Here is a 288,358-nt window from a genome sequence, read left to right on the forward strand (position 1 = left end):
CCACTGCAAACCAGAAAAGCCCCCTACAAGACCTGCCTGATGTTTTGGAGATGCTTTGACCGAGTCGTCGCAATGTGACCTATATCAAAGTGGTTCAGATTTATTCTGCTTTTAATACAAACATCACCTTCAAGAATTGACTGTTCACTTATAACACAATATACCCACTGACAGACACCACTGTTCACATGTTCTGGTTTAAAAAAGCCCCTCTGTTCAGGGAGCATTGTTCAGTAGTAAATCTGTAGGAAAGCTGGGAGAATGAAGGCCAAACAACATTTGGGATAAAGTTACAGACATGCAAAAGATCTGAAAAGGCTACAAAATAAGGTCTAACGTTTTTTACATCTTAGAAAGGACTAATGGATCATCTGTGAGGAAACAGATGCAGCGGCCATTTCCGCCCATTATACCTTAAAAAAGTCTTGCTGCACTGCTCTTTTGAAGTCTAGCCACATATTTTAAATACTGTGTATGTCGGGGAACTGCGAGGGCCACTGGAAAACCTTCATGTTGTGGCTCTTGAGGTAGTCCATTGTGGGTATCTTGCTGTAGAAGCCACCCTATTATTTATTTATTTATTCATTTTTACAGATGAGATTTTTACGTGTGCCGTTTGCTTCCAGAATTTGCTGGTATGTCATTGAATCCATTTTCCCCTTCTACCAGTCAAATGTTTTCTGTGTCACTGACTGCAACACAAACCCACCAACCACCAACTCGCTTAACAGTTGGACAGGCGTTCTTTTCGTGATTTTCTCTGCCCTTTTCTTCCCCACACATACCTTTACTCACTGCAGTCACTGCTGTTTTAACTTCAGCTGTTCACAGGACTCGTTTCCAACATGCACCTTGTTCAGATGTTAGATATAAGGTTATACCAATAAGGTTATATCCTCATATAGAAGGTCATATTGCACAGCAGAAAATGCACCCACCACTCCAGAGTTGGCTAAATATTCCTGGAGGTCTTTTGCAGCCAAATGAGGGGGGATGAGTTGCATCATGTTTTTAAGAACTGAGGAAACTTTAGCTACCTGAAAAAGCCTCTGCTATGTTCTTTTAGCCTTATACTGCTTTGTAGGCCAGCAATTCAATTTCAAGTCAATTTCTATGCAGCTGCACAGAGGAGCCCATGGCTGCGTTATTGTTGGGATAAGGTTTGAAATTTGCACCAACCGGCCTTTAATTAAGCTCTGAGATCTTGGTAAAAGTTAACTGAGCGGCCAAACTTTTATTATGTACTGGTCTTGCAGGTATGTTTCATCTTCTGGAGATCAGTTCATCTTCCGGAACATTGATATCCAAACATGATTACAAACTGATGTCACTTTGAACTGCAGCTAGAATGAATTATTAATCAATTATTAATCAAACAAGCTGCTTTTAATTATCAATAAGCTTGATTATCAATAAGTCATCAGCAAGTCACCTGTTAAAAGTGCCAAATCCTTGAGGAACTTCAGTTTGAAACTGTGGAGGAGGAACCTGCTTTCTCCACAGTTTCAAACTGGAACAACCTCCAAAACTTCCTTCACACACAACCAGCAGCTACTCACCTGTGTGTTCACCAAGAGGACGTTCACTCAGCCTGTGTGTATGCGTGTGTTGAAGATGACCTCTACTCAAGGCTCGTTTTCAGGCAGGACACACAGTTTCTCACTTCTGCTTTTCTCTTTGCTTATCTCCTCCTTTCTCTGTCACATGAGGGCTTATCAGAATTCTGCACATCCTAAAATAAAACGCAGCTGCTCTCCGATCAGATACTGATGGATATTCTGCAAAAGCAGCTTGAGCAGCCTGAACGTCCATCTGTTGTGTTAGCTTGTGTGAGTCATGCTGTTTGCCCTTCATCAGTGGTCAGTTTCCCAGTATAGTGTCTTGTCTGGACATCTTTTTGTTGAGTGGTGGGCACACACTCATTCTAGCAGTGATGTTGACTGATGTGTGACCAGCGCTGTGCTTGATACAAGTCCCAACTCATTTTTTACTAGTAACAGCTCAAATTCAAGACCTCTGTCATGCATTGTCACTCATTTTCGAGATCAACGACACATTTCCACTAGTAATATCAGATCTACAGTTTAACCAAGCCATTCTGACTCATAGGATATCATAGGATGTCCGGAATCTCACTCTCTCATATCTATCATTGCATTTCTACCAGCAAAAAACACGAGTTACACACATCTACATATATATATTTATATATATTTATATATATATATATATATATATATATATATATATATATGGTCCATATATCCATAAATTAATTCTAGTACAAATGCTAATCTGCAACAGATCTCTGATGTATGTTTGACTATCTGTAATGTGCATTTAGGATATGTGCAGTTTGAGGTCCCAATATTATATTTTTAGATACCTACAATTTGAGGTTTGACAAGTAATACCACTATTAGTGACAGTCAGAGTTAAATTGTAGATATCTGGGACCACTATTTCTACTTGTAAACATGTCATTGTAGATTTATTGCTACTAAAATACGTCAGACTGGCTTTGTTAATCTTTAGATCGGATCTTATTCCTACTAAACTAACAGCTGGGGCCCTATCTTCCACCCTGCACAAGGCTTGTCATGATGCTCATTGCTATCTCACACCCCGCCAACAGTCCATCTTCACAGCTTCCGCCTATGTCATTTAAATAGCTGTGGTGCTTGCGACTATATCTACGACAGTGGGCATGGTGGTCTCAAAATGAGGTGAGTTCAGGTATTCATTCATATTCATTTCTGCCTGAAAACAGCCTAGGCAGACGTCAACAGTCAGATCCTTATTGCTAGCTTGGCAGTGAATTGTCAACACAGGCACGTGCACAGCGCGAGTACACCCCTGCTTGTTACGCACACATGGACACGCACCAGTTGGCAGCTATCTAAACGTTTACATCAATAATAAACAGAAAACTAAATAAAATAACATTATTCTAGAGGCGAGGAGCTCCACCTAGCCATCCCAGACTGTGCGCGATGCACCACTGAAATAGCAATCCGCCAAAGTCAGACTGCACCTGGCTCTTAGAGGGAATGGCAAGTGACACGCTGATTGATATATTGCACGTTCCGCCCAAAACACACCCTTATGATTAGTTAAGAGAGATGCTCAAGGCCTACTTTTCCAGTCATTATGATAGCAAAGACACACTGACACTGCCCTAAATCAAGCCGCGGTCAAGTGCTCGGTTGACGGCTCGCCTGAAGATCGCTAAAACAGGGCCATAGATCTCTTGATCTCTTACAGTTTGTATCACTGGTGTGATTTTAGACTGCGGCCTGTTCCTGTACACCTGTCCAGTGAAATGATAAGGTAGGGTTTCCAATAAAGTGTCCAGTGTGTGGAAATCAAGGACTTAATGTGTCCGAACAACATTTCCGTCTTGTTCCACCAGGCAAGAAAGACACTGCAGATAGTAAATGAACTTTATTTTCTCAAAACAAGAAAACAATTAAAAATTCATAGTGTGGCAATTCTCTCCGTTTCCACAGACCAGTGTGTGACTCGCTCCGGTGTGTGTTGCATTAAAACTCACGATGAGTTCAAGTCGGGCCTCCAGAGTCCACATACTGCACCGTCCAACGGGAACTGTTTTTTTTTCTTTTCTTTCTTTATAACAATATCAAAATAAAATATACTTGCAACCTTACGTTTTTTTTTATTCTCCTAGTCACCCTCCGTTAAATATAAAATTCTTTTTTTAACAGCTCTGTTTCCCCACATTTCTCTGTTTCTGCTGCTGCTGTTGTTTTTTTTTTTCTTTAATTTTTCTTTGTTTTTTTTTTTTACTCTGAAAGGAAACCAGGAGGTGGAATGTTTTTGCTGAAATTTCTGAACCATTGGCCATGAAGCCCTGCACTGCACTGACTGGACTTCAGTAAGAATGAGGGTCCGCATGCACTGTACACGAAAAACCGCACGAACCACGAACCACCGCTCTGTCCAATCAGAATCATGCTGAAGTACGAGGAGGGTGTGGCTCAAGCCAAGTCACAGACTTCTATTCAACATGCCTGATCGGGATGAATGAGTGGAGGAATGAGAACAGGCCGGAGACAAACGAGCTGTAAAACAATCTACAGCTCTGCGTCGCCCCCCAGTGGACACAATCAACATGGCAGCCTCTCTCCACCACCACAGAGAGAGAGAGAGAGAGATATAGAGAGAAACGTACAATCTGCACATAATGACAAACATAAGGCTTACTTACGCCTTCAGACTGAAACGGATTATGTCAGTTTATGTCTGCTCATTGGAGACGGCGTACTCGTCTCTTTCATATTTTTTCCCCCCTTTTTTTTAGTTCTTTTCTTCCTTATAACACAAGACGGCACGGTCCCCCAGGCCACACCGCGTCTGATGTCTGTAAAAATACAGAAGCATGATCTGAAGGATGACAATCATGTCTTTATGTTTGTTGCATTCACTCTCCTCGAAAACCATGCACTAGAGAATTTTATATTAAAAATAATATAAACTGTCAAAAATGGCTGTTTTTGTTTTTTTAGTTTTTTTCTTTTCCAGGTTCAGCCTCGATGAAAATAATCGTTCATTTTTTTCAGTACAGCTAACTTTGCATTCATGCAAAACAAAAAAATTAAAGAAATAAAAAGAAATAAAAAGAAATAAAATTTCTTTCATGAATTTCATACAGTACATCACCAAAAAAGAGCATCATACTGGAGCACAAAAAAGTCCTGTTGCGTTTTCAGGTTTTGATTTTTTTTCCTTTTTCTTTATCAAAATGGGAAACTGGCGATATTCATATTGTCGTCGATGGAAGTGGAATATCCTGTCGTCTGATGTGGCTTGACTGAGTAAGTACAGTACTTGTTCAGGGTTGATGTGATCTTTTCCTCCAGGTGCTTCTCTGCTTCTCTATGTCTGACTGCCAGCAAACCTCAGCCAGCTGCTGGTGGTCCACATGGCTTTTTTTTTTTTTTTTTGTGTGTGTGTGTGTGTGTGTGTGTCTTCTCATTTTCAGAGCTTGGCTTGCAGGCACGGTTTAAACGTACCCCCCCCCCCCCCCCCCCCCAAAACAAAGGAGCTCTGGATAAAGAACACTGACATCCCTTTGAATACAAACAGAACAACTAAACAGCCAAAGTGTGTGGTGCCTTTCCTCTTCTTCGTCTGTAGAACTTGATCTGTGAAAAATCAGTCCTATGTAGCGTTCCCTCTTGACATCCACGTGGTCGTCCACCTCTGAGCTCCGCCAAAGCCCTCTGGCCGACCGTCCCACCGTTTTGCTTTGCTTTGCTTTGTTTTGCGCGTGGACGTTCGGCTCCAGCGTGTCCCCCTGTGACGAATACATGTTTCTTTCCTTTTTTCTCGTCTCTCTTTTCTCATTTCTCTTTTTGGCAGAAGGAACGAGGGCCTGTTTCTCAGCCCTACCGTCCCACGGGGCTCAGAGGACGCAACATGAAGCATGCAGTGGACGCAGGGCGCGGAGTGTCCAGCCCTGATTCCTCCCCTCTGTCTCAGTTTTCCCGCTGCTGACAACTAGTCTGGTGCTGCTACGAGCGAACTTTGGAGCTCTCCACGGCGCCCTCCGGAGGCTTGCTGCTCAGGGGGGCCAGAGTAGGGTCCACCAACGAGGTGGGAGGAAAGAGCTTGTACCAGCCGATCACCATGTTGGTGAGCTCTAAATCGTCTAGAAGGATCTGGGCGGCGCCCATGAAGGATTTGTGGTCCATGCGGCCATAGTCCCCCCAGACGATTATCTGAAAGACAAGGACGGGCGTGAAGGCAGGAAGTTAAACATGGTCTCAGACCTTCATAAGTCATTAGCTTGTAAGGGCTATGGCTTGGTCACAGGCAACAATCAGCAGCCATGGGTTTCCCTAAGCTGCTAGGTGGCTACAAGAAGACAGTGAAGTGCTTTCAAGCAGTAGTTCCCTCAGTTATATATATATAATATATAATATAATTAAGAATACCAGCTGACAGGAATGGTGGAGGTCAAATTGAGTCCTCCACTGAGGCCAAGAAAACGTTCAGAGAGAACTGCTGGTGTTGTTGCTAGATAGGCAGATCAAAAGACCTCCAGATAGATTTAGCAGACTCTGAGTGGTGGTGCACTGTTCTACTGTGCAGCAACACCTGCACAAAAATGACCTTGTGAATTGCAAGGCATGCCACTTAAAGTGAAGCACACACCTGTAAAACCTTTCCCTCAGGGTTCTCCTCAAACTGCAGCTGCTGCTGGTACAGAGGATCCAGCGTTTTCCTCGCCAGTCGTGTCTTCTTCTTGTTGATGCATTTCCCGTTGTCCAGTAAGTAGACTTTAACATAGGGTGCTGCGGCAAAGGACACTGGTATTTAAAGCTCAGACAAAAAATCAAGACATGCTTTATTTATTGTATATTGAAGAACTCGACTCTGGCTTCGGGCAGTTGATTGAAATGCTCTGAATTGTCTAAGTTAAAAAGAATTGCATGTGAAGGATCACCTGGCGTCTGCTTGTTTCCTGGTTTGCCCACCAGTCCTCTGGCCCGGATCACCTCCACATCCAGCCGCTCCTTTCTGTGCACCATGCCGATCTGGATGTCGCCTGTGAAAGAAAATACACACAGCCAAACCGTTAGAGCCCAGGCAACAGGAGTCAGCTGCTAAAAAAAAAAAAGGATTCAGTAACAGCTCTGGTCAGGGACCGGATTCTATTAAGCTGCTATGAAAGAGAAAGTCGTGACGTTTTACCCATTGGAGGTGTGGCCAGCGTCTGTCTGCCGGCAAGCTGGGCCGGGCCTAAACCGTCCAAAAACTCTGTGAACTGGCTGTCTGTGGAGATCTTTACACCAGGGAAGATGAGACTATGGAGAGAACAGAGAGGAAAATACTCTCGGGGGTGGGCAAGCAGTAATGGCTTTGGGCATCATTCAACAGTATCTTCCTAAGAATTGTCCTAACAGAAGGTCTTCGTCAGAAGACAGCTCTGCTCTTATAATATTTGATTTGCTTAAAACTTGACGGGAAAAGTGTCAGTAAAATGCATAGAAACAATTAAACAATGCAAAAAGGAAAACAACCCATATAAGCTATGAAATCATATGACTGCTTCCATATTTGTTCTCCTGGCCGACATTAGCTAAAGTAGCTCGGGCTCGGCAAGCTGCCACTGTTGGGCCCTTGAGCAAGGCCCTTCACCCTCTCTGCGCCCCGGGTGCTGGAGTTGGCTGCCCACCGCTCTGGGTGTGTGTGTGTGTGCGCTTACTGCCCCTAGTTTACTAGTGTGTGTATGTGTGTTCACTACCACAGATGGGTTAAATGCGGAGGACACATTTCGTTGCCCCTTAACCTTAGCTGAGAGCATTCAAAAGAAGAGGTGTCCACAAGCTGATGCTTACTTTCCAGGCTTGGGTTTCTCTCCTTCCTCGGCCACCTCTCTGCTGGGCTGCCTGGTCATCCTGCTCTTCATCTCAATGGCCAAACCCGTCTCTACGCTCCTCTGGATGGCCAGGCGCACCGGCTTCTTCTTCTTTCCTTCCTCTGCAGAGAGAGAGAGAGAGAGAGAGAGAGAGAAACAAATGAGAGAGAGGGAATTAGAAAAGTCTAGACAAATGCAAATGCAGCTTTCAGCACAAACAGTAAGACCAACAAGGACATGTAGGCACCCCTGATGTGCTTCACACTAGTATTTACTAGTATTTAGAAGTCCTTGGCTATACAGTACTGTGGCACAAGTGTTTGCCTCTGTTTTCGCTTATTCGTTGCGCCGAATGGTTTCTGATACTTAAACTGACAAGAAGAAAAAACAGGGAAAGCAAAAAGGAAGTTAATTAAATGATCATTTAATGTAGTTAAAGGATGTAAAGTCTTGCTACACTTGCGTGAAAAAAGTCCACTGAAACATACTGCCACCTTTAGCAGCAACAATTGCAACCTATAGTTAGAGATCGTGGAGGAAATGTTGCCCTTTCTTCTTTTGGGCAATTACTTTTTCACGCAGGACCTATTGATCATAGCTTACTTTCTCCCCTCATTAAATAACTGATCATGTCAAAGCTGCGTTTGGTTGTTTGTGTCATCTATGAAAACAGCTTGTCTTATCTGAAAACAATTAAGTGTGAAAAAAGGCAAGAATAGAAGAAATGGGGGCAAAAACTTGTACACTGATGTCTAGTTCTTTATTGAGTGCATAAATGGGCAGGAAATTGAATCGTGCCACGTTAAACAAAAGCTGTGCAAATGACTACACTGCTGTACATTCTGTTTTACTGTATTTTACTGTAAATGTTATTTCTTGTACACATTAAAACTGTTCATCTTATGATCTCATCACGTATTAGACCACGTTTAATTCCTGTCCTGGGGGTCTTTCCTGCTCAGATTCACCATTTAGTTGGCAGGTTTAGTTTAGTCAGTCTGCCTACCCACCCCTGTATCAGACTGCTGAGCACTTTCCGATTCATGTTTCTCGACTGGTTGCAGTTACTCGGTTCGGCCAGTAGACTGCAGTGTTACTGTGCACAGTGTTCTGTCATTATCCCTGTGTCTGTGAGTGAGAAGCTCTTCCGTCTGAGGCTAAGCTTGGATCCCTCCCTCCATACGCCTCATACCGCTCACGCCAGCATGCGGCAAACACGTCACCCCTTCTACCTAATCAACACGCCGGTCATGTTGGCCTGTCTTTGTCTGGCTGGAGTACTCAGGCCTGAGGGATGCTCAGTATAGCATTTTACATTTACTGTGATACTGCAATAAATCATCTACAGCTTCATAGAATTCCATCGATTTAATTCTAATCACAAAACACCTGCACAGTCTTACAGTCCGCTGGTCTCCCTGGATCACAGAAAGTCTACAGAGTCCTGTCTATAGAGAACAGTGAGTCACACAGTGCCAGAAACCACATAAGCGAGTCCATAAGAGATTACTGAACAGTGTATTACTTAGTAACTACAGGGACTTCTGTACAATCTGGTGGGGCTATTCTCTAGTAATAGAAGTTTGTAATAACACTTTTGGACCACCGGCTTTTAAAGGGGTTAAACCAAAGGGGGTATAATAATAGAGCGAGTTTGCTTTATTGAGTAAGGTCCATTATCACGGTAAAGCTCAATCAGGGTTATTAAGAGGTAAACAGTATGACAGGTGTAAATTCTACTGTAGCTACTAAGACTTCATTATTAGTGACGGGGCTAGTTAAAAATAAAGCCAGACTCCACCCATTTTCTCTCCTTGTTGTGATGGCAGCCCTCATTAGCACTGAGGTCAGGTCATTATTTGGGCAGTGATGGGCAGTGTGTAACACATGGATCCTGCGGTCACGTTTTACAAGAGAAAACACAATCTAAAGCAAATTCAATGCAGAAATCAGAATTTAGATCTACAGCTTTAGATCAACTCTAGAGTTAGGTGTGGGTTCTAGCATTAGTGTTCAGGCTGACCATTAGGTGATAGCTCTAGCAATAGTTTTTTAGTTCCAGATTCTAGGTGCTAGTTCTAGGATTATTATCCAGTCTGGGTTACAGGGTTACAGTGTTACTTTGTGCATTAGTTTCTGTTCTGGAGATTAAGCGTTGGTTCCCATGTTAATTCTGAGGTCTTGAGTTAGTTTCATCATTAGGTGGTATTTCTAGAGTTAGATGTTACATTATGGTGCAGTTTTCAGTTCTACCATTAATTTTAGATTTAGTTTTCAGTTCTAGAGTTAAGTAATAGTAATAGCATTAGATCGCTCTAGAGTTAGGTGTAAGGTGTAAGTTCTATAATTAGTTTTTTAGATATAGCATTAGGTGTTAGTTCTAACATTGAGTGTTACTTCTAACACTGGTTTCAGTTCTAGAGTTACACATTTTAGCATGATGTTAATTCTTGCATTAGATGTTAGTTCTAGGGTTAGTGTTTAAGTTTAGTATGCATTTTAGTTTAAGATGTTGGTTGGTTGGCTAGTGTTACATATTAGTCCTAGAGTTAGATTTTAGTTCTAGAATTGGTTTTTAGTTCTGTCATTAGTTTTAAGTTCTAGAGTTAGATGTTAGTTCTAGTATTAGTTTTTAGTTCTAACATTAGTTTTCAGTTTCAGAGTTAAATGCTAGTTCTAGTTTTAGTTTTCGGTTCTAACATTATTTTTCAGTTCTAATATTATTTTTCAGTTCTAATATTATTTTTCAGTTCTATAGTTAGATGTTAGTTCTAGTATTAGTTTTCCGTTTGGAGTTAGATGTTTTTTCTAGTATTAGTTTTCAGTTTTAGAGTTAGATGTTAGTTCTAGTATTAGTTTTCAATTCTATAGTTAGATGTTAGTTCTAGTATTAGTTTTCAGTTTTAGAGTTAGATGTTAGTTCTAGTATTAGTTTTCAGTTTCAGAGTTAGATGTTAGTTCTAATTTTAGTTTTCGGTTCTAACATTATTTTTCAGTTCTAATATTATTTTCCATTCAGAGTTAGATGTTAGTTCTAGTTTTAGTTTTTCAGTTCTAATATTATTTTCCGTTTGGAGTTAGATGTTAGTTCTAGTTTTAGTTTTTCAGTTCTAATATTATTTTCCGTTTGGAGTTAGATGTTTGTTCTAGTATTAGTTTTCAGTTCCAGAGTTAGATGTTAGTTCTAATTTTAGTTTTCGGTTCTAACATTATTTTTCAGTTCTAATATTATTTTCCTTTCAGAGTTAGATGTTAGTTCTAGTTTTAGTTTTCGGTTCTAACATTATTTTTTAGTTCTAAAATTAGTTTTCAGTTTCAAAGTTAGATGTTAGTTCTACTTTGAGTTTTCGGTTCTAAAATTAGTTTTCAGTTCTAGAGTTAGATGTTAGTTCTAGTCTTAGTTTTCAGTTCTAGAGTTAGATGTTAGTTCTAGTATTAGTTCTAGTATTAGTTTTCAGTTCTAACATTGGGTGTTACTTCTTGCATTACTTTCCGGTTCTAGGATACATTTTCAGTTCTAGAGTCAGGTGTCAGTTTCAGCATTAGCAATTCTACTCTTAGTTTCTAGTTCTCATAATGGTTGCTAGTGCTGTTTTTTGTAAGAGTGCATATACTAGTGTGTACCGGTCAGCATACAGACCATATGTGTGTGTGTTCTTACCTCCGCTGGCCTCATCGAATGAGTTCATGCAGGGGAAGTAGACAGCCAGAGCCTCAAAGGAGGCGGACAGGCTGAGTTTGCTCTGCGAGCGCTGCATGCGCATGCCAGGGGGTGCTGCACTGCCATCCTGACCCTGCCTACCCATCCTGACGACCCTCACACGCACCAGGAACCACAGGAACCGCACACACACACGCAGCTGCGCTAAGAGTGAAGATTCGGTGTTTGTTCAGTACAGCCGCTAATCGCCTCTAATGTTGTCTCCAAAATCCTCCCATCCAGGTGTTCATCTGGTAGCTGATGAGACAGGTATCTCAGAATGGTTGTGCATGCGTGTGTGTGTGTGTGTGTGTAAGAGAGTGCTCTAGTCCTCTACAGTTGCCTCCAAAAACGGCTTAGCCAGGTGTTCTTCTGTAGCTTTAGACCAGTGATGCTGCAGAGAGGATGCAGACAGGGTGAGTGTCTGTGAGAGAGTGAGAGTGTCTGCTGCTGTCTGAGCCTCGCGTTCCTCTGCACTGCCCCTTTCCTCGACTTTCAGAAAGGAGGGGGTGGAGACGGAGTGTGTGTACGAAGCAGCAGCCAATCAAAAGCCGTGGAGGTGAGAGCTGATTCGAATGGCGCTTCAGGATACAAAGCTCTACCCAGAGATATGGTTCTATACATACACACACACACACACACACACACACACACACACACACACACTCACACACACAGGGCTGGGCAGTGTTTTAAAAAAAATATATATATATACTGAAGCATGGCTGATACCTTGACAATATTCCTGCCTATGCCTTCTTTAAAATGGCAGACTGGATGGGGATGTGGTTTAACACAGTAGTGCTGGAGGTCTGTATGAACTGACTGCAGTGATTATAAGACCTCCTCACAAGGGCGGGACAATAATGAGGCCATTTTTCTGGTGCTCAGTTCTAAACACGCTGGTTTCAACACAAACTTTTTAGCTTTTTGGATTCTGAAGTTAAAGTTAGTGTTAAGTTTAGGTTTAGCTTTGGTTTAAGGTTAAGGTTGGGTTTAGGTTTAGGGTTAGAGCAGGTGTAGATGTATGTTAGGGTTGGTATGGTTAGAGGTGGGTTAGTATTAGCTATGAATTAGGGCTTAGAGTTATGGTTAGAGTAGGTTATGGACAAGTTTAGATCTGAGTTAGGGTTAGTACAGTTATATTTAGAGTTAGGCTTATAGACAAGTTTAGATCTGAGTTAGGGTTAGTACGGTTATATTTGGAGTTAGGCTTATGGACAAGTTTAGATCTGAGTTAGGGTTAGTACGGTTATAGTTAGAGTTAGGCTTATGGACAAGTTTAGATCTGAGTTAGGGTTAGTAGGGTTATAGTTAGAGTTAGGCTTATGGACAAGTTTAGATCTGAGTTAGGGTTAGTAGGGTTATGGCTAGAGTTAGGCTTATGGACAAGTTTAGATCTGAATTAGGGTTTGTAGGGTTATGATTAAAGTTAGGCTTATAGACAAGTTTAGATCTGAGTTAGGGTTAGTAGGGTTATGGTTAGAGTTCAGCTTATAGACAAGTTTAGATCTGAGTTAGGGTTTGTAGGGTTATGATTAAAGTTAGGCTTATAGACAAGTTTAGATCTGAGTTAGGGTTAGTATGGTTATATTTAGAGTTAGGCTTATGGACAAGTTTAGATCTGAGTTAGGGTTAGTACGGTTATAGTTAGAGTTAAGCTTATAGACAAGTTTAGATCTGAGTTAGGGTTTGTAGGGTTATGGTTAGAGTTAAGCTTATAGACAAGTTTAGATCTGAGTTAGGGTTTGTAGGGTTATAGTTAGAGTTAAGCTTATAGACAAGTTTAGATCTGAGTTAGGGTTAGTTAGAGTTATGAGCATTACGGTTAGGGTACAGTGTAGGTTAGGGTAAGAAGGGTTAGGTTTAGATTAGGTATGTCTTTGAGTGTGGGTTCAGAGAAAAAAGCAAAATGAAGGATTTGGGATCTTTAACGTGACAAACACAGTCATTTTGTTGGTCTGAATGCAGCAAGTGCATCACACTGCAGCAGACCCTAACACACTCCAGCTCGATACACAGTGTGGAGTTCTTCAGCACATGATCCAGGAGTGACTCACTCTGGCTACTGCCTGCTCCTGACCGCAACGTTACGCACACAAACCCAAACACTGCACTCACAACTGGGACGAAATTCACTTTTACTCTTACGTGAATGATTATGATTTCTATTTCTAGATCCGTTGTTCCTATTTCAAGAACAAGGGTTTATTATTTATTATACGGCCATATAGTTTAAATGACCCCTGTTTAAATGACATCTACATATTGAAACTACATATTAAAGAACATACCTGTTTTAATTACTCATTCAGTTACATACCTGTTTAAAGTACAGATTAAATTACATACCTGTTTAAGTGACATATTACCAGGCACAAGCATGGCCCAAACGTTTGCATACGGCTGTATTGACCCTGTTGGAAGAAGGTTCGTCATGATACTAGTTTTCTGATTGTGTACCACAGAACTCCAAGCATGACTTTAAAATGTAATTCAAACTAATTATTAAATGTAATAAATAGTTTAAATAATTAATAAAAAAAAATAATAATCAAATGATAATACAATAAAATTTATTAATAATTAAGTAATAATTAATTCATATATATGTATATATATTATATATGGTGTGGTGCAACAGATAGCACCACTACCTGCCAGTGAGCTACCACACCATGTGGGAGACAGGTGTTCGATTCCTGGTCTAGGTGACTGTGCTGTGCTACACCAATAAGAGTCCTTGGGCCAGACTCCTAACACTACATTGGCCCACCTCTGTAATACAAGTAACCTAGCTAAATGCCATAAATGTAAATGTAAACAAATGAGTATTCTGACAGCAAAACACCTGTTAGCTCATTTTAATACAATACTGAAAGTTGTGGAGGTATTAAAAGTTAGGCATGTTTGCAAAACTACAGTTCTGAAAAGGTTCAGAACCTTTAATACAAAACCTCGTCTCTCCTAAGCGCCAACTTTCCCAAATCTTTCGTTAATGAAACAGAATTTCATTCCCGGTCATTCTGAATCATTCCTTTCAGTCCATTCATCACGAAACTTTCAGTGTAAAGAGCTACAGTTTTGAGTTTTGATCCGGCATCCGATCAGTGGCATTCAAACCATGTTCCCAGCTGAGCTGTTATTTTAGCAGCTAATACTGATGCATGGACAACGAGTGTGACTGTGACAGCAACAGCGCAGTAAGCAGAGCCAGCACTAACACAGCAGTCATGTCCATTACACACAGTAATATCGCTCTGTACAGCCTGACGACACGAGGTTGACAAACGTTACACCGTTACACACATCCAGACTGTTGGCAGTCTACTTCAATTTTCAAAGGAAACGTCGCCAATCAGCCAAGTCATGTTTAATGTTACAAAGTTTACTAATGTACTGTGTTACAGTGGAGAAACAGGGCTAATGTAGCTTAGAAGTAATGCAACCTTCTATTTTAGCAATCTTTAATAGACTAGCGGATGTAGATTCTGATACTGTGTGAATCACTGTTCTCTAGTAACACGGACTAAAGTACAGACAGGCTTCAATTCAGACTGCTGCAACAGTTTCCATCTACACTCTTAAAAAAAGGATTCTTCAAGATTTCTTTAGTAGAGTCAATGGTTGTACTGGAGGCTATATTCAGACTGGCGGAATGTAAAAACGGACCAATATAGTGACAAAAATGGCTCAGTTGGCTTTTTCAATACAACATCCTGGAGAAACACTATCCACGTGATCGCCAGAAGTGAAAACCGACAAATAATAATACTATTAATAATAATTGTCCAATACTTGTTAGCCTTATAGCTACACTGTAAAACTAAAGAACCTGCCCTGGCTGATGGACTGCATCTGAAGGAATGTGAAAATGGTGCATATTTAATTTGTTGCCAAAACTCCTCCTTACTGGAATGAAAAGCAATGTATTTCCCTCTGGCTAATCACATTCCCTGGTTATCTGAGAACAGAACAGACAGACAGACAAGAAGACTATGTTTGTTCTTGTGCGCCACACAAGAGAGAAACTGGACTCAAGCCCAAGTTCACACCATTGGCAGTGAAACATAAAGACGCCTGGAATTTAGCCTGGCTTGAAGACTTCTTCTACCAAATCTGCTTGTTTTCTTTACTTTGCACCCCAGAAACCATCTTCTTAAGATGAAAGGAAGCCTGTGAAGTGTCTTACTTCGTAGAAAATGATATCGTGTAAAGTGAAAAGATGTAAAAGTTATTATAGTTAATATGTCTTATCACTGTAAGAAAATAAACAGATTGTGCAAATGATTTCTAGACTTTTTTTTTGTTATTTCTTTAGGTCATAAAAAGAAAGAAACTGTAGAGGTAGATAATTTTCTTTCACAATGCTTGAAACAAGTGAAATTATCTGCTGAAACAATAACACAAATCATCATAATCATAATAATAATTTATATAAATAATGCAATTTTTTACACTTCATTTTTTTCTTTTTTATTCCTATATGTTTCTCAATTCCGATTGTTTTTAAAATTGTAATGAGGAAATGGCTACAAATAAGTTAAATTATTTTTTCCATCTTATAATGAGGGTATTAAATATGAAATATTTAATTTAATTTAAGATTATTTTAATTTTATATTGAATATATTTGATATTATTTGAATATATTATATATTTATTTGTATCCCTGCCAGAAAGTCTGTGAACTCACTGCAAACACTGCCCTTATTACCTTAGCCTTGTGGCTCTCAAACAATATATATATATATATATATATATACAAACTTTATATAACTCTTCCATGCTGTGTTTCTGTTGTTTTTGTAGATATAGCCTTAACGGTTCACGCTAAAAAAAAGACGAGCTACGCTGACAAGTACAAACACCACAGCCTATAAAAAAAGAAATGCATCCATTCATTTGGCAAATGCTCCTTTATAGCCCAGATGTTTTCTAGGTTTATTGTTCAGTCTCTTAGCAATCTCAGTGATGTAAATATGGTGCTGAAATGTCACTGTGCCCCTCGTAACCTTACACTGATGTCCTAAATCCTTAAAAGAGCAGACAGGGACGGAGAGTGATGCGCCTGTTTATCTTCATCTCCATACCTGACCACTTAGCCACTTAGCAAAGGAGACAGAACTGCTGGTTAATCCAGAGAGAAGAGCTTTAAAGCAGCGACTAGGAAGAGGTGTTAATAACTCTGCCCGTTTACTCTGAGCTTTACAGACTGCTGCATGATGACTAACAGGTGGGAGAGGAGGCGAGCACGCATGTGAGAGAAAGAGAGAGAGAAAATGAACATGGATTTAATCAAGATAAATAAAACACTTAACAATATTTTAGACCTTTTATTTCATTTGAAATTAATTAAATGTAAGAAATGAATGATATCACATACTGCAATTTAATGACCCACACCTGGACGCTTTATTATGCTACTGCTTCATTTCATATTGTGATTAATTGCTGCTACTTTTTTAATTTCTCTGCTTTCCCACTTTTCCTGTCCTTCCTATTTATGTCCACCATCTTATATTTTAGATTTTATTATTATTATTATTTTATTTATTCAATAATTGCTCTTTGGGTGTAACTGGGACCTTGAGATCTGCATTTCGGTCCACCCCATGTACCACATGCGATGTGAAAGACAGTTAAGTCTCTTTGAATCCTTGAATCCTCTTTAAATTTTGTCTGGCGAGACCCTGCACATACCTCTACACCGTGAATAGTTTTGAAAATAGGTTTAAAAAATAGTCAAAACGCTGTTTTTGATGATCAGACATCAGATATGGATATTCATATCCATCTGGTATGATCCATTTTTGTTGTGGAGCTTTTAGAGGCATTAAACCGCCACTGTGATCAATTCTGACTCTGTTTACATCTCGACCATTAAGTTATGCAGGTTGTGGGATTATTTAGATGCGATTAACACCTAAATATCTAAAAAAAGATCCCACCTTTATTCCAAATAAGGTCAGTCTACATCCAGTGGCCATAATGGTGTGCGGTGCTTGAACCCCTGCGACACTCAACTTGACTTCATGAACGCTTCTCAATGCTTTCCTATCCATTAGAACCTACAGAAGAAGGAAATCTGACTCTTAGTAATAAATGTAAGCTGCTGCAAAGCTCTGCTGGCAGTGGACCCCCCACCTTTCCAAAAGTCCAACCCCATCAAATCTACACCAAAGCTTTGTCAGTTTGCGTGTGAGATGTGATATGAAGACAAAAAAAATGCCCTTTCCAGTTATAGGCTCTTCTCTCTGCTGTATTCAAGCAAGACCAGCAGTCAACTCTTTAATGAAGAGACTTTGGCTTCTGTCATTCTACAGCAGAGCCCTACCTACCAAAAGTCCTCACTGGTGTAGTAGTACACGTACGCAGGCTACATTTGGATATTCCTTTTTTTTTCTTTTCTCGAGGTCTTGACATTAAGCGCTGCAGTATAACAACATACTGACACAGCCTAACACGCTGTGGGATTATTTATGGTCACATGACGTCCATAGCCAGTCCATCCTCCTACGAACTGGGTGGCTGTGTGTGAGAGCCAGCCGGGAGGAGAGTATTTTTAGCTAAGTGTGACTGATGCACAGCCATGGAGAGAGGAACATCTTTAGATGTGTGTGAAGTCAGAATGCACAGCAGGACAGTTTCTCCAAGTCAGTGAAAAACACAGAATATGGAGTGAAGTGTACGCAGAAGAATGACTCATTGCTGCGCCTACTATGCTCATTTACCACTACATGAATACTTCTGCGGCTATTCTGAGTGCATCCTTAACAGTATAGGATCCTGATGATCAACCTAAAAAGGACTGAGAGGGACAAATCTCGGAGTATTATTCGTTTATTTACAGTAACGTGAAAAAGTACGTCCTCAATGTTTAAAAAAAAACTTCCTTATTTAACCACTAAATGATTTCACATCCTCAAAACACAAAATGTAATAAAAGAGAGGGCGTACAGCTATCAGATTTTTTACTAAGGGAAAATATTTATACCCATCCCATCTAAAGAACTGCCTGTGCCAACCTTGAGCAGCGACAACGGCAACCAAACGCTTCCTATTACTTCAACTTCAACCTCAAATAAGTGATCCAGCCGCAATATTTCAATAAATATACTAAACAATTATTTTAATATATAACTTCATCACTTCAAAACCTTCCTTTTGTCCATTCTGAGCCATTCAGAGGTAGACCTGCTCTTAAGCTTCAGGCCACTGACTTGCATAACCCATTTTACTTTGAGTTCAGATCATGAAGAGCACAATTCATGAATAATTCTGGCAAGCTGACCAGGCCCTGAAGCAGCAAAGCATCCAAACTCCACACTGCCACCACCATGTCTGACTGTAGGTATGACGTTCTTATTGGGGAAGGACAGTGTTTGCATGAGACCTCTGGTGTGTTTTGACTCGTCACACCATCATTCCACACATGAAGCTTTAAACTTTTGGCTGGTGAGTGTGAGGTGAGTCACTGCACTTTTCTAGATTAGTAGTGAAGCTGACTTGGGCAAATCTTCCGTGGATAACCATCTTTGCCCAGTTTCAGTGGACTTTATCCGGGACAAGCATGGCCTGCGGTTCCTCAGATGTTCATCTGGGTTCTTTTGTGTCTTCTTGGGTGAGTGGTCGCTGCTCTTCCGGGAATACTTCCAGACCCATTAGATTCACCACAGTTCCAAGCTTCTCTCTTCTGGAGATTGGTTTGCTGGAGTCCCAGAGACTAAAGCTTTATTTGGAAATGTGTCCTATTCACTGTCCCCTACATGTCTGACAATGTTGCCCTCCTCTGTTTGACAAGGTAGTGAACAATTTCCTGTCGACGCTTTGTTATGTGTGTGTTCACTTAATGCTGTGCTACAACAGGTTATATAGATATACAGGTTGCATAGAGGGTTGCCAGATTGCTACAGTGGTTTCCAGCTAAAACATGATTCAAAATCCATCAAAATGCAGGAAAAAACTATCAAAACTACCTAAAAGTAAACCTGATAAACAGGCGATGTTCAGCATTTTTAAAAATACAAAACTAAACAAACATGGCCTAATAATAAATTGTAATCTTAAAAATGTACGTATCTTAAAAATGAATTTGTTTATTAATTTAAGAAGTTTACAGATTTTTGGTGGCACACAAATCTTTCTCTATCTATTTATATATCTATCTGTCTGTCCATCTATCTATCTATCTATCTATCTATCTATCTATCTATCTGTCTGTCTGTCTGTCTATCTCTCTCTCTCTATATATATATATATATATATATATATATATATTAGAGCTGTCAAAATGATTTAAAAAATGTTATAGTTAATTGTGGTTAATTGCATTTTTTAAAATCTGTGTTAAACGTTTTAACTATCTATCTGACTGTCTATCTATCTATCTATCTGACCATCTATCTATCTATCTGACCGTCTATCTATCTATACCAGGTAGGTGTCTCGTCGCTGTTATCATATTCCTTGCACTAAACATCTGTTTAGAGTTTAGGCTTCAGGGTGCTCACTTCACTTTCGATGTTTCACTGCTTTGCCACATCCAAACAATGTTCGGCCTCAATGATGCCTCTCCTCTGTTTACCTCCGAGATAGCTGTCGTTACCTAGAGATGTCCAATAATCACCCGTAAGAGCAATAGTGGCTGTGTTCCAAATCTGAGCTAGTTTGTAAATCCTGTTGATGATAGGTATTTCAGGCAGGATGTACTCTGGTGATAGCTAAACTGAAAGCCTGACAATAACTGCAGCCTTTGTTTTGTCCAGTGAGCCATCTAACAAACGATTGAAATGTACCTTCCCGTTTAGGAGACCTTTCCCCATCACTCACTTACTCCTCTACTTTTAATGAGAGATGCTGCACCCGGTAAAGTCTCAACATGAACTATATATATATATATATATATATATATATATATATATATATATATATATAGTGCATTTTTTTAACGATGATAATGCTTGCTTTTATAAGAAACGCAGCATCACTTGTCATTCCCTTTACCAACAGCAGAACTGTGTACAGGTATACCAGTACATGGAGGACTCGAATCTCCCCAGCAACTTTAGTCACATTAAAGACTTGATACTTAAGCAGCGGCACTTGTGTTTGCTCGTTGCATGTAAATCTTTCAAGTCCTGGTAAAGGACCCTGATGTAACTGTGGTAAAATCCACCCAATCTGACAACACAGTCTGAGCGTTCCTTTAGTGCACATTAGTTGTACTACTATATATTTCAGTGTATTGTGCACTGAAAATTCTGCACTACGGTTTTTGGACACCAGTGCAAAATGCCGGAACCCCAAAGTAGTGCACTAGACAAATAGGGACACAGCTTAAGATTCAACAGGGTTCTCAGTAATGAATGAATTAGCTAAACTTCATTCACTGGTTGACGGGGGCATTTATTTATTTATTCATTTTTATTTATTTAAAAACAGAGATAATTATGTCAGTTATGCAAAACCTCAGAAGGAGGGCACATCATTTTTACAGCTTTGTGTGCAACAGCTTCCCGAAAACATCCCGAAATGCAAAATTGTGAATAGCAGCAAAACAATCATCAATGCTTGCTGATAAAGCCCCCAGCTGAAGCTCGTGGAAGCTGCTGCTTTTCTCACAAATGAAAGAGTTGCAGACTCCCTGCAGCCTTTTACGTCCCCTGATTCAGCTGCAGCACCATCATGACCAAACAGAAAGTAGCGTCCTCCCTGGCTGAGTCAAACAGCAAAGAATGTGGGTCAGTTCATAAGTGTGCGAAGATGGCCTAAATGAAATAATGGATTAGCTTCCTCTCTGCATCCTTAAAGAGTGTCTGGGGACCGAGGGAGGGCTTTTACCAAAGCAAGTGGTAACCCAGAACACCTCGAATAGATGCCCCACTTTTCCAGATGTACACTCATTTCATGAGTCACTGCTCAAATGAAAAGCCTTGCCGTTTTCAGAGAGCCACCTCAGCAGTGGGAAGCGTTCCGATAATCCTGCCATCCTCTCAGAGACGAAGGTGACTTCTGATTGAATCAGAAATAGAAAGGCAGCAACGTAGCTGCTAAAAGCTGCTAAAGCTCAACGTGCTCAGAGGAGAGCACTAACTGCTAATTCTGGCATGTAAGGTAAAGATGTAACAATGCCTTGGATGTGCCCACCCAGAGATAGTGAGGTCAGCTGTGGTGCCTTGGACTTTTAAACATGAATACATGTGCAATCATCAATAACTGACCTCCTGACAGCACTTTGACAGTTGCGCCGGTGCCATTTACTTTTGGAAACTAAAAGAACAGCTGACAAAAGCCATACTTTGGGAATTATTACATAATAATGTATTATTATTAATATTACTCATACTCGGGACGTTCTACACCTGCACTGTGGATTCTGTATTCTGACGGCCTGCATCACCACCTGGTATGGGATCTGCACCTCTCCGAGGAAGTCAAGGAGGATTATTAAGGACTCCACCCACCCAAGCCACTGCCTGTTCTCACAGCTGCCCAGCGGCAGGAGGTACAGCAACATGAAGACCAGAACCAGCCGGTTCGGAGACAGCTTCTATCCTCTAGCAATTAGACTGCACTTACTACTGGTGCTGGAGCTCCTATGCTCAGGCACACTTCTGATGCTGTTAGCTGTGTTTTTCTTCATGTGGAAAAAAAGAGCAAATTTAAAAGCTTGGTAGTTTTAGTAGAAATCCAAAATAGATTGATATTGAACAATAAGGAAAAACACACCACTGCCACACACTGACCTGCTGCCCATTATACATGCTCCACCTCTGCCTTTCTTCAACATCAGACATCAGAGGGGCATCTTGGTTTAATTACACAACTTGCTTTGCGCACAGAGTCTCTAATCAGCCCGTAATGATTTCTCTGTGTGGTGGTGCGGTTTGGCCAGTTTTATTCCTCCAATCACAGCAGGGCTTGACTAGAGACTCTGGAGCTCTGAGCACGCCTACATCACCAGGGCTTCTTAATTCTTCCTCTCCTTCTTGTAGATGTGCTTCCTGAAAATCAGCGGCGAGCCGTCCGACGTGGCCGGGTTTTTATAGGATGCCGCATAGGGAAGCGTATGGAGGACAAGCTGAGAAATTAAACAGGGAGCTGAAGACTGAAACTCTGTTAGCGGACAGGCCAAGCTGTGCACAGGCGGAGTAGCATAGGGTCAAATGTCTACAAATAAAAAAAAAACTTACAGTGTACAGTGTAGACTTTTCTTTTTCCTCCTAAGCAAGAATGCAGAACTGGAATACTGTATGTATGTATTACCTCCACTGATCATTGTAGTTCCTTGACCACTAATCATGTCGCTTATAAAAATGCCACAATTCCATTCCCATAGTGGGCTGCCAAGTGTCTCAAGTGTAGACGTGAATATTATTCAACGTGGTTCCAAAATACATTCATTGGGTTTTCGGCAAATTTAGTTTTCCAGTAAAACATGTAGTTGGGAGTGGGGATGCGCCAATACAATCCAGTGGTTGATGACTGCCTAAAGTCAGGCCTTTCTGTCTGAAGTTTAGCCTTTAACAAGTGAAATGCATGCTCAAATGGGTGGCTGACATGGCCATTCAAGAATATTCCACTTTATTTGCTTTAGTAAACTCCTGGGCTGCTTTGGCTTTATGTTTCGGGTCATTGTCCATGTACCTGTATTATGAAATGCCGACCAATCAGTTTGGCTGCATTAGGCTGGATTGGAGCACACAGTGTGTCTCTGAATACCTCAGAATTCATCCGGCTGCTTCTGCCCTGTACCATAATATCCAGTGCCACTGGCAGCCATGCATGCCCAAGCCATGACACTGCCTCCGCCATGTTTTACAGATGAAATGGTAGGCTTTGGATTATGAGCTGTACCACGCATCTGTCCAAAGAATGTTCTTCCAAAACTAGGCTGGCCTTCTTTAGATGTCCAATCTAGCATTTTTTTTCTTGAGGCTTATGAGTGGCTTGCACCGTGCAGTGAACCCTCTGTATTTACTTTCATGCAGTCTTCTGATAAGCCTACCTTCTGGACAGTGTTGTTCACTTGGTTGGCTGTTGTGAAGGGGTTTCTCTTCACCATAGAAACTATTCTGCGATCATCCACTACTGCTGTCTTCCCTGGACATTGATGAGTTCACCAGTGCTTTATTTCTTTCTCAGGATGTACCATACTATAGATTTTGCCATTTCTAATATTGTAGCAATTTCTTTTTTCACAGCTTAAGGGTGGCTTGTTTCACCTGCATGGAGAGCTCCTTTGACTGCATGTTTTCTTCAAAGAAAAATCTTCCAAATGCAAGCGAAGAAATTGCCCACAACTGCCCATGGAAATAGCCTTTGAGTAAATTGTCTAATTACTTTTGGTCCCTTTAAAAACAGTGTGGCACAGGTTAAGAAGCTGAAACTTCTAAATTATTCACCCAATGTTAATGTGGATACCCTAATGAAAGCTGAAAGTCTGGACTTTATGTCCATGTCGATTATATAACTATACCTTGAATATGTTTCAGTAAACAGACTTAACTGTATTTATATATTTTACACGGTTGTAAATGCATTATAATTGAGTTTTTCATTTGAACACGGCAGATCAAAAACCAAGCATTTACGCCACAGTTTTCTTTCAAATCCGCCATCCTTCAAGAGTTAAGTTGTTACAGGAGTGTATTTCCCCACATGGTTTTGGTGGCCTAGGCAAACACCTAGAAATAAAGTGTCTTAAATGCAGTTCAAGCACCAGAACCAGAAAGTTGCTGTGGCTGTCTTAAAATGTAGTTTACACTGAAATATTAAGATTCAAATGACGGATTTGTCAAGTTACTGTTCAACCAGCTCAAACTGTTAAGACTGCCATGGTCCAAAGATGGACACAAACCCCACTTTTGGATGATTTTCCAGTGGGACTCAAAGAACTCAGTGAAATATTGATACGCACTCAGAACTCGGCCTAGTTGCTGCATCTTAGCCCACACGCTCGAACGTGACTGACCTTGCATGAGCCAGACCCAGTTCTTCTCCAGACCAACAAAAATAAATAAATCTAACAACTTGCCAGGGCCTAAAAAAGCACTGAATCTATCCACTGCAGCGGACCTTCTACATTCAACTCGGCAACATCGATGCATAATTAACTAAAGACTCTTCTCTACGAAAGCTCATTTGGCAGCTAAAAGGACCAGCAAACAAGGCTGCATGCTTCAGTGAGACGAGCGTGTCTCGCATCGCACAGCGTCAGGATAAACTGAATGCCTGACGGAGCAGGTGACCGTGCGGTCAGGTGGACGCTTACAGATCTGTCAGGCAAAGATGAACAACTCTGACGTAGGTCATGAAAGAGACTTGCAGGAAAGGGAAAACAGAGACTGTCTCACTAAACTAAAATACTTCTCTCAGTATCTCAAATGGAGGACCTCCATGATACGCAAACAGTGAGCTTCTCTATGAAGAAATATATATTATATGTAATTCTACAGATGCTCTAATTATTAGCATCTTACACGTAGACGGTTTTCTGCAGCATTAGCTGGGGTTCATTTTATGGTATGGTTTAGGTTCTAGATTTTACAGAATCGTAGGCATTTAAAACTTCCCTGCATACTTCAATGGTTATGATTAGAGATGGACCAGTCAGTATTTCAGGGGCCGATACCACCGGCTGATCGTCTTTGAGCTTGATCGGCCAATCCCTTTGCAGGCATGACTTGGTAAAGCATCATGGCGCAGGGCTTCAGTAATGATCCATGTCTCCATGTCACTCCACTGCTGCGTTCTCTTCACTGGCTTCCTGTAGCTGCTGCCCGCATCAGATTCAAAACCCTGGCGCTGGCCTACAAAGCCAAGAACGGCTCGGCTCGACCCGTGGTGGAACGAACTTCCCCTGGGTGTCTGACTGGCCGAGTCGCTCGCTGTCTTCAAACACAGACTGAAGACCCACCTCTTCAGAGAGTACTTGGACGAATAGAGTACTATGGTCACCTTATTGTCTTGTGTTTAGTAATGACTAAAGCTTAGAGGTATCTTTGAACTATTAGTCTATTCTAACTAGCTGAGGTTTTTCTTGGGTAAATAGCAAAGCACTTTGTAAGTCGCTCTGGATAAGAGCGTCTGCTAAATGCTCTAAATGTAAATGTAAATGTAAATGATCCTGCATCGTCTCTCTAAAACACTGTGAAACTCCGTCGTGATCTCCCCTACAGAACTGAAAAGGACTGCTTATCTAGCGCTGAAAGTCAGATATGGTCAAATCCGTCAGACAGAGTGGAGTACAGCACTAGCCCTAATAGGCTTCTGCAGCCGTGCGCTAGCTCAGTAGTTCCCTCCAGCGGGTGAACGAGGAACTGCAGAGCCCTGTGAACGAGGAGCCTCACGCAGTAATCGTAACCCGCAAATATGATCCGACCGGCTCTCGGGATGATTGTCATAAATGGATCCAGACAGTTTGAAGATTTCAATGGTTATTCAGCTAATGCTGATAAATACACTGCTTGACACTGTTTTACCATAGTAACCATAGCACATTCATGGTGGAGAGGTACATGCAGTGTGTTCGATGGCAAAATGAAAATGCATCACCACCACCACCACCACCACTGTAAAGAGATGCAAGATTTAGTGGCTCTAAATCTAGTGTCAGATTTCTCTAAAATGAACCATTTTACACCAAATCTCAATCTCCACTCTGAATAACTGTTAAAATCTCAACACTTGCAGTATGCAAAAATCAGTGGAACATCCACTTACATTTAATATATGTAATAAAATAAAATAATGTGCAGTCTGGTGCAAATGCACGCTGAGGAGCTGTGTTTAGTCCTCTCCCAGTGAATTAAACTTTCTAATTAGGGGTTTAGATTGATTATGTGCTGAATTAGTTAATTGGTTCATAATGGATCCTACTGAGCGCCTCTTGAGCACAGCTGCTGTTGAGTGCAGACTCAGAATTAGAGAAAATGCTCCCGCCATGAGGCTCTAGCTCACGTGCTACGTTTCTCTTGCTGTCTCTTGCACACACATGCACTCACACATGCACCCGCCACCCTTGCTGACCCTCTAACAGCAGGTAATGGAGCGGTCGTGTTCTGACTGCATTTGGCTCTTTATATGGCAGTGCGGTGAACCTGCAAGACCATGTGACCTGGAAACTTTAAACTTGTGTTGTGGTCAGGACCATGAGTCTAAGACCGGGAGTGGCCAGAGACAGAAAGAAAGGACTGAAATAGTTCATTCCATTTGATATTCAGTAATAAATTATATGATATTTTAGTAATTAATTCTGTAAAATATACTTTAAATAATATATAGTATAAATGATTATTATTAGCTAATTTTATAGTCCTCGTCAAACTAAGGCAATGTAACTGGTTGGTTGGCACAACAGATAAAACACATTAGCTGCCAGTGAGCTATTACACCATGTTGGAGACCAGGGTTCGATTACCACTCTCTCCCAGTCGATTCCCAGTCCCAGTCCTTTGGCAAGACTCCTAACACTGCATTGGCCCACTTCTGTAATATGAGTAACCATCTAAGTCGCTCTGGATAAGAGCGTCAGCTAAATGTAATGAATGGAAGCAATAATAGTGATGATTCTGTGTTCCTTCTTTTTTAATACTTAATCAGACGTCTTCTCCATATAAAGCCAACTAATAAATTCTAACCATTTTTGTTATTACATGCGAAAACATAAAAACTATCCAGGTGAGTCATCATGAGAAAGGTGAAACAGTAGAAACGATCCTTACCGCTTGCCATCGCTCAACAACTCCAATCACTGCTCAATTTTTCAACGATCACATTGCACCAGTCAGCATTTTGCATTACCACCCCACCCTGAGTCCAAATGAGGCCACAACCAAGACAAGACAGAGGCCACTTGCCAATGGTATCGAGACCAGTCTTTTTCGAGACCAGTCGATTACTACAACATTACTTCAGGTTTATCCTGTAGAGCATTGGTTGCCTTCGGACATCAGACAGTTGTGGTATTAGGGCCTAACTGAGCCCATTAGGCCAATAATATTGGCAGATCATTTACATGGATATACTGGTATGAGAAAAACAGCAAGAAATGCCAGGACTTGACAGACTGATTTTATGAGAATTTGTGAGTTTGAGTGTATTTGTGGCTCTAAAGCCATTAAATCAGAAATCGCTGCATATGATCAAATATTTGTGAGTGGTGGTGATGGAGGGAGGGGGAGGTGAAACATTAACCCTAACCCTAACCCTAACCCTAGTTATTAATTAATATTATTTTCTCCAAAAACCTGGGAAAACCCATAATTGGCAAACTCATTTTAAACTGTCTTTAAAATGATATGATTACTCAAGCTTTATGACTAGGAACATGAACTACTGAAATCTGACTACACACCATTATATCTGCTAATATCATTGGTTACATAGCGCCCATCAGATCCAAACCGAATCAAACTGAATCACATCGATGCTGAGCCAAATCATATCAGTTCAGGAGCGAATGGAAATAAAAAGATAGCATGCTAGTTCTTGCTGCCTGTACATTTATTAAATAATTCCCCTAATATCACCACAGCACAACACACACTATTTCACTACATTCATGCCATGTGGTAGATGACCTTCTCCAGAGCGGCTTCCAACTTTAAAATCGTGTTCTTTAAGGTGGAAGGATGTAGCACTGTCCATGGACTCTTTCTAAAAGCAATAGTACATGTCACCAACCACCAAGCATAGTTACTAGCAGCATGAGCCTGAACCTTTTATAATTCTAATATAAACAATCAGCAGCCATGGGCTCCTTTACACAGCTGCTTCACTCTATCCAAATAATAATAGAAAAATAACTGATGCCCACAAAGCTGGAGAAAAAGCTGTTTTCGCAGTTGATCATCAGGATCAACAGGAACAGTGGAGGAGGAAAACGTGGACTGGAAAAGACCTTCAGGAAGATTTAGCAGACTTTGGAATAGTGGTGCACTATTCTACTGTGCAGCAACACCTGCACAAACCTTTTTGTGGAGAGCGGTAGTCCACTGTACCACTGTACCAACGTCAAGAACCCCAACAGCGCTATTCGGGCAAAAAAAACAGCCATTACCTTCAGGGTCCAGCTGAGAGGTGCTTTGGCTCTTCTTCCCGAGTCCCACCATGGCAGCCATCTTGGCCCCGAAGCTGGAGCGCCTCTTCTTGTCGTCCTCGTCGTCGTCATTTCGGCCGAGCGAACACATGTCCCCTCCGACGCTGGAGCTCTTGGTGATGTTGGAGCCAGGCGTGGCCGTCTGAGCCCTGTGTTTCATTTTGGACGTAAACTCACTGTCAGCAATGCACATGGACACAAACATGGGACATAGAAAACAGAGAGAAAGGACAGAGACATAGGGGAGAGGACAGCGGAGAGAGAGAGAAAGAGAGAGAGAGAAAGAGGAAAGGGACAGGCTTCAGCTACTGGCTTTAGGACAGAGGTTAAAGGTAACGGTCATTTAGGTGGAACAAGGAAAGCTACAGGGATACAGCACAGAGGACAGAGTGCCAAAGACAAGCTGCAGGGAGAGGAAATGCTTCATTCATTTGTGGATCTGATGTGTCTGACTGAGCGTCTCTCTATCAGATAATACTTCATAGAGAGACACTACTAGAGTAGTGTAGTGTAGTCTGATTGATACAGTGAGCATACTGTGACTATTGCGAGCAAGAGGGTCACATAAGACAGGTAACACTTCTGATGGAAAGTTTGGCAACCAGGCCTTAGGATGAGACAGCCTCCGGGCCTTTGAGTTATGAGGGGAGTCACGTGGGGTGCTTGATGTGGGGTGAAGGATAAGTGAGGCATGCCTGAATACTCCCTTGTGGGGACATGCAATACCTAAGATGTGTACACTTTAACATCCCAGGTTTTGAGGAAAATGTGCACAGGGGTAGTCTGTGTCCACAAGTCCAGACAGGCAGAATCAGACCCATTCAGGCTGCACTGGTAAACACTCGCGGTCTCAGGCTAACACATTATACAGTAGTGCCTTGTAGCCTTGTAGATGCTCTGACCTGGATTCAACTAACATTCATATGAATGCCTATTAAATCCAACTGAATTGGGTTTAGGGTTAGATTTGAGGTTTAGGTCAAGGTTAAAGTTAGGGTTAGGATTTAGAGTGGGATCAGGAGTAAGGTTAAGGTTCCAGTACATTCAGTAGATTCAAGCAATTCAGTTTCAACTTAGAGTTCAGTTGCTTGTAATATATATTCAGGTGAATGTCAGGTGAGCATCTACGAGCTACTATAATGGACGATGCCCTAAGACACTTCGCTAGTTTTATAAATACCTATCTCTATAAACATCATGTAGTTACCTTCTAGACCAGTTACAAGACCTATGTCCTGAATTTGAATCTTATTTTATAACTTTCTATGAGGCCTACCGCCATGTTTATGTCATCCATCAATTTTATATGACTGCGACTATTTCACAACTTCTCTTTGTCCGTCTGAATTGAACAGGCTCGTTCTCCTACTGTCTCTTTAAGACTGATGGTAAGTGGGCAGGGCTAAACCATGTAAAGCAGATTATGCGGAGATATGCACATTAGTTGGCTCTTGTGACATCAGAGAAACAGTGAATTTATTATGGGTAGCTTTTGCAGCTTATATATGGTTTGTTTATGGACTGTACACATTTTTGTCTTACTTCACAGTACTTTACAGAAGAGAGCGTTTTACAGAGAGGCATTTCTATTGGTCCATTTATCATGAAATTAAAGAACAGCTCCGTTAAATTATGTCAAAAAGTGAAAAATGACAATACTGGATTTTTTTGCAAAATGGAAGCGAAACGTAATTGTAAGGGTGAAGGAAATCACACTCTCCATGATGAACCCTCAAGAAGTGTATACTATGTAAGCATCAGCAGTGACTTAATAGAGCTTCAATTTGGCCGATAAATATTAAAACTATATCAAAAAACCCAAATTGATGTCTTCTTGCAGCCTTTAAATATTATTTCTACCTCCGGTCCACGTTTCCATTCATGTCATTTGGCTGATGCTCTTATCCAGAGCGACTTACAAGGTAACTCGTATTACAGAGGTGGGCCAACGTAGCGTTGGGAGTCTAGCCCAAGGACTCTTATTGGTGTAGCGCAGCACAGTCACCCAGATCGGGAATTGCAAACCCCAGTCTTCCACATAGCGGTAGTGGTGTTATCCGTTGCACCACGTCAACCACCAACAGTCAACAACAGTCACGGGTGTATGTCTAAGACCTTTCCTCTGTACCGCTGTTTAACTCTAGGAAGTAAATCACCTTCCTTTCTTAACCTCTTCAGAAAGCTCACTAAGTTTCAAATGTGCTCAAATCTTCATTAAGTCCTTTATTCTTTGAAACTACTGTTTCATAAGACGTCATTCGGACATTTGCATTAATAAGCTGATGTGGTGACATAAGACATTTTTTTTCACTGCTGATAGGATGCATGCACGTTTCCCCATTAGAACTAGTTCAGGCCAAATCCTATCCTTTATTGGACGATCCTCTGCTGAATGGCAAATTTCAGATTCTTCTCATCACAGATATGTAGAGATTTAAAATGATTTTTGTTAAATAATAGGTTCAAGCAAACAGTTCTGGATGTTCGCTCTCTCTATTTTGTTATATTAAGGTGTCTATTTTTATGTGTTGCATCTGTTTTTGTGTTTAAAAGATCTGATATATGGATGCTTCTTTGTTTTGAGACCTTGGTTCCACTCAGGGGTTCATTCTCTTCATTCAGTCACTGTCATTGGTGCTTATTAACCCCTGTGTTGTCTTAAGGGTCAGAAATGACCCACCAAGGTGAAACATGACTTTTATATGTTTACTTCCATGAAAGCTGTACACCACCCGGGTACACAGACTGCCATCAGGTCATGTTGACAATTAGGACCAAGGGGAACACACAGAATTTTAAGACTACACAAGGGTTAAGGGGGCTGCACTAGAGCTGGGAAATATGACAATATTTTATCATATCGTGATACACAATATGCTTTTAAGAGTGTATTGTGTCCGAAAAAAAATGATGATATTGTGGATATCATCCGTGCTTAGAGAGCAATGATTATCTGCACGTCTCCTTACAAAGAGTGTAATCTGTCTTATTTCATTCAATGGAGTGCAGCATATTTAGGCAAAAAGATAAGATTTTTCCATATTTTTCCAAGATTTTTCCATATCGCCCAGCTCTAGGCTGCACATGCATTTCTGGAAAGCGGCTTCTGCTTGAACAAAACGTGCTGCTGAAAAATACAGCAAAATGTAAACATTCACTGTCCTCCCACCAAAAATGTGTATTTCCACGTCCTGTTCACTTTTGTTTTCTCCAGTTTTTTTTTTTTCTTCTGTCACAGATAAGCGTATGGAGCCGTACAGAAGCATATGCGGTTTGCTGCTGATACATAAAGTGTTCCTTAATAATTTTGCACTTTTTGTTTTTATAGTAAAGGTGGTTATTATGTAGTTATTATGTAGTTAATATGTAGTTAAAGCTAAATTAAGCATCTAATCTAATGGTAATTGATAAACCTGTACATTTACTATGTAGTCTTTTTTATTATATAATTTGACCCATATAACCCCCCCACACACACACTCAGCCACCGCCTCCTGAACTTTTGAACTGCTGCCAATGCGGCCTCACCAGATAGCCGACACACTCAGAGAAAAGTACCGGGTCCCCAGCTCTACCACTCCAGCTAACAGACGCCTGTACCGGCCAACAGCGCTTAAGAGTGACAAAATGAGAGAGTGCCATAAACCCACTCGCCCAGTAAGAGCCTGCCCAGCTGTGCTCTCTCTGACTGCGGCCACTGATGGCAACGCGGCAGAGCTCGGGATTGGAACTTCAGCTGATGTAAACTGTGCACACTGTTAGACAACATCTGAGTGACCGAACGCTCAGAAAATCTAAACCAAGCAAGCCTGGTGCTTTACTTTCCCTCACTTGGTTCAGATTTACAGCTTTTGGACAACACCGGCACTCCTGACATCACTAGAGGCCCCTACTAAGTAATTTATAGCTCATTTATAGCTCAGAACAGAGCATGTTTTGGAATGGATTATCTCAGAAGAATTCACTGGTGACTGAATACTTTACACTTCATTTTAAGCCAATGTACGAATGTACGGATGTTTATATGCAGTTGGTCAAAGCAAAATTAGATACTACTTGGATCTGCTTTCCATTACCAGGCCATGAGGAATACTATAGGTACTATAGGTTGGTCAATAAACCAACACCGCCACCAAATCCTCTAACACACTCAGTTAGAGCTCACTGCTGCATCCCACTGTGATGCTGACGATCGGAAATGCATTAGGTCATATTTATTGTAGGACTCTTCCCGTTTATTGTTTAGCATTCAGGTCCCATTTAAAGTGCAAGTTTTTAAGGGGCTCTAACACCTGTATGTCATTCAAACTAGGTGCAGTGTGAGCCTGTAAAGCTTCATCAAGTGTGTGAGGGGCTACTGAAGAATCTAATACAGACGATTTTTAGGATCTAACACATTTTGTTCCATACGTTACTTTACAGCATTAATATCTTCCCTATAATCCTGAAATATGAAAAGTAGCAAACATAAATGAAAAACCTTCCACAAGCAAGTGTGTCCAAACTTTTGAACATCTATTCCAGCTCAACTTTCGTGAAATGCCAGGCATGCTGTAGGCTGGTATTGGTGTTCTTTCCAGCTCTCTGCCATTTCAGTGACATATTGGATTTCCTCAGAGGGCCCCAGTGGGCCCTGAGCCACTGTGTCTCACACACACACACAGTCTGTACAACAGTGAAAGTGTGTGGCAGCATTCTCTGGGGGTTTCTGTGTCCCTGCACATTATTGGAACACTGTGTTCCTGATTTACACCCATTCTGTAGTTTTGTCTGAAGGACTCGGTTTCATCCCTGAAGACAATACGCTGCAGACACACACACACACTGACTGGATGGGGAGTCATGTCATGGCCTACTTAAGTGACATGGAGAAACGAGCGCCCAAGTGCCACAACTTCAGGAGATTAAACAAACCATACCTTTATATATGCAGAGATGAACCCGGTACAGTTAGCCACGATAACATACTTCTAATAATAACTAGGGATGTCACCATCCATTCTTCTACGTTTGGAAGCACAAAGCAGGGGTTTCTAATAAAGTGGCCACTTAGTAGAAGCAGAAGGTGGGAGTTTCTAATAAAGTGGCCAGTGAGTGGGCATACAAAGCAAGGGTTTCTAATAAAGTGGCCAGTGAGTGGGCATACAAAGCAGGGGTTCCTAATAAAGTGGGCAGTGAGTAGAAGCACAAGTGTAAGGGTTTCTAATAAAGTGGCCAGTGAGAGGAAGCAAAAGGTGGGAGTTTCTAATAAAGTGGCCAGTGAGTGAAAGCACAAGATAGGTTTTTCTAATAAAGTGGCCAGTGAGTGGAAGCACAAGGTATGTGTTTATAATAAAGTGGCCAGTGAGTGGAAGCACAGGGTTGATGTTTCTAATAAAGTGGCCAGTGAGTGGGCATACAAAGCAGGGGTTTCTAATAAAGTGGCCAATGAGAGGAAGCAGAAGGTAGGGGTTTCTATTAAAGTGAAAGCATAATGTTGGTGCTTTGAACAGACACTGGATGATGCTGGTTGATGTTGAAAGATGTTTTCACAATAAGTCCAAGTTCATGGTTTGTGCTTCCATTATGGGCTTTTAGAAGTCCCAACCGCTAAAGGAGATTTCCGCAGATGGCTGAAAGCTATGGCTATGACGAAGGGGATGAATCTGTTTCTATGGCAACTTTGTCATTAGTGCTTGCCTTTGCATGCCTCAGGATAATCTACGAACTCTCACGTCCCACGGACTGTTACACCAATAACCACTAAGAGGACGTTAATACACACTAATTAACTGTGTTCCAGCAACAGCCATTACAAATTTATATGACATATAATAGTGATTGAGACAAAAAAAAAAAAATCTGTGTGTGTCTCGAAAACTTTTCAATAACTGACTACAGGCATAATCTGCACATACACACAAACAGATGAACGTTAGTCTTCACAGCCAAATCCACTCTAAATGTCTTATTAGTGCAGGAGGCCTCTGTTCACTAGTGATTAAGCCATGTCACTCCACTGCTGCGTTCTCTTCACTGGCTTCCTGTAGCTGCTGCCCGCATCAGATTCAAAACCCTGACGCTGGCCTACAAAACCAAGAACGGACCAGCCCCTCTGTACTTGATGGCAGTGGTCAAAAGCCGATCTGCACCAAGAGCTCTTCCAGCTTCAAGTACGGCTCGGCTCGACCCGTCATCCCTCAAAATCCACGGAAGACAAGCGTCCAGGCTTCTTTCTGTCCTGCACCAAAGTGGTGGAACGAGCTTCCCCTGGGTGTCCGAACGGCCGAGTCGCTCGCTGTCTTCAAACGCAGACTGAAGACCCACCTCTTCAGAGAGTACTTGGGAACACTGATTGGTATTTTTACTCTTTGATTGTTTGATTTTTGGAAATTTCGTGAACAACATGATGCTTTGCCTTGTGCCCTGCATCTCCAGAAGCAGGTCGAAACTAAGTTGCGGCGATCTGAACTATACTTGAAAGCTCTGAAACTGAAAAAGGGGTAAAACTCTCTGTTCTCGTTTTACGTTCCCAAAATTAATAACCCTCCCAATCCAACTAAATTTTTTTAATATTCGGATCGGGTATCGGTTCCAGTTACAATCCTGAGTTTCGTTGTAGCAGAGCGCAATCTGGCGTCCGATCTGGTGCCATAGACATGATTCTTAGCTGCCACAGTGAGGAACTTATCAGGAAAACTGCCCTAGACAGAGTTCATTTGTAACGATATATCGCTGAGGAGAACAAAATAGAGCTTTGTTTTGAGCTGATAAGTGTGGTGACCTTACCAGTTAACAGCCAAAACAAAGCTGAAGGCTTCTAATTCCAACTCTCCATTCCACCTTAAATAGCAGCAGTTACACTGTGTACATTTCTACAGCAGAACGTAACTTTACCCACACTGCAGACTAACCTGTCTTTAACCATGTGACTTCATTTGAGACCTGTCTGTATTGACTTGGGACTATGTTTACGTGTACAGTTAATTATGACTATTATTATTCTGATTATTATTCTGATTATTATTATTGTTATTATTAATTCATGATGTAATTGATTGAGGCTGACCTGCTAGGCCATTTTTATTTGTTTGTATTTCTGCAGAAACAGAACTCATTAGACAGACAAGGAACTGCCTGTGCAAACTCGGGAGGCTATCTGAGACAGTGATGCTGTGGGGGGGAGGGGGGGTAGTGGGGAAAGACTACAGTATGAAGAGAGAGAGAGAGAGAGAGAGAGAGAGAGAGGGGGAGAGAAAGACCTGTCCTATCACTCACAACACATATGCAGAACACACAGCAAGGTCACACGCACCTATATAATAAACAAATACACATATACACTATATGTCCAAAAGTTTGTAGACAGGGTTTCTTCTGAAATCATGGGTATAAATTACTTGCTTGCCCTCTTTTGAAGAGCTTGCCCTCTTTTGTTGCAGTAAGGTCTTTAAAGGTCTTTACACATTGCTGTTAGTAAGATTGGATTGCATTCAGCTACACGGGAGCATCAGTGAGGTCAGGTGGATGATTAGTTCTGGTACTCCAGCTCATCACAAAGATATTGGATGGAGCGCCATCACTGCACTCCATGCCAATGCAGCCCATGTTTGCCATTGGGTATGGTGACCTTAGACTCATGTGTGGCTACTCCAGAGCATCCCGATTAATTGGTCAGGGCTTTTCTATGGAGATCACACAACCATGGCACTTAAAATAATAGAATTGAAGGGTTTATCTGAATACTTCTGGACACATACTGTATATGTATATCTTGTCGTTGCCACACACAAAAAACACTTGTATCTCAAAAACAGGTGGAATGTGCAGTGGATTTTTGTTTTTCCGAAATTTTGACAACGTGTAAAGAACAACTGCCAGTGTACAAAAAACTGCTCCAATTGACAGAATGTAAAGTACTGCTGCAAAAGACACAATGTAAAGAACTGTCAACTGACAGAGTGTAATGAACTGCCCCAACTGACACAATGTAAAGAACTATCAACGGACAGAGTGTAAAGAACTGCCCTAACTGACAGAGTGTAAAGAACTGTCCCAACTGACTGGGTGTAAAGAACTGCCCTAACTGACTGAGTGTAAAGAACTGCCCCAACTGACTGAGTGTAAAGAAATGTCCCAATTGACACAATGTAAAGAACTGCCAACTGACAGAGTGTAATGAACTGCCCAAACTGACACAATGTAAAGAACTGACAACTGACAGAGTGTAAAGAACTGCCCCAACTGACTGAGTATAAAGAACTGCCCTAACTGACTGAGTGTAAAGAACTGCCCTAACTGACTGAGTGTAAAGAAATGTCCCAATTGACACAATGTAAAGAACTGCCAACTGACAGAGTGTAATGAACTGCCCAAACTGACACAATGTAAAGAACTGACAACTGACAGAGTGTAAAGAACTGCCCTAACTGACAAAGTGTAAAGAACTGTCCCAACTGACAAAGTGTAAAGAACTGTCCCAACTGACACAATGTAAAGAACTGCCCAAACTGTCAAAGTGTAAAGAACTGTCCCAACAGACATATTCACATTGAAATACAAGGTTATTTTGTATGACACTGACAATTATACACACACACTCGCGCACACACAGAACTATGTACTACAGAACTTTGTGACTATGAGACAAGCAACTATGTTTTCTTTGACCCAATGCCTGGAGCCTATATGTATGCAAAATGAGCCCTGTTCTGATTGGCGGTCCTGTACTGGCTGAAACAGCTTGGTCATTTCAGTGTGAATGGGCAGGGCTAAACAGCTGTATGCTGAATAGGCAAAAAAAAAAAAACTTTTGTGACATATAAAACTGATGAATTGTGAATGTGCCGTTCTTGTAGTTTTTGTTGCACTGGGTCATATATATATATTTTTTGCAACTTTAATAATAATGTTTACACACTGCATAAAGAAAGTGGCAAAATGGGGTTCTGTTAAAAGCTACAGCTCTATATATCTCTGCCATCCTCTACTAATGCTGACCTGTCCGGCTCCTCCTCTGCTTCCTCTTCAGGAGCCTCCACACTGCCCCCCTCTGCCCCTCTGGCCCCTCCCCCATCTGCTCCATCAGTTGTTCCTGTACCCCCTTCTGCTGCAGCAGCAGCACTCTCCTCTCCCTGAGACTGACTCTGCTGGAGAGCCTCAGCACGGCTACACACATGGACAGGTACACAACACACAGACATATGGGCACAAAACAGACACAAACAGCCATGCACAGACACACACACATACACACACACAAAAAGAGATGTACAAACACACAGAAAGATAGATATAAAAAACCCAGAAGACGACAGAGAAATCATGGGCCGAGAGGAAGCATGCAGGACAGAAAGACAGAACAGCCAGTAAGGAGTATGCAGACATGCAAATACAGTCCATATAAGTCATGAAGAAAGGATAAAATTAAACAGAACAGTGCAGGAGGGCATGGCTAATGGATATGCAGAAGACATGAGGCTGCAAGTGCATTAACAATAAATGCTTTGAGTAGCAGCTAAAGCTACAGAGTTAAAGCTTTCAAGGTCTTACAGAATTTCCCCTTCTTTTGCCTGACCTAAAAAATTACACAATTCCCTCCCGCACTAGAGATGGCATGAGACCACTTTTATTCTCCGATACCAATACTGACATTTTTAATTATCGGCTGATACTGATCCAAAGATTTTCCTTTAAAATATATTGTACTGAAACTATTCTCTTAGGATGAGCACCTAAATAAAAGGCCTATTGTGCTCAAACACTCTACTGCCAACAGGAAGAAACCCACACAGATTTATGCTTTTTATCCTATAAAATCCTATCCAGCATTTTCTACTCATATCATCTCCATAACATCCATACTGATAAGTCATCTCTGCCTATTGCTCCAAATGCAGCTGATCAGCTAGGTCAAGTCTGATGTCTTTTACAGGAGTTATGAGGCTAATGTACCTAACAAGCAAGAATCTTATGCACACCTATTTAGCACTGTGCATTCTGCACGCATAAGTCATCACTTGCAAGTGACCTCAAATAGACTACCTTGATTTCTGACCCCACTAATTAGTACTAAAAGACTTGAACTATTCTTCAGTCGATGGTTATAGATAACCGTGAGTCATACAGTGTCAGAAAACACATAAACAAGTCTATTAGAGATTACTGAACAAGAGTGTGATGATTTACACATGCAATTACCACCATGCTAACTGATGAAGTGCAAGCTGTCATTTTTTTGCTAGCCACATTGGCCTCGTAGCTCCAGTATAAAACCCAAACGCCAATTATGACCTGACTGGTTGACTACATTTGCGGTAAAGGAAGGAAACTGTGAAATCTGACATCTCCACGCTTATTCCTTTAATATAGGAAAGCCTAAACCAGCTCAAGCCTGCTGATCTTCCAGCCATGGGCAAACACTCACTGAAGCCTGCACACCTGGTTCAGTTTAAAACAAGCAGAACCAGACCTGATCTCCCCCAGGAACATAGGGAGGAGCCCATCGCAAGCTCAGAGAGGTGTTGCTCACGTCTGGAATCAGGTCCGGCAGTGTCACATGCCATGGACTGCAGAATGTATATTTGTATACGATAAGTGGGGCCAGGTATCTGTGGTTAGACCTCAGAAACTATTGCAGCGCATCCACCAATAAAGGCAGAATGGAGCTTTAGTTCTACAGTTATTGAAACTTGGAAGCTCGCACACTGATCTTTTTTGCACATGCAGTCCACCCACTATGTTGGGAGCACATTATAATTTAGCTACAGAAGACACACTATGAACAGACTGCAGACAAATTTTTCACCTTTGATTAGGTTAAAGAAACATAGGTGTGGCTAAACCCCTCGTTTCCGTGGTCCATGGCTCAGAGTGAATGTGTGAAATCAGGTCTGAAATCACTCACCTGATCCTGCGAGTGGCCCGCGCCCTCTCTGACTGGACAGACATGTAGCTCGCGCTGCTAAGCCGAGACGCGCTCGACATAGCGGACACGTCGCTTACATCACTGTCTGACGACTTCATAGACAGGCTGTCCATCCCTCGCTGTGGGGGGAGCATAAATGAAGATTATCAAAAGAATGCAACACATAGATTTTTACATTTTCATTCTGTATCAGCATGTTCTGAACTGCACTTCTGACCTTTTTTGCTTGTACTGATGTTAAAAAAAAGAAATTACAGACAAAAATTACAGTTCGGAATCTGCTTTTTCCAAATATATCCAATTTAATTGCTAAGTAAGCGACAGAGGCTGTGCTTTACAGCTAGAACAGTGATATCACTGGCAGTAACATCCAATATAATAAAATACACAAATTACAGATCACTTAATTTATGCCCACTGTGATGCTGTCCTGCTCTGGATCCTTGCATTTCTGTTTACCAGCATGAACTTTCACATTAACACTGAATGTCTTCTACACTCACTCCCATTCTCATTATTTATGGCTTGATGTCACATTTGCCACAGCCACTCTTAATTCACTCCTTTTTCGATTACTTGTTATTCTTGTTGTTCTGTCAGTTGCTATACAGTGCTACAGAGTGTCAAACAGGATGGGTTCCCCTTTTGAGTATTGGTTCCTCTTAAGGGTTCTTCCTCTCGTTATAAGGTAGTTTTTCCTTTACCACTGTCGCCTCCAGCTTGTTTTAAGAGTTTCAAGTTTCAGGTTTATTTGTCATTTGCACAACATGTCAGGACATTTATGCATTGAAATGCTTGTGGTGAGGCTCAGGTTGATGCTCTATAGGAGGACAAAACTATATACATACTAAACATAAACAATTTATATAAAAATTATATTAAATAAACACAAAATACAGAATATACAAAGACTGGAGGGATCTGTAGAAATTCTTTGATATGTACATCAGAGAGGCTCGGACTTGGACCCCTGTCAGGCGAGACCTTCTTTGTGACAGCTTCTTTTGTTTAAAAAAAAAAAATAATAATTTGCTAATAAATGAACGTAGTTTAAATGAGACCATCATTGCCGACCAATTGTGGTATTTTTAATTCAAAATATGAACTGAGCCCGTTAGCATCTACCAAATGAAATGAAATTAAATTAAATGCATAGAAGTTAAATATCATTGCTGTCACATAAAACGGTTGGCGTGGTGCAACATATAGCACCACTACTTGCTGGTGAGCTACCACACCACATGAGAGACTGGGGTTCGATTCCCCGTCTGGGTGCTGCGCTATACCAATAATCCTTGGGCAAGACTCCTAACACTACACTGGCCCACCTCTGTAATGCGAGTAACCTTTTAAGTCGCTCTGGATAAGAGCGTCAGCTAAATGCTGTTAATGTAAAATAAAAACTTTGTTTTAATAATTTTTACAGGACAAGAATAAAACCATAACTTTCAAAAGTAATAATAAAAAAAACAAACAGCTACCAAATTCAAATAACAGCAAAAACGGAAGGAGAATTTTGCAGGGCAGCAACGATATGACATATGACACGGTTTAAACATTACTAGAGCCCATCAAGAATTGGTAAAGAACTTTACCAAAAACTTTACAGCAACCGGTGGTTCTTTAACCCTAAAAGTCTACGAAAGTGCCGGCGCATTAAATTCAATGTTTCTTGACATTTCTATTATCTATGGGATAACACAGAATTCAATCAAATTCAAGAGATGTCAAAAAGACAAAAACAGCAAAGATTTGTCACAAGAATGTTGCGAGACAGCAACGATATAAAATATGTCACTATGCTAAGTAGCCCAAGCCAAACCAATTGAAGAACACTGGATTTACAACATTGTAGCTGTAACCGTTACAATGCTTCAGAAAGTCTATATCTTTATTAGAGGCACTGTGTTCTTCTAGTTCTCACTGATAAACAACACAATTTTGATCCTAATGGGGCAGACCCTGAAGAACGACCGCAGACCTAGACACGATGAGAGGGAGGATGAGAAAATAAAGAGATCACGGATGAATTCTTGACATGGTGTGACAAACTGTGACGTACGGCGCACAGGAGTTGCTTAAACCTCCCGAACACGTCCGCACATTCCTCTCTGCACTCGGAGAGAGAGAGCGAGCGGGACGAGTTGCATAACTCCGAACTTCAGAGGCAGCGCTCTGCCTCCTGCGTGCTATCAGCCCTGCATTAATCTTTGTTGTTGTACATATCATGAAGCGTCTTGGGAACACGCAGCATAGAGCTGACAGAAACCTGATGCTTTATATAACCCAGAGGAACAGATTGAGCACTCCAACCTGCACACACACACACACGCCAGCAAACAGACGCCTGAGCCGAAAACACGAACCCACAGGAGCCTTGTGAAGGTCACGCTCAAAATACAGAAGCTGCAGAAACTCTCTGACTGCCATTCACACAGAACTGTAAGCAGTGCAGCTGCTGAATGTTTAAGGTATCGCTGGAAACAGGCTGCGCGTGCGGCACATTTCTTACTCTTGTGCTTGTAATCTTTCAGTCTCTTCCTCATTAGTGTCTGTAGGTAGACGAGGAGAAGGTTTATTATGATCTGAATTTGTTAAATTTGTTTTGGCTCTTGTTTTGTGGAAGAAGAAAAAGCATCCCCTGTATTTTGGCCTTTTTTGGGCATTTTTCAAGTCAAAACAAAAAGTGTAGAGTCAAAAATGTCCAAAAAGTCAAATGTAAGGCCATGTTTATATCAGCTGACTCTTAAAAATTAAGGTGGGTTAACGAGGGTTAAACATTTAAAAGGTTCTCAGACTCCCGAGACTCAGACTCCCGAGGGTTAAACATTTAAAAGGTTCTTTACACTCACGCATCTGAATTACAAACATGGATCTTTATGAAACCAACAGGGGTTCCAAACACAACCATTTGAAGCACCTTTGTTTTTGAGTGATGTGTAAAAGTAGTGGACTCCTTAAGTACAGCTTTGGAAATGGTTTAACTGATGCTGTGTTCGCACTACTTATACTTCACTAGATAAAAACTACTTAGAAAACCCCTAGATAAAAGGCAAATCGCTAGACCCTCAGTTCTGTCTCGGCTGTTATTCGCAAACTGTTCAGATCCGTTGCCTCTAAGACACTCATCAGAGACATCTAGAAGGCAAAATATCTGGAGCTGGCACAAGCTGGGGGGGGGGGGGTGAACTCAGAAGTGAAGAAGAAGCATGGAAGAAGGAAGAAGACAGGGTGGTGGGTGCGTTGAGAGGCGTGAGAGTAGAGGGTTTCTACTTGGAGGAGAAAGGACGACGAGTTGAGACGTGGTCCATCTCCCAAAAAATCATATATGATATAACTCCACGTAATAACTCAAGCTATCAAACAGTGGATCGTGGAGATGAGTGGGTCATTCCTAAGGAAGCTGCATCAATGTCTATTTCTGATTTTAAATAAGAGCTGGGCTTCATATAGTATGTCTCATTGTGGTTCAGTATAGCTGTGATTTCACAAAATATCTGGTGGCTCTCGGGACAAACACTACCTTAGTACTTGGGTCCTGACATGAATTCAAGCATCTAAGAACCCATCTTCCAAGTCTTTTTTATGCTGATTAATGTTACTGTTACTGAGCTCTTTACAGAAAGAACGGCCGCAGCAGTAGTGGTGAATGTAAGAATGGCGTGTGTGAAATATCATTTAAATTCGTCTTTACTGTCATTCTCAGTCACATGAATGTATTTAACATGCGAAGGAGGTGCCAGAATCACTAATCAAGAATCCAATCAAGGAGGTGTTGAATCTGCCGCGTCCTGGCTGAAGGCACTGAAGTCATGATTAAGAGAGAAATCAAAATGAACGATTTATCACTCACTCAAGATGCAGCCCATCAGCTAAGACATGTCTGATATCTGACGCGTGCTTCTTGAGTTTAGAACGGGAGACGTTAGGCTAGTGATGCTTATGAACACTGGACCCGAATTGTCACTAATATCATCTCTGAAAGTCTCAGACCCAAAACATGCATGTATTTGCTTCAAAAATCCATTTAAAAGCTACATAAACAAAGCTAAAAAATCATAAAATGAGATGAGAGTGGTGACGGTGTCTAAGTCCGGCATTTGTAAGCAGCACTAGCTTCGCATCTTCTGTTGATCACGTTCATCTGATTCTTCACTCAAGTATTACTTTAACCCCTGGTAACCCTTAGAAGAAAAAGCTACTGTACAGCTGGCACTGCGTCCCAGTTCTGTTGAGTGTGTCAGTTTCTTTTCCACTGATGACACAGAGCAGGAGCCTGGATCCAGACATGCTTATAAACTCACTGTAAATATGACCACCACGGTTTACCCTACTCTAATAATAGATCAGGCTGGACGTTCTGTGCACTGCACTGTTCTTGTAAATTCTTAATAAGCAACCTGGACTGTGTTAACACGCTGAGTTTGATTGACTTCAATGTAAGTGACGTAAACTGAGCTTATGCTGGAACTATGCTGAGGAATCAGAAGTGCTTGGTCAAGAAATTGTTTGAGATTTGTTCAATATCAAACATTTTGAATGTTGTGCATTTTGAATCAGCAAAACATTTCTGTAAGAAATAAAATCTGAAAAACAAATGAATATGAAATGCAGTCCAGAGAGTACGTACCCTAGACGGATCCTTCAAAGAACCTGCAGAAAGAGAGAGACACAGTTGAGTAAAGGCAGTGGATATGGCTTTCCTAACAGTGCATTAAGGAATCGGGTCACATTTATAAAAAAAATAAATAAATAATAAAAAAATGCATGTCAACAGAAAAGAAAAAAAAATGCTTAGACAGCAAACAAGCCCACTGAGGGTTTACAGAACAAACAATGCAATGGGCTCTTATTATTAACTTATTATATTTATTATTAAGAAATCACATTTTTGTCCAAGTTACACGCCAGGACCTGTAACACTACCGTCAGCTGTGAAGGAGCTTAATACTGTAAAATAACTGTACTAACATCATAAAAAGCAAGTAAATCATGGGACTAGGGCGTAGTACAGGATTCCAGGATTCCCAGCTTCACAGAAGGTCTTAAGAATTTTTTTTGGATGAGCTATTTCTTACTTTTACAATAACTTTTAAGAAGTAAAACATACGTTCTAAAATGTCATCAACCTTCCAATCGCCTCTCACTTGTAGTTGAGAAGGTAAGGATCAGATTATAAAGTTGAATAATATAATAAATAAATAAATAATGTCTACATAAGAAATATGATGGCTTACTGTTCTATGTTGCAAATGGCTACATCAGAAAATTTATGTTTTTAAAAGTTTAAGAAAACAGCAAAAACAAAACAAAATCTTTCTTCAGACAATATCTAAGAACTCAACTTAAGCTTTTTTGAGATATTGCATTTAAAAACACTGGGTCTTATTTACGGTGGCTGGGAAGTGCGTTTGTAAAACCGGTTTGATCGCTTGTAAAAGTGTTTTGGGCTGGTGAAAGTGTTTCCACCATTTGTAAAAGTGTTTCGTCATTTGTTAGTGTTTCGGCCGTTTGTAAAAGTGTTTCAGTCATTTGTAAAAGTGCTTCGGCCGTTTGTTAAAGTGTTTCAGGCTGGTAAAAGTGTTTCGGCCGTTTGTAAAAGTGTTTCGGGCTAATAAAAGTGTTTTGGTCGTTTGTAAAAGTGTTTCAGGCTGGTAAAAGTGTTTTGGCCGTTTGTTTTGCAATGGGATACAATGGGATTCATCATTATAAGAGCAGAGCTGTGAACAATTCTGTGCTTTAAGGACACATCATGACTCTGACGTAGAGAAATTATGAATAATTTCTTCATAATTTCTCTACGCTTATGAGCCCATGCTTATGACCTTCTTAGTGTCTTGGAGAATCTTAAGATTCTCCAAATCTGGCCCCTGTTCTTGGAAGGATGGTGTCATGCACAGTTTGCTGATATCCCTTTTCAAACACTTGGCAAGTAACAGAGGAGTTAAACGAGGTGAGTGTGAGCAGGCAAACCACCGAACTGTGTTGGACACCAGCCCTGCAGGCCTACAATGTGAGAACCCTGGGGTAGTGGGAGCTTGTGAAAGCAGAGAGGAACTTCAACTGGCTGGATACAGAACCGATGTTCTAAAGAGTCTAAGATAACAATTTATTACTAAACATCAGCATCTTTCTAATCAAAGCTTATCGATTCAAGCAATGTCAGACCACTGCATAACTGAATAACATACGTACATGCGGTACCCACTCTCCTCCTGTCCTACATATTCCCTTCATAACAGCTGCACGAGTTTTCTAAGGCACTTTAACTTCTACCTCCATTACCATAGAAACCAACCAGCAAAGGCGTGAGGTGAAAGCAGACAGAGTTGAGCTTTCTGAAGCCAGTTCCACTTTAATCATCCTGTTCCGTTTAACTCAATCAATAAACGAACTGCCTTGGATTCTTCAGATGCTCTGTCAGATGCAAGATCACAGTGCTACACCCAGGAGTGTGATATAACACATAAAGGCCTTTACACTTATTTTTTCAGCCAATAGGTCTGAGGTTTCTTTGCCATTACCTGTGTGGAAGTTTCTGCATACCATGTCCCATTCGTCACATAACACACACACACACACAAATATTCCAAGAGCTTTCATCAAGGACTGCAGACACAAGGAACCTGGACAATACCTGCATCTCCATTCTCTGTCACTGCCTCTACTGCCACAGTAGAGATGGTGGTGAAGATGAGACATGAAATGAGGGCAAAACAAAGACAAAAACACACACTTAAGCAGCAACACAGCTAAAAACAGGGCTCTGAACCGGGTCAAGAAACGAGGACTCAGAAATGGAAACGAATGGTATTTTGCTGGGGATCTTGGTTAATAACAATGGGCCTCATTCACTGGTATGACATTCAGAAGATATTACATTACATATATATCCTATATATCCCATATTACATTACATAGTATTACATCTTCAGAAGATGCTGATGAATGAGGCCTAAAATGAATTTATTCAGTGTGATCCACTCGCAAATTATGCATGGTTTACCTCATGTTTCTGCAACAACATCACATCTGGATTATTTAATTATGCAAATTATTGTGTCATTTCCTAGGTAGCTTAATACAGCTACCTGTATAAAGTTTGGGCACCCCACTCAACATTTCTGTTACTGTGGACAGTTAAGGCAGTAACAGATGGCCTAATTTCCAAAAGACATATAGCTAAAGATGACAAAACCTTCAGCTTGCATCTCTTGAGGGAGACTTTTGTGGATTTTTCATAATTCTGTACCCCAAACAGTGTAAAGTTTGCTTCCAGAATTAGTTCTGTTCATGCTTAGATGAAGGTCCCGTTTAGACCACTCCAGGGTCTGCTAAATCTTCCTCTCTGAGCGTTTTCTTGGTCTTGAGGAACACTCACTTGGTTTCCAACACTCCTGTTAACTGTCATTTAATAATTAGATTACAAAATGGGGAAACGGCTAACCGCTAGCTACCCGCTACCTCTGTAGGCAACAATTATTTTCATGGTGCCGGTGCTAGGCAGATGCTTATAGGAGCCCATGGCTTGAGGAGAAATTTGCATCCCCTGGCCTTTCCTAACCTAGACTGTGAACTAGCCTAACAAGCTAAGTAGGGGCTGAAGCTTTACATTGCAAAAAGCTACCCGAGAGCTGAAATGGTGCCCAAACTTTTGGCCTTTTTTTGTTGAGGTTAAAAGACAAATACAACAATAGTTCAAATATTAGTTCTGCTCGAGTCGACAGAATCTATTATTCCATTTCTGAGCCCTGGTGATGAGAAACGCACCCCAAACCCCCCCCCCCCAAAAAAAAACAACGCATGCATGTTAACTGCACTCCCCACTCCATGACAGCTAAACACACTGTATGTCCAGACTACGCTTCAGAGAGATGCCAGAGGAAAGCACTATAGCGGAAAAGGCTTTGAAAGCACAGCAGCATTGAAACAGAACTGTAGTCACTAACATGGGAGCCTCCAAAACACGGGAGTCTCTACCCCAGACTGCCATCTAGCAGCCCAGGCGAATGACAAACACTCCATTAGTGCTCACTAATGTGGCTCTCTACAGCAGGGAGGAAGCGGTTAGTGTGTGTTTTTTTCCACATGGTCACAACACTGCATGTGTCATTAGTGGGAGATGGGCCACGTCGGGTAACGTCTCTGTGTGCTCCAGTCACTCCTGCTCCTCTGCTCATCTTCCTTCCTTAATTAGGCCCCTTCTGTTGCAGTGTGATTCCTTCCTGCCCTGCCCATGTAGGGAGTGAGGGAGTGAGCAGGTTCTCTTAGTAAGTAAGCACATATGAACAGACCTATTGTCTGTCACCTGTCTGTGGTGTCGATGGGATTCAAACTTACGATCTCCTGTCTCTTGACAAGCAGGCAGTTAGACAGTTGTGCCACTCTAGAGCTGTGAATCCTAGCCCTACGGTCTAACTGCCTGCTCATCGGTTGGCACATGAGTCAACGGTCCTGAGCACGAATATCCAGCCCTGAGAGCTAATAATAACCACACTCTGCACACATCGAGTCTTACTGTGTCAGAGGACGTTCGCGAAGACAGCAACACTTGTGAGACACTGAACTACCACCCATTAATACAGTATCTGGACGACAGCAGTGCTGGGGTCAGAAACCAACCAACGATGAATGGGGTAGCGGGGGGCAGAGCACAGTGCAGTGGGAGCAGCAGCGGCTGCATGTTCCTCTTAGTAACTGCATAGATAAGAGGACAACAACTAATAGTTGGAGTGCAATCTGGATCTGGGCCCAGACGCTGTCCAGCATATATAACCGCTGAAGTATTGAGAACTATTTCATTTTGACGGAGCGTTTATTTTTCCCGGCGTAACTTCTCTAGCCTTTATGGTACGGTACAGGTTTAGTGGCCCAGGAAACTCACAGACCAACTGCATAATGATGACATGCAGGGAAGAGCTGAGAAAATGGTAGGAGGGGAAAGCAGAGCAGTCGGGGGAAGTTAATTCAGATGGCGTGCTCTAGAAAAAAAAAGTGGAGCGAAAACCTGAGCAAGAATGGACTGACTTGTACATGTTTATTCTTCCCCTGGGCAGCTCTACACCAGTATGGCTCATATGTTTTGAGATCCATGCCGGTTATTAAAGCAGTGATGTCAAGCTAAATATCCAGGGTCCTCATATTTGCTGAGAATTGGGACAAATTGGTGCATTTCTTACATATTTTAAACATTCCTTTCATTGTTTTCATCTCTTACAGTTTCGAAATAACAAAAAAAGTAAAAAGTTCGGACATCATGCTATGTCCGTACATAGTTCGACCTCCTTTGGCAAGCATCACAGTTTGTAAATGCTTCCTTGTCTGGCCAGATTTTCATCCTTGCAAAAAGCTTCTAGTTCTGTGAATTTCTTGGGGCGTCTTGCTGCACAGCCTCTTTTGAGCTCTATCCGCCGATTTACGATGAAGTTTCGGTCATGAGACTTGCGAGGGCCATGGCAAAACCTTCAGCTTGCACCTCTTAAGGTAGTCCACTGAAGATTGTGTGGTGTGTTCATGACAATTACCCTACAGTAGAAGCCTTTTTTTTTCGAAAACTCCTAATGCTGAACTTGTTGGTGAGAATCCAGCGAAGGTATCATTATGCGTCCTGGAAATCAGCTAATCTTCTACTCACTCAGCTATTCACGGCAACAAAGGGGTGCCCAAACTTTTGCATGCCACGGTATATTAAATGAATGGGTTAAGCGACCTTAATCCACAGATCTTCTGTGAGCGCTGTGCAAGGTGGCCTGCCAAAGATGCTAAAGGTGTAAAGTGTGCAGCCCGACTTCAGCCTGCACTGCTATGAATGCTTTCGAAAGGTGTTTTTTCACAACACCTTTTGGCAGTGTTAATAATTGACTGCATTAATGAGTTTATGATGCGTTCATTTTTGACAGCCCTAACAACGTAATCACACTGGAGCTCTAGTGAATCTGAGACTACAGCGATACACTGCAGGAGACACACTAAAGCACAGCACTGCACAGCACTAAAGAGACTGAAAGAGACACAGCACAGGCAAACTGGGCTCACTAACAGGCCCTAGGGGCCAAAGCTTGGGTTCCGATTCCATACCAGAGGCTTTCTTCTGCTGGTCTTCCCACGTCACTTCTGATGTTCCAACACAAAAAGAAACAGTGGGACACATGAAACACTCCTCTTAAAAATACAGGCTCTTTGAGCGACGCCACAGTAGAATCCACTTTTGGTTCCATACAGAACCATGTTTGCAATGCAGACATATGAATGTCAATCTCTTGAAAGTGTGGCTCTTCTATAGCGTCTCTCAAAGGACCATTTGAAGCACCTTTCTTTATAAGAGTGTAACGTGTTCTGCAGATGCTGATGCTACCAGTACGGTCATGCCAAAACTTTAACATCACCAGTCATCACTCCAAATCACATTAGCATGTCACACCTTGCCTGCTACCTACTATGAAAGCACCAGCAAAGACAAAGACAGCAAACAACACTTCTGGCCTATCCTAACTCACAGTAGTCTTTTTTTTTTGTAACCGTGGCGCCCTCTTCTGGTCAATGATGGTAAACAGTCTGTGCTCATTGAACTCATCTAAATTTTAGACTGAAACAAATGACCACATTTAAAAACGACCACCCCCACCCTTCCCCAACATTACCACCTGTAACGCACTTCTGAGCATAACTTGATCAATAATCCATCCTATTTACTGAACTAACGGCTATATTTCTAGTGACAGCTGTGTAAAACAACTGTATCGCATAGTATGAAGCAAATTCAAGAACACAAGTCCTTTATTACGCTGTTTCTTAATAAGAGCAGAGAATCACACCACTATGTCACACACACACACACACACAAGCACACGCGGGGTTTGTTCACTTGCCTTTCCTCCCATTGACAGGTGGGGGAGCCACAGGCTTCTCCTCAGTTTCTTATGGTGTTCAAAACAACGCACACACAGACACAGTCAAGTGTTAGGCAAGAAATGGTGTGTTACGGTGACACAGTATGGAAAGCACAGAACTCAGATAAAGGCCATTAACCACACATAGACTCAAATTCACACATAAGGGAAGAAAAAAATGCTAATAAATTTATTCAAATTCCAAATACACTGTTTTTTAAAAGTATTGGGACACCATTTACCGTGACTGTCTACTGTCCAGGGAATTGTAGGGCATTGCTAATTATTTAAATGCATTTACCACTGCAGGATGTTGGACGGATGATCACCACCCCACCTCATCCCCAACTCCCCAACACATCCCAAAAGTATTAGATGGAGCACCATCATCATTCCAGAGAACACGGTTCCACTGCTCCACAGCTCAAAGCTGGGGCAACAGGTTCACGTTTATCTGGTCCAGCAAGAGTCCTATTCCCCTGGCAGTACTTCTCTACGGAGACTAGACAAGCTGCACTTGTGTGCATTTGCACATCTGTGTCAATGATGGGTGCAACTCAAAGTAGATCAATGCATTCATTAGAAGGGGTGTCCACAAACTTTTTTTCTTTTTTTTTTGTAATATCAGTGTAATGTCTCCTGAATCCGCAAGTAACAAGCAAAAACTTTTTTTTTTCTTCATAAAAATGCCTTTTTTTCAAACACAGTTCTTTGAGAGATGCTATAGAGAAACCCCTTTTGGGTTTAATATAGAACCATGTTTGTAATAGAGATGTGGAATTGTGAAAAACCTTTAAAATGGTAAAGAACCCTTACATCAAGAGACCCAAAAAGGGGTTCTTCTTTAACATCTCTTAAAGAATCTTTTGTAACATCTCGATTTTTAAGAATGTAAGTGACTGTCTTGTTACCATACCCATCTTATTCCACCACGCCTACTTACGCCTACTTACGGCCATATCGTATTCATAGTGAATGCAGTCTAAAGTAGGCTACTGCTGTGGACACTGGTCATCAAGTGGCTAGCAATGCTAACCCAACAGTCCAATAGGCTATTTAACATTATTTAGAGCAAACTAACTAGCCCGAAGATTGAAGCTGCTGTGGGGCGCCATATTCTAACGAGAATTCGACCTGCATCTATGGTTGAAGGTGCTCCATTGAAAACATCCACCCGAATGTTCATACATCTGGTCTTACGGCCTTATGGAGGGGAAATCAACACCAAAACATCCTTACCCAGAGGAATGGCTTCATTTTGAAGCTCTGGTGAAGTGGACACGTCAGGTGATTGTCATGCATCATACTACTCACAAGCACTCAGTTAGCATAAGGGCTAATCTAAGTTACCCGACTTGCAAAGACCCGGCATGTCTTCTTCACTGTAGCTTTATTAGCCATTCCTCCTGGTAAAGATGTTCTGGTGATGCCTGGGTAGATTTAGCGCCTTCAACCACAGACGATGGAAGGTGGAGGATATCTGAGCATATCACACTGTTCAGGATGACTTTTTTAAAGACTCCCTTTAACTTCCTTATGACTTAAATGTGTTAATATTATTATTTAATTGGTATTTATTCTTATTTTTCTTCTTTTTTTAAAAATTGAATTCGATAAATACGCACATTTTTTTAAACATCATTTCTCTACTCTACTTCGATGAAGCCACTTCAAAGTGACACACCTGGCACAGGAGGCTGTGGAGCTGGAGGAGGGGCTGGTGCTGGTGCAGTGGCAGATGCTGGTGCTGGTTCGGGGGAAGGGGCAGGTGCAGGTGCGAGTGTGGTTGAAGCAGGGGTGGGTACAGGTGGTGGAGGGGCAGGGGCTGGTGCAGGTGGTGCAGGGGTGTGGTTAGGGACAGGTGCTGATGTAAGGGGTGGGGCATGTGCAGGAGGCTCCGGCCCTGTTGGAGTTGTGATGATGAAGGACAGAGGAAGTTGAGAGCAGACAATGAAAAGACAAAAACACAAAGAAAAAGGGGATGATGAGACAAACAACATAATGACATGCATGAGATGATGTATATTTTGCCAGTGTGTCCCAACACAGATTACTAGTTTTTACATAAAACTTTTTAATATGTATAGACCATTAAATACCGTATTTAATATTTACTGATGCGTTAAATGGTAATCACAGTCTTTCTACGAGACGGCTATGGTAGGTTTTCCATTACCAGTGACAGGTTGTGCGACGGGTGGAGGTGCTTCACACAGTAATGAAAGCAAAAGATGAACAGGAAGGGCAAAGGAAAGAAGGTGATACAGTTATACACAAGAAAGTGACGTGAGTGGAAATGAAAGAGAAGCAATATGTCAACAGGCAAATGACGCTACCCAGCTAGCCAGTGCTATCCTTCTTCATGTTATCGCGCACAGTTCTGTTATCTATTCTAAGCACTATTCTATTTTGTTGTCTAGTTGTCTACTTTATATGATATTAGCATCAAGTGGCATCATAATTGTAGCAGCAGAAACATAATCATCTAAAGACTATAAAACTATACTGCTAAAGCACACTAATAAACCCGCAGATTTATTTCAGATTCTTAATTTGATGCATGTTGAAATCAAATAAATACATTTCATACAATAAACCCTTTAATTAATATATCATCTAACTCTAAGAGCAGAAACATCTAAGAGCAGAAACTGTACTATAGTGAAAGTATGGATACTGTACCACAATCTAACTCAATTAAAAGAGCAGAAACTGTACTATAGTGAAAGTGTGGGTACTGTACCACAATCTAACTCAATTAAAAGATCAGAAACTGTACTATAGTGAAAGTATGGGTACTGTACCTCAATCTAACTCAATTAAAAGAGCAGAAACTGTACTATAGTGAAAATATGGGTACTGTACCTCAATCTAACTCAATTAAAAGAGCAGAAACTGTACTATAGTGAAAGTATGGATACTGTATCAAAATAAATCAATACAAAGAGCAGAAACTGTCTTGCTTAAAGTACATATTAAAAAAATAATAATATGAAGACTCCCTTAGTATGTGTAGTCAAGATTCTGAAATAAACTGACAGTGCTGTTTTTAGTTAATCACAGCATTTGTTTGTTTACCATACTTTCTTATGCAAAAGTTTGGGCAACAAAAACGTGTTGATGATTGAACTGTAAAAAAAATAACAAATCCTCTATAGGAAACGTAAAATGGCACTGATCTGCACATTTTGAACACAATTTGAATTGTTTTACTGAATTTAACATATTGGAAAATAAACAGTAACATTCATTCAACAAAATAAATGTGTATTAAAATGTGCAGAAATGTGTTTTCTATTCAAGATCATCAAGAAAATCAAGAATAGCAATTTGACCAGAGGTGCCCAAATCTTTGCATATTTCCTCAGCGGTATTACCAGCAGCTGTTTGTGTAAATGGGGGCGGGGCAGGGGGTGGAGCAGCAGACAGAGGCACGGATCCTGCTACTGCGTCGATGGTAAACGAGTGGCCGATCAAAAGGAAGGAAAACAAAACAGTTACCCCCTAACATGCTTGGCTAAACAGCCACATCTATCTCACAACAACCATCTCGCAAAAAGTGAACCCAATAGGTCACTGCCCTCAAAACACACCCAGTGAACGCTTGCTTGAGAAAAACACAGCTGTAGGTGACGACAAAAACAGGTCGCCACACTAAGCTTTATGCATTTACTCAGAAATCTGCTCATTAGTAGCTGAATCAGAGGTTTCTAAATACACTCCAAAAAAAGAAAAATGGGCTACAAATGGTGTATTGAATGATGCCATAGAGGAACCACTCAGGTACAAGCACAAAAGTGGTTGTTCTATGGCATCGCCCTAAGAACCCTTTGCAGCACCTTAATTTTTACGAGTGTAGGAGTGGGAAAAATAATAGTACGTTCTTCGATGAATTGCATAGCCTTCCTGGAAACTGCAGCAACTCTCCAAAGACCATAAGGTGCTTAGAGATTCCATCCATATTTTACACTGCAATGGCACAGGAGCAAGCAACACACATCAACGAGGGGGATGATGACTAATATACAACATTAAAAACTATTAGTTATGAAGATATTTATCCATAAACAGACACTTAACAGCTGAAACACCCAATCCAGACACAGGAAGAGTCTACAAACGGGAGAGATACAGGTCTTGCACATTGAAGGCCAAAGCCCGTATAAACACACAGACTAACTGGACACAAGCACACGCACACAGGCTACACACAGGCTACTTGTGATAAGAAAGGCCATGGCCGACACTGCGACGACGCTAAAGCGTGGACTAACAGTTAGCTACACTGTAAAAAAAGTGGTCTGTCCATTCAACCCACTTCATTACTTCATGTGGCCACAAGCAACCGCACTGGGTTTATTCAACAAAGTTCATTTAGGTTAAATAAGCCCGGTTCAATTGCCCCAATGACCACACAATTTATTTTTTTTTAGGCCGAATGGACAAACCGCCCTTTGCAACGTAAGCTAAACAAGAAGCAGAAGCCAGAAAACTGACAAGACTGGCGACAAGCACAGGTCATAATCTAACACACTCAAGCTTATGAGGTTCTCCTAACACAGACGAGGCCTGTATGAGCTGCAGGAGTTCACACTGAGACACAGCTAGCACACGCAGGCCAGCGGTTACACACCTTCATAAGGCTCTGGCACTCCCTCTCCACCATCTGGGAAAAGAGTGGGGTTGAAGAACAAAGCATGCACCACATTAACAGCCCTATATTGTATCAATGCATTATTAAAAAAGAAAAAATCTGTGGACCCGTCGGTTTACATGAGCATCCTGGCTTGAAACCTGCATTTAGAAAAGAATGGGCATGCATCCGCCTCCTCCACTTCAAGGGACAATATTATGCATAGACAGTACCAGTCAAAAGTACTCATAAAGACTTCTGTTTACTTCTGTTCTTTAATTCTGTTCATTTTCTAATTCCAAACTCACTTAATACACATGAAGCAGCTTCGAATGGTTCCTTAAGCGATGTCATAGAACCCAGTTCTTCAAATCTGGACCTTGAATCCAGATTCTTGTCCTAGATCAATATAAGTTAAGGGTAAGAGTTGTAATCGTAATTGGTTGGCCAAGGATTACAAAGTCCAGGGCTGTAAACTGGACCTCTTCCGTATAAGAACCAATATGGTTTTAGTAGAGATGTGTGATAGTAAAGAACCTTTTATACTGCTTTTCTTAATGGACCATTCTCTATTACAAACATGGGAACTATCTCTCTCTTTTTACCTTCTCTCTGAGTAAATGGCCACCCAGAACCAACCTGCTGGAAGATTGCCCGCTTAGGTCCCCTCTACCTGCGTCAGACCAGCTGCCACCTACCAGTCCGACCATCAGGCCATCCACCACCACCCATACCAGATCAGTGGCACACCCTCCTACCACTGCTACCTGTTTAATGACCATGTTAAAACCTAAATGGACTCGTAACTATCTGCCACTATTAACTATCTATGCCATGATTACTATATTAAGATTATGATCATAGCAGTTCAACAGTATAGATGGTTTGGTAACTTTTATCAATAATGTTTAAATAGTTCTGACCAGAGAAGGAAGTGTCGGGTCCCCCCTTGTGAATCTTGGTTCCTCCCAAGGTTTCTTCCTCCAGCTCTGAGGGAGTTTTTCCTTGCCACTGTCGCCGTTGGGGGTCTTTGATCCTTCATGTCTTACATTATTTCTTCTTTTTGTCTCTGTCTTTTACTAATTACTAATTATCTAAAGCTGCTTTGTGACGACAACAGTTGTAAAAAGCACTATACAAATAAATTTGACTTGACTTGACTTTAGGGAACCAATAGCGGTGAAGAGTGTACGGCTTGGGGGGGGTAGGGTGGTCATGTTGGGATCCCCAGTGACATAATGTACCCTATTTTCAATTATGATCATGGTTATAGGCTTGCATTTATCAGTCGGAACCTAATATTTTAATGCTTTAGAACAACAGAGACGTTTTTTCAAAGTAGCCCCCCCGGACCCCCTGTACTTCTATATATAGTATCTCTATTTGTCTAACAATCAAGTAAATCAAAGCAATTTCTGACCAAAAACTTTAACCACTGCCACAACAGGCATACAACAGTGCTGCTTCTGCTGTATCTTATAAATGGAAGGATCCATTTATAAGATCCCCCCCCGTTAGCTCTTACATAAGCGACATGTGTCCAATCATTTGACTGGTACTGTATACAACAATCAGCCATACCATCAAAACCACCTGTCTCATATAGTGATGGTCCCCCTTGTGCCACCAAACCAGCTCACAGCCAGCATTAGGCTAGCTCTTCTGTGAGATCGGACCAGACATGCCAGCAATTACTCTCTATGTGCATCAGTAAGCCTTGGACGCCAATAACCCTGACGACTGGTTCACTGATTGTCCATTCTTGGACCATTCCTCAAGCGTCCAACCCAAGGAACTTTAAAAAAGTGCTGCCTGATATGCATATCCCATCCCTTTGAAAAGTGCCACTGCAATGAGATAATCAATGCTATCCACTTCGTGTTAGTGGTTTTACTGTTACGGCTGATCGGTGTATGTGCTACCACAGACCAAGGGCTACAAATAGCTGCTTATCTGAGTGCACTGAGAAAAACGCTAATGCACAATTTACTTGTAGATTCAAATGAATGCATTATTTCCATTATTTCCAAATAAGATCAAAAAATGGCCTTGTTGATGTATTACACTGCATCCATATGGAAAGCGCAGAGCATCACTTATTTCAGTGTAAGACTCATATCTACTTACTTCTGTCCATAGACCCCTTCGGAGGGACCTGCGGAAGCTGTCGTCCTCTCCGCCCGGAAACAGGGGTACTTGTGGGACTGGTTTGGACTGACCCGGTGCGGGGGTTCGCCCTGAAGGACACATGAGGGGTTAATAATAGCAGAAAAAAACAAAACAAAAACAAACAGCAAATCACAGCAGTGGTGGCACAGCATAGCAGTTGAAACTGAGGGGGGAGATCGACAGGTACAACGAATGTTTATGAAAGCATTAAAGGCATTTAATAATTGAAACAATTAACACCTACTAATGTAATACATAGCAAACATTCTGTACAAAGAGACGTTATAAACTGTATCAAATGCAAATCAATCCAGTCAATATTTGGCACAGTTTCATCACGTATTATTTACCACATAGGTTAGAAAAGAACACAAACACAAACATGGCTTTTGTGCTTTAACTGAATCACGATGAAACACATCAAAAGAATATGATCTCACCACAGATCTAACTCCGCATATTTAACCGTATCAGTGCATGCGATTCCAGTGGTAAATATGTCGTAGTCATGTGCATTTTAGCTGCCGAACCAAAGTTGCGAGCTAAAAAAATGCACATTAACCAAACAATAAACGATCTTCATAGCACCTTCTGAGCTTTAGGTGACTTTTGCTGGTCCGATTCATGAGGAAGACATAAAAAGAATGAGTAAATACGCTCACATGATATTATATCTGTCTATTAATAATGTTTAAACGTTTGATCTTCACTTGAACAATATTGAGAGATGGAGGTAATTTAACTTTAATATAAATGTGTTACAACTGAAAATATCTATATCAGCTGCAGATGATTGGAACATGGCTGAACGAGTCCAAGACTCATTTAAACCAGATGCAAATCTGATCAGTTCAGGAGGTGGTCCGATACCCCTCTGTTATAGCCACGTTATAGCAGTGTAAGACACATTCCCCAAACAAAACTCCTCCCAGTACAACCCAAACACCAGTAATAATTGTAGCGCAACAAGCAAATTTGCATTTTCTGCCCCCCCTCACAGCGATCAGATTTTAGTCTGATCAACCTAAGACACATTTGACTGCTTAAGTAACTTAAGTAAATGCATATGGTTACAATCTTACATACTGGATACAATCCAAATACCAGTCACATGAAGTGACCAGGTGTAAACAGGGTCTCGGTTTGGTTTGCTCTTGGTTATTGAAGTGAGTGGTGTCGTCGTGATGAGATCCAAAGAGGCCAAAGAAGCTTGTAGATGCAGAGGAGTGTGGGAGAGGATTTTTAAAAAGACTAGGGGAGAGCATTTACCACAGCAGCCATCAAGGCCAGGTGATGGATGTTCTTTTACATATGTATTGTATGTATTGACCTGCAGGTCAAAGAGGGCCACAGGGGTGCTTTATGAGGGTCTATAACCTGGTGGGACGCTGACACTGGACAATTACAGAATAAACTTCTCCCTACATCTCTAATCCCCTAACTCTCTAGTCCCCTAGCCACTCAGAGGCTGATAGACGGTTACAAACTAAAGCCATTTCTTCAGCCTTATGTGTTTAGCTATTCCTATTACCTTCACCTCTCAAACACTGTTAGAATGAAAATGTTGCTGTATATTTATATATATATACCTTCAAAAGGTTTTCGTGGGGTGTCCTCATTTTTGCACATGCTGTACATATTCTCTAGCAATTCTATAAGTGAAGAACTATGGGCACGTTTCAAGGCAACACATACTCGTCTCCCCATATGACTATAATTTGCCGTTCCCTCTTATCTCAAAAGGTATTATGAAGTCAGTAACAGGAGCAATATCGAGAGTGCCACAGCTTGGGGGATGGCTGCATAATAAGCTGCAAGGAGAGTGAGAAGCTGTGCATGACGTCCTTCAGCCACCGGAGTGCAACTAAAATTGGGATACTGTCAAACGACAAACAATAATGTTAGTAAAGTCAAATCAAGACAAAAACAAACCAAAACAAGTCCCAACAGAACAGAGGATGCCAGGTTCACACCATTATATTCCCAAAGAATATAAGTAGTGTGTCTGTCTTGAATCGGAAAACACAAAACAAACAAACAAACAAAAAAAAAGTACATAACCAGACGTTAGTAGCAACTACCACCACTACGCTTCTACTCTACAAATGCAGACAAATCAAAAGGCAGCACTGTTGAAAACAGAGGTTAAATAAATCCAAAAAAGTAAGGAGGAAGAGGAGGAGGAGGAGGAGGAGGAGGGGAGGGACGGGCATTCGAAAAAAGTGAGAGTTGAATGGGTTCGGGTTAGTCGCTGTGATTGGTCAGGATCACCTCGTTAAGGCAGGAGAGGGAGGGGCTGATCTCCCGGAGTGTAAAGACGGCATGGACCTCATGTAGCCAGATTCTGGACGCTCGGACGAGCGCGAGCGGGTGTAGACCGGTCTCTCCATCATGGCTCGCTGGTCAGCTGACCTGGACCTGTAATGTCTGACCACCATGCCTCGGCTATACCTGCGGAAGGTTAGTCAAGGGAGGACTGTTCATAACCCTTTAAGGCCACCGGCATATTGAGCCTTCACGTGATGAAAGCCTAGCTCCTGCAAAAGGTTAAGGGTGTAACGATTTCAATGCAAACAACAAAAGACATCATGATGGAAAAAAAACACCAGCCATCAAAACACTGAGTAAAGTCTAGGGCCTAAATGGCCTAAAGCAAATGTTTGGGCGCCCTGCAGTTTGGTCAGTACTTAGTAACACCCTCTTCTGCATGTATTTAGACGTTCAAAAAGGTTTTCTTCATGTTTGTGCAGGGATCGCTGCACAGTAGAACAGTGCATCACCACTCCAGAGTCAAACAGGGGGTTCGATTTGATTAGAAATCCTACAAGAACGTCTCTCTCAGAATCTTTCCTGGTCTTCCAAACTTCAATTTGGCCTCCATACTTCCTGTTAACTGCCATTGTTTTTGTAACCTGACAGTACCTGGGAAACTTGCAATACCCTTCTCCTTCTTTTGGGCATCGATTGGTTTAATATTCAGAGTGCTAGCTGCTCTGGATAAGAGCGTCTGCTACATGCCTTAAATGTAATGTAAATGCTAGGCAGCTGCTTAGAGGAGTTCAGCCACCGGATTTGAGATTTGAGGAGCCTGAGCATTCATAAAGCTTTGCAATTTGCAATTTGCATTTGCTTTTTTTAAACTATATCTGTAAACAAGCCACAGCCCTACCAAGCTACTTAAGAATAGGTCCTTGGTAGGAGTTTTCTGAGAGCTTCACTCTCTTGGGGTGCCCCAACATTTCCATGCCATGCTTTTTTTACACTTATACAAATGTATAAGACATTTATAAATGTACCGGACACAAACTGTTCAAAGTTTATGAAGAAAAGTATGAAAAAAAAGTAAATTACAAAAGTTTCATCTTTAACTTTGTGTGATAACTAAAATTCTGACCAGGGATGCCCAAACATTTGCTTGCTATTATATAAAAAAGTACGTTTCTATAAAAATTCACAATAAATCCAACTGAATTTTGACATTCATAATCAAAAAATGTAATGAATGCGTATCGTTACACCCCTAGTAAAACGTTCATCTGAAAACGGAAAGGACACACAAGCTAAAACTACATGTTGAACAGTCCTCCAGGTATGCCACTCTGCATGGATGTGGCACACTACAGTTTATTTTCAGACTCTTTCAAAATACAAAGAAACAAAAAAAGAACAGAAAGGCAAAAGGAACCAACAAAGCAAAAAAATAAATAAAAAAAGGGAACTGTTAACATTACCACGTATAGACAAAGCACAGCACCTGTAGAATTCACAGTGAGGAGAAGCAGTCGTGTAAAAACATTAAAATAATGAAGAAAAAAAGCACAAAAAGCAATGTTATTTCTGGATCTACTGTAATACTGCACTCTTCTACTTCACTACTCCTCAACAAGACATCTACACTGGTGCATTACCTCAAATCCTCCTCACAGGGTTCATGGTTAACTGGGAACTCTGGTATATGGTCCTCTCTATGGAAGTATAAGAAATGCTACTGTTAATAGACTCACTGTCTCAGACTACACTAACAACTTGGCAATGAGTGGCAGTAATGTCCTCAAGTGGTGCTCAGAAACCTCCAGCAAGCCAAGATTCTTTTGGACCTCAATAAGAAGTGGTATAAACATCTACTTGGAAGTTTAACAACAAAAAAAAAAGCTGCAGCATCTACTTTCAACTAGAGTCGACACAAAGTCTAAAAGCTAGTAGTTATAATAATACCTTTCTGTATCTGTGGAAGGTTCGATTTCTATCCTGGGACACGTCCTACTGAGACAGATGGAAAGACAGCTTCAGTATGCTTGAGTGTAACTGACAGATGAAGTGCAGAGCATGGTCATGGGATGAATGCTGAGTAGGTTTAGAAGAAGATAAGAGACACGGTACAAGCCAAAAGTGTTGACATGCCTAATCTTTTCCTTCACAACAACAGGAAAGAGATTATTACTATGAAATAACGTATAAAGTTCTCGTAATTAACGTAATTAAGCTTTATTATAGTAGCCATCTAACATAACACAGTCTTGACATGCCTTCAAGTTTGAAGAAGATAAACTGTCTGTTGAAGACTTCTTGTGAAAAAGACATTTATTTAAAAAAAATAATAAATTAATTAAAAATTAGTAATAAATGCTGTTAACTTATTCAGTGATTCATAGATTAAATATATATTATATAAAATATATTGATACAGTATATTTGAAAGATATATTTGGAGGTTTTTAAAAATATTTTTTAGGTTTGTGAGGATCATTTTTTATATTTTTAATATTGCATGACAAACTACACAGTGAAGTGAAAACACGTATTTATTATGAAAAATATCCAATATTATGTTTCAATTCTATGAAAAAGGTGCTATATAAATTATTATTATTATTATTATTGGTATTATAGCTGGTACCCCCTCCACACACATCACTGTAGCTGCAATAACTGTAACCAAAAACTTTCTGTAGTTGTTAATTAGTGTCTCACAATACCCCGGAGAAACGTTGGCCCACCGAAAATGGACGTAAAATAAACCTAATAAACTGAATCTGTGTCCATATGTCAATTAAAATTCTGTAGCATGACCTGAAACCAAATTTTACTGAGCTGAGGCAGTTCTGCAAGCAGGAGAGGGCCCAAATCCCTCTACTGTGTGGTGAGACACTGGTTAGCCACGAAAAGCATATGCACCAACACATGCTCACGTCTTTACTTTAGCACTGAAGCTACAAGGCTGATCCGGCTATACATGAAAGTACAGTACAGTACTGGCATTATATTGCAACTATTTAAAACATGCCTCTGCAACTCCTGAACACAGAGATCCCCATGTTTCGCATAATGTCTATAATTTGTTTAATAATGTTAATAACTTTCTTAATAATGTACATTTATTCAGGCGTCCTCAAACTTTTGGCTGGTACTGTACTGACAGAAATGCATGGATGGAATTTAAAAGGACGTAGGGTTCATGAGGGGTTAAGAATAAATATCCAATCCTAGTGATTTAGAGCTAAAATAACTAGCATACGCAGACAGTGCTGTAAGTTTCCTTCTGTTTTTATGTGACAACTGCCTCACTCAGGGCTCTTACCTGTAATCGTCACAGGTGCCGTTCATGACGTGATTGGGCCAGGGAGTGGGAACATGGTTGGGGCCATTGTAATGTCTTTGTTTTTGGGCAAGAAAAGAGCAGAAAGGAGGTTTGAGTGGACGAAAGGTGAGCAGCTCCACAGATTCACAATGGCCAAACTACAGCTTCAGATTTGTGTTGCCTCTGTAAGCACTGTAAAGCCCATTCACCACATCTCACCAGCAGAGAGCAACCGACACACGTATAGCCAACTGTACTGCAAAGCAACTGAGACATTTACCATACATACCACCAGTGCATAAACTTTCTTTTAGTTGTCATGCAAGTTTTGCATTGGAGCTACAAGGCTAATATAGCTAACACTTCTAATGATGCTCACTGTAGGTCTCCCCCTACCTACAAGGTTCCTCAGAGTCAGATGAAGCTCCCTGAGCATCTACTGCTGCTCAAAATGCTTGGAAGAGATCGCTAACAGCCTAAGTTAAGGTACACTTATTGACCACATAGGTGTTCATTACACACTTATAGCTTGTATAATCTCCATATTAAAGCACTGACCAATAGATCTCAATGGTCCAAATGGTCACCATTGGTTGGGGGGGGTTATATAGGGTATATAAGGAGGCATATAAAGCCCTCCCAGCATTGGACTGTTCCTATCAATACCCTCGATTTCTGAAGAAATGCTGGTACACTGTTAAAAGTTTCTTGAGGAACATTTGGAGGTTCGACAGTTTGAAACTGTGGAGAAACCTCCTAAGGTGCTTCGAGAAACCTGCAAGGAACCCTTTTCTTCTAAAAATGCGTTTCTTAAAGGTTCCTCCATAGTTTCCAACTGAAGAACCTGCAAATGTTCCTCAAGGAATGTATCCTTTTAACAGTGAGAGCAGGTGTCTAGAATTCTGCATTTTTGAGGTGAAATTTGACCAACCTACTGCTGTGTATGGAATAAGTGAGGGGCAACTCCTCCTTGTAAGCTGTGAGCTTACTACTGCTGCTCTACTGGTGCTTTACCTCTCAGGAGATTCATACGAGTCACTGTAGCCAGATATTCGTCTATCCCGCCTCATCCTCCTGAACAAAGAACGACAGACAGTGAGACATCCTTCCATACCTAACACTACTCCTGCTACTGCCACTAAAGACTAAAGCCACAGTGTCTGGCACAACTCCGAGCCTCAAAAACCAAAGCATGAGTGGATCCAGTTCCGTTTTTAAAAGGGCCCACATTCCAGAATACATTCGCCTGTTCCTTTCAGAAGGTGTGGATCACTAGGAGAGCCAGGAACCAGTAACCACCTTCCCACATCTTCCACTCTGCCTGTAAATATATGAATGGCTAAGACCACAACTAATCACAGCCATGATTCATTCAAAATGAATGGACTGCATGGATCAGAACAAAGGACACTGGCTTTTTTTGAGGATATGGGCCCTTTAAAGAATAGGAATAGGAATACACAGCATGAGACGTAGGTACTTCAGATACGTAGCGGCAGCTTGTGGTTTGGGACTGGCAGGTAAGTGAGTGAGTTTAGTGGCTCAGTGGTGAAATAGAGAAGACACTTTGAGTTGTGCCGAAGCCATCCAAACAACACAAGCCCGTGTTCTCAGTGATCTAGTAGCAGTGAAGACACGGTTTATTATGCAGCGTCAGGGGGGGCGTAGAGTGAGCGCGACTAAGCAAGCACACACACACAGTGTACTATATGAGGATAGGCTGGACTGAGAATCTGAGCTACTTCCATTATTTTTGATCTCCACTGTAAACTCTTACAGCTATCAGAAACTGCTGATAGGGAAATCACTCAGTAGGATTCAGGATTTTAGTACACTCTTGAAAATAAAGGGACTAAAAAGTGTTTCTTGCACCATGCCATGGAGAACCCACTTTTGGTTCGCTAAAAATGACTGGTTCTATTGGTTCCACCTGGAAACCTAGCAGGGGACAGAGCGGCAAGTGACCAGTTATTTCCTATGAGGGTACAGGATTTGTAGCCACGATTTGTAGCTGCGATTTTGGCGGTGAGCAGAAAGTGACATAGCCACAGAGTGACCGGTCATTTCCTATTAGAGTGCACAATTTCTAGCTGCGATTTGTAGATGAGAATTAAGTGACATGGCCACAGAGTGACCAGTGAGCAGTCATTTCGTATAGGAGTATGCGATTAGTAGCCGCGATTTGCAGCCGCGATTTAGTGACGAGCAGCAAGTGACATGGCCACAGAGTGACCAGTCATTTCCTATTAGAGTGCGCAATTTCTAGCTGCGATTTGTAGATGAGCATCAAGTGACATGGCAGTGGCATGGCCAGTGACCAGTCATTTCATATGCGACTATGCGATTAGTATCTCAACCTATGCAAATGAATTATGAAGGCACTAACCAGTGCTCTATACAATTCACTCCAACAACCTCAGGGGGTGCTATACGACACAGGTTGGAACAAACTGTAACTTGCATGACTGTGCATAGTGTACTTTGGACAATCACAGCAACCCTTTACATTGTGTGAAATTCAATTAAACCTATAAAACGTTCATACTTACAAAAATATGGCTCTGGCAGCGCTTAAGAAGACCCTTGGGGGCGCCTTCATTTTTAAGAGTGTGAAGTTTAAGTGAATCTTACTTTCTAGACCTTTATTACCGATCTTTAACAAACACAATACAATCTTAAGCTAGCATCATGATGACGTTCTGTACACTCATCAGAAACCCCTCCTAAACAGATCTTATTCCTAACCAAACCTTGGATTTGCAAGGTACCACAGACTACTCTAACAGAATCAACTACAAACAGCACTAATACACAGAGCCGCAGCAGTGGGCTACCTGTCCAGACTACCGTACGCCCCTTCCGAATAGGTTCGGGCCATCTTAGCAGAGCGCAGAAGCTTGAGTGCGTCCTCCCGATAGATGGGGTACATGAGGTTTCCGCTGCAGGCGGCACCACAAACACAAGGCAGAACAGAACGTCAGCTTTCTCAATACACAGGAACATACACAGAAGGTAGGAGATGACAAGGGAGCAAAACACTTTATTTGGAAAATCTCCTGCAGCTCCATCTCCAGAGCCAGACCTGAAAGCCCACTGCCGGAGAAGCACTGGCATATTGTCCTTCTCCTCTTTTGTCTGTATGCTGGCAACCAAATAATGTGATATTCGCAGCATAGCGAATACATGCAAGCCACACCACAAGCTAAACCCTACACCACGCTTTTACTGTCTCAGACTGATGGATAAAGTGTCTGAAACAACACCTGTACCGAGTACCAGCAATGGAAATTTCCCTTATCCACATTCAGGGATTATAATACACCACCCAGCAAAAGAGTGAGGACATCTCATTTTAAATGTCATTGTCGATTTGCAATAATTGAGCATTATTTAGCAATTTCCTGGGCAAAAATCACTGGCAAAAATCAAATGCACAAAAACTAAGGAGGAAATTGGAACGTACTGCTCCTATGGAATCAGAAACTGTAAGCAACAGGGCTGGAACTCATTTTTCAAGTCAATCAAATGAATCAAACCTAGTTTTTGGGAAATTTGCTCAAATTTATCCTGATTATATTCATTTATTACAAGCAATTGTGCACCTTACAATCTTAAAAAGAAGGATTCTTCAAGGGTTATTTAGTAAAGGTAATGGTTCTATATAGAATCATGAAAACTATAGAAAGTATAAAAAATTATAGAAAGTAAAATAACCTAAAACCAGCCCTAATATGCTGGAGTGAGCATGCCAACCCAGCAGGGGGCGCCAACAATTCACAAAGCCTGAAGTCAAATTTCTTAGGAAGCAGCGTATCGTCCAGAACAGAACCAAATACGGCCAGCGTAAGCACAGGGTAATATTTGTTGATGGTTGGTACCAAGCATGTGCAACCTAACATTGTTAACACATTTAAAACACGGCAAACTTCTAAGTTCTAAGAAATCTCCATCCCGGAGAGCATTTTTCCCCCCAACAAGCTAACATGCAGTGTTTGCTTAATCGCAGAGAAAAACATACGTTTTCAAAAATACCCAGATATGAACCAGGTGGGAACCAGGTCCTAGAAGCCTAAATGTGGAGCTGGGCAATATGACAATACTTTATCGTATTGTGATAAATCTGGTTATCGTGATAGACAATATGTTTTTTAAGCATATCTAGGATACTGTTCGTGCTTAATAAACACTGATCAGCTGCAGGTTTTATTACAAACAGTGTAATTGGACAGCAGCAGATCCGAATAGTGGTTTATAAGAATCTGTCACTACTGATGTTTTTAGTCTGTGATTAATTACTTATACTTGATACGGTATTTTTACCATATTTAGAGGCACTAGAACCGTTTATTCTTAAAGTGTAGTTAAAAAAAACCCTGATGCATTTTTTAAAAGCTCTCTAAAGTCTCTAAGTGAATGCGGCAGTGATGGAATGCATGGTTTAACTGATTTTATAAAAGTTATTGTTGCAACTTGCAATTTACACATTATTGCAAACCGACAAAGAGAAAATGCTCCAATATTAATTAACACTTAACCAAGCTGTCCACAAACCCTCTGTGGACAGTCTGCAGATAAAAGGTTTTGGCCCTGGAAACTGTGACTCTCTCGTAAGGGTGCGTCAACAACAAGCACTTCCTGTGAGCGAGCTCTCAGATGTCTAAAAGCAGGCGGGACATTGTGAGGGGTGAAAGGTGGGTGGATTGTTGTGGGTGGAGGGAGGCTGTCAATCATGCTGAAGGCCACTCTCAGGTAGAATACCTGGGCTCCTGGAAAGGCGGATCGATGATTGGCTGTCTGTGTCTGGTTCGAGGAGGTAGGGTGAGATAGTGGCTGTGACCCACAGGGGAACAGAGAAACAGAGGCATGGATGAACAGAGCAGCTACTGAACACAGCAGGGGGGGAAGCTGGAGAAAGAAAGACTGAGGGAAAGACCGAGGAAAGAGGGACAAAAAGAAAGGATGGAAAGAACGCAGACCCGTCCCGCGTCCACATCTAGGATACTATTACACTGCAATCACAGCAACTTTTGAAGGTAACCTCAAATTGTGAACAAAATAGACCCATTATCTACTTATGTGACTCCATTTAAATACTCTTACCAATGTAGGTGCTTCAATGGCTTATTTGAGAGATGCAGCTCAGAAAGACCACTATTCGTTCCATAAAGAACCATGCATCTCTTGAAGAACCCTTAGCATTTTTTAAGAGTGTAGTATAGTAATATGGCATTAGGGACCCTAAGGGTTAATCAAATCCTGGCTACGCTTTCTGCAGACCAACTCGCTCGAAAATTCAAGAACCCCTTATCCTGTCTGATGTCCCAGATTAACGAGAAAAAAGAAAATAATGCTGTATCCTCCTGTGAATCTATAAGTGTAAAAATTAAGAAAAGATGTGAAGAGCATTTAGGCCAGACTGCAGCTTGTGTGAACTCCTACCTATCAGGAGAGTATCTGTCTTCGGAGAGTCTGTGGCGGGGGCTGTACTGAGATGGACCTCCTCGAACGCCGTGGTCTAAACTCCGACTGCAAAAAAAAAGGACAAAGACACTGTCTGTAAAAGTCCCAGGTCAGGTGGAGAGGCAGAGTCTGACAGTCTTTACATTTTTCAGTATGTAAGTTCGAACAAAGTGGATGAACATATGATGATGAAGAAAGAGAAGAAAATGAGAGAGAAAAAAATGAGAAGAAGAAAAAGGTGGAGGAGGAGGAGGAGGAGCAGAAGAAGAAGCAAAAGGAAGCGGAAAAATGAAGAAGAAAAGGGAGAAGAAGCAGAAGAAGAGAAAAAGAGGGAAAAGGTGAAGAAGAAGGAGGAATAGGAGAAGAAAAAGAAGAAGAAAAAGAAAAAGGAGGAAAAGAAGAAAGAAAAAGGAGGAGAAGGAGAAGAGGGAGGAGGACAATAAGAAGAAGGAGGAGGAGAATAATATTAAGAAGAAGAAGGAGCAGGAGGTGAAGAAAAAGAGGAAAAAGAAGGAAGAGAAGGAGAATAATAATAATAAGAAGAAGGAGCAGGAGGAGAAGAAGGAGGGAGAAGGAGAAGAAGGAGGAGGAGAACAATAAGAAAAAGTAGGAGGAGGAGACAGAGGAGGAGAAACAAGAAGAAAAGAAGGAGAAAAAGAAGAAGAAGAAGAAGAAGAAGAAGAAAAAGGGAGAGAAGGAGAAGAATGAGGAGGAGAAGAATGAGGAGGAGAAGAAAAGGAAGAAGAAGAAGAAGAAGAAGAAGAAGAAGAAGAAAAAGGGAGAGAAGGAGAAGAAGAATGAGGAGGAGGAGGAGAAGAATGAGGAGGAGAAGAAAAGGAAGAAGAAGAAGAAGAAGAAGAAAAAGGGGGAGAAGAAGATGAAGAATGAGGAGGAGGAGAAGAAGAATGAGGAGGTGAAGAAGAATGGGGAGGAGGAGAAGAAGAATGAGGAGGTGAAGAAGAATGGGGAGGAGGAGAAGAAGAAGGAGTAGAGCAGTGTACGTTCTAACGTTCTCTTCACATGTTCTCTGAATCCGGGCGTTTCTGCAGCTGAATAAAGACTGTAATCATCAGCGTGTTCTTATAGTGACATTTTTACCAATACAGCTAAAACCACACTGAGGTCTCAGCCAGTCTCTCGTAATCACTCTCAGTAAATCTGCCAACCTGCCCCTAAACTCAGCCACAGTCCCCTCATATCTAGTGTTCTAGAGTGGAGGGACCACGCAGTGAAGAGCATTGTGGCTTTACAGTGTCTACTTTTTGCTTGCTAGTTTGTCAGAGCAGTAATGTTGTGTGTGTGTGTGTGTGTGAGTGTGTGTGTGGGCTGATGGTACCTCTGTGGGGGAGGGACGCTGGGCGAGCGAGAGCGAGAGCGGATCATGTCTGATCGAGAGCGATGATTGGACGACATGACCTGCTCAGGAACAGATAGAGTAGAGCTCTGGAAGTCCCTGCCATTGTGCCGGTAATCTGAGGACACACGCACACACACACACACACGTCCACAGCAGCTTAAAAAGAAGTCTCTGAGGCTGATGTGTGGCATGCTGAAATATGAAAATCATGTTAATTATTAAGGTTCCATACAAATGTTATCAGTTAAAGCCTCATTACATACATACTCTAAAGAGACACACACTCACCCATTCTAAAGCCTAAAATGTTTATTTGCGTAACAAAAATAAATTAATAATAATAAAGATAATGATACATTAAATATGTTATAAATTATATTTTTCCTATAAGTTCAATTCAGTAAATTAACAAGAGTTGTGTGCAGTATATATATATATATATATATATATATATATATATATATATATATATATATATATATATGCATATTTACATTTGTTCTCTGTGGGCCATTTGTTCACCCTACTCACTATAGAGTAAGTGTATATGTAAACAGCAATGTGTAACATCAGCGCTGTATAATGAAAAACACGTATCTCCAAAAAGCAGAGTTTACAGGAGAAGGCAAAAAATGCTCTCGACTGTAAAATAAGAGTTTATTCCAAGTCATTTGGAGCATTTCTACTGGTCCATTCATCCATCATATTTCACACAGTGTACAGAAGCAGCTCCAGGGTTCAGACCATTGAGAAAATTATAAATCAACAAAAATATATAGAGATATAAATTATAGAACTGACATTAATAGCTTTTATATTTATATAGGAGGGTATAAATAGTATGTGTATGTTACAAATAGTATGGTATAAATAGTATGCAGTGCATGTTAATGTGTAAATGTTCTGTATTATATGTTTTACACTGTGCATTTTTATATATCTGTGTATTTACTTGGATGGACAATGCGAGATTTTTCACTCATTTCACACCTGTGTTCATGATACGTGACAATAAACCAGTGACAAGAGCATTAGTGAGGTCAGGATGTTGGATGGATGATCACCAGATAGCTGTGTGAAGTATTAGACGGAGCACCAATCATCATTCCAGAGAACACAGCTCAATGCTGCAGATGTGGACCCCTCTAGTCCACATCTGGCTTTAGGCAGCATGGTGCTAAGAGGTTCATGTAGCTTTATCTGCATCAGACAGTGGGGTCATCAGACAGGTGCACATCTGTGTCAGTAATCGGTGCAATTAAAATGGATGGGGTGTCCACAAACATTTGGACTTATAGGGTATGCCTAATTTGACCATGGCTGGCCAACATGTGACATATTTGACATATTTTATATAGTTATATTTACATACATAAATGGCCATAATATAGATACACCCACTAAAGTGGTGTAGCTAACCCATAGTGATAACTCCAGGCTTCTGAAGGTGAATTGTGAAGTGGCAGAAGAAAAGGGCTGTGGTGTAGAGCTGAGCTCAGACAGAGTGAAGTCCCTCTGCTGGGGACGAGCTCACAGTAATCTTCTCTCTGGCAATATCCTTTAATTTGATTTGTGCCTCTGACGCTCTGCTGGGCAAGGAAGTGTGAACACGCTCAGACACACTCGCACAGCCTGTACTTGCCAAAGCAGCAAAGATCAGTTCAGAGGAAGAAGGATGGGGGGGGGAGGTTCCTCCAGATTCTTGTGGTCCTCCTAGAATCCCTAAACGAGCAAATTCAACATCACAGCCTGCTTTTCCGTTCTCGTAGCAGCATACCGGCACTGTACGGCCTCCATAATCTGCCCGATTACACACCTGACTCTTTACAGACGTTCACATTGTTCGTGCTTCACAAACTGCTGCTAACAACAGCAGATGAGCAATTAAATGCCAGCCGAGCTAAACGTATTCTTGGCCACAGACCAATCAAATAGTAGCAGGAATTTAATAAGGCTTATTTTTATTACTTTGATTGTAATACATTGGATATACAGCGGATATATACCCTATATGTCCAAATATTTGTGGACACCCCTTCTAATGAATGCATTCAGCTCTTTTAAGTTGCACTCATTGCTGACACAGATGCGCAAATGCACACACACACACACGCTTGTCCAACCTGTAGAGAGCTAATGCCAATAGAATAGGACTCTGTGGAGCAGATAAGTATGAGCCTACTGGCAGGCGTGGGCTAGAGGGATATACATTCCCCCAGCGTTGAGCTGTGGAGCAGTGGAACCGTGTTCTCTGGATGGTTGGGGATGAGGTGGGGTTGTAATCAATGAAATCCTCACAGCAATGTTCCAAAATCTAGCAGAAATCTAGTCTTCCCTGCACAGTAGAGTACAGTTACTCCAACAAAAGCAGGATCAAATTTGTTTTTAATAGCATTGATTTCCATAGAAACAATTAATGAGCAGGTGTCCCAATACTTTTGTCCATATAGTGTTCAGGTTTCAAAGGGCAAAAAGGCAGTTTTTACCCCTAATGGAGACAACAGAGCAATCGATCCCTCCCTAATTCCTGACCTATGAACAAACATTCATGTACGCTATGTGGACAAAAGTACTGGGACACACTGAATTCGAGTGTTTCATTCAGTCCTATTTCCACAGGTGTATAAAATCAAGCACCCGAAAAGCTCACTAAATTCCAGCATGGTACTGTAATAGGATGCCAGCACTACAACGACAAAGTCACTTGGTGAAAATATTTCCCTCCTAGATGGTATTATTGGAAGCGTTTTGGAAAACCACAGCAACTCAGCCACCAAGGGTCTCCTTATGAATGCCTAAGGGTTTCGAATGGGATGTCAAAAAAGCTCCTGTAGGTGTCATGTGTAGGTGTCCCAATTCTTTTGTCCATATTGTGTGTCATTTATAGCTGCATTAGCTGTTCGCCTGTTTAGCCAACCGAATATACGTTGTCCTAAAAATGCAAACTTAGACGTAAGCCCCACTAAAGCCACATTTGCAGTGAATACAGTGGATTCTGCAGTACCTCTCCTCTCCACTAGCTGTCAGTAATTCCCACTTAATTTATTGTTTATTTATAGAACGAGTACGAATGTGCAGTAATTCAGTAGTAGTTTAGTAGTAATAAAAGCTATATAAAAAACAATATGTGCACACATATTACATATATGTGACCCCCGAGATTACAGAGTGGCATTTATGAGTGCTGTCTGTACCTGTTCCTATGGTGTACTAACTCTATTATGCAGACAGTGTGAATAACTATATATAAAATAATGGATACATATCAAAAATAATGGATAACTGCCATGAAATTCTTATGTAGAATCGAATTTTTTTTACTGTTTTATACGCATGAACACTGTGCTCCCATCCATTACTGTGAAATCCAGCAAATCCTGCATTTACTCCATTCACACATAGCAGTAAAATTGAATAAGAAGATCTGAGAGTTCAATGTTTAGTGGTTTTGAGGTATTTTCATAATTTACTTATTTACTGCACTGCAGTTTAGCTGTGTAACATACTGATTTCAGTGACTTTTATCAATAATTTATAAATAGTTCTGATGAGAGGAGGATAGATGGGTCCCCCCTTGTGAGTCTTGGTTCCTCCCAAGGTTTCTTTCTCTAGCTCTCTAGTTTTTCCTTGCCACTGTCGCCACTGGCTTTAGGTTTTCATGTCTTCTTATGTTGTTGATTTCTTGTTTTTTTTACTTGATTGTGTAAAGCTGCTTTGTGACAACAACAGATTCAGAACAACTAAATATGGCATGTAAAAGCAGCCAAAACAGGAAGGAAGGACCGAGGAGGAAGAAAAATACAGACATGGTCTGGAAGAAATTGCTAAATTTTAGGTTTAACGTCTAGACGCTGAGCAATCCCTGGAAATGTTCTGTCTGCTGAATGAAACGTGGTGTAGAGTTCACTAAAATGTCCTTTACCGCCCCTCTGGCGCAGACAGGAAATGTCCATGACCTATAGAAAATGTATGTATGTTTTAAAAAAATAGAACAAATCTGACCCATCATTTTTTCAGAAGGTTTATCAGTCCCAGAGTTCTAGTTTTTCAGTTGTATTTAATGATAATTTTATAGTGAAACATCGAATAATATCCATATTCAGAATTTTATGACCACCTACCTACCTAGTGGCACCCTTAGCACCTGGATGATACAAGCGAGACATTGTGGGAAGGGCACTCCCTGTACACCTTCACTACAGCACCTCTAAAACATCTTCCTTTGCCCATGCTGATGGCTTTACACTCTGCTACAACTGACTGGTGTGCTCGCTTATTCATATATGTGCAGCAATCCCTGTTACGAGACATTTGTGACGTCCCAGGCCAAATTCATTCCAAACCCAGTGGTGGTAGCATCTTGGAAATTGCTTGGGGCTTGTGGTGGTGCCCCTTGGGCCATTGATACCAGAGGCAAACGACGACTCCGGCGAGTGGTACAGAGCTATCAGCTCAATCAGCAAACCTCTATAATGATCACCTTCCGTCAGCTAGTACAGTCCCTGCTACGACATCTCACCAGTGTCACCTGAGTCAAGGGTGGTTGTGCCCACTATTAGGCAGGTGGTCATAATATGTGTCCAGCGCAAGTAGAAACGGTTGCGAATTTAAAGGACAAAACGAACGAGAACCAGTTCATCTCCAATCCCAGCTGTCAATCAGATCGTCAGTGGAATTGGGTGAAAAGTGCTGCAAGGCTTTTGATGAGGGTCTGGCTGTACCTGATATGACGCCAATGCCGTCTTCACAGTCATAGTCAGAGAATTCACTGTCGCTGATTCGCTGTGATCCTGTGAGAGCGTGAGAGAGAGAGAGAGAGAGAGAGAGAGAGAGAGCGGTGGGAGAGCAGTGGGAGAGCGTGAGAAAACAGTAAGGGAGGGGTGGAAGAACAGATTACGGGGCTTGTACGTGCTAAGCTCTTGTTAAGCGAAGCCCCCTAACGTGACTCGCTGCTCCTCTATCTCCGGCAGCGGTAGCAGCGTGTGTGTAAAACCAGTCTGCATGTAAGAATCTCTGATTCAGCTTCAGCTAATCTGAACCACAGTCACAGCACTGAGGAAATCAACATCAGTGATCAATTTCAGCGTCGGCAAGTGTTTTAGGAACGCTGTACACAGCCCATCAAAAGTATGAGGACACCTAGATTTCCAAAATGGGTTTTCCTTATGATTCAAAGCCAGATTTATGCATAACTACTTTTATTTATGCCACAGAAAATGACATCTTGGCAACCACGTCTGCTGTTTCTTATTATGAGATTGCCGGGCCATGTACCCGGCCAGCAGAAGCCAGTGCGTCGGCCAGTGTTGTGTGGAGAAAGTGCCGTCTGCTCACTCTGGAGAGAGCAAGGGTAACTGGCTGCCGACGGTCACAGTTACGACGCCTTATTCCAGTGGACAATTGGGGTCCCTATTACTTTACAAGATTTCTCAGGCCTCCCCCTAACCGCCAACATCCGCCCCCCAGCCAGCACAGCGTGTTCACTTCCATCACCAGCTCACCTGATTTACCATCATTAAGCTATCAATCCTATCAATAATAGACTCCCATGAGAGCCGTGGAGATGTTTTAATGAACCCAGTGATGCCAATTAACCCACCCGTTTGTAGCTCCCCCTAGCAATAGCACTGCTTCCTCCACTGCACCAGCCAACATCGCTTTAAGAGTGGTGTGAAGAGAGAGACCTACCGCCATCTACCCACCCGGAGAGATTACGGCCAATTGTGCTCTCTCTGGCCCTGGCAGCTGATGGCAAAGCAGCATGGCTAGAGGTTTTGAACCCGTGTAGCCCGTGGTAGCCATAGTGGTAGCCCATTAGACTGCTGAGCCCCCACAGTGCCAGCTGGGGGATTAGTCACTAGAAAGGCCAGTGCAGTTCAGGTACAGGTAACAAAGTTAGATAAGTGATTGTTTTGTGAAGTGATCTTGGAGGGGAGCGGGTCTAGGATGCCAAACCTCACTGTTGAGCTTTCCAGAGGTGTCGTGGGCTTAGAAACACTACCTGAAGACCCACGTGAAGAGCTTGTGATGCAGTGGGTGATTAGAGTATGGGTCAAGGAAATGGTGTAACCCCAATTATTAATTAGTTTAAATAGCAACAGTGCTTGCAAATATATCTATGTGTGCAGGTCAGTTTCTGGCAACGGAAATCACATGACTGATTGACTGATGGCGTTCATTGCTACCTCGCCCTACACAGCGTACACCCCTGCTTGTTACGCACACATGCAACAGTGCACAAACCTACTGTGTTTGTTGGCAGCTACGCAAACCTTTACATCAACAATAAACAGAAAATAGGACGAGGAGCTCCACCTAGCCAGCTTCAGCTAGCCTTCCCAGACTGTGCGCGATGCACCACTGAAATAGCAATCCGCCAAAGTCAGACCGCACCTGGCTCTTAGAGGGAATGGCAAGTGACACGCTGATGGGTTTATTGCACGTTACGCCCAAAACACACCCATGATTAGTTAAGAGACTGACTACATGCATTTTGCTCATTTTAACCCACACAAGACATACTTTTCCCACCATTACGATAGCAAAGACACACTGACACGGCCTAAATCAAGCTCAAGGTTGACGGCTCGCCTAAAGATGGCTAAAATAGGACCCTGACTGTCCAGATAATCAGCTTTTTCATTCTAAATATCAGAGGTATCTAAAACCACTGCACAGTACTTACTACGTATCTTATGACGCCTTTGTGCAACTTTGCTTCTTTCACGAGTAAAAGCTTATTCCACATTAAGCACCCAATAGTTCTAATTTAATTAATGTCCCCAAACTTTTGACAGGCAATGTACTTCATTTATCTTACAACTAAAAGCAGTGCTGACAGTAAATGAGCTTTTTTTTTTCCCCACAGGTTTGGCAGATTCTATAAGCTATGCATGAAGTGTGTAAGCAAGTGAACACCTGTGTATGTCAGTCAACACATCAAAACACACACACACACAAACAACATCAGTCTGTAAGAGGCTGGGGGAAGTGTGAGCTCGTGTGGGCCGTCTACACACACGTCTATTCAGATGCAGTGAGCTAGCTTTATGTACAACTGGCTGAGGGACGAAGCCTGAGAGTGCGGACTGCAATACAATTAGCACACACACACACACACACACACTGCAAGCTGGAGAAAACCAGGGGAACCGCTGGATAGTACAGGACAGTTTGAGGGCGAGAGAGTGAGAGTGGCGGAGAAAGGAGTCACAACAGCCAACTACACGCCAACTGAAGTCAGTAACAGTAAGGTTACCTGGGCTGTAATAACATGGACCTTTGTCTGGAATTGTGTCAGTTTGAGGATGGAATGTTTTTAAGGAAATAAAAGATGAAAACAGGAATTAGCAAAAACACTGATGTTAACTTTTTTAGCCACACGCAGTTTACAGAACCAAACACAGTGTTTCTGAATCTGTGCGTTTTCGATTGTGTGTACAATTAGGGCTGATCCCAACAGCGCTAGTCTTCGACTACACTTTCTCAGGAGCCGCCCTCAACACATTCATATTTACATTTCCAAACTAACCATAATATATTTGTAACTGAACTTGGAGCTATATTTAAAAGGGAACGCTCAAGTATGCAGCATTGTAGTGCGTAGAATGCAAATGAACTGAAATCAGCCGTAGCATATTAAAGCAGCAATACGTGAGACTTGGAATGTATTGATCCTGGGCTTCCTCAGAGGTTGGGAAGCGCAATTCACTTTTACACTACTGCCGTGAACACAAATCACCCCTCATGGACAAACTAAGAGGAACAGAACTGTCACTGAAAGTGAAAGAAGCATTCCCACAATGCTCCCACCCTTCACCCCAACTCGACCCGGGACGCCACATGAAAGGGTTTTGCTGCATGTCTTAATGAGCTAGCACAGCAGTCAGCTGTAGCAGAGTGCACAACGATCGTCATGGGCAAAGGACCTGATTTAACCGATGTCCAAAAGGGCACGATGATAGCGTACCGGGTGGGGAAGGGCGGTGGCATCTCAGAAGCCGCTAACTTTGTGGGATGTTCAGGGGCCGCCGTAGTGAAGGTATACCAAAAAAGGGACATTAAGAACCTCCTATTGGTATAATAGTGGTGCCCCTTGTGCCACTGATGCCAGAAGGGTTCGATATGACTCCGGCCAGAGGTTCAGAGCAATCGACGTGCCCCTGTGGACGAGCTAACCTCTATAATGATTACCTTCCGTCACCTAATACAGTACATGCCACATCGTCTCGCTAGCGTCATCCGAGCCAAGGGTTGGTCCCACTATTAGACAGATTAGGTGGTCATATGTACATGTAAAATATTTTAAATAAATATTTTATGTATTTTATTTTTTAGTTTTTAATCTTATTTTAAAGTGAGAAGTGCTATATACTTCCTATATATTTTATATATTATTATATAGATTCCAACCCTTAAAAACAGAGAAATGCATATCATAACATAAAACGCTCCACTTCAACTCAGTCCTTAGACAGAAAAGGGAAATTGTCTCACTGTATGTGTATGTGTGTGTACTCACTCTGCAGTCTGCGTGTGTTACTCTCTCCCTGTAGTAGTCGTCTCTGCATGTACGGCGACGGGTTGGGTAGAGGTAGGGAGGACAGGTCGTGGGTCTGGAGTTTATACCAGTGAGGCTGATCATCCAACAAGGCTGTCTCCAGCTCTATTAATATCTAAACACACACATACACACACACACACACACGTCATATGCACAATATATTCTGCCACTTAATACTGTTGTCATTTTCAGATTTTATTGCTATGGCTGTGTGTCCAATCACCCGGCAATTATCACATCCAATCAGTCAGACCGCTATTAGATACATCACCCAGCAAAATAACTAGAAGTAAAATATGAAATGAAATCTCGCAGCTGTCAATCAGCGTCAGAGAACGAAAGAGGCAGATCATGTCACTCTGATGTTTGAGAGAACTGCTATTTTAAGGTGTTGCCTCTCGTGGAGGTGGAATTTGGAAATACTGCATGTTGCTCTTCCTAATGTTGCACTAGACAGAAATAAACATCTCACAGAGCCACTTCTGCTCAGGAAAGAGCTCGATTCAGTGTTAGGTTATTTTTTTTCCCAGACAGAATGGCGCCTACGTCAACCAACCATCTCCACTTTAAACTCCTCTGTCCAGAACACACTGTTCCAGAAGGATTATCTAGGGGTTTCTGGGGGAACTCAATGCGTGCATTTATAGTCTTCTAGGTTCGGCATAGGCGCGCTACTGAGTATCCTAACATTTGGTGCAATCTGCTTTTTTCCAAGGTATCTCACCTCTCCGAGAAACTCGCTCTCCTCCTCACGGACCCTGGCCTGGTCCCACAGCGTGATCTCCAGCATGCGCTCCCTGAACTCCCGTCTGTGCACGGGCGAGTACATGAACGTCTGGTTCCACTTGGGCTCCAGGGACTTCTTCACCGTTTTCGTCCTTCTCTTGCTTTTATCACTGAACAGAGAAAAATGTTGGATTCAGATCTACAGTTTATGGCTCAGGTGTCCAGAACTTTTCAGGACATTAATCGGAGGGGATGTATATGTGTGAATGCAAATGGTTCTGGATCAGGTGTAGTGGACATTACCCGGACTGTAGCCTGCCAGCCCCCCTGGTACAAGGTCCGGGCAATGTCTGAGGTCGTTTTGAAAGAATGGCACAGACAGTTCATACACATGTGGACAAAATTGTTGGTACCCCCTGGTTAATGAAAGAAAAACCCACAATGGTCACAGAAATAACTTGAATCTGACAAAAGTAATAATAAATAGAAATTCTATGAAAATGAACAAATGAAAATCCGACATTGATTTTGAACCATGCTTCAACAGTATTCTTTTAAAAAGTAAACTCATGAAACAGGCCTGGACAAAAATTATGGTACCCTTAACTTAATATTTTGTTGCACAACCTTTTGAGGCAATCACTGCAATCAAACGATTCCTGTACGATCAATGAAACTTCTGCACCTCTCAGCAGGTATTTTGGCACCCTCCTCATGAGCAAACTGCTTCAGTTGTCTCAGGTTTGAAGGGTGCCTTTTCCAGATGGCTCCTCCCAAAGATGCTCAATAAGATTTAGGTCAGGGCTCATTGAAGGCCACTTCAGAACAGTCCAATGTTTTCCTCTTAGCCATTATTGGGTGTTTTTAGCTGTGTTTTGGGTCATTATCCTGTTGCAAGACCTATAACTATCCCTGGATAGTCTTGAGATTTCATTGTACCCTGCACAGATTTAAGACACCCTGTGCCAGATGCAGCAAAGCAGCCCCAGAACATAACAGAGGCTCCTCCTTGTTTCACAGTAGGGAAAGTGTTCTTTTCTTGATATGCTTCATTTTTCTGTCTGTGAACATAGAGCTGATGTGCCTTGGCAAAAAGTTTCATTTTTTGTCCAGGCCTGTTTAATGAGTTTATTCATTAAAAAATGAGTTCACTTTTAAAATAATTCTGCTGAAGCATGAAGCATCAAAATCAATGTCGGATTTTCATTTGTTCATTTTCATGGGATTTTTATTTAATATTATAATATAATAATAATTTGTCAGAAGTTATTTCTGTGACCATTGTGGGTTTTTCTTTCATTAACCGAGGGGTACCAGCACGTGTGTATATGATAACGTGTGTATATGATAAAGGTAACATGCATCTTGAGTGGTCAGATCTCAAGTGGTCCTTGTGTCTGACTTTTTACAACTCAGTGACCACTGAAGTTTCTTGAACGTTCAAAGTTTCTGGAGGTTCACTTACGGACTCTAATGACCCCACAGATATTTAAACTTCCTGCTACCCATATAAGACACATTACACCTTGTTAAGACCAGGTGTAAATGATGTCCTATGGGAGTTTGTGCTCTGGCTGGTCTGGTATTTGGGGGAGGGGGGGTGGTCTAGTAGTGGCTCTTGTAACGAATGTCCTGGAACCTTTGGGACATCCTTAAAAAAGAGGCTAAACAAAATGTCATCGAGAATGATGGTTCCAAGTGGTCTGCATAGCCAGGACATCACGTTCAGTAGGACAGAAACCATGGGGGAGCTGCACAAACCTTCTGTCAGGAAGGAAATAGATTTTGACGTAGGGGTTCCTGGGCCGGCCGTCCTCTCGAGCAGGCAGGTCTTTGGCTCCCAGGATGGTAACAATGAGCTGGTGTCCCACTTTGTCGTACCACAGCTTCACCTTCAGAGAGAGCACAGTTGGGTTAGTCTGTCTGGCGGCAGGACTCAGGACTCAGGCTGCTCATGAGCTGGCAAAGAACCACATGCTTGCCAAGGCGTTCTCCAAGCAGGTCTATTACCCACAAAACCCTAACTACGCACACTGAGCTGTTTTCCCAGCTTGCTAGCTCCTTTTTTCTACATTCCTAAAAAAAAAAACCAACAACAGTTTGGCGAATCATCTAATTTACACAGTTGCCCACATGACTTCACTTCAGAACTTTTGGAGGTTCTTCAGTTTGAAACTGTGGAGGAACCTCTTATGAAGGGGGTGCTGTGTAAATGATCATTTTCACCAAGCCACTGTTTTATACTAGGACCTAATGCAGCACAGCACTAATGCAGTAGTGATGCTATTGTGGCTACTGTGTGTAATCTAAGCCCACAATTCACTGATGTAATACTTCACAGGGAGAATGCAGCTATTCAGAGGCTCTATGGGGGCGTCTGCCTCAGCTGCTCTTAACACGGGCGCACTGCGGCTCTGACCACTCATGAGGTGAGAGGGTTTCTACATTTAAAGCCTAGAGATACGCGATGTGTCCAAAAGTATCCAGACACCCTCGTAATCAGTTCAAACACCGCTGACACAGATAGCTTGTATAACCATGAATGCCATGAGGCTCTGAAGCAGACCACCAAGCAGCCAGAAGGGTATAAATTCCTTCGGGATGAGCTGGAGTGGCGTTTTGTGCTCCAGAACTAATCATCAGCACCTGACCTCACTAATGCTCTCAAGGTAGGGGTGGGCAAGATGACGATATTTCACCGAACCGTGATAAACTTCGTTACCTATGCTTTTATGGATAAATCCCTGACCAACACTGACCAACTGCACATTTCATTGCAGAGAGGGTTTAATTGGGTAAACTAGAAAGCAAAAAATAAACAGTACTAAGTACGGAAGAGGATTTGGAAGGCAGCTACTGCTGATATTCCAAGGCATTTTCACAATATTTATTGTGATTAATGTCATGATAACATTTTTACCGTAGCGCCCAGCCCTATCTCCAGGAGGAATGAATGCGTAGGTGTCTACAAGCTTTTGGACACATGGTGTACATTTAAAGCCCAAACAGTCCAAACCAAAGGCATTGAAAGGAAAGATTCAAACTCAGGAAACTGAACCAAGAGGATTCTCTTTATCTGTAGACAGTGACCGAAATAGTTTAGACTGTTTTTGTCACAATCAATATCACACATGCTTCTGAGCTCACCATTAGTGCAACTACGTCCTTAAACCTACCCAAAGAGAGAAAGGAAAGAATGGGCAAAAACCAGTAGGCTGCTGAGAGCGGTTAAGGGTTTGTGAGTGCTGAGTGAATGCCTGTCACGCACTCAGCACCAGGAATCCTGAGACTTCAAAGGAATTTGCCCGTCCTTTGGAAGAAATCACGAGAGCTAAAGGAAACGCTCTAGAGCTCTACGGAGCACATCCTGCTCCAAAAATAGTCCGGGACTAAGGCATGCAGCAAAGCAACGGAATGCATTCGATACAAAGTAGGGCAATCCAGGTTGCTTGAAACGCAAATACAGTCGAAGGGGAGAAGATTCAGTCCAAACAAATTGTACCATTTGCAAGCTGATTGGTTCAATGAATGCAGGCATACTAATTAAAAGTGCCTTGAGGTGTAACTAAACAGACTGCACTTAACGTGCTCATACTACGCAGAGGTGGGTAGAGTAGCCTAAACTCATACTCGCGGTAAAAAATCAGACATTTCATTTTTTTTTTAAATGTTTTGACCTCATTTAAATCTAGCAGTTGTTCTTTACACTGTTAAACCAACACTCTGCAGCTTTTTCCCCATAAAATAACAGCTTCAGAATCACTGTAATGCTCCTGCAATGGCGACTCTGTCACTGCCACTATGGGCTCAGCTCGCCGGCTACTGCACTGTGTACCTTGAGTTACACTCAAGTCATACTGGTGCAAAATCCTGCAGTATTACTCTACCATGTTGGTCCACATGCTTCTGTACCTCCCAGCTTGTAAAATGCATGTGTCCTCAGTGCAGTATAGTAAAAGTGAATTACACTGCCCACCTGTAGAGGGAGCCCCGGAGCAAAAACGACCAATTCTCCAGTTTTGTGAAGTTGTCATTTTGCATTTACAGCATTTAGCTGACATTATTATCCGGAGCGACTTACAGCATTTACTCGTATTACAGAGGAGGGCCAATGTAGCGTTAGGAGTCTTGCCCAAGGACTCTTATTGGTGTAGCGCAGCACAGTCACCCAGACTGGTGCGGTAGCTCAGTGGAAGGTAGTGGTGTTATCTGTTGCGCCACACCAAGCACCAGGATTCCTGTGGCAGCAGGATTCCAATACAGTGCAAGTGCATTTACCTGAGTCACGTTACTTGGCCAGAATGAACCTAAAACCAATTGGTCGATGGTTGATTGGTTGTTTGGAGTAAAAAGCTGCCAGCAGTGCAGTATCCTCTCAAATAATTGTGTAGAACAAACGCAGTAGCACTGAGCAAGGTCTAGAACTGCAGTGGACCGTCTTAGTCCACCCTGCTTCTATCAGCACAGGAGCTGAAGTGTGTTGCATCCTCTTTGTGGAAGCTGCAGAGTGAGAGGTGACCAATCACAAAGCAGTACATAATAAAATTACACCTAAAATATAATTTAGACATACATATAGAATGGGGCAGGGGAACTGGTTTGCAGTTTTCTGAAAAACCCTAAAACTACATGGAGCTCCTTTAATGTAACCTACCCACCTCAGATTTCTGTCATTCATTGTGTTTGCACATTTTGGCAAGTCGACAAGTCCGGCATGGGAATGGGCTCTTAGAGTTGAGGATTAAAAGTGCTGTTTAATTTCTGCTGGTACAATTTGTTTCTTCATCTATGGGCTCTGCAGCTACAGCCGGTTGTTTGTTGGAAAATGCAATCTCACGTTGAAAAATGGGACTGTTAACATACCATAATCTTCTCACTGCAACATGGAACATGAAATTTATCTGTGCTGACAAATGAAAACTGGGCGGGGTTCTTCGTCTTAGGTTAACAAAAAATAAAGAGTTTTGTACCAGTCCAGAGTTTAAGTTTTAATACTGGGTTTCTGTTTAAAATATCGAAATGACCTTATAGTGAAATGACCAATCATGTTTCAGGTTGCATGGAAAAGAAACAAATAGTTCTGTCCCAGAAAAAAAAAAAATAGAAATTGGTATCTGTCAAAAACATTTAAAGAGACTTCCTTAACCAGATCATGAGGAACAACAGCCCAATACCAAAAGCAGTGTCAGCTAAACATCACTGAGTGTCTCTTTAAACAATTTCATTCAGGTCAGTAAAGTCATGCAGGCTCTTTCAGACTCTCAGCAAGATGGGGTTTAATATGTTAAAAAATGGTAAGTATGAAAAAAGCTTGAATGCTTGTGAAATAGCAATATCAACGTATCGCTTTAAGGAAAAGCAAACAAAAAAAAATTAAAGAACAATGATGATCAGAGATTTGAAATGCTGCCATTTTCCTGCTGTGCATTTTCCAAATATCATAGAGAGAAAGAGAAAGGAGAGAGCGAGACAGAGAGCCAGAGAAAGAGAGAGAGAGAGAGAGAGAGAGAGAGAGAGAGAGAGAGAGAGTCAGTCAGACTGGTGCTGTTACCTGGACCCTAGGGACAAAAGGCGTGGGTCTTCTACTAAGGCATGGACTCTGGATAAGCAAAATTAACAAAGAAAAAAAAATGCAATAAAACTAAACCAAAAGCCCACACAAGGCACATAAAAATCTAAACCACACAACGTCTACTGAAAAGGTTATTAATATTAACCCTAATGAGAGACTGTAGCTCCACCTCAGTGTATATCCCAATACCTACATTTAGTGTTATTAATATTCAACCCTAATGAGAGACTGTAGCTCCACCTCAGTTTATATCACAATACCTACATTTAGAGTGTTATTAATATTCAACCCTAATGAGAGACTGTAGCTCCACCTCAGTTTATATCACAATGCCTACATTTAGAGTGTTATTTATATTAACCCTAATGAGAGACTGTAGCTCCACCTCAGTGTATATCACAATACCTACATTTACAGTGTTATTAATATTAACCCTAATGAGAGACTGTAGCTCCACCTCAGTGTATATCACAATGCCTACATTTAGAGTGTTATTAATATTAACCCTAATGAGAGACTGTAGCTCCACCTCAGTGTATATCACAATACCTACATTTAGAGTGTTATTAATATTAACCCTAATGAGAGACTGTAGCTCCACCTCAGTGTATATCACAATACCTACATTTAGAGTGTTATTTATATTAACCCTAATGAGAGACTGTAGCTCCACCTCAGTGTATATCACAATACCTACATTTAGAGTGTTATTAATATTCAACCCTAATGAGAGACTGTAGCTCCACCTCAGTGTATATCACAATACCTACATTTAGAGTGTTATTAACATTAACCCTAATGAGAGACTGTAGCTCCACCTCAGTGTATATCACAATACCTACATTTAGAGTGTTATTAACATTAACCCTAATGAGAGACTGTAGCTCCACCTCAGTGTATATCACAATACCTACATTTAGAGTGTGTGGATTCCAAATTCTTTATTACTTAATGCTTATTTTGGTTGGTGTCGTTTTTTTGTTGAACAATTGTTTTTGTCATATCCAACACACCAGTTTGAAAAACTTACATCAGCACAAACTAGCTCGATAGTATAGCTTACCACAAATGTCCTGATCTGATCCAGCATTTATTTATTTTTTTGTAAACTGGACATTTTTGCTGTGCAATTTTGAGAAATTGACAAATTGATTGTTATTATTATTATTGTTATTAATGTTGTTGCAGTGCTAATTTCTAGCATACATGATTTACTGACTCTATGCACTGATTTATTACACATAATAAGGTCTGTGCTATAAACCACTCTAAACATCTCTAAATCACTGAACATCTCACGAGCAACAAGACTTTTTCAATCCAGCACTTCTGTAATAAAAAAACATCAACCTGTTGAACTGAATTAAACTGAATTGTTAAGAGATGGCATATTTTTTACTGTGTGGCACAGAGAATTAGCATTGACGCCCAAACCACGTTTACACCAATCTGGTTATGAGCATTAATATATAAATATGTTCCATTAAGCTATCCTTTCTTAAGCTGAGCGTGGCACGGAGTGTCTAGTGCACAAACTTTAAGGTGGACTCATTCCTCAGGCTAACAAACCAACTTACATTTAAGAGTAGCTCAGTTCTACCTTACACTGAGCCAGTCATTAAGACAGAATCTAGGTCTCTGTTAAATAAAGGAATACAGTGACAGTGCTTTCCCAAAGGAGCAAAGATGAGTTCAAACATTTGAAATGAACTGTAAAGCTCAAGAGCATGCTGGGAACTCACTGAGAGCTGTCCAGACAGATACTGTGGGGCATCGCGGAGCATGCCCGGGCTCATGGGGGATGTGACTGAGATGGATGGGCCCATCTTCTGAGATTCAAAGGAGCTTGAACCTAGTTAAAAAAAAGAAAGTATGACGTTAATATAAACAGCACACATATGTGGACAAAATATGAGCACTGTGATTACATTGCTAGATGGTTTGTTTGCAGCCAGCCTTGCTATCCGTCCAAAACCTTTAGTTAATGCTAAACTCCTGTTGCCATGTCCATGAAATATAAAAAAATATATTTAAAATATCCCACAGCAAGGAAAATAAGCCACTACACCATCAGTCGGTCAATCAATCAACCATTTTTCATTCATTCGAACATGGTAATTAATGCAACAACAGCTGACAGTATAATTATTATGATTATTGTTCATTTGAGATTTGGTAACAATTCCTGAAACGCTGGATGGACAGTCTTATTACATACAGATACATACAGAATGACACTTACTTGATTCAAGCTGTCCATGTGTGCTCTCTGGTATTCTGGGAATATCGCTGCAATAGACAGGAAAGTGACACAAGCTGTTACATTCCAGCTGAAGAGCCAGCGGAGGACACAGATACAGCACTGAGTAATCCATTCAGCTCAAAGCTTTACAAGCATTAATATGAGAGCGCTTCCAGTCCCAACCCGAGCTCACCCAATTGGCCGCGAGACCACCAGCTCCACTTGGGGCTCGGGCTTGGACTCCAGAATAATATTGTAAACTTCCTTGAACGTGGCTCCCTGCAACACCCTGCCATTCCACTCGAGAACCTGGTCGCCTAGGCAAAGAGAGAGACAGACAGACACGTCAACACATCAGTGGCAAGAGGTTTGGGGGTAAAGTACCCTGTTATTAATTCACAAATGTTATCACAAGTAATTAAAAAAAAAGTGCCACATTCATTCAGAGAAAAATTTTATTATGACTTGATGAAATGTTAATTATGTACAGTCCTGTTCTGCAGAAAAATGTATATCCTTCACATTTTTATGTCTGTTATTATTTGATATACTTGAGACACAAAATCAATCATCGTGAAATTATGTTCTTTTACGAATCTGCAGCAATTCTCAAAGAAAGGATAATTTTTAAATGCATATTTTACAAGGCAGCATAAAATCTGGTGTGTCTGGCATCTGGTCATACTGTGACAATGTTTCTAAAATCTTGTTTACAGGATCACAATATATCTCTCAATATATTGAATCATAACCTGTGTCTCGTTATATATATCTCAATATATTGAATTATAGCCTCTGTATCACAATATATATATATCACAATATATTAAATCATAACCTCTGTATCACAATATATATCTCAAATTATTTAATAGTAACCTCTGTATTACAATATCTTAATATACTAAATCGTAACCTCTGTACCACAATATATATCTCAATATATTGAATCACAACCTTTGTATCATGTTATGTATCTCAATATAATGAATCGTAACCTCTGTATCACAATATATATCTCAGAATACTTAATCGTAACCTCTGTATCACAATATATATCTCAAATTATTTAATAGTAACCTCTGTATCACAATATATATATCTTAATATACTGAATCATAACCTTTGTATCATGTTATATATCTCAATATACTGAATCGTAACCTCTGTATCATAATATATATCTCAGTATATTAAATCATAACATCTGTATCGTGATATATATCTCTGTATATAATTCATAACATCTGTTTCATGATATATATCTCAGTATATTAAATCATAACATCTGTATCATGATACATATCTGCCAGGTTCTTGCCAATACACAGCCCTAGACAGAAATGCAGGATCAATGGGAAAGGGCAACAGCTGCTTTGAAATAATGCCTTTGTGGGCGGAGCATGGATTGTAATAGGATGAATTATATAATTACACTTATTTATGTGTTTTATGTGTCAACTGAAACTACAGTAAAAGGCCAATAACATCTCTAGACATGCATGTTTATGTGATCTGTAAAGCCCTCTGAGATGCCAGACTGGAGACTAGTGTGGAGGCTAGTGATTCCATCTACTGCTTTCTGTTTTTTACTCAAGCTTCTGAGATGGGTGTGTGCTTGCGAACAGTCTGCGAAGAGCGCGTGCGTACCTGGTCGAAGATGGCCGACAGTATCTGCTAAACTTCCTCTCTTCACTTTGGTGATGAAAGCACAAAGTCTACCAGATTCTGTCATCTTCCCACCAACCACCTGCGTCAATAACACAGCAAGGTCAGAAATCACAGACAGTAGAGCTGCTGTCCGCACCGAATATGTGAGCAGGTTCTCTGCTATGGATATTGTATATGAGCTGAGGTTATGTTAGGTGAGCTAGAGGTGAGTTAGTTGAAATTCATTAACTGACTTGAATGTGGAAAATATGCTTTACAGTTTTTATTAACGCTTGATTTAGTGTGGCTTCAATTTAGCAGAGAAGGTGAAACGATGGGCGCCCATATGGAAAAAATACATAGATTTAAAATGTATTTATCAAATATATGTTAGCGATATATTAAAACGGGCTAAAAACATATGTTAAAAAATATTTTAAAATATATTTTTAATTTATTTATAAACATACATATATTTTATTTATTTAATAAAATAAGATATATTTTAAAATATATGTAAAATAATTTTTGATGAACTGTACTGTGTTTATGTACCTTTAAAATGTTTTTTTTTACTTGACAAAATGATTCAAAATTGGGTTTTAAAAAACTGAATTCCAATTTTCTCTATGGAAAATTACTAAATTACTTAAATGGCATTTTTCCGAGATTTTGACTTCAGCTTACAAGAACATTTATCTTCAATTAAGCCCTGTCAAGATATCTACGCTAACAACCTATCTCACAATACATGGACATGACCTCGATAACCTTTGCTGACCTTGATATTGCCCATTGTGTTAACCAGCATGTATTTTAACTAGTCACTCTGTTCTGTTCTCTGTGACCAATGCAACAGTAATGGTGCTGTCATACATACAAAGCAGTGTCCCTCAAGTTTGTGTCCCCTTCTTTTTCAAATTAAAAAAATAATAAATGACCCAACCTGGGACACAAAAACCTTGATCTGGTCTGACCAGAGAGTTTTATGATCCATTACTTCCCTAGCGCCTGATGAAGACGTGTTACTCAAAGCTAATAGCTCTTGTCCCTCAAAGACTGCATAATTCCAGCCAGAAAGTTCGGACGAGTACGTTAATGACCAAATGTTTATATTACTTATAATAGCTTGGCTTTGAGCCGACTGAGTGAGGAGAGGCCAACATGTATGTCGACAGTGGATCCCACAGTGGTTTTATTTCATTCATGCTTTATTTATTTACGATATTTAAACCATTACCGATGTCTGAATATTCCTGATTATTACAAGATCATTTATTTCAAAAAAGTGTGTATAACTGCCGTATTATGCTATTATATTATCAGTGTATCAGTGGCATAAAATTCCCTTCAAAATGAGAATAATATTGTTTATCGCAATTACTTCTGGGACAATTTATCGTGCAAAACAATGAGTTATCATGTCAGGCCTATCTTCAGTTGAGGTCTTCAGAAACTACCAGAAAACAAATGTGTACGTTCTGTGTCTATAATAGCGAGGAATTTAAGTGTAGACAAGCAAGAGTTTACTTGGCAAATCACTGAATAATGAGCCTGAACCTCAAATATTTACTCCTCCACAAAATGTAGGGCTTAACATCATCACTATATAAGAACCTGTAACAGAATCTGGCTGAATGCTACAGTGGTGTGTATGACTGTCCTTAGAGTCATCTGCAGTCCAGTGCGTGTGTATGTATGTATGTGTGTGTGTGCGAGTGTGAGTGTGTTTATCAGCATCACCTTCAGGCCCAGCAGAGCGCCGGTGTCTCTGGGCACTGTGCCATCCTTCATCCGCTTGTTGAGCAAAATCCGCCCAATTAGGCGATCCCCGTCTTTGGACGGTTGCCATGTCACCGGATGCTGTGAGGTCAAAGTGACAATACACCTTTTGTTTTAAAGCAAGTGTCTACATCCCTGAAATAACCACACCCACAAACAGAGGCGCGCGCGCACACACACACACACACACACACACACACACACACACACACACACACACACAGTGGATATATATATGGACTACATAGAGGGAAAAAAAGAGGAGAAGCAGCTAAAGCCCTCCTTCCTGGGGACGGCTTGCTGTGAAAACACATGCTGGGCCAACACTCGTCTAGGAACGGTGGAACGGGTGCGTGATGGTGTTTTTTTTTTCTGTGTCTAATGGAAGGGGAGCGTTGGTCAAATCCTACAGGTGATATTGTCAAACAATGAAGGCAGAGAAGGTGAGCAAATCCGGCCTGTAACGTGTAAAGCAGGGATACACAAGCTGTTTCAGTTCTGGAGGGAGGACAGGGCGGGCGCAAGGTTTGTGGGGGTCCGGATAAGGTGGGTATACGAGTATACAGTCGCTGTCACGCAATAACCTTATGGGAGACTTGTGGGGTTCGATTCCCAGTCTGGGTGCGCTACTCGGGCAAGACTCCTAGCGCTGCATTGGCCCACCTCTGCAATACGAGGAACCTTGTAAGCCCAATATAATGATGCACGGACCAATAGAAATGCTCCGAAATTGTGAAGCTGTTTTGGGAGACAAGGACAAGGCTTTTGCGTGACAGTGGCAATATGTAATGCACGACTTAATGCGTATTCTCTCTTTGGGTGATGGTCAGCCAAATCAAACGTCCTCACGGGCCTTAAAACCCTGAAAACCCTGCACAGGCGAGCCATGTATACTGCGCTTCTGCAGTTCTACGCCGGAGCTACAAGGCTAATGAGGCTAACGAGTAATGCATGACGCCTCAGCGATCAGCGAACCACTCCACACAGTCTGAGGACAGCGCGTGATGCTACGTGACTTGTTAGCTACATTAGCCTTGTAGCTCTAGTGCAATCCCAGCTCTAAGTGTTATCCCAGCCACGGCACAAGAGAGCAACAGTGGGCGGAGAGCCATGCAGAGGGGTGTGTTCGCTACAGTGACCCAGCGGAGCACAACCGACTGGAAGAAAACACGACAGAAGTGCGAGAGCACGCGCGAGAGAGAGAGAAAGAGAGAGAGGGAGAGAGAGAGCGTGACAGCGTGAACAAAAGGGAAAAAGAAAAACAATCGCCCATGTGTGAGGTCAATCACGCTAGCCTATCCTCGCGTCGGAGGCCGAGAATGACCGACCGAGTGAAATAAATAAATAAATAAATAAAAAGGCTGAGGGGAGGAGTGTGGGGAGGTCAGGTGGAAGAGTGAGCCTTAATCTGACCTGCAGCAGGAGGGCCAGGCCACAAGGGCTAAACAACAAGCATGCAGCAAACAACTGAAGGAGTAGCGAGACGTCTTTCAGGAGCTTTTTTTTCTCGTCTCTGTAGTGAGAAATTTGCAGACAGAAAAAAACAGCAAACAGCAAAGCAAGCAGGAGGTTTCCCTCTGGAGCTCCGGAACTCTGGCCAGCCACTCTGTTGTTGATGACGCTCTGAAGTCGAGACGTGTAGCGGATTGTTCGGAGATACAGAGGAACAGCAGTGGGTCAGCAAGTGGGCACAACAGCTGCACTGCAAAAATGGTGTCTTGGCAAGTGAGAGCCTCTTAAATCCAGTTAATATCCGCTGCTGGTTATGAGTTCAGAATCAGCGTTTTCAGACGTATGAAAACTATTCTGTTGCAAGAAAAGTCACAGTCGCAGTCACAGCGACTGTTATTAGAGCTTCATTCTGGATATTAATGTTATTAGAGCTTCATTCTGGATATTAATGTTATTAGAGATTCATTCTGGATATTAATGTCATTAGAGTTTCATTCTGGATATTAATGTTATTAGAACTTCATTCTGGATATTAATGTTATTAGAGCTTCATTCTGGATATTAACGTCATTAGAGCTTCATTCTGGATATTAATATTATTAGAACTTCATTCTGGATATTAATGTTATTAGAGCTTCATTCTGGATATTAATGTCATTACAGCTTCATTCTGGATATTAATGTTATTAGAGCTTCATTCTGGATATTAATATTATTAGAGCTTCATTCTGCATATTAATGTTATTAGAGCTTCATTCTGGATATTAATGTTATTAGAGCTTCATTCTGGATATTAATGTCATTAGAGCTTCATTCTGGATATTAATGTTATTAGAGCTTCATTCTGGTTATTAATATTATTAGAACTTCATTCTGCATATTAATGTTATTAGAGCTTCATTCTGGATTTTAATGTTATTAGAGCTTCGTTCTGGATATTAATGTTATTAGAGCTTCGTTCTGAATATTAATGTTATTAGAAGTTCATTCTGGATATTAATGTTATTAGAGCTTCATTCTGGATATTAATGTTATTAGAGCTTCATTCTGGATGTTAATGTTATTAGAGCTTTATTAGTGGATATTAATGATATTAGAGCTTCATTCTGGATATTTATGTTATTAGAACTTCATTCTGGATATTAATGTTATTAGAGATTCATTCTGGATATCCTACAGTTTCTCAGTCAGTCCAGAATTATCTGTACTACACTGCATTTTTATTTACAGCATCATACTGATGACTGGAATGCTGTGAATTCGTGCAGGACTCTGAATTCATTCTGTTAATCCCTCTGAAAATGCTTTTCACTGCTGAAAACACTGATTCCACTCGTCTGACGAAGTGTACACGGCCAAGGTTGAAGATGTTTTCACTTGCCAGATACGATGTTTTGCAGTACTGGAAGTGAAAGAGGAGCAGGCTGCAGATACAGTGCCGGTACCTTCTCGCTATGGCCATGCTCCTCGTTTAGCGTCGTGCTACTGCATGTGTCAACGCCCGAGTCTTTGACCTGAGGTTCACACCACTCCTCCGCCTCCTCTTCGAAGGAACGCTCTCCGAATCGCACCATTCTGCTCTTTTGCCTCTCAGACAGCGCATACGTGGGATCCAAAAAATATGTCTGCTCGTTTGTTTTTCTTTTTCCCCATTGACTGACGCCTACAGGTTAAGGATACGTTTAAACAAACAAACAAACAAACAAACAAAACAAAAAAAAAACAGCAAGAAAGGGAAAGGTAGAGGAAAAAAAAAAAGAAAACAAAAAACATGCAAAGGTGAATAAAATTAGGGGATCATGGGATGGCAGAAGACACAGAGGGGCGGACGCCTCACCATAGACATAGGGGAGGCCTCACTATGCCAAGACGCATGGTCCCACCAGTGACCATCCATATCTCCTGTGGGCAGAGCACATATAAGCAAAACAGCAGAGGACAAGCGAAATATCCCAGTCTCTCTCTTAGACATACACACATGCTAGGGCTGTAAGACCTTCCAGCTACTTCATTTTGTAGTCTGCTTGCACAGTTGCACACACCTACAGTGAGAAAAGTACAACACTGCTGCATTGTAAAAATACTAGGGGCGCACAACTGGAATTGGGCAAGATCAGAAGATATGACCAATTTTGGCTCTAAACATTTATATTCTTACTGGTGGGCTTACAGGGCCGGAAAATGGAGCATCAGCCTGCCTATAATTTAGATTTTGGCAGATCTGTGTTGCTGTTGCCTCTAAATTTGAATGTAGCTGCTCCTTAGCATCATCAAAGAGCACATAATACTATGCACATTGTAAATTTGTAAATAAGAAAGTACCCCCACAGTCGTGTTGCAACGTGTTTTGTGTTTCATGGGTTGGTTTAACCCACACAGAGTGAGCTTTAGTTTACAAAATGCTAATGAACAGTATAGTAATATTAAAAATATGGTCGTAAAAATGTAATGATTAGTGTATCCCTCAAAAACACACTGCCGAACCTATGATTGCACATGAAAAAATGCAAAGGTCAATACCCCTATAACAATGATCAGACACACACACACATTAGTCATACATTATTACACACATATTTGCAATCCTGCTATGGCTAAGACCTTACGACCCCCCAAACACAGATCTACACATTGTAAGAAACCTCTTATTGGTGTCACTCATGCGGTCCCCTAAACACACCTTCATACACAAATACACACTCACTCTGCACTTTATCGGAAACACCAATAGCACACCTCCTCATTCAGGTTGCTGGTGCAAAGGCACACTTTAGGCCTGTTCAATACCAATCCATCACGGCTGAGCGCCGTGCACAGCCTATTTGAGTATTTGTTGCTGACCATGTGCATCTTTTTATGACCACAATTGACCCTTCCTCTGATGGCTGCTTCCAGCATGATGATGCACCATGTCTCAAAGCCTCGAAAGTCTCTTCAACTGTTTTCATGAACAGTGTTCTTCAGTGGTCAAACTGAAAAATCGGTCTCGAAGGAATGACTCCAGCAATGTGTGGGGAAAAAAGGCTGTTTCGAGAGAAAAGGCCTAACCAGTGTTAATATAACTGTTCCTAATAAAAAAAAGTGCTCATAGAGTGGATATTAGTTAGCAAACATTGCTCAAACATTAAAACCTTCCTGGATTATTTTGACAACTGCAACACACAGTTTCGGTCTTTAAAGCAGCATAATGCGAGATTTGGTATTTCTTGCTGGTGTCACATGCATTTCTGGGCAAGCTGAGAGCTACGGAACCATCACCGAAAGTGAAAGAAGCCTGTGGACTGAGGCGACAGAGTAATACTACAGGATTTTACACAAATATGACCAGCCTATGGACCGCCGGCGGGCCGAAAGTGTTATTCCAAACTTCTACTACCAAAGAATAGCCCCGCCGGTTTGTACAGAAGACCCTTAGTACACCTTAGCGTATTATAGTAGAGTTCATTCCCGAAGTTTCTATGTTATTGTGTGCCAGCAATATTCAATATTTATAAACCATATTTACCATATTTAAATGACACTTGCTGTAAACTAAGGAAATGACTAAGGCATCAGAGCAGGCAATGAAGGCTTAATCTGAGGGCCATGTGCTTCTGCCTGGCTCTGTAAAGGATGCAGTGTATCCATTATGTGGACATGACCGCGTCTGATGAAGTTAGTCTGGTGCAAGTCTAGACTAGAGTGACGTGGGTTGCGGAGCGATTGCTTGGCATAACTGCAGCCCTGAGGGAAAACGGTGAGCTCATCGAACAGGATTGACTTCAAAAAAACATGGACCAACTGCCAGGGCTCTACTGGACCATCTCTGCCTGCTGCTGCTCCTGTTCCTGTCGGGACTCTCTCTAGTCTGTCACTGTGTCCCATGTGCTTTTGCTTTTTGCTTTGGTTCCAGGTGCTTCAGCCCTTTGTCTTTGTCTCAGTGTCCCTTTGTCTTCGTGTTGCTTGTTCCCGTGTTTCCTCACATTAGTACTTACTAAGTACTGGCCAAGTGCATCTAAGGCATTAAGTACCACTGACACATGACTGTACTTTGTCCCATCAATGCTTCCCATCAATTGTTTTTATTTAATTGAAAAAACGACCAATTATCAAGAGACACAAGGGAGGGTTGCAACTGTCAACTTTCCTAGCAGCCCAGTTTGTACCCCTATTACTGGTTCTTCTAGCTACCACTCCCCCCATCACACAATGTGTAACCAGAGCTGTAAGGGTGAATGCTAGCATGTACGCCTTCAAGTCACGCATTTCTGAACTGCCACTAACGCCCACAGGAAGGTGCCTGAAGGGAGAGCAGCCCTACTCAGGCTCGGCCACAGATGGCTACGGCATCACCAACGTTTCCAAGCTGTGATCTCCCAATGATGAGGCCAATGCTTAGACGGCTGCCCCACTCCCCACTTCCCTTGATCATTATTTGACATGGTAGCCTTGTGGATCCATGTACAAGCCAGTAAGCATGCAAGTAGTCGGGGCTTAAGCTACAGATCAGGCCAAAACAATAGGATGTCGAGGGACCTAAAGTCGTTACACACATGGCAAATACATGGAATACAGTTCATGTTGACTGCAAAAGTTTGCAAAACTCAGAGGGTGAATAAAATAATAAGAAAATTATTAATAATAGAGTTTTCAGTGGACAAAATATTGTTTATGACTTTAAAAAATATACATAATATATTACAATTAGTGTATATACAGGCCTTAAAGGAAGCAGGATGAAGCCATATGAGTTTGCTCTAAACACTCCCATGCTCTCAATCAGCTGTTTTAATGAGTTCGTCAATTTGGGGGGGTTACTGTTCAATAACCTGGTGCTACTAATATAGAAAACACCTAAATGAAAGACATTTAAGTCATTTTAATACATGCATTTCAAGAACAGAGTCCATTTTCAACATAAGAACTGAAGCCGATCATACATGTATTGTTACACCCCTTCTACGTTTCATATTTTTAATTGCACTCTGCAGCCTCTATACCGCAACCGTTTCTATATCCAAGCTTCTATAGCAAAACCCTGTGTTAGACACTAAGCTGGGGTCAGTATCTAAACGCGTGATCTACTGAGCCACTGCATCTTCACAGTGGTCTTCAGAGTCTGAGACAGCTCATGACTGCTTGAGCGGCCTACAGTCATTAGATACCATGTGGTTATCAGGGGAGATCCTTTATGTATACGAATGCAGGTCAGATCTATCAGCATTATTTAGGCAACGACATGCCATGCTCTCTTTTGACTGGCTATTGGTCACATGGATTGGCAGGCTGATGGAATTTGGATGCAGCTGTATCGGATAGTCGCTGACACACTTTTTTTATGGGTACGAGTCCAAGCACAGGCAGAGAGGGTCTGTTTAGGACCGAGACACCATATTTCCCTTTGGGTGGCAAATACAGAGCCGCACTTAGGGAAGGAGATCACTGTGATAGGAGGAACTCCACTGCTTTTTCAGAGTGGGGTTTGGTGTGAAATGGTTTCACTGTAGAGAAACCGACTGACTCTTCTTTTGGGACGGGAACCAGAGGTCACCATTACTAGGAACATCTAGAAACACAATTACAGGCATTTTATTTACTATAGTTAATGCCGATGATGGTAATCGATCTGACTTTGGGGACTAATTTTCCCAACAATGCCCTGCATGGACACCTCCGCCAGGCCAAAACCTCCAACCTACGTCAAAACAAGCGTTTCAGTCATCAGGCAGTGCATTCATGACCATTTGGTGCAAAACCCTTCTGTAAAGGAGGAGCTTTTAGAGACATTCACCACCACTGTGAACAATACTGACTCTGTAGGTTTCCCTAGAATAGAGCGTTTCACACCAACCCATAATAAATTACATTCTTCATGAATATTTTGAAAAATCTATGGAATTTCCCTTTATGGCATGGTCAGCAAAGTGTTCAGTGGAGTGTATACTCTACTGCCGTGTAGTCCAGTTAGCCATATCACTGCTATCTACCTGAGATATTCAGTACTGACTTTCAAAGGCTTTGCACTGTATGTGGCTGCTGATGTAATATCTTAAAACTGGCTTCAACAGGAAAGAACCCTGCGCTAGAAATAATCAAGCAGCCTTATAAAGCCTTACAAATATAATAAATGCAGTATATGCACATTTTATAAAGTTACAGCAAATATGATTCAACTTACTGAGCTCTTATTACGTTAGCCATAAAGATAGGTCTTGCAAAGCGCCCTCATTAGTATACATAGTGTCCCTGAATTTCAGTTAGTGAAGGAAAATGCCTCAATGCATAATAAACCGCATTAATCAGAGTATTTGTCTAACTCATAAATGCAATTAAACGCTAAACCAACACTAGAACAGGTAGAGCACGACCACAGACACCAGCATTACGTCACATCGCCTTCACTTCCACTCAACCCAAACAGCCCGGTGCAGCAAGCCTGCATAGACTGTATTCGCTGTACCAATAAACGCAGGAAATGCAGCCTTACGTCTTTTGACATCACTCCTACATCAACCATCACGGTCCCGCGCGAGTGCAATTTCTCATTTCTCCTGGCCCCCCTGAGCAGGCAGCCCCCCGGCAGTCCTTCGGAAATAGGATCCTCCCCGTGTGGTCCAAATATATTGTTGATAATCCGCCTTTGCAGCGCTGCCCCTTTCCAAACCCTGGCAAGTTGGACTTCCACAAAGCTGCTTTACTCAGCCCGGAGGACGCCTCGAAGACCACGCTGCTTACAGCCTCACACTTTCACTGCTGCTCCACCACTTACAGGTCCAGCCTAACCCCATCAGGGGGGACACTTGAATGAAGAGCCTGCCATCTTTCTTAGACCATCACTTTCTCTCTCACTCTCACTTTATCGTTCTCGTTCTCTCTCTCTCTCTCTCTCTTTCCCTCTCTCTCTCCCTCTCTCTCCTCCTACCCCCTCCCCTCTGCTGAAAGGGAGTTCATGCAATAGAATAATGAGCTTACCTTTATTCTTGTAAGCCAGCTCAAACACTCTCTGCCCTACAGGATCCTCACATCACAACACACAACACCGTTTCCCTGAGTTTGCCGGGCTTGATCTCTGCCTCCGAAAGCAAAATTTCTTCGCCAACTACCTAAACACTAGACTTTGAGCCTTCGAGCCTTTTTTTTCTGGATTAAACAGACCTTTTCCTCCTGCTGTCCTGTACAGACAGGCTGTAATGAAGGGAGATACCCATAAAAACAACAACAACCAAAAAAAAAGGCTAAAGAAACAACCAATTTGTATCGGAACATGTCAAAGTCCAAAAGGCATGACAGCAAACTCCTAATCCGGGGTCAGTGCAGTTAAAAGGCAGGCGTTAGTTCCACTCACCACCATTTTCCCTGACTTGCACAAAGTGTAGCGTCTCTATGTCCACCTCCGCCAGCTACTTTGCTGGACTGCATTTCGCTTTTTCAGCAAAGAGGAGGGAGCTGTGCGACTTTAAACCAATCACGCATGGTAATCTGTGATTGACCGGCGCTCTCCCAGTAGTGACACTCGACGGCTGGATAAGCTTTGTCAGAGATCACTCAGAGATGCTACTTTTAGGCTCCTTCCCGACTGCCGGGGCAAGGGGTCATCATTGAGATTAAAGGGAACTAATTGTGAATATCTGTAAGCAGCTCATTGGGGTCCATCACTGCACCAATACAAGGCCGGTGCCCAAGTTCATTTTCTGAATGACTGTAAACAACATGCCGTTTTTTATTCGATTTTTTATTTATTGGTTTTAAAGAATCATATTGTGTTATAATGGGATGCAAACGAGCAGTGACCAATCAGATTGCTGATTTGTGGTGCGGTGGCCGATTGTGCCCACCCACAGTCTCACAATTTGAAGGAGGGCATATATGAGAACGAGCTTAATGCCCACAACTCTGCACACCTGCATTGCTGAGGCTACATGAACTGTAAAGTTGCTTGTTTTAGCGTCATGCTTCCAAGTGGGCTGCAGTTGGTGCCGGCCTTTATTACGCTTAGATTATTATTTTTTATTGTTTTAAAAACTGGAGGTCAGTACACCCCCACCTTCAAACATCTACACAAGCGTAAAATCTACTAAATAAGAGGCACACCAAACCGGCCTGCACAATTAAGGCCCCTGTGGGATTAACTGTGTTCGAAAGAACGGCAGACGAGAAGCTAGGACACTGCATGTGTGAAGTAAGGAGCAGAAGGAGAGAGAGAGAGAGAGAGAGAGAGAGAGAGAAAGAGAGAGAGAGAGAGAGAGCTGGCACAAGAGAGGAGCGGGGTAGGGAGGGAAAAAGAGAGAGAGAGACAGTGAGCGTCGATGTCTCTACGGGTCAGCCCGTGTCCTACATTCTCTTAAACCCTGCTGGAGCGCTGCGTCCTGAGTGTATTAACTGGCGGACGCTGGGAAGCCAGCCCGATGCAGCCGGCACGGAATTCCACCCCTGCTCCCGCGGCCCTCTGCGACGAGCTCAGTCTCTGCAGAGAGAAGCGAGGGCCTTGGAGGAGTTTCCCCCTTGCTAGACGCCGCTTCTGCGCTTCTCTTGCAAAGAAGCTTACCAATTAGAGCTAATTAAGGTCCTGACAACATCAGAGCCTTCAGAGAAAGGACGGAAGGAGGGACGTTAAAGAAGGCCACACTGGTCCTAAAGATTTTAGCTATGTATAATATTTCGTTTCTGGCTAATAGACATGTCACATAAGTAAGTCTAGCAGAGGTTACTGAACCCAACTGTGATTTGTCGGCCTATGGTTGGGTGAAATAGCAGGCCCCCATCTACGTTTTAGGAGGACGGGCACAATATGGGAGGGCTGTATTGTGAACTATTGTGAAAATCTGCAAGCCTTGTGGACATCATGTGCTGTCCAATCTGTTTGTGACATTTTAACCTGTATGATTCTCACCTCCATCCTTTGATTTGTTGTGAAATACGTAATAATTCAGTAAATTTAGCATTTGGCGAGATATTCAGCCCCATGCAGTACCTCATCCAAGTGCATTTCATCTTGAGAGACAATGCCCGATGCCCCCTGAATACCGCATCATCGTTTCCAGACATGAAGACTGCAGTCAAACCAATCTGTGCAACAATCCAAGCTCTTAGATCTTCCACCAATAAACCACTTAACCACCCAACAACTTAACTCAGCTCCAAACCCTCACTGTTTACATGTCCACCATGTTGAGCATGTTTTACCTGCACCAAAAAAAAAGCATCTCAATAAAAGAATCACACTGAAATATGGTGAAGAAAACATATTAAGCACGTGGCCAGATGCTCCGAGCAAGCTAGCCTCACTCAGCACTAAGCATATACACAGGGGATAATAACCAGCTAATCTCAATGGCAAAACTGATTTCAGGTCATTTGAGGTCACCTGCTACAGGAAGGGAGAAGTAAAGTGGGCCCTCTAGCTGCACATCATCGATCAGTTGGTTACTAATTCAGTAGCTGATGAAGAGCTGTTATCTGTTTAAAGCGGAGGAACACATCGCCCAGATGTGATCACGCAGAGAAAGCTAAGCAGTTGTAAATTCACTTACTCAGACTTCAAGGGTTAATATCCTATATTTATCTTATGTATTTTATCTTTTCTTCTCATGATACCTGTATTCCTCATAAAAATTGCCATACCTCATTTTAACCTGCTGAGACCCAGAGACTTTTGCTTGGTGGTTTTTGATTTCTCCTATTTGGGATTAGTAGGACCTAAGAAGTATTCAAAAAAAAGTATCATGGAAGAGAAGCCGAGCTGTAGAGTCCCTGCATGAGAACCTCGGGTCTCAAGAGGTTAACGCTGTCTTTAATCAAACACATTTATTTTTCCTTTTTTAATAAGCTTGTAAGGACACTGTTCTGATCGGCCGCCCTATTTTGCGGCCTCTTTCAAAGCAGACCAGGATGAGACACCTCTTAAATCTTCAGTGGGAAACTACTGTAGGCTGAATAGCAGAATATATACTGTAAACAACAGAAAAGCAATAATTACATGGACAGGACAGGCCGGGTATTATCTGTATTACTTTACATTACTTAAAGGACTTGTTATTACAAAGGACAGTCCCTGTAGTTACTGACCAATAAGCCTTAGTATGTAATAAGCCTTTCTGCATTAAGGCCTTACTACAACATTTTCAACCCTGACCACTTCACCTGTTTGAGCTGATAGTACTTGATACACTATTTTGCCAAAAGTATTCACTCACCCATCCAAATCATTGAATTTCAGTGTTCCAATCAATTACATGGCCACAGGTGTATAAAGCCAAGCCTGTAGACATGCAGACTGCTCCTACAGCCATTTGTAAAAGAATGGGTCGGTGAATTCTAGTGTGGTATGTCACTCAAGTCCATGTCACATCATGCCCAAGAGTATAATACACACCCCCCCTCCAAGCTTTGGGCTGCTGGAGTTGTCCGGAGTGCTGGACTAATCATCCAACATCAGTATTTCACCTCACTAATGCTACTGTGGGACTGAATGCAGTCAAATCATCCTCACAGCAATGTTTCATATCTTAGAGGGAGATCCTCCTCAAACAGTCAGAGATGATTAGCACAGCAAAAGGGCACAAGCCTCTTTACATAACCTCCTTGACACTGGAAGACTGAATCAGCGAATGTCCACAAACTTCTGGCTATTAAATGGAAACAATGATAAGGTGGAGACAGACCAGAACAAGGCCAGACAGACACTGAAGATCTATGACGACAGAATAGAAAGGGCTGAAAGGTGATGACTACCTCAGACGTATAGAGCGTAACACCATCAGTCTGTCCACAGCAGCAACGTACAGGGGTTCGAGAAAATGACAAAAAACACTAAACAATACTTCTGCCTGTGTTTTTTTCGACTGTTTCCGCTATTTTGTCCTACCTTGTACGTTTAAGCCTAATGTGCAGTGAAGCTTCACAGCTTCATTAAGTCATAAGCAAACACACTGACAGGAAGATGATGGCATCCTGCCTGAGTCTAGCTTCTACTCACTGGCTGCAGTGGGCTTTAATTACAGCGCTTTAATTATTGAGCAGCAAAGCGCTGTGTTGTGAACACAAAACACCCCAAGCAACTCACAGCTAGTCCTTGACGGCAGACGGTTACGTATAGGGGACGTGTCTCAGCCGTTTCTGCGAAACTCGGGGTAAAGGATGCGCTGTCAGAACAGACATGCCCCTCATACTTCAGTCAGAAACAACTGCAGTGCAGCCAACAAAAAAGGCAGCACGAAGCTTCTTTAATATAGACCAAATCTGAATGAAAGCAGGTAGGCAGTAAATAAACTGTGTATATCTTATCTGGTAAACGACAACGCAAACCACTGTAATTACTTTTGTCATTTCCTCTACTGTAACCGTAGGTCACTGTAGGCTGTTTTTGAGGCCGTGATGCCAAACGCACCCCAACACATGAGCTTTCATAAGCTACCGACTTGCTTCAATGAAGGTTTCCTTATTCCTGGAGGTACATGACTGAAAAACCTTAAGTCTGACACTTCAGTGCTCTCATACCTAGCTACTGCCATTCCTCCTAAAATCCACACCGCTTGCCCATCCAGCAGCATAAATGTAAATGGCATCCTCTCATGAGTTTACGGTTTTAGCAGTTTTAGCTATTTGAAATAATTCATTATGGTAGGTGAGTAGTGTGTGGAGTCATGTGTACCATTTCTTTTCGGGAGCTCAAAGCGGTAAGCGGAAGGCAGTGTCGGTGAAGCTAGGAGGTGCTAGAATAAGAGCTAACCAAGCCGGGCCAGCAACAATTTCTTTAGCTAGCTAAGTGCACACCACACCGAGAGAACACTGAGGTGCCACTAACGCTATCCGATACGACTGGTGTAAAGCTAGCCTAGGCAAGGCAATGCTATGCTACATGGCTTTTGTGACGTAATCCAGCTAATGAATCCTCGTGAAGAGCTTATTATTCTCTTTTCCTGAGCCCACCAGAAAAGGAAAGTCAGGGTATTTTGATTTTGAAGCTAAAACTGCTTCTGTAAAACAGCTTCTGAGCAATTTTCACCCCGAACAAAAAGTCACGTACATGTGAAAATACTGAAGCAATGCATTCTGAGACATAAGCTGATCACAGCAAAGCACGGCTCCATCATGCTATCATAGGACACAGACCATTAGCTTTTAATTACTATGAGACGTTAAAAGAACAGTTTTGCTGAAAACAGTAAGTCGTTTAACCGAGGCCTGAGACAAATCTCTGCTGCAAATTGCACTGAGGGCGGTGAGTGCTGTAATTCATCAATAAAATCTATCATAATGCTCTCTTAATCAACAGAACCTCTTACGTTTCCATTTTAGAGCCATACCCAGCAGGACCAAGTCATTATACACACCGTCAATGTCATGTTCCAACGGCAAAGTTCAGCTCTGACAAAGCAGCTAAGAGACGCCATTTCTCACCTTTCTCGCTGATGGACTCGCTCTCCAGCTCCACGTCCTCACAGCTGGTGTACTCAGGCGTGGTTGCCAGTTCCTCCTCAGAACTGCTGAAGCTGCCCATGGCCCTGAGTTTCCCTGTGCGGTGGCGGCCACGGTGCGGCCTGGGTGGCGGCGGCCTGACTGACTCCGACTGGTCGGAGCTGAGCGAGTCGTTTCTCAGCATGCCGTCCATCTTCTCCCGTCCGACTTTGCTCCTGTGCAGAGCCGAGCTGGGGTCCAGGTGGTGCGGCTGGGGAACTGGCCTCCTGGCTGGCTCTCCGAGTACAGGACTGCGATGGGGCGTTGGAGGGCTGTGATTGGACATCCGTGGGCCTGGAGAACTCCTATCTACCGAGTATGAGCGCTGTCCCGGGCCTCCGAGGAGCGGAGCACGAGACTGTCTTCCTCCGATGCCGGGCAGAGGCTCGTCCAGCTCTGTGTACGCCAGAGAAACGTCGCTGTGGCGGCGTTCGTGCCTTGCGCGGGACACCTGGGCGTGGATCCGCATCTGCTCTTCATAGGGCTGCGGTTTGACCGGGTACCGTGCAAGGTTGGGGTCGCTACGGTAGCGGGCCTGGTACTCCTCCTCCTCCTCTCGGCGCCGCTGGAGCTCATAGTCATCTAACTGGGAGTCAAGGTGCTGGTCCTGAGAGTGCCAGCGAGGGTCCTCGTACATCCTGGAGCCCCGAGGTGAGCGGCCCGGGTCCCGTCCGTAATCGGACGGAGAGCGAGGCATGCCAGGGTCCGCTGGTACATGCTGCAGTCCTCCGACCCCCTCCCTTTGATTATACACTGCGTTCGGATCCCTGGATGCTGACGGGCTTCGTTTCCTGTCAAGGAGAACCAAAAGAAACATTAGTGAAATGTTACATTTTAGGCAAATTAGGTTGAGATGTATGACTGGGAAGAACCTTTTAAAGGACCTTCACAAACCACAAACATGGTTCTAGATGGAACCAAATGTGGTTGCTTTATGGCAATGGCCAATGCCCAATCTTATCCGCAAAGGGCCGGTCCAAATGTTTGTGGACACCTCTTCTAATGAATGCATTTAGCTACTTCCATTTGCACCCATTGCTGACACAGATCCCCTACAGATCTAGTCTCTGCAGAGGAGAACTGCCAATGGAATAGCTCTTCACACCGGAAGCAATCAAATCCTCACAGCAATGCACCAAAACCTTGACAGTAGCGATAGCTACTCCATTTTTTTAATACCCTTGATTTCAGAAGAAACAATGAATGAGCAGGTGTCCCAATACTTTTGTCCATACAGTGTGTCAGTCCTGTTTGTTTGCCTATGGTTGTAATTATGGATGTAATTGATGCAATTATGTCTAAATATTTATGGCCGTTTTTCATCGTAAAAACAAATTTCTTTTTTAAGGAAAATAAATATAGGATTTATTTTGAAACAAAAACTGTTTAATGGAATGAAGTTAAAGCAACATTATGTAGCATTTTTTCCTTAAAATAACAGCTACTCAGGGCTCGGTACGCTGCTAACTGTCGGGACGTGGGCAAGATTATGCTTACGAGAACTTGGTAATATTACTGTACCGTGTCAGTGCACATGCTTCTTTCACTGTCAGTGGCGACTCTATATCTCTCAGCTTGTCCAGAAAAACATGTGTCTCAAAGCACAAATTACACTGTCCGACTGTAGGGGGAGCCCGGGAGCAAGAAATGCCAATTTTCCATAGTGTTGCTTTAACTATGGCAGGCAAATAACCCCACACAAATGTCATAAGTGGATCTGCAACAAAATAAATTACATGGTATGAAATGGACCGTTTAAAGTGACTGGAACCAGACTCAACAGGGAGGCCTGACCAAAGGAATCCTAAGTCAATAATAAACACACTATATCATGGTAACGAAAGCACATCAGTCCAGAATGTCCCATATGTGCATGTCGGTATCGGCTGATATCCAGCATTACAGTCCTCGGACCAGACTGATTAGCAAAGCAACTGTAGCTTTAGTCCGAATTGGTATTTCTACACAAATTTGGATCTTATTAGCTAAAGGTTATCACTACTGTTCAGTGGAAAACACTGTGGCTGCTGGCTGTGCTGATAGGAAGCACAGCAGAAAACACTTAACACCATGGAGCAGCTAACCGCTTGACACATAACTCCACACCCGCTTGACTTTAGGGCTCCCTTGTCTAAACGGGCTCATGTCCTGTCAGCTCCGAGAGCTTGTCTAGGCTAGAGAAGAGGAAGCAGCTCTGGGTGCTTTCAATCACACTGGACCTTCAAGGCACTGGTTTCCTGGTGGCTGACCCACGGGCCTGAGAGGACAGCGGGACCAGGCTGAGGCCTGATTCGGGATGACCAGAGTGTCACGCTGAGTTAGAGAAAGAGCTTCTGACGCTGCAGCTTTTAGACAGAGAGCCAGATTCTCTCTCTCCCTCTCTCTCTCTCTCTCTCTCTCTCTCTCTCTCCAGAAGCACTACTTGTCTTGCGGGCCTGACTCAATCTCTTCTGAACAGATGTTGCTGGTCTCCTGCCCTATTGGTCCAAAAAAATAAAAAGAGAGACACAGGCAGGGTGGCATAGAGAGAGGCTGAGCAAAGGGAAGAGCGAGAGAGTCAGGGACAGGGAGAGGATGAGAGGAGAGAGCACCATCTACCCACCCGGTGAGAGCGCGGCCAATTGTGCTCTCTCAAATTTCGGATGCTGATGGCAAAGTGGAATAGGATCTCCATATTCTTCTATTTCATATTTTATTAATAGAATTTTTTTTTTACTTTTATTAAATTTTACATTCTTATAAGACCTTTTTTGTTAATTGTTCTCTCAAGCCTGTTTTATTGTTTACTATTGTGGCATACAATAGTCTTAAATGACAATATATCACAATATCGCTTGTTGCAATTATTTCTGGGACAATTTATCGTCCAAAAAAATTATCGAGTTATCGTGACAGACCTACTAAAACTTATGTAACACATAAAACAGCAAAAATCTGATGGATTGAAAACAATCACACCCTAATGAACTACGAGAATTTGTTGATGAGAGCTGATAAATCCGTGTCGGGGCCTGGCACCTGTTCTGAAGAAAGCATCGCAAACTGGCCCCGAAGCGATGGTGCTGATCTCGGCTACAGAGATTAAAATATTCTCCGCTTAATACGGCGCATCGCGACGACGCGATTCATTAAAGTTGCATTTTCCAAAACAATTCAACACGCACAGATCCCTCGTAATCTCTTTCACCTCCTGATCCCAACCACCACTAAATCTCCCAAACTCGGAGCCTGTTAAGGGCCTATCAGAGCCACGCTGAGATGCCTGATCAATTAAAATGCTTGAGATTAGAGGGAAATAGTGCTCTAAATATTGGATCCAATTGTAATCCCTCTCGGTGTATTACAGAGCTTTACAGGGGAGGGGAGCTTTCCTCTAATCATTCACATATATTGCACAGAAATCCGATATTGGACCCCCCGACGTTAAGCCCCCAGCCACCAGTGCTTTATCTGCAATGACCACATTACCACAAGTGAGAGAGGTACAGCGGTGTGGATGTGAAATCAGGCTTTTGTTTGGCTCTAAAAGGGCTCAGTGTCCTCTCACTACAATACCCAGCATGCACTGCACACATATATCATAGAAACACTGTATGGTTTCTCCATAGTGATAAAGAAATACTGCTCTCCTGATCATCAGTGGACACCTGACATCTCCATGCTTCTCTAGAGGCCACCTGCTGTCGGAGGGTATCACTCCCATTTACCCCAAAAACGTCCTGCAAGTGTTGGGTTGGTCTACATGTACACCTGTAGAAACACATGTACTTATAAACAGAGAGCTTTCCTCTCTGCTGTGATGACGCAGATGCTCCCCTGCTGTCGAGGACACATCAGGACACGACACGTCTTCGCAACACATTGGGCCGCGTTCACACCTGTACATTGTGCTGTCCATTTCTGTTTGGATCACCAATGACATTTTCTAATGCTAGGTGTGAATACTGTCCCAAGTGGAAAATGGCAACGGAAAAAGTGTCCTGTGTAGCCTGCAACTTCATTTGTAAGCCAACACGACATCTTGAGGAAGCTGTGGTCTGTTCCTTTTACCGCAGGAAAGAGGCTCTATTGAGAAAAGAAAAAAGGCTTGGGATTAAAAAAAGAAAAAAAGGGGTAAACTAGTGAAATATAATGGCAAGAAGTTTTTCCCAAACTTTTTGACCCTTTTTTGAGTCAAAGCAAGCCCACATGTAGATTACTAGCCCTCATTAACTCAATCATAAACATATATGGGCAGGAATTGTGGCACAATACAGTAAAAATTAAGTTATTATTATATTATATTATATTAACAATAAAGCTTCATTTATTCATTTTTTATTTAAATAGTACTATAAAATCTGAGTACAGTGATTTTTACTGTATTGCGCTATGATACTAATTTGTTGTGAAAAAAATGATTTTATCAATAGAAGTTTGAAAAATCTGCTTTGGAGAATTTCTATTTCTATTCTATAATATTTTTTATATATGAATTTGCTGTGTAATTATTTCCTTTTTAACCCACCCATGTGTAACTAGCAATGCTCCTGAGGAGGAAATGCCAAGTTCCCAGCTAACAGACGTCCGCGCGGGCCAACATCGCTTTTCAGAGTAATGTGGAGAGAGAAACCCCAGCCACCCGCCCACCAATTGTGCTCCCTCAGACTCCTTTCACTGATGGCAAAGCGGCATGCCTTGGGTTTTTAACATGCTTGTCTTGCTATGGCCCCTGCGTAGCCCTTAAGACATGTGCGCAGTCAAAAGCCTCTCGTTTTTCGAACTGCCGCCGATTCAGTATTACCGGGCCACCAACGTGCCTGGAGGGAAGCACCGCATACCCAGTTTCGACGCAGCAGCTCGCAGACGCAAGTTACGGCCAGCACAGCATCGAAGCGATCTAATTGTTCTCCCCCGATGACTAGCAGCATGACTGGGATTCGAACCAGCGATCCTCTGATCGTAGTGACAGCGCCTTAGTCTGCATTGTTGAATGTTTGCATGTCATCAAATGTTGAGAAATATCCTTAGAGGTACACGAACAGACAGTCAGAGAGGTAAATAAACAGATATACGTTACACATATTGTGACCAGTATCAGTTAACCCGCTGGTTTGAGTCCAACAGCACAAACAGCCTCAATATTCAGGCTGACGTTCACAGACTGTGCGACATCAAGAAAGAATCGTATGAGGCGACAAACTGCCAGGAAACATTTCTGGCATTCCCTGCCAATAATTTCTGTGATTCAGTGCTGAAGTCCAGACTTGTTGTTTCTTGTTTACTAAATAATATGATAACCTCTGATAAACACAGAGAGAAACCCACTTCCCTGCAAACCAACAGACAACAGAAAGTGTCCAGTAAAGTAAAATCACAGAAATCAGTCCCACTGGCCATAACGCCCCCCCCGCCCCCCCCATAAACACAGACGTAAACACAGACACTTCACATCGTGTGACTGAAAGCCCTCCCGTCATGTATCAGCACTGACCTGCTGTACCTCACGTGTGCACACACACCTGTCAGTCAGGAACTGCACATCTGGGCTGCGAGTGCGGGAATCCCGACTGGGCGGCTTCATCCAGCCCCCAAATCTCCGTCTGCCGGGTCAGCGTGCGTGCGTCCAGCTGCTGCTTCTGGTCATGTTAGTCTAAGCTAGCATCTGCAGCTTTCCTCTTGTCCTCTTTTCCTCCCCACTCCCCACCCCCTCACACACACACACACACACTCATGCCGAGGCTCCTTGCCAGCCGGGACGCGCACACTCACACAGACTTTCCTGCTGATTCTAGAAACCGAAATCGGCCGAGAGTTGCCGAACCGCCGATGGGAGGCGCAAAGCACTGTGGGTAGCAGAGCGCGGTGCGGTGGTTTAATGCTGTTAACCGCGGGGCTGTATATAGCTGGAGGTCAAGCAAGACTTTAGCCTGCAAGGAGGATTAGGCTACTTAGCTGATTAGTGGCTGCCTGGCAGTTATTGCCTACCAAATGTAGGCCCTGGGAACCAGACTTTTCCACTGTGTGTTTGGAGAAACATGGCAAACACCCCGACCTGCAAAAATATACAATTATTAAAACTAATTTCTTACATAATTAAAGGTATGGGTACTGTACCACAATCTAACTCAATTAAAAGAGCAGAAACTGTACTATAGTGAAAGTATGGGTACTGTACCACAATCTAACTCAATTAAAAGAGCAGAAACTGTACTATAGTGAAAGTATGGGTACTGTACCACAATCTAACTCAATTAAAAGAGCAGAAACTGTACTATAGTGAAAGTATGGGGACTGTACCACAATCTAACTCAATTAAAAGAGCAGAAACTGTACTATAGTGAAAGTATGGATACTGTACCACAATCTAACTCAATTAAAAGAGCAGAAACTGTACTATAGTGAAAGTATGGGGACTGTACCACAATCTAACTCAATTAAAAGAGCAGAAACTGTACTATAGTGAAAGTATGGGTACTGTACCACAATCTAACTCAATTAAAAGAGCAGAAACTGTACTATAGTGAAAGTGTGGGTACTGTATCACAATCTAACTCAATTAAAAGAGCAGAAACTGTACTATAGTGAAAGTATGGGTACTGTATCACAATCTAACTCAATTAAAAGAGCAGAAACTGTACTATAGTGAAAGTATGGGGACTGTACCACAATCTAACTCAATTAAAAGAGCAGAAACTGTACTATAGTGAAAGTATGGGTACTGTATCACAATCTAACTCAATTAAAAGAGCAGAAACTGTACTATAGTGAAAGTATGGGTACTGTACCACAATCTAACTCAATTAAAAGAGCAGAAACTGTACTATAGTGAAAGTGTGGGTACTGTATCACAATCTAACTCAATTAAAAGAGCAGAAACTGTACTATAGTGAAAGTATGGATACTGTACCACAATCTAACTCAATTAAAAGAGCAGAAACTGTACTATAGTAAAAGTATGGGTACTGTACCACAATCTAACTCAATTAAAAGAGCAGAAACTGTACTATAGTGGAAGTATGGATACTGTACCACAATCTAACTCAATTAAAAGAGCAGAAACTGTACTATAGTGAAAGTGTGGATACTGTAATACATCTAATAATACTAATAATTCACCCATCAAACGGCATCAATGTGTGTGTGTGTTTGTGGGGGAGGGGAGGATGGTGTGTGAGAGAGATAGGCAGAGAGAGCAAGAGCGAGTGAAAAAGAGAGAGACTCTACTCTGATCCCTCAAGATGCTGTACAAGAGTGCCCTGGCCAGTGCAGATTAATAGTGTATAAAGGGATCCCGAACAGGTTAGGACAGCGTGCATATGTGTGTGCATTGGAAGACAGCGCCACCTTCTGTCAGTCAGCTAAACTGCATAGCAGAAATTTAACAGCAGTGCATGGCTGCACCATTAGTTTATGCACAAGAGAGCAAACACATGCGCGCATATGTAAAAAATAATAATAATAAAAATATATATACTGTATATATATACATGCAAGGACCCAAACCGTCAATACTCACACACACGAATACTGTACAGTACTGCTCTCAGCACCCTGCTGGACACCTTACACACACTCAAATAGCATCACACACACCATCATCAGTCTCTCCCAGGTTGCCGTTGACCTGCTTACATTTAAACAGCTCGGCATCCTCCTGCTTCAGCTCCTCAAACACACACACACACACACACACACACACACACACTTTAAGTAGGGCAAAACTCCAATGAGAGTCGTATATACAGTTTAAGAAAAGCAAAGATACTGTGCCCATAAACTCCAGATGCAGGCAGTAAAAACCAGAACTATCACAAACATGTGTGAACATGCTGCATGACTACACAAGTTAATATAACCACTTATTTTAATTCATATTAATAATCTCTCTGACTGTGATTTTACAAAAAAAGAAAAGAAAAGTCAGATTATGGTTATAGAGTAAAGTCCCAGTCAATATGTGGGAATGTCCATAAACTATACCTTTTAAAAAGAGCCATGCCATGCTCTCTCTGGGTGGGGAGATGGTCCTCTCTCCCCTTATTACTCTATGTCAATAAGTGATGTTGGCCAGTAGAGGCATCTGTTAGTTGGTGTGATGGAGCTGGGAACCCGACGCTATCCTCAGAGCGCGTCGGCTGCCTGACAATGCTGCAACAGCGGCAGTTTGAAAAGAGGCAGTGGCTGGCTTTGCATGTAGTGGAGGAGATGTGTGTGTGTGTTAGGTCTTTACCCTCCTAGCATCGCTAGTGCTATGGGGAGTTATGAACAGCTGGGTTAACTGGCAGTACCAAATTAGTAGAAAAGAGAAAAAATTACCAAATAATAAACAATAAATAAATACATAAATTCATACATTCACAGCGCAAATCTTCTACTTCATTATCATTAAACCTTTGAATTACAGCATTCTGAAAATGATACCAACAGGGATTTCCCAAAACATCCCTACTCTTCATGTCATATCATGTATTAGAGAGAATTATGATGTCGAGGAGCATGATGATCGAAGTGTAATGTCCAATCCAGTCACTGCTGCTTGTGTGGGACCTATTGCTGGCTGTATTTGAGGCAGTCAGTTTTTTGGCATGACACTGGCAATAGCTGGAGCTGGGTTTTCCAGTGGTATAAACAGGAAATTTATTATTCAGACTTAGAGGATGCAGTTCAAAGGGTCGTCAGTGTAACACTAGTAAAACCTGAGACTTACAGACTTATCACTCAGACCCAAACCCTATAAAAACCCCCTATCCACCATCCATGAAGTTCTAGAGACTCTGCAGGAAGGTGCTGCAGTAGCCTGAATCTATTAGCGTGCTCCCATTACCATGAGTAACAAAGATTCAGTCACTGTTCCAATCTGCAGAGTAGTACTCAACTACGAATGTCCCGGCTCGACCCGGTGAATCAGGATTGGGGCCCATCCAGGCATTTTTAATGGCCTTTAAATTTCCCACCCAGTTTCGATCCTTCGGTTTGGCGTGTGATAGGCACGCCAAACCATTTGATTCTCAGCTGCCACAATGAGGAACATATTATTTTTTGATATATTATTATATATCAATAATTTGAATTGATAAGTTAGCAGCCGAATCAAAGGCTGAAGTTGGCTTCTAATTCCAACCTCCATTCCACCTTAAATAGTGTCGCAGTTACACTGTGTACATTGGAGCAGCCGAACGTAACAGCTGAACCATTTAAGGTGGAACGGAGAGTTCAGGTTGAACGGTCTACTTTCTGCCGTTTTTGTCCACGCCAACAAAACCACCCAGTCTGGTTGTAGTTAAGCAACAACATTCTAAGTCATACACTCATATCCATATGCAAAGATATACGCCGCTTGCAGCATAACCAGCAAGCCGACTGGCTCCTTCTGTTGACAGACGGGACCTACTAGGAGCATTCCTAGTTCAACCAGTGGTCGGTCTCTGCTTGACTGCAGTGTTTTAAAGGAACTGGGAGCTCAAAAAGGTCAGGGAGGTCAGCATTAATGGAGATGCAGTTAGCACCATGCTTCATCTTCAGCAACTTGGCAGATACACCACGTTGGGATGAGAGGAGGCAGATGCATAAAAACGGGTGTGAGGCTTTCTAATGAAATTTCCAGCTTTTTAGGAAACACATGATGATGTTCCTTATGCTCTAAGGGCTCTGAGACATGTCCACATTTTTGCTGCTGCTGCAGCTGCAGCTGCTGCTGCTTCTGCTTTACTGTAAGCTAATGGCTGCCGTGTGTTGGGCGAGCTGTGGGGTTTGGGGCGTTATTTCAGGCTCTGGGCAGGCAGAGCGCCGGGCTGTTGAATAAATGATTTGTTACTCTATTTACAAGCCGAAACCGGACGGCAACTGAGCCGCGGAAAGGGGAAAGGAGGAGGTGGGGGTGTGTGTGTGTGTGTGTGTGTGTGGGGGGGGGGGGGTTAGGAGGAGAGAGATAAAAGAAAAAAGAGTAGAAAAAAATGAAGGAAAAGAAGCTCGGTACTTGCAGCTCCAGAGGTGCAAAAACAGGGACGTTTGGCAGAGAGAGAAAGAAAGAGAGAGAGAGAGAGCGAGGGAGAGCATTTTCTTTGCCTAGCTAGACAAAACCAGACTGTTTCTCCCCCTCCGCTCCTGATCTATATGTGCGTCTTTGGTTTGTGTGAACGGGTTGAGGTTGAGGGCTGCGTCACCCTGCGCAGGGCTGAGCTTGGTTTCTCTGACGTTTTCGGAGCGAAAGATCGCTGTTATTTTTAAACTGAAAACATGTCTCAAGGGCACCCACGACTAGTTCTGCTCCGCACGATATCAAAGGCTAAGAGATGCCACAGTGCTGTCAGCTGAGCGAGGTGGGGAGGGGAGGTGCGAGCAAGAGAGAGAGAGGTGATGGTTCATCAGCAGCTCTGGAGAGGTGGAGGATCTGTGGATCTGAGGCTGAACGGCGAACCATACAGTTTGTGGACCAGGAATGGACCAGGACCCTAATCAATAAAATGCATTATGCATTTCATGCTCTGAATTTAGGTACAAGGAGTCACAGAACTTGTTCTGATTGGCAAGCACCCTGCGATTCCTGCAGTTAATGTGATGTTGCTGAGCTTCCTTGGTAACAAAACTGATCTTCTTAGGTCCTTCCAAAACACTTAGCTTGAGTAAAGGTCTGGACTCTGACTTTGCCGTTGCAAAATGTTGAATTTCTTGGCAGACTCGCTGTTGAATTGCTACATGACCCACTTAAACTATGGTTAAGCTTCATACCTTAACCATGGATTGCTGCCGCAATCCAGAACTCACAGGTCCATTATTAACGACGGCCGCCCTGGTTCCGAAGCAGGCCCGCACCATGATGCTGCCACCCACCCCTACGCTTGGGATGAGGTTCTTAAATTTGAGCATAAGGCCTTCAAACCATCATCAAACCATAGGCTTCTGGCTTACTGGCTTATCCTAGAGGCATCAGCAGTGTTAGCTAGGAGTAGTAGCTTCCTCCTTGCTGTCCTGCCATGCACGCTATTCTTGGTCACTGTTTGCCTAATGGTGACAAAATACCAACGTTGTGAACAGTTAACTGTAAAGCACTGTGAGGCTTGTCCAATGGGAAGCTTGTCTGCTCAGTAAGCAGAGCACAGGTCACGGCACAGGTCAAATTTCCAGCGATTTCCAACGGACAAACTAAACCAAAACATATAGGCGAATATACTACGCTGGGTTGGGCTTCCTAAGAGCGTTGTAGCTCAGATAAAGAAGAAAACCAACGATAGATGATGAGGACCTACCAAGCAGAACCAAAATGGTAGGGGTGTGCGATATCGTCTATCGTCTACGATAATTTCTTAACTGTGAGCAGACATTATCGAGTATGTCACTCACTTTGCGGAAACCACTCAAAAACACGCCGAGTTCACATATTCACTGCACCCGTTAGTCTTATAGGACAGATTACAATTACGGCGTTAGGTTTAGTTGCTAGACCTGGCTCGTCCTCACTAGCTTGGAGGTGGTTTTGCTTTGAAAACACAGAGGTTTCTTAAAAGACTGCCTTCTGCAAACCATGTCGAAAATCGGTTGCAATTGAAGACAGCAGCTGGAACTTATTTCACCATCTGCAAACTAGCCTCTGTGCTGTATATTAAAATGATAAAAAACGTTGGGAGTCCGCTGCCCACTACAGGCTGAAACCAGCCTGTTGGACCGTAATGTGTGACCGTTGGATTCTGTGAGCTCATCTGGTAGTTTCTGAGATTTCTACTTGTGCAGATATCAGATTATGTAACTGCACTGTTTTCTTGAATGCTTCAGTTTTAAGTAAATAAATAACTAGAACAAGCTAGTGCAATGCAAGACTTTTCAAAACACATTTTGACTGATGAAAAGTTTAGTCTAATTATCGTTATCGTCAGAATCCCAGAAAATATTGAGATATCATTTTTTGCTAATATCGTCCACCCCTATAGCAACTGGTTTGGCCTGTCGGAATATTACCCTAACCCTGACCCCTCACTCAATGAGAAACCAACCGTACTTTTATACTATATACAACTTACACAGTCATGTGAAACAATTAGAAAAGCCCCATGGAAATCGTTGTCTTTTTTTAACATATTTAAATAAAAGTCTTTATTTAAACAATATTAATACACTGAGGTAATATTACTATACACAAAAATACAAATGTCTGTTTAAAAATTTGCAAAATGTAAAAAATAGAAAAGCGGCTTTCTTGTGAGGAAAAAGTTACATATGCTATATGCACTGTAAATTTTCCACATTATTTTTATATATTTATAAATATTTTAGTTACAAAACATATTGTCGCTGTCTGATGAAATACAGGCATCTCCAAAATGGTGACTTTACAGGAGAAGGCAAAAATGATCTTAACTTTAAAAGGAAGTCAATGTTAAATACGAGTCTGGAGCATTTCTATTGGTCTGTTCAATAGAATAGTCCAGAATAGTTCTCACAGTGTACAGAGCAGATCCATGGTTCAAATAAGGGCTGGGCGATATGGTAAGAAAATACTATATCACAGTATTTTAAGCCATTTTATCGTGATCCAAATTAGATTCAAATCTGCTGCACTGTATCCAGTGAAATCAGACTAATTACACTGCTTATGATGAAACAGTGCAGTTGATCAGTGTCCTTGAAGATGTCCTCGATATGCTTAGAAAAGCATATTGTGTGTCACGATAAAATTGAACAGGATACATTAAAATTTTGTCATATTGCCCACCTCTAGTTCAAATGACGGACAAAAACTGATTACGTAGTTTTCATTGGACAACAGCGTAATATTATTGTTACAGTTTCTGACAGATTTTGTCAGCCCACCCAAACCATAGCTCTCTCCTCTCTCAATACAAATGCTTTTTATCTTGTTGAAGTTTAATTGCAATGTCAAATCAAAAAAGTCAAATGTTCTGTTTCAATTACGTGATGTAATTCTAGAGATGCTACATTTGTCACAAAAAAGTTTTAAAAAGTGTTTTCCATTTTTTTTTATTTTCACTTATTTTAGGTCAACTTTTATGTCCAGTTTCACCACCTCCTTACTTTCTCCAGTGGTTAGAGCTATTACGAAGCTTCAACCACTAAAAAATCCCTATTTTTTTTAAAGTTCATGAGAATTCTTTAAGGTATTTTTTATAGTTTTAAGATAAGCTTCTCAAAGTCTCTATGTAGAACTACAATAGTAACCGTTCTATTAACCTCTTGAGACCCTGCGTCCTCATATGGGGACATGACATTTCTGCTTCTCTGCACCATGATACTTTATTTTTTGTAAACTTTGACCCTTCAGCCTCATATAAGGACGTTGTTTTTTTACAAAGACCAAGTTTAATGAGAAAATGAGAAATGCACACCAAGCAAAAGTCTGGGTCTTAGGAGCTTAAGGGTTTACAGTTATATACCAGCTCCGCCAGCTCCGGTACGCACTGGATTTTAAAAGGACAGAATGAGCGTCATCACATTTGAATCAGCGCTTATTTATTCCTATATTAGGTAGATTATATAGAAACTGCAGGCCCTTTTTTTAGACACCAGGTCCAAGGTTTCGGTTCTGATCCAAGGTTTAACTCATTTAGCCGCTGTCTTGTTGTCTTTATGGAGCCACGGTTCTGGAGGGCGACCAGAACCCTTCAGGCTTGGCGTGCGCCAAAGCGTCTCCTGATACATCACCACTGTACAGGAGGAATCATCAGCTTTGGCATCGCAGTGCAGTCCGTGGGTTTGTCCATCGATCTGTTTGGACGGCCATTAAAAGGATCTGGCACACAGAGCCGGCGGTTTTAGAGCCAGAGAGAGAGAGAGAAAGAGAATGAACGCAGGAGAAAACACAGCGGCTCCGCGATCGATTCCGGCGAGGCAAAGAGGTAAATGTGGAGGCTAATTCATTAGAGCGTTTGCAGCACGCACTCACCCGCACATACGCAGACTTTGTCCATGGGAGACTTGTTTTACAGTACACATTTACAACAAATCTCCATGCAAAGCCATGTGTGAACCTTAAAGGATGCATCATGATTAAAATCACTATTGTTATTATTAGTATTAATGTTTCCCTATTATATTATTACCTAATTTTCCTCCCCAGTTTATCCAACCTCCTCGCTAGTACTCTCCCCCATCACATGTAATGCTCCCGATGCTGGTATGGTGAGGACTTACACATGCCTCCTCCATCCACCACCTCTTTTTGAACTGCCGCCGAGGGAAGGTCCAAATCATTCCACCAGGCTTCCACACCTGAGGTCCTTTCTTTTTGTTTCTGCCACCCCAGCTAAGGCCGCCTGACTCGGATCCGCCCACCAAGCCGACAGACTCAGCCTCGCACCGCCGACCTCCTCCTCGAACCCCTTTTCCGCACAGCGACTCCTGAGTTTTGCTATCTTCCTGCTCTATCTCTATCTCTCCTGCTCTATCAGATGGCCAGAGGAGTATAGGAGAACCCATGTGGAGAGGAGAGCTGGAGGAAGTCCAGCAAAACAGTTGAATAGCAAAGCTGCTCCTCTACACCCCCCTGCATGCACTGATCATTCCTCCATCACATGTACAGCATATGTCCAGATGATTTTTAGAAACCTGACACTCACCACTACTGAAAGAGCATTTAAGAAACTATTAAATTAAGGTGCAATCCCACATTTTCTCGCTATCTAGTAAATCAGAAAAGCTTAATGAGCAATTTAATTTAAGACTAAGAGGAGTTGCATTGTTTTGATTGTTTTTTGATTGAAACTTTGATAGTTCAAAATTGCTGAAAGAATTAAGCATTTATATACTTCATGTCTGCTGTTGACCAAAAAAAAGGTACATTGATGATAGTGTAAGGTACAATTCCTTTAAATTATCCAATATTTTTTCTAATAATTCCAATGAAATGTACAGTTTACATTTTGGAATATTAATAAAGTTCCCAAGCTAAAGTTTCCATGGAAAGTTACCGGTACTGGAAATTTACCACCCCTTTGCAACCTTAGCAGTTATAGATAAGAGAATGATTATGCGTGTGAATCAATGGTAACATATGAGTAGTCAAAATTAGTATTTGCAGATCTGATCTTATTAAAAATAACTTACATTTCATACATTCATTTCAACATTTGATAGATGAAATGCGAATTTCAGTACCAAACTGAACTACGGAGAAATTTAATTTGGGCTTTTACCAGTAAACCCTGAGTAACAACCTGTATCACTGGTTTCCTTTGAGGCTAAAATGGCTTGCCATAGGCCGCTTTCGTCACTTTTTCACCCTGGTCAAGCATTACATTACTAACACTGCCATTCACTAAAGCTTTGCCAAAATTGAAAAGTATATAATAAGTATATGTGAAAACCAATAGCATCCGTTCTGAAATAAGACCATTCAAGCTCATACTGTATCTCTTGTACAGACACACACACAACAATCACACATTCCCAGAATCCATTTGTCATTCGATAGCATGTGGTTGGAGTAATCGAGCCGCAGTGCTGTTCACTGGGACACGAGTGTATTGATTTGCGGGCTGAGTCTCAAACAATGTTGAAGTACAGAGAACTACCAGCACCTATAAATAGCCACCTCCGCACACACTTAGTGTACACTTCCACTCAAAACAAGCATTACTTTTGCTTGATGTTCCACAGTATATATAGTGCATATAGAGGGTTCGCTTCTATTCATATTCTTCAAAGCTAGGCTTTTTTCCTGACTAGGTTCGGGATGTAGCTCAGAGACCACAATACTCTGCACTACACAGGTGGGTGTTCGCTCTGCTGTTCGGACACCCAGGGGAAGTTCAGCCCACCACAGAAAAAAGCCTGGACGCTTGTCTTCCGTGGATCTTAAAGGACGGTGGGTCTAGCCGAGCCGTACTTAAAGCTCGAAGGGCCCTTGGCACTGACCGGCATTTGACCACTGCCATCAAGTACGGTGGGGCTGCTTACAGGGAGCCAGCGAAGAGAACGCAGCACAATAAAAAATACAACAATAACGAAAAACCTGAATAAAGAGTTTCAAGCTAGGGTTTAAACCTGCCATTAGTTCCTAATATTGTGTCAACATTTCATGATGAATGGACCAATAGAAATGCTCCAAAATAACTTGGAATCCAATGACATTCACTGAAAGTTAAGAAGGTTTTTACCTTCTTCTGCAAAGCTGCCAATCTGAAGATGAGATGAAGAGGTACAGGGAAGGCATTGATGTAAGGAATTGATTGCATTCCGCAACAAGAGCGTTAGTGAGGTCAGGGTCATGTTGGATGCCCAAAAGTACTGAAAGGAGCACCAACCACCACTCCAGAGAACAGAGTGCTCCTCTGCTCCACAGCTCAATGCTGGGAGGGGGGGGGGGGGGTATTCTGCTTCTAGCCCACACCTGGCATTAGGCATGGTGGCAACAGGTTCATGTTTATCTGCTCCAGACAGTCCTATTCTATTGGCATTACTTCTCTGCTGAGTAGCTGTTGGTGAGCATGGTCATCTGGATGTAATGAAAATGCAGCGTTAACCTAAACAGTGCAGCTACTGCATGTCTACAACATACATGAATAAAACAAGGTCTTTACTCTCCTCAAAAATGACTCCCAGCAGTTCGGGTTAACCCGAGCTGAAATCTGGGGGTGGTGTAGCTCTCTCGGCACATCAACTTCCCAGGTCCCTGCACAGAAATGTACAGAGCATGCATACGCTGTAGATTCTATTATACCGCAATATACGATAGTGAAGGTCATTTCCCCCTAAATGATATGTACGGTAAATGTAGGTCAAGGCCCAGCAAAATGAGCCTACACTCCCAATATTAACGAATGGAGGGATGCGATCCGTGACCTGCGGAACAGAGGGAACGTGTAGCACTAATGCTTTAATGGGATAACAATGTAGAAAGCCGAAGAAACGGAGGGTATTAAGTCGGAGCAGTGTGAGATAAAAGTATGCACATTCACTGTCTGAATAAATCATGATATTACATATTACGCTTCACGACTCGAAGGCCTGGAAAAAAAAAACCTGGGATTCGTTTTTTTTTCTTCCTTTTTTTCTGCAGGTTATGTGCCTCAGTTATAAATAGCACAGGCCTTTCCTCTCCTGAACTGGTGCCTTAATGAACCCTGAAATATTCACTCGCTCGTTCCAGGACTGAGTCTGGAAACAAAAGGCACGTCTCTGTTGTACCTGGAACCAGTCTGGCCTGTGGGTTTTTTTGCTGAGCAGGCAGAAGCAGAGTTAATCTAGGGTAGAGGGAGTGTGTCGCTGCACATTTAAAGTGGACGTTTTGTGACAAATCACATTTCATACATCAATTTTCGCTGTAAACTCCCTTTCCCAAAATGTAGCCAATGTAGACATGTTTGGTGACTGGGCTATAGGTTTCATTAGCCTCATTAAGGAAAAAAAACCCAAAACATTTGGAGTTAAAACTGTGACCGCAAGCATAAAAAATGGATTAGAGACTTTAGGGATAGACACCAGCTTATTCCTGTCCACAGTAAGTTACTTTACATCCCAGCTAGTCTTGCCTAACCATGCCTGGTTAAAGGTTTTTATTGGGTCAAAGGATCACAAAACTCACAGTTCAGATTGGATCACAGGTTGTGAGTCACAGATCGAACAATATTTTGCCTCAGCAAAAAAGAAAAAAGGGAGATAAATGTGAGAGTGATTTTAGCTCCCAGTTTGAAAGTGTTTTGTGTTACTGCTTCCCTTCTTTTGACACATGATCTGTTTGTTCATTTGTATTAGTGACTTTTATTTTGATATGATCTGTTCATTTCTATTCCTTACTTTTATATTGACATGGTTTGTTCATTAGTATTAGTGACTTTTATTTTGACACAGTCTGTTTATTTTTTCTGTGCATGGTTTGTTTATTTGTATTAGCGACTTATTTCGACATGGTTTGTTTGTATTAGTGGCTTTTATTTTGACACAGTCTGTTTGTTCATTTGTATTACTGGCTTTTATTTTGACAGTTTTTTTTTTATATTAGCGACTTTTATTTTGACAGTCTGTTCATTTGTTTGTATTAGCGACTTATTTTAACACGGCCTGATTGTACATTTGTAATACAGGCTATTTGACACAGTCTGTTTGTATAAGTGACTTTTATTTTGACTTTTTATTTTGCTGTTTTGGCTTCATATCTAATTATTCTAGTCAACATTATGCTTCAGTGTATTTTATATACTTTCGAATATTCCCATTACTTTATTCCCATTAATTCCAGTTAATTCCCATAGTTACCCGTTTATTCCTGTGGTAAATTTCATTTGTATTGTTATGCCCAAAAATGGTGCATTGATTATAGTGTATGATATAGTTTCTCTCAATTATCCAATATTTCCTATTATTTCCAACAAATTCCCATAAATTTCCAAAGTCTCCAGGGAAAGTTTGCATTTTGGAATATAAGTTCCTGAGCTAAAGTTCCTATGGAAAGATATCGGTAATTTACAGCAAATTTATCAAACATTTTCCACCCCTCTGCAACCCTACGCATCACAGATTATCCGTGATCCGTTATACCACCAGTGTTTACTGTGTCTACAATTACTGTCTGTAAATATAAGCCAAGTTAACTGTGCCCTATTTCCAACCACTGTTGATCCCATTTCTCAACATTCTGCAAACTTCTAGATACTGGGATCAGTGTGTGTCGGTTCTCCTGAGGCTGAAAATCTATGATATGATTTTGTAAATCATCCGAACAGGACTCATTAATATGCATTAGCTCATTAACATGCCGGTTTTGATTGGATGTTACTAAGCCACAGGTAAAAATACCTTACACAGCGCAGAGCATGATGGACAAGCTGAAATACTGTACGACATACATGTAGCCTAGTTGTTAGTGTTTTAGTGTTGCACTGATATCGTATCGCTGCCATATCGTTACCGGCTCTTACACACAGTATCGGTATCGGCAATAGAGAGAAGCGATACCATGCAGCTTACTGACGCCATACATTTCTTTTTTACATAGACCAAATGTTTGAACAACCAGTAAAAGCCAAAAATTTTAATTGGAACTTTCAGAACTTTTTGTTTCCAAAGTTGAGTTTCAGCTCCTTGTTTAAAGGCCAGATATTGAAGTTCAGTACTTTTTCACATAGAAGCATGTACCTGAGAGGGAAATTGCTGAACAAGCACTACTTATTTCTAAGCAGGTATTTTTTTCACTGCTCAAAAATGTGAATTTTACACCAGTTAAACAGCTGTTTGGTCGAGGTTAGCCAGATTTTTTCCATTAGGTTAGCCAGATTAGCTTGTGTTTCTGCATCGTGGCAATTACTTTCCAAGTGTGCAGTTATTCATCCAGTTAATGCTGTGCTTTCAAACGTATTAGATCTCATTTGGGATCAGATATTAAAAAAGTACAACCTATAAAAAGTGGAACACCATAAATATCAGAATTTATAGCCGTCTATCGAGTATTTAAGTCAGAGTTGGTTTTCGGTACTCAGTATTGAGAAATCTGGTATCGGTATCGGAAAGGAAAAAGTGGTACCGGTGCATCCCCAGTAAAGTTAAGTGGGATCTGTTCTCTGAATCCAGAGCAGTCTTACTTGCTAATGGTATAAATGTCTGGTTCTTTGTTTCAAGACATGGTCGATATGGTTCCTCGAGAGCGCAGTTCGCCTTGCTCTCTCCAGGGTGGGTATGTGGCGCTATCCCCCTCAAATCGCTGTAGTATTGCGCTGGCCGTCACTAGGCGCGTTGACATCGCATCGGCGGCAGTTGGAAAAAGAGGTGTGGCTGGCTGCAGATGTGTCGCGGGGGGTGTGTGTTGGTCTCACCCTCATTAGTGTCGGGGTGTTGCGTGTGATGGGGGAGGGAGAGAATACGTACGGGCTGAGTAATTGGTGATCTCAATTGGGGAGAAAATATTGAATTGTCTGATACATCAAGTACCCATGTTCCAATAGATGAGCCTGTCCTGTGGATGTATTAGGATTTCATAGCATCAAACAAGTGAAATATCATTATATCTGTCGTGGCTGTCCTGCAAAAAACTGCAACTTTACAGGAGAGGGCGAAAACCTCCTGAGCATTCAATGGAAGTCAATGTAAAAAGATCTGATTCTAAGTCACTTTGGAGCATTTCTATTGGTCCGTTCCTCATGAGACTTTGGCACAGTGTGAAGAACACGTATCAGATTCAAACTAAGTCAAAAAGTGAAAAACGGCCAAAAATGGAAAAAATCTTTTATACTCATTAAACCGAAAGTTACCATCACAGCTCAGCTCAGCTCAGCTCAGCTCCTCTGCGTTTAAGAAGCCTCCTAACCAAACCTTTGTCATTACCGACCTAACTGGAGCCCAGTCACATTGCTCCGTTTCAATCCGAGGCTCTGATTCCATGGTCTGTGGCCTTCGAACAGGTGCAGCATCAGTCACTAACATGTGGGTTTTATGTGGATGTCACTGAGGGCATGTGTGAACATTTATTGCCCAGTTAAAAAGCATCTGATGCACTAAGGCTCTTATATCACTACTCCAGCCCCGACTTACTGATTACTACGGCCCAAAAAAGGCTCGAGAGCTCCATACCCCATACAGCCGTCGCCTGGTCTTTTCCCTACCCCTGACATTCCAGATAACGCGGCCTTCTTCCCACAAGCACATCAGAAATCCAGTTCTGCATTCTCTCTGCCATGGAGCGCGGCGCGGTTAACTTCCGTACCGCCGCCACAACCCAAAGAACCTACTTGTGAGCTATAGGCAGGGCTGGAGGAATCAGATCGGGCACTGTGGTTTGCACCAGTAACCGTTTGCACCGTGCAGCTCCATCATGTGGAGCACCGATTGATGAGAGCTCCGATTCTTACCGTTCACAGGAGAAGCACCTCATATCCTGCAGTTTCTCTTCTAAAAACCGGCGTAATGGAGGAATAAAAAAATAAATAAATTTAAAAAAAGACACAACGCCTGCTGGAAGCTCTGCTGCCGGCCGGTGCTGAAGCTTCAGAGATATACACACAGACACACACATTCACACACACTCACCCTCTGCTCCGCTCCTGCTCCGCAAGCTCCGTCTCCAAAATGCTCTGAGGCGTGAACGCTCCATTAAAATGAGATAAAACGGAGCTGCAAAACTGTCGCAATGTCTCAAACTGCATCTTCACCTCCCCTATCTCTCTCTCTCTCTCTCTCGCTCTCTCGCTCGCTCTCTCGCTCGCTCGCGCGCACCGGTCTTCTCTTTCCCTCCACCCTCTAACACTCCTTTTCCTTCCTTCAGGAGAGGTAGGGGAACAACACGGCACATCCAGCACAGCGCAGCGCCGGCAGACCTCCTCCTCCGCCTCCTCCACGCTGCATTTAAGCTGCTCTCAGGGATCCATTTCTGAGAAGGCGCTCAGACCGGCTGTGGAGATCAGGTCCCATGTTTTCTTGAGCGGAGCGGCTTCAGTCCGCCGACGCTCGGCGTGGAGACGTTACCGGCTGTGCAGTAAAACAGCGGAGAGTTAGGGAAGGTTTATAAGCGACGGAGCATCAGCTGGAAGATGTGAGTGAGGTGGGGGGGGAGTGTGTGTGTGTGTGGGGGGGGGGGTGGAGTAAGATAGAGTGAGAGAGAGAGAGAGAGAGAGAGAGAGAGAGAGACTGAGCAGCCTTTCGATGAGAAGGAAAAAGGAAAAGCCTCTTCAGTGAGCTAAACGCAGCCGTCCGCCCTGGCTGGCTTGGATCAGTCCTGGCAGGGATGTGAGGATGCTGTGGGGACTGGAGGTGGATACAGGATGGTAATACGGCGACACAGCAGTACAGCGAGCGGTAAGCGGAGGGGCCGGAGGGGGGGTGGGTGTGTTTATCAGCGTGGGCGGAAGTTTGGCTCAAATCAATTCCAGAGGCAGGCGACTGCATCACCTCATTAATCACTGCACTCGCACACAGTGAGCGCTGGAACGCGCCGCTATACCCGACTACCTACTACCATCGTCTTATACGGCCCTTATATTTCGCCACTGTCACTGTCGCTTTTTTTTTTTTTTTTTTTTTGGTATTTCACTTTTAAACATAATAGGAATCTGGCTGTAGCTCTTTACATCGTGTCAGAATTTCAGGTTGAATGGACCGACGGAAATGCCCCGAAAAGGTTTTTTCCTTCTCCTGTAAAGTTGCTGTTTTGGAGATTTTGGAGATTGGGAATTTGGATTGGTATCTATAGCACATACACAACCCTTTGGGCACCCCTGTTGGGCAAAATATGTATGTGTGTGTGTTTGTGCATGTGTGTGTGTGTGTGTGTGTGCAAAAGTATTGGCATCCCTGTTGAATTGACTCATCGAGTTGAATTTCAGTCAATTCAATTTTTTCAATTTAGCTACTAAACAGTGATGGTGCTTTGGACTGTGCAGATGTGTGTCTCTGTAGAGGATGTGACTTATTATGACTTATGATGGAAATGTGAGCCTTGGGTGCCGCTTCGGCATAAGACAACATATGGCAAAATAGCATTTACAGTTTCAGGACGTTAGGAAACTCTGTGTGTAAGTCAGACTGAGATAATCCAACTCCTTTATCGGCCTCTCCTCGTCCTCCCGTCTTTCTGTAAATCAACAACGCTGGAAACGACTCACGCAGCAGATTCCTCCAGCACAGTCCAAATGTACAGAGCCTCCCTCTCTCTCTCTCTCCCTCTCTCTCTCTGTCCATTAAGCAGCATGTGAAAGGAAAGTTGAACCACAGCCTTTTTGTGTGTGTGTGTGTGTGTGTGTGTGTGTGTGTGTGTGCGTATGCTTGTTCCACTTAAAGAATATAAAAGGGGTATGATGTTGCAGACCCAGCCCTCGATACAGTCTCCGGCACTTGTCCTGTGTGGCAAATGCTGCAAATGCAACCAGCACACTCACTCAGTCATATTCCACTATATTCAATGTCCCTATGTGTTCAGCCAGCCTGTAAGTGTGTTTTATGAGTGTGTGTCCTGTGTTTTGGGTTTCTGGCCGGGCTCACTGGATTACAGCTCTCCAGACTAGCGGATATTTCTGAAGGCAGTTTAATATAGCCTAATTTGCCATAATTACAATCACAATGTAGGACATCACCATGATGATGACCATTACCAATATGTTTATCAGCAGCACCATCATTATCTTTACCATTATCCCCACTTCGATCATTGTCATCACCATGCACTTTATTACCACCGTCAGGCCTTACATAATCAGCAGCACCATCATCATCACCATCATGAGTTTCATCTTTACCATCGTCACGGTCCTCACATATTCGGCAGCAGCACCATGAGTAAAAACGTTACTGTGATGATTGCAATCATCATATCATCACCCTGCTAATTATCACCACAATCACCATTACCATCGTAACCCCATCAGTAGCAGCACTACCATCACCACCATCACTATTACCATCACCGCTATCATCACTATCATAATCAGCAGCAGCACTAATATCACCTTTATCACCTTCAGAAATGACAACCACCATAACTATTACCATCACTACCAGCACTATCAGCAACAGCACAAATATAATCGCCTTTATCCCATCAAAATTATCACCATAATCACTATTACCACCATGGCTATCACCAGCACTAACATCATCACTATAACCAGCATAGGAATGACCTCATAACCACTATTACGATTATCACATTACATAATCACCACTATCACATCAAAATGATCACCATTATCACCATCACTATCATCATTATCAGCAGCACTATCATCATCACTACAATCATCACCATAGTCGGTTTCACCAGAATCACCATTACCATCACCAGAACTAACATAATCACTATAATCAGCATAGTAATGACCTCATAAACACTGTTATCATTATCACATTACCATCAGCACTAACATAACCACCTTTATCACATAAAAATGATCACCATAATCACATCCCTATCATCATTATCAGCAGCAGCAGCAGCACTAACATCACTATCATCAGAAGCATTAACACCATTACTATAATTATCACCGCAAACACTGTTATCACATTGATATTACCATGGTCCTTATTACCATCAGAAGCCACATCATTTTCACCATCAAAATGATCACCAGCATCAGCTTTACCATCATTACCATTATCACCTATCATCATCATCAGCAGCAGTAGCTGTAACATCACTATCATCACCATAGCAAGTAGTATCACTACATCACCATCGGCAGCAGCAGCAGCAGCAGCACTAACATCTCTATCATAACCATAGCAATTAGTATCACTACATCACCAGCAACAGCAGCAGCAGTAGTACTAACATCACTATCATCACCATAGCAATTATTATCACTACATCACCATTGGCAGCAGCAGCGGCTGTAACATCACTATCATCACCATAGCAATTAGTATCACTACATCACCAGCAACAGCAGCAGCGGTAGTACTAACATCACTATCATCACCATAGCAATTATTATCACTACATCACCATCGGCAGCAATGGCTGTAACATTACTATCATCACCATAGCAATTATTATCACTACATCACCAGCAGCAGCAGCAGTGGCTGTAACATCACTATCATCACCATAGCAATTATTATCACTACATCACCAGCAGCAGTAGCTGTAACATCACTATCATCACCATAACAATTATTATCACTACATCACCATCAGCAGCAGCAGCAGTAGCTGTAACATCTATATCATCACCATAGCAATTAGTATCACTACATCACCATCAGCAGCAGCGGTAGCTGTGGCTGTAACATCACTATCATCACCATAGCAATTATTATCACATCACCATCGGCAGCAGTGGCTGTAACATCACTATCATCCCCATAGCAATTATTATCACTACATCACCATCAGCAGCAGTAGCTGTAACATCACTATCATCACCATAGCAATTTTTATACCCATGATTACCATCACAATTAATACCATAATCATTATAACCAGCAGCAGCAGCAGCAGATCTAACATCACCACCATCATCAAAGTAGTAATCATCACCACCATCACCATCAGCAAGACAAGCAGCAGTACTAACATCATTGCAACCCTCAAAGGTACATCACCATTATGGGCTGCACAGTATGCCATTTCAGCATCGGCATCGCAATGTGCACATGTGCAATAGACACGTCTCAGGATGTGCAGCGTCAAATTAATAAGGCAAATGAAACCATACACATCATGCTACATGCTACAACATCTGCCCAATATCATTTCTTTCATTTCAGTCCTGGATACATAAAGTGAATGTTTAACATCACTACATGTTGGATCACTGACCGCTGGAGAAATCTGGTGAAAATATATAATAAATATTTTTGTAATATCACAATAAACATCACAGAACAACAAAATAACGGCAGTTTTTCCAATATCCTGCAGCCCTAATCACTATGATAATCATCATCACTACCATCATCACATTTACCGTTACCACCATTACTGTCCACCACCACCGTCCTCGTCGTTATCATCGTCCTCATCGTCACTCTCGCTTCCCTCCCCACCACCCCCACCCGCCCCATATGCTGTGTTAGAGTTGCTCTCATCAGTTCCTCAGCCACTTAAAGACTCCTAATGATTTGCTGGATGGAGGGTGACTGAGTGTGACAGTGCTGCCAGGCCACTTTAAAACTGGCAATGCTGTCTGAAGGGGTAACTGGCACAGAGCCTCGGTCTGCCTGTCTCCTACACACACACACACACACACACACACACACACACACACACACTGCAGTAGCACTGAAAAGGCACTCTTACTAATGTACTGCTGCAGTTTCAGCCTTTCCCATTGTAGCTGCTGGCCATGCTTATAGTTCCACACATATATACACACACACACACACACAAACTGCAACAAACACACACACTGCAAGACATGCTTTACAGATAAACCTTTAAAGTCTATCACAGGGTGGTAACAGAGAGGTGCTTGTGTTCTCCCTATAAATCTGTGATCAGTATATGAGACTGTATGTGTACAGTGCCTGCAGGCTCTGACTTTGTCTCTCTCCTCTCCTGCTGAAGCTTTGCCAGTGCAGAGAGGACGGGGACCAAGAACCCCCTAGACCAAGTAAACAGCCCAGAGACTCCTCCAAACATCCACTGTTTGGAGATTAGTATGGATGCGAAAGGCTAAACCTGCCAGGAAAATCATGGAGATGCACATAAAACCGACCCCCCTAAAAACTACACATGTTTACTGATTTAGAATCATCTATACTTTAATGTCTGATTTTACTAAAACGTTTTTAGAGAGCTGGTAAAGGTCAGAGAAATAACAGTAGACTCGTACTCACCTGTCCACAGTTCTGGACCCCCGTACTTTGGCCTGGGGCCCAAACCTGTGTCCCTCAGCACGGCCGTAGAACCAGGCCCCCGACTTGGTGAGGATTTCTTGTTGTTTTCGGCACAAGTTGCACACCCACATTACCTGCACACAAAGGAAACGGGCACTCAGCGGACAGGAAAGATATTCTGTGCAGAGAGGAGAGGACGTGGGACTCGTAACTAGAAGAGCACTAGACAGTAAACAGCTGAGGGGTCAGGCTCTCAGTCTGCATGAGTGGGGCCTGTGGGCGACTTTCAAATCAGTTTTCATACACAGAAGTTTTAGTCTGATGTTTACTGTAATATCAGAGTACTTGTTCTATCTATCTGTCTGTCTATCTATCTATCTATCTGTCTATCTATCTATCTGTCTGTCTATCTATCTATCTATCTATCTATCTATCTGTCTGTCTGTTGATCTATCTATCTGTCTATCTATCTATCTGTCTATATATCTATCTGTCTGTCTGTCTCTGTCTGTCTATCTATCTGTCTGTCTCTGTCTATCTATCTATGTCTGTCTGTATACCTGTCCATCTATCTATCTATCTATCTATCTATCTATCTATCTATCTGTCTGTCTGTTGATCTATCTATCTGTCTGTCTGTTGATCTATCTATCTGTCTATCTATCTATCTGTCTATATATCTATCTGTCTGTCTGTCTGTCTCTGTCTGTCTATCTATCTGTCTGTCTCTGTCTATCTATCTATGTCTGTCTGTATACCTGTCCATCTATCTATCTATCTATCTATCTATCTATCTATCTATCTATCTGTCTGTCTATCTGTTTGTCTCTGTCTGTCAATCTGTCTATCTGTCTGTCTGTCTATCTGTCTATCTACCTTTCTATCTGTCTCTATCTATCTATCTATCTATCTATCTATCTATCTATCTATCTGTCTGTCTGTCTCTGTCTATCTATCTATCTATCTATCTATATATTTATCTATCTATCTACTTATCTATCTATCTGTCTATGCATCTGTCTATCCATATATCTATCTATTGATTGATCAATAAATCAGTCTATCTATCTTATCTATCTATCCATATTCATGAAGATGGTTTATATACAGAGATACAGACAGATATAGATAGATAGGTATCTACAGACAGATAGGTATAGATAGACAGACAGACAGATAGATAGACAGACAGAGACAGACAGATAGATAGATAGATAGATAGATAGATAGATAGACAGATAGACAGACAGAGACAGACAGACAGACAGACAGATAGATAGACAGATAGATAGACAGAGACAGACAGATAGATAGTTAGACAGATAGATAGATAGATAGATAGATAGACAGACAGACAGATAGATATAGATATATAGATAAACAGACAGACAGACAGATAGATAGATAGATAGATAGATAGATAGATAGATAGATAGACAGACAGATAGATAGTTAGACAGATAGATAGATAGACAGAGAGACAGATAGATATAGATATATAGATAAACAGACAGACAGACAGATAGATAGATAGATAATTAGACAGATAGATAGATAGACAGACAGACAGACAGACAGATAGATATAGATATATAGATAAACAGACAGACAGACAGATAGATAGATAGATAGATAGATAGATAGATAGATAGTTAGACAGATAGATAGATAGACAGACAGACAGACAGATAGATATAGATATATAGATAAACAGACAGACAGACAGATAGACAGACAGATAGATAGACAGACAGACAGACAGATAGACATAAAAAAAGATAAATGTATGTGTGTTGAATAAATACATACATCTAACAACACGTCACTGTTCACGACTAAGGAAAGAACATACACATGCTTAAAATAGAAAATAGCAGAGCATGATTTAAAGGTAAAAGACTGAAATGAACACACACACACACACACATCCAATACACATTGGACATACACTTGCGCACACACTTAACAGCACATAGGAAAGTATATTCAGCATGACTGAATCAATATGAGCCTGTAAAGCTGGCCTTGCGCTGAATGAGGAGAGGAGGAGACCTGCCTACCTTTGCTGAGTCACCAGCTGTGTGCGTGTGTGTATGCTTATGTGTGTGCGTATGAGAGCGAGAGAACGACAGGGAGAAGAGAGAGAGCGAGCAGGCGTGGGTGGGTGTAGGTGGATGATGTTCGTGAACTGCGCTGACAGTTTCTCAGTGAATATCAACACAATAATTTGATGTGCGTAATGCTCTAATATGGATAATACAGGCCATAATACAGGATTTATTAAAGCTCCTCCACATCACACTTCATCTAAACTTTCACACAGAAACACTTCCAGAAGCACAAACACACACACACAAGCACTGAGGAAAATTAATGTGATTAATGTAATCTACTACTTTACAGAAGGACTATTCTGAAAAATTTATTTTGCAATTGATCGTTTGCATTTTAGAGACTTCAGTAAATATATAAAAGACATTTATCTTCTTTCATCAACGTTATATTTCCATAAGAGCTGCTTACTCTGGGCAGGGAAGGATGCACAATTCCACACACTGAATACATTCTACTGACATACAGTTTTATTATAGACCTATTATAGACAACAACTTTACTCATCAACCCAGCCATAAGTTCATTGATTCAATAATCAACTTATGCACCCATTGAACAGTGTATCCATCCACCCTTTAAGAAATCCATTCATCCATTCATTCAACTACCCGTCCAGCTATCCATCTGTCCATCTATTCATCTATTCTACTACCCATCCATGCAACAAACCGTCCATTCTTCCATCCACTGCTCCAATCTACCACGCCATCCACTAATTATATCCATCATTCCATCCATTCATCCATCTGTCCATCCATCCACCAATCATATCCATAATTCCATTCATCCATCCACTAATTATATCCATCATTCCATCCATTCATCCATCTGTCCATCCATCCACCAATCATATCCATCATTCCATCCATCCACTAATTATATCCATCATTCCATCCATTCATCCATCTGTCCATCCATCCACCAATCATATCCATCATTCCATCCATCCACTAATTATATCCATCATTCCATCCATTCATCCATAATTCCATTCATCCCTCCACCTGTCCATCCATTCATCCAACTGTCCATCCATCCACTAACCATATCCGTCATTCAGTCCCTCAATTCATCCATAATTCCATCCATTCATCCATCCATCTGTCCATCCATCCACCAATCATATCTGTCAACTAATTTATCCATCTATCCATCCATCCATCCATCCCTTCCATCCACCAATCATATCCATCATTCCATCCATCCAACTGTCCTTCTATCCATCAATCATATCCGTCATTCAGTCCATCAATTCATCCATCATTCCATCCATAAATCCATCCATTCATCTGTCCATCCATCCATCCAACTACTCGATCAATTTATCCAACATTCCATCCATCCATACAATCATTTCAGTCAACTAGTCCATCAATATATCCATAATTTTACCCATCCTTCATCCATTCATCCACAAATCATATCCATCATTCAGTCCATCCATACACCAATCATATCCGTCAACTAGTCCATCAATTCATCTATCCATCTATCATCCATCCACCTGTCCACCCATCCATCCACCAATCATTTCCATCATTCCATCCATCCACCAATCATTTCCATCATTCCATCCATCCACCAATCATATCCATCATTCCATCCATCCAACTGTCCATCCATCCACCAGTCATATCCATCATTCCGTCCATCAAATAATCCAGAATTCCATTCACCCATCCACCTGTCCATCCATCCATCATCCACCAATCATATCCATCATTCCATCCATCCAATTGTCCATCCATCCACCAATCATATCCATCATTCTGTCCATCACTTCATCCATAATTTCATCCATCCATCCATCCACCAATCATATCCATCATTTCATCCATCCAACTGTCCATCCATCCACCAATCATATCCATCATTCCGTCCATCAAATAATCCATAATTCCATTCACCCACCCACCTGTCCATCCATCCATCCGCTAATCATATCCATCATTTCATCCATCACTTCATCCATAATTTCATCCATCCATCCACCAATCATATGCATCATTCCATCCATCCAACTGTCCATCCATCCACCAATCATATCCATCATTCCATCCATCCACCAATCATATCCATCATTCTGTCCATCACTTCATCCATAATTTCATACATCCATCCATCCATCCACCAATCATATCCATCATTCCATCCATCCAACTGTCCATCCATCCACCAATCATATCCATCATTCCATCCATCCAACTGTCCATCCATTCACCAATCATATCCATCATTCCGTCCGTCAAATAATCCATAATTCCATTCACCCACCCACCTGTCCATCCATCCATCCGCCAACCCATTTATCTATCTATCCATTGCTCATTGCTAACTGTTGTTTTGCATGGCGCTATCTCTTGTAACCTATGCCAGGTTCATTACACTTAAGTACAACATGTCATAAACAACCACTGCACACTGTGACTGTAACAGAAAGTCCTTTCCTACCCATGATGCAGGCGTGAGTCATTTTGACGCTGCTGACAAGACAGGAGAGAGAGAAATGATGGCCTGTTACTGCCTGAGATCCAAAGTTTTCAGCACCACAGACAGCTCCAGCTGGGCAGCAGGGTGTGTGTCATTCAGCGGTTCTGATTATCAATCAGTTGTTATTGGTTCGCAGTTCAGAGTGGATCCAGCTGTGTCCATCCTCCAGACTGTGTTTGTTTGTTTGTTTGTTGTTGTTTTTCTTATCCAAAGTGATTTACAAAATGTCCAAACAGTGGAATCCAAACTTATACAAAATACCCAGAGAGTCTGCAGTGACTTATACACTAACACTATACACACAACCAAGCCATAAATTGACCCTGAATTAACCAAATTTACTTCAGGGAAAAATAATTATTTACAAACTACAAGCTTTAGGAAAAGATTCTCACTGTACCTTTACAGGTACCTTTAGACCTCTATAGGATAGCTACTTAACCAGATCCAACTATTGCAGAGAGCTGAGACCGAATTCACATGATCTGATCTAAATGAGAATTCCAAATGAAGTGTATTCCAATCTGGGTGAAAACAGAGGTTAACTCGGCGGTCTTCGTCACAAAAAAACCACCAACGATTGGAGAAACCGATCCAGGTTGGAGTCTGAACACGGAGCCATGCAGTGTATTGAGCGACCTGAGTAAGTGCAGTGTGCAGAGCTGCTGCTGCTGCTGCTGCTGGTTATGTCTGTCTACATTATTTATTGATCCTGTTGGGTATCAGGCAGCTAAGCATGACTTCAGCTCATCGCCGCTGTTCGTCATCCGCTAAAGCGCTGCGGCTAAACTGTGACTGAGAGCGAGAGCTGATTGGCTGCTGGCTCCGACCCTGACAACTGAGAACTGTATGATGTTCTCTGGGCTGGACACTTTAACCCTTTAAGCTCCCTTGTATGGTCTCGTTTGAAAGGCTGTTACAGAAGGCCTACGGCTCTCGCGGTCAGTGATTATAATGCAAATGTCTGATTAGAGTACATAACATAATTATATTACAAAAATGAGAAAACCTGCTATCATATTTCATATATCACATATCATATAGTTATTTTAGTTTTACAGAGTGCTTGGCAGCTGCTTAGAGGAGCCCATGGCTACTGATTGTTGGGACAAGGTTTTAGAAGCATTTGTAGATTGTATATATGTGTAAATGAGCTAATTAAGGCCTGGAGGACCCTAAGGACCTCTTGGGATGCTCAAAGCTTTGCATTGTGCTCCTTCTTTTATTTCTTTTATTTCTTTTAACTAATCAAAATGAACCCGAACAGTTTTGTTATTTTCCATGTAACAAACAACACCCCATATTCCAACCCTGACCCACAGACATGGGATTTAACACAAACGCATCATATTACGGCTCACCTAAAATTGTCAGCTTCAACACAGCTTATATTTAAACAATCTAAAGGGTCTACACTTTCGATATGCCATTATTTCACGTATGAAGACGTCTATGGGATGCATTGTTAATTCTTGTGAATGATAGTTCCAGACAAAGGATGTCCAATGGGGTATGGAGCCAGTCATGTATGGATAGGTTATGAGGGGGTAACCAACATCTTTGCTGCAGTTAAGCCAGAAGCCATCCAAAAAAATGGAAAAAAATGAGTGTTGAATTATGTTAATATTTTTAATGTCTACATTTTCAGTTTATTGGAGCTTTTAATGTTATACCAGAACATTATTAGAAACAATATTAGAAATGTTTCACTTTTAAGTGCTCCCATTCTACACAAATTATTACACTTAAATACATCTATACTGTACTGGCACCAAACCAAACAGCCCCCCCCCCAAAAAAAATTATCAAAAGATGATACGTCTTCAATATTTAAAACAATATCTGTTTTTTAATTTACATTATTTACACTTCTATGGTTTCAAAATAACAAAAATAGCAAAAGGACTTAAAGCTAATGTTTGGGCATCCTGTATCCTAGCAAAAGGAATCTAGTTCTGTGAGATTCGTGGATCGTCTTGAGCCAACTGCTCCTTTGAGGCCTATCCACAGATTCTCAATGATGCTTTGGTCGGGGGGGACTGTGAGGGCCAAAATTATCAGCTTGCACCTCTTGAGGTTGTCCACTGTGGATTGTTGAGTTGTGTTTAGGGTCTTTATCCTGCTGTCGAAGCCAGCTTTTTTCTGTCCCCCAACTTTTATACTTTTATAGTCAGGGTTTACTGACTTTACTCACCCTGTGGTTGGAGGGACAGGGCACTTCACCTTTTGACTTCTAGGATCTAGGTGGTCATGACAGGATTTATATGCTGACTTCCAACCTCTAGACTGTGGAAAAAATGAACCATACCTTTACCTTGAACCTGTGAGGCTTTCCTGTTATGTTGTATTCATGCCCGATAATGATATTAGCAAAGTAACAGTGTTTTATGGACTGTGTGATGGTTGCTTCTAGATTTTTACTGCTATTCAATTGAAGGTATTCTTCCATCAACCAGTGCAGTGTTCCCTGTGCCCAACGCATGATCAACCCACCACCATGCTTAACAGTTTTCAAGAAAGCCCAACCAAAATCTTTCATGTTTCTAGAATACATCAGGTTGGTTTAGAAGTTGAATTTTGTGGTGAGCATGCAGGAAAAGTTGTCTTCTGATGCGTCTTCCATAAAGGTCATATTGGTGCAGGTGTCTCTGTACAGTAGAACAGTTCTCCACCACCCCAGAGTCTGCTGAATCTTCCTGAAGGTCTTCTGTAGTCCAACAAGGGTTCTATCTCAGAGTTTTCTTGGTCTTCCCAAACCTTAACCTGACCTCCACCTTTCCCTGTTAGCTGCCATTTCCGAATTACATTATGAACTTAATAAATGACCACATTGATCTTCTCATAGTCTTCTCCTGCTTTGTAGGCATCAAGTGTTTCAATGTTGCTGCTTAGAGGAGTCTAACCAGGTTCAAGACCAGGTTTGAGGAGTCCCAAAGTATCGCCTGAGAGAATCACCTGACCTTTCCTAACGGCGACTGTGAACAGCCTGTGAACAAGCTGTGGTCTGAGATATATGTGAGGTCCGAGACCTTAGTAAAAGTTCATTAAGAGCGCAAATCTTTTTCAAGATACTTTTGTGGCGATTAGATGAGTTTCCAAAGCTGGAGACCATCAAGACTGCCCAGATCAGATGGGATAAACAGCACTTAAAAACATCCACAGGTTTTTGCGTCCATCCTTCCACTGTGTGAAAATGACTCAACACTGTGGGCCCGAAAGGATGTGGAGCTGATCAAGGAGCTCTTACAGAGAACAGCAAACAGACAAACCAAACAAAGGCGCCGCTGCTGTTTTCTCCCTCAAACACTCAACCATCTGACATTAGATTTCGTTTTTGAGCCTTCTGTTGCATTTTCTGTTCAGTTTTGCTTGTTTTCTTGATGGCGAATACTTGAAAACTTGTGGCTGCTGTGTCTGTGACGTTAGTACAGTAGTGTCTACACATGTGTGTGGATTAGACTAGGAGTTTTATACACAATTAACTGACAGATCTCTAACAGATCTCTGCTAATTCAGCCAGAAAGTAGATTCCGATTCATGACTTTCTTTAAAAAACAGTAAGATCCACAGGATCGGGAACAAGGGAACATTATGTAAACGTCATGCTAACTGCCAGTACTTTAACTCGCCCCCTAATCACAACAGGCAAATGTAAACTCAATATAGCTCTGTGAGAGTGTCATCTGCACTCGTCTCGTCCAGCCGGTTAAAATATTCACCTGTATAGTGTGTGTGTGTGTGTGTGTGTGTCTGTGGTAAAGGGCAATAGCTCCATGACGTCATCGAGCCTGGACTGAAAAAGAATCTGGTCACCCGGCACTGCAGGGGGCAACCCGATCTGACCCGCAGGGCCGTCCACACGACACTAAACACACCGGCCCAGTGTCACTGACACTCCGACACCAAGCCTCCACACATACACACACACTGACTAGCGCACAGCCACTGGGGAAGAGCCATCCGGTTCATCTCAGGCTGAAATGTACTCTGTCATGCCAAATTTACGCTGGCCAGCCTAAAGGACGCCATTCGCTGATGCTTAGCGGCTGATTTCAATGTGTTCAAAGAGATCTGCTGTATGAATTAGTTAAAGGAGGCAAACTACCAAACTACAGAACCCTGGCATGATTCCACAGTAACCGCTGTGGAACACTCCTTTTCCCATCTCTCTTTATCCCTCAGAAATGAACAAAGCGTTTCTGTTACTGTTCCTTTAAGACTGAGTACAGCACATGAGCTCTGTTCTGATTGGATGCCCTGTATTATATGTCCTTACAATTTCAGCGTGATTGGGCGAAGCTGAACCGCTGTACACTGGGGGAAAAAAATGGTCCTTTGAATGTACAGGGTTAGAAGCAGCATTATGTGAGAATTGGTATTTCTCGCTCCTGTGCTCCCCCTACAGTCAAGAGGTGGAATTCATGCTTTGAGCCAACTTTAAAGGACATGCTTCACACACACACACACATATATATATACACAGTGGGGCAAAAATGCATTTAGTCAGCCACTGATGCTGTGCAATTTTCATCATAGGTACACTTCAACTATGAGAGACAAAATGAGAAAAAAAATATGCAGGAAATCACATTGTCTGATTTTTAAAGAATTTATTTTATTTGTAAATAATGGTGGAAAATAAGTATTTGGTCAATAACAAAAGTTCAACTCAATACTTTGTAACATAACCTTTGTAATGACAGAGGTCAAACATTTCCTGTAAGTCCTCACCAGGTTTGCACCCACTGTAGCTGGCATGTTGGCCCATTCCTCCATGCCGTTCTCCTCTAGTACAGTGATGTTTTGGGGCTGTCGCTGGGCAACACGGACTTTCAACTCCCTCCACAAATTTTCTATGGGGTTGAGGTCTGGAGACTGGCTAGGCCACTCCGGGACCTTGAAATGCTTTTTACAGAGCCACTCCTCCGTTGCCGGAGTGGTGTGTTTGGGATCATTGTCAGGCAGGAAGACCCAGCCACGTTCCATCTTCAATGCTCTCACTGATGGAAGGAGATTTTGGCTTAAAATCTCACAATATGTGGCCCGTTCATTCTTCCCTTAACACAAATCAGTCGCCCTGTCCCCTTTGCAAAAAAAACAGCCCCAAAGCATGATGTTTCCACCCCCATGCTTCACAGTAGGTATGGTGTTCTTGGGATGCAACATTCTTCTTCCTCCAAACACGACGAGTTGAGTTTTTACCAAAACGTTCTATTTTGGTTTCATCTGACCACATGATATTCTCCCAATCCTCTTCTGGATCATCAATATGATCTCTGGCAAACTTCAGACAGGCCTGGACATGTACTGGCTTAAGCAGGGGGACACGCCTGGCACTGCAGGATTTGAGTCCCTCTCGCCGTAGTGTGTTACTGATGGTAGTCATTGTTACTTTGGTCCCAGCTCTCTGCAGGACATTCATCAGGTCCCTCTGTGATTTTTGCTCACCGTTTTTATGATCATTTTGACCTCACGGGATCAGATCTTGGGTGGGGCCCCAGATCAAGGGAGATTATCAATAGTCTTGTAGGTCTTCCGTTTTCTTACAATTGCTCCCACAGTTGATTTATTCACACCAACCTGCTTGCCTACTGTAGATTACCTCTTCTGCCTGGTGCAGGTCTACAATTTTGTTTCTGGTGTCCTTCGACAGCTCTTTGGTCTTGGCCATGGTTAAGTTTGGAGTGTGACTGTTTGAGGTTGTGGGCAGGTGTCTTTTATACAGATAATGAGGTCAAACAGGTGCCATTAATGCAGGTAACGAGTGGAGGACAGAAGAGCTTACAGGCCTGTGAGAGCCAGAATTCTTGCTTGTTTATAAATGCCCAAATACTTATTTTCCACCATAATTTACAAATAAATTCATTAAAAATGTATTTTTAAAATGTGTTTTTTTCTCATAGTTGATGTGAAAATTACAGACCTCTCTCATCTTTCTAAGTAGGAGAATTTGCACAATCAGTGGCTGCCTAATACTTTTTGCCCCCACTGTATATATACATATGCAAACTGTTTACAGTTTTAAACCGTATATTTACACTCTATATTGATTACAACCCAATGTGAAAAAATGAGTTTTCAATGATACAGGCCTTTTAAATGACACACTCTACTTTAATGCTTAGCTGTTTTTTTTACTCACAGTTCACAAATTATGGGTCCCATTATACAATCAATATGGAATATATATATATATGGGATATATATATGGGATATTTATATATATATATATATATATATATATATATATATATATATATATATATATATATATATATCCCATAATGACTGTCTTATACCAATTTTATTTGTAATTATTAAATTATATATGTAGAACATAATATATATATATATATAAATATATAAATTATAAATATATAAATTGCAATTATGAACCCGTCTGATCAGATTACACATTAAATGTAAAGGAAATCTTTCCTTGGCAAATATGCAATTATCACATTCGAGCAGTGGACACCAAGAAAGCCTCTCCACCTCACGCTACTTAAAGCTCATCTTCCTCATTGGAATACACAATTAAAAACAACACACTGCCCAAGTACTTATTTATGCCCTGTGCTGTATAAGAGTGTATGGTAACTGTGGTAACTGTGGTAACTGTAGCGTGCTCGGCCCAGCCCCTCTTGAATTCCTGTTAAACACTATGCATTATGCACACACTGCAATATTCAGGAGCTGTGAATAGCAGATTAGTCGCTGATTAACAATTGACCAACAGTAATGCTATTTTCCACATCGGCAGGGAAGAGGACACGGCTGAGAGAGCAAATTAGCATAAATCTAAAATCTGTGTGATTAGAGAGACGGACTACACGAGCAAGCAAACTACAGTCAGTATCTGACAGGAAGGAAAACCTGATGAATTAGGAATCCACTAATATTCATCTGTACAGTAACAGACATAACCCCAACCCCAACAACCCCAGTAACATGAAGCAGGGTCGAACATCGGGAGGGGACACCGTGCTGAAGCTAGATCACCCGTTCAGCGTTAATCTGCGGCCTCTGTTTTCAGCTTTGCATTAGAAAAGATTGAGTATACTAGAATTATGTATACATAATTATGCATGTTGCAACAGGTTAATAGTTCACAGCAAATTATAACCTAAAAGCTCCTGATGATGAAGGGGAAAGAGAGAGAGAGGTGTGTAGGAGCGTGTTCTGTAGCAACCTGCACAGACGTGTGCTGCCCCCTAGTGGACTCAGTCTGACAAGACATGTACTTTTTCTTAACACAATTAATACTGCATTTCTATCCTTAAAAAACTATTTATAGTAACATGATTTGAGCTTTATCCTGATATTTTCTTTCTGTGGGCAGTTCACATTCACTGGCCACTTTATTAGAAACCCCTACCTTGTTTTTCCACTCACTGGCCACTTTATTAGAAACCCCTACTTTGTGCTTACACTCACTGGCCACTTTATTAGAACACCTACCTTGTGCTTTTACTCACTGGCCACTTTATTAGAAACCCCTACTTTGTGCTTACACTCACTGGCCACTTTATTGGAAACACCTACCTTGTGCTTTTACTCACTGGCCACTTTATTAGAAACCCCAGCCTTGTGCTTCCACTCACTGGCCACTTTATTAGAAAGCCCTACTTTGTGCTTCCACTCACTGGCCACTTTATTAGAAACCCCTACCTTGTGCTTACACTCACTGGCCACTTTATTAGAAACCCCAACCTTGTGCTTACACTCACTGGCCACTTTATTAGAAACCCCTGCCTTGTGCTTCCACTTACTGGCCACTTTATTAGAAACCCCTACCTTGTGATTCCACTCACTGGCCACTTTATTAGAACCCCCTACCTTGTGCTTCCACTTAGTAGTCACACAAGCTCAGTAGCATTTTACAAGTGTATGTAATTAACAAACAGGTTAAGAGGAACACACCTACTTCCAAACACACACACACACACACAGTTAGTGTACCTTGTTGGATCTCAGAGAGACGCGTCCTCCGCACCGCGCGCAGAACTTGGTTTGGCAATAAGAACACACGTGGCCGCAGCCGTCGGCAAACTTGGTTTTGTGGCAGATTCCGCAGGTGGGGGAGTCGCTCTTCTGCTCCTGAGTCTTCTGAGACTCCTCCCCGATCTTCTTCACCTGGTCCTTATACATCTCAAACTGCTGGTGCAACTTCCTGCGCACAGGAACGAGCAACGCATCAAACGCTTGTTTTGTCTCTCTTCATCCTAAGCAACTACTAAGATGATTACATGAAGTGAACAGATTTCCTTTAATATGATACCAGAGCTAGACATACGCTGTATGGACAAAAGTATTGGGACACCTGCTCATTCATTGTTTCTTCTGATATCAAGAGAATTGAAAAGAGCTTATCCTGCTTGGACTGACTGTCTCTACTGTCCAGAGAAGGCTTTCTACTAGATTCTGGAGGAGCATTGCTGTGAGAATTTGATTGCATTCAGCGACAAGAGCGTTAGTGAGGTCAGGATGTTGGAAAGACGATCACCACCCCACCTCCCAACCACCCCCAACTCCCCAATACGTCCCAAAAGTACTGGATGGAGCACCAAACCATCACTCCAGAGGACACAGTTCTTCCAATGCTGGGGGACCCCTTTAGCCCACGCCTGGCATTAGGCATGGTGCCAATAGAGTCCTACCCTATTGGGACTAGACAAGCTGTGTGTGTGCATTTCTACATCTGTGTCATCAGTGGGTGCAACTGAAAGTAGCTGAATGCATCTATTCATTAGGAGGGGTGTCCGCAAACATTGGGACATATGGTGCATAAAGAGTTGAAGAGAACAGGACATAATAATGTATGAGAATGTATGTGTGTTGACCAATATACAATATATCAGCGGGCTGACAACATTTCCATGGGCTGAATGTATGCTAAAATGCACTGCTAGTCTCTGTTACTAAGCAACAGACGGCGGTGCGAAAAGGAGCCAACAACGATCGCTCATATAAGCAAGTATTAGTTACGAGCCCCTGAACGGCGTGAACTTCAGACGTTTTCCCATGTAGTTCATTAACGGTGGGCTTGTGTTGCTAAGCAACATGGCGGTCAAAGATCGGTCCATGAACAGCGCAAGGCTCAAGACTTGTTTATGCGACCGGTGCTGCCGCATGTTGATGATGAAGAAGAAGTAGTGTTCACGTGTGTTTCCCCCTGTATAGTGCAATGCCTTTACTACTTTAGAAGGAACCTACCTGTTCGCTACTTTAGCCTCGTAGCAACATTAGAAACCTGATTGCTGATTGACTGCTTTTGGAACGACGATGGGGAGACTGTGTACATTACATTTTTGGCCCAACCTTCCCTTTAACCATCACACATTTGCGCCTAACACCACTAATTAAGCTCATAATAGGCCAGTGGCGGCCCTGCCGTAAGCCATTAGCATTTCCTAAACTCCAGCCTCGCGCAGAGACCTGCGATCAATATGCATCTCTGAGGAGTGCGCACTCATCACATCTGCATTGATCTGCCAGGCTTTTTGTTCGCTGCTTCTAAGTCACATGCAGTGAAATATGGGACTTCGCAGGACGCGACACGCACTGGGGATCGTTAATATTCGGCCCGGAGCGGCAGAGATCGAAAGCGGCCGCAGCAGGGCCGTCCCGTGGGACGTTAGGGCGCAATCTCGGGGTCATCGTTCAAGCTGAAATCACTGGGTGAGGAACTTCATGTGATGTGAGAAAAGAGGATGGTCAAACATTTAGAATCATACGTCAACAAGCATGCTCCAGAACTCTCCTGAAGGCAATTTTACACCGGTAACCACATATTCAACCACATAAATACACTATTTTATCGAAATCTGGATGTTGTTAAGTGTTTCAGGCTGGTCAACACTTAGCTTGGTGTGTTTACATGTATGTTTGGGTTGTTCGGTTTGGTTCTGAGACATCTGAGCTGAATAATCCTCGGCTTTTCAAATAGCCAGTCTTTCAAAAGGTGGGTGGCGTCTCCAAGACTAAAACCAACGGTGAACTTCAGGGAGGTGAACTCTACCGGACTGACCACAACACACTGCTCCTGGCTGGCACATCTACCAGTGGGCTTCTAAAGTGGGTTTGAGGCAGATACCTTCACTGCTGTACTTACGACTTGGGGTCCTCTTCGGTGGGGGACTTTGCCTGAGGCTGTAGAACATTACTAACCAGCTCACTGAGGCCAATTAAAGGATTCCACCTGTTCAGATAAGCACAGCAAGATCAGAAACAGAGAGCCGGGCCTCGTTATTCCACGTTTCCCTTTTTTTTGTTGCTAAGGTGGCTCACACCATCAGCTTGAGGCCTACAACTGTTTTGGGACTCTACACTAATATAGTAGATATAGAGGGAAGTCATCTGGGTGTCAGACCCCAGGTATTGAGAGAGCCATTGCACTGCAGCCTTTAGTGCTTTAGCCATGTACCAAGCTAGGGTTAACTGGGGTGTGGGAAACGCGTACAGGAAAAGTTTGACGGGGAAAAAAAACGAATCTCTCCCTTATCCCAAATATAGCCAATCAGCCAAGTAGTGCTGCACGATATATGGGGCAAAACTGGCAGATTTGGTTTACTGCAATATTACTGCAATATGCAGCCCTACAGACAAGTAGCCAGGTGGTGTCTGAAGGCCGCTGGAATAACGGAAGTAGTAAGCAAAAATTAGCATCATGCTAACTGCCACAGTTACAGTGAAATTTCACTGAAGTTATTCAGAATGGTTTGGTGTCACAAATGCTTCGTTCTAGTAAAACTAACAGAGGTCGAATTGTTCACAGTGGTGGTGAATGGACTTCAATGCCTCTAAAAGCTTCCTCACTGTTATTAAACCAAATGGTTCTGAATACACTGACTTATTCCTAAAGTTTTGCAAACAAACAAACGGTGGAGGGATACATGCAGGGCATTGTACAACAAAATAGTCCCCAAGAGAACTTTTCATTTTTAGATTTGACACTATTTTACCATCAAGATTCCTTATAAAACTCTGGACAATACATAAAATGGCTAGATTTATGTTGTCATCATAGCAACCCTTGGTTCCTAACACCACCCCTGTAAAGAAATCAGCCTGTAAATGTCTCTGCAGTGACCAAACCCCTACTGTGAATGACTGTGTTTTTTTTAATTGGTGGAATTATCCTTCAACATCTCAACAAGAACTGAGATGATTTGGGAATGCATTTATCATACGCATAAGCCCATATTTGTCAGCCACATTAGCCTTGTAGCTCCAATGTAAAAACTACATAAACAAACCTTGGCTGATCGCCTACATTTTGAGGGGAAGGGGGCGGGACTATGCAAATAAGATTGCCCACTAAACTGTTCCTTTTACTCTGAATGTCGTGGGTTTGACCACAGCGCTGCACCGCACCTCCTCGTGGGTACACGTCCGGAGGGTGACACAGGGAAAAAACCCAGGATGGGGCGGCCACTACTAACAGGAGCACAAACCTCCGACAGAGTAAAACGGCAGCTAGAGCAGAGGAGAGGACAACCACAGCAGGGACAGAAGCCACAGTCTGAGGGCAGGGGAGTAACAATATACTGGAGCTCTAACTACAGAGGCGAATTTGGGATGTTGGAGTAAGAGGTGTGTGTCAGAACTGGGGCCGAAGGGGTTGAGAAGGAAATGGCCGAGCCCTGAGCATTTTGGGAGTTTTTTTTTTTTTTTGTACTTACTGAGCTGGCGGGGGCTTTGGCTCTTCATTCGGAGTTTCCCTAGAAAGATATTTTTATAGAGCTCAGTGTGTGGAAAAGGGCAAAATAATGGACAAAATGAAAAATGCAGCATAAACAGAATGAGCAATCAAATAATATTAATAATAATAATAAATGCAAACCAATAAATACAAGGCAAAAAAAAAGAAAAAACAAATGAAAAATGAAGCCATTGAAATTAATTATTCCTTCATGTGTGTAAATACGGACAGCCTGTGTGTTTGATTTCCACTTAGTAAGACTAAAGACTAAAGGCTGAACACTTAAAGGGGCCATATCCCACATTTGTTCCTGTATTTACATTAAAGCGTGGCTTTAATTCATTGCTTTTGTAACCATTCCTTTAAGACGGATGTAAGGACTCTCGTGTGATGATCTCTCTTCTGATTGGCTGTCCTGTGCTGTGCTTTACTGATAATGTGCTGAACACTCCTGACAACTCCAATATGAATGGACGGGGGTTAACCCGTCGTAGGTCATAAGGGCGGAGCTATGCAAATGAGTTGGTTCATGTGACACCATGTGTTTACATGCTACTACCGTTTCCCGAAAATCGAGCTCAAACAAGTTTAGTGTTTCATGATAGGGGCTCTTTAATGAAGCGGTCTCCATGGTAACAAACCAATCAGCTATTTAGACATACTTAATACTAATAATAATAAGCAACCATGGACAGGTCTACATGCGAGTAAAATAATAATCTCCCATGATTTTAGGGAGTAATTTAGTTGAATATATGTTCTCATTTGCATTATGTTAAGCTTTTATTGAATAATTTGTATTTATTTAATATAGCTTTTAATTTTTAAACGTTTCGATCGGTGTTTCTGGGGCTGTGTTGGCTCCATAGCGCCCTGTGACAGAGGGGCTTCGTGCAGAACTGCTGTAATCCTTAACTCGCAAATATGATCTCGTCGGCTAACTGGAGAAACATCAGCCCATCTCGGCCAATGCCGATACATATCTGTATACATAGGCCCGATATATCAGTTTTTGGCCTCCCCAATTGCTCCACAGTGTAGAAGAGTCTCTGCTGCTGTAGCACACTAGTCTACAAACAGCCCTTGCAATGCTATGCATTTGCATTAAAACAAGCAAGCAAGCCCTGGCTGAGCAGGTGTCCCAATACTAAGTTAATACTATATGGACAAAAGTATTGGGACACCTGCTCATTCCACCTGTTTTTTTCTGAAATCAAGTGCGTTGTTTGGAGTACCTGTCTATACTGTCCAGGGAATGTCCAGGATTTGACTGCATTACGATGGATGCATATATGATCACCACCCCACCTCAGCCCTAACTCCCCAACTCATCCCGAAAGTATTGGATGGAGCATCCAACCATCCATTATTTCAGAGAACTGCTGCACAGCTCTATGCTGGGGGCTTAATAACCTCTAGCCAATGCATGACATTAGACATGATGCCTAAAGGTTCAGGTCCAGAGATGCCAATGCTTCTCTACAGGGACTATTGATCTGCGTCATTAAGGGGTGCGATCTAAAGTAGCTTAATGCATTCATTAGAAGGGGTGTCCACAACGATTTGGACATATACTGTAACTCAGATCCGTCCACACCTGTCCAATGTAAACAGAATGTGCATGCATAAGGTGACCATGTTTACGTGATTACATATAAACAACCAAATGTGCAGCTAAACAAGAGTAAGTTCTCCAGGGCGTCTGTAACAGTAGCACAGATAGACGTTACAGCATGTACTAATCCGCTTACACAACTTCCTCAGGCCATTTAAACAGAGCAGGACACTCGCCTGGGGCTGCTTCCTGGAGGTAATAGAGGGGCATCATGTCTGGGCTTTTGTTCAGAAGAACTACGATTCCTGACCAGCTGTACACACTGAAAAAACGTAGCGCACTGGATGCAGTGGATTTTAATGCATGCATCATTTTCCCACAATAGAATTAAGCAAATTTAACACCTTACTTTATTCAGTGTAATGCCATTTCCATATTAGAACTAGACAAAAAAGGCCACAATTTCCTGCCAAAGCAGGAATAATGGCTATGTTTATACAGTATTAACCCTTTAAACTGGACATACTGTGCTAATGTGTGTTTACAGAGCACCAGTGCCCGTGCGGTTAGACTGAACTGCTGCCTTTCTGTAACGAGATTACTGTCCATCAGCAGCCAATCAGCACAGTGCACTTTAAATAACGCACTCTAAATACAACAGAGACCAAAGACCAGACAAGCTGAGCTATTCTGGGCCACTCAGACTACAGACACTACTGAAAACACTGCTAGCGTTTAGTATCAACTAATGCAAGAACATTCAAATGGAGATCGAGCAGTATGATGGAGAAGCAGCATGGAGGAGAAACACTATTTTCAACACAAACATCTGGCCAATTATTTATAAGTCAGATTAAATTAAATTAAATAAAGTCTTTAAAAATAGTAAAAACACTTAATGGCACCATACTTTCACCTGTGGCTGGGCAATTCATCCAAAATGAGCCAACTGAGCAGCATTACTTCCACCCATTGGCTACTTCAATAGAAACTCCCTTAACTGACACTTCCACTCACTGGCCACTATATTGGAAACTCCCTACTTTGTACTCCCACTTACTGACCACTTAATCAGAAATCCCTACCTTGTGCTTTCACTCACTGGCCACTTTATTAGAAACCCCTACCTTGTGTTTCTACTCAATGGCCACTTTATCAGAAACGCCTACCTTGTGCTTCCACTCAATGGCCACTTTATCAGAAACCCCTACCTTGTGCAGAATTCCACTCAATGGCCACTTTATTAGAACCCCCTACCTTGTGCTTCCCCTCACTGGCCACTTTATTAGAAACCCCTACTTTGTGCTTCCACTCACTGGCCACTTTATTAGAACCCCCTGCCTTGTGCTTCCACTCACTGGCCACTTTATTAGAAACCCCTACTTTGTGCTTCCACTCACTGGCCACTTTATTAGAAACCTCTACTTTGTGCTTCCACTCACTGGCCACTTTATTATAAACCCCTACTTTGTGCTTCCACTCACTGGCCACTTTATTAGAAACCCCTACTTTGTGCTTCCACTCACTGGCCACTTTATTAGAAACCCCTACTTTGTGCTTCCACTCACTGGCCACCTAATTAGAAACCCCTACTTTGTGCTTCCACTCACTGGCCACTTTATTAGAAACCCCTACTTTGTGCTTCCACTCACTGGCCACTTTATTAGAAACCCCTGCCTTGTGCTTCCACTCACTGGCCACTTTATTAGAAACCCCTACTTTGTGCTTCCACTCACTGGCCACTTTATTAGAACCCCCTGCCTTGTGCTTCCACTCACTGGCTACTTTATTAGAACCCCCTGCCTTGTGCTTCCACTCACTGGCCACCTAATTAGAAACCCCTACTTTGTGCTTTCACTCACTGGCCACTTTATTAGAAACCCCTCCCTTGTGCTTCCACTCACTGGCCACTTTATTGGAAACCCCTACTTTGTGCTTCCACTCACTGGCCACTTTATTAAAACCCCCTACTTTGTGCTTCCACTCACTGGCCACTTTATTAAAACCCCCTACTTTGTGCTTCCACTCACTGGCCACTTTATTAGAAACCTTAGTCCAAGTCCATGAAAGCTAGCACTGGTTTAAACCTACTGGGAGAAACATGGATTCGATTGCTCTGAATGTCAAACGTCGGGCTGTAGGTTACAGATTAGCAAACAGAACACAAAGACAACTTCACTGCCGCTTCAGAAAGTCATGCTGACGTTGTGCATACTTCCTGGTTTTGGCTTTAATCTAGCTGACCCTAACTGCTCCCTGACTGTCCGCCACTCAGAGTGAGAGTAAGCCGAAACATCCCGCAGAGAAGAGAAAGACTGACACTTATCTAACTGAATCGCTACCCCCTTCTGCCGGACAAACCTTAGATAGGTGGGTTACTGACTTGGATTATTGACAGAAGTTACTGAACTGATACTTAATATTCATAGTGGATATGAAATAATTGACAGTAGTTACTGAATTATTTGTAGCAGATACTAAATAGCTCACAGTAGATATTGAACAATTCAGTAGATACACAATAATTAATAGTAGATACTGAATAATTCAAAGTGGGTACTAAATAATTCATAGTAGGTACTGAATGATTCATAGTAGATACTGAATAATTCATAGTGGGTACTGAATGATTCATAGTAGGTACTGAATAATTATAGTAGATACTGAATGATTCATAGTAGGTACTGAATAATTTATAGTAGATACTGAATAAATCAAAGTAGATACTGAATGATTCATATAGTATATACACATATATCTGTTAATAACAAAAGAAGGTTCTTATTGGGTGCTCAAAAACTCAAATAATAACAAATAATAATAAAAACATATCATTGGTTCTTGGCCAGGTTAAATGGTTCTTCAAATACAAGGAAAACCTCTGCTAGATGGTTAATTGAAGAACTTGAAAAAATAGTCCTGTATAACACCAAAAGGTTTTTACTATTCTTAGGTGTCGAAGAACATTTTTCAGATCCACACAGACCCCTCACTGTATCGTCACTGTCACAAAAAAACCTGATATCTCCAAAATGGTCACTTTACAGGTAAAAAAAAAATGTGTGCTACGATAACCAAAAGTGATGAAGCAGTGTAGCTATGGCTGTGTGTTTTAGGAGTGCGGGTGCACAGGGTTGGCCATGACAGTATTATTATCAGCAGGGGGAGTCTAGAAGTGCTCAGACTGAAATGTTCAACAGTAACACAATCACAGCCATATACCAAAAGGTCCACATGGATCATAAAAATAAAGAAGCAAAGTCCTTATCTTATCCCATCCCTCACTTCCTCTGTGTGTATGTGTATGTGTGTGTGTGTGTGTGATCAAACTGCTGAACTGCCTTCCAGCAGAGTGACAGGACGGCTCATGCAGAGTGGCAGCGGTGGCAGCGTGTGTATCTGTGTGTGTTTAAGCACGTTCAAACAGTGCTCCAACCTGCCAGCCTTTGTTCAGTCTCAACACACAGACACACACGCACACACACACACACGCACACACACACACCAGTCACTGAATCAAATCACACAGGACCACAAGCCTTTCGCCAGACAGTCGACCCTGCTAACTCTCCTTTGGTCTTTATGCCCAGAAACGTCTACCTTGCGCATTTACTCACTGGCCACTTTATTAGAAACACCTTTCTTGGTTTCCAATAAAATGGTCAGTGAGTGGAAGCACAAGGTAGGTGTTTCCAATAAAGTGGCCAGCGAGTGGAAGCACAGGGCAGGTGTTTCCAATAAAGTGGTCAATGAGTGTTGATGTACAGTCTGTTGCAGCAGTTTTATCTGTACCTGACTGTATCAGGCACTTCGGTGTTGCTGGGTTTTTAAGGTTAAGTGTCTGTCCACCATCCTGTACACCAACGGGGAGGGGTTTCTGATAAATTGGCTGAGGTGTGAATATGCGAATATGTCACTGCTATTGTCTGAATCACTACTATCCTCTGAATCACGTTTACTATAAAGAGACTGAGAAACTCCGGTAGTGTGAGAGAACACTCCATCACAGCGCGATGAGTCAAGCACAGCTCCTGCAGAGAGGACACGCTTCACACAAAAGGTGGGAAAAAAAAGCCTCAGTGTGATAAATGGGAAAGCGCTTGGACGTGCCACGATGAAAGGTTAGCGGTGCCACACAAATCGTAACGTTGAGTTGCATAAAAATGTCAACCATCTGCAGCACAATGCGTTTGGCAGCCAATGGGTCTGGTTAGAGCTCACAGACAACACACACACACAGATACTCTAAGGGTCAGGTGTGCTTCACACACACCAAGGCTGGTACACTGGCACTGTACAAATGGTACACAGTAGGTCCATACGTGCATACAGTAGCTGGCATAGAATGTACAGAACAGTTCTAGCTTGAAGGCTAACACAAGTGAAGAACCCCTTAAAGCAGTACTATAAAAAATACATGTACACCCCCCTTCCTTCCTACAGCACCTTAAATCTAAGCAAGGCGTTCTACTGTATATAACACTGAATAGGGATCTTTTACTGGTGCCCTTTTTGACTCTCTTTTAAAGGTTCCTAGATAGAACTACATCTACAAGACCACAGAAGAACCCTCTAAACAAGCAAAGAGCCATTTAGGCATTGAGGTGATTCTTTAAGCTGTCCTAGTTCTATATATAGCTGTGATGTGACTGGCACATTGTAATAACACTGTAATCAATACATTTACATCAATTAGTTACACATATTAATTACAATCAGAATTTTGACTTTTCTTTTTATATGTATGATGCATAATTCACATAAAACAGGGGGTTCTTCCAGGGGGTTCTGGTGAAATGATGCAAATTAAGAATTAGAGGGGGTGTAAAAACAGTTTTAACTGTTTAGGAATTACAGACATTTTTTACACAGTCCCTCCATTTTCACAGGCGCAAAAGTAATTGGACAACTGACTGATAAGCTGTTTCATGGCCAGGTGTGAGCTGTTCCCTCGTTATGTCATGACGAAATAAGGACATAATAGGGTCTGGAGTTATTTCCATCCGGTAGCTGTCCATAGGAACTCTCAACACGCATTCTAAAGAGGTGTTGATACTCTGAAGAGAGTTTAGGGGGGGGCTACCATAAGGCTGGAAAAACTAAACAAACCTATCAGGCGCCTCCCATATATTTTTTTTAAAAACGAGAGAGAAACGCATGCATGAGCATGCTAGCCCTGTATGGGTCGACAGTACCTCATAAAGAGAGACTTCAAAACATCCAAGGCAGGAAAACAGAGCATTATATATTTGTAAGCCCTGTTTACATTCATTTGTGTGTAGACACTGTAGTTTTATGACTTATGTACTTCACTATACAGGGAGTAAGGAGGTATTTGAGATGCAGCCAGAAACATGCATGCATCAGCGTTTTCATAAAACTCCATTTTCCTCATCCCCACGACAATGGGGCAATGAGGCCTCCTGAGAGATGGCAAAACCTTGAGTGTTCAAGATGCAAAGCACTGATAACAGTCAAACACAAAAAAGGCTAATCAGTGAAGCAGACAAATTAACTTCAGTATGAAGACAAAAAAAGGTTACCACAGCATCTGTCAAACATGCTGGAGGTACTCTTATGGCATGGGCATGTATGGCTGCCAGTGAATCTGAATGTGTATAGAGCTATATCTGAGATTTCGGCTCAGATTCAGTCAAATGCTGCAAAATTGAAATGATGGAGCTTCACTGTACAGAGGAATAATAATCCAAAATATAATGTGAAAGCAATCAAAGCCTTTCTCAGAGTCACCTGACCCTAACCTAACTGAACATGCTTTCCACTTAGTGAACGCAGAAAACCCACAAACAAGCAGCTCTTGAAGGCGGCTGCAGTAAAGGGCCAGCAAACAAGCTCAGTGAAGGAAACTCAGCATTTGGTGCTGTTCATGGGTTCCAGGATTTCTTTAGGATTTGCAATCATTAGTTGCATTACAACTAACCTTTAAGTGAATAATGCTGTAGGTTTGTCCAATTACTTTTGAGCTTGTGAAGAAAGAAGGTGAATCAAAGCTGAAAGTCTACACTTTAATCACATCTTGATTCATCTTCATTTCAAATCCACTGTGGTGGTGTACGGAGTCAAAAATACAACAATCGTGTCACTGTCCAAATACTTACGGACATGACTGTATATAGTAATCAGCCCAGTATTGTGCATCGTTCACAAGGCCGTTCAACACACCTTTAACTTTGGTGTGAATTGGCAGGGCTAGTGACATTACAGAAACAGCTCGGTTTCCAAAAATGGGCTGTATGAACAAAGCTGCATGTCATGAAACTTGCCTGTGTATTAAATATTATAAACCAAAGAAATTATGATTATATTTATAATATAATTTATATTTTTCTTCCTTGAGATCGGCTGGATTCTGACATCAGCAAAACAAAGAATTCAAGATCTAAGGTTAGCGTAGATAAACTGCTGAACAGGCATCCCATAAACAAAGCCTTCAGGCTGCTGTATGGTCTGAAGAGCATGTGTTTGTGTTTACCCCCTTCATCAGACTTTGCAAGGATCTTCCCATGGTATGGACCCTTCAAAGGGCACATCTGCAAACCTGCAAAGCACATTACTAGAGAAGGAGGCCAAGAAAAGGAGCAGTCTTCAGACAAGGAGATGTCTAAAGGGCCATTAGCGCGGTTTCTAAGGTCTGCCTAAGATCAGCACCTCCAGAGCGAGTGGACAGCGGCGTGGTGCTGAAAACACATGAAGTAAGGGGAAGGCCGTCCCGACGCGCGCGCACACCGCTTATTAGAGGCGCGCGCACGATCATGCGACCGCGTGCCAGGCGAACGCTTCATTCAGCAGGAGCCGTGAAAACGTGAATGGCACAAAAAAAGGCAGCTTGGGATGTGTGTGTGTGTGTATCTGTGTGTGTGTGTGTGTGTTTTCTCTCTCTCTCTCTCTCTCTCTCTCTCTCTCTCACTTTCCCCCCTCCTTACTTCTCTTTGCCGAAGATGGCGCCCAGAGCTAACCCAACCCAGGCTAGGACGCGAAAGGAGCAGAGCCAGCCGGTGTCACTGGCCATTAAAGCGGCCAACGAGACCGCACTGGCATTAGCAAACACCCTGCAGAGCAATAATCACGATGCAAAGAGTAAAAGCTAAAAAAGCCCCCCCCCCCGTCCACCACCACCACCACCACCACCAGCAGCAGCAGCACTGTGGGGCTTTTGACGTTTGCCGAAACGCCCACACGCCTGTGTCATGTTCAGACTGGCTGTGTGTCTGCTGTGCTCACCCCACGTAAGCAGCACCACTGGATTTCTAGAGGCTAAACTATCGAGCCCAAAAGCCAGCCCAGCTTTCCCGAGCAGCACTGCAGCACAAGCTAGCGAGTGAGGGGGCTTCTCGGTCGCCAGCTCCCCGCTCCCATTTTCCAGTCCACCTTAAACGGTGCAGCAGTCACATCCTGACGCCATTTAAGCTGGAGCGGAAAAGTCGCCCGAGGAGCTGGCGAGCAGGAGCCAACTTTATCCCCGGGCTCCGGGGCTCCGGGGCTGGGCTAGCCGCTAGCTTAGCACGCTCTGGGCTTTAGCCGCAGTGGGAAACAAGGAGGTGGCTCACTTCAGCATGGACTGCTCCTTCTCCTCTTCCTTCTTCTGTCGATCCATGACCGAGAGGATGATCTTTCGCTCCTCCTCGGTGAGGTGGCTCAGGTCCGGCGTGTCCGGAGGGGCTGCCGGGCTGCCCCGGGGCCCGAGAGGAGCTGACATCTTTACGCTGCTGGAGAGAAAAGCAGTCTCATATGGATGCCCACAACATGTCAAACACGTCCATTCAACCACAGAGACACTGCATAATGAGTCTACAGCCGGGCTGCTTCAGCGGAGAGAGCAGGAGCTCTAGCTAGCAGGGCTCCTGGGGTGGCCATAGGCACCTGTGGTGCATAACATTAGACCATTAACAGCCTCTCCGGCTGTACGTTCACAGCCACCCCCTGCCTAGTCTCTTTAATGGTGCTCGGTAAAGGGTTACTCTGCCACCTGCATTGCTTGCTTGCCTGCCTGCCTGACTTAGGCATAGGTGATCACCAACGTAGCCATTAATGTACCCACATAAACCCAACGACACCAAGAGTGAACCACAGTGTAATTCAGCAGTTTCCTCTTCAACAATTAAATAAAAGCCCATCTAGCAGCAGCAGCAGCAGCAGCAGCAGCGGGGCTCCGCACCGACCCTGCACGCTTCACGCACACATTTCCCCGGGCACCGTCAGCGCCAGGACCCGGTGCCACCGCCACGGCCACCGCCACCGCCACCGCCACCGCCAGCCTCACCGTTCCGCGGGCAAACAAATCAAGCTTCCTTGCCTTCTAGCTCGCAATCATGGTCTGTCCTGTCTAACCCATAGCGGCTCCCTCTGTGGAAGGGTCCTTTCCCCCGCGTCGTCTGATGCTCGCGCTGCGGTTTTCTGAGCCCCCCCTACCCCTCGGCGTCCTCCCCTGCCCCTCTCGTGCCTGATAAATTCTTGGAGATTTCTTCAATGCAGAAAAAATGGATGCAATAAGGGGGAAACGGACCGAGAGCCCTCGGAGGCGGGGCGACGCTCTGACGTAGGACAAAGATCAGCCACGCCCCGTGATGGTGGTCATGAAGGGGGAGTGTGTGTGTGTGTGAGTGTGTGTGTGTGTGGGGGTGCAGAGCGGAAGTTACCGCGGTGTGCAGGTTTTTGGTTTTTGGGTCCCACCCGTATTCCGGCTTGGTTGACGGGTTTGCACTGAGGTAAAAGTACTGTACAGCTACCTCAGTGAATTCAAAATAATTCGACTAGTGTACACTCTAAAAAAAGCAACGCAAATATGCTGCTATGTAATATTTATTCATTCTTATTCATTTCTTGATTTTTTGGCTTAAATTGATGGCCAACTTCACTGGTTGATCGTAAATCACACGGATTTTGAAGTCTTGAAGTATTCATTTAAAATGTCAATAAAATATAACTAAATATAAAAAAAAAATCAATAAAATAAAATAAAAAATGCAATAAAATCGAAAATAAAAATAAGCCCACTTGTATTTTTATATGCTACTAATTCATTTACAAAGTTCAAATTACAAATTTAATAACATACCTTTTTTTACGCCTGTGTAAAAAAAAAAAAAAAAAAAAAAAACTTTCTGGTAAGTGTACACAGCTAATTTTCAGAAGAGCCCTGCAGAAGAGCCCTGCCCCGTGTCTTCAAGGAATAGGGACAGAGCACATTACTGATGGCAGTTTTTGTTCCTAATGCTTTCATTTCTGGCAAAAAATGTATCCTAGTTTGATTGGACAGGCCTTCTCCACTCAAACGGCTCAGGCAGCAACTTTCCTTCCCTTGGAAAAATTGATTTATGACCAAAACTTCAGACCACTCAATGAAAAAATAAATCTTTAATCCTTACCCTATGTTGGTAAACTATGAGATCAAATCTCAGCCTTTGGACAGTCTAGGACAGTTTCTCCACATCTCAATATATATATATATATATATTGAGATGTGGAGAAACTGTCCTAGACTGTCCAAAGGCTGTTTGAAAAGTGTTGTTTTTTGTTGTTGTTCTTAACTGAACATTAAATTGTCACATACATTCTGTTTTGAAAACTTTGTAAAATGCATACACAGAGCCAGCTGTAGCTATAATCCTGCTCCAGATGAACCTGACCTTAGTACCTCAACTTAGTATATGTTTATGGGGTAGTATATGTTTATGGGTTATGTGGGCTCTGCATAGTGCCACCAGAAAGTTTGTAAATCCTTAAGATATATATTCCTGGTGATCAATCCTGCACAGTGGGCTGGAGGAGTTTGGCTTATTTCTTCTTGAAAGTGGTGTTGGTGGGCTTACTTGCATGAGTTGCTGGTCTTATAGTGCGTTATAGTGTGGATTTTTTTTTTTTGCCATTTCAAAATGTTGCATTTCTCCTGCTGGACCATTGCTTTCTGAGTAAATGGCCACCCAGCCCGACCTGCTGGAAGATTGCCCACTGAGGTCCCCTCTACCTGCGTCAGACCAGCTGACACCTACCAGTCCGACCATCAGGCCCCCCACCCACCACCACCCATAGCAGACCAGCAGCTCACCCTCCTACCACTGCTACCTGTTTAGTGACCATGTTAAAACCTAAATGGACTCATAACTATCTGCCACTATTAATATCACCACTATTAACTATCTGCTGTATCTGGTTTGGTAACTTTTATCAATAATGTTTAAATAGTTCTGACCAGAGGAGGAAGTGTCGGGTCCCCCCTTGTGAGTCTTGGTTCCTCCCAAGATTTCTTCCTCCAGCTCTGAGGGAGTTTTTCCTTGCAACTGTCGCCGTTGGCTTGATCCTTCTTACGTTATTTCTTCTTGTCTTTTATTAATGACTAATTATTACTAATTAAAAGCTGCTTTGCGACGACAACGGTTGTAAAAAGCGCTATACAAATCAATCTGACTTGACTTGACTTGTTATGATGGGATGCAGTGTTGGGTTTTGCCAAACATAATGCTTTTCATTTGAACCAAAGAGACCTATTTTGTCTTCACCGATCCACTGAACATTCATTCACTGGGCTTCTTGTTTATCTGTGTGGGATTTTTTTTAAGAGTAGTGGCTTCCTTCTCGTTGACCTGCCATGAACACTGTTCCTGTCCCATGTTTGCCTGATGTGGACTCATGAACATTGATTGACATTACTGAATGTGGGAGAGCCGTGTAGGCCCTTGGGTGTCTAAGGGTTCTTTGTGACTTCCCATAATATGATCTCTCACACCTTTGGATTGTTTTTTGCTGGACAGAGACTCCTTGAGAGAGTATCAGTGATGTCTATTTTCTTTCTTTTGTAGATAATCTGACTTACAGTGGATTGATGTAACCTTTTCCATAAACATCCATAAAGCTGGGTTTAGTGAAGACCCATGTTTATGGTTTCAAAACAAGGGAGGGCCTGCTAACCTTACACATGACTACCATCCTCCTTATTGAACCTGACCAAGGTATCCAATAAGAAAAATAATTCTCATCTGCTCCTTTCATTAATGCAGGTCAATAACATAGAGGCCCTGGTCAGTGCAAAGACCCTAAGCTACTGTCTGCTCTGTCTATAGCATGACACTGACCCTGATGTAATGTTCAATAAATGTACATTTTTATTTCCTCTTGTTACCTACGTACCTGTAAATTAATTACAAGAAATGTCCTTCTAATGTTCACATCCTCTTAGTTCATCCACCATCTATCAGCACAGGAAGTGAAGTCTGTTAAACTTTTCTTCTCTTACTTTAACACAAGCCTAAAGTAAACTGAATGTTAGGCAACCTGAAAATGCGTCGATATGTCATTACACCCTTCCCTTGCTTTGTGGGCCTCAATTATTTTAATTTTACACTTACAGTTAAGGCATTTAGCAGACGCTCTTATCCAGAGCGACTTGCAAAAGTACTTTGCTATTTACTTAAGAAAAACCTCAGCTAGTTTGAATAGGCTAAAATTCAAAGATACCTCTAAGTTAAGACACTACTAAACACAAGTCAATAAGGTGACCACTCTGCTTTTCACCCAAGTACTCTCTGAAGAGGTGGGTCTTCAGTCTGCGTTTGAAGACAGTGAGCGACTCGGACTCGGCATTCTAATGTTGCGGTAGCTAGCCGTCAACCGGGCCGTGCAGATGCCACCTTGGCGATGTTGGATTAGGCCATAGCCATAGACTCAAGTATGCTAAAATTTACTACGCTACACTCTCCAGCATTTTCTGTACTGGAAATGTAAAGGCCTAAGCCGTTAAGCCCTCCAACCGTTCGGCCCTGCAGTGGAAACGCGGCCATTGTGTTAAACTAACCCTGTTGGGTGGAGGCTGTACTTTAGCCTGGCTAGCTCTCACTGTGAATTGGTCATTTGCTTAGAAGAGGTGAATTCTGTGACTTCAACTCAAATACACTCACTAAAAAGCTATATAGGGTAAATCTTAAGATATATAGATTAGGAAATTCCAAAATATGGAATTAATATGTCAAATAGAAAGATTCAGCCATAGGCTGCGTGACTTTCTGTTGTGTAGTGAATTGGACAGGAAGTATGGAGCCATTGGGATTCACACCTAAAGGTGTTACCCACTCAGCTTTATGGACACTTCTTACTCAGGGTGGTGGTTCCCATGGGACTGGGGTTGTGGGTTCAAGTTTAGTGTGTTCTCCTCATGTCCAGGTGGGATTTCTCGCTCTGGGATATTCTCCCACCTCCCCATAGTAGATAAATTAGCCATGCCATGTCATCCAGTGATGGAGTGGCTTGAGGAGTGAAGACGTTCCGGTGATCTCATGGCAACAAAATTGTCAGATTTAAACCCCGCAGAGAGCTTGTGGGACTGGAACAAGTGTGGAGATCAGCAGTGGAGTATAGACAGCAGTGAAGATCATGAGGAAGGCAGCTTATTTAGATTCGTTTGAACCTCCTGTTGTGTTGCAGGTCACGATTTCAGTGTCTCTGACATATTGTTACACTCTGTAATATGAACAAAATGAAGATGGCCAATTTGATCATTTTATTAGCAAAGTTATTATTATCCCAGTTTTGGGATAATAATAAAATCCCAGTTTTCATCAGGGTCATCATGTGCACACATGCTAGGAATAGATAATCAATTCTTGCATCCTAAAGTAACACAAACAGGGATTCTTTTGAGGTGCTTTATCCATACAGGGTTCAAATGGACCCAAAATATCAAGCACTTTAACCTGTTCTTTTTCTCTGGTGCAGAATGAGTGTACCAGAAAAAGCAAATCGTTACTGTCCAGTGAAAACCATGTCTCCAAATCTCCAAATCTCCAAAACAATGTACTTTACAGGAGAATGCAAATATGAATGTAACATTGAATTGAAAGGCAATAAATTAAGACTTTATTTCAGGTAATTTAGAGCATTTCTATTGGTCTATTCATCCAGAGTTATTCACACAGTGTACAGAGCAGCTACTGGCTTCAAACGGCAGAGAAAACTAAAAATGGACTGAACAGCAGTGAAAAATGTGGTGGACAATTTTTCATTTTGGGGTTTTCAGAAATTAACACAGAGCCCAAAAACTTACATACACCCACTCAGTGGTGCCGAAGGTCAAATCCAGGAACTCTAAACTTCCTGTTAGTGATCATTACTGACTACAGCTGGTAGCTTCTCTATGCCCACATACAAAGGGTTGGTTTGACAGCACTTATTGGATTGACCACCACTCTCTAGAGGTCCTCAGGTGCCTCAGTGCAGATCTGAGAAGAATGGTCATAGAAGTCTGAAATGTCTCTCCAAGCCAGGTCTTAAGAATTGCAAATTCCAAGATCTTCGGTTTAAACAACTGAACGTAAGTACAAGTTCCTGAGCGGTCTATCCACTTTGCCACGGTTTGGACCCAAGAAGACCCAACCCAAGAACCACCAAGGCACAGGCTGGCTATGAAGTGGAAGCTGCTGGAGTCACTGTCTACACTCAAGCACGTTTTACATGGCTATGGACTAAAATGCTACTGCCCCTGCCCCTAAAATGCTCACAAAAGAACACCGTACCAACTGTTAAGCATGGTGGTGGTAGTAACATGCTCTGGGGCGAAATTCTTCAGCATAACCATCAGCTAGATTGTTGAAATTTGGACACAAAGGGTCCAAAAGGACAATGACTCTGAGCACACATCAAAGCTGGTTGTGGAATGGACAAAACAGGCTAACATGAAGCTTTTGAAATGGACCTCCCTAAAGTCCTGGCCTGAACCCTATCAAAAATATGTTCTGAAAAGTCGGGTCTGTTCTAGAATTTAATTTTGCCAATAAAAGTGATCACATTTCCAACCAGAATTCTCCAGACCTTTGATGATGGCTACCAAAAGCATCTGATCAAGGTGCAACTTGCTAAGGGACATTTAGGCAATTATTAGGTGTGCTGTATGTAGATTTTTGACCCTCTGTGTATAACTGTGACCCTGTGTTGAGATGAGGGGGTCATCAAGGCCTAAAGAGCACCCACACATCCCTAATACACAATTTTGTGTCTCTTTTTGTGTTATTTTTGCATTATTTTTGAGCAGTAGAGCATTAAAAACATTACATTAAGGCATTTATCACCCAGAGAAATCACTGGAGGTGTGCTACTGCTGTCGCAGCCTGTGGGGGGGGGGGGGGGGGGGGGGTTGGGGGGGGGGGGGAATGGGTCAGAGCTGCACCGCGGTAGGTAGGAAGAGGAAAGAAGAAGTCCCCCATGTGAGCCAAGTATTCATATAACTGCCTGTGTCTCGTGTCCCATCAAAATCAATGTCCATTTAGTATAAAATCTAACCTGTATGCGCTCTTATGTGTGAGCTGCATTCGGTCGTCATTCAGACCCCCTAACCAACATTTCAGCATTTAACACTGCAATCTAAAACTTTTCAGCATTTCCGGTGAAAATTAGCATACCTCACATACATTTCGAGGGACCTACGCTTATATGTGTAAATATGTGCAGAATAGTAAAGAATATCACACTTAGATACGCACTGATTGAAGAAGGTTTCGAATGTACGATTCAAAAGTATCAGTGTCAGCACATGGACAACATGCTGCATCAGCACAATTGCTTTCACTTCACTTATTTTGGTAAGAAATGTGTTTCTATGACATGTAAAAATTCACACATTTGAATTATGCTCAAAAAGCACGGAGCTTAACAAAATGGTCACATTACCTGTTTAGGAATTACAGCCATTTTTAACACAGCTACTCAATTTTCACTGATTTAAAGGCAATTGAACAAGCTAACATGCATTTAATGGCTACCTTAATGCATGAACATCACTAACCGCTAAGTTTCCTTTGTAGAGACGCTTTGCCAGGCCTTTACAGCAGCCATCTTCATTTACTACTCGTTTGTGAATCTTTCTACCTGCTCAATTGACTTTATCATCTCCATTAAGAAGCTTTGTTTTGGACCATTGTCCACATCATCAATATCCATGTACCATAAAGTGCCATCCTATCAATTTTGCCGATAGCAGAAAGTATTGCTCCACTCACATGAGAGTTCATCCCTTTATTTCTATCAGCAGTCATATTATCAATAATGAATAATTGACCCAGTTCCATACATGCCAATGCCTTAACAGTGCTTCCATCATGTTTGACAGATGATGTGGTATGCTTTGAATGATGAAACCTTCCTTTCCTTCCCCATGTTGATGTTATATATGGTTGATGCAATGTTTTAGATACATTTCTTGAATAAAAGCCAATGTCTACTCTTCAGTCAATTTTACTGAGATAGCGGAGGCAAAACACTCTATAATACATCATGTAGAAAATGCCATGTTTAATGACTACTGCAGTCTCACAATTATCCAACCCCTTCTTGACACGCTTCTTTAGTACTTAGTAGAGCGTCCTTTGCTGTGATGATCTGTTGCAAACATGATGCATAGCCAGACACCAGCTTCTGGCAGTGTTCCTATAGAATTTTGGCCTATTCCTCATGGGCAGTTTATGGCCCCCAGTTATGGCAACCCAAGAACACACTAATGTTCTTGGGTTAGCTCCTGCAACTCCCTTCTTCAAAAGATTCACCAAAGATTTTCTTTGGGGTTTGTGTCAGACGACTGTGACGGCCACTTCAGAATCTTCTAGGACTTCTTCTGAAACCAAGCATTGATGGACTTTGAGGTATGCATGGGATCATTGTCCTGTTGAAAGGTCAAATGATGCCCAAGCTTTACTTTCCTCACAGAAGGCCTGGTATTTGATTGAATCCATCTTGCCCTTCCAGGTTTCCAGTGCCAGAGAAAGTAAAGCAGCCCCAGAGCATCACTGAGCCACTACCATGCTTCACTGTAGGCAGGGTGCGTTCTATTCAGCATATGCTATGCTTTACTTGTCCTCCTCCAGACATACCACTGAGGCCTTAAAAAGGTCACTCACAGGTTTGATCACTCTTATTTTGGCTTATCATTTTGGAGATAGATTGGAGCCAACTTGTGCAAGGTATTTCGCAGTCACTCCAGTGTTTTTTACCACCTGTCTCCTTGGGAATCTGGTGGCAGCTGCCACGTCCGGGTTTTGTAGCCAGTGTTTCTTTAACTTTGAACTTCCAGCTGTGTCTCTAGTAACATTCAGTGCTTTGCTGAATGATCTTTATGTATACTTTGCCTTGTTTGTGCAAGGCAATGATCTCTTCTATGAACTTTCTGGACAACTCTTATGAGCTATGGCCATATTTTTAACATGCAATCCAACGTCAACAAACCCCCTAGGTGGTCCAGGTATGTGATGTGTTTTATCTCAAGCACACCTGATGCAACTAATGAACCCCTTAATTTGCCACTTGACTTGTGTGCTCTTATGAGGGATTCTATTCATGGGGTTGAATTAATCTGAGACTACAGTAGGGGCATTTAGTGTTGTATTTGGAGAAAGCACTTGTTCTATTAGTTGAGTCTAATTGATCTTGTTTGATTGGTTTATTGCAAACTGAAAATGTATAAAAATTGCTAATAAATAATAATAATAATTTGCAATAAAGGTAGAATACTTTTATTTCAACTGTGTGTCTGTGTGTGAAAATGACATTGATTTGTTTTATCAGAGAGGTTTTCTATGTTTGATGTATGTGTGTATAATTTAAAAAATAAATTAAATATACATTATTTATTTATTTATCTAGTGATGATATTCAATTGAAACTGCACTGGTGAAACATAAAAAAATAATAATAATAATTTAGCAAATTATATAACCTTCTCCTCAATTCCTCCTTCATCCGGGTTCCTCCCCACAGCGCCTGTAAGTCTTGTTTATGTTTTTTGGGGGAAAGTTACTGTCGCTTTAACTCGCAACCACGCCCCTCCCCCCAGGGCATGACGTCACGCCTCTTCGTTTTCCTACCCGTTTTCGCGACGGGCCCGCCCTCCTGCGCTGGGATTGACCAAACCCGTGGCTTTGACTAACGGCGTCTCGTATCCTGCGCGGTGATTGGCTAACAGATTATCCTCTTTGCGCGAACCGCCTGGGGACATGATGTGACAGCCAATCGTAGCGCTGGAGGGCGGGGCGCTCCGGAAGACGGGTGGGAAAAGAAAACACGGCTTGCCTCGTCCTCCTTCTTCCTCAGCACAACATAAGTAGTTCTCCGTACGGCGGAGGTCATGCTCTCCTCAGCTCTGCGTGGTGATAATACGAGGCTAATGGTTACATGATCGTTGCTTACACGCGGACCCGCGCTTATAAATGATATTTTTATAGCTAGTGTCCTTCCTCTGGCGCTGGCAGAGACGAGAGCGAGTAAACAACCATGAGTGCTATTTCGAGACAGCGACACGGCGGGGCAGCAGCTGCAGCAGCAGCCCTGCCCGTCCCTCCTCCTTCGGACTCTACCAGGGCACCCTTCCCTGCTCCAGCGAGCCTCCTGAAGCACATCAGATTAGAAAATTTAGCAGCAGGGCTCAGTGGGGGTGTCATAGCCACGATGGTGCTTCACCCGCTCGATCTGGTCAAGATCCGCTTTGCAGGTAAGGCTTGGCAGCGCGCGAGCTGCAGGCGCGGACAGCAGTCTTGACCTACTTAGCTATGTGTTTACAGCTTGGGGAAAAGACATCGGTCAAGGCAGTCATGTTAACACTGGCAGGCTTAGTCTAGGTTCAGAGCCTCGGCTCATAGTTCTGGATGTGCTTCCACCGTTGCCTTGAATCGTAACCCTGCGCCATAGCTGTGGACATTAGGCCTGGGCTTAGACCATAGTCCTGGACTGTTGCATTCCATTGAACTTGGGCCATAGGCTTGGGAATATTAGTATTGGACCCTATTCTTAGCCAATAAACGTTGACCACAGTCATATATACATTAGATTGGACCATAATCTTGGACTTGGACCCATATTCCTAGATGTTAAGCTTGGACCAAGTCCAACACTAGGCTCAGACCATAGAGTTGAACAATGGACATTGTCCATAGGTTTTTTGGACAGGGGTGTAGTCAACAGATTGTAGTCAACAGTCTTGGACCATAGTGTTGATCAAAGGGATGGACCTGGACCATAGGTTTGGATTATAGCCTTAGACCACAGACTTGGACACTTGGGTTTGAACCATAGACTCGTTCTAGTCAGTCCAGTCCAGTTCAGTAAAACTGGAGGCCTGGGCCGTTGATTTGGACTATACGCTTGAATACTTGCTATACTGTAGTCATGGTCTTACATGCTTCTTGGACCTTAGACTTAGGCATTAGTGTTAGACCATAGTCCCAGATTATTGCCTGAAAAATTGGAACACCTGCTACGGCCATAGTTTTAGAGTGTTGTCTTAAACCGGTCTGATATTAGTCTTAGGTGGTTGTCCTAGGCCACAGTTTTGGACATTAGGCTTGGACCGGAGTCTTGGATGTTCTTAGATCAATGTCTTTAATACTGTTTTTATTATATCACTCATTTAGACTATTGTCTAATGTCTAAAAGTTGGTCCTGAGGCTTGGATCATAGTCTTTGATTAGCACCTGAACTGGACTAAAGTCTTCGATCATGTTCCTAGATAACAGTCTTAGTACATAGACTTTATTGACCATATATTTGGGCTAAATTCCTAGGGTGTAGTTTTGGACCTATATTGTTGGTTCATTGGCTTGAACTGTAGCCGTTTACCACTGCATTTGCTTTGGAACCCAAGCAAAACACTTGGAGTACAGTGTTATACTATACGCTTGGCCCATATTCTATTCTGGACTGTATTTTTGTACCATGGTGTTTGACTGTAGTCTTACTCTAGGCTCTTGGCCTAAAGCCTTGGACCATACTGTTGGACTGTAGGGGAACGTTCCCCTAGGCTTTTTTTCCCCCACCACTCATACCTGAACCCCTGCCTTCACAGCCAAATTTGGTGCTATTTGTATTTGAGAGACCAGTGTGCAGTTTGTCAAAAGCATATGTGCTCAGTTTATTTTGAGCTGGCTTGTAGGACCGTCAGGCCTTCCTGCACCGAGAAAAGTGATGCATCGAATTTACTGGAATCCAGTGTGTACATTATTTGCACATTAATGAAATGCATGACATCAACTGTTATTGCCAAAAGTAATTCAGCTGAAATATCAGACTGTGTTGACATGCAGCATTCTCTGAGTGTGCAGTCACAGGGCTTTACTGGGTGCCTTACAAGCAATACTGGCAAAGCAATTACAATAACACCTGTAGGGATGTCAGGTTTGATTATATTAGTAATAAAGTCATTGTTGTATTGTGTAGCGTGACAAACATAGGCTCAACTGTAATGACTATGCAGAGAGTTTCCAAAATACACGGAAATACTTCATATAAAACCCACTGGGGCAAAATTGTATAGACATATAAGACAGATAAGTGAGGCTCGGTCGGTTTAAAATAAATAAAAAAGAAACCTAGCATTATGCATTTAGGGGTTTCATGCCCCCCCACACACACACACACACACACACGTTGTTGTATGGGAACTCATATCGAAGTCTACCCAGTCTGATTTGTGAACCCACTGAACCACTGACTTCTGTGTACATCCCTAATCTCTGGTAAAATTCCCACACAGAAATCCTGAAGAATTAGTACTATGTCAGACCTGCCAAGTGGACGGCAAGAAGTCCTGGACAAAATACAGATGCTCTGTCTGCACGTGTGACATGCCTGCTACTTCAGAATCAGAATACTTAATTGATCTCAGGAGGGAAATTGCAGTTATATATTAGTAAAATGGCATTATGGTCATAATGGTCAACTGTAATAATAATAATAATAAAAAAAAAATCTGCAAAGGTTTAGGCTTGCTATACTGACATGTGGATTCCCTGATTATCATTCGTAAGGCAAGTAATTAAATTAATTTAATACATTTTCTAATATGATTCAAGAGTTTTTTTTTTTGTTTTGTTTTTTAAGTTGCAAAGTAAACAGGCAAGTACACCGTACAATGAAATTCTTACTTTGCTAATCCTCCACTGACACACACAAGCTGTTAAAAAAAACCTATATAAAAAAACCTATACAACATAAATTAAACACATACAAACTAAGAATTAAAGACATAAGTACAAACCAATAGACATATTAAGAGGTAGATGTAAATGCATAGCTTGGAAATTCTGTCATGTACAAATGTTTGGGCACCCCTGTTGAAATGGCTGTCATTAAGGGCTGTCAAATTAACACGTTCATTTGGATAAATGAATCACAGATTAAAGCGTTAAAAATAACGAACAATTCTTAATGATTAATTGCCTTTCTTGATGCCCTTTGATCCTGTGCTTCATTACCAGCTATATTACGGTCGCTATAACACGATGGAGGCAAGTGAAGCGCTACTGCGCTACTGTGGCCCCCTTTAGTGGCGCAGGTTCTGCAACAAGGAATTTTCATACCACCGAGCCTGAGAACTTCGAGCCGGCAATATCACCTAACGCAAAGCATTTTTCCGGAGGTCCAAGCCAGCATAGCAGCTGATTCTAGAGCTAGCTGCCAACCTCGTCAATGCAGACTAAGCAAGTCTACCAGTGACCGACTTACTAACGCAGTTGCCGAATGGACAGCTGTACTGGACCGCGGGCCAGTTTTGATGGGTAGAGGACTGAGGGCTAGCCAGGGTTTTTACAGATATAAATAAATATATATATATATATATATATATATATGTATGTATGTATGTATGTATGTATATGTGAGATGAGGAACTTTCTATGTCTATAAAAGGAAGGAACTGTCTATGCCAGTTATTCATGGATTTACTCATCTGCTAAATTTCATACTTTTACTTTCAGTATTTCAAAAAGTGACAAATGTGGTTAATTTATATGAATCTATTAGAACAAATCATGCTATATTTATTACAAAATAATGATAATAAATTATGCATTACTGTGCACAAGTGTGTCTCTTTGTAGGATGTAGTCACATGGGCATGTCATTTGTCCAGAGGTGCACAAGTAGCAACTATGTTTTTTCATCCTTTGTGTGTTGTGTGTCTCTCTCTCTCTCTCTCTCTCTCTCTCTCTCTCTCTCTCTCTCTCTCTCTCTCTCTCTCTCTCATATCACAGTCAGCGATGGGCTGAAGGTCAGGCCACAGTACGAAGGCATGCTGCACTGCATGAAGAGCATCTGGCAGGTGGAGGGCATCAGGGGGCTCTACCAGGGCGTGACCCCCAACATCTGGGGTGCTGGAGCATCATGGGGGCTTTACTTCCTCTTGTAAGTAGCCCAAGTCTCCAGTAAGGGGGCCCAGGGAGACTTGCTGCTTACTGCACTTCAGGCACTTCCCTGAGAGTTATGTATCAGAATTCTTCACATTTTGAAATTGAATGCTACAGGAATTTCAAAACAAGTCTGAGCACAGACTAAACACTAAAACCCTGAAGGAATGAGGCGGATAAGATTTGCCCCAAGATGCGCAGAACGGTCCCTCGGTGGTATAAGCAGTCTAGTTTACAACCTTTTAAAGGTTTATATTCACAGTTTCTGTGTACAATGTGCATTAACCCTCTTCAGTGTACAGTACTGAAGAAAAATGTAAACGGTGTTTACATCTCAGCAGTGAGTGTGTTTTCACCTTGAAATACATTTGAATAAACATAAATAAACATAAAGTCAGCAGTGAGCGGTCAGAGGGTGCTGTTGGTTAGTAAAGTTGTGAATAAGTTGTCAGAAAGTTCTTTACATTATTTAGGGGTCCTTAAAATGGCTTCACTCACCCATTTAACATACAGGTACCTTTAGCATCTGAAGTTAGTGGGATTTTTATTAGGTATTGTTATAATAAACAAGATGATTTTGACCAATTTTCTAATCTTAATCTTATATCACAATAACTCTTACCCACCCATCACTAGACATCATATGAATGTTGTTTTTTGGGCTAAATCTAGTTGTTGTTCATGGAAAACTGGGCTGTGTTAAGTTTGTCTGATTTGACCCAAATTTCCCAAACTGGACGTCTCTTTCTGACCACATATAGCCCAAATACAACCTGAAACTGTAAAAAAAAAAAAAAAATGTGGTGAAAACATCATGCACAAACGCAAACTAGTCTTTCTGAACAGAATCGCTGCTGTTCAAAGCCTTCATATATCTGCATCTTGGACAAAGAAGGAGATGCCTAAAACGTTCTGTCGTGACATTGCTTTTGACGACTGCTCTTGCAGCAGTGCGGGACCACCGACCAATGAGGCACATACGGTTTGGTCGTAGAAGAGTATCTTTTTCTGGACAACAAAAAAAAGCTTGCCACCATATTTCAACCAAATATTAACGTTGTTTAAACGTCATGCCAAGGCCTCCTCTCAGCGTCTTTTCCAGTTACATTACATTTACATTTACATTAATGGCATTTAGCTGACGCTCTTATCCAGAGCGACTTACAGGGTTACCCATATTACACAGGTGGGCCAATGTAGTGTTAGGAGTCTTACCCAAGGACTCTTATTGGTGTAGCACAGCATAGTCACCCAGACTGGGAATTGAACCCCAGTCTCCCACGTGGTGAGGTAGCTCACTAGCAGGTAGTGGTATTATCTGTTGCGCCACACCAACCACTTCCACCAACCAGTTCTGTCTTCAACTATGTGTAACCCTACGCAGCACATGCAACAGCTATTTTAACAGCACAGACAGGAGATATTTACAGCTCAATGAGTTGGTGACCGAAATAGAAGTGCATGGGAATCACCCAACTATTTTAATAGAGAGTTAAGTAAAAAATAGAGGACTGTGATTCATGAAGTGAATTATGACGTTGTTTTTTTTTCCCGCTGCTCTCCAGCTGTCAGAATGAGGTTATAGTGTCTGTTATGTTGGCATATCAAGAGAGAGACAGAGACTATTAGGACTATTATTGAACAAATGAGAATGAATAAATTCCCACACTGCGCAACGAAAAAGGGGTGAGGAATGTCATGAAAAGAGCACCTCTCCAACTGTAAAGCACAGGGGTGGATTAATGGTGCATTCGGCTTGTGTTTGTGTTGCAGCCAGTGGCACCAGCAACGTTTTACTGGTAGAGGGAGGAATAGATTGAATAAAATACCAACAAATTCTGGAAGCAAACATCACACAGTCTGTAGAACAGCCAAATAAATGATGAAGATGGATGCAGGATGGCTCCATTCATATTTGTGTGTGTGTGTGTGTGTGTGTGTGTGTGTGTGTGTGTGTGTGTGTGTGTGTGTCTGCTCCACAGTTACAATGCAATAAAGGCATACACCCAGGAGGGGCGTCAGGCTGAGCTGAGTGCGTTGGAGCACCTGGTGTCCGCAGCTGAGGCAGGTCAGTGTGTGACAGGCAGTGGGTCCACCTGTGACTCTAACAACTCCAAACACACCAAAGCAATAGCTCAACTCATCACTCAATCAAACAACGAGGCTGTTTTTGAATTATTTCGATTGATTAGTTTCTGTTATCTATAATCAAATTAGAATCATTTGCAGGGCTATATGACTTGTCCTCATGATGCATCATAGAATTAGTTTTTCATTGGCCACATGCACTAATAGATGGGTTTGACGGTGCTGGTAGGTTTAGACCTTTGTGTAATTTCAGCATAAGACTATTCAGAGCTAGTCTGTTTATTCTGGAGCTACGAGGCTAACACTGCGTCTGATAGCAATTAGCACAATCGATAGTGGTGGTGGGGGGGTTGATTCTTAGATGCTGTATTATTTAAAGCTAGCGCATGGAATCACTTTGGCTCTGGTTGGCAGCAACAAAATCAAGGATTTGCGTTCGTATTCAGTCGTTGAAAATCATGGCTTTTGCCCTATGTTGCGCACTTTGGAGTTGAGATCCCAAAACTCTCAGAGACCGAAACCGTGTAGAGTGTATATCTGATGCATGGACATCAGATATGGCTGAGCTGTTGCTGAACCTGGCCTCTCGGCGAGCTCTTGAGTTCAAAGTCACTACCTTTTAAACTGGACACAACCTAGGGGTTGCCCTACACACCCTCCAGCTGACTTGCCACATCGCTCCCATCGCTTTGTTTTATTAATAAATGCTGATGGAAGTAAATTCATGATGGATCACTACAGATACTTTGCTTTAAAAGTACCAAGTAGAGTCACACAGTGAGAAGAAAAAATCCTGTATACAAAAAAAGAAGCATTAGATTGCAGTGATAATCGTTTATAATCGTATGACAGGACCATGAGGTGCCTAAAGATTCCCACCTCTAGCAAGTGAGCAACAACAGCAAAACCCGGAGCCTTCCATTACAATGAGTGAAGTTGTCTACACCAGCTGCAGTCATCAGAGCATTGGAAACACTGGAAACTGGAAACAATGTCCAGTCATCAATCTCATCTCGTCGTCAATATGTCACCACTCGTCCTGTAAATTACTTAGTTGTTTCAAAAATCTGCCGTAAATCTACGTAAACAAGATTTAGAAAAACGGAGGACAGCACTGATGTTTTTTTTGACGTGCACCACCACCTCTCCGAGCCCCCGGAAGCTATGAAGGAATGGCCCCACTGCTCCAAGCAGCCTCGCACCCCCTACAATGGATGGCACAAGAGCCACAAGACTCCCAATGTGCAGTTGAAGACTGAGAGAAGGTATAAGCTGATGGGTCTGCAGTTTGTTTATGTTTTGACCTGACGAGCAGGCTTTATGTTTCCAGTATAGGCAGCCTCAAGGCTTTGCAGGAACTGGCACCTCGTGGAGGGACATAAGGAGCCACAAGACCGGCAAGCCAGGATATGAGATCGGTGACACTTCCCTGGCATGTCACGGTAGATCTTGGATGTGGCATGTGTGGCGTATCGGTCTTCCTCTCAGGGAGGAGAAGGGGGGGGGGGGGGGGGCTAAAGGACTACACGGCAAACATCAAACATGTCTTGGCTGATTGGGGGCAGTGGTCAGTCATGTTCATTTGATTGATCGCTAACTTTTCCTTTAATCCAGTCGCCTTACATCAGTAATGGCTAAAATTGGCTAAAAAACTCGTCCATGAGGTAGAGAACAGAGGGCAGTAACGGTATCGTCTAATGATTATAGGCATAATGATCATATTTCATTTGATTTCTTTCCTTAGGACCTTGAGAGGCCACCATTTTTGAAGTTCAGTGTACTGTTCTTTAGTAATAACTTGACGCCACATTTATGTTGTTTTTTATTTCATATCTAAAGAAGCTGATCCAGCTAAGCCCAACATTCATAGATTATTATTCTATCAATGAATAGAAAATAAGTTGCTGTCCCTGGAGGAAAAAAAAACAGCGTATCCAACAAGCCTTGTACATCTTTTATACAGCAATAAAAACACAATTTGAATGACTGTAGAATTACTGCTTTCTGAAAGCTGGGTTTTCATTGCTGTGTAAAAGTTGCACAAGGCTTGTTGGATACGCTGTTTTTTTTTTTCATGACAAGAAATATTCAACCAATCGAATTCTAGTCAGTAGCCCCTAAGCGGCCTGCGTTAAGAGTATGAACTGTATATTTTATATACACCAATGTTAAATTTGTAGCTAAAATATTTGGATCTTAAAAATGAATTCTCAATTAAGATAACACTCACTCCCGATTGGCTGTTAAAGGCTGAGGGTATAAGCTGATGTGTCTGTTGTTTATTTACATTTCGACTTACAGGCTTGATGTTTCTACTGTACACTTCTTCTTTAAGGCTTTGCCATGTTGTTCTACTCCACTTGCTTGCTATTTAAGACCAAGTGTAAGGGAGCTTACAGCACTGGAAGCGTATACCCCCACCAATTAACATGGTGCTAACTGCATGCCTAACTGCATCACCACACACTCTGAGGAGTTGTTCAGTAATGTGGTTTCTGACACACATTTATCTACATACATTGCTGCAACCCTGCTAGAAAAAACAACCAGCTTAGACCAGCATGAAATTTACAGTTTTATCGATTATTTTTAAGGTTTGCGTCATGCTAATTGATTGGGTATACGCTTCCATTGCTTGTTAGCTCCATTAGCCTTGTAGCTCCAGTCTACACTTAAATAAGCAAACTGACTGATCAACCACATTTGGTCAGATTAGCTAGACTATCACTTTAATCAATCATGATAATCCTGTCAAATGATATGAGTTTATTAGATTAGTCGTATTTGCTTCTAATGGCACTGAAGCGCTGATCCTATGAGCAACACGCACACACGCACACACGCACACACGCACACACACACACACACACACACAGACACTTAGCACAGTGTCAGTGGGCTTTAGGCTGAACTCTATCGAGTGTTGGTGTGTAAGGTGCCCTTGTGTTGGACTCCCTGTTCCATGTTCCCCTGCGTTTCCAGGCATTCTGACGCTTTGCCTGACCAACCCGGTCTGGGTGACAAAGACCCGGCTGGTGCTGCAGTACAATGCAGAGCCGGACGGAAAGCAGTACAAGGGAATGCTGGACGCCCTCGTGAAAATATACCGTCACGAGGGTATCCCGGGATTATACAGGGTACATCTACAGATTTCAAACTAACCTCCACTCCTCTCTTTCTGTTCTGTCTGTTCCTGTAGAGCAGTGGTTCTACACTCTAGGCATGGAGGCTCACTGCTCCCGACCGTTTCAGCTGTTCCCTGCCCCAGCACACCAGCAGTTTAGCCCCACCCATTCATACTGCAGATCTCAGGAGTGTTTTCACACTCAGGAGTGTTTTCACAGGGCAGCCAATCAGAAAACAGATCAGTCTTATAGGCGCAGTAACAGAAACGGTCTGTTTAATTCGAGGGGATAAAGAGAGATAATGTGGAAACTGCTTATGTAGAAATTGATTAGGATCGTTTTTGGAACATAAAGCCTCTCAAATTTTAGTCATGGACCTCAAGACAAACATAAAATGCAAGAAAAATGTGAGATATGGGTCTTTTCAATGCATTCAATGTCAATTTGGACTTGTAGATGAAAAATTAACAAAAAACTCAGACCTGCGAAGAATGCTGGTAAGCTCTACTCCCTTTGCTAAAACATTGAGAGACACTTTCCCAGTATGCACTGGACTTTGTTGGCAAGACATGGCAAGACGTTTACAGAGAGCATTTCTAGTGCTTCAACAAGTGTAATGTTTCTTTGCAGTGCTAATCCAGCTGATTCTGAATCCTATTTTTCTTAAAATATTGATGTATCCACATCGTCATTGGCGGATACACTGACCAGCCGTGACATTACAACCACTGACAGTCAAGTCAAGTTAATAACCTTGATTCTCTTATTAAAATAACAAAAGTACCAAAACAAATGACTGGGTTAGAGCATCTCCAAAACAGCAGGTCCTGTGGGGTCTTAATCAGTATGCAGTCATTAGTACCTACCAAACATTGCCCTCCTAATTCCCCAGTTCTCAGTCTGATCAAGCATCTGTAAAAAATGTGCTGTCTGAACCAGTCTGATCCATGGAGGCCCCATCTCACAACTTAGGAAGGACTTGGATCTGGATCTGCTGCTAACGTCTTGGTGCTAGATACCGCAGAACGCTTTCTTGTGGTCTTGTGAGGTCCGTGTTTTGGCAGCGCAATATTAGGTATTGTGGTTTTAAAGTTATGGCTGATTGGTGTACCCCTAGTTGAAACTGTGCCGGGCAACGGGTCTCCATAACTGGAGCTGAGAGCCACTGCTGCAGAAAGTCAAATCAAACGTTTAATACTATCGTCGTTGCTCTTCTTGTCTAATGAGTTCCTCCAGTGTTTGATTTTGTAAACCTGTAATTTCCCCACTCCACCCCTAGAGGTCATGTGTGTACCTCACTACACCGCATCAGCAGCTTGGTTTCAGTGTAGAGGTTTTGCTATCCCCTCTATGACATACTGTTGAGACAGAAACAGTGTCTGAACCCTAAGCTAGAACCATACAGATATTACGATAATACTGATAACTATATAAACTTGTCATTTACTTTGTAGGATAATACTGATAGTATTGAAGTACTATGCTTAGTTTTTAAACCAGGCAATGTTTGTGCTGTGTGTTTGTGTATGTTTGTGTGTTTGTGTATGTTTGTGTGTTTGTGTGTGTGTGTGTGTGTGTGTGTGTGTGTGTGTGTGTGTGTGTGTGTGTGTGTGTGTGTTTATAAAGCTCATCCTGTTTTATTCATCACTTTAGGGCTTTTTGCCTGGGCTTGTGGGAACGACCCAAGCTGCACTGCAGTTCATGACCTATGAGGGTTTGAAGAGGGAACAGAACAGATATAAGGAGATGCCTTCAGAAGCCTTGCTGGTGAGGATCCAGTCTTTCCTCTCTCCACATCTGGCAGCGATTTAACCTGGTTATGAAACATCTGGTTATGTCTGTCTTACGTCTAACGGATGTGTGTGATGATTCACATCAGCGGCCGAATTCTTTAAGCACAGTCGAAGCCCAGGCTAGGACCATTGTATCGTCAGAGCACCAGTTACATCGTCTGTGACCATAGTGAAACGGGACCACCTCAGAGCAGTCTCGACAGCATAAGACTGGGAATTATTCATCACCTCTCAACAGAGTGACATGAAGAGGAAGCACCCACCCACTGTAAACCGCACTGAATTGAACTGTAACACAATTAAAACATGCAGGGACCAATGCTTAAATTTAGCTTACAATTTATATGTACATTTAAGACATTTAGCAGAAACTCTCGTTCAGAGCGACTTATAAAAGGGCCTCGCTGTTTACTCAGCTTAGATACTGTTTAGACTAGAATTCAGAAGATACCGCTATACTATGATACTGTATAGGCTAGAATCCAGAATATACCTCTAAGCTGAGATACTGTATAGCCTAGGATCCAGAAAATTGACCGTCTGAACCATTTGAACTTTTGAGCTTGTCTTAAATGAGGTCACTTAAAGAGTACATTTACCCCCAGAATCATCAGGCCTCCCAGCTTCTCAGAACCTTTGCAATGACACGAGGGGGTCGATATTGAGCATGCAGAGGTGAGGCTTAATAGGGTTCAGACACTGTTTAGTCTATTCAAACTAGCTGAGGCTTTTCTTAAGTAAATAGCAATGTTATAAGTCGCTCTGGATAAGAGCATCTGCTAAATGCCTTAAATGTAAAAGCGGGAAGGGTAGAAAGCAGCCAATTGGAGGCTTTTCTGTTTCCTATGGCAACGCAACAGCACAGTGGGAGAGTTAACACTTGGACAGTTGCCATCCATCACTATGTAATTTAAAGAACAGTCCTTTCTATTTCATCATCAGTTGACCAGCAATAGCCTAGTTTGGAACAGCAAAAGTATGGATAATCAAAAATTCTTAAAAATACATTTTACACACACACACACACACACACACACACACATATATATATATATAAATATAATATACTATATAGACTAGAAATCAAAACATATCTATGAGCTTAGACACTGTATAGGCTAGGATCCAAAGGATACCTCTATAATAATAATAATATTAATAATATTAATTATAATTATGTAGTATAAAAAGCACGCTACCCTATGCATAAAAAGTGATCAAGGTTTAAACAAAAGGAACCGCTGTCTGCCACCAATTCTATCAAGTAAATAAAAATCAATATCAGTGATCAATAGTATTAGTAATAGTATTGTAGCACTATCAATATATCAGTGTAGCAATATCAATATTTTCTATGGATTTCCATAAATCCATGGCCACAGCATTGTTACCATGCCACCATCCCAGTTTCATTTGCCGGATCTAATAAATATCAGTAATGAAAGTGTGGCCTTTTTGCAGTAACACACTGGAGGTTGGGCTGTACTGAGACCTCTACTTGATCTTCAGCCTAATGCCTGCGAGCAGCAAACCAGTGCCAATAGCTCACAGTGAAGCACTCTTTGTGGTGCATCATTGCGTAGTTATGATTTTTAATTCAGTCCAAACTGAAATTCTCATGGTGAATAACCAGATTATACTTTTGCTGTTCCAGATTAGTTGGGATGTTTATTTAACGTTCATTAAACCGAAAATCTCCATTTACACAGATCATAAAATTAGGAATAACCAGTGGACAAATCAGGCAGTTTACATAACCATATTCAAAACACCAACCAGAAAATACATAATACAAACATAAAATCTAGTTTAAGAAAAACAGTCGCATGCTTCTGGTATACAGGTTTTTGTCTATAGTGCTACAGGCTCTGAATGAAGGGTCTAGTAGATGTTGTTGCAGTTGCAGTTTGCTGCGTAAGCAGTGATAGGGTAACCGAGACGTGGGAGATTAATTTAGGTTTGGGTAATTCCAAGTCTGTGATCTAACCTGGGATAACCCAAACTGTGTGTGACGTGATGTTTGTCTGTAAAACATCTGCTGAGAGATTTCCTCTGACTTTCCCTGAACAGTCATTGTGGTGAGAGTCAGACTGAGACTGTTCACACACATGATGTTGCCCAATTTCACTTTGACTTCAACTTTTTGTCCACATAAATATGCCAGTCATCTCAGACGTTGATAAAATAAATACAAAAAAAACCCACAACAATTTGAGGATCAGTCGGAGGTTATATTCTTCACAGTTTTGCCAAAACAATGTTTCCCTATGTTGTCGTTTCATAAAATCAGTACCCAAGGCTGGTTAGGCTTGTTGAATTCTGGTCATGATGAGAGATCATCATTTTTAATGATCCTAAACAGATTTCCCCCCAAAAAGAAGGAGTGGAAGTGGAGAATACAATACTTTCTGAATATTAAATAAAATAAATACAGTTTACCAACTTTTGAGCTTGTCTTAAATGATGTCACTTAAAGAGTACATTTACCCCCAGAATCAGCAGGCCTCCCACCTTCGCAGAACCTTTGAAAAACGAACATTAGGGGGTCGATGTTGAGCATGCGGAGGTGGGGCTTAATGAAGAGCGGGAAGGGTAGAAAGCAGCCAATTGGAGGCCTTGGACGGTTGCCATCCATCACTATGTAATTTAAAGAAAAGTCCTCTCCTATTTTATCACAAGTTGACCAGCAATAGTAGCCTGGTTTGGAACAGCAAAAGTATGGATAATTAAAAATTAAAAAAAAAAAATACATTTTACACACACACACGCAAACATATATACATGCATACATTGATATATTGTGGGTAACAAACTATTGCTACAATATATATTCTAAACAGGTTTTATTTTTTTAAAATATTATTTATATATATATGTATGTATTATTATATGTGTATTATTATAATATATAGTTTAATAACATATATAATAATATGTTTTAATAACATGCCATTTATAAACATACTTAACTTTACTTAACTTTTAATTTAGATTTTTGCTTTTTTTGGTATTTGTGCATCAATTACTGTTTAATTAAATATTTAAAATATTTAAGAATAACTATCTTGTCATTTGCTATGCTATATTAACTTCTGTTAATGAAAAATTTAAAGCAAAGTGACATAATAAAAAAGCCCCCTTTGTATTTGTGCAATATGCACCTCTGGAAATCTGGAGTTAGTATTACTGTCTTGTCCTTTGCTGTACTATAATAACTGCTATTACATACACAATTGAATGTAAACTGAGTAATATAGTAAATTCTGCTTAGATTTACTTTGCGTTTGCAATTATTCTGTTTGTTTGGGTTTCAGAACAAGACTGCACACACAACCGTAACTTCACATTCAGATCATAGTAAAATATCGCCTCAATTGAAAAGTTCTGAAATCTCTGCTTGTCACAGTGATCTACGAGCGAAACATAACAAATGCATTTCTTCTTATTTTCGATTGATCTAAAAAGTCTTTCTGCCTCTTTCCTTCTTTCAGTCTCCGCTAGAATATATCGTCATGGCAGCCGTCTCCAAAATAGTTGCTGTGGCAGCCACCTACCCGTACCAGGTGGTGCGAGCGCGACTTCAGGACCAGCACAACAATTACAGCGGCATAGCGGATGTCATCAGGAGGACGTGGAGGTACACGCCGGCACATCTGGCACAGCTTTACCACACAGTTAGCGCTGATTATCCCAAATGCAGTCATTTACCGTCATTAGCCATTAGCACTGCTGTAATTTCACCCGCCCTTTATGTTTACAGATGACGCTTCAGAGAAAAGAACCTAAAATCAGATGCTTTAAGCCTCCGGGAGTCTGGAAATGCTTTCAACGCATGTGTACACAATTTATAAAGTAGCGCAGTCTTTTATTTATCAGAACATGAAGGCTAATATGGCTAACAAATAATTAAAACCTATGTACACCAATTAGCACTGTGCACGCCTGACTTTTGTCTTTTGTGCTTTATTCTAGTGATATAGATAACAGCATGTCATAAATACATTTTATATGACTATGTCCAAATGTTTGTGGACACCCCTTCTAATGAATTCATTTGGCTACTTTAAGTTGCACCCATTGCTGGCACAGATGTGCAAATGCGCACACTCGCAGTTTGTCTAGTTCCTGTAGAGGAGTACTACCTATAGAACAGGACTCTCTGCAGCAGATATATACATGAACCTTTTGGCACCATGTGTACTGCCATGTGTGGACTAGAGGGGTATAAAGGTCTCCAGGTCATCCAATATCCTGACCTCACTAATGCTCTTGTCGCTGAATGCAATCAAATTACAGCAATTCTTTACTATTCTTTACTTTCCTGGACAGTAGAGACAGCCCCCTTTTTTTATTCCCTTGATTTCAGAAGAAACAATGAATGAGCGGGTGTCCCAATACTTTTCTGATACTCTATATCATATACATTCACTTGTCCAACCTCCAGCAGTTTAGTTTAGTCCCATCCATTTGTGCTGAGGTTCTAAGGAATGTTGCTGTTTGGACTGCTTTAAACACAATACAGGCACAATACAGTGCAACAGTGTAACAGTCCAATCTGGTCATTACAGTGTGTTAACCTTTCGAACCCCAGATTTATTATTCTGATATCAGTTCAGTTATTAACGCAGAATTTACGATGAATTATTTGGTAACAGTTGAGCATATTTTGAGTCCCGCAAGGTTCCATCATAGGGCTGATGAAACTGATGTTGATTATGAGAGTAATGCAGTCATGAGGGTGACAAACTTACATCAAGTAAGTAGACTTACATAGAAAACGTACAACTACGTATAAAAGGCATGTACTAAGTCTCTTAATTAATCAAGGGTGTGTTTTGGGCGTAACCTGCAGCAAACCAACAGCGTGTCGCTTGCCGTTCCCTTTAAGAGCCAGGTGCGGTCTGACTTTGGCAGATTGCTATTTCAATGTTGTACGCGCATTGTGCACGTGCCTGTGTTGACAATGCACTGCTGAGATAGCAATGAACGCCGGACTGTTGACGTCTGCCTAGGTTGTTTTCGGTCAGTGGTGCATCTTTTTCAGTTGCCAAGAAAGCAATACACCAGAAATGTACCTGAACACACCTCATTTCGAGACCACCGCGCCCATCAGTGTAGATATATTCACAAGCACCGTTGCTATTTAAATGCTTGTGAAGGCTAGCGTGTGCTTCCTCTGGATCACATGACCTTCCTCCATCTTTCCAAACTGCCACTAAAGCAACTCCGCTGAAGCTCGACATGCTTGAAGGAGAACACAGATTGCTGATCCTAACACTGGCCAGAATGGTAGAGCGAGGTCAGGGGGCATCATCCTATCCACGTAGTGTGAGCAAGGCCGGTTATGCTCTCTGGGACTTGGCCAACGTTTAACCAGCTACAACCTTTAATGGCCTGAGTTCAATTCAAGGTTTTCAAGCAATAATGACCGAATTTGAAATGTGAGGAATGTTCTTTTGAACAATCACTGTGTGTGTGTGTGTGTGTGTGTGTGTGTGTGTCTCTGTTTTGCAGGAATGAAGGAGTTGAGGGTTTTTACAAAGGCATGGTGCCTAATCTGGTGCGAGTCATTCCAGCCTGCTGCATCACCTTCCTCGTCTATGAAAACGTTTCGCGCTTTCTGTTGGGACAGTACCACTGAACCTCGCGCACAGCAGCCCGGCCAAAAACAGCCCACAACCACAGTACAACAGTGCAGGAGATCGTGTTTGGGAGAGTCAACATAGCGCGGCATTAAATCACTCATTAAATCACTCTGATGTTTAGCATGTGCGCACAAGCGGAAGGTGCATGCACTGGAGGAGAGAGCTGGGTAGCTTTTATCTTTCACTGCGCTTTAACTTTAAGCTCACCTAAAGGGACATTCAGGTCGTTAGCAGGATCAAAGAAGCCTACACAGTATCCATGTTGTCTGACACGTGTGCGGGTATTAGCGTAGAATACAGTAGAACACACACGGACAGAGAATATACTGTGTAATTGTGTTTTTTTGGGGTACTGCAATGATCAGGTCATTTAAAAAAAAAAAAAAAAAATCAAAAATACTGTATAGACTTAAAGCCATTCTCTCATGAAGCAACACAGAAAAATGGGAACGCATTGGACTTGATTCAAGTGTGTGGTGTGGAATGGGGAATGACCTAACATGCTCTAGTTTTTTGTTTTTTTGATAATGGACCAGGATAATAATAATCTTTTTTTTTATGCTCGCCTGAGCTCAGGCCGAGTGCAAATCTTACAGCTTACCCTATAGGAAGGAAGGGAGAGGCTAAAAGTCTATGTGAGGACAATTCATTAAATCTAAATCTGTGTTGTTTTTTGTGTGTGAGCACTGACAAATTTATCTTACGCTACATTGTTAACGTTGGGGGGTTTACTTTTTTTTTTTTTTTTTAACAGTGTGTAAAACTAACCCCCCGGTGTGGAGGCTGTAGGTCTCACTGAGTTGTTTTTGTGGCGTGCTCCATTAAAGCCACCAGGAAGGTCATTCAAATGCTAGGTAAATAGGTAAATCTGTCCTGCTGTCTCACAAATTCTAAAAAAAAAAAAAAAAAAAAAAGTCCATGTTAGGTCGTGCCCCACTCTCCCAACACCAGCCTCCTCGCGTGTTTGTGTAATATATTGTAATAATATACTTGAATCAAGTCATTTCAGTGCATCGCGCTTCTCTGTGTGCTGCCGACCGTCACCAAATTCGTATATGAACACCTCGCTCCTATATACGCGCGGTGTCCTCACGCTGTATGTCTTTTACGTCTTTGTGTCATGGCCTCTGTGTCTTCTTGCGTTGTATGTGCGTGTATTCTAAAATAAGGGAGGCGTGAGCAGCAGGAAAGGCCTGGACAGTCTGTGCTGCGTTTAGGAACTGGACGTCGAACCCGTTGACCCCGCAAGGAGGAAGGGAGTGAATGAATTTCTTCACTCTAAAGCTGGGCCATGGTTTGACTTACCGTGCACGCTCAGTGCAATGGCCCAAAGCTGAAGGCAAAATGACATCAAGGAATGCAGCAGGCTTCATACAAACCAAATGTGTCTGGATTGCGCACAAGTTTCGAAAGGGGGATTGTTTTAACCCTTAGAAGTCCAGCGTTTTCGGTTCCGGATAAGAACATGTACATTCAGTTTACATACAGTACGGAGTTCATGTCTACGCCATGTCTACTAATGGGAAATATAAAGGATGGCACTCTGAAATCTTGAAGGCATGAATTGTTGAAATCAATAGGCTGGTCTGCAAGTTTTTAACAAAACAGTATTTTCTGTTACGGCGTTTCATGCAGTTTGCATTACGTAGACCCAATAGACCATAGAGCTATGCTTTAATTAAGGAATTTCCCAGAATGTTTTCTTTATTCCTAATATTAAGGTAATAAGCAGTGAGTTTAATCTGCATTTCCATCAAATTCACATAATAATAAAATGTATTAAAGTCTAAAAATCGGCACTTTTAACATCACAGTATGCTTTATTTGTTGTTGTAGATAAAAGCTGCGACTTCTAAAGGTTAAAACAGGCAAAGCGCTGAACGGGTCAGTTGTGTTGGGATAGAAAATGGAATAAATAACATAAAAAAACAAAAACAACAAAAAAAAAAACCAAGTACAAGCTATTTTGAGTGTCGGACAATGTTAGCCGAGCCCCTTACCTCCCTTACCACACTCCAGAACTTCTTCAGTGGCATTACGTATACTGTATAGTTGTGTGTGCTCCTTATATACGCCATGCTAATCCAGTATGTATTTCAGTCTGTTGACTTAGTGTGTGTAAGTAGGTGTGTGCCGGCCATATTGGCTCCTATCACAGTTCGTCAGATTAAACTTTGTGTCTTGAACAATGCAAAAATCAAACTCAGGAGAGCTGCGAAATATGAATATACATGTAATTTTTACACAGTTAATAAAAGAGGAAAAAAAACTTTAAATTCGTGTCAGTCATCATTTACTTCCCGGTCTATACATGGAACATGGGCTACAACAGCAAAACAGCCAGGACTTAATTGTGGTTGTGTTTAGCAGTTAGCACCACCTGTTTAGCCTACAGCAGTTTAGCCCCACCTATTTAACCTACAGCAGTTTAGCCCCACGTATTTAACCTACAGCAGTTTGGCCCTGCCAATTTAGCCTTCAGCAGTTTAGCCCCATCTATTTAGCCTACAGCAGTTTAGCCCTGCCCATTTAGCCAACAGCAGTTTAGCCCCACCTATTTAGCCTGCAGCAGTTTAGCCCTGTCGATTTAGCCTTCAGGAGTTTAGCCCTGCCCATCTAACCTACAGCAGTTTAGCCCGCCTATATAACCTACAGTAGTTTAGCCCTGCCCATTTTGCCTTCAGCAGTTTAGCCCAACCTAAACAGCCTGGAATTCATTTTGGTTGTGTTTAGCAGCACCACCCATTTTGCCTACATCGGTTTAGCCCTGCCCATTTAGCCTTCAGCAGTTTAGCCCTGACCATTTAGCTTTCAGCAGTTTAACCACGCCCATTCAACAAACAGCAGTTTAGTCCTGCCTATATAACCTACAGCAGTTTAGCTCCACCTGTTTCGCTTGCAGCAGTTTAGTCCTGACTAAATAACCTACAGCAGATTAGCCACACCTGTTTCATCTGCAGCGGTTTAGCCCTTCCCATCTAACCTACAGCAGTTTAGCTCCACCTATTTAGCCTACAGCAGTTTAGCCCTGCCCATTAAGCCTTCAGCAGTTTAGCCCTGCCCATCTAACCTACAGCAGTTTAGCCCCACCCATTTTGCCTTCAGCAGTTTAGCCCCGCCCATTTAACATACAGCAGTTTAGCCCCGCCCATTTAACCTACAGCAGATTAGCCACACCTGTTTAGCCTGCAGCATTTTAGCCCTGCCCATTTAACCTACAGCAGATTAGCCACACCTGTTTAGCCTGCAGCATTTTAGCCCTGCCCATTTAACCTACAGCAGTTTAGCCCCACCTTTTTAGCCTTCAGCGGTTTAGCCCTGCCCATTTTGCCTACAGCGGTTTAGCCCTGCCTATTTAGGCTACAGCAGAACTTTGAGATTCGGGTGGATTTCCCCTTAACGTTCATGACAGAGCACTGCAGTAGATACTGCAGTTGTCCAACAGTGCTTAACCTCTGCATGTGTATGTGTGTATGACTTTAAAAGCTACTGTCTGTGTTCTGTGTGTGTGTGTGTGTGTGTGTGTGTGTTTGTGCGAGCCTGAACACACGGCAGCTGTGAAACCATTTGAGCGCCCTCACACATACTGGGCCAGACGTTCTCAGCATTACTCATACAGGCTGGTGGACAATTTCCACCGCAGCGTCTGACTGCACCCTCCTTTATGATGTGGTCATCGCATGAGCTCTGATATTATCATCAGGAAGTTTCCCAGTCACCAGTCCAAGACAGCTGGATGTGTGTAATATGGTTTTATTTATTAAACTGAAAAATAAAAGGTAGTTGATGTAATAAACTGAACATATAAATATGATGAAGTGGGTTACACTAGTCAGAAATAATCAGGGGTAGAGCCACAGTCATGTAAACAAAAGTCACAAAAATAATGGTACTGACATAATGCTATTAAAGGAAAATCAAGTGATGTAATGCTTTAAAACAGCAAGTTCAGATTTCGGATGAAGGCACTAAAATTCCATAAAGACCCTGTGTTTCACATGAATCAACCCACAACACCCTCAAACTGTCTAAAGTCATCCATTTGGTGTCATTTCCTCTCATGCTCCAAATGTGGTTTCTCCCAGTTTCACTCCATTACTCCAAAAGTTAGTTGATCAGCCAAGACATGTTTGGTGTATGTGGCCCATTTAACCTACAGCAGTTTAGCCCCACCCATCTAACCTACAGCAGTTTAGCCCCACCTATTTAGCCTACAGCTGTTTAGCTTCACTAATTTAACCTACAGAAGTTTAGCCCCGCCCATCTAACCTATAACAGTTTAGCCCCACCTATATAACTTACAGCAGTTTAGCCCCACCCATTTAACCTACAGAAGTTTAGCCCCGCCCATCTAACCTATAACAGTTTAGCCCCACCTATATAACTTACAGCAGTTTAGCCCCACCCATTTAACCTACAGCAGTTTAGCCCCACCCATGTAACCTACAGCAGTTTAACCCCATCAATTTAAACTACAGCAGTTTAGCCCCACCCATATAACTTACAGCAGTTTAGCCCCACCTATTTAACCTACAGCAGTTTAGCCCCACCTATATAACCTACAGCAGTTTAGCCCCACCTATTTAACCTACAGCAGTTTAGCCCCACCTATTTAGCCTACAGCAGTTGAGCCCTGCCCATCTAACCTACAGCAGTTTAGACCCACCTATTTAGCCTACAGCAGTTTAGCTCCACCTATTTAGCCTACAGCAGTTTAGCTCCACCAATTTAACCTACAGAAGTTTAGCCCCACCAATTTAACCTACAGAAGTTTAGCCCCACCTATATAACCTACAGCAGTTTAGCCCCACCTATATAACCTACAGCAGTTTAGCTCCATATTTGGTGTCTGCTCGGAGTTTGTGTTTTACGTTTTCGACTAGAGCCATTAGGCCAATGTAGCTAACAAGCAATGGAAAAAGGATGAGTACAGGCAAAATTCACTGCTGGGATTTTAGTCCACGTTCACAGCGTGTGATACAGTACCAGGAACCACAAAAGCAAGCAAGCAAGAAGTCTTGAGAGAGATTACGGCTCAAGAACTGGAACCTTATAAGCTAGTGCATGCACCGATTAGCATGACGCTAACTGCATTCCTAAATCATCACACACTGGCCTCAAACTGTGTGAAGTTTTAAGAATGCAGTTAGCACCATGCTAATCGGTGGGTGCTCTAGCTTATACGTTTCCATGACTTGTTGGCTAGCACTGCATTAGCTCCAGTGAAAAACTGAAGAGGTCACCTCCAGACACCAAACATGTCTTGGCTTGTCGACTACATGTCTGCCCAAACTATCACTTTAATACATGCTAGAAAGTTGCTATCAGCTACAGCAGTTCTCAGGCTTATGTTGTCCTCAGCTCCAGAGTCCCCTCGTGAAGAGCTAGAGAACCAAACGAGGAGCTGAACCAGCGAAATTACAGCAGAACGAGACGGAGACTGAAAACTACAGAATTCTCGAACATCTAAAGCTGATAGCCCTACATGGCTCAGACTGATTGCGGATTGAAGATGCTGTGGTGGGTTGTGGAAAGCTGAGGTTTTGGGGTGTGTGTTCACAAAAGTGAATGTTTCCAGTTAGTCAGATAACTTAAAGGAATTCTCCTGCACTATTTAACGCCATCTTTAGCTGTTACCCTTACTCAGTCCCCTCTATTACCAAAATCATTTCTAGACATTTCTCTGTACTTAAAAGAAAAAGAACGAAAAAGTCAAAGCTTGCTTATAAGAGAAGCCAACGGGCAAACTGAAGTTGAATTCTGTAAATAAACATTAGAAACACGGGACTGTAGTTTAATAAAAGTCCAATTTCCAATTCCACATTAACAGTACAGGTGGTACAGGCCACCTTCATTTTCAATTAGGGACAATGATTCCTGTCTCGCCCTGTGGTAAACACTCATTGGAAACGCCATACTTTTTTTTGTCCCACCTACATTTTTCTCCCAAATGTCTCGAAAACCTTTGAATTTCAAGGCTGTCAACAGGCCAATACTGCTACATCCATGTTGGAATCACGTAAGTTGCTTATCTAACTTTACTACTGACAAAGACACGTTACTAACTTAATGTGACAAAGCTATCTGGCAGGTTTGTGGTATTCTAGTGGGTTAGTCTTGTGAAATCGCTTCAGAGCACTGCAGTGTTAGCTCGCTAGAATGTAGCAACACTTGTATTTGGACATGTTAACAACTTTGTAATTCAGGGCATCCAGAGATATTTGGGAATATATTTATGTTGTACCAAAAACGTCTTAGGTTTGAAACCAACATCCGTCTTAAAATAGACGCTGAAAAGATGTATATGGCGTAAAAACGTAAATGAGGACTATGCATAAGCGTCTTTTCAACCTGTTCAGAAAACTTCTTTTTTACGCCTAGCACTTTTAGCCAAAATTGGACATAGTTTCAGCAAACAGCATTAACATTTTTCCAATGTTGGGCGGGATGTCTTTACCGCAGGGTAAGGCTTTCAAAAACCCCATTAATTTAGCTTAGACGGAGCTTAAGCGGAGCTCCTAATATGGGCACGACACCCAGACCAGTCATTTAAGTCTTCTTAGTCTTTAAGAAAAGTAGACAGTGTCACCTCGACGTCCTTCCCAATCAAGCCATTATTTACCTTCATATCTTTTAGCCGAAATACAGAGTTTCAGAAAATGTGATAAATTCACACTGTGATTTATTCAGATTCTTTCGCTGTCCCTGAGTTCGGAAAATTCTGCCTTACAAATTACCACAAATTCTAACCCCCCCCTCCCTCAAGCTTATTCAACCAACACCTTTCACCGAATGAGTCATGAACCAAAATTTTGAGTTTGGCATAAATGTTTACCGATGGAGTTCAGTAAGTGCCCATTGGCTTCTTTTATAAGTGGGTTTAGAGTCAGTAGGTTTTCAGTTCTTTCCTAAGTGTGCAGAAACGCGCCAAAATGATTGTCCTGGGTGACTGAACCACCGCAACAGCCAGAGATTACGTTGAGAAAGATCCTGGAGTATTGCTTTAAGCCAAAAGCTGACAGGAGTTTGCAGCTTTACCGAGAAATCTAGCTTTGTGAATTACCGAGCAGGCCAGCTTCTATATCCGTCCGGTGTTTCCATGGCGACGGAGACATGGCGGCTCATTTGGGAAGCTCCTCGATAATCACTCTGGACACTGAGTTCCACCCCGTGGAGGCGTCGCCGCGGGGGTAATCTGCACAGGTGCCCACCCATATGCCCACATCGACCAGGCCTGCAGAGATGCCCTCGCACAACCCCTCCACTGCAGGATACACACACACACACAAACACCACCAATCAATACAGTGTGCATGTAAATAAATGCCCCAGTTGTGGAATCTCCACTTAAACATTATTAAAAGTTGTATCCTCCAGCGTTTCTTCTGAAATCTAGGGTACTAATTGGTCCTCTTTGCTGCATTAACAGCCTCTTCTCTTCTGGGAAAGCTTTACACTAGATGTTTGATCACTGCTGTGAAGATTCGATTACAATCAGTCCCATGAGAGCATTAGAAAGGTGAGTTACAGATGTTGGATGATTCGTTCTAACACTCAAATCAACTATAAGTTGAATCTTCACAGCAGTGATCAAACAACTAGTGTAAAGCTTACTCCTAAATCCCTTTCCTAATTCTCTCAGTTTTTCTCTCTCCCCCATGTGCTGAGCTGCCCTCTGCTGTCTCAATTTGTGGTTGGGTGCTGGTGCCTACCCTCTGGATCAGACTCTTCCCACTGTAACTGTTAGTCTTTCTCTCGCTCTCTTTCCCATGTTTTGAGATGCCCCGTTCCGACTGTTCTGTCCCAGTACTGTCAGACCTGGCTCTCGACTACCCTGCTGCCCACTGCTATGCTGTCCTGCTCTGGATTGTCATGTTGGTTCATTCTCGCCTCACTGCAAAGCTGAAGCTGTTGTTCTTTCAGTTGTTGTGCTATCCAATGTCGACCAGAAGAGGATGGGTTCCCCTTTTTAAGCCATGGTTCCTCTTAAGGTTTCTTTCCCCTCGACCTGAAGGAGTTTTCCTTGCCACTGTTGCCCTTGGCTTGCTCAAAAGAGGCTTGGACCCGGATCTCTGTAAAGCTGCTTTGTGACAACATTCAATTGAATTTAATTCCAAAGGTATTAGAATGCGCTGGGAGGCTTTCTACTGCTCTGTCTATTGTCTGTCTGTCTGTATCTAGACTTTAATCAAAATGATAATCTTGATAATCTTTCATTGTAAAATGTGTTTTTTTTTTCTCTAGGACTAGGTGTGTCCAGTCTGTTGACTCTCACTCTACTGATGATACACTGTTTTTTCCTGTTAGTAAGATGAGCTGAATTCTGTCAAATGTAGACAGATCTGCCTGTGAGTGGAATTTTCAGAATTTCAGAAATTTGATTATTATTAATTATCGTCTTGAGTAAACCTGATTCCTCTCTTCTCTCTCTCCCTCTCCCTTGTCCTCGTCTTAATCCTTATCCTGTCTCGTGCCTTGGAAGTGTTGCGCACATTTGTTTCGGCCTCCAGTGCCTGTGGCTGTGTGTTTGTTTTGAACTCTACAGTCTTTTATTTCTGCAGCAGTGATGAACTCTGTGGGCTGCTAATTGCTGAGGGAGTGTGGAGACGTGATGCAGAGAGGAACCGGAGAGAGAGAGAAAAATACGGCTGGTGTCTCTGTAATTACAGCCTGGACAGATCCGAAAAACTCCATGAAGACACACAAACACACGTATAAAAATACCTACGACTTTCTCTCTCAATCAAGCGAGAGCTATATATATATATATATGCACAGGGTTCAACTATTATCTCATTTCCATGATTAGCTTCTTAGTGTGGGCATGTATTCTTGTACAGTTCAGTTTGGCCTGCTGTTTGGGGTGAGAAAAGGGTAGCACATGTTTTCTCTTACATATATATATACATATACATACATACATATATAAATTTTTTTGGTAAACCTTTTCTGCATATGTTAAACGGTAGGCCACATGTAGCGGACCACAGTGCTATAAGTAGACCTGACAGTTCCTGACGTCTATCTCTGAGCTTCATAATTGTAGACTTAAAACAGGGCTCCAAGTTATGGGATGCTTATGGTAACGCTTGCGGAAAGGTTCACAGTGGTGGTGAATAGAACTAGACATCTGAGAAGTTTAATGCCTCTAAAAGCTCCCTCTTACAAAGTTATTACACCAAATAATCATGAATACACTGCCTGATTTCAGAGTTATAGTTCTGAGAAGCTTTTGGTGTAAAATTCTGCCGATGGTGGAAGGATACATGCAGGGTGATGTAATAAATGTAAGAAATAGAACTAGATAGAACCCAGTAGACACATATGGATTAACTAGTCATTAGTTTTATTACTAAGAATAATTGCATGGCTAACCCTGAAGCACCCCAAAATAATAATAAAAAAACGTGACATTTTGCCTTCAGAATTTAAAGCACCTCATTAATAAGCATACATCAAATTATGTTATCAATATATGGTAACTATATATATATATATATATATATATATATATATATATATATATATATATATATATATATATTGTAATATACTTCCAATATATTACTGTTTTTTTTATATAATTATAACTATTACCTGTAGATGTCCTGTGTATATTGATGGTAGAGTTGAGCTCTGGGCTGCCCTGGTCCAAGTAGATGATAGACTCTATGGGTAAAGGCCCCGTACACTCCGCCCCGTTGAAGGTGAAGTACCAGCGCTGACAGCAGGCTGTCTTACACTTCAGCCTGAGAGAGCCACTGAAGAGCACTCGCAGGGCACTGTCTGAACGCAGCTTGGTGAAGGTACACTCCTACAACACAGCAAACAACACATACTTGAGCTAAGCATTCTCTAATATAATGGCCAGTGATGAAGGAACAAGGTAGGGGTTTTTAATAAAGTGGCAGTTAAGTAACTGTTAAGTAACTGTAATTACATGTTTTGGTGTGTTTTACGGCATTTGATACCCCCCCCCCTTTGAAATCGTAGCTTCATGCAGTAATTGAGGATGAAGGAGTGTAACTAATGAGTATAATCTTACAGCAATTTTGCCAAGGTCGATGCCGTAGTTGAGAGAGCTCCAGGCGCACTGTTTGAAGTTTGGTTTCCATGGTTCCTCAAACCTCTCAGTCACACACTCGCCCTTCTCCCCCTTCATACCGTCCCGGCCTGGAATCCCCGGGGTGCCCGGAATGCCGTTAATGCCTGGATTACCATCCCTTCCCTGCATTCCGGCGGGACCCTGCATACATGTGTTGTACTGGAGATAAGGAGCGAGAGCGAGAGAGAGAGAAAAAAGAAAAAGTAAAGTAAAGAAAACAGGAAAACATGGAAAAAAGGAAAGAACGAAAATAGAGAAGAAAAGAATCAGAGGTTTTACATCAAACAGTGCTTCATGTGCTGTATAACGGTCTGAAATAAAGGACTAGCTGGCAGTTTTTTTGCTTAATTAGCATGAATAAGAGTGAGTCAGTGTGTGTGTGTGTGTGCAAAAGTGTATGGTCAATCTGCTTGTGGTCATTTATACCCTTGAGCAGAAAAAGCTTTTTTAGTAGTATATCACATGGTGTAAAATCATCCTGTCCACAGCTAATGCAGTCCACCACAGTATAGATCTTTGAAGAACCCACATGAACATGGTTGACCATAACATGAGTGACCATCTATCTATCTATCTATCTATCTATATATATAATCATGTGTTACAGTTACAGTTGTCATTTGCATAAATGTGATGTTCCACCAATACTGTCCAGGCCTTTGACAGCTGAAAATGACGGCTGACTGAATGAAAGTGAACCTGTGCAGGCCAACTATCTGGCAATGTGTTTCTTTCAGTACAGTACGGATGGAAAAGTCAGTGTAATCCACCAGTGCTCTGGCACATCTGCCTGCTGGCTGTGGCTTTCAAATTGCTTGCTCATATTACCAGTTCATTCCCACAGCCTGCTGAACTCATTGAGCTGCATGTGGATACAGTGTTAGAGTTACTGTAATAGGCGGGTGGCTGATGGTTGATGCAAGCGATTACAAACTCAAACCCTATTTAACCCCTTAAACTGCAGCTCGCTGTCCATTGAAGTTCCCAAGGATAGTCCTAGAGAAACTTACTGAGTCAGAATTGTTTACAGTGGTGGTGAATGCCTCTAAAAGCTCCCCCATTGAAAGCTAATACACCAACTGGTTATAAATATGCTGCCGGATGCCTGAGACACTGTTTTACTATTCACATCTGCACTATGCACTATGAATAATTTAGTATCTTCTACAGAAGTAACTTATGTATTAGGATTGAATATTAATATATTAATATGAATATATTAATAACACTCTAAATGTAGGTATTGTGATATAAACTTAGGTGGAGCTACAGTCTCTCATTAGGGGTGAAAATTAATAACACTCTACATGTAGGTATTGTGATATAAACTGAGGTGGAGCTACAGTCTCTCATTAGGGGTGAATATTAATAAAACTCTAAATGTAGGTATTGTGATATAAACTGAGGCTGAGCTACAGTCTCTCATTAGGGGTGAATATTAATAACACTCTAAATGTAGGTATTGTGATATACACTGAGGTGGAGATACAGTCTCTCATTAGGGTGAATATTAATAACACTCTAAATGTAGGTATTGTGATATACACTGAGGTGGAGATACAGTCTCTCATTAGGGTTGAATATTAATAACACTCTAAATGTAGGTATTGTGATATACACTGAGGCTGAGCTACAGTCTCTCATTAGGGTTGAATATTAATAACACTTTAAATGTAGGTATTGTGATATACACTGAGGTGGAGATACAGTCTCTCATTAGGGTTGAATATTAATTGGACTCTAAATGTAGGTATTGTGATATACACTGAGGTGGAGTTACAGTCTCTCATTAGGGTTAATATTAATAACACTGTAAATGTAGGTATTGTGATATACACTGAAGTGGAGTAACAGTCTGTTTTTGGGGTTGAATGGGACAGTTTACCCTTCTGTAAGGATTGTCCAACCTCACAACAACAGCTACTACAGAATATATTTTTGGGTGGAGCCTCTACAAATCAGTTGAAGATGTGGATCCAAATGTAGATGTGTAGAGTTTAACAGATTAACGGGTAAGTCTACAAAAATAAACTTAAGAATGCTAAACTTTAAAAGGGTACAGTGCGCTAGAGTGTACTTATAGCGATGCTAATAATCAGTGCACTGAAAGAGTGCTAAAATGGAATGACAGTTGTTTTTGTACTTATTAGACTTTAATTTTACAAAAAGTGTACTTGTGTAGGCTTTGAACATACTACTGCATGTGTATGTGTAAGTGTAGAATTGCAAATAGGCATGGGATATATTCATGTTATAATACAAATATACCTCTAGTTCCTATCTAACCAAAATAGCAGATTTGCAGGGATACGTTGAAGTACATAATAAATAAATATTAATACAATATATGACACTTTTTATCATGTTACAAATGTAGTTAAATACTTTTGACATTTGCAAAAACATACAAAAGTGTATTTAAAACAAATATGTAAGAAGCATATTCATTTAATATATATATAATAATATAATATAATAATAATAAGAAGAAGAAGAAGAAGAAGAAAAATAATAAAATAAAATTGAATTAAAAATATACTTCACAGTAATTTACTTATAAAAAAATAATAGTATTATAATTTTCAAGAATGCTCAAAGTTTACTTACAAACGTTTAATGAAGGCTTAATATGAATGTATTTTTAACATATTAATAATATAAATATGCAAATATATTTTTAACTTTCTTAAACACATCTCACGACATTTTAAACTTTATGCTGTCAATTAATCCCAAGGATTGATTAACAGCTTAAAGGTAGGTCATGGCTGTTAATCAACATATCTTTCAATGATCTGCCAAACTGAGGTTTCTGGAAATGCTTTTCAACGCAGTAAACCTTTCTTATCTCTTGCACTTTGGGTGCTGGGAATGACTTGAGTACATCTAAATGTTATCCTAAGCTTTATGAACTCCTTGGACTTTTTGAACTATGCTAGCTTTGATATCCCAAGGAATTTTTTTTGTTATTTATGTAATTTTAACTTTTTTCTTGGTATCTGATGTAAAGCACTTGTTAAAAAAAAAATCACTGAAATGCAGTGAATTGCCACTGTGTATAAAAGGTGCTGTACAAATAAACTTGCCTTGCCTTGCCATTTTTGTTCCACTAGGGAATTTACTCTGAAATCCCGCAAAACCTAGCATAATGGCAGTTAAGGTAAATATAAAAGAAAGACTTGACACAAAATGTGCACGCCAGAGCCATCAGAAACCTACAAGTTAATTACAAGTAATTCTAATTATAAGCCCAAACTCAGCACTTGCTTTGAGCTTTCCCAATTTGACTTTCAGCACCGTGCTATCTCCTTCAGACAACATTCCTGCGGCCCCTCGCAGTGCACCCACAGACTGATCCACAGGGTTTGTGTAATCTAAACCAAATGGGTGGTGGTCAGCGCCGTGAAAAAACACTGTGCACACGTTAAGAACCCCACCGAACTTTTATACAGCGTGGTTTGTTTGTGCATCTTACGAAAGTTGAAGAAGCAAATTCTTCACTGGTCAAGTCAAGAGTTACACTGGCAAAGCTAAAAGTGTCCAAGATCATGGAGGACAAACAAAAAAGACAAAAAAGCACTGTTTGTTCAGAGTGCATGGTAAGCACTGGATGACCCCAAGTAGAGGTCAAACATCTGCCACCTCAGTGTTAGAAGCTCCAGTGACAACAAAGCAGTTATTCTTCTGACCACACTTTAAACCCACATCTTAAAACATCTCTGGCCTCTTCATCAGAAAACCATCTCCTGTAATGCCATCATGCTGATGCACAGGTAGAGTGTTAGCCATCCTCAAGCCATTCATCAGTGGTCAGTCTCTAACCACAGAGTTGCTCTTTTAACCTGGAAGTAACACCAGCACTAATAAGGCCAGTGAGTGGAAGCACAAGGTAGGGGTTTCTAATAAAGTGGCCAGTGAGTGGAAGCACAAGGTAGGAGTTTCTAATAAAGTGATCAGTGAGTGGAAGCAGAAGGTAGAGGTTTCTAATAAAGTGGCCAGTTAGCGAAAGCAGAAGGTAGGGGTTTCTAATAAAGTGGCCAGTGAGTGTAACCACAAGGAAAGTGTTTCTAATAAAGTGGTCAGTGAGTTGAAACATGAGGTAAGGGTTTTTAATAAAGTGTCCAGTGAGTGGAACCACAAGGAAAGTGTTTCTAATAAAGTGGCCAGTGAGTGGAAGCACAAGGAAAGGGTTTTTAATAAAGTGTCAAGTGAGTTAAGACATGAGGTAGGGGTTTCTAATAAAGTGGCCAGTGAGTGAAAGCACAAGGTAGGGGTTTCTAATAAAGTGGCCAGTGAGTGGAAGCACAAGGTAGAGGTTTCTAATAAAGTGGCCAGTGAGTGGAAGCACATGGTAGGTGTTTCTGATAAAATGGCCAGTGAGTGGAAGCTCAAGGTAGATGTTTCTGATAAAATGGCCAGTGAGTGGAAGCACAATGCAGGGGTTTCTAATAAAGTGGCCAGTGAGTGTAACCACAAGGTAGAGGTTTCTAATAAAGTGCCCAGTGAGTGGAAGCACAAAGTAAGGGTTTCCAATAAAGTGGCCATTAAGTGGAACCACAAGGAAAGTGTTTCTAATAAAGTGGCCAGTGAGTGGAAGCAGAAGGTAGCAGTTTCTAATAAAGTGGCCAGTGAGTGGAAGCACATGGTAGGTGTTTGTAATTAAGTAGCCAGTCAGTAGAAGCACAAAGTACTGCTTTCTCTACTTGTAGTTCTCTCTGAACACTAGGGGATGTGCTGAGCCCTGCAGTGCGTTGGACAGTGTGGTTTTACTGGTCAGGACTGGCTGGACGAGATGAAATACAATAGTCTCTTTCTCCAGGCACTCTCCTTTTTTTCTCCAGAGGACGAAGGAATGAAAACAGTGATGTGGATTTTACAGCCTGAATGTTGGACGAAGACCTTCACCACAGCAAGTGAAGCAGATCATCCACTAAAGCAATGCAGCTAAAAACAGCGGAGTGTGACTTTAGTCACAAGAGTCTGAAAAACCCTCCAGCTCATCCACTACAACCAGAACAGCAAACAAAGAACATACATCCACATAAACAGTTAATGGATCTATAGCTGTGTAATGAGAGTCAGTGCAGCTGTGTGTGCGGCTGTGACCGGTATCTTCACCTACATGAGGGTTCTCCTGCGGGACGTCCGGCAATTCTAACAAACGTAGAAAAGTGAAGGGTGTAACTCACCTTTTCTGAGAACTCTGCATCCTTCTGTCGAGCTGTCCTCTCTCTAGCCTTTTCACAAAGACAGAAAGGTAAAGTAATCCAAACACAGAGCAACAGGAGAGCTGGCATCTTCACTGTGTGAGAGTATGTGTGTGAGAGAGAGAGAAAGAGAGAGACAGCAAGAGAGACACTCAGACCGGAGGAGGAGGAGGGGGGGGGGTGGCAGAGACACACTCACACACACAGGAATGACAGAGAGAGAAAGAGCAAGGGTGAGAGAGAGAGAGAGTGGGGGAAGAGAAATCAAGTGAGAGAGAGAGAGAGAGAGAAAGAGAGAGCGAGATTACAAATGTAAGTGCTCTCTCTTTCTCTCTCTGTCTGTGTAATTGAGCAAGAGCTAACGTGTTCAAAAGCTGGCTCATTTTATCGTGGGTCCGAACCGTAGGTGCTGATTGGAGGGGACTGCTAAGCCTGAGCTATTGTCCTTTCACAGGACTGCATTTAATAGGACCACTGAGGTTTGCTAAGGCACTCTGTAGATAAGTGCTGTGCCCTTATGGCTTCGACACACTACCCGACTTGTAGAGTCGTCAGGTCGCTGTGCTGTTCAAACTACGCAGCTCGACCTCTTGTGATCGCGAATGGTTAAGTGGTTCACATGACTGGAAAAATCGCAGAAGAGAAAAGAATAGGAGTGAAGGAGGGGGATCGGGATGCGAGGCCAGCAGGGATGGGCTCTCCTTGCGTTCTCATTGGCTGGAGTGTGACACCGCACTCACTGCATACTCAATTTTCACACTACAGGATTTCGACTCGCCGACAGGCCCAGATATTTAACATGCTAGATTTTTTTTAACTAAAAAGTGATCTAAAGATGATGTTTGAGCCCCGAGCGAACGCCGATTGGCCTCCGAGCTGATTTCTCTGCGACTTCCAAAACCTGTCTGCGAGCGAGGTGATGCTCCATCAGCGGCAGCTTGAAAAAGAGGAGTTGGCTGGGCTCAGATCTTTTATTCTGAAATTTGAAGTCTGTGAGAAAAAGGAGCTCGCTCTCACTGTCCTCCATCACTGAGGCACACGTGCACTGTTTTGAGTCCTGGAAGTGTCTGAAATCAACAGATTACACGTAACAACGTATTTCACCTAATATCTGTCTATGCTGTTTCTGCCGTTTTTTCAGCGACAGGGAGAGCCCTCAAAATGTGAGACATCCCCTGCTCGCCTTCCTCCCTGCGCTGCTCTCGAGTAAACAGAGCAGGCTGCTGAAGCCGACGAGCAGTGGAGAGCAGATCTGATTACACCGCAAAATCGAAGGCATGACTCCATAAACTCACACAGTTTCCCACTCAAAAGACCAAATACTGTGATAAAAAGAGGGGGGGCAGTAAGCCTACAGTCAGGAGGGTGCTTCACTAGGTATCTTCAGTCCATTCAGCAAATGTTTGCTCTTCTGTTGCAACTGCCTACATGGTAAAAGTCCTAAAGATTGACCTTCTGTTTAAAGGATGCACATTGTTTCCCCTCCCTAAAGCTGTAAACCAACTATAAAGCTGTGTACTGATACTTAAGAGGGAGCTAAGGATCTGTGAATTCTGAGTTATGAAGCCTATAGTACCGGCGGTGCTGGAATTGGGTTGGATAGTGAATGGATCGGTCCCATGGTTCAGCCTAATAGGTGCATCCCTAGTTCTAAGCAGCAGGTGGAACTTTATGGGAATATTTAATGTTGTATCTTACTTTAGGATCAAGCACACCGTCATGTTAGAACACTGAAAAATCTGGCAAACACTGGACTATACCTTTAATAAGACAGATATATACATTCAAATAGAGCTAGGACATTTCTAAGGATTGTGTGGAGATGGCGAATGGAGAAGGATACTGTCTGATCTGCATCGTCTCACTCGGCACACTCGGTAAAGAGGCCTTTCCGCTCTGAACAGAGAGCCTATTGAGTCTGAGCTGGTGGTCTGTCTGACCCCGTCGACCTGCGGGGGGAGGGCATTTTGGAGTTTTTTGGCTGGGGTCTCAAAACCCTTCGTCCTAGCGGAGGTATTTCCTTATTGCTGTAACTTTCCCAACATCCGCACCTCCGCCAGTCCAAACACTCAGTGGAGAAAGGCTGCATTCACTCGCTTATGGAAATGATAGCCATGTGAATGAATTTCCCTCATATGGATTTTCACCGAATGGTTCTCTGAGTTAATTGTTAACTTTTTTTTTTTTTTTTTTTTAGGATGTTAGGCCAGGAACCATTTAAGAACCTTTATTTTTACAAGCGTAGGACTTGTACTGGAGTCACATGTGAGAGCAATTAAAGTAAAAATGCTGACTCAGGTTTTTTCTGTTTTATCATGTGTGAATCAGGCCCGGGCGTTATATACTTTTGGGCTGGTTATTAAATGGTGATTTATCGTTGAACACTAGCACTACATCTTTTTCCAATACTAGGCATAGTCCATGTTCTTTTGGCTGTTCTCTTCACTGGCTTCCTGTAGCTGCTTCCCGCATCAGATTCAAAACCTTGACGCTGGCTTACAAAGCCAAGAACAGACCAGCCCCTCCATACTTGATGGCAGTGGTCAAAAGCCGATCTGCACCAAGAGCCCTTCCAGCTTCAAGTACGGCTCGGCTCGACCCGCCATCCCTCAAAATCCGCGGAAGACAAGCGTCCAGGCTTTTTTCTGTCCTGCACCAAAGTGGTGGAACGAGCTTCCCCTGGGTGTCCGAACGGCCAAGTCGCTCGCTGTCTTCAAACGCAGACTGAAGACCCACCTCTTCCGAGAGTACTTGGGCGAATAGTAGAGTACTATGGTCTCCTTATTGACTTGTTTAGTAGTGTCTAAGGTTAGAGGTATCTTTAAATTATTAGTCTATTAAAACTAGCTGAGGTTTTTCTTGGGTAAATAGCAAAGCACTTTTGTAAGTCGCTCTGGATAAGAGCATCTGCTAAATGCCTTAAATGTAAATGTAAGACAAACCGGGCCTATCAGCTTGTATTTATTTACTGTTATTTACTTATTAGCCAAGGACAGTCGCAATACTTTCTTGTATAATTTTTATAAACTTTTTATCACTTTTTAACCCCTTAGAATGAACAACAGTAGTTGTTTCAGTGTTTTGCCCTCTATTCTAATACACAGTGTGACGTCCCAAAAAACCTGAGGCCCTATTTTAGCGAAGGGCTTGTCAGTGTGTCTTTGCTATCGTAACGACAGGCAACGAAAAACATTGCTGTGAGGTTTTAATAGCATTCAGCAACAAGAATGTTAGTGAGGATTGAGGTCAGTTGGGCGATCAGCACCCACCTCATCATCAACTCCCCAGCTCATCCCAAAAGTATTAGATGGAGCACCATCCATCATTCTAGGGAACACCGTTTCAATGCAGGGAAGCAGTGGAGAGCTTTATACCCCTCTAGCTCACGTCTGGCATTAGGCATGGTGCCAGCAGGTTCATGTTTACTTAGAAGTACTTCTTTACTGGACTAAATAAGCTGTGTGTGTGTGTACATTGGGTGCAACCTAAAGAAGCTGAATGCATTCATTAGAAGGGGTGTCCACAAACATTTGGACATGCAGTGTATGTGACCGGTAATTGTATAATGGTTTAATAATATGGTTTAATCCAGTGTTTGGAATCTGCTAGTTTTGTGTCCGCATACTTCTGCACCTCTACATAATTAAACAGTGACGATAGACAAATATACAGAGTCCCAATAGTTCACATTGGTGGTGAAGGGAGCTAGACTTCTGAAGATGTCTTAAAAACTCCCTCACATTAAGTAATCACACCAAATGGTTATGGAAAAAAAGCCTGTCCTGTTCGTTAGTGTTCCCACCTGTGTCTCCTCTGTAGCCACGCCCCCTTTTTGCCATTTGTTGGCCTGTCTGTCTGTCTGGTTTGTTAGTTTTAATGCTTGTTAGGTTTCGCTTATCCTGTTTGTTCGTTTTTTTTCTTAGTCTCAGTGTTTGGTTTGTACCTCAGTCTGTGTCTACGTCCGCCTCCACCTTCAAGCTCAACAAACCCTGACAGTAAGTTTCTGTAAAATCAACCACTTTCACACCATGAATGACTGTTTACATCTCAAACCCTGACTCAGGCAGCGCATTTAAAAAATCTGAAAATATGTGGAATTGCCCTTTAATATTCAGCCATATTGTTTTTTGGCCAGAATTGGCCGTGTATGCTGAAGTGGTTGCAAGTGGAGCTTAAAGCACAGGGAGTGGAGCAGTCCTGAGAGCTGCACTGGACTGTACAGTCAGAGACGAGAAGAACCAGCAGATGGCAGACACACTCTGTTCCAAGCAACATGCAAATTACTACACCCACAACCAGCTGCTGCTGCACACACACATACATACACACACACACACACAATGTGGAACCCCCTTGCTAATTGAGTACCAAATGTTCTTTGTTCTTTGTTCTTTGTTTTATGTAATGTAAACAAAGACACATTGCAGCAGAGCTTTGGCCTTACTGGGACTTCCATGCTGAAAAAGTAAAGAAAACAGAGGGATGCGTTTTTCCATTCATACACTCTTGTAAGGGAGCTGTCCAAGGTCAGAAACATGTGACACATGTACTGTACTGCGCTACAGCATTCGTCTACACTCACCGCCACCCATGATGTAAATATATACTGCGCAGGTTTTTCATTGAAGGATATCTGAATGAACGTTTATGTAAGCACTGTGTCTATTTTTGGCATCTGCGCATCACATGTTGTGCATCACATGTTGTTTTTCTGTTTTTGGGGGTTTGTTTTTCTGTTTTTCTTTTCAGATTTCACATAACAGCTGGTTAAATGACCAGTGGCTGCTGGTCTAAGCTTTGATTTAAGGTCACTGTGAACCGCCTTGTACTTGATGTTCATCTGCAGTCCATTTTAATTGAGGTTAGAAACCCCTGAGAACAGTGAAGTAGTTGTTTAACCGTTGCTGTTTGCAGTTTAATCCATTACCTGGTATGACTCTATGACACTGTGATGAGTCACTGACCAAATCTACTGAAGGCCTGAAGGAGATGGAGAGTGAGGGAGGGGCTTTAACTCCTTTAAAAACCTATGGACTGCCAGCGGGCCGAAAGTGTTATCACAGACGTCCATTTCCAAAGATTTCCAAAGACTAGACCTGATACAGATCCACGCAGTGAACACACGTGCTGCGGCACAAGGGGAGCATAGAGGGTTAAGGGCCTTGCTCAAGGGCCCATCAATGGCAGTTTGCCAAGCCCGGGTATTGAACCTGCAATCCTGTCATCAGTAGTCCAGTGCTCCAACCTCTGAGCCACCACTGCCCGAACTTGTCAGAAGTGGGAACAGCCCCACCAGTTTGTACAGAAGTCCTTGTAGTTACTGAGTAACAGACCTTAGTGTGTAATAAGCCTTTCTGGCTTATTAAAAACATGTTCTATATTTTTATAGGTTATTTAACACCTGGTTATATTTCTGTAAATGAACTTATAGTATTACATAAAGGTGTCATAACATGAATGAATTCCATATTTGTCACCAAAATAATAGAAGGTATGTGTCAGGGTGGAAATTGAATCAGCCATTTACAACCCTATGATTTGGACCTATAATTAATGCATGCTGTTTTGCCTTTTATGGTGGGCTTGTGAATAATTTGATGAGCTCTGCTGCTCTGATTGTCGGGTTTACAACGAGGCCCTTTGACGCTAACACGGAATTAGCATGTCTAGCCACAATGTTAGCGCAGTCAATACACTGTTCTTCGCATTGTAATGAGAACACAGCCGCATCTGCAATGCTGCTAGCCCAGGGTTAGCTTTTAGCCTTCAATGGTTCTTCCCCAGCTAGTGGAATCCAGTGAAATTTCAGTCATGAGGTCAAGAGGTCACACATTGTTACCGATGCACAACTGTGGCAAAGACTGTCTTCGGGAACGGATTACAAAAGAAACAAAAGCACCATATTCTCATGTTCTGTGTGTAACCACATGTTTATGTACATGTGGGGGTGCATTAATATTAACATCATAAATATAGACAACACTGTTTGAGGTACCAACAATAGCCTGTAGTATAAACCCTCTACAGCAAACAAACTTAAACACATTAGAAAACAAGAAAACAAAACTTTAAAAATGTGCCATAACACAAACACTAATGAAGACCACCTGATATGAATTACAGACAGGGCAGGACTAACAAGGGAAGACACCTGAGGGAGAGACTAATGGCAAGGTGGAGAAGAAAAGGTAAGAAACAAGATAAAGGTGTGACCTTTTCAAAAAACACTATTTCAGAATGCTATTCATACGCAGCTATCAGAATGATTAAAGAGTGATTACCACCCATCTTTATATCAATACTTGTCCCATTTTTACACTCATAGACCATCAAAAGTATATTTTTATTTGTTACTATTACCGGAATGTTAAATTCACTATATAAACAGTAACTATGTACAGAGGTGCAGAGGTGTGCCTTTGTGGAGGATGTCATTTACATTTACTTTCACTTACTTTCAGCTATACATGTTATTTGAACGGGGAGGCCAAAACTTTTATATACATATGACTGTGCAACTATTGCCTTTGCCCCCCTAAAGAACCCTTTCGTACACTGTTAAAAACATAAGATCCTTCAGGAACTTTTGGTGGTTCTTCATTGTGAATCTGTTCTTTAGCAACCTCGTAAGGAGAAAAGGGTTCCTTGAAGGTAGGGCTGGGCGACATGTAGTAACATAGTAAAAAATACGTGACATAGTAAAAATACTATGTCACGATATTTATCTATATGTATCCTGATACATGTAACCACAGACTAAAACATCAACAGTTTCTTATAAACCACCATTCAGATCCTCTCAGTGATTTTTATTTAACATCTGCTGCTCTTCATCTAATGAAACCAGTCTAATTACACTGTTGGTAATGAAACCTGCAGCTGATCAGTGATTATTAAGCACTATCAGCATCCTCCATATGCTTCGAAAAGCAGATTGTCTATCACAATAAACAAAATTGATCACAATACGATAAAATATTGCCATATTGCCCAGCTCTACTTGAGGACTCCTCAATGCATCTTCCTCTAGGGTCCTATATACTTTTAATGGTCTATGAGTGTAAAAATGGGACAATTATTGATATAAAGATGGATGGGGGTGCAGGTGGAGGTAATCCGCTTTGCTGTCACTTGTTTCTTACCTTTTCTTTTCCACCCTGCCATTAGTCTCTCCCTCAGGTGTCTTCCATTGTTAGTCCTGCCCTGTCTGTAATTCATATCAGGTGGTCTTCATTAGTGTATGTGTAAAATAGTGCCTTCAACTCATGTTGTATTTATGAGATGAGTGCACATGAACGCCACCCCAGACTCATCTCTACGAGTGGGAAACTCAGATTTTTCGATGAGTCATGACTTTCCGAGTTGTGGGCGTGTCAATACGAAAAGGCTGATAACTGAATAACTTGTGTTAGGAATTTAGCAGCAACACACAAGCATCATTTTTTATTTACCATTTATCATTCATATGTAAAAAAAAACTGCTAATGAAATGCTACTGATACTCATTGTTTGTTGCTCCTGTTTTGCTTGCAGTAATTGTAAAGGTACTTGCTCTCAGCAAACCCAAAAAAAGCATTTTTCCCAGGGTGGTCGTGTTGTTTCCAACCAAAAACACTTGAACAGCAATCACATCGTACCTACAACCCCCGAAATCCATAAGTACGAACTTCCGAGGTGGACATAAAGGCAGAGTAAGTAGTTTATTGGTTTCAGTGTGTCATGGCGGGTTAGACCAGACACAGAGGGACGAACACTCGCAGAGATGGGTCCTAAGCAAGTAGTCAAGTCAAGTCAGATTTATTTGTATAGCGCTTTTTACAACTGTCGTCGTCACAAAGCAGCTTTAGATAATTAGTAATTAATAAAAGACAGAGACAAGAAGAAAGAAATAACGTAAGACATGAAGGATCAAAGACCCCCAGTGAGCAAGCCAACTGCGACAGTGGCAAGGAAAAACTCCCTCAGAGCTGGAGGAAGAAACCTTGGGAGGAACCAGCACTCACAAGGGGCACCCATCCTCCTCTGGTCAGAACTATTTAAACATTATTGATAAAAATTACCAAACCAGATACAACAGATAGTTAAGTAAGTAGTTTATTAACACAACCCAAGATAATACAAGGGGGCAAAATAAGGCAAAAGCAGCAGCAGCAGCTACAGGGCAACACATGTGAACACAACACAAACCTGACAAACCAGAGGGCGACAACAAAACACACCTGAGACTGGGGGACTCTGGGAGCTGAGCTTGTGAGAAGGGCAGGCAAAAGGGGGGAAAACTAACGAGAACTTGCAGGCAGAGCCTGGGGTAACCAGGGGAGAACTCAAGAAGCGCTAGGCCGGTGTTGAGACTACTAATAAGGAGGGAGAGAGCTGGGGGAACCAAGAACTGCTGCGTGAGCGTGGGTCGCCTAGCTGAAACGTGAGTCACTGGTATATCTTGGCTGAGAGTGAGCGAGCCTCGCTGAGTCCTTGAATGGCCGGGTGGCCAGCTCGCGAACGAGGGAGTCGAGCCGAAGCTGGCCTAAACACACACCGTGAGCAGTAACGGGAACCTCTCGGGCTACCCAAGCTTCCAAACACGCAATTCTCGGCCTCGAACTAAGCGTCGAGGCCCCTTAAGTACCCCCAGCCTCAGGTGAAACGCACGAACACAAAAGAACCAAACACGTGAACCAAACAAGGCGGAAGTCCTTATTTGGGCCTGTGGGTGGTGGCTCGGAATCACCCCGGGGGAGGGCGCGATACCGAGGGGCTGACACAGTGTTTTATTAGCGATGTTTGAAACAGTGCCCTATTCACTATATAGTGCACTAACATGGGCTTCCGCTGTATAGTACTGGTGTCCGGAAACAGTGATGACTTGATGTACCAGCATTTAGTGGCAGATAAGTAAATGTCATGGAACGTCATGGAATACCCATAATCCACTGCATGGTTTGGTTTATAGACTTGCGTGCAGCTCAGCGTCTCTGAGGCAGACCGATGATTAGAGCGTTTATGCTACACACATGACTACATGTCCAAAATCATTCATGGAGGCCCTGTCTGTCTTGTGTTCCTTGCAAGTTTGGATTATTCAGCTGCTTCTTGTGTTTGTTTGGTTTTTTTAGCTTGTTCTGAAAGTCTGTATTTTGCTTCCTTTTACTGTATTTATGTCTGTGTCATTCTTCCCTCCAGCCATACGTGAGATCTACAGCTCTGGTCCCCCTGCAAAGCAAAGTTTTGGTGTTCTATAAAAATATATAAGGCTTGGTAAAAAGGTACATCAGTATAATAATGGAGAAATCGAGTGCCTTCCCAAACATTCCATGATAATTCCAAAAATGTTATAATTTTGGTTGCTGATACTTTGACTTTGACTGTGCTCTGGTCTTTTTTCCACAGCATATAAAGGACCACCCAACAGGCATGTTGCTGTGTGTTAAGTGTATTGTTCTGAGGATGACTAAATCTGCTGGAAAGCAGGAGGAAAGGTGGGGGGAGAGTAATTACAGAAAGACATTTCGTTTCTGCATGAATAGAGAGCATCAAAGACTCCAGACTACACTACAGACCCCGCATTCATGGAAACGAGAAGACAGCCATTCTCGTTGGTTGCTGTTTTTGCCTTACTACGACTAAATTTGACAGCTCGGGTCAGAATGCCTGCATACGAGCTGCTAAAGATTTAATCAATGAACTGAATATTGAAATCACTTCTCATTATGGATCGTGACCGCCCACAAGTTGTCTGCTAATTAAACCCGCAGACAACAAGAGCTTTCCTTGCAGTGTCTCCAGAGCAACACGCGGCTTTAATGATCTCTAATTGTCTTAAGGCTACAGAGCATGAACCGAATTATGATGACGAAGCACAAACTGTTTGTAGTGTTAAAGCCAGAAAACTCATTTCCCATGCCTCACAATGTCCTTTTATCTTTGACAGCTGTATTTTTTATGGTCTGGTTTCTTCTCCTATTCTGGGGTGCTTGCGGGAATGGAAATGGAGCTCGGCATGAGCTGTTCTGTTTGGAAGGTGATTTTCCAACATGTCCTAAAGCAGCTTGTTCAGAAATGTGAGTGCAGCGCTGTAATGACCGCTGCCAAGGGAGTGTCAGGAAAAAGCTTTCTTAAAGAATGCGGAACAACCGCAAAGAGGAGGCATAGCTAGAAGAACGGCTGAAAATGAACCACTAAGACTAAACACAAGTAGTAAAAGGATCCATGGAACCAGGACTCTCTAAGAGCTTAAAAACTAAAGAAACCAATTCTCATAAAAAGAACTTCTATAAATGAATGAGGGACAACCACTGAGAGGAACCACAAGTAGATTAATGAATCATGTCTAGAATTATCACTGAGAGGAACCAAGACTCAAAAAGAGAACTTCTTTAGAAGCATTAGGGAGAACCACAGAAAGTAACCACAAGTACTAAAAGGAACCATGACTAGAAGCATCACTGAGAGGAACCAGACTTAGTAAAGAAAACATTCTAAGAGCATGAGAACTAAAGAAATCAATTCTCATAAAGAGAACTTCTCTAAATGTATGAGGGAGAACCACTGAGAGTAATTTAAGGAACCATGTCTAGAAGCATCCCTGAGAGGAACCAAGACTCAATAAGGAAAACTCTCTAAGAGCAAGAGGACAAACCATTAAGAAACTTCTCTAGAAATATGATGGAGAACCACTGAGAGGAACCACAAGTACTAAAAGAAACCATGTCTAGAAGCATCACTGAGAGAAACCAAGACTCAGTAAGGAAAACTCTCTGAGAGCATGAAGACAAACCATTAAGGAACCAATTCTCAAAAAGAAATATGAAATATGAGGGAGAACCACTGAAAGGAACCACAAGAAGTTCAAGGAACCATGTCTAGAAGCATCACTGAGAGGAACCAAGACTTAGTAAAGAAAACATTCTAAGAGCACGAGAACTAAAGAAACCAATTCTCATTAAGAGAACTTCTCTATGAGTGTGAGGACGAACCACTGAGAAGAACCAATTCTGAAAAGGAGAAACTCCCTGAGAGCAAAGGAAAGAACCACTGAGAGGAACCACAAGTACTAAAAGAAACCATGTCTAGAAGCATCACTGAGAGGAACCAAGACTCAGTAAGGAAAACTCTCTGAGAGCATGAAGACAAACCATTAAGGAACCAATTCTCCTAAAGAGAACTTTAGAAATATGAGGGAGAACCACTGAGAGGAACCACAAGTAGTTCAAGGAACCATGTCTAGAAGCAGCACTGAGAGGAACCAAGACTTAGCAAAGAAAACTCTCTAAGAGCACGAGAACTAAAGAAACCAATTCTCATAAAGAGAACTTCTCTAAATGTATGAGGGACAAGTGAAGTCAAGTCAAGTCAGATTTATTTGAATAGCGCTTTTTACAACTGTTGTCGTCACAAAGCAGCTTTACATAATTAGTACTTAATAAAGGACAGAGACAGAGAAGAAAGAAGAAATAACATGAAGGATCAAAGACCCCTGTGAGCAAGCCAACGGCGACAGTGGCAAGGAAAAACTCCCTCAGAGCTGGAGGAAGAAACCTTGGGAGGAACCAGCACTCACAAGGGGCACCCATCCTCCTCTGGTCAGAACTATTTAAACAATAATGATAGAAATTACCAAACCAGATACAACAGAAAATTAATAGTGGTGATATTAAGAGTGACAGACAGCCACAAGTCCATCTAGGTTTCAACACGGCCACCAAACAGGCAGCAGTGGCAGGCGGGTGATCCGCCGGTCCGCCATGGGTGGTGGCGGGTGGGGGGGGGCCTCAGCGGGCCTCAGCGGGCCTCAGCGGGCAATCTTCCAGCAGGTCGGGCTGGGTGGCCATTTACTCGGAGAAGGTAAAAAGAGAAAGTTAGTTCTGAGAGGAATTTTAGGGAGGGCAGAGAATGTTGAGCATCAGCATCAGAGTATGTCTGACGACTCCGGCAGGTCTGATTATAACAGCCTAATTAAAAGGAGAGAGCCAAAAGGTAACACGGACAACCACTGAGAGGAACCACAAGTAGTTCAAGGAACCATGTCTAGAAGCATCACTGAGAAGAACCAAGATGCAAAAAGAGAACCTCTCTAGAAACATTAGGGAGAACCACAGAAAGTACTAAAAGGAATCACGTCTAGAAGCACCACAGAGAGGAACCAAGACTCAGTAAGGAAATCTCTCTAAGAGCATGAAGACAAACCATTAAAGAACCAATTCTCAAAAAAATAACTTCATGAGACCACAAGTACTACAAGGAACCAAGACTTAGTAAAGAAAACATTCTAAGAGCATGAAGACAAACCATTAAAGAACCAATTCTCATAAAGAGAACTTCTCTATGAGTGTGAGGACGAACCACTGAGAAGAACCAATTCTGAAAAGGAGAAACTCCCTGAGAGCAAAGGAAAGAACCACTGAGAGGAACCACAAGTACTAAAAGAAACCATGTCTAGAAGCATCACTGAGAGGAACCAAGACTCTGTAAGGAAAACTCTCTGAGAGCATGAAGACAAACCATTAAGGAACCAATTCTCCTAAAGAGAACTTTAGAAATATGAGGGAGAACCACTGAGAGGAACCACAAGTAGTTCAAGGAACCATGTCTAGAAGCAGCACTGAGAGGAACCAAGACTTAGCAAAGAAAACTCTCTAAGAGCACGAGAACTAAAGAAACCAATTCTCATAAAGAGAACTTCTCTAAATGTATGAGGGACAAGTGAAGTCAAGTCAAGTCAGATTTATTTGAATAGCGCTTTTTACAACTGTTGTCGTCACAAAGCAGCTTTACATAATTAGTACTTAATAAAGGACAGAGACAGAGAAGAAAGAAGAAATAACATGAAGGATCAAAGACCCCTGTGAGCAAGCCAACGGCGACAGTGGCAAGGAAAAACTCCCTCAGAGCTGGAGGAAGAAACCTTGGGAGGAACCAGCACTCACAAGGGGCACCCATCCTCCTCTGGTCAGAACTATTTAAACAATAATGATAGAAATTACCAAACCAGATACAACAGAAAATTAATAGTGGTGATATTAAGAGTGACAGACAGCCACAAGTCCATCTAGGTTTCAACACGGCCACCAAACAGGCAGCAGCGGCAGGCGGGTGATCCGCCGGTCCGCCATGGGTGGTGGCGGGTGGGGGGGGCCTCAGCGGGCCTCAGCGGGCCTCAGCGGGCAATCTTCCAGCAGAGAAAAAAGAGAAAGTTAGTTCTGAGAGGAATTTTATGGAGGGCAGAGAATGTTGAGCATCAGCATCAGAGTATGTCTGACGACTCCGGCAGGTCTGATTATAACAGCCTAATTAAAAGGAGAGAGCCAAAAGGTAACACGGACAACCACTGAGAGGAACCACAAGTAGTTCAAGGAACCATGTCTAGAAGCATCACAGAGAGGAACCAAGACTCAGTAAGGAAATCTCTCTAAGAGCATGAAGACAAACCATTAAAGAACCAATTCTCAAAAAAATAACTTCATGAGACCACAAGTACTACAAGGAACCAAGACTTAGTAAAGAAAACATTCTAAGAGCATGAAGACAAACCATTAAAGAACCAATTCTCATAAAGAGAACTTCTCTATGAGTGTGAGGACGAACCACTGAGAAGAACCAATTCTGAAAAGGAGAAACTCCCTGAGAGCAAAGGAAAGAACCACTGAGAGGAACCACAAGTACTAAAAGGAATCACATCTAGAAGCATCACAGAGAGGAACCAGGACTCAGTAAGGAAAACTCTTTAAGAGCATGAGGACAAAGCACAGGAACCAATTCTCAAAAAGAGAACATCTCTAGAAATATGATGGAGAACCACTGAGAGGAACCACAAGTACTACAAGAAACCATGCCTACAAGCATGTCTGTAATGTTCGATGGCTGGACAGAAAAAAGCCTGGATGCTTGTCTTTCGTGGATCTTAAAAGCTGGAGTGTCAAGCCGAGCCGCACTCAAAGCTCAAAGGGTTCTTGGTACAGATGGACTTCCTACCACTGCCATCAAGTACAGAGGGGCTGGTCCATTTTTGTCTGTGTAAGCCAGCGTCAATGTCGTTTTGAATCTCATTCAGGCAGTTTTGAATCTCATGCATGGAAAAACTTCTTTTCCACAGGATATGATTAAATTTTTCCTGAAATGGCCATTCGGAAGGGGTTCATTTACCCTGGGCTTATTTCTACGGTTCATTTCATGGCAGGTAAATGCTGCCAGAATATCGCCTGGCATGGAAGGCACACAATCTGTACCAGTTACTGTCTGTTGGGATTTGGACGAGACTAAAATCACAGAGAAACACCAGCATTAATTACATTACTCCACCTCCCCATTTAAAACTAATCTAAATCGTAATAGTACCTGAATGTATGTACTTGATCAGAGTGTTCCTGCTAAAGTTGCAAAAGCAGCTACAGAGTTAAGGCACTGATGACAAAAAGATGAATTAGACATGTGATGCAGGTAAGTCGACGTATTAATCGCTTTACTGAGTGTGATTTTATGTAGCTGTGGTGTTTTGCATCAGCAAATACTTGTAATACTTACATATAGTATACAGTCTAACCTTGCCTAGGGTCTTCTATGCTTGCAGACACGCATTCCTATAATGCAACTGTGTCGTCGGTTTGAAGACTGACATGGAACTTTGCAGAGGAGGATGGTGAGCCAACTCACATAAACACTGTCAGTGAAAAAGTCTCACCCCACCACTCACAAATCGATGCCTGTAGAGAGACAGAGCGGGCAAGGAGACAGGACGCGCTATTGCCATGCAGCCCGCGGCATAATCGAGAGTGGAGGGGTTTTAAATAGCCCACTCGAACTATGAATAAACAACTACATAAGCTGCACAAATGAGGGAAGAGTTGGGCAGAATACATAAAAAAGCAGTGCTCACTGAATACTACATACACTGTCCTAAATGTATCTGAATGCAGACTGCTGTCATTTTACTGACTTCACACGGCCCACTTTTTTAAAGGTTCCAGAAAGATTCAACATTACAGAAATGGCATTCCTGGAAGGCTATGATGTAATATGCTACAATGTTTGTGTAACACAGAAATGATACAGAAATAACATTCCTAGGATGTCCAGAGGAAGTTTTGGTAACGTTCAAATTAGATTCTCATAATGTTGCAGCAACATTTTAGGACTGTTTATAAATGTTACATAAAAACGTTCTCAGAACATCCATAAAATGTTTTGGTAACCTTCAAATTAGGTTCTCATAATGTTGCAGGAACATTTATAAATGTTACATAAAAACGTTCTCAGAACATCCAGAAAATGTTTTGGTAACTTTTAAATTAGATTCTCATAATGTTGCAGCAACATTGTAGGAATGTGGGACTGTTTATAAATGTTACATAAAAGAGTTCTCAGAACATCCATAAAAAGTTTTGGTAACCTTTAAATTAGATTCTTATAATGTTGCAGCAACATCGTTGGAATGTTTAGAAATGTTACATTAAAACGTTCTTAGAACATCCAGAAAATGTTTTTTGTAACCCTTAAAATTAGATTCTCATAATGTTGCAGCAACATTGTAGGAACATTTATAAATGTTACATAAATATGTTCTTAGAACATACAGAAAATGTTTTGGTAACCTTCAAATTAGTTTCTCATAATGTTGATGGTGGGGTAGGATGCTCCTCCACCTCTCCCATCATTTAGATGCTAACTAGCGCAGGTGACTGTTAGCAGACATAGCCGAATTAGCAGTTCTCTTTCATGCGTATTGAGCGCCAGTTGCATCAAAATCACAGATATGCATCATCATATTGTCAATCTTTAAAGCATATCAAACATAATAATTACTAAACATAAAACCATTTGACTGAATCTATCAACAGGGCTATGTCAGCAGTCTGTACTTAACATTTTGTTGTTTAGCTCTGATGTTCCACTCCATTCCACTCCACTCCAATAGCTTGAAAATGAGTACCAGCGGGTTCTCATTTCATGTCGTGCACCCTGTTTCGGGAACAATCAGTCTCCAAACATCAGAAAGTCTCCTAAAGTCTCTGAAAAGGTGAAAGGGAAGAAATGAGTGAATAGGAAAAAAAAAGGTCTTCTGTCCGATATGTGATTTTACGCTGCATAGAACAGCCTAATGACTTTTCTCATGCTTGCCACTAGGTCATTGCCTCTCTGCCCCTCTTTAGTTTTTGGGGGTGCTGTCCTAAGCACTTCTTTGGCATTTGACCCAATGCCGCCAATGGTTGGAGTCTAATCAGACCCCTTTACCCTTTGTTAGACGCTTCAAATTATTCAGACCCTTTGTTGTGGACAAGTGCATCCTAGAGACATGTCTGGAACTCATTTGGTGTCCACCAGATGTGGGGCCCACAGTGTCCCACAGCCACTGCATTGTCAGGACAAAAACCAAGCCATGAAGTTTAAGAAACTGTCTGTGGATCCCCAGATCAGATTGAGGCGAGGCATAAATCCAGGCCAGGATATAAACCAATATCTAAGGTCTTGAGTATTCTCAGATCACAGTGGTCTTAATCATTTTGAAATGGAAGAAACTTGGTACAACCTTGAACCTTACAAGAGTCTTCTGTCTGGCCAAATTTGGGCATGAAGACAATAAGGGCCTTGGTCAGGGAGGTAGCACTCCTTAAATCAGGCCTGAATGGTAGAGTGGCAAAACGGAAGAGACTGTTGAGCAGAAGGCATATGGAGATGACATGTGGGAAAATTAGATGTTTGATGAGATGAAAATGTAACTCTTTGGGCAGAACACAAAGCAATTTGCCTGGTGACAAAGAGACACTGCACATCACCTATGTAATATCTCTGTGGAGAAACATGGTGGTGGCAGCATCATGGGGATGCTTTTCAGCGACAGGGACCGAGAGACTGGTAACAACTGAGTGACGGACTAACGCAGACGAATACAAGAATAGTTTTGAAAAAGCACACAATAACTCCAAAACAGCAGTGAAGTGGCTTCGGGGCTAGTCTTAAAACATCCTTGAAAGCCCTGGTCAAAGCCCAGACGTAAGGCCTATCAAACATCTGACGGAGCTTCGGGGGTGTGCCATGAAAATTGGAATGAACGTCCCAAATTCACACGTGTAAAGCTTGTAGACATGTGTCCAAGACATGCCTGAAGCTCCGCCTCCCTAACCTATCGTCCTATAAATTCCCCAAAACTCAACCTCCCTGTAACCTGCCTCTTAACCGTGTCATCTATCATTCCTGGCTCCACTTATCAAAGAGGGGGACTGGCTTCCTACCAAGGCAGAAGCCTCCTGAGCTCCAGCCCAAAATCCCTCTGAGTTCATCTTTCTCTCTCGCAGTCTTCTCCCAAACTCATCATAAAGCTAAAGGCATGGTCTGAACTAGTTGTTGGTTCTAAAATATACAGTAAACAGCAGATAGTTATTAATGGAATTACAATTACCCTATTATCATATGTTAGAACTCCGGCATAGAGGATACAGGAGACGTGCAGACAGAAAATCATACACGGGCACAGCTTAGTTGATCACGGTCAGTCTAGTCTTGTCCAACCATGTCTAGTCTAAACCAATCCAGTCTGAACCAATCCAGTCTGATCGATTCCAGTCTGAACTAATCCAGTCTAGTCAAATCCAGTCTAGTCAAATCCAGTCTGGTCAAGGAATGTTTTGAGAGAACCTTATATCCATTGGGAACTGTGGAGGAGTTTAAGGAGGGGGTAGGAGATGGATGAAGGTGAGGGCCCTTGGAGTATCAACAGTAGGGGGTGATGGTTATCACTTTAAGGAGGGGTAGGAGGGGGATGAAGGTGAGGGCACTTGGGGTATCAACATTGGGGAGGGGGGGGGGGTGATGGTTATCACACAACAGCTGGTTATTGGAATGACCATTTGATTGTTGCCACCTTTGGAGGGTTATTTGAATTACCATATACAAAGAAAGAGAGTGACCACTTCAGGCCGACAGACGAAGGGTAACCATTTGATAACAAGTTGAAACCACATGAAAGTAATGTTAGAAAGGGCCATATTTTCTCTCACATACTAGCAATACATATTACATGCAATCAAAATAGGAAACACAATAAGGACCAAGCTAAATTAAGAAAACCTGATTATCCATGGAACCTGCTAACTCCGGAGCACACGTTCTTCTGCTCTATTAAAAGCTCAGGCTTGTTACGGCCCAAGGTTTGTTATTCAGTAATTATGTAAAGCAATGCAGATTTGCTTGGTTTTTCTTGTGTTATAGGAGAGAGGAAAGGAAGCCTGAGGTCACCAGCCTCTCCTAAGCGTTTAAGAAGTTAAAGAACATTTTAGGTAGCACCTAAAAGGGTTTAGCTATTGTTAGGATATAACCTTTTCTTTTTGTAACCTTTCAGCCAAGTTCCGAGTGCAGGAAGTACTGATTAGAGAAGCGCAGTTATCAGTCATCAGTCATACTACACGTCTTCTTTCAGCCCCTCACACTGAATGATTGAGAGTGACACCCTTCCAACATCTCAAGTCCAATCAAACAGCCCAGCTGCTTTTTATTCCTCATAGGTTCACACACATCCCCAGAAAAAAAAGCTGTTTATGAAAGATGACAGCAGAGGGGGGGGGGGGGGGGGGGGGGGTCTTGACACCGAGAATATTTAGCTGTGTTTTCGCTGCCCAGACTGACCCTTCCCCCTTGAGATGGTCATACAGATCCACATGCTCTGAGCTGTCCATCACTGCTGACTCTCTGTCACACTCTGCACGTGCAGCTGGCCTGAGTCTGGTTCTGCGGTGTGCATAGGCCTTAGGGCTGGGTTGGCAAAGCCTTAGCTCTTCCTATGCTTCTTGTGAATCATACAAACTCATTTGAACCACCACATCTTTGTAAACTGCTGAAATTCTGTTAGATCAGTTAACATACGCCAATACTGGCAGCTAGCATTGTGCTGACTGATTAGGGGGAAAGGGAGGGCCATGCTACCCCCCGAAGCAAAAGTGAGGACACTTTCTGCTCTCAGGGTGTCATCTAAACCTGTGAAGTCATCTGCATCTGCATCCCTCAGGAGCACCTTGCACCTGCTTGTCCTAATTTTTGATGCCATAACTGTATGATTCACTGCAGCCCAGCGGAAGATGGGTTCATGAACATCGAATACACCAGCTGGACAAACTCGGACAAACCCGAACATGCTAATGTGTGCGGCTGTCTTTAGAATGGTAAGAAAAAGAACTGACCAATCAGTTACATTGAATTTGCATATTTTTGTGATGTTACCATGTTGTGGGATGGTGAGTTGGATCAGAAAATGAAGCCTAACATTTTGGGGTCTCTGAAAATAAACTTTAATAAAATTGATCCATTAACCAGATTGGTACAGTTATGAGAACTCATTGGTCATTGGTACAGTGTTGCATTTTAGCCTCTTTGTCCAGCCATACATACGTTAGTGCAAGTAAAGATGCAGCAGTGACAGGCCACAGGGTGATGCTGCAGTGAACATACTCACTCACTTAAACACTGGCCTTCCAATTGTAGCAAGGAGTGGCAAGGAATCCCCCTCAGATCGAGAGGAAGAAACCTTGAGAGTAACCAAGACTCAAATGGGGGAATCCGGATAGCAGAACAACTGACAGAACAACAAGAATAGAAATTGATATCATGCCATAAATGCTAGTCCATGGAGGTAAACTGTCATAAGCACAGTTTCGCAGTGAGGCGAGAATGAATCAATGTGAAGATCCAGAGTAGGACAGCTTTGCAGTGGGCAGCAGGGCAGTGGAGAGCCAGAACATTCGGAACAGGGCATTTCAGTACTTGGGAAAGAGAGAGAGAGAGAGAGAGAGAGAGAGAGAGAACAGAAAGGAAAAGGAAGGTCTTAAGGGGAGTGCAGCAAAATAGAAGAGGGGCTTTGAACCACCACTAAAAAAAGGACACACTTGCATGCTTTTCTGGACAAGCTGAGAGATACTATGGCTCAGTGTCTACAGTAGAAAGTGCAAAGCAGATAAAACTGAACTGAACTGAACCCGAGTTAGCATTAGATAAGGAAAGGTCTCTGGTTTCAGCCCCTGAGAGGCTGTTACATCATCCGTAGCTTCCCCCCTCATCGCCTGCCCTTCTGCTGTCCTCACATCACTTTACCCGTGTCCAATTAAGCAGCACAGCCTCCTTTCTGCCTTTCTGCCTCTGAAAATCCTGGAACCCTGAAACGCCGAAACACTGTGACGCCACCACTGCCTCCAAAAAACTTCACCAAACCGCTACACTCCTGGTCAGGGACAGCAGAGTTAATTAGCCCACTGTAGGCTAGGGGAGTTTTGATCTGCTGAACAGGAAAGAGAGAAAGGAAAGGAAGGAGACGAGAGAAAAAAAAAAGAGGCAGACGTGTCGTATTTTCTTTCATGTGGGACTTGGGTTTCAGAGGCTGTGGTTTTATGATGGTGGCGATGATAATGATGCGTTTGTGTGAAATTGATTGGTGTGTGTTTTGCTCTGAGCAGTCAAACATTGGGGGGACTCTTGTATTTTGAACACTGCTATATTCATATGTTTTGTTTTTCTGTGCAACAGCAAGAATACTTTTATGCTTTCAGATATTTTACTGCATAAGTTTTTTTTACAGTAAAAAAGTCAAAATACCTGTTCTTGAATATTGATTGAATTCAATTCAATTGTATTTATTTAGGCTTTTTACAACAATTGTTGTTACAAAGCAGCTTTACAGAGATCCGGGTCCGAGACTCTTTTGAGCAAGCTAGAGGAAACAATGGCAAGGAAAAACTCCCTCGGGTCCAGAGGAAGAAACCTTGAGAGAAACCAAGACTCAATAGAGGAACCCATCCTCTTGAGGTCGACATTGGATCATAATAAAAATCCAAAACAGGAATAAAGACAAATAATAAAAGTAAACTGAATTAAGATGGTAAAGAAGTGAGTGAGATGATGAAGTCCATGCAGTCAAAAGCAGAGTCATGCAGTGAGGTGAGGAGAAATCAATGCTGGGCCCCAGAGCAGGACAACAGGCAGGAGGGTAGTGGAGAGCCAGGACAGGTGGAACCAGGATGGAACAGTTGGAACAGGGCATCGTAATACATGGAAAAGAGAGAGAAGGAAAACAGAAAGGAGGGAAAAACACAAGGGGTTTGGCGGAGCGCAGGAGAATCTTATGGGGTGGGGTGTAATATAGCGTGATAGGATCCAATAAATGGACGACTGGAGTGTGATGATGATGTGTTTAGGAGTTTGAGTAGACTGATGTACGGCCTGTAAAGGAAGTAGGTTAGAGAGACTGCAGTACTGATCCTGAGTGCAGGACAGTCCAAACGTGTTAGTATTCACACAAGCTACATCAGCAATTATAACAGTACAGTGCATTTACGGATTCTACATGAATTCTTCCTTATATTTTCTTTATATATATATATATATATATATATATATATATATTTATTTTATAAATCTTTAGTTTATATAACTCATTAAGTTAATATTTACATCGCTCTCTCACATACTCTCTCACTTTCTATCCCCTCTTCTCTTCTTGCATCAGTTCTACCCTTTTTAGTTCATGTTACTCACATATAGCGTTATATTTTCTTTCAGTTAATGGTTTTAGCCACCATGTTTCGACTTACTGAGATGATAGAATCACATAGAATCATCAAACCAGGCCACACACACTCTCTCTCTCTCTCCGTCTCTGTTTCCCAGCTGTAGTCTTTTGTATCTGCCTTCTGTCTGTCCTTTAGGTTTCCACCTACCCCAATCAGGATTGATATTCACATATAAAGCAGTTGGTTTTTATTGTCTGCTGTCCGTCATGTAATATTTTGGCAGCTGTGGTCTATTTTCTTTTTTAAAGCTGCCCAAGTAAAGCGCCATGTGACCTGCCAATTGGTACTCAGGACCGCTTTTTGAAACAAGCCCAATTTGGTGGGAAAACTGAACCTGACAACTGTGCCTTACAGGCTGAATGACTGGACTTTCAAACACCCAAAAAATGAAGGTGGTGAATGAATAAAGGAACTACAAAGAGATCTTTGAACGATGCCATAGGAGAACCATTTTTGTAAAAGATGCTGTGCATGCCATGTGAGAAATATCTTTGGTGGTCTCCAGGATAATAAACACCTGATTAACTGGTCTTAATATTGTAACAAGAGGAAGGTATTTACCTTATTTTGTGCTAGGAACCCATCCCCTGATTACAGACTGCATGTTACAGCTTGTTATACAGGGACTCCCATCAGCTTTAAAAGCACAGCTCTCACCAGGATGAGAGGAGGACATTGAGAGAGGATGCTAGCCTCCCAGCTAAGCAGTGAAACCTATAAAGATGATTTTTGCTTCTCTGCTTATCAGTGAAAGCCAGTAGAAAGGATGCTAGCCTCCTGGCCACAGATACTAGTTTATGTAGTGCAGGGAAGACGGCAAGCTGAGGACTGTGACAGCAAAGAGCTGTGTGTGGCCTAGAGACCTGGAGGGCGGTGGCAATAGCTGTTGCCCAAGGGTTGGAGCGAGTCCTTGTCCTTGCCGGTTGTCGTGGATCTTAATGCAGTGCCTCCTTGTGCTCCCTCCCTCATTGTATTCCGCTTGGTAAATTCCTCTGCTCTGTTCCTCACTTTTTTGTTCACTTCCTGTGCCTGATGGTCTGCTGGGATTACTGGGGTTGTCGGCACACCACCACTGTCCCTCGAAGGGTACCCCAAAGGAGTGGCCTGCCACAGTAGCAACGCAGGCACACTGAAGCAGCTTCGGGGCCCTGGGAAGAGTAAGTGCTGAAAAATCTCAGTACACGATGAGACTGCCTGCCTTTCTTGACCCACCTGCACTGGCCCGCGCCTTACATTTGACCTGGGTGTCTGTACTCCTGCAGCTGGTTACGAAGGCGCTCCCAGCAGCTTTAAAAGCACCAGCCAGTAAAGAGGACTTCAGCCTCCCGGCCACGGAGTGGGAGCCACCTCAGAGACTCGTACTACAGACTTAAGGTTTAGAGAAGTAGTGCTTTGGGTGTGTTTGGTCACTGAATTCTGTAAAAAGTAAAAAGAATAAACTTAAGAGAGCAGGTTTTGGTCATCTTTAGGGTGTAGATGTGTCAGAATATGGTACAATTCACAGATGATGTTGCTATGAGAACACACAAGACGATGATCATGAGCATGTTTAACTCAATAAAATATCACTTGCCTTTTTTCCTGCTCAGCTTTGTGTTCTTCAAATGGACTCCATTGATAGGAAGAGCAAATTATGCGTAGATAATGGACAGATTAAAAACCCGCTTGGCCTAAAGGTGGGATAAACACGCAAAGGGTCTGAGAGAGTGCTGACGTATCGATTTCATCCTAATTACTGGACTTTAAGATGCAATGTTCTTTACACCTACAGAGTAAACATGCTCATATGGATCAAAATCATTGACAGGTACTTAGTGTTTCCGAACGCACCGCAGCAGGGTACAGTGCATGGGTTGCCATAGAAATGGCAGTAGCATGACACCTTTTTCTTCCACTGAAGACTCTTCATGTCTGTCTTGTCTGAGGAGCTGAATATAAAACCTTATTCTCTCATGACCATGTGGGGGATGGAGATATGGACGGCAGGCCGAAGCTGAATATCCGCCACCTACCTTTTCTTAAAGCTGCAGCCTGATCCAAAGCATGGATGCAATATATTTTGATAAATTGCTTTGATGAATATAAAACAATGGGCAAACAAGAGCTTTTCGGCTCTAGTCCAAGGCTAAAGGCTGACGTGCTGTATCCTCAGGAGACTCTTTGTATTCATAGGAGAGAGAAAAGCAAAACGCCACAGTCATTTGAATGCAAACGTACCATCCAGTGTCCTCTATAAAGTCAGGGGCACTACAATGGATTTTTTTTTGTCCAGCATACCCAATCAGTCTGGATAAGATGTGTTTCAGGTGAGCCTAGATGTTGTAACACACTCAAATAATCTCACTCTTGAGGACAAACATGTGCAAAGTATTCCTAAAGAATAAAGTTCCAGTAATAAACAACCAGTCCATGTACATTATATGGCCAAAGCTATGTGGACACGCCTCCTAATTATTGAGTTTGGGTGTTTCAGCCACAGATTGGCTCAGTATTTATACAATGGCACTCTCACAGTATGCCACCTTTGCCCCAAGTCACTTTCATACTGCCTCTGAAACCTGAGATTACTATGCACATCACCAAGTGTTGGCTGTGGAGGTGTAAAGCACAGCCCCTGCTGGACTCTGGGGCAGTGGAATTGTGTTCTCCGGGGTGATAAATCACGCTTCACGGTCTTGCAGTCTGCTGGACTGCATCCTTTCGCACAAAGCAAGCTCCGTAAAGGCACTCCAGTAGCCCGCAGAGCCCTGACCTCATCTGACTCCACTGAACATCTTTGGGATGAACTGGAATGTTGATTACAAGCCAGGGCTCCTTGTCCAGCATCAGTCCCTGAATTCAAATGCTCCATCGTGTGAAAGAGTGGAGGCTGTTAGAGGCACAAAGGGGTCCACTCCTGGTTTTGGAATGGGAAATCCAACATGCTCACATGGCCAGGAGTACACATGCTTTTGGCCATATAGTGTTTCATCATTTGTAGGTCCTAATTATGGGTAATGTTGACATAAGCAGTAACCATAAGACTGTTGCTGAATTACTCAACTAAGACAAAACCAAATTTGACATAAACGTCGAGTGAAAAGATGTTGACCCTCCAATAAAGAAATTAACACATTCTCTGTTGCAGAGTTGCCTGAACAGCAGCAGTCGTGCAGAATGGGTTGGTAATTTCCATGCTCAAATACCCTCCACTAAACTTGCTAGTTTAGTGAGGAGTTGAATCAGGTGTATGAGGTAGAAGACACAGGACAATCACAGCATTATAACATTATTACAAACCCCCTTAACTGTGGCCAAAAAAGTAATGATCGTGGCCCAGAACTATAAAAGTCCCCTTATTGTTGCCCAGAACTGTAAAAAAAAAACTCTTAATGTGGCTCACAACTTTACAAACTCCACAATTACTGTGGTCTGACACTGAAGCCCTCCTTATTGTGACCCAAACCTTTATTAACCCCTTTACAGTGGCCCAGAATATTACAACACTCTTCCATCCACCCTTACAACTCTCCTCACTGTGGTCAGGAGCTTTACAACCCTCCCTGAATGTGGCCACGGTCTTTACAACTCCCTTACTGTGGTCTAGAACTTTACAAACACCTCTTACCGTTGCTCATATCTTTACATGTCCCTTTTACTGTGGCCCAAAACCTTTCTTACCGTTGCTCAGATCTTTACATGTCCCTTTTAACTGTGGCCCAAAACCTTTCTTACCGTTGCTCAGATCTTTACATGTCCCTTTTAACTGTGGCCCAAAACCTTTCTTACCGTTGCTCAGATCTTTACATGTCCCTTTTAACTGTGGCCCAAAACCTTTCTTACCATTGCTCAGATCTTTACATGTCCCTTTTAACTGTGGCCCAAAACCTTTCTTACCGTTGCTCAGATCTTTACATGTCCCCTTTACTGTGGCCTAAAACCTTTCTTACTGTTGCTCAGATCTTTACATGTCCCCTTTACTGTGGCCCAAAACCTTTCTTACTGTTGCTCAGATCTTTACATGTCCCCTTTACTGTGGCCCAAAACCTTTCTTACTGTTGCTCAGATCTTTACATGTCCCCTTTACTGTGGCCCAAAACCTTTCTTACTGTTGTCCGGATCTTTACAAGCCCCCTTTACTGTGGCCCAAAGCCTTTCTTACTGTTGCTCAGATCTTTACATGTCCCCTTTACTGTGGCCCAAAACTTTTCTTGCTGTTGCTCAGACTTTGTTCAAACCTTTTCTCTAGCCTGGAACTTTACTGACTCTTGCTTTTCCTTTATGGTTTCCTGCAATGTTACAACCCCTATTCCTCCACTTTGACCCAGAACTTTACAAACCTCTTTTTCACTTTTAGAAGTATAAGTTCCTTGATGAACTTTTATGGGTTTAGATGCTTTGGGGAACACATTGAATATCCTCCAAGGAACAAAGAACCTATACTTGGTCCAGAACATTACTTACCCCCCTTACTGGGACCCAGAAACTCACAAACACCTTTTACTGTGGCTCAAAACTTTTACAAACTCCCATAATTGTGGCCCAGAACTTCACAATCTCCCCTTATTGTGGCCCAGAACTTTACAAACCCCTCTTACTGTGGCTCAAATTGTGGTCCAGGACTTTCCAACCAGGAACTTTATATATCCTCCTTTACGGTGGCCCAAAACTTTACAAACTCTCTTATTCACTTATTTTTATTTCACTATTCCCTATAGGGAATGAACAGTTTACTGTTGTGAGATTTCTTTGAGACAGAGCTTGAGAAAAGGTCCTATGCATCCCTGTAGTACAGTGCTAGTTTAGTGTGTAAAAAGACCCCCTCAAAGGGGTTCAATGCTGGCTGGCTGATAAGTTCATTTTCAGAGACTCCCAGGATCTTGATTTGGAGACTTCCAGAGGGTTCAAAGAGTCCTGGACACCTTGATCATATTGCATTTGCAGTATAAACACTTATCTGTCTTGTTGCCAGATAAGGACCAAGCATGATGCTTCCCCACCAATTTCACTCTTAATACGAATTCGTGACGGTATGGTGAAGAAGATTTATTTGTATGACTATTACGTGAGCAGGGGTCCCTTTGGGACTCACTTGAGCTGTGAGATTGTGTTTGTCTACAGCTTAACTGTGGGTTTAATGTATCTAATAACACTGTAAAGCACCTTTTGGATTTGAGGAAGGTGCTGTGTAAATCCTACTCATTGTTGGTAGTATTGAATCGGCATGGTGCCCTTTGACCGAGTTATTAAAAAATCCAAACTCAAGTGATCAGATGAGATGCATTTGAGACATATGTTAATACCAGGCGTAATCGGGGCCTGTGTCTGAAATCTACACTGCGATATTATATTTGACACAAATACCAATTATGTATATATAGCCATAATAAGCGGCCACATTTCAGACGGATAAACCTTTTCACAAGCACGTATTTAGAGGCAGTGGGTCTTAATAATAGAGTAGCGTGGTGTAAGCAGTGTGAAAAATGAACTTAATAACTGTGTCAACCCTGTGACCCATCAACATCACCAAACTCTCTGTTCTAAGAGCCTTTGCCAAGCTTTGTCAGCTGCAAGGTCTGGTTGCCATTTGTTCAGGGGAGGTTCTGGCTGCAGGCATATAAAAATAACACTTGATTGGATTTAAACCCAGAGATTCACTCGGCCTGTCGAAGTGTTTAACCCCCCCGAGGAGCTCTTTGACTGTGCTGGCAGAGTGTGTTGGGCCATTGTCTTGTATGACAAAGCACTGGCCAGTGAATCTGGCCATGTTTTTCGAGTGCGTAGGAAGAGATGTTTGTGTGTTTCTGCATGGCTGTGTTCATTCTGCTGGCACTGTTATTAAATAGTAAAGCTGAATGAAGCAGTTCCAGAAGCAATCTTGCGTACCCAAGCTGTGACACCACCTTCTGCTCAGCTGAAGTAATTTGCTTTGTGCCCCCACCCCCCCATCCTCCACAACATTCACTTTGCCATTGATTCAGTTTTCCCAAACCATACGGACGCATTCAATCCCGATTCTTAAAAAAAGTCTCCACCAGGGTTCTCCAGACCCAAGGGTCCTCAGATTGGTTACAAGGGTTCTCAGATGGTTATACTGTATATCGTCGCTCTCCAATTTAAAACATGTATCTCCAAAATTGTGACTTTACAGGAGAAGGCAAGAAAGTGCTCTTACAAGTGCTCTTGTAAAACAAGAGTTTGAGGTTTCAAGGATTCAAGAATTGAAGGAGACTTTATTGTCTTTCGCATCACATGTGGTACATGGGGACATTGAGATCTTAAGGTCCCAGTTACACCCAAAGAGCAATTCAGAATAAATAAAATAATATTAATAAAAATATAGAATGTAAGAAGGGTAAACATAAATAGGAAAAGTAGGAAAGCAGAGATTTTTTTTTTTAAAAAAGAATGAATTAATAGCAATATATATATATCATAGTAACATAATAAAGTGTGGGTAAAGTGTCCTCAATAAGTGTCAGTGCAGTGTGTCTGGCTGGAGTCCAGCCCCCCAACCCCCCTTACTCAGAATTCAGCATGGTCTGCTAGCTGTACAGAATTAGCAGAATTAACACAATTAGCAGTTCACATTCTCTTCCATGTGTGTTGAGCAGCAGTGGAATTGCATTAGCAGCAGTTTAAAAAGATGTGGTGTGATTCAGAGGAACCCTTGCCCTCCCAGCGCTGGTAACATAAGTCCTAGCTAGTGGGTGGAGGGGCAGGGACTAAATGTTACGGTGTGGTGTGGGGTTTGGACTCAAGTGCAGTCAGAATTTGTTTTATTATGATGAAATGATAATCTTATGGTGTGTGCTTAGTGACTGTTGGGCTTGAACTACTAACCCTGGTAATGGGAGCCCAGTGTATTTTCACTGTGCCACCACAGCTGAAAGAGGTGGCAGTATAAACACTGATCATAAGCAACACAAAAAGGCAGGAAAACAAACAAAGGAAAACTAGGAGTGACGTTAACTCAAACTAAAGACAACTCAAATGCTTTTCTCTTTTCACTGTTAACAACAAACTCTTTTCTTTTCTGTTCACAACTTGAACTTCTCTTTTTACTTTTCTCTTTTCTGTTCACAGCTGTGAATACACTTTTCTCTTTTCTGTTCACAGCTGTTCACTTTTCTCTTTTCTGTTCACAGCTTAAACTTCTCTTTTCACTTTTCTCTTTTCACTTTTCACTTTTCTCTTCACAACATAAACCCACTGTTACCGTTCGCCCCTCTACAAAGGTTCGATGTGGAAGTGTGTTTGGCTGGGTGTATTTATACCATGCCACACAGGTGGGCCTGGTCAGCGTTGATTACTGCTGGGAATTCTGGGGCTTGGAGTTCTTTGCTCCAACCCCACCAGCTTTTCTACTTTGCTGGCCGGGCCCCCTGCTGGTGGCTGGCGGTACATGCTGCCTGCTCACAGTGCCGGAACCCAGGACCGCTCCTCAGGCCAGTAGTTTTTAAATTGGCACTCGAATGGAGACATACCCAGGGACGAGTGCCAAAGCATGTTGTGAGCCCAGGGCAGTTGGTCTACCCAAGAGGCTGGGTTCCCTGCCGTCAAGCAGCGGAGCAGCTGACCAAGGTCTTGGTTGGTTCGTTCAGCCTGTCCATTCAATTTAGGGTGGAAACCTGAAGTAAGGTTGACCGTGGCTCCCATCAACTGGCAGAAGGCCCTCCAAAACCGGCTGGCGAATTGGGGTCCCCGATCCGACACTAGGTCGCAAGGCATTCCGTGCACCCTCACTATGTGCTGCAACAGCAATTCTGCTGTCTCTTGGGCCTAGGGGAGTTTGGGCAATGCAATAAACTTGCATGCCTTGGAGAAACGGTCCACGACCACAATTATAACCGTGTTGCCTTTGGATGGTGGAAGACCCGTCACGAAGTCCAGGGACACATGGGACCATGGACGAGCCGGAGTCGGCAATGGATGTAAAAGGCCAGGTGGTCGGGACCGGAGTGTCTTGTTTTTGGTACACACTTCACATGAGGCAACATAGGCACGTGTGTCCTTGTCCATTCCTGGCCACCAGAAGCGTCTCTGGAGGAACTCCAATGTCCGGACCGCATCTGGGTGGCCAGAAAACCTCACTTTAATCTCTTCAAAGGCCCTTTGAGCCTCCATGGACCAACAAAAGGGGCCTGGGGTCTTTCGAGTCAGGGCAGTAAGGGGAGCCACCACTGTACTGAAGTTCCGCACAAAACGGCGAAAGAAGTTTGCGAACCCCAGGAAGGACTGGACTTGCCTGAGAGAAGAAGGACGTGGCCAGTCCTTGACGGCCTGAATCTTGGTTGGATCCATTTGGAGGGTGCCTTTGGAGATTATGAACCCCAGGAACGACACAGTCTCTGTGTGGAACACAGACTTCTCCAACTTGACAAAGAGATGGTTCTCCAAGAGCAGTTGGAGGACTCGCCTGACGTGTCCCACGTGTTCCTCCAGGGACTGGCTGTATATTAAAATGTAATCGAGGTAGGCATATACGAAGCAGTCCAACGCCTCCCGTAACACGTTGTTGATAAGACGCTGGAAAACCGGACTCCAATGCCTTCTTAATGTAGGAGTCCATGGCAGCACATTCCGGAGGGGAAATCGCAAACAGGCGCCCCCTCGGGGGAGTGGTCCCCGGAAGGAGATCTATGGCACAGTCGTAAGGCCTGTGGGGGGGCAGGATTTGCGATTCCTCCTTACGGAACACAGCACAGAGATCCCAGTACACCTCAGGAACCCTGTCCAGATGAGGAATGACTGACTCCGGCTTAAGGTCTCTCTGGGGGGGTTCTTCCTTGTGACCCAGACAGGTCCCCTGACAATGTGGCCCCCAAGCATAGACTGAGTGGGTTGTCCAATCTATTCGAGGGTTATGGAGTTCCAACCAGGGGTAGCCCAGCACCAACTGCAGATAAGGTGCCTGAGTCAGGTGCAATTCCACCTGCTCAGTGTGCGCCCCAATCCGCAGTGTTACTGGTTGGGTGCGATGGGTCACGGGACCAGATCCCACAATCCTCCCATCTATGGCATGGACAGGTAGTGGGCATTCCAGGGGGTCCACGGGAAGGCCGAGACTAGCAGTCAGTGAACTGTCCACAAAATTGCCCGCAGCCCCAGAATCCACAAAGGCTATCAGCGATGTATGTTGGGAGGTCCAGGCTAGAGTAACCGGGAGGTGTAGTCCCGAGATGGGGAATACCACATGGTCTAAGGCCGAGTCCCCCGCTCGGGTTAGACACTCTCGTTTCCCAACTTATGAAGGACTGTCTTAGACCTGTTCCCCGGGACAGGTCCGGGTGGTAGATGGTCAGGTAACCGGGCACCGCCCAGTTGCATGGGCTCAGGAGCCTCCCGTGGTGGGGGTTCCCAAGTGGGATTTACTGGTTGCTGGTGCCAAGAACACGTCATAGAGGTTGGTGAGCGTAGAGGGTAGGTCACGAGTGGCGAGCTCATCCTTCATCTTGCCATTGAGACCCCGTAAAAAGATCGGCCTCAAGGCCTCTTCACCCCAAGCACTCTCTGCTGCCAGAGTGCGAAAGTCTATAGCATATTCTGCTACAGAGCGTGCACCCTGGGTGAGGTCTAGCAGGCGTGGGCCAGTGGTCCTCCTACATGCTGCCTGCTCACACTAAATATATAGTTCCTCTAGAGTTAAAGAACCTTTTTTTCCTCCTTTCATTTATCATGCAAAGTGAACCATACCCGTCAACCCTCCATCTTTTCCCCCGAATTCTCCCGTATTTTGCTTTTCTAAAAATGTTGCCAGCATCCTTGGGATTGTTATTATTCCCCTCCGGAAAAGCAGGTGGCAGTATGTAGTACAGGTGCAATATCGCACAAGAAATCCTTCAATCAAACAGTGTCAGAAGAGGGAAGCCCGCTACACAGCAGATGCAGAGCACCACATCCCAAGCCGTACAAGATTCTGTACTAATCATCAAAACGTTTTACACCCGCCGCATGCGCCAAGAATGAAAATATGCTATGGGTCCATATTTGAGTCTGCATTATTCTAGCAGTTGTAGCAGCATGTATGCAGTGTTCTTGCTAAATGCACAATCTAGGCCAATTAACAAACCAACAAAAAAAAAAAACAGCTACCTAAATGACTCTAAATTCCACAGCAATAAGCTATTTGCCACCTGATATAGTAAACAAAACCAGAGCATGCAAGTACCAGTGAGTTCTGTCACCAGCTAATTTAAAAAGCTAAAATTGCCTTATTTTCAAATCTCAATGTTAACAAGTATCACGTGAAAAGCAGCCAGTGCACATACATTACTTTCAGCAGTACTGAAAATGCATCATATAAGCATACATCCAAAAAAAACAACTCTATAATTAAAATGATAAAATTGTAATTAACGTGATCATTTATTTATTTATTATTTATTTATTTATTTATTAGGCCTTTGTTTACATTATCATTTTAAGGTTTTTGAAAATTACAGACATATTTTAATGGAAATGTATTGTTTGGAATTTCCACACCTCAAAATGACATGTTATTGATGTTCTGAGTGTAAATTTATATACTGAGATATTTATTAAAAATTAAAGTGTCGCATTGATGGTGTGTGTTTTTCTCTACAGGCAGGATATGTGTATGTGTATATAGGCTTGGATTTATTCCCATAATGGACATCAAAGCAATTTGTAAGTCACACTGGATAAGAGCGCCTGCTAAATGCTGTAAACGTAAATGTAAACGTAACATTTTTTTTGTTGTTGTTGTTTTCCGAAATTGTTTTCTGAGGTTTCCTACAATGTGCAGGGAACTGCCATCTGTCAATTGGTTTCCTATAGAGGATTTCTACACTTATGTACTCTTTTACACTTATTTACTTGTTTACAAATTCTCCCACGTATTCAAAAAGATGTAGAATTGTCCATAAAAGGATGTCTGCTTACAATTTTAAAGCTGGAAGCTTAAATTGATCATTTACACAACCCCCTGGTAAAGCTGCAGTTGTTCATTTTTTTTAAGGCCGAGGCTGATTACGGCATCTGTGTTTCTATAATGTAAAGCATAGTTGTAAAGCTGTTCTGGCAGTAATGAATGCGCTCTGGCTGCTGTTCACTTTGATCATGGGAGGGTTATCTGGATGCCAGATCTATTCTCGTGCTGGCTTATAATTACACAGAGCCCCTGTCATCCATATCGTGCAATCAGGTGGTTTTACACCACACACAGAAGCGCAGCAGCTCAAGGCCAGGCGAACACGAGTAATCAAAGCAGCAAGGATGAGAAGCCATCTGCATGCAGAATGAAATGCGTGGGTTAGAGCAAACTCTCAAGACACTCGAACGTGGGCCGAGAGCATCTTCAGAGAGGAGTACCTCCAATATTCACAATCGCTCTGGCTGGGTTTCAATGGAACAGTCCAGTTTTTTGGACTTCACCCAGATCACACTATCAATGGGCAGCTGCTGCTGTAAATAAGTAAGTGAATAAGAAAGTACATCCCGTGCATGTGTTACGAACCAGGGGATAGCTAAACGCAGCTGCTTACCTGACTTACAGGTTAGCTGACTAACTTGATCACAGTGTTGTGGTTTCAATACCTGAGTCTACTAAGCTGCCCATTTTGGGCCTTAAGCAAAACTCTTAACCCTCTCCAGGGGCGCTGTAGCATGGGATATGGGAATTTTTGCATAAGTGTATAGTCTAAAAAAAGCCAGCTCCTTAAGTAAGTGTTTGTTTCACTTGAGCTTGGAGCCACAGATAGAGGCCGGCTTACTTGTGATCTGCTTTACTCACTCTGCCCCAATGGCTTAGTTTAGTCCAGGTCGCCAACCTGGGCCAGCACTAACGTATACGCCACTACTTCAGGCGGTTTCGTTTCTTTGGTGGAGATATGAGGAAAATACAAAAATGCTATGTTGAAAGGGGGGACTCACAAAAACGACACAGGCTAGCTAGAAACACAAGTAGTGAGCTCTCTTGGGAAATCAGTAGCCGTGCCCAAAACTGTGGCCCATTCACTGTCCCCTACATCCAGATCATGCTATAGAGAACTGCTGGATCTTGCCAACTCCTTTGAGAACTCACTGGTCACTCCATCTACAGAAGCTGGAAACCTTGGTGTAGTCATGGATGATCAGTTATTGTTCTCAGGTCATGTGGCAAACATAACTGGGTCTTGCAGATTCCTCCTGTACAACATCCGGAGAATTCGACCCTTCCTCTCTAGAGAGGCCACCCAGGTGCTTGTTTAGTCTCTCTTCACTTCCAGACTTGACTACTGCAACTCTCTTCTAGCTGGTCTCCCTCTGCGCACCATCAGACCCCTGCAGCTTATCCAGAACGCAGTGGCATGGGTCGTCTTCAACGTTCCTAAATTCAGCCATGTCACTCCACTGCTGCGTTCTCTCCACTGGCTTCCTGTAGCTGCTTCCCGCATCAGATTCAAAACCCTGACTCTGGCCTACAAAGCCAAGAACGGACCAGCCCCTCAGTAATGGTCAAAAGCCGATCCGCACCAAGAGCCCTTCGAGCTTCAAGTACGGCTCGGCTCGACCCACCATCCCTCAAAATCCACGGAAGACAAGCGTCCAGGCTTCTTTCTGTCCTGCACCAAAGTGGTGGAACGAGCTTCCCCTGGGTGTCCGAATGGCCGAGTCGCTCACTGCCTTCAAACGCAGACTGAAGACCCACCTCTTTCGAGAGTACTTGGGTAAATAGCAGAGTACTATGGTCTCCTTATTGACTTGTTTAGTAGTGTCTAAGGTTAGAGGTATCTTTAAATTTTAGCCTATTCAAACTAGCTGAGGTTATTCTTAAGTAAATAGCAAAGCACTTTTGTAAGTTGCTCTGGATAAGAGCGTCTGCTAAATGCCTTAACTGTAAATGTAAACTAATATAGGGAATTCCACAAGGAAGTGAAGGATTTCGGACATCTTGTTAAGTCACAGAGTATGGTACATAAACAATCGGTCTCCTGTCTTCCTCATAGAAGCCGTGCGCAAATCTTTAAGCAAAATAATGCAATGGATTATGGGTATTCCATGTGTGTTTAGTATACATGGTTTGAACATTAGAAATTACCCTGTGGGATTTTTTTTATAGTGCACTGACAAAGTGGCAGAACCTCAAAGTACACAGCTAGTGGCTGTCCCTAATCATGTGACCTACCTCTTCAAACACATGACCAATGCCAAATGGTGATCATCTTCTGTCAGCTCACAATCACCTGCTTCTCAGGTCAGATCAAGTTCATACCCAGTACTGCTCATCTCCTGTGCTTTACTTTTCTCATCTCCTTGTATAATAGTAGACATGTTCTACGGAAAATATAGGTTGGGTAAATGTAGCCAGTAGCTAACATTGGCTCAGTGGTTTGAGGACTGGTTAATTGATCACAGTGTTGTGGTTTCAACACCTGGGTCTACTAAGCTTTCCCTATTAGGCCTTAAGCAAGACGCTTAACCCTCTCTGCTCCAGGGGCGCTGTAGCATGGCTGACCATGTGCTCTCAGCCTGGCTTTCCAAGCTTGAGATATGGGAATTTTGTTTAGTGTGTATAAACTACAAAGGGCACCTTTATAACATACATAACATACATACTATTTATAATTTTTATCATTCACTGTTCTGGGCTTAACTTCCCAGCCTGTGTAGATCATCTTAACTGTTGTGAGTGTGTGTGTTTCTGGCTTGATTAACTAATTGGCACAAATTGGTTGTGGCTGTACATCATTTTCACTTATTATATTTTTGTACTATTTTGTATCATTTGAATATTTACTGATGTTTCCTGGCCTGCTGCTGGAGCATCTCCAGGCCCAGGCCTGGGCTCTGTCTTGGTTCTCCAGGCCTTGGTCCTCTCTAGTGTTGTTCTCCAGGCCCACAGCAGGAACACATTTCAGTATGTAACAGATGCCCACTCTCTGAGCATCGCCACATCGTGACTCAGATGTTCTCCAGGCCGCCACCATCATGGCTTAAATGTTAACATGGCCCACTGCCAAAGTGACTCTACATCAGTGCTCAGATTTGGCTCGGATGTTTCCCATGCCTGCTGGTCTAGCTTCTCCACATGTTAGCTTCTTAGATTTTCTTCTGGCCCACTGCCGGTTTCACCAAAGCCTGCCTCTGAAGTCCGCTGTAAAGGCCTCAGGGGCAATTTGGAGCAGTCAGTAAACAGTTTGGTAAATTTTCAAACACAATTTAGTATAATTCTAATGTTTGAAGTTGTTTGAAGTTATTAACTCCATGTCAACACTTTCTGACCAATCTGTTTTTAAAGAAGAAAAGAACTGCTGTGAATGTATATGGAGGGGTTTTTTGTATTTTGGGGGTCGTAGTTATAATAGTGTGTTCATCAAATCCCTTTGTAGAATGCCCTATGTAGACTAGCTCTATGTGTTCATGTTTTTAATTAATTGAATAAGAAAAACAACAATAAAAATGACATGGTTGGACAATACTAGCCCCACTTTGTAACAGACATTTAGCCAAAATAATAAAACTGGACCCTAGATCCTAGCCTATACAGTATCTCAGCTTAGAGGCATCTTTTAGATCCTAGTCTAACTAGCTATCACTAGCTTTCACTGTGAACCGTGAGTTATCTGCTTCAAAACAGGGCTCTATTACAGCTACTAATATAGGGGGGTGAATTCTGTGACTTGTGTACACAGCTCAGTAGTCAAACACACTTGCCATAAAACTGATACTTTCATGATACATAAATGAGGGCAACATTGCTATGGGAGCGCTTGACCTAAAGTACATGATTTTGCTCTTTTTACAGGCTTACGATTGTACTTACGAACTTAGATCCTAGTCCATACAGTATCTAAGCTTAGAGGCATCTTTTATATCATAGCCTATACAGTATCTCAGCTTAGAGGCATCTTTTAGATCCTAGCCTATACAGTATCTAAGCTTAGAGCTATCTTTTAGATCCTAGCCTTTACAGTATCTAAGCTTAGAGGTATATTCTGGATTCTAGTCTATACAGTATCTAAGCTTAGAGGTATCTTTTGGATCCTAGTCTATACAGTATCTCAGTTTAGAGGCATCTTTTAGATCCTAGCCTATACAGTATCTAAGCTTAGAGGTATCTTTCAGATCCCAGCCTATACAGTATCTAAGCTTAGAGGTATCTTCTGGATTCTAGCCTATACAGTATCTAAGCTTAGAGGTATCTTTTGGATTCTAGCCTATACAGTATCTTAGTTTAGAGGCATCTTTTAGATCCTAGTCTATACAGTATCTAGGCTTAGAGGCATCTTTTAAATCCTAGCCTATACAGTATCTCAGCTTAGAGGTATCTTTTGGATCCTAGTCTGTACAAACTAGCTAAGGATATTGTCAGAGTAAGCAGTGAAGCCCTTTTGTGAGTCGCTCTGGATAAGAGCTTCTGCTAAATGCCTTAAATGTTCATGCATTTTAAATGTTCTCTCTTTAACATTTTCTTCCTTGAATCATTGTTGAAATAATGTACATTTACTTGACATGGGCCTACATGGACCTGTTTAACTACTTGGAAAAAATCTACCTCATCTAATTTTACCTATTGGCTTTCCACATTTTATTTACAGCAGAAAATGGTGTTGAGTCTTTCAACACCAGCAAACCTCCTGGCAGTAACATTATTTAATTATTTTATTATTTAAATTTTACTATGAGAAACTAGGGTTAGGAAACCCTCATAAATGCTGAGGAAGAACATCTGAGAAGAATGAAAGGAGAAGCTTATTAAGCGAATTAAGAAGAACTACTGAGTGGAACTAAGACTCAAAAGGTCACAGTATGTCAAGCTTGGAGACGGAGGCGGACGTACACACAGGATATTTGTTAATCAATTAAAACAGAACAAGCACTAGGATTACCAAATAAAACAATACAAGGATCAAACACAAACAGGCCAAGTCAAAAAACCATAAAACCGACATGAACATGCAAACATGCACAAGACCAGACAAAGGAAGGCTGAAACAAACGGGTACTTATAGAAAGGATAGTGAAGAACACCTGGGAGTAACAAGGGGGCATTGTTACAAAGGAGACACAGGTGGGAACACTAATGGACAGGCAAGGCTAGAACAGACAAGACACAAACAGAGGCAGACATGACATGACTCTCAACAGTGTCAGTAAAACTGTGTATGACACAAAAAGTACCATCATGTTCATATACACTGTATGGACAAAAGTATTGGGACATTCATTGTTTCTTCCGAAACCAAGGGTATTAAAAAGAACTTATCCTGTTAAGGCTGGAGTGCCTGTTACTGTCCAGGGAAGGCTTTCCACTAGATTTCAGAGCATTGCTGTGAGGATCTGATTGCATCCAGCAACAAGAGCATTAGTGAGATCAGGATGTTGGATGATAACCACTCCACCTCATCCCCAACTCAGTATTTTCAAAAAGCAGTTCTGCTGACATTTCTCCATCCATTTCGTCAGAACTGAAGTGTGTGGTATAATCAAATGATGCTCATATCACAATATTGTTTTGAGTATTGATAGAAAAAGCGAGGTGTAAAAAAAACACTAGTGAAAGAAATGAACTTCTACTCTAACCGATACTGTTACCGCAGACTGAAATCAAATTGCCATCATGTTCTGTCATTTAAGCTTTTAATGTGACGTGCAGGATTTGATTAGACATTAATCAGACAAACAGTGATTTGGCCTCCAGATATGCAGCACTGATGAAAGCACCCAGTGAAACAAGTACATTAGTGAGGAGCTCTGTCGGAGCACCACAGGCAAGCTAACATTCAGCTTGCAGTGTCTTGCTGAGGAAATGAATGTCACCATGGGCAACCAAGGCTGCTTTAAGCAGTACATCTCTTCCCACAGGCTGGAGACTTACAGCATAGAAGAAAAGCCTCTACAAAGGTATTAAAAATATTTTATGAAAGGCTCCATTTGTTTTACACGTAGGCAGTTGTACCATTACTCATGATTTTTGTGGTCTATTCACTCACTATGTCTGGTCTTCATATTGCACTTTGTTGTTGTTGCACAGGCTGATTCACCCCTCAACCCCCCCCCCCCCCCCCCCCCCACAAGTGTACCAACCTATTATGTGTCGCCCCCAAGAAAGGCACTACTTCCATAATACCTTTCAATTATCAGTGTCACCTTAAGCTCACCTGCCTCTTCACCATAACGCTGTCAACAGGAAGTGCCTAACGGCAAAGACATTACTCACTCAATGGCCTAATACTCACTACCTTATATGTCCACTCACTGACCACTTCATTAGAAACCCTTTTCACTCACTGGCCACTTTATTAGAAACACCTTCCTTGTGCTTCCACTCACTGGTCACTTTATTAGAAATACCTACCTTTGGCTTCCACTCACTGGCCACTTTATTAGAAACACCTACCTTGTGCTTCCACTCAATGGCCACTTTATTAGAAACCCCTACCTTGTGCTTTCACTCACTGGCCACTTTATTAGAAACACCTACCTTGTGCTTCCACTCACTGGCCACTTTATAAGAAACCCCTACCTTGTGCTTTCACGCACTGGCCACTTTATTAGAAACCCACGCCTTGTGCTTCCACTCACTGGCCACTTTATTAAAAACACCTACCTTGTGCTTCCACTCACTGGCCACTTTATTAGAAACTCCAGCTTTGTGCTTCCACTCACTGGCCACTTTATTAGAAACCCCTACTTTGTGCTTCCACTCACTGGCCACTTTATTAGAAACCCCTACCTAATGCTTCCACTCACTGGCCACTTTATTAGAAACCCCTACCTAATGCTTCCACTCTCTGACCACTTCATTAGAAACCCTTTTCACTCACTGGCCACTTTATTAGAAACACCTTCCTTGTGCTTCCACTCACTGGTCACTTTATTAGAAATACCTACCTTTGGCTTCCACTCACTGGCCACTTTATTAGAAACAACTGTTTTGTGCTTTCACTCACTGGCCACTTTATTAGAAACACCTACCTTGTGCTTCCACTCACTGGCCACTTTATTAGAAACCCCTACCTTGCGCTTTCACGCACTGGCCACTTTATTAGAAACCCACGCCTTGTGCTTCCACTCACTGGCCACTTTATTAGAAACCCCTGCTTTGTGCTTCCACTCACTGGCCACTTTATTAGAAACCCCTACTTTGTGCTTCCACTCACTGGCCACTTTATTAGAAACCCCTACCTAATGCTTCCACTCACTGGCCACTTTATTAGAAACCCCTGCTTTGTGCTTCCACTCACTGGCCACTTTAGAAACCCTACTTTGTGTTTCTTCTTACTGGCCACTTTATTAGAAACCCCTACCTTGTGCTTCCACTCACTGGCCATTTTATTAGAAACCCCTACCTTGTGTTTTCACTCACTGGCCACTTTATTAGAAACCCACGCCTTGTGCTTCCACTCACTGGCCACTTTATTAGAAACCCCTACCTAATGCTTACATTCACTGGCCACTTTATTAGAAACCCCTACCTTGTGCTTCCACTCACTGGCCACTTTATTAGAAACCCCTGTTTTGTGCTTTCACTCACTGGCCACTTTATTAGAAACACCTACCTTGTGCTTCCACTCACTGGCCAATTTATTAGAAACCCCTGTTTTGTGCTTCCACTCACTGGCCACTTCATTAGAAACCCCTGTTTTGTGCTTCCACTCACTGGCCACTTCATTAGAAACCCCTGTTTTGTGCTTCCACTCACTGGCCACTTTATTAGAAACCCCTACTTTGTGTTTCGTCTTACTGGCCACTTTATTAGAAACCCCCTGCTTTGTGCTTCCACTCACTGGCCACTTTATTAGAAACCCCTACCTTGTGTTTCCGCTCACTGGCAACTTTATTAGAAACCCCTGTTTTGTGCTTCCACTCACTGGCCACTTTATTAGAAACCCCTGCTTTGTGCTTCCACTCACTGGCCACTTTATTAGAAACCCCTACTTTGTGTTTCTTCTTACTGGCCACTTTATTGGAAACACCTACCTTGTGCTTCCACTCACTGGCCACTTTATTAGAAACACCTATGTGGGGTTTCTCTCACTGGCCATTTTATTAGAAACCCCTACCTTGTGCTTTCACGCACTGGCCACTTTATTAGAAACCCCTACCTAATGCTTCCACTCACTGGCCACTTTATTAGAAACCCCTGTTTTGTGCTTCCACTCACTGGCCACTTTATTAGAAACCCCTACCTAATGCTTCCACTCACTGGCCACTTTATTAGAAACCCCCTGCTTTGTGCTTCCACTCACTGGCCAATTTATTAGAAACCCCTACCTTGTGCCTTCACTAACTGGATGGTTTATTAGAAACTCCTACCTTGTGCCTTCACTTACTGGATGGTTTATTAGAAACTCCTACCTTGTGCCTTCACTTACTGGATGGTTTATTAGAAACCCCTACCTTGTGCTTTCACGCACTGGCCACTTTATTAGAAACCCCTACCTAATGCTTCCACTCACTGGCCATTTTATTAGAAACCCCTGCTTTGTGCTTCCACTCAGTGGCCACTTTATTAGAAACCCCTACTTTGTGTTTCTTCTTACTGGCCACTTTATTAGAAACCCTACTTTGTGTTTCTTCTTACTGGCCACTTTATTAGAAACCCCTGCTTTGTGCTTCCACTCACTGGCCACTTTATTAGAAACACCTACCTTGTGTTTTCGCTCACTGGCCTCTTTATTAGAAACCCCTGTTTTGTGCTTCCACTCACTGGCCACTTTATTAGAAACCCCTACCTAATGCTTCCACTCACTGGCCACTTTATTAGAAACCCCTACCTAATGCTTCCACTCACTGGCCACTTTATTAGAAACCCCCTGCTTTGTGCTTCCACTCACTGGCCAATTTATTAAAAACCCCTACCTTGTGCCTTCACTAACTGGATGGTTTATTAGAAACTCCTACCTTGTGCTTTCACTTACTGGATGGTTTATTAGAAACTCCTACCTTGTGCCTTCACTTACTGGATGGTTTATTAGAAACTCCTACCTTGTGCTTTCCCTCACTTCACACTTTGTTAGAAACCCTTACCCTGTTCTTCCACTCACTGGCCACTTTATTGGAAACTTACTTTGTGGTACTTTGTGCCTCCCCTGTTTAAGTATTTACTGTATGATTGTGTAAGACTGCGTCTCAGGGCACAGCTATTTCCTCTAAGTACAGGGGATGCGTCTGACATCAGCGTGTGACCTGCAGGTCTAAATGATCTGCGTCACCGGAGACAAGCTGCTGCCTCTGAGTGCTCAGGGTCATTAAAGTGGTCTGTGATTGTGGTGGTGCCTGCAAGTGAAGGCGTTCAGCAGAAACGGTGACGGCCTAAGACACAACAGATCAAAGGCGGATTTCCAGAGGGAAGGAGCTGTGGTCGAAGCAAGGGAATGATGCTTTCCTTCAGCACTCGCGTTAAACAACGGTTGCAGAGAGCTCACATGAATAATAACACTAACATGCGAATGTGGCAGTGGTGTGCTGTCTTAAACGAGAGGGCTTGATGTGGTGCTTAACGTTTGGTTAGCAAATAAGTTAATACTACTTTACTGACATAAGGGCTCTTACTCTACATTGAGAGACTCAGGCATAAAGTCCCTATGAAGTGACAGATAAAGTGTAATCTAGTTGGTTAAGTGGCTTAGTTCTTGACCACTGCACTGCATACTGCATACTAAGCTGGTTTCCAAGCAGTCGACCAGTGGGCAAGCTGGCCACGCTGGTTGATCAGGGAGTCATATTACCTCAGAGAAACTAAGCATTGTCGCCCAGTTTAACCAGCTTGACCACCTTGAGCTGGTCAGGCTATTTTCTTCAGCTGGAAAGATGAATGGATGAATGGTGTAGGCATGCAGTTAGCGCTACGCTAATGGGTGTACATAGGTTTCTGTTCCTAGCTAGTTACATTAGCCTCATAGTTGGAGTGTAATACTTCTTACTTCAAACGTTTCTTAGCTGATTGGCCGAATTTGGGGTTGTGGGTATTTCTGAGATAGTAACGGAATACCTATAGCATAGTCAGGATACAAAAGGCAGTAAACAGTGAATATTAATAACAGGAAACATGAAGATACGAAAGCATGTAGATTATGTTGGTATGACTGTTTGATTAGTTGTGTTCAGGTGTAGTTCTGTGGCACTGAGAATATTCAGCACGATAACTTGCTAGCTAAGCTAGTTCCTGACAGGATTAAACATTTTCAATAACTCAATTTTAACATTTTTGAACTCTTAAATAATCTAAAAATGACAGCAGCTCTTTACCCTGCCCTGCTAGAAAAGCCAGCATAGCTGGTCACCAGCAAATCAGACCATGGAATTCGTGCTAGTGTAAGCTGTATTCATGATTAATGGGCAAAATGTCTAAAATCCTTTGGAATAAAATTATTTAAATCCAAACATTTATATTATATTACTTTAATATAGTAATCAGTAATCTGTAAAGTAACTTCCCCAGCCCAGAATGCCAGTAATTCACCATCAACTAAGTGGCAGTGGTGGCTCAGCGATTAGAGCTCCGGGCTCAGCAAGCTGCCACTGTTGGGTCCTTGAGCAAGGCCCTTCACCTTATCTGCACTGGTTCACTAGTGTGTTTGTGTATGTGTGTGTGTGTGTGTGTTCCCAGCTTTTTATTTTGTGTCATTTTCTCCAGTGCTCTAACCGTCGCTCTACAGTGAGACGTGAGAGCAGCTCTCTGCTGCTCATTAGCTTGATATATGCTAGAGTGAACAGACCACAGCACAGTATTACTGAACAGTTTAATGAACAGAATGGAGACAAAACTCCAACAGTGCAGTTACTTTCTAAGGCTGGGCTCCAAACTCCAGTTCCGTTCTAAAACACCTGACACCCATATTGTCAGCAGATCACCACAGCCATCCATGGACAGACTAATTGGCCTCAATCTCCCTTAAGAGGTAGGGTGCTCCTCGTTCCTCTGCTCAAATTGAGAACAGGAAAGCTTCTTGTGTGATGAAGGTACTTTTTGTGCAGTGCACCACTACTCCAGAGTCTGCTAAATATCTCTGGACGTCATTTGCAGTCAAACTGGGGTTTTGATTATTCTTTCTAGCTACCCTACGAGAAGTTCTCTCGGAAAGTTTTCCCAGCCTTCTAGGCAGCTGCATGGAGGAGCCCATGGCTGCTACTTGCTGGGATGGCTTGAGAAGTCCAGGTTTTGAGTAAAAAGCTTCAAGTTCTTTGGTGTCCACATATCTGGAGATCTCACCTGGTCATCCAACGCATCACACATCGCCAGGAAGGCCCAGCAAGGCCTCTACCACAATCTGACCAGATGCATTACAGCCATTGCTGATCTCTGTTGTTTTCCAACCTGCTTCAAGACCAGTTCCCAAGATACCACCATCAATGGACCTAATGACTACAGCCCTGTTGCCCTGACCTCTGTAGTCATGAAGGTCTTTTAGCGCCTGGTCTTAGCCCACCCAAAGTCCATTACAGATGCCCTGCTGGACCCCCTGCAGTTTGCATACAGAGCAAACGGGTCTGTCGATGTTGTGGTCTACTCAAACCTGCCGCAGACCCTGAAGATCCAGTTCTACACAGCGATCATCATCCATAACCTCCTTGGTTGGTTCCTTCAGAGCCAGAACCACCAGTGTGCTGTTAAACTGATCCCACCAGCAACACCAACACACTGATTACACTGATTGTTCACACATGTGATGCTGTTTACTACACCAGACTGGTCTACCTCAGCACACACCCCTGAACTCCCTGTTCTACTCTTCATTTACATGCACAACTATGACTATGAGACCTATTGAGACCTAGAAGAACCTCCTCTTCAGTGTGTGTGTGTGTGTGTGTGTCTCAGTAGTGAAGTTCTGAGTGGAGGTAGAAATGGTCATGTGTTGGGTTGGGTTGTTATGCTGTGACAGTGGCAGCCGCACTGCTGGGCGAGATGAGATGCTGCTGATAATCTGCCATCCACCAGAGTTAGTGAGGAGCCTACAGAGCAATGCTGCTGTGATTGATACACTGCCTGCAGTGTGATACACTTAAGCCTTAATCGAAAGGATGAGGAGGAGGGATGTTCCTCTGTGGGGGGAAAACAAGGGATTAGGGGGAGGGGGTAACTGTCTAAGGAAGGCTTTTTTACTAGATTTTGCCAGCATTTGATTAGCATTTAGCAACAAGTCAGGATGTTGGATGATCACCATTACCACCTCACCTCATCCCCAACTCATACCAAAAGTATTGGATGGGACGCCCTCCATCTTTCCACAGCTCAATGCTGGGGGGTTATACCCCTATATTACATGACATTAGGCATGGTGCCAATAGGTCCAAAATAGGTCTTATTCTTATTCTATTGGCAATTCTACAGGGACTAGACGAGCTGTCTAGTTTAGAGTGTATTGATGCCGCTCTTGGCCGCAAGCATGTTGGGTTATTGGAAAGCTCTATGTATTTTTATTGCTCTTTGTATTACCCCTTGTCACCTCGACAGCGCTTTGCCTTCATCAATTTCCATCTGAATTCAAGGCTGAGGGGTGCTGAGAAGCCTGTTAGTACAGCTTAAGCACAACTACTCGTCTAGAGATTAGGCAATCACGACGGGGATGAAAGCGACAAAGGGCTGCCAGAGATGCAGACAGCAATCTCACATTGATTTAAACATGGCACCACATCAGACAGGTCTGATCAGTGTAATACTGTTAGCGTGTGCTATTGCTAAGTTCTAAAGTCAAAACGTTCTAAAGTTTTGCACCACATTTATCAAGCTAAACATTTCTTCATATCTATGATTACAGGGGTGGTCTGATTAGACACTGGTCTTGCCTCACGAGGGCGCTAAAGTGCTTCCCTCGCTGCCGTATAAAAAAGGCCACTTTTGTGTAGTGTACCTCTTTGAGAGAGATCGCTGACTGCTGGACATGCCTCTACGCCATACATTTTGCCCAGCTGACAGACTTTAAGAGGGGGCGCATCACTGGACTGAGAGAGGCAGGACTTGCACGCCATCTAGGCCGTTCTGACCAAGCTGTTAGGTGGTGTTGAAAGCAGTGGTTACAGGAGGGGATGCACACACAGCGAACAGGCTCTGGACGACAAAGTTTGATCCACTGACAAGCACCAACAGCTTGCTCCACAGGCACAGGTGGCACCTTCATTACACAGCCTTGTCTCTGCACCTCTGGACCATTTTCAGGCGCTTAGCAGAAGGAAATTCTGGTGTTGTAGACACTAACAGCTGAGTGGCTACATGTGTTCCCTCTGATGGCTGGGCTTCCAACTGGCATTTTTCAGCAGGATAATGCTCGCCCCCCTCACAAGGGTTTCCCAGGAATGTCTCCACCAGATTGCAACACATCCTTGGCCTGGTCGGTTGCCAGATTTATTGCCAATTGAGCAATTAGTGTGTGCCATTGCTAAATTTTGACCAGGAATGTCTCCAAAAGATTGCAACACTTCCTTGGCCTGCCCGGTCGCCAGATTTACCATCAAAACCAGCTTTTATGGGACCAGCTGGGATGCCAAAGAGCCTGTTTTCTACTAAAGTACAGGTTGTTTTTTGAGGTTTAATTTCCATAGTTTCCATAGTAACTGTATGGACAGTGGTGTGAATCGGGAGCATGAAATTTCTTGGTATGCTGGAGCATTAAGAGTTCCTTTTACTGGAACTAAGAGGCCAAACCCAACTCCTGAAAAACAACCCCACACTATAATCCCCCCTCCACCAAACTTTACACTTGGCACAATGCAGTCATACAAGTAACGTTCTCCTGGCAACCGCCCAGCACAGACCCGTCCATTGGATTGCCAGTCCAGTGCTGGCGTGCTTTACACCGCTGCACCCGACGCATTGCATTGTGCCTGGTGATAAAAGGCTTGGATGCAGCTGCTCGGCCATGGAAATCCATTGCATGAAAATCTCTACGCACTGTTCTTGAGCTAATCTCAAGACCACATGAAGTTTGGAGGTCAGTTGTGATTGATTCTGCAGAATGTGCTTCAGCAGCCGCTGACCCCACTCTGTCATGTTTCATTGGCCTACCACTTTATGGCTGAGTTGCTGTTGTTCCCAATCGCTTCCACTTTGTTATAATACCGCTGACAGCAGACTGTGGAATATTTAGTAGTGAGGAAATTTCACGGTGACATCCAATCACGGTCCCAAGCCGGAATTCACTGAGCTCCTGAGAGCGACCCATTCTTTCCCAAATGTTTCTAGAAGCAGTCTGCATGCCTATGTGCTTGGGTTTATACACCTGTGGCCATGGAATTCAATGATTTGGATGGGTGAGTGACTACTTTTGGCAATATAGTGTATGGGACATAATCTTAAAACAATCTCACAATGACCTTCAAAAGAAATATTAGACATATTGACCAGATTTCATTTGACAAGATTTGTGCATGCATTAAGAGAAAATGAGAAGGCCTTCATCTCATATTATCTCCATCGTCTCTGGATATTAACCTTGATGAACCGTTTAAAGCTCTGAGTTATTCTGTGTTTGCTCTGAGTGCAGAGAAGAGGCTGTGGGCGCTTTCATTTAATAAGAAAGGGGGATAGCGCAGCTTCCATCTTCTGAGCCTGATGAACTAATGCTAAATGAAGCTTCGAGCTCTGCAGTCATGCGTCTTCTGATTCCTTGTAAAGCGGCTGCGTTTTGCTGCAAGTACACAGTGGTTGTCACCTCATTGCATTTCACATTATTCACCTCTGAACAAAATTAGCTCTCGGCACTGTTGACACCACTGATTACCGCTTCACCTTTCATCAAACGCTCGAAACCTGGCATTAGTCACTCTAGTTTGAATGCAGAGCCACTAAAACGACTCTGAAATGCAGGGCTGCATCCACTTCTGTTGTGTTCTTGCATCCAGCTCATCTCCGCTTGCCTTGGCGATGTTGATGAAACGGGCAGTGCGGGGAGTGCTAATGGCCTGATGGGATGGCATCCTCTGAATTCTAAACACTCAGTGATGCTTCCCCATTCATATCCCAGAGGACTACTAGTCTTTTTAATGAATATTTATAATGCATATTATACGGCCAAAAGTATTGGGACACCTGCTCATTCATTGTTTCTTCCGAAATCAAGGATATATGAAAAGAGCTCACCCTGCCTTTGCTGGAGTAACTGTTTCTACTGTCCAGGGAAGAAGGCTTTCTAATAAATTTTGGAGGAGCATTCAGCTCAATGCTGAATCCACCTCTAGCCCACGCCTGGCATTAGGCGTGGTGCCAACAGGTTCATGTTTATCTGCTCTGTAGAGTCCTATTTCATGTCATTTCAGTCATGGGTGCAATGTAAAGTCGTTGAATGTATTCATTAGAAGGGGTGTCCACAAACATTTGGACATATATATTGTCTTATGCAACGTTTCGGGCACCCTTGGTCAAATGACACACTTTGTAGAGTTTGTAAGTTGAAATAAGTGAATAATAAACCCTCTACAAAAAACAAACATACATTTAAAAAGACATTTGGGACATTTTACAGCACGTTGTATATTTATTTCTGAATGTAACACATTCGGAAGTTGGTCGGAAGTTCACATACACTCATCAATGACAAAAAGGTCATGGCAGTATTGGCCTTTCAATCAATTCATTTCCGACCTTTCAGCTGTCCTGTTCTGGGGCAGAATGAATAACAACATACATCTTTAAAGATCAAAAATTTGACATACAGGGTCAAAGACATACATACTGCACACCTAATATTCACTGCCCGTCATGGTTTGGTTAAATGAGTTGATTTACTGACGTAGTTGTGTCTTTTAAGCATATTCAGGTCAGGGCTTTGTGAAGGCCATTCCAAAAGTATAACAGTAGTCTGCTTTATCCATTCCGCAACCGCCTTTGATGTGTTTGGGGTCAGTGTCCTGTTGGAACACCCACTTGCGTCTAAATGTTAACTGTCTAGCTTTGAGGTTATGCTGAAGAATTCAGAGCTAGTCCTCTTCCTCCATTATTCCATCCACTTTGTACAAGGTACCAGGTCAATCTGCAGCAAAACAGCCCCAGAGCTTGACAAAGTGGCTATACCTCTCAATAATTGATGCTGCTGGAATCTGCCAGTTGTTCAGAAATGGCTCCATCCTTCTCAGATCTGCACTGAGGTCCTTGGACTTTTCCATTGCACTGTGCTGGTCAAACTCTTTTTTTATCTGGGCACAGGGGAGCTTTTAGCACTATTGATTTCATAATCTAAGTGGGTGTATGTCTATTTTTGACCCTGTAGATATATAACGTTTGACCATGTTGATGTTAGAAATCCCCCAAAATGAAAACCTGCATCCTGCTTTTGTTGGAGTCTCTACTGTCCAGGAAAAGCTTTCTAGATTTTGCAGTAGTGAGGTCATGGACGTCTTCATCCCCAACTCCCCAACTAATCCCAAAAGTATTGAATAGAGAACCATCATTCCAAAAAACACAGCCCCCTTGCTCCACAGCTCAATGCTGAGGGCTTCACCTTCCAGAGATTCCTATTCTATTGCAGTCACTGCAGGGACTGGACAAGCTATGTGTATCTGTCTCAGCAATGGGCACCACTTAAAGTAGCTGGATGCATTCATTAGAAGAGGTGTCCACAAACATTTGGACACATGGTCAATCATGATATCTTGAACCATTTAATGTTTTCTTTTGGAAACACCAGCTGCCCTTTAGGTTCTGTGTACATTCTGTCCTTTACATGATATTTCATGATATACGGACCAATAGAAGTTTTTTTTTTAACTAGTCTTTATTTTTTTATTTTATTTATAGCCTTCATGTCACCAGGAAGTTCATTAGACTGAAATCCTTATTTGCAGCTTCACTGGCCCACTGTTACTCCAGGATGTGAAGCATGCATTGCCCTTGTTCCTTCAGGTGTGTAACTTCTGGAGTTGAGAAACCGGGTCTCGGGGACTGAAATCTAGTTTACGTTTGTATGAACTCCAGCCGTTGGGCCGCTCCATCAATCCAACCTGCCCGCAAACCAATTTTTTGCCTGGCTGCATCTGTCTTTCTCTTTCCTGGCTTCCTGAAAGCAAAGTAGATAGAAGCTGGACCAACTGGTGTCATTTCTCAGAAGCCTAGTCCTGCCTATATAATCACTCACCTTTTACACACAGATCTTTCATTCCTGATATTTCTGGTATTTGGATTGTCACATTTTGTCACATGCTTCGATCTGGTTAATAATAGAACGCTTTTATGTACAGACATCTGTGTTGCGTAACGCATTTTCCGAATGAGAAGTATCAGAGGATCAACTGTCAGAGTTTCAGTAAACTTAGGCTGGCCCTGCTGAGTATGGTATTAATAACTATTATACAACACGCTTTTTATACACAATCTGTAATACATCCATGAGGTCCAGATTTTCAGAATTGGCAAACATTAATAGACAGTTAGAACACGCTTCAGCAGATAGCTTGACACGCACCAATTGTCATTTGAAATGGAAAAAAAAATCCCAGCTGTTTCTTTGTAAACAGAAGCGTTAAACAGACGTTGTAAACACTTACACACTTTACATAGTACATACATCCTCAGGCTCAAGTAAAGAGAATATGACAAGTGTACCAAATGGCATCACGCAGTCACCTCTCTGGTCAGTCTCTGGTCTTTACCAATGAATACTGTAGTAATACACAAACGTCTCAAGGCCCAGATTTACCACCATTCTCCATTTAAACACCTGCATTCTCCCACCAAACACCACCATGCACCTGTTCCAAGCTTGGCTGTGGCTATAGCATGTTTCAGAAAAAAAGAAGCAATAGACCAGTGGAAATGGAGAAGAACAACTCAGTAGATACCTCAAAGAATCGCACACAAAAATAGCATGCTAACCCAACGTATAGCTTTGTTAGCGCTGGTTTGAGAATGTTAGTTTAGTTAGACTTTCTGTGACATCCCTCAGTTGGTTTAGGGTTTTTTTGGAGGACGGTCAAAGTCAGCGCGCACGTAGATTTTACTTGGACATTCTGAAGACGTTCCTCAGGCTGTAGCAGCAGATGATCTCTTTGAGGGTCTTTCGCATCTCCTGACTCCTGAAGGCGTAGATGAGCGGGTCGATGACAGAGTTGCACATGATCAGGATGAGGTACATGTTGAAGTGCGACATGAAACACATGCAGTAGAGGTTCCTAGGGCAGGAGATCATGAGGATGAGGTGGAGGAAGAACGGCGCCCAGCACACAATGAATATGCCCAGCAGGATGGTAAGGGTGATGGCTGCCTTCATGCTGGCCCGCTGGTGGATGGAGTTGTAGCCCGGCAGGGCGGCGATGCGCTTGACGTGCGACCGAGCCAGCATGAACATGTGGCTGTACAGTGAGGCCATGAGCGCGAGCATGATGAAAAACATGGACACCAAGCACACAATGACCGGCGTGCTGTCCGAGTAGATGATGAAGACAATGCCACAGCCTGTGCAGAAGGTCCAGATTCCGGCGATGATCAGGGCTGCCCTCCGGACTGTCATAATGTTGTGGTAGCGCAGTGCGTAAAAAATGGTCACATAGCGGTCCACCGCAATGGCTAGGAGGCTGCACATGGAAGCCACCACTGAGATGCAGATCATGGAGTCAAAGACGTTGTCCATTTGCCTGATGAAGTGATCCTCCACCACCAGCTGTTGGTTGTTGAGCAGATAAATGACAATGGTCTCCCAAGCATTAGAGACACTAACGAGCATGTCTGCCACGGCAAGACTACAGACGAAAAAGTACATGGGTGAGTGCAGGTTCTTGTTTTTCACGATGGCGCAGATGACCAGGATGTTCTCCAGCAGGCTGATGATGCCCAGGATGAGGAAAACCTCTGTGGCGATGTTCAGTTGCTCGCAGGCTTTGGATTTAGTCTGGGGTGGAGCTTCCGTTACATTGGGGAAGTGAGGAAGTAGGCTAGAATTAACCATGAAGGTCCACTGAGGGACAGTGGTGGTCTCAGAGGAATTCATTTTGGTGGAACGGTTCAGATCCAGATATGATCCAGAGATTTTCAGAGTAGTCAGCAGGTTGGTGAAGGTGCCATCATTGTCCTGTATGAAGTGAAGAATGGGGGAAAGTTAACAAAGGCTATGATGGGTACACTGAGTTGACAATTTCTGTCCACTGGTCCGCTGTTGTCCAGTTATTTTTCCTTATAAATAAATAACAATAAATGGCATAGACAGGGTCTGGATACATTTTGAGAGACAGGTTGAGATTTTTGAATGTGCGTTTACGGAGATGAGATTGGTGACACTCTAAGTCCAGTGTTTTGTTAGCAGCGTTAGACTAGCATCTCCTATTATAAACTGAAAAAGTAGCATTTCAGATGTCTTGGCCGATCAACTGCACAATCTTTCTTTAAATGCTTGACTATACTACACTAATTATGATATTTCACTATGTTGCTTTTTAGCTTAAAGCTAGAACCTGTTGTGCATGTCACTGTAAAAGACTGTTAGACTGTTAGACCTACCTCACACTTGCCTGGGTATCGAGAACTTGAGGGACAGTAAAGGAACCCTTATTATCTTCTTTCTCATTAAAAAAAGACTCCAAAGATAAACACATGGCCTTTTATCCCCCTGCTGATTTATCATCACTTCCTGAGCTCAACTGTGAGACAGTACCACCTTGTTTAACTGTGAAATCGTCTTGGTGGTAAGAGATGAGCCGCTGATATCTGAGGTACGACTGCCGTCAGCACAAACAACCCTTTGAGTATGTCATCCCCCGTCCTAATAAATTATTCCAAATTTTTTTTTAAATAGGCCCCAAATTTGTAAGCGCCACCCAGCAGTGCCGCTGATTTTACAAAGCCTCCTTTTATGTACGTGAGTATATGGGTCAGCCATTAAAGCTGCATGTTCTCACCTCTCCCGCGGCTTTTAACTAAGCCCCCATTTGATCAGTGTGAAGTCATGAGTCATCAACAGCCAGACGCCAAACTAAAACTCGGCTATAGCTTTCATCAAAGAAATGAAACGGGAATTATGCACATCAAGAGCAAAACACGCGCTAATAAAGATGCGGAATATAAAGTAGAGATGATAGAGGGGGGGGGTGCCAATTACTAACCGTTGAGGTGTGAGAAGCCAGACGGTGTGGAACGAGACAAACATTATTTTTTGCCCATTGTGTCAAACCAGGCTAATGAGCACAAGCCTCGTGATAGATTATCACAATGCTGTCAATGTATCCTACAAACACCAGTGCCTCAAAATCACACATTAGGGCCAAACTGCACCATGAAAGCATGAAATCAGACTGTTAATGTTCTACGCACTTTCGATTATGAGGTTTCAGTCAGTATGAGATATTGTTGCTCCTGTTCAATGAGGAAAGAAGCAGGGAAATACACAGATTAAGAGCAGAAAGCAATGGCTGATATTAAACCCTCCTCTCAAACTAAAGAGCTTCTCCTTCAGTTTGCTGCTTCACTGACCTGTGGCGCGGCAGCTAATGGAAAAAAGCTCAAGTGAATCTTTTAGCACATTGTCCAACCTGAAAACATAGACAGAGCAGTGCAACTTACAGCCCTTTCCCAAGCATTTGCTTGTGGTTGGTGTGGCACAACAGATAACACCCATCAGTGAGCTATCACGCCAGGAGGAGTAGGAGACTAAGGTTTGATTCTCCATCTGACTATGCTGTGCTACACCAATAAGAGTTCCTAGGCAAGACTCTGAACACTATATAGGCCTGCCTCTGTAATATGAGTAACCTTGTAAGTCACTCTGGATAAGAGCGTCTGCTAAATGCCATTAATGTAATGCAATGTAAACATAACTAACTGCCAGATCTTCTCGGTGCTGTGTAAATAGAGCCATGCTAAATCTGCTAGTCAGGTTAACAATGGTGCTACACTGAATTAGGCTGTCTAATATCACTCTCTGAACACTCTGAAAAACTGTGGCCCAAATGATGTCCATTCATCTTGGTATCCACTTCTTCCCAATCAGGGTCCATACCCCTTTGGACAGGGTGTCAGTCTATCGCAGGATGCCACACACGCTTGCATGTAGGGGAAATTTAGCAAAGCCAATTCATCTACCCTCAGACTGGAGGATACTAGAGTACCAAAATCCCTGCAGGCAGTCACCAGAGCAAGCTATGAACGCGCTACCTGCAGCGCCACCATGCACCAGTTAGGCCTATATTGCTTATATATATATAATGTGCATGTATTTCAGTGCTCTTTATTGGTCTTAAAAGACACATGCTGAAGGAAATAGGACTTAAAGCATCTATTACACGTTAACTTTGGGTTTCAGCCAAGCAAACATCCAACAGATATCATGTTCTCTGACCGGCCACCAGTGCCGCAAACCACTAAAGAACAGGCAAATGAATCCACCCATTGTTTCCATTAGCATCAGTCTGAGGATTTCATGACGCTCCCACATCTCATGGTGCAACACCAGAGTCTACCTCATCATGCAACGCTTACAGTTAAAGGTCTCAACCATTTATTATTTATTGTCTTTTTGACAGCTTTCTGTCAGCTGTGCATGGCTGTGGTTCCGAGACGGCAGCCTGTTAAATGAGCATCTCACTGAAGCCTTGTTATCAGTCACACACAAAAAATGTTACCAGCACTGTTTTTTCACATTTCTCCCTTTTTATTATCAACGTATACACCTCATCTAAGGGTAAAGACATTTTTGTTGAGATGTTTAGGGATTTTTTTGTAAATATCTTCCATTTTTCTATTCCCATTTTCACAATTCGCAAAGAAAGTGGATGGAAAACCCACAGTGGTCTGTCTCATTTTCCTCTTCAAGCTGTTTTTACATCATATTATCTATTACTTAGCATATATTCAGACAGCATAACTGATTTAACCTGCTTCATTGACAATGCTGTCAGCTTCCCTTCTGCCACACTCTGACTTGTAGCATATAAGCTGTAGCCAATATGGTAATTCTGTAATACCTAAGCAGCATCTTAAATGATGTTCATTTGACATAATAAACAAGTCTTTTCTGAGTCCCTCACCACAATCACACATGACCCCAATTATATGACCTCAAAGATGCTGGAATGCTAGCTAGTTAGCTAGCTAGTTGAATAGCTAGATTTAATGTGCTAGCCACCAGAAGCCTTGGTTAGCTGTAGCTCACTAACTGTGCAAAGGTCCCATAGACTCAGAGTAGTAGAGATCTGCTCAAGCATGAGAGCCCAACTAGTACTGGTCATCTATACTCCATGACTTGGCGAGAGACAGAAAGAACCCATAAGAGAGTGAAAGAGGCGGACAGCATGAGAGAGCAGGGGTATAAACAGGCATGGACTTCTCTTCTTCTGCAATGTAGGCTTGCAGTTCCTGGCAGTAATATTCAGAAAATCAATATATGGTGAACTCTTCTCAATTGCTGTGATTCTGCTCTGCTCAGCTCCACAGAAAGGATGTTGGCCTACCAGGAATTGTCTCAGGTCTCCGAGGCCAGTGCATTTCTGACGATATTTGGTGAATTAAGTTGGAAGGCAGATGTGACTAGGTGTGAACTTCTTAAAAAAATGGCATTCACTCCAGAAATGCCATTTCTTAAGCCTGCCTTCTGTTACTAGAGAATAGCCCCACCAGTTTGTACAGAAGTCCCTGTAGTTATTGAGTAATACACCTTAGTGTGTAATAAGCCTCGTTGGAGTGTTAAGGGCTGGCGTTGGCTGTAACAGGTGTCTTCATTTGGTGTTGTGCCTTTGTCTCGCCTTGTCATTTGTCTCTCAGGTGTTCTCCATTGTTGGCCCGCCCCTTTTGTTAACTCTTCCCAGGTGGTTCTTTGTTTGTCTAAGTGTATATGTAGTACCTTTGTTTGCTGTGGATCTTGGTCTCCAGTCAGTTTAGTCTATTCCAGTCAGTTACCCTGCCCCTATGTCCTCCTCATCCCTGCCCATCTCCCAAACGTGACAGAATACCATAAGCCAAATGCCTTATGGTATGGGCAAGCCTGGGCTACGTAAGGAAAGCATCAACAGTGTGCCCGTGCCCCCCCCTTCAAGGGTAGGGAAAGGTTTGGTGGGGGGTGGGGGTTAAGACTCCATACCATTAGCCTCAAGCCTTGACGAAGGAGAGGATCCTCAGTCATGGGATATCATAGATGTTCTCATGAATGCACCCATCATACCCCTGGAGCCTATCATAGCACCACCGAACCCCCCAGAGAAGACTCTGAGGACAACGAGGAGCTATTGTGCACCATCTGCTGCACCAGAGAGCGCTACTAAGCCGGTGCAGCTTGTCTCTGCTCCAGTGATACCTCCCAGTTCATCTGTGCCAGCTGAAGCTTTCTGTCCGGCATGGCCACTGCTCAGTCTAAGACTGGAAAGCACTGCAGCACATGACTGGGACACGTCTTAAAGAACATCTGCACTCCATGAATAAGGAAAGCCTGCAGCTTTCAGGAAAGATGACATCACATGGCATGTTCACACTCCTATTGTTTGGGCTAAGACTCATGAACAGGTTGTGGGACTGTTAAACAGCTTTGCTTGATGGTCTTGTACACATTCAGACTCAACAGTGTCCCAATGGCACTCATCAATATGTAACATGGAGTTTGAATCCAGCCGTAATTTGTGGGTTTTCCATGGATGTACCGCCAGCCTGTGTGCTTACATATATGATGATATTATATCCTGTTTGTTATTTATTAATTTTTACTGTTTTGTTTAAACAGCCCTGTAAAAGCCTGTAGGATCAGAGTCTGAGAAGAAAGGACATTTCAATGCGCATAATTTAAACATCACTTTAAGGACACCCTTCAAGTGTTTCCTGATGAACAAACGGGAGCGTAATGATGCCTTTCTGCCAGTTCTTGTAATATTATCACACACTTTTGAGCGAACAAGCTGCAAAAATGACTTTAAAGCCTGTTTAAGAGCACCCAGCTGTGTCTAATATTTCCTAGATAACGTCTACACGGGAATCCTAAATGAGGTTTTTTGGATGAAAATGGGGAATAATGGCAGGTTCACGCTTAGCTGGAGCAATACTGGCAAAATCGCCCGCTGTACACTCTTCAAAATACAACGGGTGATGTCCGTGAAAAAAACATGCCTGAAAAAGAGATGTATAAAGCACATTTAGAAGGTTTAAAGAACGTTCACAAAAGTAAAGGTGCTGTACCAGTTTTAAGGTTCTTTCTTGCACTTTTACATTGTAAGGATATATTTTAAACTGTATGTTTACAAAAAAAAGGGTTGTTTTGTTTTATTAAACTAAAAGGGGTTCTACTTTCATGCAATGTGTTTCACATGCCTACTTAATAAACACAATAAACAGGATAACCAAAGTCAATCAAATGTTTCAATCAATTGACATGATTTAAAGCTGCAGGTGGTTGCAAATGAATACAATCTGTAGCATGAACACAATTTTAGCCAAAACTAGTGAAATTAAATTCTGTGAAATACCAATTCTGTTGATGTAACACATTTAAAGCACATGTTTTTGGTCTATTTTTTCCGTTATTTGTTTCTGAATATAGTAGTATATATTAGTAAACAAGTATATAATAGTTATGAATATTTGTGTTTTTGATTTTATTAAAATTATTGACTTTGTTGTGCGTTACACTTGATCAGTATTGGTACAGACAAACATGTCCGCACTGGAACCATATGCTAATTTAACTAAAGATTTATTCGACCGTGCTGCAGCAGATGGGTATCCTGCTGTTACAGCAATGCTATTGCTTTTGGGAACTGGTGAGTTGGCTTAAAAACTACCAAGCTAATTAGGTTTCTAACTAGATTATATGGATTCATTTATAAATCTGCATTAACACACTATAAACTACCAAGGACTACTGTTTAATTACTCTTTAGGTAATAGTGAACCAATGACCAGTGATTAGTAGTTAACTATTACCTAAATATTTTACATACTTCTCTGAAAACTACTATTATTAAAAAAACAACCAATTATTTTAGCAGCGCTAATACAAAAGGCATTGCTGAAGGATACTAAGGACACTGCACCCTGTAAACAGCAACCTGTTTAACATTTTAATTTAAGTAATTTATCAAATTTAAGTAATTTAATTTAAGTCAAAAATTAACAAAACATTCTAAAATACTACAGTATCGAGTAGTCCGCTTACCTCCTAAGACAAACCTTTTTTTTTTTTGTCATAGTGTGTTACTGTTGTTTATTCTACAGCAGTGCTCATTTGAAGTCCTCCTAAAAATTTGGTCAGTTAAAGAGACTCACAGAAATATATGGCTCACAATTATGTCTCCTCATTCTTTAGGAATTTTTACCCAAATAAATACTACTTTTTATTAGATAAAGAATCAGGTATTACTGTGTTCTTCTTTAGGACTCATTACTCATTAACTCTTTACTAAAGAACAAGGTGTTGCTAAGTTTGTTCAGTACTCCTTGATAGTTAATAGTAGCCATTTAGGTGTTAATGCATAGTTACCTACTAACCATGTAAAAGTATTGTAAAATGTTACCCACTGACTACTGGTAATTTGGTAAAATTTGCATATTGGGTGTATTGTTCACTCTTGTTTTGACCTTCTGTGTTGTCTTTCCATTTAAGTTCACAGCAACCTGTACACTGTTAAAAGTATGAGATCCTTTAGGGACTTTTGGAGGTTCTTCAATTTGAAACTGTGGAGGAACCTGTTAAGATGCTTTGAGGAACCTTTAAGAAAAAGCTTTTAGAAGGTAAAGGCTCCTTTAAGGTTCCTCAAGAGGTTCCTCCACAGTTTCAAACTAAAGAACACGTTCACGGTCTGAAATTAAACATTCAACATGGGTGAATTAATTAGAAGTAGATGGACTCTTGTACATTGTGTTTTTGTGAATAACTCTAGAAAATTGATGAAATATAATGAAGTGAAATGTTTAGTCAATGTTAAATTGGTTTTAGCACTTTACTGAATTGAAAAAGTAAAAACAGATTAAGTTTAATTAACTGTAAATAATCTTATTTGTAAAGAAAGCCCTTGCACTGTGTGGAATTCCTTTTCCATAACTCAATTCAGTTTTTTTCAGGATTTTTTAAGTATGTTTGGCACTGAGCCATTTTTGAAAAGTTTTTATTCAGCTTTAAAATTTCCTCACCTGTGGTGCTGCATCTCCGGAAGCTGCTCAAACTGGGTCACGGAGAGCCGAGCTGCTTTTCAGAGTGTCACCGCTCACCTGTTTTGCGAGGAGCAAAGAATGCCTTTTTTACTGCCTGCTTGTTCATTGCAACATTTCAGAAAATCGCATCACATGTAGCATATCACTGCTGTCCAATAAAAAATAAAAAAAAACACGTATCTCTGTTTTTTGTCCGTTTTTAGTTTTCTCCATGGTTTGAACCCTGGAGCTGCTCTGTACACTGTGTAATAATTCTGGACCAATAGAAATGCTCTCAATTACATGGACTAAAATCTTATTTTACGTTTTATTGACGTCCATTTAAAGTTCAAAACTGTTTGCCTTTTCCTGTAAACTCACCATTTTGGAGATACATGTTTTTTCTTGGACAGCGACGATAAGTAGTGTATTAAAAAAGTAGTGTATTATTTGTTCTTTTTATAAATATAATACCAAATGTGTTTTGTGCTTTTGTTTTTATGTTCCAATCAAAAATAGAAAATGACCCTGAGGACAAACTTGATTTAGATTGTTTATTTGTCCGATTAGTGTGACCCGGAAGTGATTGACTTCTTCGTGCATTACACTTGGCCAGGCAAAATGCCTGCATTGCAACCATATGCTAATTTATCTAAAATGATTTATTCGACCATGCTGCAGCAGATGGGTATCCAGCAGTGCTCTGCAACAAGTGTTCAAAATGACCTTAAGTGCAAAATTACAATCGGAGCAGACAGTACTTGGATCAATATATGAGGTAAGCTTTTATTTAGGCTTTTACATTTTATATCCTGCCTTTTTTTTCGCCAGTGCATCAGTGAATGGTTACATTTTTATTATTAGACGGGCCCATTTTATGGCCGTTAGTTCATGACCGGCTGTCATAATCAGCCATACCATGAATTCTGGCGTCAGGTAGCAAGCTAAGATTTCACCTAGTGCTAAGAATTCAGTGAAAAAGCGAGTATATCGTCAGGGTTGGGTATTACGGTATTAATGTATTACAGTATTCATGGTAACGTTCAGTTTGAAGCGAAGAAGAAGGCTTGGTGTGGCGCAACAGATAACACCACTACCTGCCACTGAGCTACCACACCATGTGGGAGGCTGGGGTTTGATTCCCGGGCTGGGTGACTGTGCTGCGCTACATCAATAAGAGTCCTTGGGCAAGACTCCTAACACTACATTGGCCCACCGCTGTAATACGAGTAACCTTGTAAGTCGCTCTGGATAAGAGCGTCATCTAAATGCCATAAATGTAAGGCTAATTTGCTTAAACAAACAGACAGAGCTGAAACCTTATACAGAGAATCTCACAAGCACACATTTTACACAACGCTGTAACAGCGTTACACAAATTCTGGTAATACCCAACCCTGTGGGTTTTTCAGTGCATGAAAAAATTGCTTACAAATATTTGATCATTTATTCACATGTAACACTTTTAGAGGATACAGTTCACCGCTAACAAATCATCGCTGATGTGCAAAAATCCAGTGTCTCAATTTAACTTTTAACTCAATTTACTTTTTTAATTCAACTTATTTGAATGGAATTGTTCTGTATATAGTGTTAAAATTTAATCAATAGATCAATAGAAATGCTTAAAAATGACTTTTTTGTCCATTGACTTCTATTGATTTTTTTTATTATTCCTTCTGTAAAGCCATTTTTGTGCAACAGGCATGACCAGACTGAAAATGTGCACTTCGAATGTACATGATTTCAATTTGACAGAATAAAAATAAATGAATAAAATGGATTAGAACACTACACACAACACTAACAGGGTTGTTGGTTTGATACCCGGGCTCGGCAAGCTGCCACTCCAGGCTGCTCTCCAGGCACCACATCGATGGCTGCCCACTGCTCTGGGCAGGTGTGCCCACTGTCACTCACTGTGTGTTTCGCTTGTGTGTATGTGTGTGTGTTCACTGCACGGATGGGTTAAAGGCGGAGGCCAAATTCCATTAGGGGTTGAGTGACCTCAGCCATGTCAGTCCAGGGGATCGAACCCAAATCCAAGCCCAAATTCCTCTCTCAGTTCATTCGAAATCCACTATCAAATTCAAAAGGACGGTGGCTTAAGGATATGCAGCACTTCTCCTGAAAACTCCTGTTTTAAGGAAATCTCCCTCACTTCTGAAAATGCTGTTTCTGCACCGCTGCAGCTCAACATTCAGCTCTGGAGTTCCAACCAGCAGTGCTTGGTAAAGCCTGAAGCTGAGGGTTAGATTGAAGTTAACGGATCAAATCAGCAACCACCTACACATACATGCTAACTGTCTGTGTCTGTGTGTGTGTGTGTGCGTGTGTGTGTATGTATGTATGTGTGTTAAAAGCCAGTGATGTTTGAGGCTGTGGCTGTGGCCTATTTCACACAACCTTTATCATTCTGCCTTCGGCAGGAGCAAGCAGCCACTCACACTCTCCTGGCTGTGAAATGTCCCTCCCTGGCTGTTTGTCTTCATGTCTTGTAATTTCATCTTCAGCTCCACAGGCACCAGAGGCTGGGTGTCTCACCTGCTCTCATTAGCCACAACATGCAGATGCTAATGGGCTATTAAACATGTGCAGTTTGTTGTTTTTTCTTTAACCCTGGAGTAATTATTGTTATTCCCCTGCACCATTACCAACACTGCTGTGTAAAAGCCGCGGGCAACTGAGAAAGGCTCTGCAGAGTTAAATAAACAGTAGAGCACATTATCTAAAATACCTCTAAATATGGTGTTGTGAAATGCAGTGTATGTATGTATGTATGACTTTCTTTTGTTGCTTGAGCTCATTGATGCGCACAATATTAATTACAATGGACAAAAAAGTATGATCAGATCAGATCTAATCTAAATCTAATATTTCCGGTGCTTTCCTGGAGGCAAGTCAGCAATTGCAGCTTCATTCAACACCATTTACATAGTTTATCTGATCAGTCCTTCAATAAAGTAAATCAGCTGAGCTGGTGAGCAAGCGTATGGATCTGAACCACTCTGACAAGGACTAAACTGGGATGGCTAGATGACATCTCCAAAAATAGGAGTCAGAGCATCTCCAAAAAGGGCAAGCAGATCCTGTGATGGTTTTTCTGCTCCAAGGAAGGACAACCGGTCAACTGGCGGCTAAAGTCATTCATGCAATCCATGGAGGCCAAGGATCTGCTGCTAATGTCTTGGTGGCAGAAACCACAGGACACCTTTAGATGTCTTGTGGAGTCCATGCCTCAAGTGACACAAGTAGGGGCCTATTCAGTTTTGGGCAGATGGTGTTAATGTTATGCCTAAACAGCTTCCTCCCTTGAGATGCTTTGCCAGGCCTTTACTGCATTCCTTAAGCTGCTGCTGGTTTGTGAGTCCATTTTATCTTCAGTAAGTGTAAAGCATGCTCAGTTGGGCTTGAGGTCTGGTGGCTGACTTATATGAGTATATATGGATATGAGTCTAAATATGAGCAGAAAGTAGAGCTCTATACACTTCAAATTCATCCTTGTATCAGCAGTTGTCATGCATTCCCAGAGTGGTTCACAGGTGTCACAGGACTCAGTTTTCCAGAATCCTCTGAAAGATCACTTGACGAGTCACAGGACTCCGGAATGATAATGTTTTTCACCTGTTTGTAATCTCTAGTTTAGTATTTAAGCCCGGGCCTTAGGTTAGATGACCTTTGGTATCTGTTCCTTGGACTACGCCTTTTTTGATATTCTGCCTGTGTTTTGGAATCTGGACTTTGCGTTTTGGACCATGATTTTGTCATTTCTCGCTCGGACTGTTTCCCTGTGTAATGTTGGTGTTGTTTGCATTCATCTACACTTTGGGATTTGGAACTTGGATTACGTCTCCATTAGTAAAGCTTCGTTCCTATTCCATCACTGCAAGTGTCTGATTCTGTTTAGCACATTACAGCAGTCATATCATCAATAAACACCTGTAACCCATTGGCAGCCATATGTGCCAATACAATAACAGTGCCTCCACCATGTTTGACAGATGATGTGGTATAGTTTCCAATCATGAACCTTTCTGTTGTCTCGGTTCGTAAACTGGGTAGGCTTTTTTTGTCATCTGGCAGTCTAATCTGACCTTTCTATTCTTGAAAGCATATTGGAGTAAAGTCACTGTATTTATTGTCATGAAGGCATCTCTGCCCTTTCGCTTTCTTGTATGAGCTATGAGGATTCCTAACAGCATGATTTCGTAATCAATAACCCACCCTCTTTTCATATGTTAGTACTGACCTTTGTTTCTTTACTTGTCACATGTCCCTGGAGGCTTCAGCCAGTGCTCTCTAGTTCCCGAGTTCTAGTCCACCAGCTCTGCCTTAAGCATGTGTGGTTTTATTGCTCTGAAGCTGTAGCTAATAATGCTTCACTAATGAAAGCACTGAGGTGTGGGGAAACAGTGGGAAGAATACAGCACTGGAGCTGGACACACTGGCTGTAAAGGCCAGATCCTATATATTTGTCTTGTATTTGACCTTTTTTTGATGGGAATCTGCTTATCTTTTATGTAGCATCGCTTTATGTAGTCAACATTTACTTTTTTAACAACCTCTTAGAATTAGAATGAAATATCCTTATAATTAAATAACCTGCTACTCTGACATCACCGGCATCACAGAGTAATTTATTAGGAAGACGTGTACATTCACTCATTCATGCGATTATCTAATTATATCATGTGGCATCATTGTAATGCATAAAACCATGCAAACACAACTAGCAGCTTCAGTGTAATGTTCATATGAGCCGTCAGAATGGGGGAAAATGTGATCTCCGTGATATTTTTAGAACTGCTCAGCTTCTGGGATTTTCATGCAAATCAGTTTCTGGAGTTTCCTCAGAATGAAGTGGAAAAACATCAAAAATAAATAAATTAAAAACAAGTGAGTGAAAGTTTTACAGACTGATATGCCTTGTTGATCAGAGAGGAGAATGTAGAATGGCTAGACTAGTTCAAGGGGACAAAAAGGTGGTGCGCATCTCAGAAAAAGCATCTCAGAATGCACAACGTGTCCAGCCTTGAGGCGGATGGGCTACAACAGCAGAAGACCACTTCTGTCTGTCAAGAACAAAAAGCTTAGGGTGCAGTGAGCACACGCCCACCAAAACTGGGAAGGCGGAGACTGAAAAAATAATGCAGCCTGGTCTGAGGAATATCAGCAGAAGGCCCATCATGCCCTGTGTCAACAGTCCAGACTGTTGGAGGTGGTGTAATGGTGTGGGGACCGTTTTCTTATCGCTATTGTTGACCATGTTCATCCCTTCATGGCCACAACTGACACATCTTCTAATGATTCCAGCATGATAAAACACCATCTCACAAAGCTGTGGACAGTGAGTTCAGTGTTCTTCTGTGGTCTCCCTAGCAACCACATCAGAATCCAAATAGAACACTTTCGGGACGTGGTAGGACGGGTAATTAGTGGCATGAAAGTGCTTCAGAAAAATCTGGAAATGTGTGACGCAATCATGTTAAAATGGACCAAAGGAATGTTTCCAACATTTTGTGGAATTTAAAAAAAAATTCAAGTGTTTTTCAGAGCAAAAAGAGGCCCTGAAGTGTTTCTAATAAATGAATGAATCTTTTCATTTATATACTTTAATGAATTAATCTCTTTATTTTTTACTATACTCTACACAGCTACACTTGAATTCTACATAGTACTGAATAGAGTTTTTATACTTTGTGGTTCTATACACTTGTCTTACGTTATTTCTTCTTTTTGTCTCTGTCTTTTATTAATGACTAATTATGTAAAGCTGCTTTGTGATGACAACAGTTGTAAAAAGCGCTATACAAATAAATCTGACTTGACTTGACAGAAGCATTATTAAAAAGTAACTTTAAAAGCTATATACAAGTGGTTCTTCATTACAGAGTAGGGAGTTGTCATGGTTCCATATAGAGCCATTGCATTTACTAAAAAAAACCCTTGGAGAGCCCCCTTTTAAAGACTGTATTATTAGTAATGTTGCAGTGAACTATAATAATAATAATAATAATAATAATAATAATAATAAGTAAATCACTATATTACTTATTGATAGTACTAAGTGGTGTATATCATATATAAGTCAACTTAACTAGTTATTAAAATGCCTCAGATTAATCAAGGACAGTTGAAATCATTAAAAACTAAAGAAACTGATGAGACAAAACATTAAGACCACTCATAGTAATACACATATAAATAAATACTAATATTTTGCTCATTTTGCAAGGCTGCTATTTGCACTTCTGGAATATAATTACTGCATCCCACTTCCTTAAGCAGTGGCAGTAAAGTCGAATCTATCAAATCTATCTAAACACCAAGAGTTGGATCTGCTGCTTTATTCGTTGGACACTTCTTCACTTTCGCAGATGACCATCAGCATGTTAGGCTTCTGGTCTTAATGTTTTGGCCGATGATAAATGATAAATATGATTCTACATAAAATGCCACAGAAATAGCTTCAGTGTTCCCTAGAAGTAAACAGAAGTCAGCCGAAGTGAACGCAGCCTATACGAGCGTGTTCATAACGACGTCCTGTTGCGTTTCAGCACCGGTGGGAGCGGACAGCGCCCGACTCCTGCCCGTCCCCTCCACATTATCTGTCTCTCAGTCAGGTACTCGAACTGACACGCTCGCGCTCTAGCGGACTCTAATCTGCTGCTCGCGCTCACTCTGCAGGATGACTCCGCCGCCCGCCGCGCCGCCCACACCGAGACCACCACAACTCACTTCCAGAGGACCCAACTGACCACGGAGCAGGCTCGCCGCGCGCGCGCCACGTCCTTCATTAACACGCGCGAGGAAGGAAGTTTTAGCTCACGCGACCATTCATCTTCCTTCATGTAACCCGTCAAGGTAAGTTGCTGTTTCTCCTCTGAACTGCTACTCACCTGAGCAGTGGGGAGATTTGCAGATGAAGTCCAAAGGGCTCCAGCCGCGTTCATCGGAGAGCAGCAGTGAGTGGGTGTGTTTAGATATGAGTGTGTGTGTGTGTGTGAGTGTGTGTGTCTGCAGGAGAGGGTGCGAAGCGGAGCTGCATCGGCACAGCCTGCACATTTATAGGCTCGTGAGGGAGGGGGTCTCCTCCTCCAACGCAGAGCAACACACACACACACACACCGAGTAGCAGATTAAAGACAAAAACCATTGAGCTTTTTCCCACCTGTCTGTCTGAATGACTGGGTCTGTTAAATGGACTGTTTGTCTGTCTGTCTGTCATACAAAATGTTTGGCCGTGTATGTGGATTTGGTTGTAACTCACACCGATGAGCCAAAACATTATGCCCACCTGCCTAAGATTTTTTTATGTTCTTCCATGTGCTGCCAAAACAGCTCTGAAGGTGGTATCCGTGGTATCAAGACGTTCCAGCAGATCCTTCCTAAAAGTCCTGAAAGCGGTGAGGTGGAGCCGCCACGGATTAGCCCTGTTGTTCCAGCACCTCCCACAGATGCTGGAGTCAGGCCGAGGGCTGGGAAACCTGGAGGCCACGGCAACACCTTGCGATGCGATGCACAATGGGTCTCATTCACCGATCAGCAAAGGTCAGTAAAGGGTACTCTGACTGGTCTGGCATACACACAGCAGGGGGTGCTGCACTGTGTGTTAATGGCATGTTTCTCCTGTGCAATTCCCATTAGCCCTTCTGTTCGAAGATCGGCTTCATCGCCTTTGTGCGTCAATGAGCCTCAGGCGCCCGTCGGTAGGTACTCACCACTGCTGACCAGGAGGCCCACCCTTGCAAGCCTTTTTTTTGCCATTTGGGGGACATTCCAACCCAGTCATCTGGCCATAACGTCTGGGCTCCCAGCCCATCTCTCGCTGTATATCTGACCGTCTACTTGCCCATTTTTCTGTGTGTCTGTCCATGTGTTTATCTGTCTGTCTGTCCATCCATCTGCTGTTTGCCCATATATCTGGCTGGCTGTCTAGCTGTAGTGCCCAGCAGTAGTCTATAGTACACACACCGGTGTGGAATTTCAGACAGGCTAAATTGAGGCAGGTAAAACTGTGAAATATCAAAGACAAACCAGAGGCCTGCTGACGCTTGCGGAATGTGTGCACGTTGGCAGTATTTGCTAATGTAAACAGCAGGCTAGCTTTATGTACTGAATAATAATTTCACCAGTCAGCAAAGAACAGGCTTTCCTCCCTCTGTCATTTAAGCATTTTTTATGAATTACAATCAACCACTTCATCTGTATCCACTGTCTTCTCAAGGTTAATCAACTGCATCAGACTAGAACTATAAACAGAATGGAACTGGATACACTTTTATCTAAGACAGAAAATAATACATAACAATCTAGTATACAACAGATAAGGATCGTTTTTGGTATAATATTTAGTAAATCGCTGAAATTCATTTAAAATCCAGGGGAGCGCTCTACAAACGAGCCTGAAGAAGCTTGATGCAGGGAGAGATGTTTAGGGCCTGGAAGAACATCCTGCTCAGACTGACCAGATACTTCCACTATTCACTCTCTTAGCTTGTTAGCTTTGTTACACTTTATTAAACTCACATCTTTGGGGGGAAAAAAGTAGGGGGTGATTGCCTCTGGCCAGCTGGCAGAAGGTTACACTGTTAAAAGTATAACATCCTTCTTCAGTTTGAAACTGTGCAGGGGCCTCTTGAGGTGCTTTGATGAACCTTCAAGTATCCTTTATCTTCTAAAAAACCTTTTCTTGAAGGTTCTCAAAGCCCCTTTAGAGGTTTCTCCACAGGAACCTTCAAACATTCCTCAAGGATCTTATATGTGTACCGCTGTAGGGCAGTTTATGTGTATTCTGGTTTCTTTTGTTTTAGTTTGGCTTAGTCAGTTTATGCTTGTTTGATGGTTTGGTGTGTTTGATGCTCACCCCTGAAGTCTTAGTTCATACAGTGTCTATACAGAGGGTCTGGGAAGAGAGCTTGACCCTAGACTGTATGTTTTTTTATTATTATTATTATTATTATTATTATTCTGCTTTTGTCCAATTTTGTAACTCATATGTGCTTGGTTTAAATTCAATGTTCGTAATTTTGAATATAATGTAATTGTTTTTTACTCCTGGAGTTTTTAGAATTTTGTCAGCACAGGTATCCCAACAATTAATTTACATTTACAGCGCCTAGTTGACTTATCTAGAGCGACTTACAAAGGGTACTCATATTACAGAGGAGGGCCAATGTAGTGTTAGGAGTCTTGCCCATACAATACAATAGAATAGAAAAGAACAGAATAGAAATGTACAGATTGTGATAGAACAGAACAGAATGGAGCAAAACAGCAGAGACTAGAACAATATTCAATATATATAATCCTGACCCAGCATTAGACAGAGGACAGAACTGTGTAGAATTAACCTGAGTGTTAAATAATAGAACAGAGAGAAATACAAATAATTATTTCAGGTCAAAATAGAACTTACACAACCAACCAACCAACCAACCAGAAAATAGAATAGAACTCAATAGAACTTTGTTGTCAAACCCATGTGGGGAAATTGGTCCTGACATTAAGGGCAGCAATAAAACATCCAAGACTAACACATGAACACAGAAAAAAATGCACATATCATCTGGGTCAACTGACTGACTGCCACTGAGACAAAGGATCTCTTATTGAGGTTCTTTTGGCTGCCGGTGCTCGGAGACTCTGAAACGTCAGCCAGAGCGAGGCAGTTTAAACATCTGGGGAAGGGAAGCCACGGCATGCAATCAGATGCAGATATTTAACATAATAAAGCATATAAACATTTAAATAATTTTTGTACATTACATTAACACATTCCATAATAATTACAATAATAATAATAATAATAATAATTCCATAATTGCTGTGAACAAGCATGTTGACTTTAATGACTTGTCTCCAGCACAAACAAGCTCAGTCGGTCACCAGCTCTGATTGTCTGATTGTCATACAAACAAGCTCAGTCGGTCACCAGCTCTGATTGTTCCTCACAGCCTTCAACATTCAACTCCAAGGTCATTCTGTCGGTGGTTGCTAGTCTTGGAGTCACCATTTCTGCTCCTTTCAGAATCTTTACCCACCTTTCCGCTTCAGCTGGACCACCGATGCACACATTCTGCCTTTGCCAGTAACATCTCACTAATATATACACAGTGACCAATGCAAAACACTACTGCTTTAAAGAAGCACTGCAAGAATAGGTGTTTCTTGCTCCTGGGCTCCTCCTGGTGTTGTAAATTTGTCTCAAGAAGGACAAGCTTTTCACGTTCATTTCTGGACAAGCTGAGAGTTACAGAACCGCCGAGTTTATGCAGCATTATATTTAAGTTAAGTTCTGGTGAGCAGTGCGGCTAGCACAAATAACAGGGACACTATTCTCTGTATTACTGAGGTCACTGCGGCATCGCTGGTATTTTAAGGTAAATATGCTACATAGTGTTGCTTTAACACAACAATTACAAGGTCATGCTGACTTTTTCTCCCTAATTATGAAGTCACCTCAGTCTGCGCCCTCTAGTTACGACGAAACCACACGCTAGTGTATGCTTTTAATGCTGTTCTACTCCTGCTAACACAACATCACTGGACAGCTGGACAACATGCTTGGAGAAGAACGCTAACTGCTAATTTGGTCAGCAAACAGAAGCCTGGCTACCATCACTTTCATCACATGTTGGGGGGGGGGGGGTGAGGGAGGACCACCAAAGTGAAAGAAACTTGTGGCTTAACATGAAAATGATTCGGATCATACAGCGCTACGCAGTCCTGCAGTTAGCAGATAGCAGTTAGCAGTCATCTGATCTCCATATTACCAGTCAATGGGGCATTAACATGATTTTGAAGTTGTTATCAAAAAGTACTATATAATGTTGTTTTAAGGACACAAGTTGATGATAATTGTTGATGCTAATCATCTGGTGGTAATGTGTTTTTGTGTGTGTTTCTGTGTCCTGAGGCTTTGAAGTACTTTATCAGAAACCCTCATCAGTGCCGAGAAATATTCCCTCAAATTTCACGCAATGAATATGGCTCTGAGCACCACGAGGGGTTTTCCTCTTCCACTGATGATGTAAAAGCCCAGCATCTTTCTACTGCGATCACTGGAAATGGCAGATCTTCCGAATAAGACACAAACCGCAGCGCTAATATCGCTGCTTTTTCATTTTGGTTGTGTAACTTAGAGAAGAACAGGGCTGAGCTTATTTCGTTTGAAGAATTTGTAGACTTCATTACACAACACCTCAAATGACTCACAGGATAAAGACTAGTCGTTAACCCTTCTGATCATCTTCATCTACAGTGGCATCTTTGGAGCGTTGGCATATATATAAGACTGCAAGAAACCAGTAAGGCGATGGGTTGGAAGCAGGACAAATTGGTCAAGCCTCTGGCAAGGATCTGAACAACGGACAAAGAGCCACATTGTGTTGGCCTGACAACTGGGTCAGAGCATCTCCAAAACATCAGGCAGGTCTTGTGAGGTGTTCCCAGTACACAGTGGTCAGTATCTACCAAACAGGATACAAGAAGGGACATCCGGTAAACCGAAGACAGTTTATGGGTGCCCAAGGCTCACTGATGTGTGCGAGGAGTGAAGGCTAGCCCATCTGGACAGGACTTAAAGGTCTGCTGTTCATTTTTGGTGCCAGTGCCGCACACCTCCACTAGCGGAACTACACAAATCTTGTTGATGATGGTGAAATAGTGGGCAATCTGCACAACCATCTGCTTGTACCTCAGCCATGAATGTTTTAGATGTTTTAAACCCATAAGCTTCCTAAAAATATGATCATACAGTGTCTCTGATGTCAGGCAGTGCATTACTAAGTGTAATAACTTTCTGTGAGGGGGATTTTAGAGGAATTAGACTTTTTAGATGGCTCACCACAACTGTTTCAATAGTTTACCCATTGAATTATGCAAAATCGTGGATTATTACTGTCTAAAGTTATCGTAAACAGGTTGATCCTATGCCATTGTTAAATTAATAAACCATAGACTTCACCAAGTGGGAGAGACTTAAGACATCAGGATTGACCTAAACATTACTTTGCAAACTTTCTCATAATTATGGATCCACGTGGGTCCAGCTAATTTTGTTAGTATCTGGACCGATACCAGGGCCTTGTGTCAGATCGGTGCATCCCTATATGTTCTCGCTTCAAACACAAGGATCAAAAATAGTGTTTATTTAATAATTAAAGTATTTATATAAATAAAGTGGTAACTTACACTAAAATGTAAAGTGCATTAAATGAAATGGATCTTTTCCAAATGATTCAATTAACAGCTCAGGTCTTATGCTGTTGTAGTCCATCTATCTCTAGGTTCGATGAGTTGTGCATTGTAATTGTACCATAGTTACACAGACTGGCCACTTTATTAGAAACCTTCTACCCTGTGCTTCCACTCACTGGCCACTTTATTAGAAACCTTCTACCCTGTGCTTCCATTCACTGGCCACTTTATTGGAAACCTTCTACCCTGTGCTTCCACTCACTGGCCACTTTATTAGAAACCCCTACCCTGTGCTTCCACTCACTGGCCACTTTATTAGAAACCCCTACCTTGTGCTTCCACTCACTGGCCACTTTATTAGAAACCTTCTACCACTCACTGGCCACTTTATTAGAAACCCCTACCTTGTGCTTCCACTCACTGGCCACTTTATTAGAAACCTTCTACCCTGTGCTTCCACTCACTGGCCACTTTATTAGAAACCCCTACCCTGTGCTTCCACTCACTGGCCACTTTACTAGAAACCCCTACCCTGTGCTTCCACTCACTGGCCACTTTATTAGAAACCCATACCTTGTGCTTCCACTCACTGGCCACTTTATTAGAAACCTTCTACCCTGTGCTTCCACTCACTGGCCACTTTATTAGAAACCCCTACCCTGTGCTTCCACTCACTGGCCACTTTATTAGAAACCACAACCTCAAGGTTCCACTCACTGGCCACTTTATTAGAAACCCCTACCTTGTGCTTCCACTCGCTGGCCACTTTATTAGAAACCCCTACCTTGTGCTTCCACTCACTGGCCACTTTATTAGAAACCACAACCTCAAGGTTCCACTCATTGGCCACTTTATTAGAAACCCCTGCCTTGTGCTTCCACTCACTGGCCACTTTATTAGAAACCACAACCTCAAGGTTCCACTCACTGGCCAATTTATTAGAAACCCCTACCTTGTGCTTCCATACACTGGCCACTTTATTAGAAACCCCTACCTTGTGCTTCCATACACTGGCCACTTTATTAGAAACCCATACCTTGTGCTGACAATTCCAGGAGACCAGCAGACCCAGAAATACTCAAACCAGGTACCAATTGCAATGCCACACTCAAAATCACTGATCAGATGGTTTTCCATATTCTGATGGTTGATGTGAACATTAGCTAAAGCTGCTGACCCAGATCGACATGATTTTACACACTGCACTGCTGTGACACGGTTGGCTGAAAGATAATTGCATGAGTTATTAAGTGTACAGGTGTTCCTAATAAAGTGATCGGTGGGTGTGTATGTAATCATGATGCACACATTCAAGCCAGGTCACTCTGACGCAGCACTTTTTTCAGCGTAGGAAAAAATGACTCTGATACTGAAACAAGTGAGCACAAAAAACAGACAAATATGAGGCCTAGAGCAAAGAAGAAAAAAGGGAAAGGTCTCGCTCAAATATAACTTCTTTTTCCTACCATGATCCTCGCAAATTACATTAGGACATCCAGACATGACTATTGTGTTTTTTCCCCGAATTGATTCTATTTACAGATCAAATCCCATTTGTCTGTTTCTCATACACTTATACATACAAACGCAATATGACAGCACATACACAAAAATGCATTAAAGAAAGTATGACAAAACGTTAAGGGCATTCAGGCGTGCAGCACTCACACTAAAGATTACACGCATTAGATAAGACCCATCCTGTTACACATTTTATTATTTCTCTCATATTTTTTATATGAACATTTCCTTATAGGCTAAACATACACACTGACCACTTATTAGAAACCCCTTCATTGTGCTTCCACTCACTGGCCACTTTATTAGAAACTCCTACCTTGTGCTTCCACTCACTGGCCACTTTATTAGAAACATCTACCTTGTGCTTCCACTCACTGGCCACTTTATTAGAAACCCCTACCTTGTGCTTCCACTCACTGGTCACTTTATTAGAAACCCCTACCTTGTGCTTTCACTCACTGGCCACTTTATTAGAAACATCTACCTTGTGCTTCCACTCACTGGCCACTTTATTAGAAACATCTACCTTGTGCTTCCACTCTCTGGCCACTTTACTAGAAACCCCTACCCTGTGCTTCAACTCACTGGCCACTTTATTAGAAACCCCAACCTTGTGCTTCCACTTACTGGCCACTTTATTAGAAACACCTACTCTATGCTTCCACTCATTGGCCACTTTATTAGAAACACCTACCCTGTGCTTCCGCTCACTGGCCACTTTATTAGAAACACCTACCCTGTGCTTCCACTCACTGGCCACTTTATTAGAAACACCTACCCTGTGCGTCAACTCACTGGCCACTTTATTAGAAACACCCACTCTATGCTTCCACTCACTGGCCACTTTATTAGAAACCCCAACCTTGTGCTTCCACTCGCTGGCCACTTTATAAGAAACCCCTACCTTGTGCTTCCACTCACTGGCCACTTTATTAGAAACATCTATCCTGTGCTTCAACTCACTGGCCACTTTATTAGAAACACCTACTCTATGCTTCCACTCACTGGCCACTTTATTAGAAACACCTACTCTATGCTTCCACTCACTGGCCACTTTATTAGAAACCCCAACTTTGTGCTTCCGCTCACTGGCCACTTTATTAGAAACACCTACCCTGTGCTTCCGTTCACTGGCCACTTTATTAGAAACCCCAACCTTGTGCTTCAACTCACTGGCCACTTTATTAGAAACATCTATCCTGTGCTTCAACTCACTGGCAACTCACAAACACCTACCCTGTGCTTCCACTCACTGGCCACTTTATTAGAAACACCTACTCTATGCTTCCACTCACTGGCCACTTTATTAGAAACACCTACACTATGCTTCCACTCACTGGCCACTTTATTAGAAACCCCAACTTTGTGCTTCCGCTCACTGGCCACTTTATTAGAAACACCTAACCTGTGCTTCCGTTCACTGGCCACTTTATTAGAAACCCCAACCTTGTGCTTCAACTCACTGGCCACTTTATTAGAAACATCTATCCTGTGCTTCAACTCACTGGCAACTCACAAACACCTACCCTGTGCTTCCACTCACTGGCCACTTTAATAGAAACACCTATTCTATGCTTCCACTCACTGTCCACTTTATTAGAAACATCTACCCTGTGCTTCCACTCACTGGCCACTTTATTAGAAACATTTACCCTGTGCTTTCACTCACTGGCCACTTTATTAGAACCCCCTACCTTGTGCTTCCACTGGCTGGCCACCTTATTAGAAACACCTACCCTGTGCTTCTACTCACTGGCCACTTTATGGCTTCCAGTATGGCTCGGTTTGACCCGCCATCCCTTAAGATCCATGGAGGACCAGCATCCAGGCATTTTTCTGTCCTGGTACCGAAGTGGTGGAATGAACAGCAGAGTCAGCAGAGTTTTTGTTGTAAAAACAAAGCAAGTGGCTCTGGATAAGAACGTCTGCTAAATACCTTAAATGTAAATGGAATGCAAGAACCCTTGATTTTTTTTTTAAATGACCTCTAAGGACATCTAAGACTGAAAGTAGGAGGCAGATTAAGTAAAATAAGCACTAATTACCCATCGTCTGCAAATACTGGTGGCCCATGAAGCTAATTATCTACTAAGATCTTCCATGAAAATGACCACAGGAGCATCGGTATAACTAACACATGACCAGAACACAATCTAAAACCCTTTTTGTATGGAAGCTCATTTGTTCCACCATGGTTTCAGAATCAAATGATATCTCAGTAGGTTTAGTATCTTCTCAAGGGCTTAATGTGATTTGAATGATTTGACATTCATTCTGTGAAAATAAATACACAAAAGTTTGTGGACAAGCATTGACAAACAAAAGGTCTCTGAAGTGACAGAGCTCCATCCAATACCTCTGGGATGAGTTAGAGTGGTAGACCTAATCATCCAACATCAGCCCCTGACATGACTAATGCTCTCGTGTGGGGTTGAATGCAATCAAATTCTCACAGCAATGTTGTGAAAATCTATTGTAAAGTCTTCCCAGCAGCATAGAGGCTCTTACTGCACAAAGAGGGACAGGCACCCTATGAATACCCTTGCTTTCAGAAGATATTTATAGTCATGGGCCCAATGCTTTTAGAGGGCTCTGGATCCACCGCAACCCTGACCAGGATTTGGTCAAATTTCTCCAAGCCCATCCAGCTTAGTTGGGATCAGCATCATTATAACTTGTAGTTAAAAGCGTCCAGGCGTGCAGTCAGTGTTTACTGTCACACACACTAAATCTAATGGTTCATCATAACGATCCCCTTCCAGTGTTTTTCACTTTCAGAGGGGAATTCCTAAAAATGCGTGCACCAGACTCTTTGATCTTATTATGGGCGCTCATGAGCTGCTCCTATTTAGCAATTTGAGACACATTAGGCCAAAATATAGTGGATTCACGATAGCACAATGTGCCCCTGGGTGTCTCGGTGTGTGTGCGCTATGCTAACAGAAGGTTAGTACGTACAGAAAGGAATGTACAGACTTGAACATATGGCAAGTCAACCTCCAGGGTTTTTTTTCCCCCTTCAGATCATGATCTATTGCTTAGACGGTGACACAGCGTGACAGTCACCAAGCGAAAAAGGCAGTTAAATAAACCTTGTGACTGTTTTGCAAGCACGAACAAAAGATGCTTTGAGAGTGAGATGCGAGCGCATGTTAGCTTAGCCTGAGCGAACAAAGTCAGCAGCAAATCACTGATTACAAAACGATGCTCTCCGGGGAGGAAATGACCAGTGATAAAAAGCTTAGCGATTCCAGAAGGATTATTAGTAGTAGATCGGTCGCTCCATTACAGTGTCATTAGTCCACAGAGAAGTGCAGGCCGAAGACCAGTAACACAAAAACCCTCAGGTCATGTTGCCTGTAAAAACTAAATGCCTTCAGGAGCTGGCCTGAAGGTCTTACACACACGAAGGGCCACCAACATCATCCTTCTGGAGACTTTAGATACACCACTGGCTGTGTGTAATGTAAGCGGTAGTGTGAGCAGGTCTCAGCCCGTCGTTAGAAATGGAAAACAGTGGCGGTGGAGAGTCCCACCGTCTGATTACCTTTAAAGAAGTTCTGTGAGGGGAATATGCAGGGCTGCAGTATGCAAATGAGCCCTTTAACCGATCACAGCGTTTTAACTGTGGACTGTGAGCAAGCTGAGCTCCGGCTCCAGTAGATTTGCAGAGCCAGGCATGACCTTATAACAAGAGTGCACATCTGGAGGCCACTTATTCAAAACTTCAAACTGTGGTAGTGGATGGTATGCTCTGCTCATAGGCTTTCCCACTAAAACCCCACCCCCACGTTCCTCCAGTTCAGGCACATTCAATGACTAGAATCCAAAGACATGTATCAGACATGTCAGCTTACATTAATAGCACTAATAGCAGTTTGCTGTCAAGTGGACAGAGTCAGGTTTCCTCCCAGCTGTGGAATTTAACCGTAGTGAATAAGTGACATGTAGAAAAAAGGCCCCATTTCAATTACTGTTGTACAAGAGAATAACGCTCTCTGGGCCTGATGTACTCAGCCGGGGTACTTAGCCGTTTGCACCTGTTTGGGACACAACTCAGGCTCGTTTTGGCAGCGTGACGCTTGAGGCAAAATAAGTAGTTTGTGGTCCATGTGCATGGAAGAATGTGTTTCTCTCCCATGTGCATATCATTTTTTTATGGAAATGGAGATACTGGAAATGCAGCTGATACTCTCCAATTTCTCAAGGTGATATCTGGTGCCGAAACATGCTTGGAGCACATGCTTTAGGTTCTGTAAGTTGTAAGGTGGTCCACATAATGGAAAGAGAAGACCAATGTAGACGGCGTTCGCAAAAACAACAGGGATTAGAATGGGTACACTGACCAGACACCCAACTCTCTTTAAGCCACCATCAGTAGGTTCTCACCACCTGCAAGCCTTGCCATCTGGGAGACACTCCAACCCAGTCATGGGGCCACAACAATCTGGATAATTTCCATCTGTGACAAGTCATGATGGTTATTCCATTTGATTTACTCCACCGGAATAGTGGGTACTTAAAACAAGGGATACTAAACAATTAGACTAAAGGCTAAGGTCAAACAGCAGTGGCAATCTCTATGCTTCAATGGTTATTGGCTCTGTCAGTGTTCTCATACTTTTTGCCTCAATAAAAAGATGTAAATACCTTCTACCCCAGTCAAACAATCACACCACCCAGCAACCACAGCCTCCTATTCATTATGTAGCGTCTTCTATGAAATATGTAGTATGTGCTATAAATTATGCAATCCCTACTTGAATCCCTAATTGAATGCATTATATATTTTATCTACTATGAAATATTATCTACTAAGAAATAATATCTACCACAAAGTATGCATTATCTACTATATAGCATGAATTATTTAGTATCTACTATGAAATGTGTAGTATATATTACGAATTATGCCATATTTTCTATGAGATATTCAGTATTTACTATAAAACATGTACTGTAGTATTGTCTATTCATTATTTAGTATCTACTATGAATTGTTCTATGAAATGTTAATATCTACTATGAAATGTTAATGTGTACTATGAAATGTTAATATCTGCTAGGAAATGTTAGTATCTACAATAAAATTCTAGTATCGTCTATGAATCTACTCTGAAATAGTATCTACTATGATTTATGGAGTATGAATTATGCAGTATTTCCTTTAAAAATAGAGTATACATTCTGTAGTTGTAAGAGAGAGAAACTGAAACATGGACCCACATACTGACCAATAAAGCTGTTTTCCCAGACAGCCTATGCCTAGTCCTGGACTCCAGATCAGTCTGAATAGAGATTATCTATTGAAAAGAAATTGTAGTCTGCAGTATCCACTATGAAATAATATCTACTATAAAATATGCAGAATCTACAATGATTAATGAAATGTGTAGTATATATTATGAATTTTGCCATATCTTCTATGAGATATTCAGTATTTACTATAAAACATGTAGTATCTAATATTAATTATTTAGTTAATCTACATCGTATTTACTATGAAATGTCAATATCTACTATGAAATGTTAATAGCTTGTATGAAATGTTGGTATCTACTATAAAATTCTAGTATTGCCTATGAATCATGCAGTATCTACTCTAAAATAGTATCTCCTATGATTAATGCAGTATGAATTATGCTGTATCTCCTTTGACACTAGAGTACACATTCTGTAGTTATAAGAGAGAGAAACTGAAGCATGAACCCACACTGACCAATAGACTCCAGATGAATAGAGGTTATTGTTATTCAATTGAAAAGAAAATGTAGAATAGTAATACGTCTGGGATATTGAGCTTAAGAATTTAAGGGGTTAATGTATGTATGGGTGTATACATCCTTTTATAGTGCATTTATCCTGGAAGATGACATGATTCATCAGATACCATAGAGGAAGGAAGAGAGGGATATTGTATTTGGGTTTGCTTTCCTCCTGCCTGAGGGAGTAAGAGAGAGAGAGAGAGAGAGAGAGAGAGAGAGAAATGATGATGATGTACAGGAAGAAACGAGTTTAGAAACTTTGCAGTTAGGAGACGGCTGTATTTAGAGTCTGATCACACGAAGCAATGATAAGTGTGTCATCTTCAAAAGAACAAATTCACTGTTGTGCTGATATTGAGGGACGGGTTATTGTTGTCTGCGCAAGTATTCAAAGTGTTTTATTAATTTCATAAAAGCCCTGAAAGATTAAAAGCAAAGCAAAAATGTAGACAGATTAAACTGAACGGTCTGTACGTGACAATCTAATCAAGTTTGCTCATTTCTCATTTTTAGGGCTGAGGCAAAATACTAATCCTGTACTTATATTGCTCAGAGCATTGCTACATAGTTATGGATGGGGGCTAATTCTTTTCCTAGGGCCTTGGTTATGGCCAAAATTAATGGGACACCTGCTTATTCATTGTTTCCTCTGAAATCAAGAATAATACTAGATTTTGGAGGAGAATTGCTGTGAGGATTTGGTTGCATGCAGTAACAAAAATCTCAGCTCAAGGCTGCCTACGCCTTGGCATTAGGCATGGTGCCAATAGGTTCACATATTTATCTGCTCCTGAGAGTCCTACTACTGGCTGTACATCTCTACAGGGATGACAAAAAAAGCTGACTAGCACATCTGTGTCAGACTTAAAGTAGCCAAATGCATTCATTATAATGGGTGTCCACGAACATTTGGACATATAGTATTGTTTGTAGCATGCTGATTTATGACATAAGAGCCCATATTCTACATTTGTCTTGTATTTAAGGTCACATTTGTCTTTAAAATTGTAAATCATTGGTTGTGCCTCATTCGAAAAGCACTGAATCAGTCCTGAGGACTGTAGTATCAGTGGGTGGGGATAAACTGTGGCAGGCTGAACAGGTGGTGATATTATAAGTAAATACATTGGTTCTCATGACATCAGAGAAACAGTGATTGCAGTTTTCATAAATGGACTATATGGACGGCATAGTCAGCGGCATAGTTTGAAACATCATCATTATCCTCATTATATTCTTATCTGTTTAATCCAGTTCAGGCAATAGGAGTACAGTGGGAACAGAGCAAGCACAGAAGCACAGGTATTCAAGTCTCCTGCCACTTCCACTAGCTCCTCCCGGGGGATCCCCAGGCACTTCCAGGCAGCCAGGAGATACAAGCCTTGGTCTTTGTTTCGGGATGTCCCTCCAGTTGGTCAGGTCTGTCTGGTACAACTCCAACAGGAGGCAACCAGCAGGCATTGTTGAGTGCATATTTTACACTCTATTTTATGCTCTTAATTACGTGTATTAGACAACACGGGTAATGCACACCTAACAGCGCATGCCATTCTTTACTACTTACTAATTAGTATGTATTTGCTACTCAAATTATATAGTAGATACATAATGTTATAATAATTTATATTATATTCTGAATACTATATAGTGGATACTAAATAATGTTAGTAGAAATGGAGTAATTTATAGTAGACACTGAATAATTGATAGTAGGTGCCGAATGACTTATAGTGGACACTTATAGTGAATAATTTATAGCAGATACTAGATAATTCATAGCAGAGACTGAATAATGCATTGTATACAGATTAAATTGTAAATCATTTATACTATCATAGATACTAAATAATAAAACAATATCATAGTATATACTGAATAATTCATAGCAGAAACTGAATAATTGATATTAGATACTGAGTAATTAATAGTATACAGATTAATTCATAAATGATACTGCATAATTATAGTAGATACTGAGTAATTCATAGTAGATACTGAATACTTTACAGTAGTTTCTGAATAATGTATAGCAGATACTAAGTAATTCATAGTATACAGATTGAATGATAGAAGATACTGAATAATTCATAGTTTATTCTGAGTAATTCATAGTGGATACTGAATAATTCATAGTAGATACTAAGTAATTCATAGTGGATACTGAATAATTATAGCAGATATTGAGTAATTCATGGTAGATACTGAGTAATTTTTAGTAGATACTGAGTAATTTATAGTAGATACTGAGGAATTCATAGTAGATACTGAATAATTATAGTGGATACTGAGTAATTCATAGTAATTCTTTGACCATTAGCTGTCACTCCTGTGTTTGATTTCCTGCCGGTGTATCATTAACACTGCTGCTCTAACACTACACCAATGAGGGGCTTTACCGTTTCATACACTTTATCAGATACTGTTGTATGAAACGGTGAAGCCCCTCATTGGTGTAGTGTTAGAGCAGCAGTGTTAATGATACACAGTATCTCTGTGTGATACTATGAATTATTCAGTATCTTCTATAATAATTCTGTATCTACTATGAATCCTTCAGTACCTACTATGAATTATTCATTATATCAGCACATGTACCTTTGAACTAGAAAAGGTGCTTAGTAATGACTTCCCAATAAGCTCATAATGTTCAGGCGCACACACACTTACACACACACACACACACACACCTGCAGACACTTTCTGTAAGATAGCTGTTTTTTATCCGAGATGCTGCCCGCAGTGTTCTTAATCACACATAATAGTAGTAACACACAGCAGAAGGTGTGCTGGTACACATGTAATTTACGCTGCTGCAGTGCGCTTGTGTCTGTGTGTGTATGCGTGTGTGTGAGTGTGTGTGTGTTTGTTGGCTGGTAGGCAGTGTTCCCCAGGGGACACCGCGGGAACTCACACAAGCCTGAGGAAAATGAGAACAGACAAACAGAGTGCAGGACAGACTCAGCAGTGCTTCGCCGTGTCCGACCCATCATAAAACCACCTCCAGTTCAGAAAAGTCACTGCTGGTCACGTCTGCCTCTTCCTCAGTTCACAGTAACTCAATCATTCATCCACCTAGAAACACCCAACAAACAACATACAGCATACAACTCCTACAGTGATTCTCCCTAAATGTTTTTATAGATAATAAATGTTTTTTTAAATAAAGACTTGTAATAATGAATGGAGTGTGTGCCTGTTGCATTGGCATGAAAGTAAATAAATCTGGAATACATTGTAATGTGAAGCCAGTTCATTAAATCCACACAAAGGGCCACTCTAAAATCCTCAGGTTGTGTCTTAACCAAACCAAAAAAGAAAAGGCAGATAAAAGAAGTGTTATTTCATGACATATCAGTACTCCTAGAGTTAAGTTGTCTGAGACAATCTGCATTTCCAATTGTGGGACATTGGTAAAAGGCCTAACTCACATTATTCCACGTAATAAAAACTAAATGTGCAATGCCCATGTTCAGTCATTTATGTATATGCTGCTAATATTTTTGCAATGTTATTGCTGTTACAACACGCATTTTGATGCATTTGGTCGCTGTCGTGTAAAAATCTCCCTTTATGTGTTTTTTTTTTTACATTGAGTTAAAATGGCCTGTTAAGTAGCCATTGTGTGACAATGGTGACATATTCGACAGATAGTCATTTGCCTATGTTATCATATCTGTGAACATATTCAGTTTAATTCATTTTGACTTCTGTCATCACACTAATGCAGGGTTGTACAGTATAAGGAAACACTGTTAGGCTAGGTCTCCAGTGCAGAATAGGTAGGACATGATACAACAGTGCAATAGACAATAGGCAGGACACTAAGCACAAAGACATGTGTAAACAAGGTGTCAAGGGCAGTGTTTCACCTGAGACTGGGGTACTTAAGGAGCTCGGCCACAGAGCTCCTCGCCGAGAATTGTAGGTTCAGAGCCTCAAGGTAGCCTGAGAGGCTCGTGACTCAGATCACGGTTTGTTTAGGCCAGTTTGGTTCACAGTTCAGGTCCAGGTCCAGGACCTTGCTTCTAGCGTTGAGTTTTGCGAGGCACCTTCACTCGCTCCCTGTATATATCCGCGACTCTCGCTCCAACTAGGCGACCCTTTTCGACTTTGCGTCTACAGGTTTGGTCGGCCTAGCCGTTTAGGGTTCAGCGGCTGGTTCCCCAGCTCTCTCCCCCCCAGTTTGTGTAATCTCTGCGTGGTTCACGCTTGTCCTTAGTTTCCCCTGAAATCTCCCTAGGCACAGCCTGGTAGGTTGTTTTGTGGTGTTCCCAGTTCTCCCTCACCAGCTTACCCAGCTCTTCACGCCTTCCACCCGCATCATTTTAATAGCAACGAAACAAAAACACAGGTGTTACACTGACTGAAAACAACCTAGGCAGGCGTCAACAGTCAGACATTCACTGCTATCTTACACCCCTGCTGGTTGGACAGCAGCAGTGCACAAACCCGTAGCGTGTGTTTGTTGGCAGACAAACTTTTACATCAACAATAAACAGAAATAACTATATTCTAGAGACGAGGAGCTCCACTTAGCAAGCTTCAGCTAGCCTTCCCAGACTGTGCGCTATGCCCCACTGAAATAGCAATCCGCCAAAGTCAGACCGCATCTTTCTCTTAGAGGGAATGGCAAGTGACACGCTGATGGGTTTATTGCACATTATGCCCAAAACACACCCCTATGATTAATTGTTCTAATTAATTATTCTGAGCGAGCGGATGAACGTGTTTATTACTTTTACATAAGTGACTCTTAATGAAAGTGTTTTGCTTTAAGCATTAATACAGCCAGAAACTTATGATACTTGTGTATTTATAACACACACTTCCTCAGGTAGAATCACAGGAAACTCATTAAACTTCTGAAACAATTCCCCCTTTTGCTGTGCTGTTTATAAACCGCTGCACAATGCCGCTAATCAATATGGTAATAGATTTCTCTTAGAGTCTCGGGGAGATTTCTCATGAATAATCACTTTTAGGAAGTGGAATAAATTAACAACTAAAAGGTACACAAAAGCCAATTTAGCCATTCATACAGTAAATATAAAGTGATTCATCAAGACTTACACCCAGTGTATGAAGGGAATGAGAATAAGCTAGCCATTACTGCTTATAGACGAGAACGAGGTTGCCTTACAGAACAGTGTTCGGTAGACTACTTAAAAAGCCAACGTATTTTATATCCCATTTGTGCTGTGTTTCTTTCAAAAGTTTGGTTAGTGGCTCGCATGTACAGTGGCTTCTGTTAAGGGGTGGATATATATTATCAGCAAGTGAACAGTCAGTTCTTGAAGGTGATGTTATTGTTAAAAGCAGGAAAAATGGGCAAGACAAGAACCAAACTGTGAAGACTAGACGACTGGGTCAGAGCATCTCCAAAACATCAGGCAGATTTTGTAGGGTGTTCCCCTATGCAGTGGTATGCAGTGGTCAGTACCTACTGAAAGTGCTTCAAGAAAGGACAATCGCTGAACCAGCGACAGGGACACAGGCACCTGAAGCACATTGATGCGATCCATGGAGGCCCCACCTCACAACTTACAGGCCTTAAAGGATCTGCTGCTAATGTCTAGGTGTCAGATACCACAGAACATTACAACAGTTCATTCAAAGCAGCCTGGTTCTGTAGCACAGATTGCAACTCTTTTGCCACAAAGGGAGTGTGAACAGCACAAGGTGCTGGTAACTGCTGACGTCACAAAAAGAGGATACAATGTGTGGCCTTTTAAAGGCTGGTATTTTATCAATTGTTTAAGCTGTAAGTTTTGCCAAGCGAGAAAGAAAAGTCTTAGGGCTGCTCTGCACTGAAAATGACCAACTACTCAATTTAAACTGCGTAAAATAAAAAGAACGGTCACTTATGTTGTTCGAGGACCAATACTGAATACTCAGAAATTGTTCTGAGAATTATGCAGCAAGCAGCCTGTTCTTTTGAGGCTGATTATGAGAATTAAATATTAATCATTACAGGTAATGACCTGTTTTTAAAAAGAGGACACAAACAGCAGAATCAGAATCAGAATACATACAGTTACACATACAAGAACTTTTACTTGGTAAAAGCAACACAAATATGCCATGTAATAAACACACAGACTGTTAACAAGTATTACACCAAGAGAGAAAAGTAAATTAAACAGTAAAAATAATAAAGAATATTACATTAAGACAAGTAATATTAGTAATAAAGAGCAGAGGAAACTAAGGAAAAGAAGAATCAAAAAAAAGAAAAGGAAAATCTGTACTTGTACAGGTATGAATACCACATATCCATATGTAGCCTGATATATACACAGACTATAGTATGTACAGAAAGTTAAAGACGATATAAACATTTACAGAAAATTAACATCTGCACAGCTGTGCAAATGATCATAATGCAAATGAGCAGCATGTTATGTAGCAGTTCTGTGTTGGATGAGTTGGATTACTGAAGCTCCTTTGAACATCTCTGGGATGAGTTGGAGTGATGAAGCTTTACTCAACATCTCTGGGATGAGTCGAATTGTTAAAGCTTCACTGAACATCTCTGGGATGGGTTGGAGTGATGAAGCTTCACTGAACATCTCTGGGATGAGTTGGACAGATTAAGCTCCACTGAACATCTCTGGGATTAGTTGGAGTGATGAAGCTTTACTGGATATCTCTGGGATGAGTTGGATTGTTAAAGCTTCACTGAACATCTCTGGGATGAGTTGGACAGATTAAGCTCCACTGAACATCTCTGGGATGAGTTGGAGTGATGAAGCTTTACTGAGCATCTCTGGGATGAGTTGGAGTGATGAAGCTTTACTGAACATCTCTGGGATGAGTTGGAATGATGAAGCTTTACTGGATATCTCTGGGATGAGTTGGATTGTTAAAGCTTCACTGAACATCTCTGGGATGAGTTGGACAGATTAAGCTCCACTGAACATCTCTGGGATGAGTTGGAGTGATGAAGCTTTACTGAGCATCTCTGGGATGAGTTGGAATGATGAAGCTTCACTCAACATCTCTGGGATGAGTCAGATTGTTAAAGCTTCATTGAACATCTCTGGGATGAGTAAGGGTGATGAAGCTTCATTCAACATCTCTGGGATGAGTTGGAGTGATGAAGCTTTACTGAACATCCCTGGGATAAGTTGGAGTAATGAAGCTTCACTGAACATCTCTAGGATGAGTTGGCGTGATGAAGCTTCACTGAACATCTCTAGGATGAGTTGGCGTGATGAAGCTTCACTGAACATCTCTGGGATGAGTCGGATTGTTAAAGCTTTACTGAACATCTCTGGTATTAGTTGGAGTGATGAAGCTTCATTCAACATCTCTGGGATGAGTTGGAGTGATGAAGCTTCATTCAACATTTATGGGATGAGTCGGATTGTTAAAGCTTTACATCTCTGGGATGCGTGATAAAGCTCCAAAACCAACAAAACTATCAACTGTCAAACATTAGGATTAGTTTTATAAATTAAGAGTATCCAATATTTCTCTTTTTCCAAGTATAGTTGATCAGCTAAGACATGGTTGGTGTCTGAAAAGTGCTTCTTTAGTTCTGTACCGCAGAGAACAATTTTTCAGGGCGTTAATGTAACTATTTAAAGTAATTTTTTTAATTTTAATATTGATTAAACATCCAGACACCACATGTTTACTGGCGCTCCATTGACAGATTCATAGTTCTTGCATCAATGTGAAGACTTTTACAGCATTTGTCAATATTTAGTCTACATCCAGCATCCTCCCTATTACCATCTGGTTTAGTGCAACTTCTTCTAAGTGAAAGGAAAATTACAACCTTGTTTCAAGACAGCCCAAATGATCTTCTACTGTCTGGCTTCACTACAAAGCCTGACTGTCAGAATGAGGAGGTGAAAAGTAGAAACTCTTGTTTTTCTGTACGGACGTATGACAGCAATGTCAGCCACAATAACAAAAGAAACAAAAGGGAAAACAATAAACGGGGGAAAAAATCATTGGTTTTGTTTGGTTAAAGTCAGTGAACACCGCTGGGATGAGAAAAAAAAGTTATGAAGCTTTACTGAACAGCTTTAGAATGAGTTGTGGTGATGAAGCTTCATCTTTGGGACACGATTGAGTGATAGGATGATGAGTGATTCAACTCATTTGGGATGAGCTAGGAAAAATAAAGCTCCAAAGAGTTGGAATGATAAGGTACCATTGAGTTCCTTTGGGGTGAGTAGGATTATAAAGCTTCACTGGTTGGAGAGTTGGAGAGTTGGAGCTCCACTAAACTCCTTTGAGATAAGTTGGAGTGATGGAACTCCATTAAACGTCTTTGGGGTGAACTGTGAAACTCAACCACCTTTGAGATGAGCTGGAAGCTCAATTGAACACATGTGGGATGAGATAGGTTAATGATGCTCCATTCAACACCTTTAGGGTGAGTTAAAGTGATACAGCTCCACTGAACATCTTTAGGCATGGGACAGCATTACCTGGCCTCACCAATGCTGTCATTTAACTAAACACACAAAGAAATCCCAGTCGCTACATTCAGGCATCTAGAAGATTTCCTTCGCAGTGCAGAGGCTGATATTAATAACCTTAAAAACATTTAGTACAAATGTTGAGGCAGCTGTGGTCTGAATATCTTCGAACATGTAGTGCAGCTCATAATTTGGCTGCACTAATAATGTTTAAACACACTAGAGATGCACCCTCGACCTTCTAAAACCTCACTGACCTTTCAGAAACTTTTAATGAAGACGATGGCTTTGAGAGACTTTCACCTGTGAAAGTTCAAAGGGCTAAATGAATTAAGAGTCTGCATAATTAACTATTGCGACTAAATCATCGGCATCAAAGGTTTAAAGCAATACACCTGGTTAAACGCTGTTCTGACATTGATCTCCTCCCTAGCTAACTGCTCTCACACATTTTGATGTGTAAACCCTGGGAGCAGAAGCCTCCTCTAAAGTCTTCTGCTTTAAGCGGAGATACTGAACTGTAACAAATAATGATTCCCCTTGACAGTAAATGTAAAAATTAAGATTTTAATACCAGAATATACATGTATACTGCCCAGAGCGCCATACAAGCTAGAACCACCACTATTATTTGAAGTCCAAACCTATTTGAAATCTCACCTAAAAAATTGTATGCTTTACTTCTCTGACAAAACAACAGCAGTATTTTCACCTCCTGCATCCTCAATAACTTATGGAGCAAGAACACATCTGGGCATTCGGACTGTGGGCTTTTGAACAGAACAGTACTTGGCCTGCGACTGATGTCGTTTCACAAGTTCATGAGAACACAGAAGTACAGACAAGAGTGCAGATTGAGAATTGGCCACAGATCAGCGCAAACAGAGCCATGTGCTAAAAGGCACATAGCAGACCAAGACAGGCAGTGAAAGGCAGTCTCAGAAAGACAGACACAGCACAACAGGGAGGTGAATACCAAAGTCAAGGCGGAAATGGGGGCGGAGCCTGACTATCACTGGGTTACACAGGGTAACCTTTCCGGTGGCTTTTCCACATGGTTAGCTAAGCTTACTTGGAGCAACAGAACCGTTCAGTGGGAGGACTACATGACGTAGGGGTGTAGGTTAGCATGCTAACTTGCTAACCCTGCGAGAATTTGAGACTGGACACACCAACTGTCTCATAACTACAACGAGACGCCATGCCATCACTTCAACTTCAAAAAAACCACAACACAAAACCCACCAGTCTAATAGGTCCATACTAGCATGGTAGGGCATGGCCTTAGTAACCATTTGGCCCTGCAGTGGAAAAAAAAGCCAAAGATTCCTTACCTTCAGGAACATAACTGTACTGTGTTCCTATGCACCCCCCCCCCCCCACCTACCCACCCCCTTCACTGTAGCTTTTTATCATCATCATTTTTTATCAGCTGTTTTATTTAGAATCAGCTTAGAAATGCCCCTTTACCTTTGACAGTGAATCTAGTGAGGTACACTATTGAACCCGTGGATTTCAGCATGGATTTATACTGTTTGCACTTGAAAACGTATCTGAACAGTGGATGGAGTGGGTTGGTGAGTGAATAAGCTCAGGTAATGTCATGGCAACAGACTCAGCCTATTTAAACCCCACTGCGAGCCTGCAGGACTCTGTTAGGAAAAACCTATAGAAAACCTATGGATGTGTGGCTAGCCAAGAAGTACATGTGGGAAGTGGCTCATTTAGATGGGTTTAAGAAACAGAAAGGAGAACATTTTCAGAGAAGGAAAAAATCGAGTTGCACTCTCACTCTTACTTTTCAAGAAAACCTGCCATCTCTTAAGATCCACTGCATCCAGGCTTTCTCCCAGACCAGCATCCAGGCTTTCTTTGGTAAAAGCCAAGGGCCAGGCCCCTATCTCCACACCCTCATCATAACCATAGCTCAGTCTCAGTCACAGCCCAAGGCCCAAGCCCCTATCCAAAGCCCAAGGCTAAGCCCCATCTCCATAACCGTCTCCATACCTTCAGCATAACCATATCTAAGCCCCAGCACAAGGCCCAACCCATAGGTAAAAGCCAAAGCCAAGCCCCAGCTCCAGAACATCAGCATAACCATATTTAAGTCCCAGCAGACCCGGGTGGGTCTTTCCCCTGTCGAAAGACCCCCCATTGAGGCTGGCCCGCAAAGGCGGGGAGGAACCGGCTGCCCATGGCAGTCACTCAGTTTATAAAGAGTGCTTGGACCCCTTAAAATTGCACTGCCTCTCAAAATCCTGACGGCAAAAAAGCCAAATCCAGGCTGGCACCGAAGTGGCGGAACGAATTCCCCTGGGTGTCCGAACGGCAGAATTGCTCACTGTCTTTAAATGCTGATTAAAGACCCACCTCATCCAAGACTACTTAAGTCAGCACTTATCTTGCACTTATTAACGCTTTTTGATTGTACTCATGTCTTATTTGGTTTGTTTGATACTCAGGCAAAGTGTAGTATGTTGAGCACTGTGTATCTAGGTGTCCATACTGACTTTTGTATTGGGCAGCATCTTGCTTGAGGTATCTTTTGGATTGTAGTCTATACAAGATACATGATGTTCTATCTAAGAGCTTCCTTGGTCCTCCATGTCTTGTCTTGACTACCACAGTTCCCTTGAACTGCCATCTTTCCTGAAGGTCAGATGTCATATGAGGGGAGGGGGATTACTTTGCCAGCCCCACCTGACAATTTTCTTTGCCAATGGTCTTCCAGATCTTGCTTTAACTTCCACAGTTTCCCTTGAAGCAGCATTATATATTATTTATATTATATATCCTATATTACTGTATATATTTCTGGTTTCTGGGCTCCCCTTTTTACACTTTGAGACACTCTTAAAGACTAACCATTCTTTAGACCTGCATTTCTGGACAAGCTGGGAGATACAGAGCTGTCACTGAAAGGTAAAGAAGCACAAGGCCTGTAGAGTAATAGGGTTAAGCAGCATTACTAAGTTCTTGTGAGCATTGTCCTGCCCACCTAAATAGTGCAAAAAACGGCATGCTGAGCCCAGAGTATTAATGATAGAGGTAATATTCTCCGTATTACAAGTCAGTGGAGCATTAACATTTCTTAATGAGGTGGAAACTACGAGCTGGAATTTTCCGTCAACAAGACACTCTTGTCAGCAGTGGTCCTATGGTGGTCCATTTCAATTGATCAGTGGAGTAGAGGGGAGCTGATCATTTTGATGGCAACAGATGGGTTACAGTATGGTAATGATAGATGGTAGGTTTTAAATTATTAATTAAACGGCAGTTAATGTAGGTACACATTTACATTGACATGTACATTTAATGCATTTAGCAGACACTCTTATGCAGAGCAACTCCAGAGCAAAGTACTCTTGTAGAGGTGGGTCTTCAGTCTGCATTTGAAGACAGTGAGAGACTCTGCTGTTCGGACACCCAGGGAAAGTTTATTCCACCACTTCAGTGCCGGGACCAAAAAAAGCCTGGACGCTTGTCTTCCGTAGATCTTAATGGACGATGGGTCAAGCCAAACCATACTTTAAGCTCGAAGGGCTCTTGGTACAGATTGGTTTTTGACCATTGCCATCAAGTACAGAGGGGCTGGTCCATTCTCTGCTTTGTAGGCCTGCGTCAGGGGTTTGAATCTGATGGAGGCAGCAACTACAGGAAGGCAGTGAATAGGACTCAGCAGAGGAGTTACATGGCTGAGAATCTGTGCCGCTGTGTTCTGGATTACATAGATACACACATGGGTGTAGCTGCTAAACCGATAATTCAGTGTACCTGAGTCATTTTTTTAAAACCCTAGTGTGTGACCAAACTTTGAGCACTTAATAGAATGAGATTTCAGCGCTAATATATCTTGCATAAGCTTAATGAGTGCGCCGAAAAACTCACCCTGTAGCATTTAATTCAATCAGCCCTATTCATGATCAAAAGCTGGAGCACAATGCAGTGATGGTGGGCTCTGCCATGCTCCGAGGCGATTATTTGAAAAATTGAGCATCTTATCAGACCAGACCATCGCTGTTAGTGCAGACTAGGCCTAATTGGCTTCACAAAAGGATATTAAAGCCTCAACTCGACTCCCAGAGGGAAAGAAGGAAGGAAGGAGTGCCTCAGCATTTTAGCTGACCGTTAGCACAGCAGATCATTATCACGGCAGGGCTAATTACTCTCAAACCACACTGACCACACACAAGCAGTATCAGGAGCCGACGAGAGATGACTGTAGCTCGCAGACTTTAGCAGAGCTGCGACTTTGGTCTTCAAAACGAGTGGTTAGTGTGCATGAATAACCAGCATTTTACAAAATGAGCAGAATGTGAAATGATGCTTTTAATTGCATAGTGCAGAGTTAACAGTGCAAATGAACACCGCATGGCAAGTACAGAACTTCTGAAAAACATGATTCTGAAGATCAACTTCAGTTCAATCAGCTGCAAAACAACTTTTTGAGGATGGGTAACCTTTTGGCATTTCGCAGTCTATCTATATACACCAAAGAATAAAAAAGGGATTCTTAAGTAAAGGAACTGGTTATGCATCCAGTAAGACCAAACATGATCAGCACCTCCAGATGGCGTGATGTGAGAGAAATGGGCAGGTGTGAAGACCTGAGTCACTTTAGTGAGGGTCAAATCATTATAGACAGACAACATCAGAGCTTGCTGGTGCGCCCCCTGGGGTGTATGGGGCTGCCCATGCTAACCCTAAAGTCTACTGGTGAACACGTGGGCGTCAGAACTGGTCCCTGCAGTGATGGAAGAAGGTGGCCTAGTCGCAGGTTTCATGGCCAAATCCGGCCCACTTTTGGAGGAGGAATTTAAATAAATGAAACAGCAGCTAGCTCTTACAATGCATTTTTATTGGGTATAAGTTCAGTTATATGTTGGTAAGTTAACAGAAAATACTTCACTTAAACATGTTTAATTAAATATTTATATATAATATTTTATATAATTTTATAAAATATATACAAAATATAATTTAAAATGAAAATGGCATTTTTCTTTCCAACAAGGAGGTGCTCTATTCTTAGGTTTACACTAAACTCACTCACAAAGGCACTACACACGTATTTAGTAGATTACCTACAGCATCAAAAGCCTCCTAAGAAGTGCACTGGTTTATTGTCTATAGACATACGGATT

General features: G+C 42.1%; 4 protein-coding genes across 14 annotated transcripts; 1 reads left to right on the plus strand and 3 right to left on the minus strand.

Annotated features, from left to right (window-relative positions):
- Positions 1–5,053: 5,053 nt before the first annotated feature.
- On the minus strand, positions 5,054–156,062 carry rims2b (regulating synaptic membrane exocytosis 2b). Of its 9 annotated transcripts, none has more exons than XM_072675646.1 (31): positions 155,974–156,062; positions 155,228–155,383; positions 142,363–142,573; positions 129,796–129,929; positions 103,546–104,393; positions 93,005–93,069; positions 89,677–89,796; positions 87,934–88,033; positions 86,477–86,600; positions 86,284–86,330; positions 85,784–85,893; positions 80,231–80,361; positions 78,468–78,639; positions 77,702–77,855; positions 76,439–76,465; positions 73,902–73,970; positions 69,160–69,295; positions 67,803–67,889; positions 59,057–59,236; positions 56,744–56,853; positions 54,617–54,649; positions 49,963–50,010; positions 49,172–49,207; positions 43,725–43,747; positions 39,074–39,213; positions 28,150–28,337; positions 7,365–7,506; positions 6,718–6,830; positions 6,470–6,571; positions 6,178–6,317; positions 5,054–5,741 (listed from the first exon to the last, which is right to left on the minus strand). In XM_072675646.1, exons 2-31 carry the CDS (start codon positions 155,374–155,376, stop codon positions 5,535–5,537), a joined length of 4,146 nt encoding a protein of 1,381 aa, XP_072531747.1. In that variant the 5' UTR covers positions 155,377–155,383; positions 155,974–156,062; the 3' UTR covers positions 5,054–5,534. The 9 variants fall into 9 exon arrangements, with proteins under 9 accessions (XP_072531747.1, XP_072531748.1, XP_072531749.1 ...); XM_072675647.1 differs by having other exon boundaries at positions 155,228–155,386; XM_072675648.1 differs by lacking the exon at positions 76,439–76,465.
- On the plus strand, positions 125,172–183,682 carry slc25a32a (solute carrier family 25 member 32a). 2 transcript variants are annotated; one of them, XM_072675657.1, is made up of 7 exons: positions 125,172–125,316; positions 168,677–168,827; positions 170,812–170,897; positions 173,900–174,054; positions 175,696–175,809; positions 179,327–179,472; positions 181,350–183,682. In XM_072675657.1, exons 1-7 carry the CDS (start codon positions 125,283–125,285, stop codon positions 181,474–181,476), a joined length of 813 nt encoding a protein of 270 aa, XP_072531758.1. In that variant the 5' UTR covers positions 125,172–125,282; the 3' UTR covers positions 181,477–183,682. The 2 variants fall into 2 exon arrangements, with proteins under 2 accessions (XP_072531758.1, XP_072531757.1); XM_072675656.1 differs by lacking the exon at positions 125,172–125,316 and adding an exon at positions 164,713–165,141.
- Positions 183,683–185,217: 1,535 nt separating this feature from the next.
- On the minus strand, positions 185,218–196,959 carry cthrc1a (collagen triple helix repeat containing 1a). The gene is made up of 4 exons (XM_072675658.1): positions 196,775–196,959; positions 191,526–191,744; positions 191,078–191,294; positions 185,218–188,744 (listed from the first exon to the last, which is right to left on the minus strand). The coding sequence occupies exons 1-4, from the start codon at positions 196,880–196,882 to the stop codon at positions 188,602–188,604; spliced, it is 687 nt and encodes a 228-aa protein (XP_072531759.1). The 5' UTR covers positions 196,883–196,959; the 3' UTR covers positions 185,218–188,601.
- Positions 196,960–244,719: 47,760 nt separating this feature from the next.
- On the minus strand, positions 244,720–262,309 carry mc5ra (melanocortin 5a receptor). 2 transcript variants are annotated; one of them, XM_072675660.1, is made up of 3 exons: positions 262,192–262,278; positions 255,293–255,370; positions 244,720–248,264 (listed from the first exon to the last, which is right to left on the minus strand). In XM_072675660.1, exon 3 carries the CDS (start codon positions 248,181–248,183, stop codon positions 247,194–247,196), a length of 990 nt encoding a protein of 329 aa, XP_072531761.1. In that variant the 5' UTR covers positions 248,184–248,264; positions 255,293–255,370; positions 262,192–262,278; the 3' UTR covers positions 244,720–247,193. The 2 variants fall into 2 exon arrangements, with proteins under 2 accessions (XP_072531761.1, XP_072531760.1); XM_072675659.1 differs by lacking the exon at positions 255,293–255,370 and having other exon boundaries at positions 262,192–262,309.
- Positions 262,310–288,358: the final 26,049 nt, after the last annotated feature.

Source organism: Salminus brasiliensis, chromosome 3, assembly GCF_030463535.1.
Source record: "Salminus brasiliensis chromosome 3, fSalBra1.hap2, whole genome shotgun sequence".
Taxonomy (NCBI): Eukaryota; Metazoa; Chordata; class Actinopteri; order Characiformes; family Bryconidae; genus Salminus; species Salminus brasiliensis.

Excerpts from the sequence above, each read along its gene's own strand:
- rims2b (XM_072675646.1), bottom strand. The coding sequence starts at position 155,376 with ATGTCAGCTCCTCTCGGGCCCCGGGGCAGCCCGGCAGCCCCTCCGGAC. Across the intron at positions 142,574-155,227 it reads AAGGAGCAGTCCATGCTGAA|GAAGTTGCACCAGCAGTTTG; the intron begins GTGAGCCACCTC and ends TCCTGTGCGCAG. Across the intron at positions 86,601-87,933 it reads TGTCGGCCATCTTCGACCAG|GCGACCAGGTTCTCGAGTGG; the intron begins GTACGCACGCGC and ends CTCTTTGCCTAG.
- slc25a32a (XM_072675656.1), top strand. The coding sequence starts at position 164,925 with ATGAGTGCTATTTCGAGACAGCGACACGGCGGGGCAGCAGCTGCAGCA. Across the intron at positions 165,142-168,676 it reads GGTCAAGATCCGCTTTGCAG|TCAGCGATGGGCTGAAGGTC; the intron begins GTAAGGCTTGGC and ends CTCATATCACAG. Across the intron at positions 175,810-179,326 it reads TGCCTTCAGAAGCCTTGCTG|TCTCCGCTAGAATATATCGT; the intron begins GTGAGGATCCAG and ends TCCTTCTTTCAG.
- mc5ra (XM_072675659.1), bottom strand. The coding sequence starts at position 262,245 with ATGAACGCGGCTGGAGCCCTTTGGACTTCATCTGCAAATCTCCCCACT. Across the intron at positions 248,265-262,191 it reads CAAATCTCCCCACTGCTCAG|GACAATGATGGCACCTTCAC; the intron begins GTGAGTAGCAGT and ends CACTTCATACAG.
- cthrc1a (XM_072675658.1), bottom strand. The coding sequence starts at position 196,882 with ATGCCAGCTCTCCTGTTGCTCTGTGTTTGGATTACTTTACCTTTCTGT. Across the intron at positions 191,745-196,774 it reads ATGCAGAGTTCTCAGAAAAG|TACAACACATGTATGCAGGG; the intron begins GTGAGTTACACC and ends CCTTATCTCCAG. Across the intron at positions 191,295-191,525 it reads TCGACCTTGGCAAAATTGCT|GAGTGTACCTTCACCAAGCT; the intron begins GTAAGATTATAC and ends GCTGTGTTGTAG.